We start from the raw sequence: 288,358 nt of genomic DNA on the forward strand, positions 1-288,358 counted from the left end.
TGGACAGGGAGGCCTGGCATGCTACGATTCATGGGGTCGCAAAGAGTCGGACACAACTGAGTGACTGAACTGAACTGAAAGTAAAGCAAACTTTCCTTTCCACCAACCTGGCCTGTTTATTGGCTTTTAAGTGGCGAGCAGCTGGATCCCACCACACACTTTTGATAACAGACTCACAGACCCAGAGAACAAGCCTATGGTTATCAAACGTGAAAGGTGGGGAGGAATGAATTAGGAGTTTGGGATTAAAAGATACACACTACTATATATAGACTAGATAAGCAATAAGAACCAACTGTATTCCACAGGGAATTATAATCAATATCTTATAATAACCTATATGGAAAAGAATCTGAAACAGAGTATATATATATATATATATACTTGTATATATCAGTTCAGTTCAGTTCAGTCGCTCAGTCGTGTCCGACTCTTTGCGACCCCATGAATCGCAGCACGCCAGGCCTCCCTGTCCATCACCGCCTCCCGGAGTTCACTCAGAGTTCGTCCATCGAGTCAGTGATGCCATCCAGCCATCTCATCCTCGGTCGTCCCCTTCTCCTCCTGCCCCCAATCCCTCCCAGCATCAAAGTGTTCTCCAATGAGTCAACTCTTCACATGAGGTGGCCGAAGTGGTGGAGTTTCAGCTTTAGCATCATTCCTTTCAAAGAAATCCCAGGGTTGATCTTCAGAATGGACTGGTTGGATCTCCTTGCAGTCCAAGGGACTCTCAAGAGTCTTCTCCAACACCACAGTTCAAAAGCATAATTCTTCGGCACTCAGCCTTCTTCACAGTCCAACTCTCACATCCATACATGACCACAGGAAAAACCATAGCCTTGACTAGACGGACCTTAGTCAGCAATGTCTCTGGTTTTGAATATGCTATCTAGGTTGCTCATAACTTTTCTTCCAAGGAGTAGGCGTCTTTTGATTTCGCATATATATGCATAACAGAATCACTTTTCTGTACACCTGAAACACTGTGAATCAACTATACTTAAAAAGAGAAAAGAACTTGAAAAATAAGTGACCCCATAGAGCTCCCTCAACGCTTCTGCCCTGTGAAGACACAATGAGAAGACAGCCGACTGTGAACAGGGAGGATTCCAGCTTCCAGAACTACAAAGATGCATGTCTTCAGTTTATAACCTATGGCGGTCTGTTAGAGCAGCCTCAGTGGTCAAGACACATAGGTACCATACTTGTCTCGTTTGCCTTCTGGAAATATAGCTGCTCAAGAAGCACATTCATATCAGGAAAGAGGGCAGAGTGTATCCGACAGTCATGTGGCCAAGTTTTCTCCCATCTGTTATTTTAATGCCTCTTTCTGGCACGACAGGAACCTGCCACCCATGATTATAAGGACATCAGCCCAGGTTGCCTCTGATCCTACAAAGGGACTTCGCTACTGTAACTGAACTGCAGAGTTAAGCCCAAGTTTTTAAGAGGCAGCCCAAAACATCAAAAATCTGAAATACTCATCTCATAGCATTTCCGTCCTTTATTTTCTCCTTGGAGCATCAGAGAATGTGGATGGACGTTTCTTCTTGACGTAACTTGAAAGGCATTATCACTTTAGTCAGGATAATCAAAATGCTTTGTATTGACTAGACTTCTTGACTGATTTTTCTAAACCCTCTGTCTTTACATTGACTGGCTCCCTCCCAGGACCCTTCAGCCACACAGATTGCCCTAATTGCAGGTTCTGTGGGCTTTGTTCACTTGACTAACTCTTTCACAGCCTGCAGCGAGATAAGAAGTCGCTTAATGCCTCCTTGATTATACTGTGCTTTACGTTTGTGTGTTTGGGGTTGGTTTATTTTCCTTTTCGGTGTGGGACTATTCTCTGTCCCAAAGTGCGCGTTTGTGTCATTACCAGAGGCTGTTTACATTTGAAAGAATTTCATGGAGTGGAGTTCACTCCAGGTTTTCAGAAATGCCCTCCTTTTTGTAATATTTATGGCCTCATCTTCAGAAAAAATGATGTTTTCTTTGGTTGGCATTCCCAGGAGATGACAAAGCGAGAGAAATGTGCATCTTTCCGAAGGTAAATGTCTCAGATCTGTGGTTTTGACATACAAGATGGATGATTATGTTTTGTATTCTATAAAGAACTAAATGTTAGATATTATGATTATAAGTTGTTTCTAAGAAGACACACACAAATATATACAAGTATATTCATAATTACGGTTTCCGACTTCATTGTTGAAGAATTGGGTTTTTACTTTAAAAATGCACATCTAATTCAGAGACTTTACAAACAATTGACAAAGCCTGAGTCAGGAATGGTGTATTTTCTGGGATTCAGTAACACTGGACTTTAATTCGTCATTGCAGGAATGATTGTGGAATTTGGTGAAATAATGTTCATAGAAAAGTAAAATATAATTTGGGGCCTCAAGTTTCTGATAATTGAGTAACTTTAGCCCCTGTGACCTTCACTCCGAGATATTTTGGCCATACTAAACAAAATAAAGTTGATTTGCCAGCAATATCAAGTTTTGAGGATATAATCACCCATCCACCCATTCACTCATGTGTCCATCACTCATGCGTGTATTAATTTTCAAAATGTTATGAGCTGGGTTCTCCTTCTGCTGTGGGAAATAATGCAGAGAATTAGGCAACATTAGACGCATCCCCTTTCTCACAGGTCAGCATTGATTTATTTCTGAGAGTTAAGAGAATATGGTTGTGTCAGTTGCTCAGTCGTGTCCGACTCTCTGGGACCCCATGGACTGTAGCCCGCCAGGCTCCTCTGTCCACTGAATTCTCCAGGCAAGAACACTGGAGTGGGTTGCCATTCCCTCCTCCAGGGAATCTTCCCCACCCAGGGATCAAACCCGGGTCTCCCGCATGGCAGGCAGACTCTTTACTGTCTGAGCCACCAGGGAAGCCCCAGAGAGAATATGGAATTAGAAGGATGGCGGGAAGCTTGGAGAGCATCTGAAGTTGGGATTAGGTTTGCGGTCGGAAATGGGGGTGCGATGGGCTGCATGGCTTGCACCCCATGATTTGCATGTTGAAGCCCCACTTGCCCTGTGACAGCATTTGGGGGTGGGGCCTTTGGGAAGTGATTGGCGTCAGATGAGATCCCGAGGGCGGGGCCTTCATGAGGGGTTGGTGCCCTGTAACCTGCCTGCGATGCGGGAGACCCGGGCTCGGTCCCTGGTGGGGAAGATTCCCTGGAGGAGGGCATGGCAACCCACTCCAGTGTTCTTGCCTGGAGAATCCCACAGACAGAGAAGCCTGGCGGGCCACAGTCCGTGGGGTGGCAAAGAGTCAGACACGACTGAGCGACTAACACACACCCACATACACACACACACACACACACACACACACAGAAGAGGAAAGAAGCTGCTGGCTGCCCCTGTGGGGCGTGAGGATACAGGAAGAGGACCGTGCTCTGTAATCCAGGAAGCGTGCTCTCGCCAGAACCCACCATGCTGGGACCCTAATCCCGCACTTCCAGCTTCCAGAACTGTGAGAAATTCCTGTTTGCCGTTTAAGCCGCTAATCTCCAGTGATTCCTTACAGCAGCCCCAGGGACTGAGGCAGGGGTACCCAAGTCGATGATCAGAACAGTGTTTTTTTAAATTAATTTTTACTGGACAGCTGCTTTACATTGTGTGTTAGTTTCTGCTGCACAGTGCAATGAATCGGCCACATGTACCTATCTGTATATCCATATATACACATATGTATATATACCAGCTCTTCCTTGGATTTCCTTCCCACTTAGGTCGCCGCAGAGCACTGAGGATAGTTGTATTTGGTGCTGTACAGTAGGTTCTCATTGGTTGTCTGTCTCATACATAGTGTCAGTACTGTGTGTATGCCTACCCTACTCTCCCAATTCATCCTATCCCCTTCTGCCCACTCGGTGTCCTTACTTTTGTTCCCTGCATCCTATATCTCTATTTGTGCTCTGCAAAAAGTTTCATCTGTGCTCTTTTTCCAGACCCCACCTGTATGTGTCGATCTATGGTTTTTGCCTTTCTCCTTCTGACTTACTTCACTCTGTATGACAGTCTGTAGGTCCATCCATGTCTGCGAATGAGACAGTTTCATCCCTGTTTACGGCTGATTGCTTCCCATTGCCTCTATGTGCCTGAACAGCGCTTCTTGACAGTTTGACTCTTGCGTGATCTGGAAAGAAGGTGTGTGTTTGGCCCAAATCACTGCTGGTTTCTCATTCCATGTGGGGTGCGGAGGACCACCTCACAGTCGTGAGACCTGCAGTGGGTCAGCAGGAGTGGCCGGTGCCTCTGCTGTAGCCAGAGGAGGCACAGAGGGGCCAGTTCTTGGTGACGACGGTGGCCTTTGAGACAGTTACACAGACCTAGCCACCCCGGGTGATGGTCACAGTCAGAACAGAGATCTGCTGTATAGCACAAGGATTGCCCAGCCAAATCAGTGCCACCGACACTATAACTAAATGACAGCAATCAGATGAAGCAATTTACTTTTTCAAGAAAAAAAGAACAACTCAGTCTATGGGCTAAGTCCAATGTTAAGTGCACAGCTTAATCCAACAAGGTGTAGTATTAGTGGTTTATGACAGGTTATATAGTTCCTTTCAATAAATCAAATATCTAAAATTAAAGGGCACACATATTTCTGGGCTTCACTCGGCAAGCTTTTCTCTTGAGTAATCTAAGAGGAAACATAATTTTTAAAGAGCCGTGTCCATGATTTTCTTAATAATGAATAAAGCAATATCACAAACATGCCCAATTCCATGACCTTTTTAAAGTCAGTGGAGTTTCATTTGCCATCCTATGACTGATGAGACATGTTTGGGACACTAATGTGTCATTCCAGTGGGGGGAACCTTGCCAGACTGTGTTTATTTACTGAAAACTTAAAAGAAGTAAAGACCACTGGGATGGTCACGATTTTACAAAGGATAAGATCACATGGGAATGGGGCTTTAGCAAGCCGTCCAAAACCAATGTTTAGAAAAGGATAAAGGAAGCCCAACAATGCAACAAAGCACAGGCCCCTTGGCTTTTTCATTAAGAGGTTTACACCGGGTGGGATCCCGTTTCCTGTCTTTTGAAGGCAAAGCCTTGGCATTGGAGAAGGCCGCCCCCTTCGGTCTGAGGCAATCAGTGCCTTTTCTGTTGGTGGGCCTGGGGGAGGCGGCCCGTGGCTCCTGCCCAGCACACCTCCCGCTTGCCCAGACGCGTGCTGTGTGGATGGAGGAAGAGAGCCCCGTGTCAGTCTTGGGGGCTACAGGTGGATGCGTTAAATATGCGTCAGCAGGCCCAGCCTTCTTGGCACCAGGGACTAGTTCCATGGAAGACAGTTCTTCCACGGAGCGGGGTGGGAGGGGTAGGCAGGAACGGCTTTCGCTGATTCGAGCGCACTTTGTCTTCATCTCGCTGATTGTGACGTAATGCAGGAACTGTGCGCCTCACCATAACGGGAATCAGCGGGAGGCCGAGCCTGTTTACTTGCAACCACGCGGTCCCATCTGGGGGTGGTGGGAGGCAGTGACGCTGAAGGGTGTTGCTTACGTCCGGGCTACGCGATCATTTTGTTTCGGTGGCTGTCACTGCAGAAAACCCAGCATCACAAAGACAGGATGCTGGAAACAGAAGCAGCGCTTTTCAGGGCTTTTGCGGCTCTCTCAGGATATCCCACCCTGACTTTAATCCAGGACGTATGGAGGTTTGAAGTTGTCTCAGACATACTTTTAAGGCCATTGTCATTTGCAATCCCATGCGGTAATGTGAGGAAAGAGAAGCGGCTGTAAACACAGCTGGAGATTCGTCACTGGCCAGCCACTCACCTCCTGCCGCGTGGTCTGATGGCTAGCAGGTTGGGGACCCCTGGCCTATGTTGAGGCTTTGAGTCACGGTCAGCCCCACAGCCAGCTGACCTCAAGATGTGTCCCCAGGCCCCCCTCACAAAGCCCAGGAAGTGCCTTAGACTGGCCCGCTCTCCCCCTCCCTGAGAGGAGGCCTGGACTGGGGGTCAGTGAGACCCCTTCCAGGTCCAACTCTGCCTTTTACTGTTTGAACCATCCTGGGCAAACATACACTCTCTGCCTTGGTTTCCTTGTTGATCACAGAGGGAGGTGATGGATGGCCCCACCCCCTTTGCTCACAGGATGGTTCTGAAGATTAAATAAAGAGGTTCAGGTAAACGCTCTGTCCAGGGCTGTGTAGCTATAACATGTAATAAGGAAAATAAAGGTTTTCAGTAAGTGGTGCTGGAGCCATTGGATATTCTTATGCCAAAAATTGAACATCACATCTTACACAAAAAACATCTCAGAGTAGATCTTAGACCCCAAAAGAAAACCTAGCTTGGTAAGACTTCTAGAAGAAATAAAAAAGAAAATACCTGTGACCTTGGATTTGGTAAAGACCTCTCAGATGCACCACCAAAAGCACAATCCACAACATGAGAAATTGAACATTTGGACTTCATCAAAATGGCAAAGATGCTAAGACAATGAAAAGACAGGTCACAGATAGGGAGAAAATATTTGCAAACCCACATCTGATAAAGGACTCCTATGCCAAACAATCAAAACTCAAAAAAACAAACAATACAGCAAAACTGTGGAAAAGATATGAAAAGGAGATAAGCAGGTGGCAATGAAGTACACAGAAAAGAGCTCAGCATCATCGGACACCAGGGAGGCACCAAGCAAAACCTTGATGAGCGACAATACATTCCTACACGGCTGGCTCTGACCAGGTACCCTCAGGGCAGGGGACCCTTCAGGCAAGTGGGAAGCAGCAGGGACCTCCCAGGTGGAGAGGAGTCCTCGATGCTGGGTGATCACCTTTGAAAGAAGAGACCCTGGCATCCCCTTGTAGAAGAGAATGTTTCTGGCAGAGGCTCCGAACTGTAACATGACAAACACATTCATCAGAACGGCAGCAGCGAGAGGAGTCAATGGTTCACTACCCAAACAAGCTTTCTCTACATCAGCATGTGACAGGCACTTGGAGGATTTCAGCTCAGCTATTGCCAGGAGAAACATCAATAACCTCAGATAGGCAGATGACACCACCCTTGTGGCAGAAAGAGAAGAGGAACTAAAGAGCCTCTTGATGAAGGTGAAAGAGGAGAGGGAGAAAGCTGGCTTAAAACTCAACAGTCAAAAAACGAAGATCATGGCATCTGGTCCCACCACTTGATGGCAAATAGATGTGAAAACAATGGAAACAGTGATAGACTTTATTTTCTCGGGCTCCAAAATCACTGCAGATGGTGACTGCAGCCATAAAATTAAAAGATGCTTGCTCCTTGGAAGAAAAGCTATGACCAACCTAGAGAGCATTAGTAAAATCAGAGATATTACTTTGCTGACAAAGGTTTGTCTAGTCAAAGCTTTGGTTTTTCCAGTAGTCATGTATGGATATGAGAGCTGAACCATAAAGAAGGCTGAGCACCGAAGAACTGATGCTTTTGAACTGTGGTGTTGGAGAAGACTCTTGAGAATCCCTTGGACAGCAAGGAGATCAAACCAGTCCATCCTAAAGGAAATCAACCTTGACTATTCAGTGGAAGGACTGATACTGAAGCTGAAGCTACAATACTTTGGCACCTAATGAGAAGAGCTGACTCATTAGAAAAGACCATGATGCTGGGAAAGATTAAAGGCAGGAGGAGAAGGGGACGACAGAGGAAGAGATGGTTGGATGACATCACTGACTTGATGGGCATGAGTTTGAGCAAGCTCTGGGAGGTGGTGATGGACAGGGAGGCCTGGCGGGCTGCAGTCCATGGGGTCGCAAGGAGTCAGACATGACTGAGTGACTGAGGGCAGCAGTAAGACCCTCCCCAGACAGATCCTGTGGAAGGAAACACCTTTCTGGAGCTGGTGGCCTCCAGCACTATCTTTTTTTTTTTAATTTGAAGTATCGTTGATTTATTGGTTACAATGTTGTGTGAATTTCTGCTGTACAAAAAAGTGATTCACTTATACAATATACACATAATCTTTTTTACCCCTTCACTCTTTCATTGGGAGATTCTGTACACTCAACACCAACTGTGCAAGCTTACATTTGAGTGGAGCAGGAGTCTCAGCTGCACAGAGTTGCAGTCACAGAATTCTTCTCACAAGATTGGAAGGAAACATACAAAACATTTTAACTGTGATTATTTCCAGCTGGTGGGATCAATGAGGCTATTCCGTCCTTCCTTTTTTTCCCCTCAATTACCTTCTAATTGACACAGTGTGTGTGATAACTTCCTAATCACGGAGAAAGTGGAGTGAGCTGCATTTTGGGCACACTGTCTCGGTGTTGGCGACCAGAGGGAGAGCCGCAGCCACCCCAGGCTGGCGCTGATGGGGAGAGTGAACTCTCAGTGGGATGTGTATTCTCAGTGGGATGCGACCGTTACCAATGGTTCAGCGTTGCTCCAAAGAAATCAGAATTTTGTATTGAAGAGTCTCCAATGAGTCATTTTCCTAACTGGTAGCCAATGAAACTGCCTTCAAGGAAAGAAGACATTCTTTCTTGCTTTTCTCTTGAGTGAACTGTGAATTCTGCATCCATGCGTAACCACTTCACATCTCACTAACACAATTAAGATGCTCTGGTAACAATCGAAGGTCTGCTTGGACTGTGATGGAAGGAGGACCTTGGGTCTCTGGACTCAGGCACTGGTTGGCAGTCCTGAGGAAGACAGAGGGCCCCATACCACACAAAACAGCAGCAGTTCCCGGGCCAGGTCTCCAGAGGGCTCTCCCAGGGCTGGAGCGAGGATTTCAAGACAGCATTGAGAGCAGAATGATTCTAAAGATGCCTCAAAACCGCCCCAAAGTGGACAGGCACTTCTCAGCCCTCTGGGGCGGCTACATTCTTGGAAGGCTCTTCCTTCTGATGAGGCTTCGGGGACATGGGTGTTCCTCCAGGAGGAAGGGATGTGAAGGGCCCTCGGAGGACTCTCGTCCCACCCTGCGCTCTTCAGTTACTCAATGCTGCCAGTGGTACTCTGTGATCTTGAGAGAAGGTTCTAGAGGGAGAGGAGGGAGCCAGTGTTGGCTTCACTGGACTGGAGACAACAGGGTGTATTCAGTGTATCCAGAAGTGTTGCCTTCCACTTAAATACGTAAAGGCAGCCCTTCTCTACTGTGTCCAGCGGTCTGGTCTAATGTGCCATTTAAGGCCACTGTCTGGATCGTCTGTCCACTGACATAAGTGGGATATTGAAGTCCACGACCATTACTGGGCTTCTGTCAATTTTTCCCTTTAGGCCTGCCGTGTGGTGCTCTGCTTAATCACTCAGTTGTGTCCGAGTCTTTGTGACCGTGGTGCCCACCAGACATCACAGTCTATGGGATCTGTAGCCCACCAGACACCACGGTCTATGCGGATTTGCCAGGCAAGAACACTGGAGTGGGTTGTCATGCCCTCCTCCAGAGGATCTTCCCGGCCCAGGGATCGAACCCACGTCTCCCACATTTCAGGCAGATTCTTCACTGTCTGAGCCTGTTAGTATTTTCTTTATATATTTGGGTGCCCCTGTACCAGGAGCTGACTGGTTCAGATCATGAACTCCTTATTACCAAATTCAGACTCAAATTGAATTGAATAAAGTAGGGAAAACTGCTAGACCATTAAGGTATGACCTAAATCAAATCCCTTATGATTATACAGTGGGAGTGAGAAATAGATTTAAGGGCCTAGATCTGATAGATAGAGTGCCTGATGAACTATGTAATGAGGTTCGTGACATTGTACAGGAGACAGGGATCAAGACCATCCCCATGGAAACAAAATGCAAAAAAGCAAAATGGCTGTCTGGGAGGCCTTACAAATAGCTGTGAAAAGAAGAGAAGCGAAAAGCAAAGGAGAAAAGGAAAGATATAAGCATCTGAATGCAGAGTTCCAAAGAATAGCAAGAAGAGATAACAAAGCCTTCTTCAGCAATCAATGCAAAGAAATAGAGGAAAAGAACAGAATGGGAAAGACTAGAGATCTCTTGAAGAAAATTAGAGATACCAAGGGAACATTTCATGCAAAGATGGGCTCGATAAAGGACAGAAATTGTCTGGACCTAATAGAAGCAGAAGATATTAAGAAGACGTGGCAAGAATACACAGAAGAACTGTACAAAAAGAGCTTCACGACCCAGATAATCATGATGGTGTGATCATTAATCTAGAGCCAGACATCCTGGAATGTGAAGTCAAGTGGGCCTTAGAAAGCATCACTACGAACAAAGCTAGTGGGGGTGATGGAATTCCAGTTGAGCTGTTTCAAATCCTGAAAGATGATGCTGTGAATGTGCTACACTCAATATGCCAGCAAATTTGGAAAACTCAGCAGTGGCCACAGGACTGGAAAAGGTCAGTTTTCATTCCAGTCCCAAAGAAAGGCAATGCCAAAGAATGCTCAAACTACCGCACAATTGTACTCCTCTCACATGCTAGTAAAGTAATGCTCAAAGTTCTCCAAGCCAGGCTTCAGCAATACGTGAACCGTGAACTTCCTGATGTTCAAGCTGGTTTTAGAAAAGGCAGAGGAACCAGAGATCAAATTGCCAACATCTGCTGAATCATGGAAAAAGCAAGAGAGTTCAGAAAAACATCTATTTCTGCTTTATTGACTATGCCAAAGCCTTTGACTGTGTGGATCACAATCAACTGTGGAAAATTCTGAGAGAGATGGGAATACCAGGCCACCTAACCTGCCTCTTGAGAAATCTGTATGCAGGTCAGGAAGCAGCAGTTAGAACTGGACATGGAACAACAGACTGGTTCCAAATAGGAAAAGGAGTATGTCAAGGCTGTATATTGTCACCCTGCTTATTTAATTTATATGCAGAGTACATCATGAGAAATTCTGGACTTGAAGAAACACAAGCTGGAATCAAGATTGCTGGGAGAAATATCAATAACCTCAGATATGCAGATGACACCACCCTTATGGCAGAAAGTGAAGAGGAGCTAAAAAGCCTCTTGATGAAAGTGAAATTGGAGAGTGAAAAAGTTGGCCTAAAGCTCAACATTCAGAAAACGAAGATCATGGTAATCCAGTCCCATCACTTCATGGGAAATGGATGGGGAAACAGTGGAAACTGTCAGACTTAATTTTTTGGGGCTCCAAAATCCCTGCAGATGGTGACTGCAGCCATGAAATTAAAAGACGCTTACTCCTTGGAAGAAAAGTTATGACCAACCTAGATAGTATATTCAAAAGCAGAGACATTACTTTGCCGACTAAGTTCTGTCTAGTCAAAGCTATGGTTTTTCCTGTGGTCATGTATGGATGTGAGACTTGGACTGTGAAGAAAGCTGAGCACCGAAGAATTGATGCTTTTAAACTGTGGTGTTGGAGAAGACTCTTGAGAGTCCCTTGGACTGCAAGGAGATCCAACCAGTCCATTCTGAAGATCAGCCCTGGGATTTCTTTGGAAGGAATGATGCTAAAGCTGAAACTCCACTACTTTGGCCACCTCATGTGAAGAGTTGATTCACTGGAAAAGACTCTGATGCTGGGAGGGATTGGGGGCAGGAGGAGAAGGGGATGACAGAGGATGAGATGGCTGGATGGCATCACTGACTTGATGGATGTGAATCTGAGTGAACTCCGGGAGTTGGTGATGGATAGGGAGGCCTGGCGTGCTGCGATTCATGGGGTTGCAGAGAGTCGGACACGACTGAGCGACTGAGCTGAACTGTACTGGGTGAATATATCTTAATGAGTATAATATCCTCTTCGGATATCGATCTCCCAGCATTATATAAAACCCTTCTTTATCCTTTATTGTAGACTTTGCTTCAATATCTGCTTTGTCTGATAGGAGTGCTGCTATCCCAGGCTTCTTTTCGAGGGCTCACCGGTCACGTTGGGGAGCTGCAGTCACTGATGACTGTGACAGCCTTTCTTTACTGACGTGGGTGGAAGTAGCCCATGTCTCCCTGCCTACCTGGAGACAGCATGCGATGCTGCTGATTAAGGGAGCTGTCTTAGGAGACTGCCCCCGCCAGCCACATACTTCAGATGCCAAACACGAGTCCAAGTTTTCAACTGTGATTCTGACTGATGGCTGTAGACTGGAGGTTCCAATGACCCCTTCTTTGGGTTCGATTTATTTGAGTGGCTCGCAGAACTCAGAGGAACAGTTAGATGACTGGTTTGCCAGATGACTATGGAAGGATAGGACTCAGGAAGGGCTGGATAGAAGAGATACAGAGGGCGAGGAATGGGGAGGGGCTTGGAGCTCCCACGCCCTCCCCAGGCACCACTCCCCCCAGTCTCCGTGTGACCCCCACCTGGATGCTGTCTGAGCCCTGGCCTTTTAGGTGTATATGGAGCCTTAATTATGTAGGCCAGACTGACTTAATCATTGGCTGTTGGCGACTGATTCACCCTTCAGCCTCTCCCCTTCCTCAGGGACCAGGAAGTGGGGTTGAAAGTTCCAACCTTCCAGTCACATTGTTGGGTCCCCTGACAACTAGCCCCCAACCTCAGGCTACTTAGGGGTTTTCCAAAAGTCATCTCACTGACAAAAGGCACATTTATTGCTCTCATCGCTTAGGAAATTCCAAGGGTTTTAGGAGCTCTGTGCCAGAGTCAGGATGAAGACCAAATACATATTTCTTCTTGTAAATCAAAATATCACAGTTTTATTTAAAATAAGATTATCCAAGTATTTAAAATTTTAGTCTCAGACTAAAAAAAGAAGAATTTGAGGAAGTTTTGAAATGATGTTAATTTCTTAGTCCCACCAGTAAGAGACAACATTAGGTGCAGTGATTACCATCGGGGTTAACATCACATTGGGCTTCCCCAGCAGCTCAGCAGTAAAGAATCTGCCTGCAATGCAGGAGCTATAGGAGATGTGCCTTTGATCCCTGAGTTGAGAAGATCCCCTGGAGGAGGGCATGGCAACCCGCTCCAGGACTCTTGCCTGGAGAATCCCATGGATAGAGGAGCCTGGCGGGTTACATACAGTCCATGGGGTCACAAAGGGCTGGACACAAATGAAGCAACTGAGCATAACACACAAAATCAGATTGAGGTTCAAACCTAGGGTGAGTGCAGAGAAGAGTCTAAGGGTGTGAGAGTCCCTCCATGAGCAAGGATATGAGATAAATGAAATTAAGTTTCAAAGAAAGCTTCATGAGAGTTTATGAGAGTCACTAAGGTGTGTGGGGAGAAAGCAGTGGCACCCTACTCCAGTACTCTTGCCCAGAAAATCCCACGGACGGAGGAGCCTGGTGGGCTGCAGTCCATGGGGTCGCTAAGAGTTGGACATGACTGAGCGACTTCACTTTCACTTTCATGCACTGGAGAAGGAAATGGCAACCCACTCAATGTTCTTGCCTGGAGAATCCCAGGGACAGGGGACCCTGGTGGGCTGCCGTCTATGCGGTTGCACAGAGTCAGACACGACTGAAGTGACTTAGCTGCGGCAGCAGCAAGATGTGTTGTTTGAGAAAAAAAAATGCACAACTTAAAATTTGAGAATTATGTTTCATTTGGTGGATGTACTGAAGACTTGGGGCTTCCCTGGTGGCTCACAGATAAAGAGTCCACCTGCCAAACAGGAGACGTGGGTTTGATCCCCTGGAGGAGGAAATGGCAATCCACTCCAGTACTCTTCCCTGAAAAATCGCATGGACAGAGGAGCCTGGTGGGCTACAGTCCATGGGGTCGCAAAGAGTCGGACACGACTGAGCGACTGAAGAGCAACAACTGAGAACCTAAGACCAGGAGACAGCCTTCCAGGTACCCAGGGATCGAACCCGGGTCTCCCGCATTGGAGGCAGATGCTCTAACCTCTGAGCCACCAGGGAAGCCCCTAAGGGACTGCTCCGAAGAGGCAAGGGGTTGGCCAGGGTGAAGGGAAGTCGCCCAGTTGTGTGAGACTCTTTGTGACCCCTCCCCACCCCCATGCATGTAGCCGCCAGGCTCCTCCGTCCATGGATTCTCCAGGCAAGAGTACTGGCATAGGTTGCCGTTTCCTTCTTCAGGGGATCTCCCCAACCCAAAGATCAAACCTGGATCTCCCGCCTTGCAGGAAGACTCTTTACCGTTTGAGCCACCAGGGAATTCCAGGATATAGAAGAGCTTTTACAAAAACAAACAAACAATCAAAAAACAGGTAGTTGATCAAGAGATTACCGATAAACGGAAATAAGCAGATATCTCAAGTTAACGAATTCAGAGCATTCCTACGTATGGGAAGGGGCAGACTGATTCCTCTGATGGGCACCTTGGCTCTCTAGGGCCAGCGTCCTGCTTTTCTCCATCCTGAATCCCCTCCAGGTGCACAGACGGGGGCGGCCGCAGTGGCTGCCAGCTTGATGGCCCCACATCCTTTGTTTACTGACATGGCAGGTGGCCTTCGTCCACCCCAAGTGTTAAGGTAATACTGCGGATATGATGGGCTGCTGGCAGGCGGCCAAAGGAGATTTAAAGGCTGCTCACATTTCACATCGTGATTTCTTCCAGAGGAGAGATTTTTGAAGGTGGGACTAAGTTCCGTGTAGAACCCATGTTTCTGGTGTCTCCCCCGCCTCCAGCGTCCCCTTCCTGCTCCTTCTGTCGAATGAACCCTGGCTTCCTTTGGAGAACTCACCCGTTTCCTTGGTGTGCCATTGTGCTTGGGCAGATCTTCATGGACAAAGACCTATCATCAGGTCCTGGCGATGTGCCTGGATGAAACTCCTGGGTGCTTAACTCGTCTGCCCTTGAAAGGGGCCATTGGAGGCTTTGACCTTTCCTGGAACAGCCCTAGTGAGATGGGAATGCCGCTGGTGGGGCAGGAGCACTGTCCCACAGCAGGCACAGCCAGCAGCCTCTTGACCTTGCTGGGTGGGCCGTCATGACCACAGGAAGAGAGGGAAACTGAGTCACACCTGGGAGCACAATCGAGGCTGATCTACAGTGACAGATAACTGGTCCGTCATTCCATTTCGGGAGAATGGGAAGAAATGCCATCAACTTAGCACGCACGCACGCAACCCACTCCAGTGTTCTTACCTGGAGAATCTCACGGACGGAGGAGCCTGGCGGGCTACACAGTCCAAGGGGGCTGCAAAGAGACGGACATGACCGAGTGACTAACACTTTTTCCCTTTTTCGAAAGGAATGAATGCTTTGCAAATGTGTGGCCAGAACAGTGAAGTGAGCTAGACACAGAGCTGCAGTTTGACCCCCGAGGGGCTCTGGGGGCTGTCACGATGCCCCCGTGTGGCTGGGGTGGAGAGCACTGTTGCACTGGGGGGAGGTCTGCAAGGCTGAGCTTGAGTCCTGAGGGAACCAGACTGGACTTCAAGTGAAAAGGGCTTGTTCCTGTGGTTCCTTGGACTTTTCTGTGGTCACAGGAGGTGTGGGCAATGGTGGCCCAGGGCACGGCTCTCACCAGGCCCTCCACCACAGCATCCCTGCCCGCCCGGAGGGTGCAGCTCCAGTGTGCAGTGGCCTCGATGGAAGCGTGGGGGGCGCAGCTGTGGGGAGACGGGCTTCCCACTGAGGTCTTGAGAACAGAGCGGGAGTCACCCAGAAGTGCGCTGGCTGGGGTCAGGTGTATGCTCTCCGATACACTGGGTGTGAGTCCGTGGGGACCTTTATGTCACTTTCCAGATGTTTGAACTGTTTCACAGCCGTTCAGTTACCAAGTTGTGTCTGCCTCTTTGTGACCCCATGGACTGCAGCACGCCAGGCTTCCCTGTCCTTCACCATTTCCTGGAGTTTGCTCAAACTCATGTCCATCGAATCAGTGATGCCATCCAACCATCTCATCCTCTGTTGCCCCCTTCTCCTCCTGCCTTCAATCTTTCCCAGCATCGGGGTCTGTTTCAACGAGCCAGCTGTTTGCATCAGGTAAACTTTTGAAAAATGAGCTGAGGAGAAAGAAGCAAAAGCAGGAGCAGAGGAAATGGGACTGAGCTCCTCAAACTTTGAGAACCGGCCATGTGTGGGGAGACGAAGACCCCTGGGCCGGGACGGCAGCAGCCGGAACACCAGGAGAGGTCAGCTGAGGACAGAGAGCAGCTGCCCAGGAAGCAGGAAGCCGCAGAGAGAAAGGGGACACTTTCAAAACACCTGATTCTCCTCTATTTGCAAGGCCTCGTACACAATGGCTCAAATTTACACAAAAAGTCATCAATGAGCGTTGAGATGATTTCCTTTCCACTTCACTCTATAAGGAGATTTCTGTAGGAGAGACTCTTGTAGGAGCAAAGTGAGCTAGCTCATCTTGGTGCCCACAGCGTGGGTTAGAACTAAAGGGTGCCCACCTGATGAATCTGCAGAGAGAGGCCCGGAGGTCTGTCCACCAGGGGCGGAATCCCCAGGACAGAGCAGCTCCCCAGTCAGGTGGTGGGGTCCTCTGTGTGAGATGAGTCACTGCACGTCCCTGGGGGCAGCAGGGAAGGGCAAGCAAAGCATCCAGTGGCCCTGGGGGCCCTGATCCCCACCCAGGCTCAGCCCCGCCAGACTCAGCTCCCGCCTGGAATCAGCAACAGGGAGGAGGGTTGGACAAGTGCACCAAGACCCTTTCCCTTACTTGGCATTGTGAATGAGCCCTAAGGCGCTTAGAGCCTAGACAGAAGCATTCAGTGCTGATCCACACATTTCTTTCAGCCTGGAAAGTCCACTTCTCACTCATTTGACGTGTGCCCTAGCTTGTCGCTACCCCACTGCAGTACTCTCGCGTGGAAAATCTCATGGATGGAGGAGGCTGGTGGGCTGCAGTCCATGGGGTCGCGAAGAGTTGGACACGACTAAGCGACATCACTTTCACTTTTATGCATTGGAGAAGGAAATGGCAACCCACTCCAGTGTTCTTGCCTGGAGAATCCCATGGACGGGGGAGCCTGGTGGGCTGCAGTCCATGGGGTCGCTAAGAGTCAGACACGACTGAGCGACTTCACTTTGACTTTTCGCTTTCATGCATTGGAGAAGGAAATGGCACCCCACTCCAGTGTTCTTGCCTGGAGAATCCCAGGGACTGGGGAGCCTGGTGGGCTGCCGTCTATGGGGTCGCACAGAGTCGGACATGACTGAAGCGACTTAGCAGCAGCAGCAGCAGCTAGCTTGTCGCTAGGCTGTCAGAAGAAAGCGCCTGAGAAAGTGTACAAGGTTGGGAACTGTGGACACCAATAGGAAAAAATATAACCCTGCTTTTAAACAACTGTGGGCGACTCTGACACTGTCACTTGGGGCAGTATGTCCCCCTGGAAACTCAAAAAGCCACCATTAAGCAAAGCTTGGGAAAAAATGAATCACTCCTCTGAATCCTCCTCCTCCAGTGCCCTGGAGCCTGCGGGCATTCCTTCCCACTCGTCTCTCCCCCTCACCCCTAAACTCGAGAGTTCGCGCCGCTGGAGGTGCCCGGGAGTACAGGAAACAGCCCATGCCGCAGTGAGGTGTCAGCTCTCTCCTCTGCCTTCTGTGTGAGGTTTCTCCTTGCATCCTTGGCATGTACCGCGGCTGCAGCCAGTTTGCCTGCAGCATCAGCACAGCATGCGATGAAAGACCTTCTCAGCAGGGCACACGTGGGACTGGAAAGTCTGAGAGCGAAAGTGTTGCCTCTTACAATGGATTCAAAGGGAAAGATTACTGAAAAAAAGCCCCAAAGCAAAAAAAGAAAAAAAGAACAACCAAACAACTCAGAGTCAGGCCTCTGGTTGTGTTCAGATTCTCCTTCCAGGCTTCCCTTGTGGCTCAGCTGGTAAAGAGTCCGCCTACAATGAGGGAGACCCCAGTTTGATCCCTGGGTTGGGAAGATCCCCTGGAGAAGGGAAAGGCTACCCACTCCAGTATTCTGGTCTGGAGAATTCCACGGACTGTATAGTCCATGGGGTCACAAAGAGCTGGACATGACTGAGCGACTTTCACCTCACTTCAGGGCCAACAAAGAAAAAATCCATCTATGGTTTTCTAAGGTTCTATTTTTGTTGTGGTGGTCTTGGGGCTTCCCTGGTGGTAGAGTGCTAGAGAACCTGCCTGCCATTGCAGGAGACAGACATTGGTTCGATCTCTGGGTTGGGAAGATCCCTTGGAGCAGGGCATGGCAACCCACTCCAGTGTTCTGGCCTGGAGAAGTCCATGGGGTCGTACAGAGTCGGACATGACAGAGTGCCTTTCAGTCCAGTAGAGTTTTCTTCCAGCTCTCAGTTCTTTCAAAAGGAAAATCAGGGGCTCACATGCTCACCAAAGTCTCTCCCAACTACAGATAAATGTTTAAGGTCTTAACTGAATCTAGTTTTGTCCCTCATTTTGTCCTCCTCGTGCTCATGCTCAGCCGCGTCCAGCTCTCTGCAGCCCCATGGACTGTAGCCCACCAGACTCCTCTGTCCATGGGATTCTCCAGGCAAGAACACCAGAGCGGGTTGCCATTTGCTTCTCCAAGGGATCTTCCCGACCCAGGGGTGGAAGCCCGGTCTCCTGTGTCTCCTGCATTGGCAGGCAGGTTCTTTCCCACTGAGCCACTGGGGCAGCCCCTCTTCATTGTAGATTACTCCATAAACAGAAATTGCCAGATAGAGAACTTTTCAGACAACCTGAAGTTTTTGTTTTCAAGTAAACACATCTAAACTTCAAAACCGAGCAAAAATAAACCTATGTAGTCCTGGGTGTTCTTTGGAAGGAGTGATGCTAAAGCTGAAACTCCAGTATTTAGGCCACCTCATGCAAAGAGTTGACTCATTGGAAAAGACTCCGATGCTGGGAGGGATTGGGGGCAGGAGGAGAAGGGGACGGCAGAGGATGTGATGGCTGGATGGCATCACTGACTCGATGGACGTGAGTTTGAGTGAACTCCAGGAGTTGGTGATGGACAGGGAGGCCTGGCGTGCTGCAACTCATGGGGTCGCAAAGAGTCGGACACGACTGAGCGACTGAACTGAACTGAACTGAAAGCTTTAAGAACAGCTGTCCTGTGCTTAGTCGCTCAGTCGTGTCTGACTCTGTGACCCCATGGACTGCCAGGCTCCTCTGTCCATGGGATTCTCCAGGCAAGAATACTGGAGAGTGTTGCCATGCCCTCCTCCAAGGCATCTTCCTAACCCAGGGATTGAACCCCGGTCTCCTGCATTGCAGGCGGAGTCTTTACCATCTGAGCCACTAGGGAAGCCCTTAAACTTGGCTGGCTCAGATCAAGTTCAACCATTATGTAAAGGTCACCACGATCAGCAAATCACGGGTTGTTCCAACATGGAGGCTCCTGCAGAGGCAGTTCATAAACTCTGCTTGCGTTTCTTCTTGCTCCCAGCCTGCTGTAGCAAAAATGGAATCATTCTGGTGTGAACAGACATTGGTGAAACAAGGGCTTCACACTCCAAGCACGTAGGATGCAGGAAGAGCGTCATCCCCAGAGTGGAACAGTCAGGAGCTGGAGGGCCTGGCTGATCAGAGCGCATGGCTTAGAGAAAGGCGCTCACACGTGTCCTCTCAAGAAGACGACTGCGGGCCCAACAGAGACTCCGCCCTGGAGCCAGCACTCTGTGATGTCTGAGAGGCAGAAGCAAGCCACCCACGTGATACGTGTGGACACCAACCAGTGAACAGACTTAAGTTTCAATCATCAGCCACTGTCCCACTTTGAAAGGCATATGTGGGAATGGCACCCTTTCACGTCATATGAGCTAATCAAGGAGAAGACATTCTTTTATTTGGTTTCCCTGGTAGCTCAGATGGTAAAGAATCTGCCTGCAGTGGGGGAGACCCAGGTTCCATCCCTGGGTTGGAAGATCTCCTGGAGAAGGAAATGGCACCCCACTCCAGTATTCTTACCTGGAGAATCCCATGGATGAAGGAGCCTGGTGGGTTACAGTCCGAGGGGTCGCAAAGAGTCGGACACGACTGAGTGACTTCACCTCTCACTTCTTCCTAAAATTGAGATGATGCTTTTCAGCGCTAGGATGCTGCCTTTGAGGGAAATGCTTACAGCGCGGTAGATACAGACCCCTGCTCGGTCCCAGCTGGCTCCTCTGTGAGGTGTGTGCTGACGCTCTGCTCTCAACTCCAGCGGGCCTCCACGCAGGCTCTCTGAGCCCCTGCTAAGTATCCCAGTCTCTCTGGGAATGGGCACTCAAGGCAAGCAGCTCAGAGCTCCTCGGGGCGTGGGAGGGAGCAACCCAGCACCCCAACTTCATCACCCGCGGAGCCCAGAAACGCAGGAACTGACGGGGCTCCCTGCAGGAGACCACCGGGGAAGCGCCTGGAAAACACCTCTCTTCTGCACAGTGAGGGGGCGCAGGGAAGGGCCTGCTTCTTGGAAAGCAGCCCCTGGGAAAGAACACATTAAAGAACTGAAGCCCTCTCTGGCACTAAGCTTTCTACCAGGAAACGTTTAGGGTTTCTCCTGCTTCCACAAGTGTGTGTCCACCTTTTGCTTATGTTCCCTGTCTGTCACGACTCACACGGATGGATGCTTTAAAACAGGGCATGGTGCTTCCGGCCAGCAGTGCTCAGCTTGCAGTGCTGGGCTCCTATGTTCTCACGCTGCGATTAGACAGGCCAGGCTGCCAAAGATTCTCAGGAAGTGCCGGCTCATTTGGTTACCTGTCTCTTAGGGGCTGGGAGAAATACCAACAGCCTCAGATATGCAGATGATACCATTCTAATGGCAGAAAGTGAAGGGGAACCAAAGAACTTCATAATGAGGGTGAAAGGGAAGAGTGAAAAAGCTGGCTTGAAAATCAGCTTTCAAAAAACGAAGATTGTGGCATCTTGTTCCATCAGTTCATGGGAAATAGAAAAGGGAAAAAGAGGAAGTAGTGACAGATTTATTTTGTTGCACTTCAAAATCTCCCTGGATGGTGACTGCAGCCACAAAATTAAGAGACAATCGCTCCTTGGGAGGAAAGCTATGACAAAACTAGACAGTGTGTTAAAAAGCAGAGACATCACTTTGCCACCAAAGGTCCATATAGTCAAAGCGATGGGTTTTTTTGTAGTCTTGTCTGGATGTGAGAGTTGAACCATAAAGAAGGCTGAGTGCCAAAGAATTGATGCTTTCAAGTTGTGTTGCTAGAGAAGACTCTTCAGAGTCCCTGGGACAGCAAGGAGATCAAACCAGTCAATCCAAAAGGAAATCAACCCTGAATATCCACTGGAGGGACTGATGCTGAAGCTCCAATACTTTGGCCACCTGATGGGAAGAGCTGGCTCATTGGAAAAGACTCTGATGCTGGGAAAGACTGAAGGCAAAAGGAGAAGAAAGTAGCAGAGGATGAGATGGTTAGCATCACCGACTCAGTGGGCGTGAGTTTGAGCAAGCTCTGGGAGATGGTGAGGGACAGGGAAGCCTGGCGTGCTGCAGTCCATGGGGTCGCGAAGAGTCGGAGACGACTTAGTGACCGAACACCACCAGAAGGTATGAAAGCAATGGATTCAAAGTGTTCCTCTACCCACTACTTGCAATCTTCTTGGGTCCCTTCCCCTGTTTCAGAAGCCCTGAAAAACGAATAATCTATTTTCTAAAATAAAGAACTGTCTATTTATCTAAGTCTATGTAGATCTGTAAAGACTTTGAAGATTCTTCAAATGGTAAATACAGGATAACAAAGAACAGCTAAGGGCATCTGGGGAAAAGAACATGGAGCACAGAAAGCAGTGAAACCAGGGCTCTGAAATGAGCGATCTGCTAGACATAGGTTCCCAATTTTATTCGGTAGAAAAATTAGCAGAACAAACCATGAATGTTTACCAGATATAGTGCCCATAAAATTAAAAAAAAAACAAATAGGGCTTCCCAGGTGGCTCAGTGGAAAAGAATTTGCCTGCCAATGCAAGAGACAGAAGAGACGGGTTCAGTCCCTGGGTCTGGAAGAGCCCTTGGAGGACGAAATGGCAACCACTCCAGTGCTCTCGCCTGGGAAGTTCCAGGGACAGAGGAGGCTGGAGGGCTACAGTCCATGGCTGCACAAGCGCGCATGTTGCGCCTGGAGCACGGCTGTTCCATCTTAATAAGTTTGCTCTTTCTTCAAATATTTTGGAGCTTCTGCCACTCTCTGTTCACGTGCTCTGAGTAGACCTCATGATACCATCCACCTTGTAGGATGCTCACCTGGCGCTTTTCACCTGGACTCTACCTGATTCATTGTTATCGTATTTCAGAATGTGGAGAAGGCAGAGGAACACAGGGAGCGGCGGATCATTTGTGTGGTCTCCAGTCTGCTGAGCAAAGCCAGAGAACACTGGTCAGAAAGAAACAGCAGGGGCAGGTGGAGGGCAGTGGCTAAGGAATGTCTAATTCTTAGATATTAAATGAGCAACTTGAAATATACATCGATCACAAATTAACATGCATTACGATGTTAATTTCCGATCCATTGGCTGATATCGCTACCAACCACCTGAGATATTGCCACCGCTGTGGTGTACGTGTTTGTTTAAAACTAGTTTCTTCTCCTTCCTGTTAAAAGTCAGTTAGTAAAAGGGATGGGAGGAATGGGTGGGTGAAGTGTAAAGGGTGATTAAATGCCAACGTTTGGTTTTTAACTGCCAAGGCCCCCAGCTTGGCCTCAGAAAAGCAAATTAAACCCACTCCAGGAATCACTGCGTATTAAGGAGAAACGGCAGCCTCCGGCGGCCAACGTGATCCAGTCTTTGACAATGCAGGGCTTTACGGCTCTTGCGTAGGAAAGAACAAGGCTTGGGGTTTTCCAGGGCAGGATGTGTGGGTTGAATGGCTTTTTATTTGATTTTTTCTTAATTTCCTGACTATGCAGGCAACAGTTGTGAGCCCTGAGGGTCGGGGATGGGAGGAGCAGAGCGCAGTTGGGTCCCGATGCACTCAGAGAATTATGGAAAGGGGGAGGGGGCGCGTTGAGGGAGGTCGTTTTGTCAAGCCAAGCTGGATCTGTGTCTAGGAGCGAGGCATGGAAGGGTCAGTTCCACGCTCAGGGCCGAGGCCGCTTGACACGTTATGTCCAGGTGGCTGGAAAATGCTTTCCGTTTTCAGGCAGGGCTGGCTCTCCACTGGGAGGCCTTTGTTCTGCAGTTTGTATTAGTCCTGGGAAGGGAGGACCTTGAGGGGCTCAGGCATGGATGTGGGATGATTTAAGACATTCTCCATTGCTGTATGATCCAGCCATCTCCCTCGTGGACAAGTATTCAGACAAAAGTCTAATTCAAAAAGATGCATGGACCTTAGTGTGCTTGGCAGCGCTGTTTACAATAGTGAGGACATGGGAGCAACGCAAGTGTCCCTCAGCAGATGGCCAGACACAGAAGACGTGGTACAGAAACACGATGGAATGCTATTCAGCTATGCAAAGGATGAGACCATGCCATTCGCAGCAACATGGATAGACAGAGAGGGTAGCATGTCCAGTGGAGTAAGTCAGACAGAGAAAGAGAAACGTATCGTTTCTGTATGGAATCTGAAGTATGACAGAGATGAATGTGTCTATAAACAGGAGTAGACTCACAGGCACAGAGAACAGCTTCTGAGGGCCAAGGGGGAAGGGCAGAGGAGGAATGGGGTGAGAGGTTGGGATTGGCAGACGCAGACTAGTACACAGAGGATGGATGAGCAACAAGATCCCAGTGAGCAGCACAGGGAGCTATATAAATATCCTCTGATGAGCCATGATGGAAAGGAACATGAAAAGGACGTACCGATAGGTCTAACTGAATCGCTTTGTTGTACTGCAGAAGTTAACGCAATGGTGTCCATCAACCATATCGCAGGTGAGAAAAAAAGATAGACTCCGAGAGGAAGGATTAGTCCCTGTAGGAGGTTTCAACTCTAGAGTGACGCGTAGAGTATACGTCAGTGAGCACTGACCCTGAATCTCACACTCTGTGTCACAGCCCTGCCACAGTCTGCACAAGGCACAGTCATCAGGTCATCTTGCAGTGAGGCGCCAACAGGTGGTGGTGCTGGAAAAGGCGAGAAGGCGGAAGTTCTCTGTGGAAGAGTGACTGGCAGGAGGTGGGCATCAAAAGGCTTGGAGCCGCCCCTGCCCTTGACCTACAGCCACACTCGACTACATCACGCGCACACACACACACCAGCAGACCCTGAGAGGGGAGGTGCTGCGTAGGGAAGAGACGGGAGGAAAGCGCAGGCCTCTCCTGAAATACACAGCAAGACAGTTTCCATTCTGCCTTCAGTACCGGGCTTCTCCATCGTGTCAGGCATCATGAAATGAACTGACTCTTGTTTTCTGTAATGTTTTCCTTCCTTGAGAAGTAGGGATCATCACTGAAGTCATCAGAAGCTAAACTCTTGGAAGAAAACAAAAGCATACATTTTTCATGACCTTGGATTAGGCATTAGTTCCCTAGATGTGACATCAAAAGCACAAACAACAAAATTATTTAAAAAAACAGATAAATTGAACTTCATCAAAATTAACTTTTTTCTCTTTCTTTTTATTTTTTAAATTATGAAAGTATGATAACACATTTATGAGAGACGGGAAATACAGAATAAAGTTACATATAGTTCTATTAGATATTACAATTATTTTTATGTGGATAAATTAAGATTTTTAGTTGGAGTTTAAATATCAAATTCTCAAAAATCAGTAGAATGAATATGCAGGGAAGTAGAAAGATACAGCTGGAGAAGGCAATGGCACCCCACTCCAGTACTCTTGCCTGGAAAATCCCATGGATGGAGGGGCCTGGGGGGCTGCAGTCCATGAGGTTGCGAAGAGTCGGACACGACTGAGAGACTTCACTTTCACTTTTCACTTTCATGCATTGGAGAAGGAAATGGCAACCCACTCCAGTGTTCTCGCCTGGAGAATCCCAGGGATGCGGGAGCCTGGTGGGCTGCCGTCTATGGGGTTGCACAGAGTCGGACACGACTGAAGCGACTTAGCAGCAGCAGCAGCAGCAGAAAGATACAGTAGACCCAAAAAGCGCCGGGAACCAATTCAACACAATTAAGATTTATACAATTTTCACAAATCAGTAGATACAAATTCAAGTTCCCATAGACTACTAACTAGGAGACATTAGAACATATCCAGGGACATAAAACAAAGTGCAAACATTCATAGTCTAAAGGTATTTAGATCATAAGAGTCTGCTCTCATCAGACATGATCCTCTATGTGGAATCTTGTTAGAAACCAATATCAAACAATATTTCAAGATAACCCACATATTTTCAAGTGCAATGTGACATTTACCAAGAGATGTCTTTGACTTAGCCACTGAAAGCCTCAGTAAAGTTAGAAGGCTGAAAAATCACTGAGGGTGATTGCAGAGAAGAAAGTATTTAAATGGGAAATTAACATCAAAGATTAACTTTTGTTCTGTAAAGGACACCATTGAGAAGGTTAAAAACAAAACTCTCATAATAGGAGAAGATATGTTTGAATTACGTATCTGATAAGAGGCTTATATCCTTGTACATAAAGAATTCTTATAATTCAAGAATAAAAAAATAAACAAATAGCCAAGTTAAAAACGGGCAAAGGACTTGTAGCCATTAATCCAAATCAAGTACACAAATGTTCCACTGGAGTATTCAAAGATGTAAATATCGTTAGTCATCAGAAAATGCAAGTCAGAAGCATATCGAGATGGACTGCACATCCATTAGTATGCCTAATAAAAAAGAAAGAAAATAACCTTGGCTGGTGAGGATGTGGTGATGGAACCCTTAGACATTGCTGGTGGGCTTGTTAAGATGGTGCAAGTTCTTTGGACAACCGATTGGCAGTTCCTCAACATATTAGACAGAGGGTCACCCTAGGACCTAGCCCTTCTATTCCTAGCTCCAAACCCGAGAGAAATGGAAACACACGTCCACACAAAATCTTGTGCGCAATTGTTCACAGTAGCGTTATTCACAATAATAAAAATAAAAACAACCCAAACATCCATCAATTTATGAATGAATAACCACGAGGTGGCATTTCTATTCCCTGCAACAAAAGGATAACGCAGTGATGCACGCCGCAATGAGGACGAACTGCGAAAACAAGATGCTGAGGGCACGCAGTCAGACACCACGACCACAGGGCAGGATTCCTCTTATAGGAGGCAGAGTCAAAGTCATAAGGACGGGAAGTAAACGAGTGGCTGCCCGGGGCTGAGGACCCGACTGTGACTAGCATGGGATTCCTTTGAGGATGACAAGAGTGTTCTGGAATTAAACATTGGTGGTGGTTGCACAGCTGTGTGACTCTACGAAAAACCGCTGAATTGTACACTTCAAAAGGATATATTCTATCATATGTAAATTATGTCTAATTTTTTTTTAAAGCGCAAAGAGGAAGAAGGCATATGGCATGCACGAGCCGTTTGTAAACAAGACAGTGGGTATATTTAAAAGCCAAAGCTTTGGATTAGCAGACATTTCAGCCCCCAAAGTAAACTTTTCGGGGTGTTATGGGTGATGGGTTGGTGCATACGGCTCAGTCGCACCGGTGGGTGGATGGACGATCCATCCTGTGAGGCAGGGCGTGGAGTGGGGGATGGGCCTGGCCCGCCTCTTTGGGGGTCCAAGCCCAAGCCCGTGCGAGCGTTACCCAGCTGTGAGCCCAGATCCAGCCCAGTCCTGGACCGGCTGCTCAGTCCCAGCCTTTGACGCGTCAAGCAGCAAACAGGCGAGCCTCTCCCCACCCTCTTCTCCCCCCGACTCTTCCCCAGTACAGACCCCACCCATTAGCAGGTCCCTGTGACTGCAGGGGGCTCCTCTTGTATTTTCTTTAATTTCAGTTCAGTTCAGTAGCTCAGTCGTGTCCGACTCTGCGACCCCATGGACCACAACACACAGGCTTCCCTGTCCAGCACCAACTCCCGGCGTTTGCTCAAACTCATGTCCATTGAGTCGGTGATGCCATCCAACCATCTCATCCTCTGTCATCTCCTTCTCCTCCCACCTTCAATCTTTCCCAACATCAGGGCCTTTTCAAATGAGTCAGGTCTTTGAATCAGGTGGCCAAAGGATCAGAGTTTCAGCTTCAGCATCAATCCTTCCGATGAACACCCAGGACTGATGTCCTTCAGGATGGACTGGTTGGATCTCCCTGCAGTCCAAGGGACTCTCAAGAGTCTTCTCCAACACCACAGGTCAAAAGCATCAATTCTTCGGTGCTCAGCTTTCTTTATAGTCCAACTCTCACATCCATACATGACCACTGGAAAACCCATAGCCTCGACTTTAATTTGCTCACTGTTCTTGGCTGTGCTGGGTCTGCCTTGCTGTCCATGGGCTTTCTCTAGTTTTGGCAAGAGGGGCTCCTCTCTGCAGCATCATGGTGGCTTTCCTCCCTGCAGTCCCATGGCTCTAGAGCACAGGCTCAGCAGTTGTGGTGTCCAGGCTTAGTTGCCCCGCGGCATGTGGAATCTTTCGGGATCAGGCAGGGATCGAACCCGTGTCCCCTGCATTGGCAAGCTATTTCTTAACCACTGGACCACCAGGGAGTCCTGGCTCCTCTGTATACGCATGTTGTGGGTGGGTGTCCACACTCCTTTCACTGCAGAGATGCTTAGAGTCGCAGGATGACTCTGTGCCCCACAGATTCGTAACGCTGGTCTGGGATATGAACTCCAGTTTCCAGTTCTGCAGAATGGCTAGCATTCCTCGAAATAAGTGCTCCAGTCATCGTCAAGGACCGACTGTGCCGATAGAGACGGACGACCTTGTTTTGAAGCACGGTGTGGGACCCCCTTGCCGGCATCTGGGCCTCACGAGCCCCCACCCAGGCTGTGGCGAAGATGGAGTTCCGTCTGCAATGGATTTTGCAGATGCTTGAAGATAAATCAGTTGGGGTCCATTAGGAGAAAAAGAAAGGCAAGGGTGATCCGCTGGCCATGTGGGGCTGTGGGGGGAGCCCCAGGCCGTGTGGACATTGAATCATAGTGAGATGAGTAATGCTAAGAGGAAACAAATGTATGGCGGGTTCCGTGAGCAGTGGGGAGGCCAGGCCTGCCCCTGGGACAGAAGGGGCTGGGAGGTCTGGGAAAAGCGCGCGTATGTTTAGCATCAGTTTTCCTGGGATTCCCTCAACACTAATTACAACCGCCTTGCTATGCTGCATCGCAATAAATTTTCCTAAGTGGACTGACTATTTGCCCTTGAGGTCCTGCCCACATCTCTCACCTCCCACGCCAAGAATTTGGTTCTCTGGAGACGGGTGCGTTTTTGTTCTGGCCTCAAGTCCTTCTAGGAGAGAGGAAAGTCCCAGGATGGAGCTGCCAAAGTTAATCCGCTTGACCACTAATTGTCTCAGCACAGAGGAAGAGGCACCGTGAAAGCTGTTTCATGAATTTGGGCTGGTTAGACACTCCGCATGAACGTTTGGGGATGAATCATGAAACACAGCAATTAACACAAAAAGAGGCCCTGCCCTAGAAATGGTTTAGTATCTTTGAGAAGGAAAGAAACTGATGTGGTAGTACGTTTCCCCATGAGTTCTCAACTCTGGGAAGCGGCTTAGAGAAATCTCCCAGGAAAAGTGAAGGGGGAATTTGGACCGCTTCCTTTCAGGTCCTGGGGCTTGCCAAATCAAGGAGGGAACATGGGTGCTCAGCCACCTGTGGGTGGGGAGAGAGCGTCTCTGGTTACTGAGCGCTCAGCCAGGGGGAGCCAAGGCGCTCGGGAAGCCGGAGGTGGCGGGAGGGCAGCTACCAGGGCACCACTCACTGACTGATGCTGCCTGGGATCCTGATGGAGAGGCTGCAGAAGACAGTTCCAGGCTGGCCCCGGTTCCCACAGTCGCTGGCTTTCTCTGCCTGACGAACCTGGTTCTTTCTTGACTTCTTATACAAGGCTGATGAGTATTAGGCTCCTAAATAGATTTTTCTAGGAGGAGAGAACTAAAACTTCCCCTCACGAAGTCTAGTGTCTTGGTGACCCTCCTGTCTGGGCTGGGCCATTGTGAACAGGGGTGTACACGTTTCTGTGTGAGCACGTTTCCCCTTAGGCATACACTTTAGGTATACAACTTAGGTATATACCTTTGGTATACACCTTAGGTATACACCTTAGGTATACACTTTAGGCATACACTTTAGGCATACACCTTAGGCATACACTTTAGGTATACACCTTAGGTATACACCTTAGGTATACACTTTAGGCATACACTTTAGGTATACACCTTAGGTATACACTTTAGGCATACACTTTAGGTATACACCTTCGGCATACACCTTAGGTATACACCTTAGGTATACACTTTAGGTATACACCTTAGGTATACACTTTAGGCATACACTTTAGGTATACACCTTAGGTATACACCTTAGGTATACACTTTAGGCATACACTTTAGGTATACACCTTAGGTATACACCTTAGGCATACACTTTAGGTACACACCTTAGGTATACACTTTAGGTATACACCTTAGGTATACACCTTAGGTATACACTTTAGGTATACACCTTAGGCATACACCTTAGGTATACACCTTAGGCATACACTTTAGGTATACATCTTAGGTATACACCTTAGGTATACACTTAGGTATACACCTTAGGTATACACTTTAGGTATACACTTAGGTATACACCTTAGGTATGCACCTTAGGTATACACCTTAGGTATGCACCTTAGGTATACACTTTAGGTATACACCTTAGGTATGCACCTTAGGTATACACCTTAGGTATACACCTTAGGTATACACTTTAGGCATACACCTTAGGTATGCACCTTAGGTATGCACCTTAGGTATACACCTTAGGTATGCACCTTAGGCATGCACCTTAGGCATGCACCTTAGGTATGCACCTTAGGTATGCACCTTAGGTATGCACCTTAGGTATACACCTTAGGCATACACCTTAGGCATGCACCTTAGGTATGCACCTTAGGCATGCACCTTAGGTATGCACCTTAGGTATGCACCTTAGGTATGCACCTTAGGTATACACCTTAGGCATACACCTTAGGCATACACCTTAGGTATGCACCTTAGGTATGCACCTTAGGTATACACCTTAGGCATACACCTTAGGCATACACCTTAGGTATGCACCTTAGGCATGCACCTTAGGCATACACCTTAGGTATGCACCTTAGGCATGCACCTTAGGTATGCACCTTAGGTATACACCTTAGGTATGCACCTTAGGTATACACCTTAGGTATACACCTTAGGTATGCACCTTAGGTATGCACCTTAGGTATGCACTTTAGGAGCGGAGCTGCCAGTGTGCATGGTGGTTCTGTGTCCAACATTTTCCAGGAGCCGCCAAAGGAGTTTATCTCATCAGCAAGACCTGAGGGTTCTAATTTATGGTTGGATGGCATCACTGGCTCCATGGACACGAGTGTGAGCAAACGCTGGGAAGTAGTGGAGGACAGGGAAGCCTGGTGTGCTGCAGCCCATGGGGTCGCAGAGTCAGACACGACTGAGCGACTGAAGGATTCCTCCACATCCTCACCAACCCTGGTTTTTGGTGAGTCATCCGTTCTTCTCTTTTCTCTCGGAGCCATCCTAGTGAGTATGGCGACCTCTCTCGCATGGTTTTGCTTCTCCTCTCCCTAAAGACTGCTGTCCCACTGGCAGAGCACACATATTCCCTCTCTCCTGGGTGAGTCCCCAGCCCCTGGCCCCACCAAACAAACTTGCAAGAAAACTGGAAATTATTTGGAAGATAGTCTTTGTTGTTCCACTCTGTATGTATTTATTTGTCCATTGATGGTGTTTCTGGTCCTTTCATTTTTGGCAAAAAAGGGTCTCTTCTGAGGAAGTCTTCATGAAAAATGCCTTCCTCATGAAAAGCGCCTTCCTCAGTAGGAGGGTGCATGTCTGGATCAGCGCGCATCTTGTACTCACGTTCAGTCGTGTCTGACTCTTTGTGACTGTAACCTGAGAGGCTTCTCTGTCCATGGGATTTCCCAGGCAAGAATACTGCAGTGGGTTGCCATTTCCTTCTCCAAACAGAAGACTGGGACTAACATAAAAACAATGCCCGCTGCCACAGGAACCCCCTCCTGTTGTGGAGAGAAGGGCCACAGAAGGAGTGATGCCAAGGTGATCCTTTGTGTTCACTGACTGTAGTTTTAGCTCTTAAAATGGAAGAAAACCTCACTGGTTACAGGCTGCACCCTCAGATAGGAGAATAATGGAACAATGTATTTGCTTTCAAATTGTTCCTGCAGGCTGCTCCATCCTGATGCAACTTCCAGCAATGAACAGTTGTACCAGAACCTTAATGCCTACCTGACCGTGAATCTCTAATAATATCACCCTTTTTTTCCTTCCTGTTGTTTTCTTCTTGTTTAAATTTGCCAAGAGTTGATTTGAGGCTAGGTGAATAAATAGCACTCATTTTAAATTATTTTGTACCTGCTTTTTGAGATTAGGGGAAGAGAATAAAAAATAACCGGGTTGGTTTTTTTTTTTTTTTTTGCAAATCTTACAGTGTTCTCCCATCTTCCCACCCAGACACGCACAGGTAAGTGTGTGTGTGAGAGAGAAAGAAAGAAAGAGGGAGAGAAAATGGGTGAATCTCTGGAGCCTCTTTGTTTTCTGATGAGGACCCCAGACCTGCGGGACCATGGACCCTTCTGTGACCTCATCTAACCTTAATTATCACCTCCCCCAGCCCGTCCCTCCATCTCCAAATACAGCCACACTGGGGATCAGCATATGAATTTGAGGGGGGACACAATTCAGTCCCTGGCCAGCAGGGAGCTGGAGGAGGGGGTTTCTGGGTGTCCTAGGGTGTAGGAGCAACCCTGAAGGGTATGGAGTGTGACAAAGTGCAGCACTCCCCAGGACTACTGCGCTCGTTCAGAAATGAGGGGAGAGACTTAAAGCTGCACAGATTTGGCCCGTTTCCCCTGAGGCCCTGGGTCCCCATGTCAGGGTGGGGCGCGGAGCTGCTCCCGGCTGCAGAAGACAGACAGACCAGAGGAGCCTGTCTGCGGGTGCAGGAAGCATCACCTGGCGTGGACGGCTCTGGGACCTTCCGATCCCTGTCAGAAGGCGTGCTTTGCCGCTTGGAGGTGACCTGTGAGCGAGTGGCACGCCGTGGTACTGATTGATACTGTGACATGAACTGGAGGAGGAGGTGCTGCGGGAGTCATGGACACGAGGGAGGCACACTCATCTCCTGGTGGACCCTGGCTGCCCCCGGGAAGACTGGCACCCTTCCTCGGCTCCTGAGAAGGCGGTGATGGACAGGCGTGTGTGCAAAGCAGCAAAGCATGCTCCCCCGACCTTTCATGCTCCTTCCTGCAGGCGCATCACCCCTCTCAGCTGCAGGGCACACGAGTGCCGCTGAATCTCTTGCCAGACTACGGATTCAAGCTCTTTGGATCTGTATGCCCGAAGCAGACCCCCAGCTGGGACGTCAGCTGCCGCGGTCGGCTGTCCAACTCAAAGTCAGAAGAAGAATCCTCAGCCATTGAGCCTCAGGGCTGGGTGTGACCCAGGTGGGAGCCTTGGGCGGCCGTGCTCAGGCCTGTGACCAGAGTTAGCCAGCCAGGCGTCTGTCAGGGTGAGTCCGGTAGGCAGGTGGGCCCGGGGACACTCCTGCTGGAGACCCTGGTGGGAGCAGCCTCGGCATGGTTGTGGGTGTCCTCCTTTGCCAGGTGGGCACGCGGCCCTGGACACCCTGATCTGTAGAGGTGGGTTCTGCTGGGCCCAGCTCTGGAGTCAGTGAGTGCAGAGTGTGGGTGTGAGGATTTCCATGCACGCGTGTCTGCTTGATTGCTTCAGCTGTGTCTGACTCTTTGTGACCCCATGGACTGTAGCCCACCAGGCTCCTCTGTCCGTGGGATTCTCTAGGCAAGAATACTGGAGTGGGTGGCCATTTCCTCCTCCAGGGGATCTTCCCCACCCAGGGATCGAACCCGGGTCTCTTATGTCTCCTGCATGGCAGGTGGGTTCTCTACCACTAGTGCCCCCTGGGAAGCCCCGTATATATGGAGATGTATGTGTGTCTACATGTATAACTTCTTTTCCAGACTCTTTTACACTACAGTTTATTAACAAAATATTGCATCTAGTTTTCCATGCTATACAGTAGGACTGTGTTGCCTGTCTATTTTGTATATAGTAATTTGTATCTGGTAATCTCACACTCATAATTTATCCCACCCCTCCCCCCCCACCCCTTTTCCCTCTGGTAACCGTAAGCTGGTTTTCTATGGCTGTGACTGGTTTCTGTTTTCTAAATAAGCTCATTTGTAGCATTTTTTTAGATCACACATATAAGTGATATCGTATTTGTTTTTCTCTGTCTGACTCCCTTCATTTAGCAGGACAATCTTTTGGTTTATCCATGGTGCTGCAAATGGCATTATTTCCTTTCTTGTGGCTGAATAAAAGTCCCGTGTGTGTGTGCGTGTGTGTGTGTGTGTGTGTGTGTGTGTGTGTGTGTATTGTTGTTCAGTAGGTAAATCATGTCCAGCTCTTTGCAACCCCATGGACTACAGAACACCAGGCTTCCCTGTCCTTCACCATCTCCAGGAGTTTGCTCAAACTCATGTCCATTGAGTCAGTGACGCCATCCAACCATCTCACACTCTGTTGCCCCCTTCTCCTCCTGCCCTCAATCTTTCTCAGCATCAGGGTCTTGTCCAAATGAGATCACATCTTCTTTATCCATTCATATGTCAATGGACATCTAGGTTACTTCCATGCCTTGGCTATTATAAATAGTGCTGCTATCAACATTGGGGTGCATGTATAGATGTGATTAACATTTAAATTGGTGGACTTTGAGTAAAGCCAATCACCCTCCATAGTGGGGTGGGCCTCACCCAATCGGTTGAAGGGTCCCAGAGCAACAACCAACGTTTCCCTGAGAAGCAGGAATTTGGCCTCAAGACTATACTGGAGAGACTTTGCCTGAGTTTCCAGCCTGCTGCCCTGCAGAACGGAGGCTCGAGGCTGCAGCCTCAACTCTTACCTGAACTCCTGGAGTGCTCCCTGCCCTACAGATGTGTGAAACCTCCGCAGTCGTGTGAGTCAGTCCCTTAAAGCAACCGCCCCTCCATGACCTACGGTGCCTATGTCTCCAGAGAACACTGACTAATACAGCAGGCTGAAGTGAAAGTCGCTCAGCTGTGTCTAACTTGTTGCAATCCTGTGGACTGTAGCCCGCCAGTCTGTCCCTGGAATTCTTCAAGCAAGAATACTGGAGTGGGTTGCCATTCCCTTCTCTGGGGTTGTGGGGGTCTTTCCAGCCCAGGGATTGAACTCAGGTCTCCTGCATAGCGGGCAGATTCTTTATCGTCCGAGCCATCAGGGAAGCCCAATGAAGCAGCGAGCACCTTTTAATTGATCGTGGCGTCTCTAGGGAGGCTGCACCTGCCCATTGCAGATTGCAGGTACAGCTGGAGAAAACCCAGGCCCTGGGCAGGGAGCCCCTGTGGCCCTGCCCCCTGGCACTGGCCACCACCATCCCCAGGTCACCAGCTGTCTTCCCTGCAGCCTCCTCACTCGGGGGCACTGTCTACTCAGACTGCTTCTAGCACTTTCTACCAGATTCTGAGCCCCATTTCTGCCTCTCTGAGGCCAGGTTCCCGGTTCTGTGCTTGTCTTCCGCATTGCCGAGTAAACCTCACAAAGAATCACAGCTGTTCAGAAGCACGCTGCACAATATAAAATTTATTATAGAACTTCAGCAAATATAAATATCCAGGTGCCATTTGGAATGGAGACCACACCGCAGAAAAAGACTGAAATCCAGGGTTGGGTGGGAGAGGGGAGGTTGGAGGCCCCCTGCTGCTTAGCTTTTCACCTGGAAATCTTTGGCCTCCCTTCTGAATGAATGTTAGGAAAACAACCAAAATTTATGGGGAAAAAAATCGAAAACCCTGCAGCACACAAAAGCAAACCCAAGTGGGCCAATCTCGGCCCGCAGTGCTTGGTGTAAACCCCACGGAGTCTCTAATTCGGGTCCAGCCTGTCACTCTGCCACTTGAAAGAGAAAAGCATTCAGAAATGCGTTTAAATAGGAACACTCACTTGTAAATAACAGAGAAAAAAGGCAACATATGAGAATTTTCTCTTGGTTCCAACGGGTCTGAAAGGGACAGAAGCACCATGGCGGGGATTTCATTTCCCATTTCCAGAGGCCAGGCTCCCCACCAGGATGGAGACCAGCTCACCCGGCTGGGGTCCCCGGGGTCCCTGTACAGAGAAACCACCGCTGGGGCGGGACACGGGCCTCGGGACACTGGAGACGCAGCCCGGAGGGGCTGGCCCCGCCTCCGGAAGCAGTGGTCTCCAGGTGGCAGCTGGGCTGGTCCTTAGAAGCAGACCTGCTGCAAGCCTTGCTTATTCCGGGCCGGCCTGCTTTGCCAGAGCTCCGCGGTTCAGGGCGAGCAGGTTGGGGAGCTCTGTCCCGACTCCACGCGTCCTCCCCGCCAAGCGTGTGCCTGTGTGCCCGGGGATGAACACACACACACACGTGCCTGCACACACAGGCACACACGTAGTCCGGCCCAAGAGCTCCGCACGGGTTTCTCTTCTTCCTGGGACGCCTGCTGGTGGAGAGACCACACGGCCAGCGGGGGCTGGAGGCGGCCCCCGCACCTGCTGGCTCACAGGCTGGACGTGGAGCAGGCCTTGCAGCACTGCTGGCCGTAGAAGCCGTGGCCGCACACCCCGCGCTGGGGCACCAGCGCGCACCAGTGGAAGCGGTCCCCGCAGGAGGCGCCTGAAAGCCAGCAGCCCCGCGTCAGCCTCCGCACAGCCCCCCCGCCGAGGGCCGGCCACCACCCGCGGAAACCCCAGCCAATCAAGGCAAGCCTGCTCTGCAGGGAGGGCTGCTCCGCAGGTCACACGGACCACGTGGGTCGTGCTGTTTTCACAAGCTCTTTCTTGGCAGGTTCCTGCAAAGGTGGCGTTTCCTGCTTTTCATGCCAAACACCCCCCACGGAACCACTCAGCCACCCGAGACAATGGGTCTTCAGTGGACTGGACTCCGGTTCTCGGGTCCCTGATTGAAGCAGACCACTCACTCTCCTCCAGCCCCATTTTCTCCTCCAGGAACCTTGACAGACAGACAGACAGGGCACGGCGCTGCAAATCCCCAAGGCACTTTGGGTATGTGTGCATTTACTGAGCAGCCGAGGAGCAGCGGGAGGAGAAGGGGACGACAGAGGATGAGGTGGTTGGATGGCATCACCGACTCAGTGGACATGAGTTTGAGTATACTCCGGGAGTTGGTGATGGAGGCCTGGTGTGCTGCAGTCTATGGGGTTGCAGAATCGGACGCGACTGACTGACTGAACTGAACTGAAGGAAATCCCACGGACAGAGGAGCCTAGCACGCTGCAGTCCATGAGGTTGCAAAAGAGCGGGACACGACTTGGTGACTGAACATCAGCAATAAATGAATGTGCTGGGATCTCACTTAGCTTGGGGTGCAGAAGGCTGCTTTACTCAGAATGGCGTTTCCTGAATACAGACAGCAGCACTGAAACACAAGAGGCAATCGTGCTCGCTGGAAGCCAAATGGATCTCACAGCCGCCTGTGCCGTTTCCGGGGAGCAAGGTGTGAGCAGTGAGCGGTCTGCTCCGTGGGCCCTTTCGGGGGAAAAACTGGTGGAGGTGGAGAGAGAACAGGTGTAGTGGACACAAGACCCTCTAACCCGCGGGGACCCCTAGTTGGTCAGCTTTCTTAGCAACCACTCCAGAAACCCGACAGCCCCAGCTGAAAAGGTTAAACCTAGGCAGGGGAGAGGGGGCTCCGACACTCACCTTTCTTCTCTGCGATGGGGCAGAACCGGGTGTTGCAGGCCTGGGAGACTGCGGGCTTCTGCAGCAAGGAGCAGCCTGCGGCTGGCCGGCCCCCCGCCAGGCACTGCACGGACCGTGTCTGCACGCCGCCCCCGCAGCTGGCCGTGCACTGCGGGAGACACGAGCCACTGTCACGCTGGGCCACCCGGCCGTCCAGCCACCCCTTTCTACGGGTCCCCTCCACCCAGGCTCCTCAAGGCGGTCTCTCTCTGTCTCTGGACTGGGGTGGGGGGCTGAACACAGCTGCATATTTCCCAGGTATGGACACTGTGAAGACGGGCCCAGAAGTCTGAATATTCTTGAATCATCAAGGGTTCGATGGACACACACACAAAGCGGGACACATCTGGGGATACAGGCTGCAGGTCCATCACAAGACGTTCTCACAAGCCAGCCTTTCTGGTGCCCTTGACTCAGAAAAGCTTGACAAGCCAGCCCCCCACCGCAGAGGCGCGATGACACTCACCCCTCCAGACCCCAAGTTTTGCAAGGACTCCGGATGCCTGGGCGTGGCTGCCCCCTCTCAGGAACATCGTGTCCCTACGCTGGGCCCCTGCACTCTGAGGCTGAGAGCGCAGCAGAGCCAGGGCAGGGAGAGGCGGCTCAGTCAGACCAGTCCTCACCAGCGGGCTGGGCACATACCCCATAGACCACGGCAGTGGGTCCATCGGAGACCCACTGCTGGCAAGAAACCAGGAGAGACGGGAGCAATCGGAGACAGAGGGACCCAAACCTGCAGCAATGAATCTGCCCAGAAAGAAAGTGGCTCATAGTCTAGATCAAATTCTGACTAGCTCACGGCATGGCTCACACAAGGCTGTGTGTTCAAGAATGCTAAGAATGTTAAGTGGTAGAGGGGCCCCTGCAGAAAGACGGGGTCAGAAAACGATCTGGAGATCCTGGTGCGCGGTGGGTTACGTTAAACAGTTGCATTAACGCGTGAGGATAAAGCTCTGCTGATTTGGAGACACACACACAACTCAGGCTGCTGCCAAGATGTGTGGACAGGACCAATGCCGGGATCCCCCTGGAGCAGCGGCCCGGGGGTGGTCTTCCACGGCAGAAACCGTCCGTGGCCAGACGCTGAGGACCTGCTGCAGACAGAGCCCATGGAGGTGGCTTGTAAACCCCTTGGGAGAGGGACGCAGTGATGGGATAAGTAGAACATCTTGGTCTGCCCCTCGACGGAGGAGAGAAGCTGGAAACAGAGTCCCCAGAGCTCATAAGCTGAAGGAATCGTTGGTTCTTCTTTTTTTCAGTCTTTCGGGACAGGATGTCTCGGCCGCTGGAGAGAAAACCCAGGGCTTTTTGCCGATGAGCCTGTGGGTTTGGAACCCACCCTGTGAGGCTGAGCCCTGCTCTTCAAAGCCAACATCGGCGAACGCCGTGGGCCGCTCCATTTCGGGGTAGGACACCGCTAGCCCAGGTCTTCCTGGGGCTGCAGCGTCTCGGACTCGTGATGCACCCGAGTCGTTCAGGCCCGCCTGGTCGCGCCAGCTGTCTTCCTGGGGCTGTGGCGTCTCTGAGCTTCCCGGCAGAGCCACGCTCCTGGCCTGGTGGCCTCTGACTCGGGTCCCAGGCGCTCCCTCAGCCCCGGTCCTGGGCTGGGAGCTCACTCGGGGGCATGGTTCCTAGTTCTCATCTGTGGTGTTGAGCCTCTCTGCCTCTGAGCTGGATTTCTTTCTTTCTTTCCTGGTGCGTGGTGGGTTATGTTAAACAATCACATTAACGCGTGAGGATAAAGCTCTGCTGATTTGGAGACACACACACAACTCAGGCTGCTGCCAAGACGTGTGGACAGGACCAATGCCGGGATCCCCCTGGAGCAGCAGGGGCAGACTGCCACTCCCTGCGTTTATCACATCTGTTTATACTGAACCCAAGCTGTGGGCACAGAGGTTGATGTAGCTATATTTACAGAAAACAGTTTTTGCAATTAAAATCCACGTTTAACATGCTGATACTTTTGATCTACTTAAAACAGGAAATGCTTGAAAAGGATACAGTCCAAATGTCCTGTGGTCCAGTATTTTAAATGAAGCAATTTCTAATACCATTCGGAGAGGAGTTCGTGTATTTCTAAATGAAAAAGCGACATCAGATTTGAAGATGTGGGTGCTAAGTCACTTCAGTTGTGTTCGACTCCTTGCCACTCCGTGGACCTCAGTCCGCCAGGCTCCTCTGTCCGTGGGACTCTCCAGGCAAGAATACTGGGGTGGGCTGCCATGCTGTCTCTCCAGAGGCTCTTCCCCACCCGGGGACTGAGCCCGTGTCTCTTGCGTCTCCTGCACTGGAAGCTGGGTTCTTTACCACGAGCACCACCTGGGAAGCCCCAAGTCTGAAGAGAAGCAGAACCAAAGGCAAAAACACAACGAGGGGGCAGGGTGCAGAGCGGGCGGCAAGCAAGAGCAGCCTCCGGCGGCTTTAAAGATGCTGCTGCCCTACACGGCCTGGCAACAGAGCGCACAGTTCCGGTGACTGTGACAGCGACCCCAGACGAGGGTGAGGTTGCGCTGGAGGGGAAAGTCCTCCAGACGAGGACCCGGCGGGGCTGCCCTCAGGCACTCATGGATTCGCTTTCCATCTGAAATTCCACGTCCAGCAAACACTCCCTGAGTACTGAGTGGGGAGCATGCGCCCTGGTAGACACTGGGGACTGTGTATAAAATGTGCACGTGGGTGCGTGTACACATATGCCACTACGGGGAACACACCGCAGAACAGCAGGACACTCGCCACGGAGCGGCCGGTCCGGATGCCTGTCTTGTGACTGCATCCGCTTTCAAGCAGCTCATGTCAGCGGGGTTGGCCTTGACCTCTCACGAGGCCGCAGTACGGACCAGGCACGATTCTGGGACAGGAGGCGCGATTCTCCACTCCGGAGTATGCTTTCTGTCCTTGCTTCCTTTTTAGCACAGGGCGCCCGGGAAGCTCGAGGATGCGGGACGCGCTTCCCGGGAGGGCAGTCACTACCTGGGCAGGGAAGACGGCCACCTGCAGCTGCTCAGGTCATTCCTGTGGCACCAGGCACGGAGCATGCCTTCTGGGAAGTGATTTGGAGAGAGATGAAGACTCCAGAAAGTTCCTTTGAAAGTGATGGGGAGCAGATGTGGTTCCCGAGATCAGCCTCTGGAATCAACGAAGATCCCACTTGCTGGCCCTGAGAGGTCTTCTGCGATGGGGGTGTCCTGGTGGCCTGGTGGCCTGTGGATCCCATAAACTTGGTAGGACTTCACCTTGGAGGTCCTGGGGCCAGTGTTGCCTGATACGGTTATGAGAGCTGGCCGAGGTGGGAGCACAGGCGTTCGTGGCCGTGCCCGCCATCGTGCTCATTTGCTCTCTCTGTTTCCTTGACGTGGACCATTTTTAAAGTCCCTACTGCATTTATTACAATACTGCTTCTGCTTTATGTTTTGGCTTTTTTGGCCTCGAGGCATGTGAGATCTTACCTCCAGGGATTGAACCTGCACCTCCTGCACCAGAAGGCCAAGTCCCAACCACCGGACAGCCAGGGATGTCCCTTCCTTTGCTTCTTAAAAACTGACCGTCCAGACCTAAGTGCCCAAGAAGACACTGGGCTCTGAGCTGCTCTGTGCTGCCCTCGCCCACAGACGGCAACAGGCAGAGAGGGCTGTTAGGAGCCCAAAGCCAGAAGCAGGGCCAGGAAGGAGGCTGGGTCAACAGTAGTGAGTGCAGAATCTTCCCTTACAGCCGCAGGAAGCACGGGAGGAGGAGGGAGCCAGGGACTGGGAGACCCCAGGACAGATCCCGCAGCCTCTCTTGGCCTGGGCTGGCCGAGGCCGGGGACCAGGTGGGTCACAGCCATTCCGGGGGCTTAACCCCCATCCTCATTTGCTCAGCTTTGTGGTTGACCCAAACAGACTTACAATCACCTGTTTCTTCCAGATCTCGTATTTCTTCCTCATCCATACTCACCTCTGGGGAGCTCAGCCCAGCTCTTACCCAAACCATTGCATCCTCTTACCTCCACAGAGTGAACGTTTAGAACAACCACGCTCCGCCTGTGTGTTCAGTTGTGCCCGACTCTCTGTGACCCCATGGACGGGAGCCCACCAGGGCCCTCTGTCCATGGGATTCTCCAGGCAAGAACACTGGAGTGGGCTGCCATTTCCTTCTCCAGAGGATCATCCCGATCCAGAGATGGAACCCACAAATCCTCCGTCTCCTGCATTGGCAGGCTGGTTCTTCACCACTAGCACTCCCCGGGAAGCCCTAGAACAATCACAAGTGCCCTAAAAGATGGAGTAACCTTTGGAGATCACCCTGTGGAAGTGCCCCCGCAACCCCGACCCCCAGAAACCCAACACCTCACGGGCTCTGGAGGGAAGGGCCTGGAGCTGGCTCCATGGGCCTACACTCTGGCAGAAACCTTCCGGCCCAAGGCAGCTGGCAACACCGAGGAGGGGCTCCGCCCGCCACCCCTTCATCCCTACCTGAGACCAGGGTGAGGCAAACCAGCCGGTCCGCGGGGGTCCTGCAGCAGCGAACGCGGGGCGCTTGGGGCAGGGAAAGCGGGCGCAGGCACGCTGCAGCTCCAGCTGGGGCTGTGGCAGGTGCAGGCACTTCCTGGAGGCCAGCTCGCGGTACTTCCCAGACACGTACTTCTCAGCACACTTCAGGAACCTTTTCTGGGTTCCTCTTTCACAGGTAACAGAGCACTGAAAAGAAGACAGCCAAGGACGTGTGTGAAAAGCACGTCTCCCCGCGTGGTGTCCGTCTCTCTCTCGCACATTGTTGAGTGGAGAAGCCTCCTGATTACATCAACCTGAACATTTACAGATGTGTGACCAGTCAATCCACCCTAAAGTTGATCAACCCTGAACACTCATGGGAAGGACTGAAGCTGAAGCTCCAATATTTTGGCCACCTGATTTATTGTTTTGAACTGTGGTGTTGGAGAAGACTCTTGAGAGTCCCTTGGACAGCAAGGAGATCAAATCAGTCCATCCTAAAGGAAATCAACCCTGAATGCTCATTGTAAGGACTGATGATGAAGCTGAAACTCCAATACTTTGGCTACCTGATGCGAAGAACTGACCCATTTGAAAAGACCCTGATGCTGGGAAAGATTGAAGGCAAGGGGAGAAGGGGATGACACAGAAGGAGATGGCTGGATGGCATCACCGACGCAATGGGCATGAGTTTGGGTGAACTCCGGGAGCTGATGATGGACAGGGAGGCCTGGTGTGCTGGGGGTTCCAAAGAGTCGGACACGACTTAGCGACTGAACAACAGTCAGTGAAATTTATGGGACCTCAGCATTTTAAAATGGTGTTAACAGTATCTGCCAAAAAAAAAAAAAAAAACAACAACAAAAAACCAAAGATCTTGAGGTCACAGTGGTCTGGTACTAGAGACATAAGTTGGGGCAGGGCAATTAGAAACCATGAAGGGAGTAATTCCAGAGCTATCACTTCACTGGGGAATGAAGATGCTGGGCTGTAACCGATATCAGAATGCACTGGAATCTAACGAACAAGGATGTCAGGTAAACCCCAGAGCTCCTCAGATTCACACACCCAACAGCAGCGTGATGCTGGCCCCTCGCACAGGGACAGGCGGGGGAGACCCAGGGCTTCCATCTTCCCCGGGAAACTGAGTGCTGTCCTGGACAGAGCACAGGAGGCGTGTTCGTTCTGACCAGAGGTACTCTGAGCCCGAGCTGCCGCTGCAGCCGCACCCTCTTATGTGCACAGCAGGGCCCTGGGCCGACCTGTGGCCAGGAGGGGATGCAGCCATGTGATACATGGGGATGACGCAGAAGGCCAGGCACAGCCTGCACCCCAGGGCTGGCTCGGAGGTCAGAGGGCAGGTCCTGGGGGCTGGCATTGCTGCCCCGGGCTGGCATGTCTGCAGGTCCAATCCATGGAGGAGGCTGGGTGCCCGAGGCTCTGGCCTCATGCTCAGGCTCAGGCTTGGCTTTGGGGCGTGCTTGGCGTGTCCTGCTGCCAGAACAGAGCTGGAGGGCTCCTCTCGGGGGCTTGTTGGGGCCAAGCCTGAGAGAAGCTCTGGGGTGTGGTGTGTGTGTGTGTGTGTGTGTGTGTGTGTGCACGCCCAAATGTGTTACATATTGAGGACAAGGGATTTCCACCTGGACCCCTTCCACGCACCGTGTGTGTTAGTCGCTCAGTCCTGTCTGACCCTTGGTGATCCCAAGGACTGTAACCCACCAGGCTCCTCTGTCCATGGGATTCTCCAGGCAAGAATGCTGGAGTGGGCAGCCATTCCCTTCACCAGGGGATCTTCCCAACACAGCGATCAAACCCCCCCTGCAGGCGGGTTCTTTACCGCCGCGCCACCAGGGAAGCTCTTACTAGGCAGACCAAGCTGCTTCCTTCCTAAGGACTCAGCCTCTGGAGATGCGCATAGAATGGACTCAGCCTCTGGAGATACGCATAGAATCAAATGTCTCCTAATGACTGATGATTCAGTAGTCTAGACACTGATGCCCCTGGGCCCAGGTGAGAGAGAATCAGGAGTTCTTCCTTAGCAGCAGCAGGCTTCATGCAGTAGCGATGGTGTTCAGGGGCAAACAAGTGCTGTCTCATTCGGGATAAATATCCTGCCTGGCACGCCATCACTTTATAGAGGCCTTCCTCCCTCCTGGACTAGACGCCATTGGTGGCCTAGGTGGGAATGAGGCCCCGAGTCTGTCCCTGAGGGCCAGGGATCAGGGGGCCTTCTTTCCCCAGTTCCTATGGAAACCAGCTATGTGGGCTGAGTACACGCATGCATCTCAGGACATGCTCTCTCCTCCTGCGGTCACCCCCCTGCCCCACCACCTAGGCACATCCTGGGAAACAGCTGCAGCTGCTCGGGGTGAGGTGGGTCCCCCAGCCCGCAGCAGGCGTGATGAACACTCTCCCCAGCTGGCACCTGTTCACCCACCCACCCACTCCACACTGAGGGAGGGATGACTGTGTGGGTGACCTGGGTGGGGTGCTCCACGGATGAGATATGAAAACCAGAGGACACGCCAAGGAGCGGAGGCCAGGTGTGGGGCTGAATACCAGGGGCAGTGGGACCCCAGACAGAGGAAAGGAGCGGAAGCAGAGGGACGCAGCAAGGAGCGGCGGCCCGAGGTGGAAGGTGGTCGACCCAGTTCCGCCTGGACCTGGCACACCTACCTGGGACCAATGCGTCTACCTGGGACTTGGCACACCCACCTGGGAAGGTGCACCCACCTGGGACCAGGCGGACACGAGCCACTGCAGCTTCTTGTGCTTGTGGCAGCGCCTGAGCAGACAGGCCTCGTGAGTCCTGGGCTTCGGCTCCGTGGTGCAGACGGCGTCCGGCAGCAGCTGCGCCCTGGCCGAGGGGTTGGTGCTCTTACAGGCCACCGACCTCTTCCGCCAGCCCTTCCCGCAGGTTCGTGAGCACTGCGCGCGGGAAGAGCGAGTGTCGGCTCCCTCGAGGAGGGGATGGGACCGAGCTGGGGCTCCAGCCCTGAGCCCCGAGGCCGGGGAGACTCCAGTTGCCCCCACACCCCGCACTGCACAGGAGGGACCCCACTCACCACCTCACCCATGCCACCCAACCCCCTCCCCCACTTACCTCTGCCCAGGGCCCGGTGCTCCACGCCGGGGGGCAGCTCTGAGGCTGGCAGGCCTGTCGGCTGGAGGGGACGGGCTGTGGACACAGGCTGGCCGAGACCCGCTCGGATCTGTAGTGCGTGCGCCGCGTGCACTGGACCGCCCGGCTCTGCGTGCCCTCTCCGCACGTGCGGCTGCAGGCGCTCCAGTTCCCCACCGACCAGCTGCGGGGACAGGGGACGTGGTGAGGGGCGGGGCTGCGTCTCCAGCCGGAGGGGGCCGGTCCGGGGCCGGGGCATCAACCGGCGTTAACTTCCCACCTGCTGCCTCCGTGTGCGCAGTCCTCAGGCCCCGCGTGCGGTCTCCCAGGCCTCGGCCCCTTCTAACTTCCTAATTAGTGTTCCTGACGTCAGACCTCCCCTCCCCTGGCTGTCAGCTTCTCTTGAGCTTGGAAATAACTCCCCTCAACGCAGTGCGTCTGTTCCCCGCGCCCCCCAACCTTTTCCTAAAAGGAAAATTTCAAACGTATACAAAAATAAAGGCCCTCCGTATCCCTGTCCACCCAGCCTCACAGATTATCAGTTTCTGTGCCCGATCCCTATAGCATTTTGAAGCAAATTCTAGACATACTAGTAATTCAATACACATCTCTAAAAGACAAGGAGTCTTAGGTTTTCAGCCTAATTATAATGCCATGTGACATTTGAAAATTTTAACAATCATACCTTAACATCATTAAATATTCAACGTTCCATTCCCAATTTTGTTGTCCCTGTCAAAATTTAATCTGCTTGTTGGAGTCAGAATCCAAATAAAGCTCTTGCTTTGAACTGGTTGATGTGTCTTTTTTTTTAGTCTATAGGTTCTCCGAAATTTTGTTTAGGTTTTTCTTTGTTACAGAACAACAGAAAGATGGCTCACCTAACTCATCTCTACAGCTTTCTTTCTTTCTTTCTTTCTTTTTTTTTTTTTTTTTGCTGATTACAGGACTTTACAAGCTACATCTCTGCGGTATCACTTAGAAGGCTCTCTGTCCTCTGCCCTTCTTGCAATTAAGTCATTGATCTAAAGACTGTCATGTTTGGGGTTTTGTTTTGTGTCCACAGACGCCGTGAAGTAGTACCAGTTCTAGGTAGGCTGCTGCTGCTGCTAAGTCGCTTCAGTCGTGTCCGACTCTGTGTGGCCCCAAATTGCTGAACAAAACCACCAACATGCGTCCTCATACTTGGCAGCGCTGCAGGGGGACTGGGTGCCCTCGGGCTGTACTGTGAAACAGGATAGCGCCTGCCGCATCAATAAACAAGGATGCCATGCCTATCCGTGATTCCGGCCCTCCCATGTGAACTTCCCAGCTGGGCTGGCTCCCTACATGAGGAACTTAAGGCTGCCGCAGTCATCAGCAGTTCCAGCCCTCCAGTGTGAGCCAGAAGGCCCTAAGGGAATTCAAGAGAGAGAAAAATGTCTCCTTAAATGTGCAGGGTGCTGGCCCCAGATAGCCGAGAGGCGTTTGACAGGAATGACTTCAATGATCCCAGACTCTCGCATCTTCCCATGCATAGAAGAACACTACATTCCTTAACTTGGTATCTGATTTTCCTTACTTAATAATCTTTGATGTTCAGACTGCCTGCCCTCCTTGTTGCAGACTGGTGTATAGCCTGACTCCCCCTCCTGCCCCCTTGGAGCAGTTTTCTCAGGGTCACTGAGATGCCTTTTCCCGAGCTTGGAATCCTTAACATTCCCGATAAATAACCCTCTACTTTCAGGTTGCGACTGGATTTTTGTAGTCGACAGAAACATGATATGTTTACTTAGCTTTGTTTGTAGAAGCTTTGAGCTAGATTATGCCAAAATATTTCTCATGAACAGACTCTATTATCTTTCTAAGAAAATTATTTAAAAACTGTAATGAAAAGTTTTGTTTGTAAGAACTGTTCTGTATCAACTGCAGAAATGCTTCCACTTCTCAGTGTTAACAAGATTGTTGCTGTTGTTTAGTCGCTCGGTTGTGTCCAACTCTTTGCGACCCCGTGGACTGGAGCCCACCAAACTCCTCTGTCCATGGGATATTTCAGGCAAGAAATCTGGAGTGGGTTGCCATTCCCTTCTCCAGGAGATCTTCCCAACCCAGGGATCAAACCCTCATGAGCTATTGGGAAGCCTGGTCTTTACCATCATGTTAAACCATGTAAATTATGCAAACTCCTTAGGAAACCAGGGCTTCGGGCTCCTGGCTGTGTTGATTCTTCATCTGGAGGCTCTCCATTGCTTTTCTATTTTTTATGTTTCCTCCCAACTCCTTACGTTTGCCTCTCAACCATGCAGCCTCATAAACTCTAACTGGTCAACCCCGGAACTGCGGCAGTGTCTTGGCTGCTCCCAGACTTTTCACATCCCTGTGTTAAGTCCTCAGTCTCCACCATCTAAAGCTGTTCCAGTGGGGTTGGTCCATGCTCTGACCTCCTCTTAGCCGTACACCATTAAGAAATGGTCCTGTGCAAAAATTGTTCACATGGCATCTGGAGATGCCAAGTATTTGCTTTGTTTCACAGACAGAGCTCCGGGGAAATGTCTTGACTGCAGCTCAAGAAAGAGTCAAAATCCACGGAAACTTCTGTGCTGGTGTCTGAGGGTCCACTCAGCAGGACGAGGCGTGTTGGGTGGCTGACGAGTAGCCATACCTGTCCTGCTGCAGTCTGGTTTTTCAAGCCCGCCAGGTGAAACAGAGCCGGCGGCTGGTATGACTCATGTCAGTCAGGTGTCCCAGGCAGGGCCTGGAGCACTCGGCCACCCAAACACCACGGTGCTGCCCCAGCCAAGGGGTCACCTGGCAGGACTCACCCTGCAGCTCTCAGAGCTGCCTGGACAAGTGGTGGAGTTTCCAGCAGTTACTCAGCAGTTTGGGCAGGGTTCCCTGGGACCATCTGCTCCACAGTCAATGTCACTAATTGTCAACAGTCAGGAGCTGCTTCTCATAAAATGACTTTTGCCTTCCCATTAAAAAAATTGCAACATTTTGGTTTTGGTTATTTACTGTTTCCTCTGAAAATGCAAAAGGGTATTTGAAAATGCAAATTCTCAGCAAGGGTATTTGGTTTAGTGCAGTACGTTGTCATGAAGCACTCCCCAGGCAGGCTCGGGGCTGTGACTGCCTTTCAGACTCAGAGGTCACCCTTGACGGGGACCAGGCCTGTGGCTCACGGCTGAGCCCCACCTATATGGTCAGCTCAGGCCTGTCACAGAGTCAGCATCAGAAACCACTAACTTCATTTTAGAACTGGGTTTCAGTGACTCTTCCGGTTGCCGTCAAAGTTTTCAGACGAAGCACCCTGCCGATCCCATTTTCAGGAGTAACTTCCTGGTTGTCGGTGGAGTGGTCTCTCATAACTCAGTAAGCACATGGGGTAATGGCCGGGCAGAACCCGGTTCACGGGGTGAACCTAGAGAAGGCCGTGTTCACCACTGGGTTTAGTTCCAGGGACAGGACAAAGGACAGCATGTGAACACAGCTCCAGTTACAAAGTGTCCCCCACGTCGGTCAGGACTTTCACAGCTGGTGTCCGTCACGGCCTTCAGAAAGGATGCGCTCAGTCACATTGCCCGCTTTGACTTTGCGACACGATCTTTAAAATCCTCTGTGACTACAATCACGGACATTCACATGCCCCATGCTCAGTGGCCTGGACTGGGACAGTTGCCTTTGCGGCCCAGAGGTCACTGTGTGGGTCACTTGTCTTCATAGGAAACTACAGCCACATCACATGTGCAGGTGATTTGAGGTTTACCACGCTTTTCATCTACATGAAATTGTCGACTTAAAAAACATTCACAACCTAAAAAGCTGAGAGTTATGTTTTATTTGGTGGGAATTTTTAGGGCTTAAGCCCAGGAGGCAGAATCTCAAGGAACTCTGCGAGAACTCTCCAAGGAGCTGAGGGGAGGAGTCAGGTTACATAGAAGTTTTGCAACAAAGGGCAGGTAGTCTGAACATCAAAAGAATATTGTTGAAGAAAACCATTGAAGGAATTTAACGCTTTTCTGTATATGGAAAGGCGCAAAAGTCTGGGCTCATTAAATTGCTCCTTTCATATGCTGTTGGGGCCAGTAACCTGTGTTTTCACATCCTGAGCTCCCCCGGGACTCACTGTGGAGAGTAGCCACCGTCAGATCACAGGGATCTTTCTCCTTCCTGAGCGCCCGTAGGACTCACCAGCTCGGGAGGGCTGCCATCGCCGGTGACGATGACACCCTTGTTTACTGATATGGTGGGAAATACTCCACTGCTTTCAAGATGACAATGCACACCCCACAATAAACAGATGCCAGTTTGAGAAAACTCCCTTAGCCACAGGAAGAGAACGTCTGCGAACACGTTAAATAAAGAGAGCAGACAGACTGGGAGCTGAAAGCTCGGTAGCTGAGATCACAGGACTCAGGGTGAGGAAGGGGGAGAGAAGCTGATTCCTGAGTCCATCTGGCATCTGGCCACGCATGGGCTGTTCACTGGCCGGGCCCATCTGCTGAGTCGGGAATTACTGGTCTCTGTCAGGGGATGTTTCAACTGTATCAGAGGGTGCCAGCTACGCTCCAGGCCAGTTCTGAGGCAGAAGTCCAGTGCTGAAAGGGCCAATGACCTCGGAAACCGATTGTGCGAGTGGGTGGTGTCAGAGGCCAGAGCTGTTGGACACACAGCTTGCAGTCTGCGCTCGTGCCTCGAGGCCTGGAGCAAGTCCTCCTGAAGCGCAGCAGTAAGTACGTTAGAAGCGACAGCAACGCGCCAGACACACACGCACGTCCTCTATCGTGTGTTGGCAGGGATGTGCTAGACCCTCCGGCTGTCTATGGGATGCATTCTTCCAGAAGCAACGCTGGGGAAAGGCCTCCACGGTCACCCCAGAACTGAAAGTCCATTACTGACGACTGGATGGCAAGGACAGGGGCCAGACTTCAGGAAACTGGGCTCCTGGATCAAGAAGCCAGGCTCTGGGAAGCTGGCAGCTCAACAGTGACTTCCTTTGGTTCAGTCTCAAAAGGCAAACTCCTTTGTTCGATGTGAAAGTGAAGGAGAGATTTATAATGAGTCACGCACAGGACTGAATTTTTTCATCATTAAAGGCAGCACTTCTTTGCTGACTCACATGGAGCCAAATTGCAGGACCTCAAAACCTCCCCATAAAGTATGTTCGGTGGGTGTTAATTTTATGGGCTGCGAGAAGCCAAAGATATGGAGATTTTTTTATTATTCAGGGGCTGATGTGCTATTTTTACTGAACGTTCCTGTCTCACTCCCCTGTCATCAAATGTTATCTTAAGAAGAATCAGTAAAATCTACAGAGCTTCATTTACATGTGGGAGGCATGGGAAATGGAATTATGAGGGACGCACAGGCCAAAGAAACCTACCTCACTGTTCCAGACAGCCTTGATAATTCCCTGTTTCAGCACAAACCCTTCATCTGGAGGTCTTTTCTCTGCAGACCGTGGAGGGTGTGTGTATCCCATTAACTCAAATGAAAAACCCCGGCTCATAAAAGGTGAGAGGGAAATGCTCAGATTCCGAGTGACAGTGAAGGGCTGCTCTTTGCAGGGCTGCCCCCCTTTAGCCAGTTTCCACGGGAAACTGGAAGAAAGAGGCTGAGTCTTAGCACTGGGAAGGGCTTCAGAGACGGTCTGCTTTTCCAGTTGCATCTTATGGAGGGGAAGTGGCACCTCAAGAAGCAAAGGGTCACGGAGGGAGTGGATAATGCAAACAGGATGGAGTTCAGGACTCCCCCAGCGCTGCCCTCTGACTCATCCTTGCTCTGCTGGGAAGAGTGAGCATCTTTCCATCATGAGATGTCTACGTGGGGAAGGCAGCCACCTCCCGCTTCTCTTCACCCCATTCAGCACCCAACCGTCGAGCCAGCTCTGTGTCACAAACACCTCTGCTATGGAGTAAAAATGAAAAACTGGGGTGGTAACTACACACAGGTAGCCCAGTGAGCAACCTATACCCAACTGCAACTGAAACTGAGTAATGACTTGGTCGGCAGTAACTCCCTCCAAGTTCACAGGGTTTGCACCCCAATTCTTGTGCCCCAGGATGACCCCAGGGGCTGAGAGGACCTGTGGCTCAGCCTGGCGCTGAGACAATGTTTCCCAAACCACGGCTGTCTGGCAGGGCTTTCACACACCCACACGCACCTGGTCTCTCCTCCGCTCTGCAGGAATCACAAATCTGCGGTTGAGAGTCAGAAATCTGAATTTTTGCAAAGCCCTCCTTCCCTGGACTGGGAAGGAAGGCTCTGTAAAAGCCCTTGAGAGACCAAGAAGCAGGACACCTGCTCATCAGGGCAGGCCACGGCTCTGGCTCCTGCGGGTGGTAACTGCCCTCGCTCCCAGTTGCATTAACGTGGTCCTGATGCTATTTTTAATGATTATGAGAACTCAGAGGTGCCAATAAAACATCAGGGGCAAAGCTTGGTGAGTGGGTTCCTCTCCAGAAAGCCATCAACCCTCACTCCCCATTACAGGAAATCAGAAAAGCCCACCCAGGCAACCCCATTGCCTGGCAGCTCCCATGCCCCGGCCACTCCAGCTTCAAGCATCATCCCCGGCTGTAAACACTCTTCTCTGGAGCTGGCAGCTGGCCCCAGACTCAGCGACCAAGCCTCTGGGAGGCTTGTATGTCAGGCAGGCTTGGGCTCCTTCTGGAAGAAAGACTTCTCAGAACCAAAGTGGTGGAGGAGCTGGCTTGGAACAGAGCTGCTCCTCCTGTGCGGCCCTTCCAGCCTCAAAACGAAGCGCTCAGAGAAGTGAAGGCAGACACATCCAGTGCTGACACCCCTCCGATCCCCCCAAACAACCCTGCCTGACAGCTGGGGAGACGCGGTTCCGACCCGAGGAAGGTCCCATGGAGCAAGGCCTTTGGAAATGCACGTTTCTCTCAGGCACTGTCCACTTTAAAGTGCGCAATGTGCAAAGTGAGGACCAGAGTCCGAGAGACAGCACCTCAGTGGCTCTGAGAAATCGCTCCAGAGAGGTGGGGGGTTGGTGGGGGACAGGAAGGTCAGGACACATGTGATTTTGGTGAAGCGGGAGTTTATGCAATTCAGCACATATCTTTCCAGAACGTTTCAGCTAATCTCATGAAGCTTTTGCTAATCACGAGAAGCAGCTGTCACCATGAATGATTTTATTGCATTTCTAGATATGGGGAGATACAAAAATTGGGCGCATAAAACTGGCTCCTGAAAATAGCTAACAGTCTGAAGACCTTCCTCCAGTGTTGCCCTGAGCACAGAGGGCCTCATCTCTGCTCTCCACCCTGAACTCCTTGCGGCTTCCCTGGTGGCTCAGATGGTAAAGGATCTGCCTGCAATGAGGGAGACCTGGGTTCTATCCCTGGGTCGAGAAGATTCCCTGCAGCAGGGAGTGGCAACCCACTCCAGTATTCTTGCCTGGAGAATTCCATGGACAGAGGAGCCTGGCAGTTACAGCCCATGGGGTCGCCAAGAATGGGACAAGACCGAGTGAGTAACTCACCGAACTTCTTTCCAGGGGTGTTGAAGTTCAGTAGCTGTAGCAGTACATGATTTAATCCTTGTAGAGATACTCAACATTCAGAAAACTAAGATCATGGGATCTGGTCCCATCACTTTATGACAAATAGATGGGGAAACAGTGGAAACAGTGAAAGGCTTTATTTTCTTGGGCTCCAAAATCATTGCAGATGGTGACTGCAGCCATGAAATTAAAAGATGTTTACTCCTTGGAAGGAAAGTTATGACCAACCTAGATAGCATTTAAAAAGCAGAGACATTACTTTGCAAATAAAGGTCCATCTAGTCAAGGCTATGGTTTTTCCAGTAGTCATGTATCGATGTGAGAGTTGGACTATAAAGAAAGCTGAGCGCTGAAGAATTGATGCTTTTGAACTGTGGTGTTGGACTGAAAGAAGATCCAACCAGTCCATCCTAAAGGAAATCAGTCTTGAATATTCAGTCCTGAATATGATGTTGAAGCTGAAACTCCAATACTTTGGCCACCTGATGTGAAGAAGTGATTCATCTGAAAAGACCCTGATGCTGGGAAAGACTGAGGGCAGGAGGAGAAGGGGACGACAGAGGATGAGATGGTTGGATGGCATCACCGACTCAATGGACATGAGTTTGAGTAAACTCTGGGAGTTGGTGATGGACAGGGAAGCCTGGCTGCTGCAGTCCATGGGGTCACAAATTGGGGTCAGACATGACTGAGCAACTGAACTGAACTAAACTGAGAGATAACATGGCAAGTGCCAACCTGTATCTGATAGGATGGAAGCTTGTGACCATAGATGTATTCATAGCTGGAGACACCATTTATGTTACAAATGTTCTACCACTCCGCCCCCTCAGTAGACAGTTGGTGTTTTACTGGGCAAGACCAATATAACTTCTGACATGAGACTCCAGCATCATCCCCCAAGAGAACGCAACAGCTGGCGCCTCCTCCATCAGCGTCTGTTCCTGGGGATGCTAGCTGTCGGTTCTGTTCTTCCCTGCACACGAGACGCCCTCTGGATGGGCGCCTCCCTCTCACTGATGCATTTCCAGCCTCGGGAGCAGCTCCCCGCTCTGCTCTGAACTGACCTGTCAGATTCTTGGACGTCTTTTCTGTCTTGGCAAAACAGCAGGGCTGCTGCCTAGCCGTGCTGAGCGCTGGGTGGGGTGAAGGGCCAGCCGTGCCCCAGGCTGTCAGCATCCTTCCCTGACACCCAGTGATGCCTGGCCGCACAGGAACCAGTGGAGCCCGCCCTCAGGGCTGCCTCTGCCAGCTGAGCTTGGAATCGGAATTATGTAATATAATGAGGCTTGGTGTCGCTGGATGAAACATGAGCTTGGAAAAGGAGAAGGCTGTTTCTATGAACACTGAGTTGAATCTTTGGAATGACTCAGTCTTTAAATGGAACTGCTCTCAGATTAGGTGTGGCTCAGAGAAAAATAAAGTCTGGAGAAAACATGAAAGATTTAAGATGATTTTGCACCCGGGTGAATGGGACAGGTTTCAAGTCTTTTCCTTCAAGAAACTTAAACAGAACATCACAGGTGTGGGCATAGTTTATGCAAATAATCAACTTAGATCTTTAATAGGCAGATTCCTACCCAAATAAGCTTTGGTTATAACTGAAGCAGTTAGCAAATGGATGAACATTTCTGTATTTTAAGTGAAAAGACAGGTTCAAGGCATATGTGTATCTATGTATTTTTAAAGGAGTTTCCCTTAATTTACCATTTTCATCAGTGGACCAAATGAGGGTCACTCTCATCCTCTGTCTGATGAGAGCCCTGACTCCCCGCCCTGTAAGCATCTCACCTGTAGAGACCTCTGCGTCTCCATCACATGGCACTCCCACCTGGTGTGTGATGGGAACTCAGAGCCAGCATTCCCCACTGCCCCACTGTGCCCCCTCTGCCCTGCGTGCCCATTCCAGGGGGTGGAACCCCTCCTGGTTTCTGTCCTCTAGCTCTTCCCATGTCTCCCCCAGTCACAGATTCTACTTCCCGATTCCCCAGCAAAGCCGCCCCTTCCTGAGTGTGTGTGCGTGTGTGCTAAGTTGCTTCGGTCCTGTCCGACTCTTTGTGACACCATGGACTGTAGCCAGCCAGGCTCCTCTGTCCATGGGATTCTCCAGGCAAGAATACTGGCGTGGGTGGCCATGTCCTCCCTCAGGGGGATCTTCCCGACCCGGGGATCACACCCACCTCTCTCACATTTCCCGCACTGGCAGGTGGGTTCTTCACCATTAACACCACGTGGGAAGCCCCTCTGACCAAATCCAGGTGGATGGCGGTTCATTTCATGTGTCAACTTGAGTGGGTCATGGTACCCAGATATTTGCTCAAATATTAGTCCAGGTGTTTCTGAGGAGGGTTTTTTTTTTTTTTGAAGATGAGGTTAGCATTGAACTCAGGAGGTTCTAAGTGAAGTAGATCGTCCCCCATAACGTGGGTGGGCCTCACTCAATCAGCTGACGTCCTTAATAGAAAAATACTGAGGTTCCCCAGAAGAAAATATTCTACCAGCAGACAACCTTTGAACTTGAACCATGGCACTGACCCTTCCCTGGGTCTCCAGATTTTGGACCTGCCAGCCTCCACAATTACATGGGTCGATTTCTTAAAATCTCCACACACACACACACACACACACACACACACAGGCACACTGGGCTCCTTGCCTTCCTCCTCAGATACTTACGATTTGGTAAAGTACTAGGCGCAGAGTACTAGGTGCAGAGTACTAGGTGCAGAGTACCAGGTGCAGAGTACTAGGTGCAGAGTACTAGGTGCAGAGTACCAGGTGCAGAGTACTAGGTGCAGAGTACCAGGTGCAGAGTACCAGGTGCAGAGTACCAGGTGCAGAGCGCTAGGTGCAGAGCACTAGGCCTCATCCTAGTGCAGGCTAACGCCTCCACTCCGTCCTCCACCTTCCCTCTCCTCCTCCTCCTCAGCCCTCACCTGGCGGGTGAGGTCATTCACATGCAGTCCAGCTGGCTCTATAAATACAGCCTCTCTGTCTATCTACTCAACATACAAGCAAAGAAGGAGAGCCATGTCTCCTTACTGCATCAATTGTATTTCATATGTACTTTTTGACAGTCAATGAAGAGCTGATAAGGACATAACTAGTAAATTTAAATTTTTAAAAAGTGAAAACATCCCACAAACATGTGCCCATTTGTTGCATTACTTCTAAGTGACTTTCTAATTATGGGTGAAGATCATGTGCTCAAGAGAGCATGCTGCTGAAAGTATGTAATTCTCCACTTAGAAAAGAGTGATTGAGAAACTTTAGAACTAAGTTCTAAAAATGGTGCTGGGGGAAGAATGTGGGAATATGGAAAACAATGGTGACTTAACATATTTATTTACATCTGCAGAAAGGAAACATGGAAACTATCTCAACTATACCCAGCTGAACTAGAGGTACAGGAAAGGCCCTGCGCAGATTTTCCCATCTCTCCAGGTGTTTCTCACCTGAGCACAGAGCAGACACAGATGGTCATTGGTGAAGGAACATGATCTACACTGTGAAAGGTTAGATCCACCTCGAAACCAGTGCAACATCGTAAAGCAATTATCCCCCCCAAAAGTTAAAAAGACCCTGGAAAGGAACCTGATGCTAGGAAAGAATTAAGGTAAACGGAGACGAAAGGAAAGCAGTCCTGAATATCCACTGGAAGGACTCATGCTGAAGCTGAAACTCCAATACTTTGGAAACCTGATGTGACGAACTGACTCATTTCAAAATACTCTGATGCTGGGAAAGATTGAAGGTGGGAGGAGAAGGGGCTGACAGAGGATGAGATGGTTGGATGGCATCACCCGCTCAATGGACATGGATTTGAGTAAGCCCTGGGAGATGGTGATGCACAAGGAGGTCTGGCGTGCTGCAGTCCATGGGGTCACAGGGTCAGACATGACTTAGGGACCAAACAACAACAACAACAGAGAAAAAAGAAGTAAAAAAAGTCTGTCTTTCAAAAAGAAAAGGGAATGAGATGCTTGAGAACCCCTAAGAGACGACGCGAAAGCTTTTTGAGTTGTGGGAATAAGAAGACTCTTGCAGTTTCTTGACCTGCTTTCAGGCAACAGCTTATTAAGGAACATTCCTGAAGGACAAAGGCTCCTTCTCCCGCCATGTCCAGAGAAAATGGCATTACTGTCCACAACACTTACACATTTTAATAGCAGGTGAGGAAATGATACGATTTATGGACAACCCAGTTGCATGAACAAGAGCTTACATGTTATGTAGATTTGTGGATTCCACATGGGATTTCCTTGTTGATTTAGAGAAACTTTCCTATTCTGAAGATATGCCATTTCCCTAATTGAGAAAGGATGAGGGAATATTTACCCAGATCGCTGAGTGGCCTGTGTGTAAATACACCCTTTAACTCACTCTAAGAGACACTCACAAGCTCACGACAGAAGGCTGAACCCGTAAGGGTTCAGATTCTCTCAACTACTTGGATTATGCTTGGAGAAGGAAACGGCAACCTACTGCAGCATTCTTGCCTGGAGAATCCCTTGGACAGAGGAGCCTTGTGGGCTGCAGTCCACAGGGTCGCAAAGAGTCGGACACAATTGAAGCGACTTAGCGCACACGCATGGATTATGCTGTTGCAATAACATGAAGGCTTATTTTTCCCCAAAAAAGGCTGACAGATAGTAGAGATGACGTTTCCTATTCAGACACTCTTTTTCTGAAAAGAAAAAAAAAGCTTTCATCTAGCCCAGGAGTTGGCAAGCACCTCCCTAAAGGGCCAGAGAGTAGACAGTAGGTATTTTAGGCCGGTGGCTACACAATTGCAAGTCCTCCGTCTCGCCGTGGCAGGGAGAAAGCAGCCAGAGGCAGGATGTAAGAGAACGGGCAGGGAGTGTCCCAATAAAACTTTATTTGCAGAATCAGGGGGTGGGCTGCACGTGGCCCTGGGGCCACAGTGCGCCAGCCCCAGAGTTATCTGTTCCACTTAGGAAGGCGAGGACCGAACACAGCTGCAGACACCAGGAAGCTCTGGGTATTTGTACAACAACTGGGATGGCTCTATAAGGTCAGTGTGTCAGGGTTTAGACCCGGCCTGAGTGCACCAAAGCAGATTACTGGGAGGAGGGGGTGGGCACACTGCCTCATCGTGGGGGACAGATGTCAACAACACAGCAGCGACAATAAGAACAGCCAGCCGCATACAATATGTCTTGAAGTTCCAACAAAAGAGAGTCGCAAATAAGAGAATCAAACCCAAAGCACATGGCTTCAGTACACGGGGCCAGGGGGCAGATCGTGGGCTCCTTGAAGGGACAGCCAGGCTGGGCTCTGAGAACCTGGACAGCTGAGAGCTCCTGACTGTCCTGTGGTCCTGCGAGCTGGGGGCTGGTCCTCATTCCGGCTCCTGGAGGACACGGGTGAGCTCGGGAAGGCCCCACAGTGGTGTGGGCCAGGGTTTGAGCCCTATCCAGGGTCCAGCCTGCAGGCGAGGCACTCCCTGGCTCCCTTTCTATGCTCACATGTTGCCCACTTTGTGCCCTGTGCGCTTCCAAATGCCTGTGTGGATTAATCCACTCACACACCCATCCGTCTAACAACCCCAGGGAGGTGTCGTCAGAATTCTCATTTTACAGATGAGGAAACCGAGGCCCGGAGACAGTGGAGCCTGGACGCAGCCCCTCAGGCTCTGGACAGTCAAGGTCACACAGCTGGGAAGCAGCAGGGCCAGAGGGAACAGGGGGAGAGCTGCGCTCTCAGCCGCCTTGAGTTCTGCGGCTCAGTGAGTCCAGGCCTCTGCAAGGTGGGCCTTTTAGCTGGGGAATCGAATGAGGCCATTATTCAGCGTGGCTTAGCTCTAAACCAGCCCAGGATAAATGCATATATCTGGGGGAGGGGCATTAATCTTAAGCGGGTAGTGAAAATTTTTATGTGCATTGCTTTCACATACGTGTAAGTGTGGAATTCACTATTCAAGGTAAGCGCTGTGTATTTCTACTTTATGGATCATCACCATACACAGTACTGTTTTCAAAAGTCTGTAATGGTTCAGTGTTGAATCAGTGCTACGGCTTCTCCAGCAGTCATGTACAGATGTGAGAGCTGGACCCTGAAGAAGGCTGAGCGCCGAAGAATTGCTGCTTTCGAAATGTGTTGCCAGAGAAGACTCTTGAGAGTCCACTGGGCAGTAAGGAGGCCACACCAGTCAATCCTAGTGGGAACCAACCCTGGATATTCACTGCAGGGACTGCTGCTGAAGCTGAAGCTCCAATCCTTTGGTCATGTGATGAGAAGAGTCGACTCACTGGAAAAGTCCCTGATGCTGGGAAAGATTGAGGGCAGGAGGAGAAGGGGGTGACAGAGGATGAGATGGCTGGATGGCATCGCTGACTCGATGGACGTGAGTGTGAGCAAGCTCTGGGAGTTGGTGATGGACAGGGAAGCCTGGCGTGCTGCAGTCCACGGCGTTGCAGAGTCAGACAAGACCGAGGGACTGAGCAACAACGATAACACAAAATACTCAGTTAGGTCCATGCTCTTTCCAAGCAGTTTTCTCCTCAATCACTACTGCATCCAGATTTTCTGTGACATCTGAAATATCTCTTCCTGCCTCTCAGGAAAACCTGTTTAGTGATGTCCTAGGGGAAAGCCTATGCATCTAAAAGGAATTTAAACATTTCAAAGCTGGCTTAGGTTCAGTTTTCTTTCTTTTAAAATGGATGACCTTCCCAGAGGAGAAGGCTTAATTCATTTCTCAAGGTGCAAAATGTGATTTAAGCCATGGAAGATTCACTAGGAACTTCGCGGAGACTCACTTTGTTCGGATCCCTGTTTTCCTTGGAAGGAACGTCAGTTTCTTGTTCTAATACAGAAGTTGAACTGTCCGCACTGTGGCTTCTTCCGTTTATGAGGAGGATTTTAAAAATGATGGCATCACTCCTACAGTTTCAAGCTTCTCTGTTATTTTTGCTGTAGAGTTTGTTGGATCTTCACTCCCAGATAAATACTTTGCAATGATCTTCTGCAGACATACGAGTCGGTTTCCTGAGAATGCTTTCCAGGTGGCCTCGTCCAGCACATCTGGGTGGTTAGAGCCTGACCACAGCCATTTAGTTCCCAGGGATTCTGCCCTTGGCCAGGACGAGGGCCCGGGTGGGTCAGGGCCAAGGCGGATCGGTCACTTAGGGCCATCATCAGAGGGTTTTATGTACCAGGGCTGCCAGGAATGGATATAAATCTAATGGGTTTTAAGAGAGAAACCAAAGAAGCAGATCGAAGTCATATTGCTCACAGAGCAAATCTGCAATCAAAGTGACGCCGTAGATGAAATCAGCGTCAGTATCCTGCTCAGAGTTTCAGTCACACTCTTTGCTGGAAGGTAGTAAGAGACAGTAAGGACATCACGGTTGCAGGGTCACGCAACCTAAGTCCACGATGGAGCCACAGAGCTTCCTGAGTGGCGGAGCTGCATGCTGTTTAGTTTCTAAGTTGTGTCTGACTCTTTGTGGGTTGTAGGCCGCTGGGTTCCTCTGTCCTGGAATCTCCAGGCAGGAATAATGGAGTGGGTTGCCGTTTCCTTCTCCAGGGGGGCTTCCCGAAAGAGGGATTGAACCTGTGTCTCCTGCTTGGCAGGCAGATTCTTTACCACTGAGCCACACTGCTACACAAAACTGGTAATCTCAACTCCTTCCTTAAAAAATAATTATGGAAGCAGTAATGACAGCTGACTGACACCTGGGAATATGAAGCATAAACCTACATAGAGGTTTGGGGTAAAGAATTTAACAGTAAAGGACAGAAATGGCAGCAGACACACGAATATTTACTGTGGCTTCCACAAAATGATGGCAGGGTCTGACTTTTTACAGCGATTTCAAAGAATCTCTGAGTTTGATGTGTTAAGCTGTCAAACAGCTTCCAGACTGAGGTCCAGGTGTGAAGGCACCCCATGCCAAGATGAGTCTTCTGACCACGGGAGGCTTTTAGGCTGAGTGCCTGCCAAGAACATGTGGGTAACATTTGATACAGGGGTCTTCTTTCTCCATAGGGCGGGAGCCATTCCATTCTCTGCAGGAAACAGACTTCTCACTGCAGTAGTTTGAGGAGATTAATCAGATCCAGGAAATGAACACGTAAGAGTATGTAGAACAATATTTATGTAACCTCCTGGCTCCTGTCCCCAGGAAACTACCTTCTTAAGTTGCATTCATCCTTCTTCAAGACACTGAAGATCACTTATTTCTTATTTTCTTACCAAGTCTTAGGTACTTATTGGTTGAACTGCGTCCCATCAGCTGGGTTTCATGTATTTGTAAACACTGAAAGGTTGTAACACTTTAAGGAATATTTAGGCAAGTAACAGTGCTGGTTATTTAGTTACTAAGTAATTATTTTGTTAAATGCTGTTTTATTTCTCGGAATCACTTTCCTAATCTAAAGCTTCACATGAAACATTACAAAACGTATCAGAGGATCCATGTAGTAAATGTTATATTCATCCGTTGTTGTTTAGTCAATGAGTTGTGTCTGACTCCTTCGTGACCCCATGAACTGTAGCCCACCAGGCTCCTCTGTCCACATGATTTCCCAGGCAAGAATGCTAGAGTGGGTTGCTACTTCCTTCTCCAGGGGATCTTCCCAACCCAGGGACTAAATCCATGTCTTCTGCATCAGCAGGAGGATTCTTTACCACTGAGCCACCAGGGAAGCCCCTGTATTCACCTGCTGCTCCTAAAAACGCTGATGCTCAAAGACCAAAGCAGTGTCAAAAGGCATGTGTTCATACTATCCTGGTATCACGTTCAGTGATATTTGCTGTATTACAGTTGCCGTGCTTGGTCAGCCTGTGCCACAAAAGAGCCTAATGATTCAGTGGTACTTACACTATCTATATAGACAAAAGAAGGCCCTCTATTTCATATTTGAAAGCTTTCTCATATGCGCAATACTCTTACAACAGGTTGAGGCAGACAGAAGCCCCATATGTAAAGACTTCATTCTCTAACTCGGCTGGTTTAAATGACTCAAATTGGGATAGCAGCCAAGCAGTGTAGCATTTATGATAATTTATTCCAAAATATCACATGCAGAACATGGAAACGACGTCTGGGCAGTTTGGACAGTATGATGATGTCTTTGTTTAACTGCCCGTATGATGTAAGGTCTACATTTGCGCAAGTAGCCATGAGAGAATTGCCTTAGTGTCCACAGACATCGGATGGAAATCAGGGGAAAATCCGCTTCTTTGAACTAAATAAAGGGCCTCCAGAGGAACAGCAAATAAAGGCATCAAAAAATGCTGAGGTCAGTACGGCTCACTGCACATCCCCATCTAACAGGCGTGGAGTGACATCTGACAGGCTGTGCAAGTTTTCATTGTCCTAGATAAACCAATAAATTTTCCAAGTCTTGAGCAATCTATAGCCAGATGATCTGGGCTAATGAATCCAATGCCCAAATCCCCCTAGTCCACTGGGTTCCGACAATACTAGTGATGATGGGGCAGTGGTTTCGTTGCTAAGTCGTGTCCGACTCTTTGCGATCCTATGGACTGCAGCCCATCAGGCTCCTCTGACTGTGGGATTCTCCTGGCAAGAATACTGGAGTGGGTTGCCATTTCCTCCTCCAGGGGATCTTCCCCACCCAGGGGTTGAACCCGAGTCTACGATAGCTAGTATTCAATGAGGAGCTTTAGCTATATTAACTGTTTAATTCTCACAACAAATTCATATTGCAGGTGTGTTTATCATGCCCATTTCAGAGAGGAGAAATTGCGGTGCAGAAATGCTAGCTTATGTGTTGAGAATATGTGGGGGCACATGGTGGAGCCAGGATCCCAGGGTTGTGACTGACACCCGCGATTCTGAGGCCATCCAGAAGGATGTCACAAACACAGGTGACAGTGTGGTTAGCTACCCATTCTGGAGAAGAAGTGACGTGAAAGTCGCTCAGTCATGTATGACTCTTTGAGACCCCGTGGACTATACAGTCCATGGAATTCTCCAGGCCAGAATACTGGAGTGGGTAGCCTTTCCCTTTTATGGGGGATCTTCCCAACCCAGGGATTGAACCCAGGTCTCCCGCATTGCAGGCAGATTCTTTACTATCTGAGCCACCAGGAAGGCCCACCCATTCTGGAGAAACCCTTCACAAACATCTTTGCTGCAGTCAGGACAGTAACATTGCCTTACGCTGTGTGCCTGCTCAGTCACTCAGTTTGTGACTGACTCTTCACAAACCCGCGGACTGTAGCCTGCCAGGCTCCCTGTCCACGGGAGTCTCCAGGCAAGAACACCGGAGCGGGCTGCCATGCCCTTCACCAGGGGAGGGACTAATGTCTTCTGCCTCCTGCCCCCGCAGGCAGGTTCTGTTATCGATCAATAGACCGGATTTTGTGTTAATGACTTTGATCACCACAGGGAGGCCACCCAACCATTTGCTGAGTATGAAAACTCTTTGAAAACTTGATAAAAAGGCACATTTCCCTGAAACCTTTCTTGGTTAATTAAAACAAAATCATAGTGGAGATTTTGGGAAAGACAGTGCAAGTGAGGTAGCATAGAGATTCCTTTTCTCCAAAGCAAATAAATGGCCAAGAAGCTGTGAACATAGGTAAAGAATCAAAATAGAGGGATTACTCCCGTTACGCATCATCCATGTTTGCTCCATAAAGCGCTTGGGAAAAGCACACCATAGGAGCGAGGCCAGGCAGAAGATAGCTCCACTTGGGGATGTAAAGGACTGTGATGCAAATTCCTTGGTCAGAAATGAGCTGAGAAAAAGGAACTTTGTATGGAACCTAGGTGAAGATTGCAGACAACCTTCTTTCCATCAGATGCACGTGTAGAAGAGATACACAGCATTCAGGAAAAAAAAAGAGAAAATAAAGTATTCTGAAAGAAGACATGCTCATCAGAAACAGTTTTACAAAACAGAGGCGCACTGTCAGGGAACTCAGAGCAAGGAAGAGGCAAGAGGACAGAAGGATGTGAAAGGCACTGGAGAGAAGCGACAGAAGGAAGCTCCCAGACGGGTAAGGAATTTGGCTTCCCAGGCGGCTCGGCCGGTAAAGATACACCTGCCAGTGAGGGAGATACAGTAGATGTGGGTTCAGCCCCTGGCTCAGGGAGATCCCACGGGGCAGGAGATGCAACCCACTCCAGTGTTCTGGCCTGGTAAATTCCAGGAACAGAGGAACCCGGTGGGTTACAGGCAATGGGGTTGTAAAGAGTCGGACATGACTGAGCACGCACTTTTTAAAAAGGAAATTCATGATTTAATTATCCTAATTGAAAACCATCTTAAGACATACTCCTGCTGATCAGGAAAACATTTAAACTGTTAAACTCAAGAATGAGAAAGCTACTGCATAAAGAAAAGACTGGTGAGGCCACTTTGCTCAGTCGCTAAGTCGTGTCCGAGTCTTTGTGTCCCCATGGACTGCGGCACGCCAGGCTCGCCTGTCCTCCATTATCTCTGAGTTTGCTCCAACTCATGTCTATTGAGTCGGTGATGCCATCCAACCATTTCATCCATCATCGTCCCCTTCTCCTCCTGCCTTCAATCTTTCCTAGCATCAGGGTCTCTTCCAATGAGTTGCCACTGGATCCATTTAAACAGACAGTTTCACTTAAACAACTGTGGTCACAACTGTAACACAGAATTAACATTCTATAGTTATTGAAGTGATAGAGGTGCATGATATAGAAAGATAATAATAACACTAAAGCCAAATGGAAATGAGAAAACTGCAAGCAATTATAACAAAGGGTAAAGCCTGAACTGAAGTGTGAACAGCAGAGAATGAAAGAAGGAGACATGCACTAATCACCTGATTTTGCCAAATAGGGTTTAATTATATAGATTTATATAATTACATAGATTTATATATAGAGAGAGTTACATAAATATATATATATAAATAGCTTTGTGAAGTTGATAAATCCAAAAAGAATCGCCTAAGTATATGATTTTAAACAGTACAGGCATCTAAAGTAGACTGAGAAATATACTGTATGTTTCCTAAATAAAAAGAGGGGTGAAAAGGCCATAAGTCAAAAATTAGAAAAGTAACTTCCCTGTGGCTCAGCCGGTAAAGAATCCGCCCACAATGTGGGAGACTTGGGTTCGATCCCTGGGTTGGGAAGATCCCCTGGAGAAGGGAAAGGCCGCCCACTCTAGTATTCTGGTCTGGAGCATTCCATGGACGGTACAGTCCAAGGACGCACAAAGAGTTGGACACGGCTGAGCGACTTTCACTTTTAACAGTAGAGAAACATTAAATAAAAATAGGAAGCAAACAGATGAAGTAATTACAAGATTTTATCTATTAGAAGCAGCACACAAATGAAATCACAGACAAATGTTATGAGATGTATGAAAATCACAAAGAAATCTGTGCAATTAAAGCATACACAGCGATGGCTGGAGTGAATGATGGGAGTGCAGGGATCACGAGAGGAGAGCAGGGATCCCAGGCCTCATTAATCTCAGGCTGGAGAATGAGACATGTTTTTCTTTCCTTCACAAATTTAACATCACAAGTGTTCACTTGTTTGAGCGATGAAAATGCATCCCAGTTCAAGCGTCCTCCAGTGCCTTGGGGGCTGACACGACGTCACTTCCATAAACCCTCAGAACTTCAGTCGACACTAATAGAGTGTGGTCCCTTGGTCCCTGCGAGTCTCCATCTTTTGCCTGTAAAGCCCACCGACCTGTGTGTGTAGAGAGGGCCAATATTCTTGATCCAAGGGATAGTCACCGAGACACTACAGCTATAAATCCTAAGGTGACCATGTCCTCTGGGCTTCCTTGGAGGTGGGGTGGGGATGGGAAGTCAGCTCTGCCATGTGCTGTGTGCAGAAGCTCACACACTTCATAAAACAGATTCGTCAGCCTCTTTTCTTAAACCCCCCCATGTCTGCCATAAGACCGCTATGGCAGGAAGAAAAGGCACTGGCCAAAGGTCCGTATCTCCTGAGGCAACGGAAACAAGTGGCCTTTCCAAAAGACAAACAAATAGAAATGCAATGGACAGCTTTCCTCAAGTGAAGAACCAGCGCTTACGTGTAAAAATGTGGACACAGACCAACAGGGATCAGGAAAAAAGAAAGAACATATTTTAGTATTATTTAGAAAGCATATGCCACTGAAATTAAAGTGGGGGTGGAGGTGAACAATAGGTATAAACAGTAGAAAAGAAAGTCAGCATTATCACCATTAGTTTATTAATATAATATTAAAATATATGTTTACTACTGAAAAATTTAAAAATATAAAATTTTAGTGTCAGGTTATAAAGTCACTATTTCATTGTAAGAAAGAATAACTAATTAAATATAATGGCATAAAATTATGAAATATTCAGGAAAAATAAAATATATTTACTTATGGAAATAAATCTATGAACTATTCTTGAAGAACCCAATGACTAAATGGAATGATGAAAGAAAAAAACCTTGCTTTCTGGTAGGTAGCTTCTATATTTTCAAGATTTCAATTATCAACTAATTAGGTCTAAAGTAACCTAGTAATGGAAAGTAACCCCAGTTGAAATGTCAAAAGAATTCTTTTATATTCTTTAGCTTGACAACATGAATTCACCTGGAATTCACCTGGAAAAAAGGATTCAAGAAGAAACAGGAAAGTTTTAAGAAAGACAACTGATTTGTGAAATGCTGCAGGGATCACACAGTGAGATTCTGGCACAGAAGGATAAGCCAGTGAAACAGGGGCCAGCACTAGAGCCGGTCAAGCAATCACAGCCGTGGATATACATCATTCCATGTCACTGGTGTGAGACATGGGTGTGAGAGTTGGACTATAAAGAAAGCTGAGCACCAAGAACTGATGCTTTCACTTTCATCCTGTTCAGAGGGAGTAGGATCTGTGCGTGATTCCAGTGCTGAATACTCATCAGGACTGATGCTGAAGCTCTAATACTTGGGCCACCTGATGCAAAGAACTGACTCATGGGAAAAGACCCTAATGCTGAGAAAGACTGAGGGCAGGAGGACCAGATGTTTGCATGGCATCACTGACTTGATGGACATGAGTTTGAGCCAGCTCCAGGAGTTGGTGATGGACAGGGAAGCCTGGCGTGCTGCAGTTCATGGGGTCACAAAAAAGAGCTGGACATGACTGAGTGACTGGACTGAACTGAAAGTACGAGAAACTTTCTCTGCTGGATGAATAAGATTTTACTGAAAACACAAACTTCATTGCATATTAACTGAAAATATCATGTGACCGTTATAAGAAATGTATCTGACAAGGTCCTACAACAAATTTCCCCAAATGATTATCTAGAGAGCAAGGGTTATATGCTGATCAAGCAAATAGTTCATCATCCAAATCAGGACACTCTGGAGGGTGAAAGAGCACCGTTACTTATAGTAGGACGGCAGGAACTGGATAACTGGGTGAACTGGAGCTGCTCTGGGCAAACTGGAACCTGCTGCTGAGTCGCTTCAGTCGTGTCCGACTCTGTGCGACCCCATAGATGGCAGCCCACCAGGCTCCGCAGTCCCTGGGATTCTCCAGGCAAGAACACAGGAGTGGGTTGCCATTTCCTTCTCCAATGCATGAAAGTGAAAAGTGAAAGTGAAGTCGCTCAGTCGTGCCCGACTCTTAGCGACACCATGGTCTGCAGCCTACCGGGCTCCTTCGTCCATGGGATTTTCCAGGCAAGAGTACTGGAGTGGGTTGCCACTGCCTTCTCTGATTGGAACCTACAGGACTTATAATTTCTATGTCACAGACACACAGAAAACCAGTGAAGACAGGAGGTGTGCATACGGTTTCACACTGACTCACTTACGTACAACAGCTGTCTGGTTGGCTGAAGTGCTTCCTTGATCATTTTCTTGTGTATACTCTCCAAAGCCCATCCGCCTCAGTTCTGCACATCTAAACCCCAGGGTTGGTAACAGTATCCAGATAATAACTGAGGCTATGCTGAGGATTGATGACTTAATCCCTCATTTCAGCGAGCTCTAGACTCTTGCCAGGTAGTATGATTTTATCATTATCATCATCACCATCATCGGGGAGATCTAGGTTTGGTGGGGCCTGAAGCTTCTATAATTGAGGTCAGCTCCTGTCAGGACAGTAACATCAACACTGGGGAAGCAGATGGGGTCGAGAGGAGCCTTCCAGCCTCAGCTCTGGGGGCCCCACACAACCCCCCAACCACTAACATCCCCTCAGTGACACTGCGCCTGGGTTCCTTGGGCATTTCTACTCCCCTTTGGAAAGTAATCTAGTGGTGAACACCACTGGTTATAAGCATTTAGAAGAGGCATGTTCAAGCATGATTCAACTCTTGCAAGTCACACAGTGGGGGGAGAGGGCAGAGTGACCAGCTGCTCTGGTTGACAAGCGGCTTTTGAAGTCAGGACCGTCTGGGTCATTTGGGCTGTGCTGATCACTGTAGGAATAACTTACTTTCTTTTATTCTCAATACAGAACTGATTTAACCATGTGAAGTGAAGTCGCTCAGTCATGTCCGACCCTTTGCGACCCCATGGACTGTAGCCTACCAGGCTCCTCCATCCATGGGATTTTCCAGGCAAGAGTACTGGAGTGGGTTGCCATTTCCTTCTCCAGGGGATCTTCCTGAACCAGGGATTGAACCCAGGTCTCCCGCACTGCAGGCAGATGCTTTACCATCTGAGCCACAAGGTAACCATCAGTTCAGTTCAGTTCAGTTCAGTCACTCAGTCGTGTCCGACTCTTTGCCACCCCATGAATCAAAGCACGCCAGGCCTCCCTGTCCATCACCAACTCCTGGAGTTCACTCAGATTCACGTCCATCAAGTCAGTGATGCCATCCATCCATCTCATCCTCTGTCGTCCCTTTTTCCTCCTACACCCAATCCCTCCCAGCATCAGATCACACTAGGACCACAGCCTTGTCTAATTCAATGAAATTAAGCCATGCCCTGTGGGGCCACCCAAGACGGGTGGGTCATGGTGAAGAGGTCTGACAGAATGTGGTCCACTGGAGAAGGGAATGGCAAACCACTTCAGTATTCTTGCCTTGAGAACCCCATGAACAGCATGAAAAGGCAAAATGATAGGATACTGAAAGAGGAACTCCCCAGGTCAGTAGGTGCCCAATAAGCTACTGGAGATCGGTGGAGAAATAACTCCAGAAAGAATGAAGGGATGGAGCCAAAGCAAACCAACACCCAGGCAACCACAGGCGAGTGCAAACATTTCCAGTGATCTCCCTCCGTATTCCCATTGCCTTGCTCCAACTCACCACTGCTAATAGCACGGCACTGTGGCCATTTCGTTACCTTACGGCTGTTTAGCTGCCAATCTAACGACAGCAAACAGGTGCCTGAAGCGAGGCGTGGTGGGTCAGGCCGGCCTGTTCGCCCCTGTTGCCTCCCCCACTGCTAGTGAAGGCCAGGAAGGAGGTTTCCCCCGCAGAGGCTGACGTGGGAGAACCCGGGGGCTGTTAGAATGGGAGGCTCTGAGACCCCCGGCCCGGGGGCCCTTCTCTGCTGTGCTGGGCACACGGGCTGGCCTGCCCCTGATACACATGCGTCTGATAACAGGACCCACTCGAGAAATAGACGATTCCCAGGGAAACTCTGGCAAGTGACAGAGCTGCTGAAGAATCCTGTCTCAGCCCGGAGATTGTCTAATGAGCCTTGATGCCGGAACAGGATTGCGAGGCATTGGAGTGGGACGTCAGCACAAAAGGGAAAGAGAAACCCCCACCACACGACTGTTAGAGGAGAGAAATACAGAGGGCATAGGACCCGTGGGTAAGGGATCCGGGGCGGGGGGCGGGGCGCGGGGGCAGAGGGAGGGAGAGGGAGGCGGGACATGAGGAGAGGGAGGTGGGACATGAAGAGAGAGAGAGAGAGAAAAAAGAAAAATAACGGAAGGGCAGCAATATATAATTTTTTTTTAAAGAATTTCCAAAAAGAAAAGAAAGAAGCAGAATGTCTTGAGGGAAGGATCAAAACAGAAAAAGAAAAAGAAAGTGTGTGCCAGATATTTAACAACAAGCAAAACGGTCTACAGCAGAAAGCTTCAAAGGTAAAATCTTAAATATCTCCTAGAACAAAAAGAGAAAGAGACGGGCATTTGAAAAGAAAGCGAGTGCATCAAAATCCAAGTATAATGCATCAAGAGTTCAGAAGGCAAGAATGTGCAGAATGAAGGGGGAGGTGATTAAACCCCTTTTTTCCCTTAAACCGACAGGGCCTGTATGGGCTCAATGAACAAATGAAGATAGGACAGCATGAAAGCAGATGAGAAAGTTGGGAATAAACAAAAGAACCTACGATTTCACAAAAGGAGAGGCAAAAAAAACCACAACCTGCTTCCAAGCAAAAGGCTGAGAGCCCAAACGGCAGCAGCCTCTCAGCAGGTGCAGGGGACGCAGGAGGGTGATGTCACGCCCATGAAACTCCAGGTGAGCGTGACTCCTCCCCGAATCCTCCTCTCAGACTCTCATCCCTGAAGCCACAGAAAGCTCAGCCCCGCCGAACGCTTTCTCGGACAGGAGAAAGAGGCTGTTTCCTAACTACGGTGTCAGCCAACGGGGACAGACAGTGGCCTGGCAATTAAGAAGCAGTGGGACCCACATGGCAGAGAAAGAAGGGTGTCCAGGGTGACGGGCTGGACCAGAGGTGGTGGCACTGGTTCCCCCGGTGCCCAATGGCAGAGAAAGAAGGGGTGTCCAGGGTGACGGGCTGGGCCAGAGGCGGTGGCACTGGTTCCCCCGGTGCCCAGGCCCCAGGATGAGGTCCCCAGGGAGAAGAGACTCTCTGGCATGTTTAACCAAGCGAGAAGCACGGGACAGACCTGGGACACCCTCAGCCCTATAAGCCCTGTCCACGCTTGCTCACTGAGGTCTGCCCGACACCCTGACCCGTCTGCTCCCAGGGCTCCAAGCTCCTCTGCCTTGCTCTATTTTTTCCTTTATATCCACGGTTCTTATCACCTTCTAAACATGCCGCTGTTTCAAAAATACACTGTTTATTATTGACTGTCTCTTCCCCACTGACCATCCCAAGACTTGGACCTTTATCCCACTGATACATGCCGAGTGCCCGGCGCAGAGCAGACACTCAACAAGTATTGGTTAAATGAGTTCACAAACATGATTTTTTTTAAGGGTTTATGTAAAAAAAAAAAAATCATGCAATCATTAACTTTTAGAAAATACAATTTCATATATAAAAGGATACAGAATCAGGATGTTCTGCTTAACAGAGAATAATAAATAACAATGTCAACAATGAATACCAATGGGATATAACCTTACTAGAAGGATGGAGGTAAAGGAATTTGGTGTGAAGAGAGAGCTTAGTGATGTGAAAGTCACACAAAATGATGGTGAAGAGCTGCAGCCTCCCCTGTGGTGGATCAAAGGGTGGTCTCCAAACCAATACAAAGGAAAATGATGACTACACACAGTATTGAGAAATACTTCTCTCCCAGAAGAGAGAATCAAGGTGATGGGGTTGTTCCTCCTGGACAGTGGGGCTGTGTGCGTGGGGCAGGGAGTGTGGCCTCTCAGAGTGAGCCTTTAAAAAATCAATTAAAATAATGCATGTAAGAAACACAAACCAAGGTTTGGTGCAAATGTTGAATTTTGAGAATTTAATGAATTCTTCTCTTCAGTCCTCTTTTTTTATTGTTAGATGTCATAAATGAATGAAAACAATTAAGAATCCCAACAGCTGGAATTCTGTTTGACATAGAGATAAAAGAAGGCTGCTATCACATGGCGGCTGGAGATAGGAGAGGGGACGTTTGTGTGTTTTCCTGTGTTGTGTGGGATCCAGACAAACCCAAACATTCCAGGAGACTGTAGTCTTTATGACAATCACATTCCTGGTGACCACAGTCAGAAGCGTGTTAAGAATCTGCCCTCTGTTAGGTCTTTGGCCCTGAACTAACATGGAACCTGCTAGTTCTAACATGGAAATCAAGCTGAACACAGAACTTTTATTCTGCCATGTGGTGCTATTTCATCCTGTAACACCATTTCTTTGTTGAAATGAGGTCCTGTCTGGAAAGGGATATTTTAATTGAAAATGTAGTTTACCTAGACAAATATACATGAGGATCTCTTTGGCTCTTGGAATACTGTTTAAAAATTATAAGAAACTATAGAATCATTAGAAACTATAAATAAAATAGGGACTGATGAAGCAGGAACACTGTCAAAATAAGATGAAAAATATCTAAGATTCAATGATGATATTCATGTTGTCACTATATCTTATAGCCATATGCTAAAATTAATCAATATATCTTCTTTTTTTCTGAGACTTTAATGTCATAAAGTCACCACAGTTGGTGAATATGCTTGGCAAAACCATGTGGCTTGTAGATGACTTTGGAATGACAAGACATCAAAAGTCCATCAAAACTAACCTGAATTCTTAAGAAAATTCTAATGTGAACTGTAAAATAAGTGATTAAACTCCTGTATCAAATTCTAGTCAATTAGTTTGGCTGCCCTCTAAAGCTCTTTCAAGGTTACATGAGTTCACTATACTCATTTGCTCAATTTTCCTAGTCCTAGAAGGTCGGTGATTTTTTTTTCTTTTTAATTTAGTGAAAGTATTTTTAAGGTGATGGGGATGAGGTGGGGTGGGGTGAGGAAGGCAGGCAAAAAGGAGGATTATAATGGAGGGAAAAAAAACCAGAATTTTTCTTCCAAAATAACTCTGGTAGCTTTTCAGGGAGCAGAAAAGTGCCATGTCTCACTTTACCATGTGGTATCACCTTGCAAGTTTGGTCTAAAACCTTAAAGAACCGTACGGGGCCTCTATGAGTCAGAAGCCCACCCTCTGCAGAGGTTGCTGTGGAGACAGACGTGAAGCTGAGATCCGCCAGCCCAGAGTGCAGACTTTCTAAAGGGGTGGAGGGGCGCGCCCTCAGAAGGGCTACAGGGGGATGCCGCCTTTGCCTTCTCCCACTCCCTCCCCCTTGACCTGCTCATTTCAGACGTGTGGGCTCATCTTTAGGAAAGAAATAAAGGCCACATCCCCTCCTGCCTGTCCCAGGTTCACGCTGACTTCTGAATCTGGGATGATAGCAGGGTAGGTTGCATGGTACCTCTGAAGAGAAGGTTCAGGGATTTGTCTGATGCTATGGCCTTGGACTTCTCATACATTAAAACAAAACAAGGAGACAGGCTTCCTAAGGGCTTCCCAGGTGGTGCTAGAGGTAAAGAACCTGTCTGCCAATGCAGGAGACTCAAGAGCAGCAGATTTGATCCCTGGTTGGGGAAGATCCCCTGGAAGAGGGCATGGCAACCCACTCCAGTATTCTTGCCTGGAGAATTCCACAGACAGAGGAGCCCGGCGGGCTGTAGTCCATGGGGTTGCAAAGAGTTTGGACATGACTGAGCAACTAATGCTTTCACCTTTTTGGATTTTTTTTTTTTCTTTTTATCCTAATTCTTGTTGAGCTAACTCTGACCACCACACTTGTACCCATGACCTGTGTGATTAGGCTCACTGTAGGACCTGCAGGCCCAAGTGGGCACGCAGGGAAGTGCCCACCTGACTCACATGGCTGGCTAGGGCACTGCCCATCTCGCCTTCTCCTTCCCTTCAAGGCAGCAGGCTGCTTTCCCGACTCCCTGGTGGTGTAATGGAGCAGGACCCTGCAGGGCCTTCCCAGGACAGATGCCCTCTCCTCTGCCCGACTCGTGCTTGCAGAAAACCTTAGCCCAAGAGTAAACCTCATCAGAGAAGCGACAAAAATCCTGAAGCAAAAAAAGACCAAAAAAGACAAAATCGTATTGCTCATAGTTTAAACATTATACGAAGTCATGGACCTTTAGTTCCTCCTCAGGGCTGGATACTATTTTAGATTGTGTACTTTGAGCTGCTGTGTAGATTCCAAAATCCCCACCGAGTGGAAGGAGTTGCCTACGTGATGATCAGACGGTAGCCATGACCGGAGCCATCAGCTGCTCTGTCTTGCATGATCCCAAGAAGTGAGAACGAACCACCCCAGGAACTGAAGACCAACTGTACTTAAAACAACCAAGATGATACTGATCAGATCACAGGTGACTAACTTCCAAGATGACTGTCAAGAGCTGACTGTACTGTGTGGCATGTAGCCCCCTTCCTGCTGTGCATCCCCGAAACGCCCACCATTTAAAGCTCTTCCCTGTGACCGGCAGCGGGGCTTTGGCCTTTGGACCTGAGTCCACCTTCTTCCCAGGTTGCCGGCCTCCTGAATAAAGCAAACTTTCCTTTGTACAGACACTTGTCTCTGGAGTATTGGCTTTCAAGCGGCGAGCAGCCAGACCTGAGGTCAGTAACAGAAACGCTCAACTATTTTTCCCCCACTGGAAAGACAAAAGCAAAGTGGCAGGCGCTTTCTCAGCGTCCGCCCGGCCGCCACTTGCTTGGGCGCGTCCCTGTTCCTGCCAGGGCCTCACCCTCACAGCTGCTCTCTGTCCCCTCCCTGGTCATCTCCAAAGCTGCACGGCTCAGCGCGCCAGCTCTCCCACGGGAAGGCAGGAAGCAGCCGCCCCTTGGCTTCGTGACCATTTCCAGGTGCAGTTCCTTCTGTCTTTTATGGCGAGATTCACCAGGGACGGCCCGTTCTCACCTGCTCTGCTCTCTCGCCTCTCTGGAAATCCCACGTCTTTGCTCATCCCCCCGCCTCCACTGGACATGCTCACGTGGTGCTGATGATCCAAACCTTCCTAAATTTTACCAACACTCGAGGTGCAGGAGGCGAGAGGCCCTGCCTCCCAGGCGGTGCACACTTGGACCCTGCCGCTCCCCACAGGTGTCTTTTGTCTGCCTTCTCGCCCTCCTCAGAGAATGCACCCAGAGAACTCTAGCAACACTGCGCGGCCCATCGGTAAGGGGCTTCACTCCAATGTGAGCTCTGTCACAGAGCACTTAGCTTTTTCTATAAATCCCTTATTGTGGAGAGCTTCATAATAATCGTGCGTGGGCAACCTGAAGATATTTTTAAAGATACACTAATTTACGTGGCTGTCTGTGTTATTTATCTATATCAAAAAGCAGTGGTGAAGTGAAAGAAGGAGAGAAGGGAGGATTTCCTACAGTAGGGGCCATCAAAGAGTAGAAAGAGAATTGTACAGATTCATTAGAGAACAGGCAGGAAGTGGCCAGACGCAAAGACAATGGAAGACTCAAATCCTAAATCCTGACCTAGATTTATTAATAATACACGAGCAGCTACATCTCATGTAGACAAGCTAAGCTTGCAGGTAAAAGATATGCTTGATTTGACAAATTCAAAATCCAACAGAAAAGTATTCAAGGTGAAGAGAAACCTAATAACAGAGCTATTTAAAAATAAAGAGAATGAAGAAATGTAAGGCAGGCCAAAAACAAGCAGAGGTAACCTTGTGCCACAAGGTCAGTGAAAAAAAATAGATCATCCATTAAAGTGATATCAGGAATATCGGGAAAAAGCAGTATTAGGAGTAAGCACGGCTATTGTTCAATATAAAGAACAATTCTTGCAGAAACTAGACCCCTACCTAACAACATAAAGTAGAATTTTAATGTTAACTATAAAGCAAAATTAATAGCAGAAACAGAAAAATAAACAATCCTAATGTGAGATTTTAAAGTGTTTCTCTCAGAAACAGACATACGAGATGGAACATATTTGGATAAAGAAGAAGCCTGATCTGTCATATAAATAACCCTAATACTACACAAAACACACATTCCTTCATTCCCACAGAAAATATTTGTAAAAACTCCCATGCCTAAGGCAGAACGGAAATCTTGGAAATGCTAAAAATGACATACTTTTTAACTCTTTCTTTGATCTCGATGTAGTAACATCTGAAATAACAAAAAATTCACCCTGAAGCCTCAATAAATTTAGAAATGCAAAACCACAATCATTGTAAGTAATTCACGGATCAGACAGTGAAACAACGGTGTCTAACCTTACTTAAAAAACAACATACTGAGTTCTCCTCTCAGAAAGATGTGACTCTGAGTGAAGCCTCAGTTTTCAACAAATATTTCCAGAAGACTTGATTGGACACTTGCAGTGAATATACACAGGCTCCTATAGATTTTTAGTAAAGTCTATTTTATTTGTATCAATAACCTCAGATATGCAGATGACACCACCGTTGTGGCAGAAAGTGAAGAGGAACTAAAAAGCCTCTTGATGAAAGTGAAAGAGGAGAGTGAAAAAGTTGGCTTAAAGCTCAACATTCAGAAAACGAAGATCATGGCATCTGGTCCCATCATGTCACGGCAAATAGATGCGGAACCAGTGAAAACAGCGTCAGACTTTATTTTTGGGGGCTCCAAAATCACTGCAGATGGTGACTGCGGCCATGAAACTAAAAGACGCTTACTCCTTGGAAGGAAAGTTATGACCAACCTAGACAGCATATTAAAAAGCAGAGACATTACTTTGTCAACAAAGGTCCATCTGGTCAAGACTGTGGTTTTTCCAGTAGTCATGTATGGATGTGAGAGTTGGATTATGAAGAAAGCTGAGTGCCAAAAAAATTGATGTTTTTGAACTGTGGTGTTGGAGAAGACTCTTGAGAGTCCCTTGGACTGCAAGGAGATCCAACAAGTCCATCCTAAAGGAGATCAGTCCTGGGTGTTCATTGGAAGGACTGATGTTGAAGCTGAAACTACAATACTATGGCCACCTCATGCAAAGTGTTGACTCACTGGAAAAGACCCTGATTCTGGGAAGGACTTGGGGAAGGAGAAGAAGGGGACGACAGAGGATGAGATGGCTGGATGGCATCACCGACTTGATGGACATGAGTTTGGGTGGACTTTGGGATTTGGTGATGGACAGGGAGGCCTGGCGTGCTGCGGCCCATGAGATCACAAAGAGTTGGACATGACTGAGCCACTGAACTGAACTGAACTGATTCTATGTATCTATAGATCTACCTACCTGTGTTGAGAAAGACTGAAGGCAGGAGAAGAGAGTGACACAGAATGAGATGGTTGGATGGCATCACTGAATCAATGGACATGAGTCTGAGCAAGCTCTGGGAGAGTGAAGGACAGGGGAGCTTGGCATACTTCAGTCCACGGGGTCACAAAGAGTCGGACATGACTTACCAACTATCTTTCTAATTGCCACCTATCTGTCTACCTTTCCATCTATCATCTGTGCATTCTGTTTATCTATTCATAGGTTTCATTTTCATTTTTATTCCAACATATTTGAAGCGTATGCTATCATGTGTATTATTAGGACACTTGGTGAATTTTAGTTCATCATATTGAGGTCTCAAGACCAGAATAATAAAATTATTATGAACATTACAGGTGTTATTTAACCTTTGTAAGTAAGTTCCCAGAAATAGAAAAGTATTCCCAAAGTGCCTTTCTGCCTTTGCTCACATGGATAAATATGCAAAACAACAAAACACACACACACATATACTAACACACAAACATGCACCAGAGCAAAACAAGCAAAAGGCAGGACAGATAAGGAGACCCCCCCCCCCGAAAAAACACCCAAAATATTTTATGGAACTACATAAGGAAGGTTTCTGGTGTGAAATGATGACTCCAGATCTGAATAGTTAGCTCACTTCCATAGCTCCGCTTCTGCAATGATTTGTCCATTTTACTATTTCAGTGACCGAGGAAACAAGTCACGTCAGCCTTGATTAGGACTAGTCTGTCCTTATTTGTAACTTGGTGTTCATTACGGATGCATTGCAATAAACATCACTATGATGGTTTTCATTATGGATGCATTGTAACAAACACCTTTATGAGCCTGAATGTATTCTGACCTCCTTGTTTTGGTTCAGCCACATCTCTCTTGGGGGAGACACAGTAAGACACCCCCTTTTGCACTGAGATCCTGTCACATCTAGGCGATGACGCAGGCACCTAGTCAAGTCACGATGCTCAGCCCCCGCACTGGCAACTTCGCACTTTACACGGAATGGTTCTCCAGAGACTGTCAAGGACAGAGATGGCCTAACGTTTTTGGTTTCTCTGGTTAAAAGGAGACAGCTAGATGCCTTTTCAGTGGGGGCGCAGCAGAGGGAGGACAGGTTTCTAAAGAAGAGGAAGGGCCCCTCAGGGAGGTGGCGTCTGTGGGCGTGAACCGTATGTAGCACCAGGTTCCCTGCCAGAGTCCAGAAGAACAGCAGAGGCAACTGCGGCACCTGGAGGCCGCGGGCTCTGTAAAGCTCCCCTCCCTGTGGCTTCACGCATCCGCAAGTGTTCTGAAGTTCGGCAAAGCTGATGCTCATCCCATAGGTGGAAACAAAACAGGAGAAGATAACTATACCAAGTCTCCTGTATCCTTCCTTGCCACTGGCATGTCACCAGAGAAATCCATGATTTGAAAAGAGACAGCTAGAAAGGACAGGCTTGTGGACACAGCGAGGGAAGGACAGGGTGGGATGACTTGAGAGCACCATGGACACACAGACATCACCAACCGTAAAGTGGGTAGCCATGGGGATTTGCTGTGTGATGCAGGGAGCTCGAGCTAGGCGCTCCGTGACAACCTAGAGGGGAGGGATGGAGCGGGAGACAGGAAGGCGGCTCAAGAGGGAGGGGACACACCTCTGCCTGTGACTGGTTTGTGTTGCTGTATGGCAGGAACCAACACAATATTGTGAAACAATCATCGCCCAATTAAAGATAAATAAATGTATATAACAAACAAACAATAAGTAACATTAAATTAAAAATAAATGAAGTTGTGCTCCAAACTCAAAGGTGACGTGTAATTGATTTACTAAAGGAAGAAACACTCTAGTACGATTCCCAAAGATTCCAGAAAAAGGTGCTGAAACAGAAGTTGGGCTGCTAGGTGGGAGGACCGGCTCTGTCATTTGTGGAATCCGGTGCCAGGTGTGAGACCACGAGGGATTTCAAGCTTCGGAGAATTAAACCAAGTGGGGAACGTTTCCAGCACAGGGCCCTGAGCTACGGGGCAGGGAACACGCCCAGCAAGCCGGTCCTAGAGCTAGTTTATTCCCAGTCACTCTGATAATCAAATGAACTGAAATACTTCCTTACCACCCTGGGAGATAAACCCTTTCACATATGCGGACCACCTCGGGGACCAGGGTCCTTTCCACCCCTGCGTAACCTGCACACTGCTACTGCTAAGTCGCTACAGTCGTGTCCTATTCTTAGCAACTCCATGGACTGCAGCCCACCAGGCTCCTCAGTCCATGGGATTTTCCAGGCAAGAGTACTGGAGTGGGGTGCCACTGCCTTCACCTGCACACTGCTGGGTGTGAGCATTTTCAAGGCTTAAACCTAAGTTGCCGTTGCTCAGTTTCTCCGTCGTGTCTGATTCTTTGCGACTCCACGGACTGCAGCATGCCAGGCGCCTTCATTATCTCCCAGAGTGTGTTCAGACTCATGCCCATTGCGTCATGCCATCCAACCATCTTTCTCTGTCGGCCCCCTTCTCCTGCCGTCAGTCTTTCTCAGCATCAGGGACTTTTCCAATGTGTTGGCTCTTCGCATCAGGTGGCCAAAACATTGGAGCTTCAGTATCAGTCCTTCCAATGAATATTCAGGATTGATTTCCTTTAGGATTGACTGGTTGGATCTCCTTGCTGTTCAAGGGACTCTCAAGAGTCTCCTCCAGCGCCACAGTTGGAAAGCATCAGTTCTTCGGGTGCTCAGCTTCTTTATTGCACGCCAAGTGTTACTGCCCCCTCTCCTGTCCCTGGCAGTACTGCTGTAAGAAGATCGTTAGTTCTTCATGATCACTAGAACATGACGTTCCCCTGCTCATCTCCTCCCTCATTTCTACCAAATGGACGCAGTCACCCTCGTCTGGATCTCGGTTGTAAGAGAAACAGTTCTGCTGATGGGTTTGTGGGAGTCAGCAAAATGTAGACAGACAGAAACGATAGGACCATCCAAAGACCAAGCGGGAGGAAAGCAGAGAAGGGCTCCGTTTGTGCGCGGAGGAGGTATCGATGACAAGACGCTTTACCCACACCCTTCCTCCGCATCCCTGGAATACTGCAGAGAGAGGCGACGCATCCTCTACCATCTGGAAAGCACTCCCTCTCGTTCTGCCTTCAGCCGGTTGACCAGGAAGGCGTGCAGCGAGCGCTTGTGCTTGGGAAACAGCGATAAGAGGAAGGACAGGAAGAGCCGCTCCGTTTAGATAAATTGAGAAATCGAAACGAAATCATACGCGTGTGATTTATGGCTCATGTATCAAAAGGAAGCCATAAAAATGCCTGATCCTCGCTTAAATGAGCCGGGGGAGCGCCGTGCGCTGCCGTTCGCGCGGGGCCAGCAGAGCCTCCTTCCAGGCGCGCGGAGGCGGCGGCGCGGGGCCTCGCTCGGTCCCTGCGGCGCGGCATGAAGTGCTGATGCTCCAAGACCAGGCCGGGGTGCCCCCACTGGCCCCCTCCTCGCAGACATTTGAGATCACCTTCCTCCAGGCTGGGAGGCTCCCGGACTCCCGGCTCTCTGCCCGCGGAGATTTACGACCTGGGTTCGCACCCGGGGCCTTTATGCGCCCCAGACGCGGCGGTGCGCACGTGTGGATGGAGACCGATGGGGGCGCCGGGGGCGGGGGGCGGGCGGGGGAGTGGGGAGTCGCAGGGCTGTTTTTTTTGGATCACGTCGGTTAAAAAGAAGATGACCTGTGATTAAGATGTTTTAAACCGCCCCCGCCCCCGCCCCCGTCCCGGGGTCCTTCGGGGAGCCTCCCTCATGAGCAGGAAACAGCAGATTGTTCCCGGCTCCATCCTCTGCGCCCCCTCCCCTGTCAACCAAAGGCGGTGGGAGGCTGAGCATGCAGCCGTGCCCTGAGGCGGCGGGGGCTTTCTGGGGTCTGGAGAAGCGGGTGGAAGCTCCGCTTGAGAGGGCCGTGGATGGACGCCTCGCAGGAGGCAGTCTAGTAGGGAAGACATAGGCTCTCCCAGGCGTCAATAGAAAGCTTGGGTGTGCGGCTCACTTAACCAGGAAGGAAAAACTGGCAGTATTCTGGGCAAGAAAGAAAGGTATCTTACATACCTTTCTACCTGTCTTACATAGGACAACAGGACAACTTTAAAATCAAGACCTATTTTCCCAGTTCAGTAGGGTAATATGAGAGTGCCCAGGGATGGATGCCTGGAACATAGCTCCTCCTTCTCTGTTTGTCATTGATCCTTCTGCCTCACAGACTGCCTAAACAGCTAATGCGAACTTGTTTCTTCTCTCCGGGCAAAAAAGGAAAGAACCAAGATTCAGTGAGTGTTTTAGCGCATGTCCTCGACTGAGTGAGAGCTTTCACATGGGATTCCCTCCACACTTCCTTGACCTACACGGCCCTGATTAGTACAAGGTGAGGGTACTAATATAATATAATATATATAACATGAAGAATATAATATGTCCTTGTGCTCAGTCATGTTCGCCTCTTTGCCACCCCGTGGGCTGTAGCCCGCCCAGGCTCCTCTGGGCATGGGATTCTCCAGGCAAGAAGACTGAAAGGAAAGTGTTCATCTCCTCCTCCAGGGGGTCTTCCTGACCCAGGGTTCGAGCCTGTGTCTCTTCTGTCTCTGCCCTGGCAGGCGGATTCTTTCCCGCTGTGCCACCTGGGAAGCCCACAAAGACCCCGCTTTCTGCTTTTGAGGCCAAGTTCAGCAAAGCCAGCTGCCGCGGGTCTCTAAAATCTAGACGCATGAGGCCACACGTGACATGGTGAGTGCCTCGGCTGTCAGAAGGGCCTAGTGAGCTTCTCTTCTGTAAACACGTTTCTCGGATGCATTTGACCACCCCTCTGTGATGATGAAGCCAGGGAGATGCAGATAGACCGTGGACGAGCCTGGGGGGTGACGGCTGGGGGAGGCAGGGCAGGACCTCGGCTGCCCCCTGGGCTCCTGCCCCCGCCTGAATCAGGGGACCGGGGCTTTCTTGAGGAGCGTGTTGGGGTGGCGGTGCTCGGGAAGGGTGACCGAGATGGCCGAGACCTGCTGCCGCACTTGCACAGGGTCCACCTTCCCCGGACAGCTGGGACAGGCCTCACCACGGGCTCTCCTAACACATTTCACTTGGCAAGGAAAGGAGACACCGGGGCAGGGCACGGAGGCTCAGTGGGAAAAAGTTCCCCTGCCCACAGCCCACTGCCCCTCCCGCAGCCTGAGCTGAAAAAAGCCAGAACAAGCGCCGTCCACTCCGAGACCTTCCGCGCCCCTGCCCAGACTGGCCAGGCCCGCCCCCACCCGAGCACACTTTCTGTGGCTCATCCGTTCAGGCAGCTCTTGCTCCTCTCGCTTCTGCCGTCACGGATCACGTGGCCGCGGTTGGCACTTCTCGTCCCCAGGCTCAGGAGCCCCGAGGACTGGGCGTTATACCTGCAAACCCCTGACGCTCGTTCAGAGGGATGCGGCAGTTCTTACCTGGGGGGACAGGCAGACACCTTGCAGGGCACGACCCCTGTGGCCGGCCGGGCGTCGGGGCTGCAGAAGGAGGCGTTCACCAGGACCCGCAGGTCTCTGTAGCAGCCTGCTCTCGTGGTTGTCTGCCCTGTGGGAGAGAGGGATGCGCGGTGAAGACACGACCCGTGGAAAAGCAGGCCAAGAGCTAATGACGTCTCCGGAAACCTTTTTCCTGCATGTCAGCCTGCTTTTGCATGAATGACACTAGGCTGACTATGATATTCCACTTCTCTGGTCTGTCCTGATGATTTTTATTAGTGGATTTCATCAGTTCTGAGACGCCTTGTGTCTCCCCCTACATTAAAAACGTACATATCTGCTTTTATTTTTGGCTGCACGCAGGCCCTTCACTGTGGTGTGTGGCCTCCAGAGTGTGTGGCTCAGAGGTTGCCTTGTACAGGCTTAGTTGCCCTGAGACATGTAGGATCTTAGTTCCCGGACCAGGAATTGAACCCCTGTCCCCTGCATTGGAAGGCAGATTCTTAACCGCTGGACCACAAGAGAAGTACCCCACCCTGCCTACATTTTAACATCTTTAAATGTGTGCCTTGCTATTGGTGCCAACTTATATTTGGTGAAACTATCTGCCCCCAGTCTGGTTTTAGCCCTGACGTCCCCAGGCTGGCCTCCTGGGCTCACGGAGCCGGCCGTCTAAGAGATACACAATCCATCAACATGCATTCAGAGCAGGCTTTCCTGAAGCCCCTTCTCCAGGGGTCTGTGGTCTCTGTGTAGTCAAGGGATCAGTCTTGTAAGCCTCTGATTCCCACTCCCATGCCTTGCTCTGAGTCCACTGTTTAACTGATACCACCTATATTTCCTTTACACACACACTCATGCCACTCCCAGAGTAAAAGCCCACTCTTCTCTCGTTAAACTGGAGACCTCCCAGCCTTGTCCTCCAGGCTTACACACACACACACACACACACACACTCACACATGCTCACGCTGCTCCCAGATTAAAAGTCCGCTCTTCTCTCGTTAAACTGGAGACCTCCCGGCCTTGTCCTCCAGCCCCGCTGCTTCCCTCTTGTACCGACATCTCCCCTGGTCCTCTGACCCCCAGACCCCACCCACAACTGTGTCTGTGCATGGAACGTGGTCCTCACCCGCTGTCCCCGACACACCTGGAGGCAGTCCTCTTGTCCCCCTATGCAGGCCCATACCCTGTGCTCTGACCCAGCACCTTCCCGTGCTCAGGGGTTCTCAGACTCGAGTGTACATCTGAACCTCTCGTTAGCTTAAACACCCTCCCGGCCACTTCCAGAGGCTTGGATCCGGCAGGCTGGGACGTGTCCTGAGATTGTAAGTTTCTAACACGTGCTCAGTGTCCAGGAGCTGCTGCCCCGAGGACCACACTTTGAGAACTGCTGCTCTAGGAAATATCAGAAGCTGCCACTTGACTGTCTCCTGTTACACAGGTGTAACAGGGTAAAAGATGGATACCTGGTCTCTGTCCCTGGTTCTTGGAACAGCTCCTAGAACCTTTGGAGTCTCCTTTGTGAGCTGCTGAGCAGACTGGTTGGTGGGGGGAGCCCCGCACAGCGTATGGATGGAGCTGGTCCCCAGAAAGACCGAGGCATAATGAGAGGGTTTGCAGCCCAAACCTGGACCACTGGGAAGAGGAGCCGGCCTGGAGATTTAGTTCAATTACCAATGGCCAACGATTTAATAATCCTGCCCATGTAATAAAATCTCTATAGAAACCTGTAAATAATGGGGTTCAGAAACCTTCCAGGATGGTCTCTCTCTCAACTGCTTCAGTCATGTCCAACTCTTTGCAACCCCATGGGCTGTAGCCCACCAGGCTCCTCTGTCCATGGGGTTCTCCAGGTAAGAACACTGGAGTGGGCTGCCGTGAACTCCAACCATCTCATCCTCTGCTGCCCCCTTCTCCTCCTGCCCTCAGTCTTTCCCAGCATCAGGGTCTTTTCAGTGAGTCATCTCCTCACATCAGGTGACCAAAGTATTGGAGCCTCAGTTTCAGCATAGTCATTTCAGTGAATATTCAGGGTTGATTTCCTTTAGAATTGACTGGTTTGATCTCCTTCCAGTCCAAGGGACTCTCAAGAGTCTTCCCCAGCACCACAGTTCAAAAACATCAATTCTTCAGTGCTCAACCTTCTTTATGGTCCAACTCTCACATCTGTACATGGCTACTGGAGAAACCATAGCTTTGACTATATGGACCTTTGTTGGCAAAGTGATGTCTCTGCTTTTAAAGACGCTATCTAGGTTTGACATAGCTTTCCTTCCAAGAAGCAAGCATCTTTTAATTTCATGGCTACAGTCACCATCCGCAGTGGTTTTGGAGCTGAAGAAAATAAAGTTTGTCACTGTTTCCATTTTTTCTCTATCTATTTGCTGTAAGTTGACAGGAATGGAGGCTATGATCTTCGTTTTCTGAATGTTAAGTTTTAGGCCAGTTTTTTTGCTCCTTTTTTCACCCTTATCAAGAGGCTCTTTAGTTCCTCTTCACTTTCTGCCATCAAAGTGGTACCATCTGCATATCTGAGGTTATTGATTTTTCTCCCGGCATCCTTGATCCTAGCTTGTGATTCAGTCAGTCTGCCATTTCGCATGATGTACTCTGCGTGTAAGTTAAATCAGCGGGGTGACGATATACAGCATAGACATACTCCTTTCCCAATTTTGAACCAGTCCTTTGTTCCACGTCCTTTGCTCCATGTTGCTTCTTGATCTGCAGACAGGCTTCTCAGGAGACAGGTAAGATGGTCTGATACTTTTATCTCTTTCAGAATTTTCCACAGTTTGTTATGATCCACACAGTCAAAGGCTTTAGCATAGCTGATGAAACAGATGTTTCTCTGGAATCCCCTTGCTTTTTCTCAGAGCCAACGGATGTTGGCAATTTCTAGTTCCTCTGCCTTTTCTAAATCCAGCTTGTACATCTGGAAGTTCTCAGTTCTGCTGCTGCTGCTGCTGCTGCTGCGTCACTTCAGTCATGTCCGACTCTGTGCAACCCCATAGATGGCAGCCCACCAGGCTCCCCCCTCCCTGGGATTCTCCAGGCAAGAACACTGGAGTGGGTTGCCATTTCCTTCTCCAATGCATGAAAGTGAAAAGTGAAAGGGAAGTCGCTCAGTCGTGTCCGACTCTTAGTGACCCCATGGACTGCAGCCTACCAGGCTCCTCCATCCATGGGATTTTCCAGGCAAGAGCACTGGAGTGGGGTGCCATTGCTTCACATACTGCTAAAGTCTAACCTGAAGGATTTTGAGCATAACCTTACTAACATGTGAAATGAGCATGATTTTATGGCAGTTTGAATGCTCTTCGGCACCGCCCTTCTCTGGGATCGGAATGAAAACTGATCTTTTCCAGTCCTGTGGCCACTGCTGAGTTTTCCAAACTTGCACATTGAGTGCAGCACTTCAGCTGCATCATCTTTAAAGATTTTAAATAGCTCAGCTGGAATTCCATCACCTCCACTAGCTTTGTTCGTAGTGATGCTTCCTAAGGCCCACTTGACTTCACACTCCAGGGTGTCTGGGTCTAGGTAAGTGACCATACCGTCATGGTTATCTGGGTCATTAAGACATTTTTGTATAGTTTTTCTGTGTATTCTTGCCACCTCTTCTTAATCTCTTCTGCTTCTGCTATTTTTAAGGCCTCCTCAGACAACCACTTTGCCTTCTTGCATTTCTTTTTATGGTGAAGCTAGTGACAAGTTTGGTTGAGATATATAAATGCTCTGTGTGTTTGCTTAGTTGTTCAGTTGTGTCCGACTCTTTGCGACTGAATGGACTGCAGCCTGTCAAACTCCTCTGTCCATGGGGATTCTCCAGGCAAGAATACTGGAGTGGGTTGCCACACCTTCCTCCAGGGGAACTTCCCAACCCAGGGATCGAACCCAGGTCTCCTGCATTGCAGGCGGATTCTTTACCAGCTGAGCCACCAGGGAAGGCTAAGAATAGTGGAGCGGGGAGCCTATCCCTTCTCCCCAGGGGATCTTCCTGACCCAGTAATTGAACTGAGGTCTCCTGCATTGCAGGCGGATTCTTTACCAGCTGAGCCACCAGAGAAGGCTAAGAATAGTGGAGTGGGGAGCTTATCCCTTCTCCCCAGGGGATCTTCCCAACCCAGGAATTGAACCAGGGTCTCCTGCACTGCAGGTGGATTCTTTACCAGCTGAGCTACCAGGGAAGCCCATATGTATATAATTTGATCACTTAGATCAAATTTCCAGAGGGCAGAGAGTGCAGCCTGCATAGATTAATTTGTTCCCACACTTGTTAAGTGGTTTATCAGCCATTGGCCAATTTCATTAGATTCAGTAAGTTCTAAGATCAAGTCACCTCTCCCTGTCCAAGTGTTCCAGATCTGCTTATTCAACCAACTACTGATGGAGAAAACTGGGGAAAATATTCTAGAAAGTTCCAAAAACCAAACTTGCATTGCTACATGCCAGTAACTTTTTATACAACATTTCCCTTATATTTACAACTATTTGTGTATCATTTTGGGTTTTCCTGGTGACTCAGATGATAAAGAGTCCACCTGCAATGCATGAGGCTCAGGTTCGAGCTCTGGGTCAGGAAAATCCCCTTGGCGAGGGCACGGCAACCCACTCCAGTATTCCTGCCTGGAGAATCCCATGGACAGAGGAGCCTGGTGGGCTACCGTCCATGGGGTCGCAGAGAATCGACCACTGAGCGACTAAAACTTTCATTTTCACACTTGTAGCATTTACATTATATTAGGTATTATAAGTAATCCAGAGACGATTTTAGAAGTATTTGGGGGTGCAGTGTTTATTGCAAATACTACACCATTTTATTTATATATTTGGTATCTGTGGGGTATCCTGGAACCAGTAAGAGTGACGACTGTAGTGATTTAATGTGCTGTGTGCTCAGGCACGTCTGACCCTTTGTGACCCCATGGACTGTAGCCCGCCAGGCTCCTCTGTCCACGGGATTCTCCAGGCAAAAATACTGGAGGAGGTTGCCAGGCCTTGCCCCAGGGGATCTTCCCAACCCAGGGATCAAACCTGGGTCTTTTACATTGCAGGCAGATTCCTTACCACTGAGCCACCAGGGAAGCCTAGTGATTTAATAATGCTTGACAAGAGACTGTCAAAATATAGGCATATAGGCATATTCTATATTCTACAGTACTTGGGAAGAACTGAACACAATTTTGATGATTCACCCTATGTATCAGTGCAGAGATGAAATCTGAATTGGTATTTTATGAACTTATTTTTCTACTTGCTAACAGGGAATAAGAGACTATTAAATTCAAAAAAAAAAAAAAAAGAAACAGATGTTACTTTAAAGCTGTTCTGTAGTGAATGTTGTAAACTCCCTTAAAGCTATCCTTTCTAATCTTAGTGACCCAATTTATATGGGGGACATACTGAACAAGAGTACCAGTTTTTAAACCTGTTGGAGGTCAGTTCTAACGAGTAGAGAAGGAAAATTAAACTTTTCTCTCCACGTACATGTCCACTTAAAAGTCCATTTTAGAAGTTTCTAACCAAAGTCTTCTGGCACTTTTGGTGTGACTCTACAAATAATGGCTTTGGTTTGGTTTCCAGTTTTGAGACTGAAGACGTGACATTCATGAGACGTTCTTATGCTCAAGTCTTAACAAAGAGTTAGGCCAAATGATCCTGATGAGCAGGGTACAGGCTCTCGGTCAAGCAAGCAGGAAATTGCTTTGCTTTGAAACAGAAACAGAAGTGTCCTGTATTAACATATTCACTTTTCCTTCTTGGTGGAGATGTTTTTCTGACTTTGGTGCCAGTCAAGTCCAAAGCTTTTACCTATTAATTGGATAAGAGGGAAATCTAGATCTAGTCACTCCTGGAATAATTTTAGTAACAACGTGATAGAGGAAATATAACCTAAAGGGAATTTGCCCAACACATTCTAACTTCTGACTCGGCCAGTTACTTTTTTAAGCTGGTGACATTGGAGACCTCTCACTTTTCCTAGTGGGGCACTATTGGCATTTTAGGTAAAAACATTATTTGCTGTGCAGTACGGTTGCCATGTTGTAAAATGTTTAGCATCCCTGGATCCTGCCCACTAGATGCCAGTAGCAACCCATGGCAACTAACATGCCTGCACACATATCCAAATGCTCCTTCTAAGGAACAGCGCAGCCTTTGGTTGAGAGCATGGATAGACCACAAGCAGATAAAGAAGAAAGTATATGCTTAGGAAAAAAGAAAGGGAAAATGTAAAGTGTTGCTTGGAAATCTTTAGTAATTTCTAGAAACAAGATCAAAACAGGACAGTGGTCATCAGATTCATAGCAAAATTCATCTAAGAAAATGACAAGACAAAAATGCTATAAAACAGAATTTATGGTGTGTAGCTCAAAGTAAGATCCAGAGGGTATTTCACAGCCTTAAATACCTACAGTGATAAAGACAGGTATGAATGGAAATAAATGAATCTAATGCTTAATTCCGGTGTTAGAAAAAAGGATAGCTCAAGGACTTCCCTGGTGGCTCAATGGCAAAGAATCTTCCTGCAATATAGGAGACCTGGGTTCGATCTCTGGGTTGGGAAGATCCCCTGGAGAAGGGAACGGCTACCCACTCCAGTAATACAGCCTGGAGAATTCCATGGACTGTATAGTCCATAGGGTCGCAAAGAATCAGACACAACTGAGCGACTTTCACTTTTACTTTCAAGGAAGCAGAAAGAAGGAATTATATAGATTGGAAGAGAAGTCAACATACTAGAAAATGAACAGACATCAATATATTTGGATGCATACAAACACGTGAAGCAGAAGTCAGTATGTCAGGAAAGAGAAAACAGTGAATCCAGAAGCTGATATTTGGGAGAGGAGCTTATCCTCAAGCATAATAAGCTGCAACTCTGCTCACCCTCCTCTGTCTAGTTCCTCCCTGGATTACAGGGGCTCCAGGCAGGCCCTGCAATCTCTGCATCTCTTGTCTGTGAGGCTGTCGGATAGATCCCGTCACTGAGATGCTTGAGCACATGGTGTGGTCAGAGCCGCAGCATCATGTCCCTGGCAGCAGGGATTTAAAATGCGGGCTCTGGTGGATGTGAAGTCTGCTGTAGTCTCCAGACATTTTTCTGGGAATCACCTACTTCAGTGCTGGCTTAGCTCTAATCCTTGCCAGGAACTTCTGGAATGTTCGACACATTCCACCTCTTTAGTAGCCAGAGCAACTCTGAGACCTAAATGGGTCTCTCTTTGACTTTTACTTTCCCAACTTTTCCAACTATTTTGTAAACATATGATCCTTTATAGTAAATACCTTCCTAGGATACCTAGGATGGATTCTGTTTTCATGGCTAAACTGTCACTGACATACTAACTTAATGAAAAAACAAACAATAAGCACAAATATACAAAACAAGAAATCAGAGTAAGGAAACAGCCATAAGTAGAATAAACAACTGGAAAAGACCCTGTTGCTGGGAAAGATCGAGGACAGGAGGAAAAGGGGGCGACAGAGGATGAGATGGTTGAATGGCATCATTGACTCAATGGACATGAGTTTGGGCAAGCTCTGAGAGATAGTGAAGGACAAGGAAGCCTGGAGTGCTAAATCCATGGGGTCACAAAGAGTTGGACACAACTGAGTGACTGAGCAAAAGAAGAAACAAAGATGATTTAATCAGAGTACTTTGTTCAAATGTATTAAAATATTTAAAATCCTAAAGGAAAAAAAATGGTTTTAATTAGCAAGACTACTCTCAAAAGAGATAAATAGTCTAATTAGTCTAATTACCATACATATTATAAAAAAAAGTCAAAGATCTAATGCCTGAAAAGGTATCAGATTCAAGTGCTTCAAAGAAATTCTACCAAATGTAGTAGATACTGCTGCTGCTGCTAAGTCACTTCAGTCTCTGTGCGACCCCACAGACGGCAGCCTACTAGGGTCCTCTGTCCCCGGGATTCTCCAGGCAAGAACGCTGGAGTGGGTTGCCATTTCCTTCTCCAATGCATGAAAGTGAAAAGTGAAAGGGAAATCACTCAGTCGTGTCCGACTCTTCAAGACCCCATGGACTGCACCCACCAGCTCCTCTGTCCATGGGAGTTTCCAGGCAAGAGCACTGGAGTGGGGTGCCATCACCTTCTCTGAGAGTAGATGCTAGTGCTATTTAAATCATTCCAGAGCAGACAAAATAGGAAAGATTTCCAACATTTAAAAAATTTAGCATATTTTAGGATGCAAAGGAAAATTATATTAAAAACTCAATGTTGATATATTTTCACCCTGTTCATTTCACTTATAGCAGAGTACAATTACGCTAAATGCAGGGCTGAATGAATCACAAGCTGGAATCAAGATTTCTGGGAAAAATATCAACTTAAGATATGCAGGTGATACCACTCTAATGGCAGAAAGTGAAGAGTAACTAAAGAGCCTCTTGATGAGCATGAAAGAGGAGAGTGAAAAAGCTGGCTTAAAACTCAACATTCCAAAACCTAAGATCATAGCATCCAGTCCCATTACTTCATGGCAAATAGGAGAAAAAGTGTAAGGAGTAACAGATTTTATTTTCTTGGGCTCCAAAATCACTGCAGCCATGAAATTAAAAGATGCTTGCTCCTTGGAAGTAAAGCTGTGACAAACCTTAACAGTATATTAAAAAGCAAAGACATCATTTTGCTGATAAAGGTCTATATAGTCAAAGTTATGGGTTTTCCAGCAGTCATATACAGATGTGAAAGTTGGACCATAAAAGAAGGCTGAGGACTGAAGAATTGATGCTTTCAAATCGTGGTGCTGGAGATGACTCTTGAGAGTCCTTTGGACAGCAAGGAGATCAAACCAGTCAATCCTAAAGGGATCAACTCTTGAATATTCATTGAAAGGACTAATGCTAAAGCTGAAGCTCTAGTACTGTGGCCACGTGATTCAAAGAGTCAACTCATCGGAAAAGACCCCGATTCTGGGAAAGACTGAGGGCAGGAGGAGAAGAGGGTGGCAGAGGATGAAATGGTTAGATGGCATCATAGACACAATAGACATGAATTTGAGAAAACTCTGGGAGATCCCTGAAGACAGAGAGGAGCCCATCTTGCTGCAGCCCATGGGGTTGCCAAGATTCAGACACGATTTAGCGCCGGAACAACAACAACCCTTAGAAATACTAATGTAAAAAATACAAAATAAAACAGGACAGAATCAAGTAGTGCCTTGGGGGAAAAAGACATCAGATAATAATTCCCAGTAGGAATATAAGAATGATTTACTGTTAGGAAAATCATTCCGAATAGTTTAGTGTTAGGAAAATTGGCTAATATATTTCACCATTTGGACTATAGAGTAAACATAAAGTTTATCACAAATGTAATACATTCCAGCATGTGATAGATTCTGCCTCAATTTTGACAAAAATGTTTACAAAAGTGACAACTGATGAATACTTAATCAATATGTCTGTATGTTTGCATGGGTATACATGTGTGCATATCTGTACTTATGTATCTAGATAGACAGATGTAGGTATTTACATGTTTATTTAAACCTGGAAACCAGGATTATCGTAAACACTATAAACATTCCCATTAATGTTGACGTGAAGTGAAGTCGCTCAGTTGTGTCTGACTCTTTCCGACCCCATGGGCGGTAGCCTACCAGGCTCCTCTGTCCATGGGATTTTCCAGGCAAGTATACTGGAGTGGGTTGCCATTTCCTTCTCCAGGAGATCGTCCCAACCCAGGGATTGAACCCGGGTCTCCCGCATTGTAGGCAGGCGCTTTACTGTCTGAGGCACAAGGGAAGTCCAGACTATAGGTTAGGACCATTAAGGTTAGGAAAAGAAAAACATATATCATCCTGCAGAAGACCTGGGTTGGATCTCCAGGGAAGATCCCCTGGAGAAGGGAAAGGCTACCCACTCCAGTATTCTGGTCTGGAGAATTCCATGGACTGTATAGTCCATGGGGTCACAAAGAGTCGGACACGACTAAATGACTTTGATCATTATCATTGATCTTATCATTTCAGTTAAGGCCATAAGGAGATGCTGGCTCACACAATTAGATAAGATAAAACAAGGGCTATGAACATTGTAGTGGGGAGAAACTTCAGGTGGTATCACTATATATCTAGAAAACTCAAGGGGGATAGGTGTGAAGATGTTGGAGGAGCGAGAGAAAGAGTGGACTCTTGGGTACCGAGAGAAGACAAAGTGTGGACACAGACTGAGCTCAGAAGCAAAGAGAAAACAACGCCTGTCACTGAGATGGTAAGAAGTTGCTCTGATGTGAGAGCCGGTGTCACCAGTGTGAGACTGAAGAGCACAGAGATTTGTATCAAAAGACCCTCATGGGTAAGTGATGATGGGGAAAGACCTGAGAGCAAACCAGCCCCCCGGGGGAGGAGATGGAGACACCAGTGCTGGGCTTGTGGTGAGGTCAGAGTGAAGGTGGAGACACAGTGGGGCTTCCTTACCTGCAGTAAGGAAGTTAAGGGACAGGACCAGGGACAAGAACGTGCTGATAAAGGAAGGAGGGAAATGGGCAAGACGGATGTCGGCAATCAAGAGCAGAGAAGGCTGGAAGGAATCGGGTGAACTGTGCTAAGGGCTTCGGGGAGGCCAGCAGGAGGGCAGCAGGAGGGGGCTCATTCCTTCTGATGTCGTGACAGGGTGGTGGTCACGGCTAGAAGCGTCTCAGATATGAAACCAAGAAGCCCTCAGGATGAGCAGCAGGGGCTCCTGGTTGGCGGTGGGGCAGGAAGTGGAGGTTATTCTCAAGGCAAGAGAGAGAAAAAGGAAAGAATGGGAGACTGATGGGAAGGCTGAGGAAATCTGAGAGGGGGAAGGTGGTGGGGCAGGGAAGAGTGACTGGAAAGGGAGAAATGGTGCGTTTTGGTGGTGAGAACTTTGTGTGATGAGGTCACGGGTGAAAGTGGAGTATTGAGGTTGGGGAAGGGGGAATGTCTCCCTGGGGCAGAAAATGCAGAAGGAATGAGTCGCAGAAAATTCTGCTGTTGGTGGGAACCAGCTGACGTTTACACTGGGCTTAACCCTCCCCACACGGGGGATGGAAATCGCCCACGTGTATGTGCAGAAGCAAGCTGGCGTAGAGACGTATGGAACCTATTAGAGCAGGACTCCACATCGGGTCTGGCTTCCAATCTACTCGGGCAGTTAAAGAGCTACCTTTAATCTGTAATCTATAAAGCTCAGCAGGGCTTGAGGTCTGTTAGCAGGCATTGCTTCCCTCCTCTTACAAAATTACCGTGATTAAAAGCATATGGAGAGGGGGCCGCTGATGGTCCCCAGACTCACTTCCTGGGCGCGTTCCAGGAAATTTCTTGTCTCCAGTTCTCCCACCCATGTTATTGTTGTTATTGTTGTTCAGTCGCTAAGTCGCATCTGACTCTCTGCGACCCCATGGACTGCGGCATGCCAGGCTCCTCTGTCCTCCACTTCTCCCAGAGTTTGCTCAAATTACTGTCCCTTGAGTCAGTGAGGCTATCTAACTGTTTCATCTTCTGTTGTTCCCTTCTCCTTTCACCTTCCATCTTTCCCAGCATCAGGGTCTTTTCCAATGAATCGGCTCTTCCCATCAGGTGGCCAAAGTATTGGAGTTTCAGCTGCAGCATCAGCCCTTCCAATGAATATTCAGGGTTCATTTCCTTTAAGATGGACTGATTTGATTTTCTTGCTGTCCAAAGGACTCTCAAGAGTCTTCTCCAGGACTACAATTCATAAGCATTAATTCTTTGGTGCTTAGCCTTCTTTATGGTCCAACTCTCACATCCATACGTGACTACTGCATAAACCATAGCTTTGACTAGACCGACCTTTGTTGGCAGAGTGATGGTTTTGCTTTTTAATACACTGTCTAGTTTGTCGTAGCTTTCCTTCCAAAGCACAAGCATCTTTTACTTTTGCGGCTGCGGTCACCGTCCTCAGCGATTTTGGAGCCCAAGAAAATAAAGTCTGTGACTGCTTCCACTTTTTCTTCCTCTGTTTCCCAGAAAGCGATGAGACCAGATGCCATGATCTTAGTTTTCAGAATGTTGAGCTTCAAATCAGCTTTTTCATCCCACTAAACCTGTCTTAACTCACTTCTCAAGGAGCATTAAAGCATGGACCTTTGACCACCACAGTTGAAATCTTCTGACTGACATTTAAAAATGAACTGTAGTGTTCAGTGAAGTTGTTGCTGTTCTTTTGGAACCAGTTCCTCTTGGGGAAGTGGTCATCCCTTGGTATTCCTGAATGCCGGGGACTCCACAGATGCCTCCGAGGGCTGCTGGGGCACTGAGCAGGGGAGAAGCCCTAGCCAGCGGGTTCCACCTACAGTATGTTTGTAGAAAAAAAAGTCCTCTCGGCAGAAGCACAGTTGAAAGTGACTCCCTGACCCAGGGGTTCTCAATGTGCTTCGCCACCAGGAGCTCTTAGTACAGCGCAGCCTGCTGGCCCATCCTTATTGCCACAACTTCTGACTCAGCAGGTCTGGGGTGGGTCCAGCAGTTTGCTTTTCTAACAGATTCTCAAGTGATGCTGATGATGCTGGCCTGGGGCGTACAATTCCCACAGCAGCTCGGTGACTTTTGCATATGATTCTGCAGAAAGGGACCTTAAACTGGGAGGCAGCCCAGTTTTGTGAATGCGAAATCAGAATCTTTTATAATTTTTTTTTTATGTCAGATTCCATGCTACCGTTCAAACTCTGCATCCACAAGTGAACAAATCTGCGTGTGGGTGTCCACACATATCTGAGGTAAGGTCATCCCAAGAGGAGCCATCTTAGCCTTCTAGGAGTGAACCCTTCCGATTGTGTGTGTAAGTTGTGTGGTCATGTCTGACTGTTTGTGGCCCCATGGACTGTAGCCCACCAGGCTCCTCTGTCCATGGGATTCTCCAGGCAAGAATACTGGAGTGGGCAGCCGTTCCTTTCTCCAGGAGATCTTCCCCACCCAGGGTTCAGACCTGCGTCTCTCGAATTGCAGACAGCTTCGTTACCATCTGAGTCACCGGGGAACTGGGTCACCAGGTGGCACTAGTAAAGAACCTGCCTGACAGCGCACGGGATACAAAAGACCTGAGTATGGTCTCTGAGTTGGGAAGATCCTCAGAGGGGGAAATGGCAACCCGCTCCAGTATTCTTGCCTGGAGAATTTCATGGGCAGAGGAGCCTGGCGGGCTGCCGTCCATGGGGTGGCAAAGAGTCAGACACGACTGAGCGACTAAGCGCACAAGCACAACTTTCAAATACTCTCCCTGAAAGTGGAGCCAAAATTTGTCATTTCCGGGGCAATTTTTTGGGCTCAGGAAGGATTCACTATTTACAGTTCATTTTAAGTGTGAAAATTCATAAGCAGAAGCCTCATTTAAAATAGAGTTGATTTTGGTGCTGACAACTTTTCAGTGCTTTATGTGCAAATAAAAATTAATCTATATTCTTCAAAAAAATAATATGAACATATGACTAAATATTCTGATACTACTAAGGTTTTAAAGGACATAATGTGAAATTCATGAATCTTTATTGTAAGCACTTCAACACGTAAAGTACTTGACGCACAAAGTGAAGAAAAGCAATACACACTGGTTGAATTAGTTAACATAAACTACTGGCTACCAAAATAATTTAAATGCTGACATCTTACTTAAAACTAGTACAGAACTGCACACAGAGACCGTTTTAAAAAATTTATATAGGAATAATGCTGTTTCTGTCCAAAGAAATAAGAGTCATTCAGGTCTCTTATATCCAAAAATAAAAGGACTCAGGAGGCCAGAAGGGCCCCAACACTGGATGTCAATTGCATTGCCAACAAGAACAGTGCCTTGCAGTGCGTCCAGTAGGAAGAAGGTGATTACTTAACTACCAGCAGGAGGAGCTAAGAATCTCTCTTTGCCTAGCAACAGCCCAGCCAATGAGAAACCTCACAACTCAGCCAATGAAAAAATCAGTATATTTCAAACTCCCAGTTTCCTCCAGTGGACTTATCATTATGATTTTTAATAACAGCCGCTGTCAACTCCCCCTTCTCCTCTATAAAAGAAGACTTCTTTGTTCACAGGGCTTGCCTGCAATTGTGTCTAGAATTACAGTTCTTTGCTGTTCCCTGATAAACCCATTTTCCTGGTATAATAACTAGCTGTTTTATTGTTTTAGGTCAACAAAAGTATCAATAATGCTTCCACATACTTGCTCAAGAATGTGAACTCCCCTATTAAAAAGGAGCCTGGCTTAATACATAAAGAGGAACTCTGCAAATGATGGATACAGATGAGGTGATAATACGGGACATTTATCAGGATCTTCTACAAGAGGGTGCACACATGGCGACCTGAACGTGGGAGGAAGGGATGAGATGGGACGGGGTTCACTGAAGTGTCTGCAATGACCCTGGGTCAGGGGGAGGTTTGTCTCCTGCATTTTCTATGGTTAGGACACTTGTGGTTAAAAAATAATTCCAACATCTACAGATTGGAGCCTCCATGAAAATGCACCTCCTCTCCTACTGACATCCTGGGCAGTCTTTTCTCAGGAGCATCGGGCCCTGAGGGATGGCCCGGTGGAGGAGAGTGCTGGACCTCCCAGGTGAGGCTCGCCTGACCGCCTACCAGCCTGCAGCCCGTCTGCCCACCCACCTGCTTCGGCCTCTCCTCCTCCTTCCTGCTCTTTGACCCCCAGGAGACTCAGTTTGGGATGTCCAAGAGACGCACCAGGGAAGGGGGAAGCGAGGGCAGCTGACATTCAGGCTTCTCTTTTAATCCACCTCGTAACTGTTCACTGACACAGAAAATCAAACCAGAAGGCTTGTCAGGGACCCTAAAGCACACCCCCACATGAGCACTGAAGAAGCAGACAGGGTTCTGGGCCTGTTCAGAGTCCCTCCTCAGCAGAGTGTAGAGTGGGAGGCGGGCTCTGACTGTGTCCTGACACTCACAGCTGACACCTGAACCCTTAGGGAGCATCCCAGGGATCACACTGCTTAAAAACGGCTTTGGGTTAAGGTTTGATAAGCCATTTTTCACAGTTAATCCAGGGCCCCCGAAAATCCCATGGGATCAGAAAGTCTGCGCTTCTTTTGAGAACCTGAAAATCTGAGTCCGCAGGCCCGGCCAAGAATATCTGCGTTACTTTTTCCACAGTTCTGATTTTGTCCCTTAATTTCTGTATTGTTCCTGTCAGATCACTGCTCTGTTACTGGTTCGCTCCGAATGAATCCTCTCTCAAACCCCTGCTTTTCTGGTTTGCATTCGTTACATTGGGCTTACCTGTACTTCAACCATCCAGTAACCTCGCCTGAAGGGAAAATGGTGAGCTAAATATTAAGTGAGAGAAATGGCCCACATGTTCGTGTGCAGCGCCTACACCCTTTTTCCCAAGGGTTTTTCTCAGGCCCTTGGTCCAAGCCTTTTGACCACAGTGTGCACGTAGTCTGAACACTCAGGTTGTCGGGTTGAGCGTTTACCTGGACCTGAAGTCAGGCAAACAGCGGGGCAGGCGACAGGCTGCAAACTCTCAGGGTCAGACCCTAAGCCTGGGTAGAGAAAGGGAAACCAGAAGCCCCACACGACAAGTTTCAGGACCAGGGGAACAACTGGGGCACTCAGCATGGGGCCACGTGCTCTGCAAGCTGAGGACCGCTGGTGTGGACAGGACCACGTGCTGCGTTATCGTGCTGCGTTATCGCACCGCGTGCCGGGGCTGAGTCCACGTGGTGAGCCGAGCTCACCCAGGAAAGGTACACTCCACCCAGGAGGCCGGGGAATCAGCCTGAGCAGCCCCCAAGTCCTGCCCCCAGGCCACTGCCCCTTCCAGGCAGGAAAAGGGCCAGGCCACACTTCGTCCACTCCCCGTGGTGGCTACCAGCCTATACACCCTCTACACACAGAGACACATTGCAGGCACCTTTCCAAGTGTGTGTCCCACACATGCCTGCCCACACGAGTGTGCAGAAGATGGCAACACAATTCAAAACAGGGAGGAGCGCGTTCATCACCCTTGCCTGGGGCCACGTGACTAGTGTCATTGTGGAATTTCCTCTGGCTTTAAGTTTAGTAACCCAAACGGTGCGATTTCTTAAGCAAAGCTGTAACACTAATGCAAGAGAATAGAAGCTGACATTTACTTGGCTAGACGGAGTGTGAGAGCTTTACAGGTTTTTCTCTCCTCTAATCCTTAAAGGAACCCTATACGGTTGATTACATGATTATTCTACTTTATAGATGGGCTCACTAGTGTGTAAAAGGCTTAAGGAGCTCACAAGGTCATGTGTTTTAAAAGGCCAGGACTCAATCTCTGGCAGTCTGGCCAACCTCCCCCCACCCCGCTGCACCTTCCAGCCTTGGTGTGATGGGTCACCAGCTGGCCTGGTCCTTCTATCCAGTGTGATGGGCACGTGTGGCAATTGTAACCTCTTGTTTGATTTTTGCTTGAGAAGGAAGGAGATTCATAACATTTTCTACTTCAGAACCTGTCACACACCGGAGGGCAATTTCTTACACTCTGTTTCATGGGGAGTAGAGTTTAAGGCGGAAGTAACGAAATCTGAGATCTGAAATTCAGGCACGCTCCCTTTTTTCACGCACAGCAGCAGGATGAGAAGCATAAGGAGGCCCTGGGGACGCCGCCGTGGAGGGGAGGCAGCCGGCTGACCCTGCGTCATCATTTCCACCTGCGCCTTTGCATGTTTACACATCAGAAAGCGATCGAGGTCTTGCATTCATCCTTCAACAAAGCAATGCCCAGTGCCTAGGCTGTGTAGACTCTGAGCACACGGCAGCTGATAACACACAGGAAACATAAGCAACCGACCACCACCCCAGAGCGCTCCATCACCATCAGTGAATCTCAACCACAGAGACAACAAAGAGACAAGTGCACGTGCCAGGTGTAATCGAGCCGTGGAGACAAACACCTGGGCACGGAGGCTGAGGTGGCACTGCTTTGGGGTGGCAGGGACCGGGGCCTGAGCGCCTCCTAGAGCTGATCACTGGTGAGCAGAGCAAAGCCCACGAGAGGTGCCGAGAAGCTACAAAAGCCCTTCCTCAGACCCAAGGGACATTCAAAGCATCAAGAAAGCTTACAAAATTGAAACCAGTGCAACAGAAGAAATCAAAACCAAAGAAAGGAAAAAAAAAAACCCATTCTGTCATTAGTCAACACAAGAGCGTGCTGGAATGACGAGATGTGAGGACACATCATACAAATTCTTTCCTCTGTGGGACACTTTTTCATGTCCACGCAGAGACTGGCCTGGGAGCCTACAGAAAATAAAAAAAAAAATCCTTTCAATCCCACTACAGTCATTCACCTCCATTCCTGCATTTTCAAGAGAACCACACCCAATGTCTCTGTGCATTTTCACCAAGATTAAGTCAGATGGAGAAGAAGACAGGCTGTTGGTCAGCTCTCAGATGGAGAAACTCAGGCAGACTGTCGGTCAGCATTCTTACCACCCATGGGCTGGGCGCCTGCACACCAGGCTTCTCAGGCTGCAGGCACTCCCGCTTCATGCCGACAGACACCGGTGAATGGATGAAACGTTACCGGCCAGGTGCCTATGGGATGGCCCAGTGATGCCCAAAGCGTAGGCTATTAAAATGGAAATGGCAAGGCTCAGCTACCTTCAACATTCTCTTAATTGGACTCATGTCCTTAGGGACACTCAGGTGCCAGAGAGGAGACGGCACCCGCCAGCACCCACATCCCAGGGTGAAGAGCATCACCGCAGGCCCTGCCAGATGGGGGGTAGTTGCCCATAGATATGCGTGCTCAGCCACTTCAGTCATGTCCAGCTCTCTGTGGCCCCATGGAGCCCAGCCCGCCAGGCTCCTCTGTCCATGGGATTGCTCCAGCAAGAATCCTGGAGTGCGTTGCCATTTCCTCCTCCAGGGGATCTTCCCGACCCAGGGATCAAACCCTCATCTCCTATGTCTCCTGCACTGCCAGGCAGATTCTCTGCCACTGAGCCGCCTGGGAAGCCCTGGATATGAGGATAGGAAAACACTCCTGACTCGGGATCTCTGATCAAGTCAGAGCATTTGAGCTGATCTGAGATTTTCATAGGGATTCAGCCTGGGAACGCTCTGCTTTATTCCACATGGAAATGCTCAGGAATCTAAAAGTCCAGCAATGTCCTGAGGGATGATGAATTCTGGAGGTCAAATCTGCTTGTGTGTGGTAGGGATGCTCGAGGTTTTAATGTAAAATTAATTTTCCATATAAACAAAATAGATGTAAAGGTGAATTTAAATGTTTCTCTTGTTTTCAAATATCTAAATATCCTGGGAAAATAAAAATACAGACAGCCACATGCCCAATGGTATTTAGGGTTTCTGGGTTCTATTTCTATACTAGGTTTTAGATAATTACGTTTTCAGATGAGTTTCACATGGGATGAGGTCTCTTTAGCCACCTGGCTGAATGTTTAACAGACACTCAGGTATCATTTTTCTGACTGAGGGCACAGCTGTAAAGCAATTTCTCAACTGTACTTATAATCTCAACTATTTGTCAGAAAGAAAAATCTGCAAGTCCACAGGAATGTTAAAATCAAGCTGGCCAACCTTCTAAAATGATCCATATTAATAGATGAGAGAGAAGCAGAGTCAAAATTCAAAGAATCAATAAAAAAAAGACAGAATAATCCTTTAACTGGGAAAAACCCAAAGCTGAACCCTGGCCATGGAAGGTGGTGAGTTTAATGAGCAAAGCGATGAAGCTCTATCTTAATCTTTTTACAGAAACCAGCTCTGGCCAGCTCTTTGGAAATCATTTTAGAATCTTCATACTTTGCCAAAGTATCTGGAAGAAGAGTATTTGGTCTTAAAGATGGTAATTATATCAAAGAATCTCTAAGTTTTCAGTTAATCTAATGGCAGAATGATTTCCAGGTGTTGCCAAAAGCCTCAGCCTTCTTTTATAAAGGCAAGGAAGCCAAGCTTGTGAGCAAAACTGCCCAGGAAACTGGAAGATATTCCACAAACAAAGCATGTGCTTTCACAAGGGGCCTGCACCAAGCCCAGGGCAAGCGCCAGATGCCGTGTGGACTTGCGGTGTCTGTGTCCTGAAGGCCTTGAAGGTGGAGAGGGTTGGTAGCTCCAGGAAAGCACGGTGGGTGAACTCCTGGCGGCTGATGCTCAGAGTCTAAGTTGTTCCCACGTGTGCCTGAGTGGCAGCCGTGCTGGCATGATCATGCCAGGCTTACGGCACCCGAATGGGCACCCAAGCTTGGAGGGTGGTGATGACTACCCTTTATGGATGGCCTGTGGCATCCTGTGTTTGTTCCGACTGATGAGAAACTGGCTTGATATCTGAGTTCCCCGACAGCACTGACCAGTCCAAAGTGACAGCAGGACACGCTGCTTGTCTTGTTTTAGGTGGGCATTCCCCGTCTTTAAGGTCCCAAGTTTGGCTAACAGATGTGGGCAGCAGGACTTGAAACACACCCACCCACCCATGGCAGGAGAAGGGAGGGAGCCAGTCATGACCACGTGATCACCATGGGCGTGTGTGAGGGACTAGACCTCGGACAGGTCCCAGTGCCCCAGAGGAGGGGGCCTTTGCAGGACTGGGAGACTCTGAGCAAGGGAAGAGTCCCTGCTCCTTGGGAGGAGCTGGGCTTCTGCATCTAACCCTGCACCTTTGAGGGTGCTCCAGGAGATGCTTGGGGTGGACATCACACGTGGCCCCCGAGGGCAGAGGGCCCTGTCCAGGGAGGAACTTTGTGTTCCTCTTCTCTGCTTTTCTGGTGGGTAACAGGGCTAAAGAGAGGATGTGCTTTGCAACTTCTCCGGGTCTTAGATACAGACACAGAAGTAGTTTCATGAATTTGGCTCAAAGGTGACCCAACACAGGGAGGAAAAAGCCAGAATCATTTCAGTTGATCTCTGGGACCTAGAAAGACAAGCTCAAGCCTTTAAAGTTTAAAAAAGTAACATGCACATTTACTTTAAGACTCGAAGCATGTAAGGATGTTCTAAATGTATGTATGGGGGAGATCTAATTTGAAGTAGTTCCTATGAAAAAGATGATTTTTACCAACTAGAGGAAGAATATGAATGGCTGATGTTCAAAAGCGGTCCCAGGTCTCCACTGCTGACTACTCCAGATGCTCAAAGTGCAGCCACCCAGCACTCTGTGCCGGCTTCCTGGGGCTCTGAGCGCTCATGGACCCCTGCACAGGACAGCTTGTAGTCTTGCACGTTACATATGTGGATACGCAGACTGCATGTTTTTGGGGACAGTGCTAGTCTACATGACTCCTCTTTACAGACTCAGAATTTGGCATGGTGCCTTACACATTTAAGGAAGAACGAAAATGCCCCATGCCTTAGAGGTTCAGTTCAGTTCGGTCACTCAGTCATGTCTGACTCTTTGTGACCCCATGGAAAGCAGCACACCAGGCTTCTCTGTCCATCACCAACTCCTGGAGCTTGCTCAAACTCATGTCCATAGCGTCATCCAAGCATCTCCTCCTCCTGCCTTCAGTCTTTCCCAGGATCATGGTCTTTCCCAAGGAGTCAGTTCTCTGCATCAGGTACCTTATAGAGGTCCCATGTTTCAGTTAGCCATATTGCTAGTAAGTCACTCAATACTTTTTAAGTAAAGTAACAATTACATTATGGGGCTTCCCTGGTGACTCAGATGTAAAGAATCTGTTTGCCAATGCAGGAGACTTTGGTTTGATCCCTGGTCTGGGAAGATCCCCTGGGGAAAGAAATGGCAACCCACTCCAGGATTTTTGCCTGGGAAATCCCCATGGACAAAGGAGCCCAGTAGGCTACATACAGTCCATGGGGTCACAAAAGAGTCAGACACTATATAGCAACTGAACAAGAAAAATTACACTGGTGTTTCATCATCCAGTTCAGAGACAGGATTAAACAAAGGTCTCTACATTTTCCCCACTTGATTTAAAACAGTTTGAGGTTCAGAATTTTTGAACTGTGTTGTTAGAGAAGACTCTTGAGAGTCCTGGATGTTCACTGGAGGGACTGATGTTGAAGCTGAAACCCCAATGCTTTGGCCACCTGATGCGGAGAGCTGACTCATTTGAAAAGTCCCTGATGCTGGGAACGATTGAGGGCAGGAAGAGAAGAGGACGACAGAAGATGAGATGGTTGGATGGCATCACTGACACAATGGACATGGGTTTGGGTGGACTCTGGGAGTTGGTGATGGACAGGGAGGCCTGGCGTGCTGCAGTTCATGGGGTCACAAAGAGTCGGACACGACTGAGCGACTGACCTGAACTGAGGTTCAGACGGATACAAACATTTGCTGACTCGACAGTAAATGAATAAATGAATGAATGGTTTCCTATAAACAAAACAAAGGCAAGGTTTCCAATATGTAATTTTATTCTATTTTCTAAACGTCATCACTAAAATTAAAGTTTAAGCCCTAGAAATATCTGCAGACGATGATGAGAACATTGCTGGAAAAGCGTTAAGAGAGCTCGATTTACAAGTCAGTCTTAGGGTTTGTCTGAGGAACGCTAACGGTAAATCAGAGGATCATCCCCAGATACTGCATGATATGTACCAGAGAGATTAAATGTAACTATAAGCCGTGCTGCAGTCCATGGGGTCGCAGATTCGGACACGACTCGGCAGCTGAACTGATAAGCCAAATCTGAATAAGCCTTTTCATGCAAAAGTAAAGCAGTGGTTTGAGATTCATTACTATGGTTTGAAATACATTGAGCCAGCGGAGTCACCAAGGTTGATTTTTAAAAGCTGCAGCATATGTAACTTTGAGAAAGAGCTGATGCCCTTACACTGTAAATAAGAGTCGGCCGAAGCCATTCCTGTGTCTGGAAGTCCCTGTCTTAGAGTCGCATGTAATCGGCTAAGCTGGATCCTTCCCTCAAACACTCTTGGCTTAGCATCTCCCTATGTGAATCCTTCCTCCACCTCTCCATCATCCTGGCAAAGGCACAACTAAGCAGGATTACTGAAATAAAATCCCATGGTTATGTTACAAGAGTGAGTGGAAAGGGGAAAAAAAATGAGCAGAGGACACTGTCAGAAAAGACGAGAGGCACTGCCTGCCTTGCGCCTGTCAGGAAACCTCGCTGTCTAAAGAGAAATGGCCCGTTAGAGCAGGTCAGGGATGGGACTGCCCTTTCTTTACAGAGGCCAGGTGACGTTTCCAGAATGCGGCAGGGCTGGGGGCTTTCCCAGGGTCTCCTCCTGGCTCACTCAGTCCCTGGCTGTTTCTCCAGCTCGCAGACGTTAAAGTCACAAGAAGAGAACTGGGCAAAGCATGCTTCAGGAGTCCCAATCTAGGTTACGAAGAGGCCTACGCAAGTGGAAATCTTCGAAATGTAAAATATGATGCAGATGAAACAGAACCTAGCCCTGAGCCTGGTCTGGCTGCCTCCAGGTGGGTCTTTCTGTTTTTAAGCCCTGTTTAGGAAGGAAAGCAGTCCTGAATATTCACTGGAAAGACTGATGCTGATGCTGAAGCTCCAGTACTTTGGCCACCTGCTGCGAAGAACTGACTCATTGGAAAAGACCCTGATGCTGGGAAAGATTGAAGGCAGGAGGAGAAGGGGACGACAGAGGATGAGATGGCTGGATGGCATCACTGACTCAATGGATGTGGGTTTGAGTAAACTCTGGGAGTTGGTGATGGACAGGGAGGCCTGGATTGCTGCAGTCCATGGGGTCACAAAGAGTCAGACACGACTGAGTGACTGAAGTGAACTGAACTGAGGGTTTCCACGAGACCAGGCAAGTGACAGGACACGGCAGGTGCCCAGTTAACCACAATGTTGTGTTTCTTATTTTTATCTTGTTTGTACAGAAAACAGGATAATCCAGGGGGATGCGAGAGGAAAGAGTGGGAGAAGGGAAGGCGTGGTCTTGCCCTTTTAGGAAAATACGGGAGGGTCCACTTCAAGCCAGTAGGATTTAAACAGTGCCCTTTCCTTAAACCCACCTACTTACGGTTTATTAATATATGACAAAATAGGCAAGAGGATACATGGAGAAAAGAATGATTTCTCCAATAAGTGGTTCTGGGAAAACTGGACAGCTACGGTTTTCCCAGGTAAAAGAATGAAATTCGAACATTCTCTAACACATATACAAATATAAACTCAAAATGGACTAAAGACCTAAATGTAAGATCAGATACCATAAAACTCCTAGAATAAAACATAGAATAGCCTTTGACATAAACTGCAGCAGTATTTTCTGGATCTGTCTCCTAGAGTAATGCAAATAAAAATAAAAATTCACAAATTGGACATAATTAAACTACAAAGCTTCTGCACAGCAAAGGAAACCCTAACTAAAAGGAAAAGGCAGCCTATAGAATGGGAGAAAATATTTGGAAGCAAAGCGACCAACAAGGGGCTAATTTTCAAAATACACAAACAGCTAATTTAGCACAATGTCAAAGAAACAAACAACCCATTAAAAAGGTGGGTAGGAGACCGAAACAGACATTTCTCCAAAGAAGATATACAGATGGCGCAGAGGGACATGAAAAGATGCTCAGCACTGCTAATACTAGAGACGCAAATCAAAACTACAGTGAGGTATCACCTCACGCTGCTCAAAATGGCCATCAAAGAGTCTACAAAAAGTAATGCTGGAGAGGGTGTGGGAATATAAATTGGTGCAGCTACTATGGAGAACACTATGGAGGCTCCTTAAAAAAACTAAAAGTAGAGTTACGTAAGATCCCACTCCTGAGCATATCCAGATAAAACTGATTCAAGAAGATACACGCACCCCGTTGTCCACAGCAGCACCGTTTACAACAGTCAAGACACTGAAGCAATCTAAGATGAATGGATAAAGATACGGTATCTTGACACAGTGGGATATTACTCAGCCATGAAAAGAATGAAATTATGGCATTTGCAGCCACATGGATGAACCTAGAGGTGATACACTGAGTAAGTCAGAAAGAGAAAGACCAGTATCATATGGTATCAGTCACATGTGGAATCTAAAAAAAATGTTACAAATGAACCTATTTACAAAACAGAAAGAGACTCACAGACATAGAAGCTGTAAGAGACTCACTTACAGCTACCTAAGAGGGAAGCGGAGGAGAGATAAGTTAGGAGTTTGGGATGAACAGATACACACTACTATACATAAGATAGATAATCAACAAATATATTCAAAATAGCACAGTATATTCAGTTATACATATATGCATATGTTATTCAGACGTATATAGGTTATTCATATATATATATATATATAACATGGAATCACTTTGCTGTACCCCTGAAACTAATGCAAAATGGTAAATTAACTATACTTCAATTATACTTCAATTAAAAAAACATAAGATGCTCTTGGTTAGGCGCTGAGTCCTGGGAGGGGCACGGCCTTGGCATTTCCACTGGAAGACTGTATAAAGGAGCCACCTCCTACACAGGTGACGATAAAGGATGGGGTTAGACATCCCTTCTAGCTGTTCAACTGAGAAACCTTGATTTTCCATAAATTTTTCCATTGAAGTTAAACACCCACTCACTGCCTCTATAACACAATTCTTCAGGCAAATGATTAGGGGATAGGTTTTGGGTTGATGTCCTCTAGAAACCTCAATGTGAGAATTATTCCTTAGGTGTAGCTTGGCGATTTGCAAGTGTGCTCAGCACCCGCTGGAGTGTTTCAGGCTACTGAGACGGGCCACGTGGTCGGAGCTGAGGACACCCAGCGTCCTCTGCACGCTGGTTCTCCCAGGGAGGACACGGAGGGAAGCCCTAATGAAACGCACTCATGGACCAGCCGCCCTTACGCGTGCTGCCCTGTGAGTCGCTGCACTCTTGCAGCCACGTGAAAATCTACAAGGACGCATCTGAAAATTATCCTGACACAAATAGAAGGCTTTGCGGTTTATTATTTTAATCAAACACTGTTAGATAATCTCAAACAGGGACAGATAAAATCAAATGCGTCCAGTAGGCTGCAGAGAGTCGCAGGGGATGGCTGCAAGAGCAGAAGAGAAAGGGAAGGGGAATAAATGGGGTTAGAGAGTAATAACCAGACCACACATGGGATGCCCACGAGTACGGCCTGTTTTGCTTTATTTCCCGAATGGAACAAAATGATAGCTGGTGTGGGTCCCTCCCCTGAGTAGGACACCCCACATTTTCTCTGGCTGCCTTTAGGGTCATTTGCTGCTAGCCTGCATTGCAGAAAGGGATTCTATTTTACCTTAGAAAGCTCCTAATGTCAGAATTTAAACAGGATTTACACATTTTATTTTAATGAGAAGAATAAATACATATCGAGTACATGGTGTTAACTTTTCAGACTGTTATTTTTTAATTGTTCAGTTTTCCTGTGTTTCCTTCTGCTCATTGATTTAAAGCAATTATTAAGAAGACATGAGTTCACTTTTTTCCTTATCAACTCATTTTATTCTTTCTTTATAAAATGTTAATTTGTGTCCTATTATACTTAAATACATGGACTTCCCTCGTAGCTCAGCTGATAAAGAGTCTGCCTGCAATGCAGGAGACTCTGGTTCAATTCCTGGGTGGGGAAGATCCGCTGGAGAAGGGATAGGCTACCCACTCCAGTATTCTTGGGCTTCCCTGGTGGCTCAGACAGTAAAGAATCCGCCTGCAATGCAGGAGACTCAGGTTTGATCCCTGGGTTGGGAAGATTCCCTGGAAGAGGGCATGGCAACCCACTCCAATATTCTTGCCTGGAAAAGTCCATGGACAGGGGAACCTAGAGGGCTACAGTCCATGGGGCTGCAAAGAGCTGGACATGACTGAGCAACTAAGCACAGCACACAGCACATACTTATATTTACACTACTGCTTAGATTACTTTCTCGATTATTAAAACCTGGAATGTACAAAGCTGAAAGCCCTTTGTCCATATGGGAACGTGTCTGGCTTTCAATATCAGGTAGAACTTAATATTTTGTTTCTAAAATGTGTAAGTATTTATTCTCCATCCTTTCTCAGATAGCACAAAGTGGCTCTAGCTAAAAATATCTCTCCAGTGAACTAGCTTCTTCAACTCAGTCATGGGCTGAAAAGTCTTAAGGTATTAAGAGGCAAACTCACCTACTGTCAAATGAAATTCTTTTTGACATGTAGTTTCTTGTCATTTTTACTGAATCTTTCACGAAATTCTTATAATTTCTTAGTGAATTTAAGCATATAACTTTATAGCAAATTTCTTTCCAATAAAATGTTTGAACAAGACCATTTGATAAAGGGCTTCCCTCGTAGCTCAGTCAGTAAAGAATCTGCCTGCAATGCAGGAGACCCAAGCTTGATCTCTGGGTTGGGAAGATTCCCTGGGGAAGGAAATGGCAACCCACTCCAGTATTCTTGCCTAGAGAATCCCATGCTCAGGGCAGCCTGACAAGCTACCGTCCATGGGGATGCAAGAGTTGGACACGACTTGGTGACGAAACCACCACAATCTGATAAAAAATCATCCCTCTGTATCACTCATTTCCACAAAGGTTTCTATTTCTCATCATCAACAAGAAATCTATTATAATTTGAGCGGCTTTCATCTGAATGTTCTCAAATAACAAAATTACCTTTTAAAAAAATCTTAGACAAAAAGCAGAATCCAATCTACTAAACTTTAAGGTCACACATGGACACAGCTGAGTTAGAAAAGGGAGCCAAAGTTCTCAAGGGACACTCAGGACCACTGCTCAGACACTCTGCCTCTGGAAGAGTTAAGGAGCCCTGGGCTCCTCATCAGGACAAGCTGAGGGTTGGTACACTGTGATGAGGACCAGGGTGCGTGATGGGGCCCAGGGCGCATGATGGGGACCAGGGCGTGTGATGGGGACCAGGGCACGTGATGGGGCCCAGGGCGCATGATGGGGACCAGGGCATGTGATGGGGACCAGGGCGTGTGATGGGGACCAGGGAGTGTGATGGGGACCAGGGCTTGTGATAAGGACCAGGGCGCGTGATGGGGACCAGAGCATGTGATAAGGACCAGGGCGCGTGATGGGGACCAGGGCGTATGATGGGGACCAGGGTGCGTGATGGGGACCAGGTACACCATGATGGGGACCAGGGCGTGTGATGGGGACCAGGGTGCGTGATGGGACCAGGTACACCATGATGGGGACCAGGGCGTGTGATGGGGACCAGGGCGTGTGATGGGGACCAGGGCGCATGATGGGGACCAGGGCGCGTGATGGGGACCAGGATGTGTGATGGAGACCAGGGCGCGTGATGGGGACCAGGGCGTGTGATGGGGACCAGGGTGCGTGATGGGGACCAGGGCGTGTGATGGGGACCAGGTACACCATGATGGGGACCAGGGCGTGTGATGGGGACCAGGGCATGCGATGGGGACCAGGGCGTGTGATGGGGACCAGGGCATGTGATGAGGACCAGGGCGTGCGATGGGGACCAGGGCGTGCGATGGGGACCAGGGCGTGTGATGGGGACAAGGGCGCGTGATGGGGACCAGGTACACCGTGATGAGGACCAGGGCACATGATGGGGACCAGGGCGTGTGATAAGGACCAGGGCGCGTGATGGGGACCAGGGCGTGTGATGGGGACCAGGGAGCGTGATGGGGACCAGGTACACCGTGATGAGGACCAGGGCACATGATGGGGACCAGGGCGTGTGATAAGGACCAGGGCGCGTGATGGGGACCAGGGCGTGTGATGGGGACCAGGGAGCGTGATGGGGACCAGGTACACCGTGATGAGGACCAGGGCGCATGATGGGGACCAGGTACACCGTGATGGGGACCAGGGCACGTGATGAGGACCAGGGCGTGTGATGGGGACCAGGTACACCGTGATGAGGACCAGGGCACGTGATGGGGACCAGGGCACGTGATGGGGACCAGGGCGCGTGATGGGGACCAGGGCGTGTGATGGGGACCAGGGCTAGGTGTTGAAGACCACTGTAGTGCGTCCCATGGCCCAAAGATGCCTGGCACCTCTGTGCCCATCACCAGGTCAACCGTGGGATATGACTTACCTCCTCCACAGGATACGGAGCACTCAGAGCGGATGGTTGCCCATGTGTAGCTGGGCTGGGCTCCAGGCTTCTTCTCAACCCCCAACCTCGGCATGGAGTATTCCCAGGCAATGCCTGGGTTCCTTCCCTGAAATAGAAGCTACAAAATAAAAAAGGGAAAGAGAAAATGAGTTAAATTAGAACCAATATACAGTAGGTAGCTTGGGATTCCCTGGTGACTCAGTTGGTAAAGAATCTGCCTGCAATGTGGGAGACCTGGGTTCGACCCCTGGGCTAGGAAGATCCCCTGGAGGAGGGCACGGCAACCCACGCCAGTATTCTTGCCTGGAGAATCCCATGGACAGAGGAGCCTGCCGGGCTACAGTCCACAGGGTCACAGAGAGTCGGACATGACTGAGCAACTAAGCACAGCACAGAACCAACATATAGAAGGAAACCTGTTTTAAGCTCTTGAAACATTAGTCATGTCAATAAGAAGATGACTGTAATGTTAAACTAGACTCAAACACATCTATAACAGTGTATAGACATTTGATTCTTTTGCTGTATGCAGTATTCCCTGCCTAGTCTTTGCAACCTAACAAAGGCATGTGGTTCTTTCCCTGGGTGTTTCCTGGCAAGCCCCAGCCATCCTCCCCAGCTGAGCAAATCAGAAAGTGATACTTAAAAAGCACCTTCACAATTCCTGCTGCTGCTGCTGCTAAGTCACTTCAGTCGTGTCCGACTCTGTGTGACCCCACAGACAGCAGCCCATCAGGCTCCCCCATCCCTGGGATTCTCCAGGCAAGAACACTGGAGCGGGTTGCCATTTCCTTCTCCAATGCATGAAAGTGAAAAGTGAAAGTGAAGTCGCTCAGTCGTGTCCGACTCCTAGCCTAGTGAGTTCCAAACAACCAACAGTTGAGTGCATCTCATCTCTGCAGGATGGAAGCTAACTCTGAGTCCTTTCTCTGGGGACGGGATGCAGAGATCTTCCGCCTACTGACATGTTCCGTGTGGGCGCAGGAGGAAAGACGCCCTCTCTGGCTGGGCACACCTGTGAACCACGCTTAGCATATGGAATCACACTTGGGCTCTTCACTTCCTAGCTGGAAACCCGACCACATGAACCAACTACATTTTCCTCCTAAAGTATCTGAACACTTGATCTCGATGACAGGCTTTTTTTTGGGTGGGTTGGGGTGCGGGGAACTTTGCCATTAGCCTGTTACTAGAAATCCCATCTCTGAAGCCTTCACTGCTTCTTAATGGGAAGGCCCAGTGGATAAAGTCACTGGACCTTCCCTGACTCCCTGGCACCACAGTCCTGTCCCCGACAACACAGCTCAAGTCTAGCTGGGCAGATGCCGTAGGACAGGGATAAGCCCTGGACAGATGGCCCCACTGCAGGCCATAGATCTGCTCTCGCCCCTGACATCCTGAAACGGGAAATGGGCTCCCAGAAAGCCTCGATCACTTTCAGCCCTGACCGATCTCTGTTTCTCTGTGAGTAATAAAGCTAAAAGGGGCTCCCCAGGTAAAGAACCTGCCTGCCAACGCAGGAGATGCGGTTCAATCCCTGGGTCAGGAAGATCCCCTGGAGGAGGAAATGGCAACCCACTCCAGTATTCTTGCCTGGGAAATCCCATGGACAGAGAGCCTGGTGGGCTGCAGTCCACGGGGTCCCACTGAGTCAGACGGGACTGAGCACGCATGAGCAGTAAAGCTAAAAGCCTCAGATGGTGGGAGAGAGACAACCAAGGCAGGAACCCAGGGTGAGCGTGTCTGTAAAGCGGGAGCGGGAGCAGTCCCAGGTTGAGAGGGCAGACGGAGGTGGGACATGTGGAGATGAGGCATCTCTCAGGACGATGCAAGCATGGCAGGATGGAGCTGCCAGGCCCACGTTGCAGGTGGAGGGCACCTGGGGGGGGGTTCACAGGTGCAGGCCGAGGGGGCAGCTTTTAACCAAGTTTTTCCTTTAAATGTGCACAGAAACGTAAAAACATATGAAATCAGTGTGTCCGCTGCATGTTGCCACCATCTGCCTGGTCCCAAGGGGACACATTACGTTGTTAGAAGTTGCTCAAGTGTATCTCATGGGCCTGTGCCATCTTGGGTAGAACACAGAGGGGCTTGTGTGCAGGCCCCTGCCTGGCACTGGGCCCAGGTGGTGGGTTCTCACCTCACTCCTGTCTCCACCGGACTCAGGAGAATCCTGATCCCACCCGAAACACAGGCACAGACAGAGACCCTCACCGCGGCTGCTTCTCACGGCCGCAGAGCTTACAGGAGAGATGCGGGCTTAGGTCACGATCCACTAATAAAGATGGAAAACCCAGGACTGCATGGGTGTGTCCTTATAAATCTCATCACGCGCCTAGAGAGAAAGACGAGCGGTCCACTGGCCCACTCAGTCTGTGCATTGATTAGTCTTGTTTCAGAGACATTAACTGCAAACAGTTTTCTGGGGATGTGATATTTCACCAATATAGCCTTGAACCTACAGAAATGCCCCAAGACCCCCCGTCCAAGCCCTGAGAGCAGGAGGCTGGGGTTCACCTCCACGATCAGCGTTTCGTTGGTCGGCCCAGGAGAGGCTAAGCGCTCAGGCTCCTTGTAGGAACGGCTGTAGTCAAAGGTGGTTCCTGAAAACTTGTACCGGCCAGGCCAGTCCACTGTCCAGTGTCCGTTCAGGTAGTACTTTTTTAGTGCATTTCGCACGGAAATGTAGGAGGTAGATACGTTCGTTTCATAGATGTGGATGCTTCGGGCTCCAGAGGGGATGGTGACCATCTGGTAATACTCTGGGCAGAGGAAACGGGAGGGGAGAAGGTGGTGTTTCAGCAGCGCAGGGCCAACCCCAGGGCTCGTGGCTCTCCATGACCAGCCCTTGGGGATCAGAGTTTGGAACCTGGAGGTCTAGTTTGGCCATCCAGTTCCATGAATCCTACAAAGGAGTTTTTTTTTTTTTTTTTAATTGGAACAGAGCTATTGTAATGTTCATGGTTTCTAAGAACTGCTTTAATCGAAATAACCTAGCAACCACTTCTAATCAAAACAGGTTTGAGAAGCAAAGCAGGCCAGGAGTCACATAGGGCTCTCAGGACCCTGCCTATTGGCTGTTTTCTCTACACCCCCCTCCTTCCCACCGAGGGTCCCTTTCTGTCTCTGCTCGGCTGGTGGGCGGATCCCATGGGTGGACTCACGGTTGGCCCGGTGCTGCTTGGCGTAGAGGCCCTTGTGCGTCGTGCAGCTGGAGTTGTTGCCTTGGCACACGCCGCAGGCATCCTCCGTAGCGTCGGACCCCAGGATGTTGTCACACCCCACTCTCTGCGGGACCCACGAGGCCACGGGTCATTCATGAAAGACAAGACAACATGAGCGAAGTCACAAACCTTTCCCCGGAGAGCTGGAAAGTTTCACCGACACGGGAGAGTTAACAAATATTTATTGGATACCCAGTATGTGCGCTGTGAGACTGTCAAGCTATGCTTCCGTCCAAAGGAGGCCTTCTTATGGCAAGCACAGCCTGTCCTCCCTGGCACTGCTACACGGCCGTCCTGTCTGGAGCCCTGGGTTACCCCTGTCGGATTGTCTTGTGGGAGACGTGGGTAAATTTCAGCCCGACGTGAAGAGCCAAGCACAAATGACAAGCATGTGGCCTTACGGGGGTCCACTGGAATTCACCTTGTGCTTTTGGATTGTCTTGTGTAGAGACAAAGAAGGAACTTAGACCATGGGACGACTATTCCCAAATTATAGCACATTTGGCTATGGTCTTAGAATTTTAGCAGCTCTTTATAAATTCTATGATGCTTGCTAGTCTTACATTTCCTAACAAAAGATATAGGCTACCTAGGTAAAGAAGAAAATCCATTCAGAGATGAAGTAACCAGGGTCCACAACCCCTTGTTTGAAATACCAGGACCAGATACACTGCACAACTCAGGGGTTTTGGACTGCAGGAAGGTAACTAACGTATTATACGTAAGATGTGAGGACGTGGATGATGTTTGTAAAACTCACACACTGAGTGGGATAAACATAACTGAAGACAGTCTCATCAATCTAAGGCAGCTTTGCAAACAAATAAATTCAAGTTGCCTTGTATTTTACAGCCATATAAACTTCCCATTTGGCGGCTCTTTGGACTTTAGAATTATAAATAAGGGATTGTGACACTGCATTGCTAAGAATACATGAAACAATGAGATATTTAACAAACTGACTGATAATCAGACAGGGTGGGTGGGGAGCTGAGCGTTTTGAAGCTGAAAGATCTGAACAGTGTGCATGTGTGTGTGTGTGTGTGTGTGTGTGTGTGTGAACTGCTCAGTTGTGTCTGGTGTCTGACTCTTTGCAACCCCATGGACTGTAGCCTGCCAGGCTCCTCTGTCCATGGGGTTCTAATCCACTGCAGTGGGTTGCCATTCCCGTCTCCCGGGGATCTTCCCCACCCAGGGATGGAACCCGGGTCTCCTGCACTGCAGGCGGATTCTTTACCGTCTGAGCCCCCAGGGAAGCCCTGTGTGTGCTGCTTTAGTCTAACCTCATAGTGCTGGTCCGACTTTAGCACAGTCACGGTTTACACTTTTAGAGGAAATCAGATCTGGGACCAAGGACTTTGGACTGCACTGAATACAGATATTGAGTCACTTCCCTGAAAAGCCCGGTATTTGTCATTGCACATAGCCCCCGCGTCCTTTGCTTACTAATGTAACGAAATGCTCCCCACATCTCACTTCTGCGCATGGTGATAAGCTCAGAGCTTTGGGTCCACGCAGCAGCCCCTGTTTCCCAGCCCATGCCCAGAGTCCTTCTCCAGCAGGAGTGAGGCTGTGATCTCCCCAAGACCCCGCCAGAGCCATGCAGGGGCCCCTGGCTCTGAGCTGTGCCTGGCTCCCTTCACTCTGACGCCACAGCCAGATGGCTGCCGTCTGATGCTTCGCCTGCTGGTTCCCAGTTGCAGTGTCTTCCACCGAAATGTGAAACCACCCAAGTCTTCCGGCAGCAAACGGCCCTTTGCGAGCACCTCCTCCTCCACTCACCACCAGTGTCCCCCAGCTCCTGCTGCCTCCTCGTTCTCTGACCACCGGACCATTCCTGCAGCCCGTGATTCCTGTACCACCAGGTCCCTCTCCCCGCTTCCCCCACGCCCCTCTTCCATCTCATCCTTTCAGATCTAGCTCCCCTCCCCAGCAGCCCTGCGAGTTTCCCGGGTCCATGTCTAAGAGGGAAGCAGCTTGTCCCTCCCGCGGAGCTCTGCACACACTTCCACTTGCCAAACTGCCTCCTGCACTCATGGCTTTCTCTCCCTCTGGGCTGTGACAGGGAGGGAAAGGGTGTGGTTTTAGGTGTCTGGTCTCCCTAGCCCCTTACAGGATGCCTGGCACAAAGCGGACTGTTGGGAGATGTTTGTTGAATGAATGAATGATCATTATTACCTCACATATCCCATCTATACAAACATTACGGCTATCCTCCGAGCATGGAGTCCCATCTGTGACTTTATTTGACAAAGAAAAGAAGAAATCAAATCCTTCTGCGATACAGTAGAGTTTGCAGAAGTCCTGATCTTAAAAAGAAATACACACACAAACACAAATAAGAAAGATACTTAAGCTCTGATCACTTTTTGCTCTAAATGTTATAGACTATTTTTTTTCTTTTTTTGCCCACAAAAACTCCAACACAATAATACATAGCAAAGACATTTTTAAAATTGCCTCTTTCAACTTCTTTTTCCCTTTCATTTTTAAATTATTTTTTAAAGCTTCACTATTAATTTTTACTCTACTGTGTCCTTTATTGATCCTCATTCTGTACACAGTGGTTGGCACATAGCAGGCATTCAATAAACATTTGTTGACTTGAACTACATTACTGTTCAACTATTTTGCTAGTATAATTAACTGATCTGTGTAGAAATGCAAAAAATCACTACCATTTTGCAACAATACACAAAATTCTTATAAATAAAGCACAGTAAAATAATTGAAATAATCACAAAATTTCTTAATTAGCTACTACATTTACTAAAACACATAATATTTTTAAACTGATAAAGAGAATAACTTTTGGATGCAATCTCCAAAGAATATTGGTTTTTCTTAAAAAATATAATGAATTGCCAAAAATATTGTCACATGGAGAATATAGATCTCATTATGTACTTAAGACTGGAAGATCAAGTTCACACCCTTGCTCGGTAATCCATTTCAAGGATTTATAATTTATATGGCTAATACGACCTTTTGTAGAAAATTTTTTTTCCTTTGTTCTCAGTAAAGAAGGCAAGAGTTGAGAATAAATATTAAAGAGGGGAACAGTTGATAATAAATATTTTCCTGCCTTAGGCATTTCCATTGGCCCAATGTTCATATACAAATATGTTCTTTACTGTGCAGGATAAGAGAACCGACTGAATAATGCTAAGAATCAAATTTAATATGTGTTTCCATGATCAATGAACGTATTTACTGAAGACCAGGAAAACCAGAAACAGCACACAGATTCTTTGACCCTGATCTCAACGTTCTTTCTCCTTTATTCTCCGGCTTCCTTGTTTCTCACTGGCTTAATTTTTACTGAGTTTGGAAGTAATAACCCAACAAAAAGCCTTTATGTAAAACTGCTTCAATTTTCCTTCCAGAATTTACTGATTTCATAAACCTCTCACCATGATAACATTATATATACTGAGATAGTTAAAGTAAGTGCCAGGTGAGATAAGGCCCGACTTATGTATTCCCCAAGTATTTCCTGATAATGTTCTCAATTTCGAAGAACACGATGATTAGGTGTTCTTTGAATTTATTCTCAAATTATACTACTTGAGCTACTGAGTTCAAGTTATTATAATGATAAGAATAACGCATATTTCTCTCCATCTGGAGAGTAAAATCTTACATACAGCACAAATAAGCTTCTTGGTTTCTAAGTTATAGATCTAATTTTTCCAAATACAGTGTAGTATCTGATTTTCCAAAAGATATGGATATTTTCCTTTCATTTTTCAGCAATGCTAATCATTCAATGGGCAATACACTCATCGCCATATCACCATCAGCTACTGTGATTTGTAATTTTAAAAGAATTGATTCATTATCAATAAATCATGGACTTTGAGTGTTTCATCACCTCTTTAAGGATTCCACGGCACTTTGCACAGACTCACTATCTAGCTTGCCGTTTTTCTGAGCACACAGCTGGTCAGCTTTCAGTAAGACGCCTCGGGGCAGGTGGAACAGCCCTAACAACCAGGACAGAAGCTGTGACTGGCCTCACAGTGTCCGGTCTACCTGGACCCACTCTACAGACTCTGCAGTTCTTTAAAGGGCGAGGAAGCCGAGGCTGCTGCCGGAAAGCAGGGTTTGAGATTTACCTTCCACGTGGGTGTAGGGCTTCCACTTGTAGAACCACCCTCGGAACCGTTTGCCGTTGAACGCGGCGCACTGCTGGGCGCGAAAGTCGACGCTGCTGTGGGCACATGTGTGGCTGTTGCAAAGCTTCAGAGTCCGCGTGGAGCCCACGCAAAACTTGCCTCCGTGCGATGGTCTGAAATGCATAGCTCACGGTTAGCAACTTGCTTAGAACCGCTACTCACCCCTCCCTTGAATCGGGCTTGTCAGGGAGAGGGAGCAGGTAATGTTAAGGTAGCTACTGTCACCAGTCAAGGAAACCGCCTTTCTAAGAAGCCCCTTGCACTTGTTACATTCTTACAATATGGGTAGTGTTTTCCTTTTTTATTGGGTGTATCATTTGCAATATTGATACAACAGGTTAGAACTTGGAAAACGAGCAGCATGTATTTGCTCATCTCGCTGTAGGAGGCAGGTGGGCACCTCTGTTTTCTGAATTCTGAAAAGCAGAGTATGACTAAGGAAGGGCAGTGGTGAAAAGCAGAAATGAGCGTGAAATTCAACTGCTTCACTCTCCAGATGGCAGCTTCCTTGTGACAAGGCCAGGACATCAGATGGGGACAGAAGGAGCAGTCATCCTCCACTGGCTGCAAGGGACAGTAAACACCCCCCTTCACCCCTAGAATTCATGCAGACACCCCAGAAGGGGAGCATCCTGCCGAAGCAGGAGACCAGCTGGGTCTCATACATTACAGACAGGACTGACATAAATCATCTTACTTAATGTCAATGTAAGTTAAACAAATAAAGGTGCACAATGACAGTTGAACACCCCTTTCATTCCACTGCACTGCAGTCTGCTTCTAACATCCTTGTCTCCTACACAAGACACAATGAAGCCACACACCGTGGAGGTCAATATATTTGATGAAAAACCAAGGCGTTGTTTCTCTCACTTGAAAAAATTGTTCTTACTGATTCTCCCTCATTTGTGTTCTCTACACTTTTCTTATGACTTATTTCCGTATTTTAGGCAGAACCTTGGTATTTCATGTAAACGTGATTACAATCGAGTTCCTGAATATTGTTGTCGGTCTGTTACTTCGGGGCCTTCCCTGGTGGCTCAGCGGTAAAGAATCTGCCTGCTAATGCAGGGGAGTTGGGTTCAGCTCCTGGGTTGGGAAGATCCCCTTAAGAAGGAAATGGCAACCCACTCTGGTACTTTTCCCCGGGAAGTTCCATGAAGAGAGGAGCCTGGTAGGTCCATGGGGCCGCAAGGGGTTATACAGAACTGAGAAGCGGAGCATCCTTGCACTGTTACTTTTGTTGCGGTCAAATAGTTACAAGCGCCTTAAATCATATCACAGAGACATCACTATACAGTACATGCCTGAGTGAAAGGGCTTTCTGCCTTGGAATTCTTTTGCAGTAATACGGGACGTACAGAATTATTTTCCCCGAGCTTCCTTCCACATTCTGTTTGGGAAGTTTGTCACAGAGAGGTGGCTCGCTGGGGAGGAGGGCGGTCTGAGCACTCACCTGGGGTTTGTGCAGAGCCTGTCCCTGTGTGACACCCCTCCTCCGCAGGTCCTGGAGCAAGGCGACCACGGAGACCAGTCTGACCAGTGACCGTGAGTGGGCTTGGGGCCTTCGTCCCCGTATTTCACACACTGCCCTCCGCGGCACCACTGAAAATTACAACGAAAACAAGAACAGTGATCTGACTGTGGGTGGAGACTGGCTTCATCACTACTGCAATGCTCAGCCCCGGAAGCTTGGTAGTATAAGCAGACATCAGTCTCCCTGCCCTCAGGAGCACATATGAAAATACATTAAAAATGCTTTTTTAAATTGAAGTGTAGCCACTCTACCACGTTGTGTCAGTTTCTGCTGTACCACAGCGTGAAGCAGCCACATGTATACATATGTCCCCTCCTTCCTGAGCCTCCTTCCCAGACCCCGCCCCCATCCCACCCCTCTGCTCAGCCCGGAGCATCGCGCTGAGCTCCCTGGGTTACACAGCAGCTCCTACTAGCTGTCTATTTCACACACGGTAGTGCATATATGTCAATGCTACTTTCCTTTTTTTCTTTCCAAAGTTAGCCTTGTTCTGTAAATCCGCATGAAAGGAAGATACAGAGAAGACTAGTTTTCAGGCATCTGTCTGAGCTGCTGGAATCTCACACGTGCAGTCAAGTTTTGTTGCAGGAACACGTAGTCCGATTGTTCACTTCTCAGGTGTGTGAACTCTAACCTTCCCTGGCAACAACACGCTCTTCATCTCTTGCCGTCACAACAGACTGACTGTCGGACGGAAAAGTCCAGCTGGAGGGTCTGTGTGTCTCAACACCTTGTCATTTCCGTCCGGTGCTTCATGCTTTTGCTCCGAAGCACCTGGGCTGGGAGCCTGGAGGCTTTAAGTGATGCCTGTCAGAGGTCACACAGCCTTCCCAGGACATGAAACAACCCACACAGGGCTCCACTTGTCCCAGGGAGGCCGGGGATGCTATCAGCCCCCCTTCCTCCAGAGAAGAGCCCATTGATGTTATTCTGCTAAAGTCCCCGTGGTTTCTTCGCTTGCACCATGTGCAAAAGCTACACAAGATAGAGGGTTGCATTCAGTGGCCTTGGTTTTCTCACTGATGGACTCATGCACTGGGCACAGTCGGCATTCTGATGGCAAACACAGTGTAGGAGACTATAAAATAATAGTTTTAGGAAGGCAAAAACAATCTATTAATATTGATATGGTCGCTGAAAACAGCTTATGATTCCTTCTAGTACCTGGTGTCTACTGGATACATTCGACCTGAGATGCAGAAAGTGCTGGGTTTTTAAAGTCACTTGGATAATTACTCTGTCAAGTCATGGTTAAGCCAATACCTTGATTTAAACCCTAAATAGGACTTGTTTAGGTTAAATTATTTCATTTTTTTGGGATGCTTATAAATTACTTTAATAAAATTTGGTCTAGTTTTATTTTAAAATGACATAAAGGGTTTACATGACATAAAGATTTGTTTTAAAATGACATAAAGAATCAGAGATCAAATTGCCAACATCCATTGGATCATAGAAAAAGCAAGAGAATTCCGGAAAGACATCTACTTCTGCTTAATTGACTATGTTAAAGCCTTTGACTGTGTGGATCACAACAAACTGTGGACAGTTCTTCAAGAGATGGGAATACCAGACCACCTTACCTTCCTCCTGAGAAAGCTGTATGCAGGTCAAGAAGCAACAGTTAGAAACAGACATGGAACTATAGACTGGTTCCAAATTGGGAAAGGAGTTCATCAAGGCTGTGAATTGTCACCCTGCTTATTTAACTTATATGCAGTGTACATCATGTGAAATGCCAGGCTGGATGAAGCACAAACTTGAATTCAGATTGCTGGGAGAAATATCAATAACTTCAGATATGCAGATAACACCACCCTTATGGCAGAAAATGAAGAACTAAAGAACCTCTTGATGAAGGTGAAAGAGGAGAGTGAAAAAGCTGGCTTAAAACTCAACATTCAAAAAATGAAGATCATGGCATCCGGTCCCATCACTTCATGCCAAATAGATGGGGAAACAACGGAGACAGTAACAGACTCTATTTTCTTGGGCTCCAAAATCACTGCAGATGGTGACTGCAGCCATGAAATTAAAAGACGCTTACTCCTTGGAAGAAAAGCTATGAAAAACCTAGACAACATATTAAAAAGCAGAGACATTAGTTTTCCAACCAAGGTCCATAGAATCAAAACTATGATTTTTCCAGTAGTCAGATATGGATGTGAGTGTTGGACCATAAAGAAGGCTGAGCACTGAAGAATTGATGCTTTTGAACTGTGGTGTTAGAGAAGACTCTTGAGAGTTCCTTGGACTGCAAGGAGATCAAATCAGTCCTGAAGGAGATCAGTCCTGAATAGTCACTGGGAAGACTGATGCTGAAGCTGAATCTCCAATCCTTTGGCCACATGATGCGATGAGCCAACTCATTAGAAAAGACCCTGATTTTGGGGAAGATTGAAGGCAGGAGGGGAAGGGACAACAGAGGATGAGATGGTTGGACAGCATCACTAACTGAATGAACATGAGTTTAAGCAAGCTCCGGGAGATGGTGAAGGACAGGGAAGCCTGGTGTGCTGCAGCCCAGGGATCACAGAGTCGGACACAACTGAGCAACTGAACAACAACACAGGGTTTATGTAATGTTTTTCTGAGACTTGGAATTTATTCTTTTATTTTTTGACATAAGCAAACAATGTAGATTAATCGCTCCTTTTCTTCCATAAATGACCCCATGCTATCTTTTTCTGTTCTCTTTTCTTCACTTAACTCTATATTCTGCAGTCCATTCCGCAGAAGAAGGCAGACACATCCCTCACTTCTTTGTTGCAGCAGAACATTCCGGTAAGTGTATTTCCAATCCGTGTCCTTCTGACGAGCACTTGCATCATTCCAGTCTTTTGCTTTGATAATCATTGCTTCAATAATTGCACTGCAAAAAACCAGCATTTTTTTTTTTTTTTGCTGTTTTTGTCAGAGTGTCCTTTTGCAAAATTGAAGTGCCGTTGATTCACAACGCTCTGCTAGTTTCAGGTGTATGGCAAGGTGATTCAGTTAGACTTACACAAATATGTATTTTTTCCGATTCTTTTCCCTTGTAGGTTATTATACAACATGTAGTTTCCCGTGCTGTAAAGTAGGTCCTCGCTGCCTACTTTCTGTACAGTGATGCGCCTCTGTTAAGCCCACGCTCCTACTTTATTCCCCTTTGGTTACCATACATTGTTTCCTCTCTCTGTGAGTCTGTTTCTGTTTCGTGTATAAATTCATTTGCGTCCTTTTTTAGACTCCACAAATAAGTGGTATCATGTGATATTTGTCTTTCTCTGCCTGGCTGACTTCACTTAGTATGATAATGCCTAGGTCCATCCATGTTGCTGCAAATGCCACTGTTTCAGCCCTTTTACGGCTGAGTAATATTCCATTGCGTACATGTACCACGTCTTCTTTATCCATTCATCTGTCGATGGACATCTAGGTTGCTCTCATCTTGGCTACTGTAAATAGTGCTGTTATGAACGTATGGGTGCATGTATCTTTTCCAATTATCATTCTCTCTGGATATATGACCAAGATTATCCTTAAGGGACTATTCTTAAAAATTAATTTTAAAAAGCGATTTTTTGTGAATTTGAGGAGAAGCCACTACATCTTCTCCCAAGAAAGCTGCATGTCAACACACAAATATAAACACTCACACATACAATTTTGAGCATAATTTCTCACACGTTGCAGACCCATGCAGCTGGTGAGTGACATGGTCAGCATAAGATCCTTATGTTAAGTAGACACACAAAATGTCCGAAGAAGCACTGGTTATATTTCTAAGAACCATCCCATTTGGTCACAGTTTTATGTTTTGTCGATGACTTGAAAGGAGGCTTTCTCTTGGGCAGTGTGAAGGCACCGTGAAGCACACATCCTGTTGTGATGCTGACCACGGAATCCACAGTCACTCTGAAACCCAGTACAGACAGAGAAGCAGCATAATGAGTCACGAAAACTGATGCCATGGAGGGGAGAACGAGCCCCACATATCGGCTCAGCTAGGTGCGTGGCCTGGGCACTGACTCAGGGGCCCTGAGCCTGCCCGTCCTCCTCTGAGCATCAGGCATGATGGAAACCACCAGACTGAGTTGCTCCAGGGACCCAGGGTAATGAGCCAGTCCCTGTACCAAACATAATCGCAAAGTGAGAGCTGGTTTACTTTTACATCAGGGTTCACTGAAGAGCCAGAATCTGCTCTGGCGTGCATCCAGGCTGTGGTCCTCACCCCTTGCTACGGATTTCTCATGGCGCAAGCACAGGGAACCCAGTGTCTTTTTCCTGGAAGAGTTCTTGGGTCTATAGTGGGGGCTACCATAGGTTTACCCTCTGGATGCTTGTGGGGATTCAACGTATATAACGCTCTAAGGACAGCTCTTGTCACTAAAAGATGTACTGGCCACTGGTCAGGTGTACCTGCTTGCATGTCCACCCAGAGCCTCATTGTTGTAGCCGGTGGAGGGGAATAGGCTCCCATTCAGGAGAGAGATGTACAGAAGCTGAAGAGCTACTGTCAGTTATCTAGAACATACCCACTGCTCTGGAATACCCCAGAGTACGGGGACACTGACTTTCGGTAACGCTCACTGCTCAGTCAGTACACCTCACGGACACCTGTGGGCCAGTGATGCACAAGGACACACAACTAACATCAGAGAAGCTTTTACAGGCGCCTCTGATGCTTGTCCCATCCTGGCCACTGGGCACCCACGAGATTCTAGGCAGAACACTTAATGCCGCACAATTTGTAAGGATCTATTCTGGCTTAATATGCGCTAATTCTTTTCAATTTGAAGGAAAGAGCTCTATTTGGAAACATAATGAAAAAAAAATACCAATGCAAATCAGCAACAGAGGATGAGATGGTTGGATGCCATTACTGACTCAATGGACATCAGTTTAAGCAAACTCCAGGAGATAGTGAAGGATAGGGGAGGCTGGTACGTACTGCAGTCCCTGGGGTCCCAAAGAGTCAGACACAACTTAGAAACTGAACAACAACTGTGCTTTCAAGGTAAACAGACTGTAATGATAATATACTGGTGGCACCAGAGTTATTACATCATCCCAGAAAAGTAGTAGATTTTAAAGAAAGCAGGCTGCCTGGAGAGCCAAGCCATACTGTTGTGCACCATCACCAGGGCAACAATGGGAAGGCTACCAATCTCTCAAGAAATCAGCATAATTCTGAAAACTTTGCAAGCAACTATGTGCGGGGAGTCATGATCACCTGCAGCTTAAAGCTCAGGTAATCGCCTGGTTAGAGCGTCAGTCGCTCAGTGGTGTCCAACTCTTTGGGACCCCATGGACTGTAGCCCACCAGGCTCCTCCGTTCATGGAATTCTCCAGGCAAGAACACTGGAGTGGGTAGCCATTTCCTTCTCCGGGGGATCTTCCCGACCCAGGGATACAACCCGGGTCTCCCGCATCAGGGACAGATTCTTTACCATCTAAGCCGCCAGGGAAGCCCAAGTTCCCTGGTATCCTGTGACAACTGGTATTTCTACATTGCAGTACCTCAGCAAACGCATTTCCTCTTTTGACATACTGTTGTTCAGTATCAAGCTGTTGTCAAGTCATGTCTGACTCTTTGCAGCTCCGTGGACTGCGGCATTCCAGGCTTCCCTGTCTCTCACCCTCTCCCTGGGTTTGCTCAAGTTCATGTCCACCAGATGCCATCCAGCCATTTTATCCGCTGTCACTCTCTTCTCCTTCTGCCTTTTGAGAAACTAAAAGCGTTCTTATTAGACTCTTCTGCTATGGATTAGTTTACTGCTCTCTATATCACTAGACAGATTTAAATATCAATCCCACCCTTGGAAAGTCTGAAAATAAAGCATATTAACACGTGTAGGATGAATGGTTCTTAGGTGCTATTCCTAGGCAAATTTACCTCATTTCTCTTCATTTTCTCAGTCAGCATTGCAATAATTTAACCCGAAAGCATGTTAACATTGTTTCTTAATACTGTAAATCCTTTCTTTCTGTACTCAGTTCAGTTCAGTTCAGCCACTCAGCCATGTCCGACTCTTTGTGACCCCATGAATCGCAGCACGCCAGGCCTCCCTGTCCATCACCAGCTCCCGGAGTTCACTCAGACTCACGTCCATCGAGTCCGTGATGCCATCCAGCCATCTTATCCTCTGTCGTCCCCTTCTCCTCCTGCCCCAATCCCTCCCTGCATCAGAGTCTTTTCCAATGAGTCAACTACTCACATTTAAATATGTTTATAGTGTAACAAAGTTTACTTCAGACTTTAAATGTACTAGATCAATAATATTCAGACATATGTTTCCCTTTTGTACTTGTTAGCATCACTAAAAAGTTCAGATACATAGAAGAAAAAATGGTTACGGTGACAATTTGGTTCTGACATATTTCTATCTTTTTCGGTAGCCTTTTATAGTCTGAAAAATACAATCGTGCAGCTTAAATAATAAGAATTAAAATATTACTCTTGAGCATAAAGAGAATTTAATTTTCAGTTTTAATGATAGAATCGTCATTGTCTCCCAGTTAGTAATGAACTTGCCGTCTTATGAATTTTCTGTTTTCCCCAGGACAGCATCTTATTTTCCCAGGAGCAGTAGTCAAAAGGCTCTGTTCCACAGTCTTCAATGGATGCTCTGAGGCTTTATCAGAACTACTGAACACTACTAGTTCTTTGTATGATTATAAGGTAGCCGAGAGTTTAACATTCCCCCTCATTAAACAGAATCAGCCATCACTTGTTGCCTGACATCAGTGTCTAGTAACTGCAGGTATCTCATCAATGCATCACTAGAAAAGTGAGAAGGGGAGTCAGTCCTCTTCATAGAATTAATATAAATTAAGCAATCTTTCGACATAGTATCAGTTCAGTTCAGTCGCTCAGTTGTACCAGATAGGAACACAAAGGTCAGGAAGACAGGCTCAGAAATACAAAGACAAAAGGAGGCAGGATGCATGGCTGACAGGCTGACATCTGAATATGATGTCTGTACCTAAGGCGAGCGTCTTACCATGTCATGCCCACAAGTAGTGCCTTCTGCAGCTGGCATGAATTTAGTCTCACATTTCCTTCCTATCCGGTGGCACCACAGGGCTTTACAGATATCCTAAAATGGAAAGAAGGTCATTAGTATTAGAAATGGTCCACACAGCTGTCATAAAATGTTGTCATTGTTCAGTTGTTAAGTCATGTGTGACTCTTTTGCCACCCTATGGACTGTAGCCCGCCAGGCTCCTGAGTCCATGGAATCTTCCAGGCAAGAACACTAGAGTGAGTTGCCATTTCCTCTTTCAAGGGATCTTCCTAACCCATGGATCAAATCTGCATCTCTTGCTTTGGTAAGTGGGTTCTTTACCACTGAGATACCTGGAAAGCCCAGCATCATTGAAAAGCTTAAGGGACAAAAACTGATATGAATTAAAAGCTAATGTCTACTCAGGAGTAGGTACACACGGTAGACTAATGACCTAGAAGTCTCATGTTCTAGACATGGTCCAACGTTATTCTATCCCCGAAGCTCTATTTATTTATATTAGCAGTAGCAGCATTCATCATACATTTAACAAAATTATACTTCCTAAGTTAAAAATAAAATATGCTTAATCCAGACATTGAAGACAAGTACAAATAATTAAAAATTAAGAAATTAAAAACTAACAACACATAACATTTTATAATTCACTTTTGCTCCTACCTTTCACTAACCTCTGCAACTCTGAATCCTCATTTCCATGTCAAAGATGACTATGAAACTTGCTGACGTGTCCATTTCTCTAGGCAGTCATCTATCCATTCATTTACCCACCCATCCACTGACCTCAAATCTTTGATCAAAGTCTAGAATGTGCCAGGCATCTAGCTAGGCATGGGGTTCCATAAGCGATATGACCAGACCTACTCTCTCAAAACTGGTCTTAGAGGGACTAGATCAGGAATAAATCACCATCGGTGCACATAGGAGGAGGTTCCCCTGCTACAAGGGAAAGCACATGGTGCAGGGCAGGCTTGCCATTAGAAAAGAGCTTCGCCTGAAGGACCCAGGAAAGGGGTGGGAGAAGACGGACAGATGAGCCAACTCTTCAGATCGAGTCGGGCTCTTCCCGAAGAGAAGGAGCGAAGGGTTCATGCAAAGAAAGATGAGAAAGAACAATGGCATGTGCAGAGGCAGGAAGCCCCACACGGCTGATTCGTGAGCAAAATAAAACAAGATCAGAGGTTTAATCACAAGAAAAAGCCTCTCCAACTGTAAGAAATTATTTATGCTTTTAGATCCAAAGGAACATCTTACTGAAGGGTAGACCGTGGGGGTCATGAAATGATGGGACCTTCAGGAAAGCTGGTGGCGGCTGCCGTGCACATAACGGAAACATTCCTTAAATGATCTGTACTACTGTTCCGAATACTTGGACCAGTGCTACACTATTTCCCAAAACACTTAATATCTGCATCTATGGTGAAACGGTCTGGACCTAACAGAAGCAGAAGATGTCAAGAAGACGTGGCAAGAATGCACAGAAGAAGTGTACAAAAAAAGATCTGCACGACCTGGATAATCACGATGGTGTGATCACTCATCTAGAGCCAGACATCCTGGAATGTGAAGTCAAGTGGGCCTTAGAAAGCATCACTACGAACAAAGCTAGTGGAGGTGATGGAATTCCAGTGGAGCTGTTTCAAATCCTGAAAGATGATGCTGTGAAAGTGCTGCACTCAAGATGCCAGCAAATTTGGAAAACTCGGCAGTGGCCATAGGACTGGAAAAGGTCAGTTTTCATTCTAATCCTAAAGAAAGGCAATGCCAAAGAATGTTCAAACTACCGCAGAATTGCACTCATCTCACATGCTAGTAAAGTAATGCTCAAAATTCTCCAAGCCAGGCTTCAGCAATATGTAAACCGTGAACTTCCTGATGTTCAAGCTGGTTTTAGAAAAGGCAGAGGAACCAGAGATCAAATTGCCAACATCCACTGGATCATGGAAAAAGCAAGAGAGTTCCAGAAAAATATCTATTTCTGCTTTATTGACTATGCCAAATCCTTTGACTGTGTGGATCACAATAAACTGTAGAAAATTCTGAGAAAGATGGGAATACCAGACCACCTGACCTGCCTCTTGAGAAATCTGTATGCAGGTCAGGAAGCAACAGTTAGAACTGGACATGGAACAACCGAATGGTTCCAAATAGGAAAAGGAGTGCATCAAGGCTGTATATTGTCACCCTGCTTATTTAACTTCTATGCAGAGTACATCATGAGAAACGCTGGACTGGAAGAAACACAAGCTGGAATCAAGATTGCTGGGAGAACTATCAATAACCTCAGATATGCAGATGACCCCACCCTTATGGCAGAAAGTGAAGAGGAACTAAAAAGCCTCTTGATGAAAGTGAAAGTGGAGAGTGAAAAAGTTGGCTTAAAGCTCAACATTCAGAAAACAAAGATCATGGCATCCGGTCCCATCACTTCATGGGAAACAAATGGGGAAACAGTAGAAACAGTGTCAGACTTTATTTTCTGGGGCTCCAAAATCACTGCAGATGGTGACTGCAGCCATGAAATTAAAAGACGCTTATTCCTTGGAAGAAAAGTTATGACCAACCTAGATAGTATTCAAAAGCAGAGACATTACTTTGCCGATTAAGGTCCGTCTAGTCAAGGCTATGGTTTTTCCAGTGGTCATGTATGGATGTGAGAGTTGGACTGCGAAGAAGGCTGAGTGCTGAAGAATTGATGCGTTTGAACTGTGGTGTTGGAGAAGACTCTTGAGAGTCCCTTGGATTGCAAGGAGATCCAACCAGTCCATTCTGAAGGAGATCAGCCCTGGGATTTCTTTGGGAGGAATGATGCTAAAGCTGAAACTCCAGTACTTTGGCCACCTCATGCGATGAGTTGACTCATTGGAAAAGACTCTGATGCTGGGAGGGATTGGGGGCGGGAGAAGGGGATGACAGAGGATGAGATGGCTGGATGGCATCACGGACTCGATGGACGCGAGTCTGAGCGAACTCCAGGAGTTGGTGATGGACAGGGAGGCCTGGAGTGCTGAGATTCATGGGGTCGCAAAGAGTCGGACACAACTGAGAGACTGAACTGAACTGACGGCACTTCCTGTTATAAAGAAAATGCAACACAGCAAAACTTCCACACGGTTCTGTCTGAAAGATGGCGCTTCACGGCGTCTGTGCCTCTACTTCCTGCTTCAACGATGCTAGGGATGAGCTCACACGAGGCTTTCTGCATTGTGAGTGAGTGATTGAAAGATTTCCCTTTAAGCAATCCAGATGGATTTTACCTTCACAAAACCTAATTCTGAAATCTCCATAAATTTAGTCATTATATATATAACAGTTAAAGTAGTTGTTTAAGAACCCCCCCCCAGCCCCCCCGACCCCGCTTGTGTCTCAAGACAGATTTTCAGAACATGGAATTTTAAGAAGCTTTTGGTGCTTTAATTTGGGTATCAATTCATTGCTGTTATTTTGAGTTGTTCATAGTAACCTCCTACGGTTACAATCACGGTACTGTTAAATTGTATTTTCACTGGAGCCTGGCAGAATCATGAAGTGGTACTGGGGCAAACGTGTCATGCCTGGTGGGCAGTGTTGCGCCTGGTTCTCATGACATTAATTAGCATGCTGTATTAATTAGCATGGAGTCTCTGTTCGTGGCCGGAATGGGGTGTTTAGAGATCAGAGCCATAAGAAGACCTAAAGGCATCCATCCCATCAGGGGGCTGGGTGTCTGTAAGTCTCCAAAGAGACAACTAGGGAGCTCTGTTTGCACGGATGACATCATGACAGAAAACCAGGACACAAACAGAACTTCCTTAAAATCAGAACTCGTGGACCCAGGCTCAAGGTCAGTGTGGAAACACGACAAGTCACACACAGACTGCAGACGGTGGTGCAGGGGACGGGTACCCGCCCTGGGGTGGCCTACTGCTTCCGGCGGCTGGGCAAGCACAAGCAAAGGGAAGGACGCACAGGTGGATTAAGCGCATGATAGCAGAATGGTTAGCTCCTGTGGCTGGGTTAGCAGGAGACGGACATAGAGGCCCGGGGGGGGGGGGGTTTGGGCTTCTGAGAAGGTATCTGGTGCGAATTGGGCAGGACATATTGGGCAGGCAGAACCCGGGTATCGTCCTTGTATGCAGCTGCCCATCAACTTGTCCTGGGGGCCACATGAAGTGTTGGAGGTCCTGTGCCCGCCTCAGGGCTTGGCACCTGACAGGCACCAAACTGATGCCGGTGTCCTTTCTCGATTCTGATCCTGAGGAGATGTGAGCTTACTTCCAGTTCCCGGCCTGGTTCACGGCTGTGGCTGGAGGGAGCCAATGCTGCTAATTCCTGGGGCGGTTTTGGAGATGATGGAAGAGGGTAAAATAAATGGGGCTTTAAAATGTTAAATTATTTTTATGTTTTCGTTATCGATACCTGGAACAGTGCTTAGCACCTGGCTGGCTTTCAATGAATGCTTTCTGAGTGAGTCAAACATCTGTTAGTTTGTTTCTGTGGAAACACTGGACAGAGTGAGCAGAAACTTCTTTAGTGTAAAATGCTCATAATGGTGATCAGTGAATTGTGATCATGGAAACATCTCAGATGATTTAGGAGGGTAACCTTATGATATGAAAATGCTACACTGAGATTTCTGCTAAAAACATTTTCACAGTCTTCTTACATGATAGCTTTGGGAAACACTCTGCAGAATATAGACATATAGATGGAAGATACTAATGAAAGTGACCGGCTTTAAGTTTTTTAAGTGAGAAGCTCCCACGTAGAGGAGGCTGGTGGCCGTCAGCACACCACTAAATCACATGATGTGTCTCTTCTTCAGCCTGTGCCCAGTTTATGCCATCTGTGTATTTCAGCCCCATACTTCAAACTGCTCAGTCCCCAATTCTAGGCCCCCAGGTAGAAATAAATCAAGAGTTACAAGAGCCTTGAAATATATAATTCACGTTATTGTGTTCTAACATGTCACAAAGTATTCGAGGCTTTGGTGTCTTTATGTAAATGCTGGCCACTTAATAAGAATGTGACATTCTATCCTGGAAAACAAATAGAAACCCTAGTATCTCAAATGATGTTTATTTTGCTATCTAAACAACTCAAAGCCAATTATTCCCTCTTGGTTTTATCATATTTTGACTTTACTGCTAACTTTTGCATTAAGTCCAAGGGTGGTATTAAACTAGCATTATGATCATTATATTCTTAATAAAACTGTAGGGTCCTCTTGGAACAAAGATACTATTAAATAATGGTTCCAGGGATAGGAATGTGGAATGCAATAAATGCTGGAGGGGGTGGGGCAGGCCCGGTGGCGGGGCGCGTCCCAATTTACCGACAGTACCCAGGACACGAAGGTGATCAGATTTCCAGTTCTCACGAGCTGCACCTCGGATTGTCAGTTCAGGACACCAAGCAATGCTGATGAAGCAGAATAGGAACTTAACAAAGACACAGTGTTCAAAATAACTAAAAATGGTATAGATGATCCTATTGGCAAAGCAGAGATAGAAAGAACAAACGAATGGGCACCGAAGGGGGAAGGGGAGCGGGACGAACTGGGAGACTGGGACTGACGGAGCACATTGCTGACACTGCGCGAGTACAGTTTCACTTTCATAAAATAGGCGACTAATGAGAACCTGTAAGACCCTGATGCTGGGAGAGGCCGGGGGCAGGAGGAGAAGGGGGCGACAGGGGAGGAGATGGCTGGATGGCATCACCGACTCGATGGACGTGAGTTTGAGTGAACTCTGGGAGTTGGTGATGGACAGAGAGGCCTGGCGTGCTGCGATTCATGGGGTCGCAAAGAGTCGGAGACGACTGAGCGACTGAACTGAACTGAACTGAACTGAACGAGAACCTACTGTATAGCACAAAGAACTCTACCTAATGCTCTGTGTTGACTTAACTGGGAGGGAACTTAAAAAAAGAGGAGACATGTAAACATATAGCTGATTCACTTTGCTGTACACAAAAGTACACAATACTATAAAGCAACTATTGTTGTTCAGTTGCCCAGTCATGTCTGACTCTTTGTGACCCCATGGACTGCAGCATGCCAGGCCTCTCTGTCCCTCAACATCTCCCCAAGTTTCATCCTTGAGTGGGTCTTAAGTGCCAAGGGTTAGTTTAGGCACTGGGTAGCTTTTCTGTTATTTATTATTTTATGTTCTCCCATCAGAAAAGTTCAAGATCTTTACATTTCAACTTAATCAAATAGACTCATTCTTATTTTATGATTGAGAATTTCCTGAGATGCTTCAATTCATGTGGAATATATAGAATCTAATTGTCACTCTGTATCTAAAGTTGAGATTCTTTATATTAGAAGCTTTGGCCACATGAGTAGAATTTAACTTCTAAAAAGAAAACTATGTCAATTTTATTTGCATTAAGAAATAATTTCACATCATAGGGAAAGATGTTACAATACTGACTTGGATGGATTTTTTTTTCGAAAGGTATCTTCTCAATTGTATATGGTGAAGTAACTGGTACTAAGCTTACTTTTCTACATTTAATAGCTATAAAACTGGCTAATTATTTCAGACTCCTGCAACAAGCAACACAGTACACAGTTCTCAAGAGAAGAGAAATTCATCAGGTGAGTGCCACCTCTGCCCAGCTCCTTGCCTGGGTACATTTTGCTGACCATGGTACAGAAATGCGGATCCTATGCAGACAACAGCGGTCTCGCCGAACTGAGAGTGCAGAGATCCAAGTCGGGGCTGCAGAAGTAGCCAGAATTTGTGGGACGACGGCCAGAAAGGAAAAAAAACTAAATTGAATAGGGAGCCCTGAAGATTCCCTGCAGGTCCTTATCTAAGGGGTGAATGGCTGATACACAGGATGAGACTCCAAGTGGCCTGGCAGAGCACAGCATCTTTGAGCTGAAAGCTGATAAGGGCTGGAAGACTGCGGATACACAGTGCTGGGAAAAAGCAGTGTTCTGGCCCACTCAAAGTGTGAAGAAATACAGTGAGCATCTGGGCATCCTGTGGAAAGCCCAAAGTCCACGTCTTATGAGTAAGAACCACAAGGTATCTAGTAGGTAGAGTACAGGCTGTGCCTTAGAGCTAAGGAAAACCCCGAATAGATGAGCCCTAAGGAAGAATAATGGTGGCTCAGATGGTAAAGAATCTGCCTGCAATATGGGAGACTCAGGTTCAATTCCTGGGTCTGGAAGATCCCCTGGAGAAGGAAATTGCTACCTACTCCAGCATTCTTGCCTGGAATCCCATGGACAGAGGAGCCTGGAGGGCTACAGTCTATGGGGTCACAGTCAGGTATGACTGAGTGACTAAACAAAAAAATGGAATAATAAAACAAAGGCTTGGGGGATCAAAAGAATTCACCTACTATAACAATGTAATATGAATATACTTAATATAAAATCACAATATATCACAATATATAACTGTAACGCAAGTGATATGTTATAATATATTCAAAAAATGGACCTAAGTGAACAAATGGGATATTCTCTAGAGAAATACAGACTATAAAAAAGAACCAAATGGTGATTCTAGTATGAAACTTAAACCAAATGCAGAGTTTGATGAATTGTCCAAATAAATGATTAGGAATGTTAGAAGAAAGATACAAATGATGACGAACTCTTATTAGAAACAGCTGAGTCCAGACGAAAATGGAACTATATCTTTAAAGGGTCTAAAGGGAGAAAAAGGAACAAAGAAGGAACTGTTTAGAATTTTACATTCACAAAAAACCTGTTCTTCAAAACTGAGGGTAAATTAATGACGTTTTTCAGATAAAGAAAACCTGAGATTCTTTACGGCCACAGGTTTCTCCTATAGAAATGCTGAAGGGAGTTCTTCAGGCCGCAAGGGAATGACACAGTCTAAAACTGATCTGTAAGAAAAAGCATGAATAATAAATGGCAAATGTGTGGGTTAACATAAAAGGCAACTCTATTTTATTTAAAAATAATAAATTATTCTAAAACAAAAATTGTAACAGTGTGCCATGTGGCTCATAGCTTGCAAAAGAAATAAAATATATCATGATGATACGACAAAGTGTGAAAGAAGCCTCCATGGACCCATTTGTTGTAAGGATCCTGCATTTTGCATAAAGTGACATGATGCTAATTCTACACAGGTTGCAAGTTACAGATGCAGCTTTAGAGCAACGACTAAAAGTACAAGAAAAAGACAGCTAAAAAGCAAATTGGTTCAACAAATAGAATTTTTGAAAAGAGATTTAATCCAAAAGAAAACAGACGCAAAAAAGGAATGAGAGCAGGAAACAAACAGCAAAATGGGAGATTTAAATCCACTATGTCAGTAACTGCTGTGCTTATCGCTCAGTCGTGTCTGACTCTTTGTGACCCCATGACCCTCAGTCATGTCTGACTCTTTGTGACCCCAAAAGAAAACAGAAACAAAGAAAGGAATGAGATCAGGAAACAAACAGCAAAATGGGAGATTTAAATCCACTATGTCAATAATTGTTGTGCTTATCACTTGGTCGTGTTCGACTTATTGCGACCCCGTGGATTATAACCTGCCAGGCTCCTCTGTCCATGGGGGTTCTTCAGGCAAGAATACTGGAGTGGGTGGCCATGCCCTCTTCCAGGGGATCTTCCCAACCCAGGGATCAAACTCAGGTCTCCTGCGTTGCAGGAGGATTCTTTACCATCTGAGCCACCAGGGTAGTCCCATGTCAATAATTACATTAAACATAAATGGATTAAACATTCCAGTGAAAGGCTAGAAACTGTTCAACTGGATACAAAAGCAATATCAAACTAAAGGATGCTACAAGAGACACATGTTACATAAAAACACGGAGAAGCTGGCAGGTGAAGAATGGGGAGAGTATGCAGAGTGTTCTTAAATAAGCTGATGTGGCTGTATCAGCATGAGATAAAGCAGGATTCAAGAAAAGTGACATTATCAAAAGTAAAATAAAGTTATCATACATTAATGAAAGGATCAGGAAGACAAAAGTCCAAAATTTGTATACACCTAAGAACCTAGCTTCAAAATACACAAAGCAAAAACTAATAGAACCGATGGGAAAAACATATCATCTTTGTTAAAGATTTAAACACTCATCTCTGAAATCATTACATACCAAGTATCAAATATTGCAGAGGCTACAGAAGCTGTAAATAATATTATTAAACAAACTAACAGAATCTCTTACCAAGCAAGGACCAAAAGGGGACCTCAGTTTGATAAAAGGTTACCAGGTAAAAATTTAATTGTAAATCTAAAACAAATGCATTTCCCTGAGTGTAAGTATTTCTTCAGTAATAGAAAGATGTCTGGAAAAGGAAATGGCAATACACTCCCGTATTCTTGCCTGGGAAATCCCATGGACAGAGGAGCCTGGCGGGCTACAGTCCATGGTGTCACAAAAGAGTTGGACACAACTTAGTGACTTAACAGTAACAAGAATAGAAAGAAATGCTGCATTTAACTCACTCCCTGTATCTTCCATGCAGCACTAGTTTACCACAGATGATAGCCCACAGTCTCAGCAAAACAGTGTGGAAACCAGGAGTATACTGTAGAACACGCTCCCTTTGAAAGAAAATGTTAGATGTGGGCTCCTTTTCCTTAGCAAACAGAAGAGTAACAAAAAAAATTCTCAGGGATCTTACATATTCCTCCACGAGAAAAAGCAACGCTGGGAATACTGTGTTGACGCTAGCTGATTTACTATTCTGGTTCCAAGCTGAGATTACCCAGCTGAGGAGATAAACATCCAGTTCTGGCAGACAGCTGTAACTGACTCTGCGGGGAGACCTACTTGAGTTTAGAAGAAAGAAGATGATCATGTTGGATTTAAATTGGGCATATTCCCAGCATGTTCTGAAATGTTGGAGATTTCTGGAGGACTATATATTTTTGTCCACTTTCCTTTTGATTTTATTATAAACTAGGATAAAAGAAAACTCTTGTGACCCCATGGACTGTAGCCTGTCAAGCTCCTCTGTCCGTGGGATTTCCCAGGCAAGAATAATGGACTGGGTTGCTATTTCCTTCTCTAGGGGATCTTCCTGACCCAGGGATCGACCCCAGGTCTCCTGCACTGGCAGGTGGATTCTTTATGGACTGAGCCACCAGGGAAGCCCCCAAAATAACTACTTTCATTCCATTTAGGGGTGGCTTTGAGAGCAGTTTAGTAGAGCGAGTTATGAAGTCTTCATGTTCCCTTGTCTAGCAAGACCACGTTGTCTCTGTGTTATATGGGGAATCTATGTGAGAAAACCACTCTGCTGGTGTCCCTGGGGTCAGTGGACTACTATGAAAGGCTTCTCTAGAAATACTTCATTTGAGGAATTTAATGATCAGAAGTCCCAGATAGGCCTTATGGTAAATTCTGTCTCTGTCTGAGGAAGGTGGGGGAGCAGGGGCAGTGAGCACTGTTCCTTAAACACCATTTGAAAAGAATGCAATGTATTAATTTGCCAGCTTCCACCAACCAAGAGCTCTCACTGAACTCCCTCATGATAAATCCGAAGGAACTGACCCAAGAGGCCAAGTCAGTACTCGGGAGAAAGCTGATACCTACCGCAGCATCCACGGCGGTCTTCTTTGCCAGTAAAACATGGGTTTCCTGTTATACAGGGCCAGCCCTAACACACAGGATTTGACATTTGGTAGGTACCCAATAAACGCAGCATACATCAACGTCAGCTTCACCGAATACAACGGTTTTATGAAGCATTTCGCACTGAACACTTGCCAACACTCGCTTGCCTTTTTGAAATCCAGCATGCAGAGCTTGGCTTTCTCTCCAAACTGCCACTTGCACTGCGTGTTTGCGTCGTATAACTCTCCGGGCAGCTTCTCGGGATACCTGTACTCCTTCACGGGCTTTGGCCGGTCGGCAAGGCAGGTAGCCTGGGCGGTGCTGGAACACAGAGGAGCTGCTGGTGAGGCCAGGAGTTACCAAAGGTGTGCACGCAATCAGGCCTTTTATTTCCCCTCATGGAAATCTACAACATGTCTTGTGCAAAGAAGAAGGGACACTTTTTTTTTTCCCCCCGATGTCGAAATAAAACATTTATCTTAATCGTATTTCACTATAGGGGCCACATGTTCATCATCTATGTCACCTTTTCCGAGGAGGCCATTTGCCATTCACGGGATCTCTCACTTAGCATGGGGAAGGTGGGAAGAAATGGTACAACCAGATGCTCGAGGCGAGAAGCTCCTATAACAGACACCGTCTAAAGTACACTCCTTGCCAGGAACAATAAAAAGATGAAATGAGTGTTGTTAACAGCAGAAACGTGATCAACTCGTTTCAAAGGCTGTGATTTTTTCCTTCCTCCCTTTCCTGCACAATAGCCTCCAGCTTCCACGTGGAACATGTGCCGTGATTTCTATCAGAAATGCTCTATACGGAGGCTGACTTCTGACTAGATTCCCAGGCCTAGAAGAAGCTCATTCTCTCCTTCAGTTCACTAGCAGATGGTTAACTATCAATTAGGGATTTCTTCCTCCACCAACAGGGCATTCTCTTCCTTACAGAGACAGGCTTCGGGATAATTTTGCATTGGGAGGGAGGAGGACAAACAAGTATTTGCAAATAGCAACTAAATTCTGCTTATAAATTTCCATAAGCAAACGTTAGCAGCAAAGAAACAAAAACAAAACACTTCTGTAATCACAACAAATTCCACAGCAGTAGGTCACCTTAGGCATCTCCCAACTTTTCTTTGTGGGGTTGTTCACCTTGAGGGGAATCTTTACCTCACCCTACTTACCCCAAAGTAACAATCTGTTCTCTCTTTCTGTTTTTCTTTTCAACATCCCACACATTCGTGAAATCATACCATGTCTGTCTTTCTCTGACTCTTTTCACACATTCCATAATGCCCTCAAAATTCATCTACGCTGTCACACATGATAGAACTTCCCTCTTTCTCCTGGCTGAACGATATTCCACTGTGTGCGTGGGTAGATACAGACACAGTCATATGAGCTTCCCAGGTGGCGCCGGTGGTAAAGAATCCGCCTGCCAGTGCTGAGACTCGGGAGACTCGTGTTCTATCCCTGGGTTGGGAAGATCCCCTGGAGGAGGAAATGATGACCCAGCCCAGTATTCTTGCCTGGAGAATCCCATGGACAGAGGAGCCTGGCGGGCTAAAGTCCATGAGGTCGCAAAGAGTCAGACACTGAGTAGCGACTAAACACACACACACACACACACACACACACACACACACACACACACACACCAGTGCAAATACACATAGAAACATCACATATACCTCGTATGTGCCAAATCCTCTTTATGCTTCCCCCCTTGAAGGACACTCAGGCTGCCTCCATGACTTGGCCATTGTGATGTGCCGCAGATGACGCCTCCCTGGAAGCTACACTGAAGTGTGTGCGCGTGTGTGCCAAGTCACTTCAGTCACATCCCACTCTGTGACCCTATGGACTGTGGCCCCCCAGGCTGTAAAATGTTATTGAGCTTATAATTTGGTACATATATATTATATATGTGGTCAAGCACAGCAAAAAAATAACATTAATGAAGAATATTGGGCCAAGCCAGAAGTTCTATAAGAAAATTTCAAAGTCCTTTTCCCCGCTATGACTCATGAACCATAACAGGTTAAAGACCTCCAGAGATCTTTTCTTTTTTAACCTTCACCACCTCTTCTTCCAAGAGAGGACACGGGCCATCAGAAAAGGCTACCTACTTGCCATGGTCAAGGCCTCCCAGGCTTACACGGAAAAGTCCAGGTTGGCACATGAGCTGATTCCCTGGCAGATCTACGGGAAAGTGCTCGTCCTCCCGTCTCACAAAAACTACACTTAGCCGTGACTCGAGGGCTTGTTTTTCTTAAGATCAATATTAAACAGAAGGGCAAGATGTAAACTGAAGTGTCTTGTTTCTCTTATGCCCCCAAACAGACTCTTTCAGGCCAAATCAAAGTTCCTCATCCACAGAGTGGTCTGGGGCACGCCAGGGCATCCAGCCCCTTTACACTCCTGCTTTCCTGCCATGACCTTTCTCACATATGAATGTGGATTATGTGATGAGAGGGCTTCCCTCGTGGCTCAGACAGTAAAGACTCTGCCTGCAATGCGGGACACCTGGGTTTGATCCCTGGGTCAGGAAGGTCCCCTGGAGAAGGCAGCGGCACTCCACTCCAGCATTCTTGCCTGGAGAATCCCATGGACAGAGGAGCCTGGCGGGCTACAGTCCTTGGGGTCGCAGAGTTGGACACGACTGAACAAATGTTTCAGTTCAGTTCAGTTCTGTGATGAGAGGGGAGGCGATGTTCTCTGATCAGCAGTTCATGATTCAAACTTTCAAGCAGCAAATTGAAGATGAGCCCATGTTGCCATTAAGTTTAAAATACTGAGCTAAAATTTCCCTAAGTCCTAGGCCTCCCAGATACAGACATGAGTAAATGTGATGAGGTCTGTCTGTCTGCAGGAAGCGACATACGTCTTTACTGATGAGTCTGAGGAATTTACTGTAAACACTTACCTACTAAGTATAGAGAAGAGTCATGCTGACAACTTCAGGCCAATTGAGTTCCCTTATTATATATAATTTTTCTGTATACCCAATGCTAAACTGCTAATAAAAGAAAGCAGATTCATCTTTGAAAAGTTGGTCACTTGTCCTTACTCATTGTCGGGATCACATCCAAACTGCTGACTAACTGGTGGAGAATATAACAGTGTTTTGATTACTTAAAAGTTAGGGAGTCAGAAAACATGTAAAAGAAGATGGATTCAGGGTCATTAAGCCAACGAAAAATCAGGGTTGAAACACTGCGGGCACATTCAGTTCACAACCAGACACCTCAAGTACTAAGAATCTGAAGAGTGAATTTGACAATGAGAGGCTTTCTTGGAAAACTTGATCTTCCAAGAAAACATTTCTGAGCATGAGAAAATATCTTGCATTTTTATTATTATGTGGTGCAAAGAAATTAGTAAACTCCCTGAAAGCAACTGTTTATTACTGCATGGCTAGAGAAGAGTTTTACTAATCGGCACAAAAATCAATAAGCGTACTTCAGCATGCATTTAACCTTCCAGTATCACTGAACAAAATAGCTTTGGGCTCCAGACTCTTATCAGTCATTCCCCGGGTCACATTTTGATTTGACGATTGTACCCATGATTAATGTCGTGGAAAGAATTATTCTCTCAGACTAGGACTGCTCTCTTTCCATGAGTTCTTCTATATTTCTTGGCAGTTGAAAACCCAAACTCTTTCATGAAGCTGATTTTCCCTGCAAGCCCACACTTTGCATCCCTGATGCCTGCACTTTTCAGGTTTTCAGAGCACATTTCAAAAATTTTATAATGTTTACATATCTTCATCAAGACCAGTAAGATGAAAAAGAATTAAATTTTTAAGGATATAAAATTTATACAAAGGATTTCAGATATAAAAACATTAAAAAATTTCCTTGTCAATACACTTCTTTGTTAGAGAAAGCAGAATCCTACACACACACACACACACACACACACACACACACACACACACACCTAAAAATTTGAGCAGCTACATGAAGCAGCTTAAAACAGTGCTGACAATCCCCAACCTGACTCCAAGAGAACACTGTACAGGGAAAAGCAAATGTTGAAAGGACCCGTTGTGTCGTGTCAGTTGAAGGAAAGTGTGAATGCTGCCCTTCTGGGAACAGAAATTTTAAAAAGCGATCAAGTGTATATCCCTAGAGTACAGGTTTATATTACAGGACATAGATTTGTTATTCTTGTTGTTTAGTCACTTAGTCCTGTACGACTCTTTTAGAACCCCATGGATTGAAGCCCACTAGACTCCTCTGTCCATGGGATTCTCCAGGCAAGAGGACTGGAGCAGGTTGCCGTGCCTGCTTCCAGGGGATCTTCCTAACCCAGGGATCGAACCCATGTCTCCTGAGTTGGCAGACAGGTTCTTTACCACTGAGCCACCAGAGAGGCCCAGGATACAGATATCATCCACAAAATTCTCACCCTTCCAGGGTGGCACGGGATATGGAAAGCAGCCACCATTCCTTCAGGTGGTAAAATGTACCATCTTGGCTGAGGTCTCAGGGTAAGGCTGTGAGGAAGGACCACAGCGGCAGGCTGGCGGTCAGGATGCAACTCAGAAGGCATGCTACGAGGTCTGGAGAAGCGCTGGAAGAGGCAGAAGGAAAGGGAAACGGGCCACTGGCTTGCTATCACAGGGGGGCATGGGAAGCGGCCCATCGGATGATGAGCAACACACTGGGAGCACAGCCAAGAGGAAAACACCCGCGACCCTGCCCAAATGGTGCCCGCGACCCTGCCCAAATGGTGCCCGTGACCCTGCCCAAATGGTGCCCGTGACCCTGCCCAAATGGTGCCCGTGACCCTGCCCAAATGGTGCCCGTGACCCTGCCCAAATGGTGCCCGTGACCCTGCCCAAATGGTGGTCAGGGAACTAGACGAATTAATTTGTGCAACAGGAAAAAAGAAAGTCGAACCAGATTTCCTGCATTGCGGGCAGATTCTTCCCCAGCTGAGTTACCCCGGAGGCCCTTATAAACGTTTGTAGCTGTATAAATCTACAATTGTGTTTACATACACACATATACAGTTTTTATATTTCTAAAGAATTCTGCGCTAGTAAAACTTTGCTTACCTTGAAATACTTGTGTTGGTTTCTAGAAACACCTTAGCCCAATTTTAAGCTTCAACATCACAGCCAAAGGCTGTCCTTTACAATCTATATGAGATAAATTGCTTCAGTTGTGTCCCACTCTTTGCGACCCTATGGGCTGTAGCCCGCCAGGCTCCTCTGTCCATGGGAGTCTCCAGGCAGGAACACTGGAGTGGGCTGCCACGCCCTCCTCCAGGGGCTCTTCCCCACCCGGGGATGGAACCTGCATCACTGATGTCCCCTCCACTGGTGGGCAGGTTCTTCACCACTGGTGCCACGTGGGAAGCCCCAGGATCTATATATTTGTATGTTTCCCCTGGTCCTCCTTCATTTCTTTTCTCTCTCTGACTTCCAAGTCTACTAATTTTTTTCTTGTGATAATCTGCTACAAATTCTTAAGGTAAGGTGGTTTCATGTATTAAGTTTTTTCCCCAAGAACATATAATTGAAACAAGAGCGATGATTCTCACGCTCTCCTTGACGAAGCTCAGACATGTGAGTGTGTTTAAAGAGACCTAAGTAGCCACTTCCCTCCCGTTTCCAGCCAGCATGCAAGTATTTTGAAAATAAGGAAGCATGATCTTTGCATCTCCTTTACAATGGGGGACCCCAACCCCCGGGCCACAGATGGCTCGTGTGCCAAGGCCCCTTAGGAACCTGGCTACACAGTAAGGAGGGGAGTGGCCGGTACCCCTGAGTCTGGGGACTGCTCCGACGGGACTCGGCGGACCCAGCCGTGAGTGTCCAAGGCACCGGGAGCTGGCTCGTACCTTAAAAACCTGTGCAGGTACTGGCGGCTGCAGGGGGACCAGTAGAAGACCCCGTTGCGCCCTGCCAACGTGGGGGACATTATGTGGCCTTCCGACTTCTTGCACACGTTCCCCTCTCCGTCATGGACCATGCCAAAGCTGCGGGAGAGAGACAGGTCTGTCAGAGCCAAGAACAAGGTCAGCGGTCACACGCGCCCAAACCAACGCAGGTCAGCCCTGCCAAGACCCCTCCTCCTGTGTGCCAGGCAGGCCGGCAAGGGGAAACCAAACCGGGGAAAATATCCACGTGGTCATGGACCCTTCCGGGAGAAACTACCATTTGTGCAGCTATTGAAAGTGCCCGCCATCAAAACAGAGCCCACGGCCAGGTATCTGGGAAGGGCAGACATTTCAGTTATAAAAAAGCATTTCCAGTGCGGGGTGTGGGCGTGCGTGCTCGCTCACTCAGTCATGTCTGACTCTTCAGACTCCATGGATGGTGATCCGCCAGGCTCCTCTGTCCATGGGATTTCCCAGGCAAGAGTACTGGAGTGGGATCCCCTTCTCTGGGGATCTCTCCAACCCAGGGATTGAACCCAGGTCCCTTGCATTGCAGGCAGGTGTTTTGCAGATGGTCAAAACCCAAAATGCCAACAGTGCATCCTTACTGTCACTTGAGAAAGCTGCAGCCTTGAGCTTATAAGAATCCCACTGACAGCTGCTGCCTATGCCCATTAAATCAGCTGCTGCTTCTTAACTTCCTGAAGCTAGTCCGGTAGCATTGCCTCAGGTTGCCATCTTCATCCACCTCAAAAGAGCACAACTTGCTGCATTAGGAAGGAAGCTTGGGGACTTGGGAGCTCCATGACCTTGAAGACGTCCCATCAGGGCGGATACACTCTTGGAGAGTCAAGCCATTTTTGGCCTTTAGTGTCTGGTACCCACTCGCTCAGGCTTCCCTGGCAGCGCAGCTGGTAAGGAATCTGCCTGCAGTAAGGAGACCCCAGTTTGATTCCTGGGTTGGGAAGATGCCCTGGAGGAGAGCATGGCAACCCATTCCAGTATTCTTGCCTGGAGAATCCCCGCGGACAGAGGAGTGTGGTGGGCTACAGTCCATGGCGTCACAGAGTTGGACGCAACTGAGCGACTTAGCACAGAGCCCACCCAGTCACTGCATGGAGTCCCAGAGAGCAGTTCTGAATGAGCGGGATACAGAAATAGGGGAAGGGAAGAGAGGGAGGACGCAAAGAGGGATGCATGGTTCCTGGATCCATGTGGGCTTTCCTCTGCCGAGAACCCCATGATGAATGGAGGGAGGGGCACAGGGCTGGGAGACAGTGACACATGGGAGGTGGGCTCCCAGGGGGCCGGGGAATCTGCACTTGTGGCAGAGGCTGGAGACTCAGCTGTTTTCCTTAGAGCTGTTTAACAATATCAGGAAGAAGAACAACTCCCATTTGTACACAATTTTTCGGTAGGATATTAAGCGCATTAAGTACTATTTTCTCACTACAGGTCTACGAGGTAGACATTATATTTGCAATGACAGTGAGATGGGAGGCTGGAGACAGGCTAGTCCAGGGCCTCAGAGCTGGGCCTGGAACCCAGTACTCTTGATGTCAGAGCTTGGGCAGGACCCATGCAATAGTGTAACCTGAGCGTGGTTGAAGGGTGGGTCCAAGGAAGCCTGCTGCACAAACACCGCCCAACTTCTGCACCATCCCCGCTCATCACCCAGGGGGATGCATATGCGGTTATTTTTGCGGCCTCCACCTGAAATTCCCTTAAAGCACTCAGTCAAGGGCGAAGGTGACCGCACGGCAGAGGGGATGTGCCTGAGAAATGGAGGATTCAGGCGTCATCCACGTGGAGGCTGCCTCGGGGAGAAAGTGATGAAGGCGAAATAGCAAGGTACCTCCCCCTGGATGGCCCTTGACTCGAAGATGAATAAGACACATCAGGGTCCAGCAAGTGCCCTAGATGAATCTGCTACCAATTCTGCCTTCATTTCTAAGGAATTCAAAGCCACAGTATCCCATGTCTGGGGATTAAACATCTTCATCAAAGGCATTTTCAATGATTCTCAGACTTGTCTGAGCATCAGAATATCTGAGAAATGTACCATACACTGGCTCCCCAAAGCCCACCTGGTAGAGTTTTGATGTAGTAATGTTGGGGGTTGTTGTTGAGTCTCTCAGTCCTGTCTGACTCTCTGTGACCCCATGGACTGCAGTTAGCCGGGCTTCCCTGTCCATCACTATCTCCTGGAGTTTGCTCAAACTCTTGTGCATTGAGTTGACAATGCCATCCAACCATCTCATCCTCTGTTGCCCTCTTTTCCTCCTGCCCTCAATCTTTCCCAGCATCAGGGTCTTTTCCAATGAGTTGCCTCTTTGCATCAGGTGGCCAAAGTATTGGAACTTCAGCTTCAGCATCAGTCCTTCCAATGAATATTCAGGGTTGACTTCCTTGAGGATTGACTGGTTTGATCTCTTTGCAGTCTAAGGGACTCTCAAGAGTCTTCTCTTGAGAGTATCAGTTCTTCAGCGCTCAGCCTTCTTTATGGTCCAGCCCTCAATATCCATCCATAACTACTGGAAAAACCATAGCTTTGATATATGGACCATTGTCAGCAAAGTGATGTCTCTGCTTTTTTAATATGCTGTCTAGGTTTGTCATAGGTTTATTCTTTACCATCTGAGCCTTCAGGGAAGCCCAAGTTGGGGGTTAGGTTCTGGTGTTTGGGTGAATCCTAACAAAATGATTCTGATAACCACCCAAACTTTAGCACTACTATGTTTCAAGTTGTTCTTCGAAGTAATACAAGCCCAAAACTGCACTGAGGGAGTGTGGGGGATCAGCCTAGTGCATGAAAGTGGCACTCAAGAATCACGGTTGATATTAACATTAATACCGTCATGGAAGAATGAATAGGGCACATTCTGGAGATAAGGTTGGTATTTGGCAGCTAAGAAATAAAATTACTATTCAAGTTGTACATGCCAGACTTTTTTTTTTTTTTAGCTTCCATGACTCACAGTACTTTATTCCAAGTGGTTACTATTCTATATTTTAAAACAATACATATTCCCTCTTTCTTGTGTACTAGCTTTTAAGTTTCTAGAGAACAGAAGGTCTTCTTAACTGTGCTCAGAGACCCAGCACCAGTGGACTTTCTAGCTCGTAACAGGTGCTCCAATGATGTTTGTTGAATGAATAAGAAAAACCCTTCCAGCTATAACACCAACTCAAATACCCAAATGTAGACATCATTTCAGATCAAACTGGACTTGAGAATTATATTCAGTGTCACATGCTTTTAATGTCTTTTACAGAATTTTCTTTTTTTTTTATGACTATACTCAGGTACTAAGATTATTCTTTTTTATTAATGCATAATTATGAGTTATTCAACTACATCAGCCAGGATGTCCTTACTATTAAGGATATTCCCAGGCCTCTCAGGTGGTGCTAGTGGTAAAGAGCCTGCCAATGCAGACTTCAGAGACATGGGTTTGATTCCTGGGTCAGGAAGATCCTCTGGAGGAGGGTGTGGTGACTCACTCCAGTATTCTGGAGCCTGGTGCGCTACGGTCCATTGGGTTGCAGAGTCGGACATGACTGATGACTTTGGCACACATGCACGCAATGATATACCCAGGATGAACAAGCATGTTTAGAGGTTGCATCACTATTTCAGGCTGATCAGACAGCAGTGGTTAAGACAAAGGGAAGACCCTCCGGAAGTAACGCTGGGTCAGAGTCATCTGGAAGGTAGACCACACGCTGGCTGTGATGATGGCGTCACAGGCAGGACCTGTCCAGACTCCGGTGCAGGCTTTTCCAGAAGCAAACCCATCCTCCCTGACAGACAGGAAGCCGACCCGGGGACAGCAGCCAGGCGGGACTCTTGAAGCCAGGGCAGCTCAGATAACCTGGGAGAACATGAGTTGCGGCAGTGGGGGAACCTCCAGCCACGGTCTTGGCCCTGTCATTCACAAGTGGTTTGATGTGGAGCAAATTTTTCAAGTTCCTGAGTCTCAGTTTTCTCGCCTATAAAATGGGATAATAAAACTCTCCTCAAACTGTTCAGCATATCTGGCACCATGCATGTCAAAAAAAGGAAAATTCAAAATATCTCTTTCCCTGATTCACATGTGGTCTTGACCAAATCTCAAGACACCCAGATGCCAGCTATCACTTGCAGACATAACTTTGGTGTATGTGTGTGTGTGTGTGTACGGGTGGTAATGAGGAGGCAGTTCAGCTGAAGATCAATGGGTTTCAGATACTTTTGGTCACACAAACAAAAATCTTAAGAGGAATGACAATAAACAAAATTGGTAAGAAATGATGCCCCAACCTGCTGGGGCTCCTGGGGGACAGTCTGACAATCACCACATCAGATGATCTTTAAGCAACTATTGCTTTGATATTCTTTAAACCCTTAAAATCACCCATGTGCCTACCTGGTCCAGCTAGGGGCTCAGGCTGATGGCAGAGAACAGCCACAAATCAGTGAGGTGCACACATCACCATCCAGCGCTTGGAAGGGCATCTAATAGCACCAGCTAAGGATGGCTAAACAGAATGGTATCCGCACACCAATTCTGTTTCTTTCCAAAAGCCTTCCCTGATCTTCCTTGCACATCTTGCCAAGCTTGCAGCCCTCACTGCTTGACCTCTCGCATGCCATGTCTATCTCACCTTGCTTTAGGCTTTTGGAGGGCATGGATCACTAGTCGGTTTGTACAATCCTGCACAATGGTCTGCTGGCAGAAGGCAAATTGTGCCTGGTGAACGGATCAGTGCGTGCATGTGTGTGTGCACTCATGTCTGCCTCTCTGTGGCCCCATGGACTGTAGCCCACCAGGCTTCTCTGTCTGTGGGATTCTCCAGGCAAGAATACTGGAGTGGGTTGCCATGCCCTCCTCCCAGGGATCTTCCCAACCAAGGATCGAACCTACATGTCCTGTGTTGGCAGGTGAGTTCTTTACCAACCAGGAAGCCCCCAGATGAATTGGTAAATAGTAGAAAAAAGAGGGGGGGGGCAGGATGATGGCTCATGCATACTCTTGAGCGCAGTATGTTTAATATCTTCTTGATGGTCTGTGATGACCATGAAAATTATGTATTTAAGCCAACTTCATATACAAGCAATGCTCAGCTCAAGTAACAGAACTCAAATTGCACCTGCTTTAGGCAGAGTACATCATGAGAAACGCTGGACTGGAAGAAACACAAGCTGGAATTAAGATTGCTGGGAGAAATATCAATAACCTCAGATATGCAGATGATACCACCCTTATGGCAGAAAGTGAAGAGGAACTAAAAAACCTCTTGATGAAAGTGAAAGAGGAGAGTGAAAAAGTTGGCTTACAGCTCAACATTCAGAAAACGAAGATCATGGCATCCAGTCCCATCACTTCATGGGAAATAGATGGGGAATAAGCGGAAAGAGTGTCAGACTTTATTCTTTGGGCTCCAAAATCACAGCAAATGGTGACTGCAGCCATGAAATTAAAAGACGCTTACTCCTTGGAAGAAAAGTTATGACCAACCTAGATAGTATATTCAAAAGCAGAGAAATTACTTTGCTGACTAAGGTCCGTCTAGTCTAGGCTATGGTTTTTCCTGTGGTCATGTATGGACGTGAGAGTTGGACTGTGAAGAAGGCTGAGCACCGAAGAATTGATGCTTTTGAACTGTGGTGTTGGAGAAGACTCTTGAGCGTCCCTTGGACTGCATGGAGATCCAACCAGTCCATTCTGAAGGAGATCAGCCCTGGGATTTCTTTGGAAGGAATGATGCTAAAGCTGAAACTCCAGTACTTTGGCCACCTCATGCAAAGAGTTGACTCATTGGAAAAGACTCTGATGCTGGGAGGGATTGGGGGCAGGAGGAGAAGGGGATGACAGAGGATGAGATGGCTGGATAGCATCACTGACTCGATGGACGTGAGTCTGAGTGAACTCTGGGAGTTGGTGATGGACAGGGAGGCCTGGCGTGCTGCGATTCATGGAGTTGCAAAGAGTCGGACACGACTGAGCGACTGAACTGAACTGAGCTGAACTGAGGTCTCAGAGACTCTGGGGGTTTTATGTACAGAAACCCACTGACGAGGAGACCAGGCTATGCACCCTGGCATGGTCAGGCTGCCAGAGAACCACAGGGTATCTGGGATCTGAGTTCCAGGGCGCTGCCTGCCGAATGGCATGACTTCCTTTGGCAAATGAGAATTTTTCAAATGGATTCATGCCCAGATGACACATTCTCCAAAATGTGTAGTTGAGCCCTCGTGCCTCTGCACCAATTCTTCAACACCTCCATCGAGCAAACCACACACGCTGTGTGTGACAGGTGACTCAGTACAACCAGGAAGCCCACCCTGCACCAGACCTGGCTCAACTGCACACTCGAAAGGAGCAGACACGTGCTCATTTGGCAATTCCTGTTTCTAGGTCAGATTCCCCAGTAGAAACCACAAGATGCCTTGAGATTAATAAAGAACTGAACTTGGCAGAAGAAACGGGGTGGACATGAACTGAATCTTTTTTGAGCTGAAGGTTAAGAGTCTATGGCTGAAAGGCTCTGTGCTTTACATATCTATTGCTGTACATAATATAAATGCATTACAATTACATTATCCACTGTAATGATAAACCTGAATGACCAAGTCCTCTGAAGATAAACCAAACATCACCTGTGAAACAGGATGCTTTATAACTTAATCAATGTAATCACTTCTCCACTGATCTCCAGTGGTGCCTAATATGTTACTGGAGATCAGTGGAGAAGTGATTGCATTGATTAAGTTATAAAACATCCTGTTTCACAGGTGAAGTTTGGCATAACTGACTCAATGGACATGAGTTTGGGTAAACTCCGGGAGTTGGTGATGGACAGGGAGGCCTGGCGTGCTGCGGTCCATAAGATGGCAAAGAGTTGGACACGACTGGGTGACTGAACTGAACTGAAATATAATTACTGCACAAATGTAATAGCCACAGTGAATGATGTGTTAGTAATATGCCCCCTTACATATGGACAGTGAGTGGGAAAGAGAGGTGGGGTGAACTGGGAAATTGGGATCGACACATGTACACTATTGATCATTGCTGTTGTTCGGTCTCTAAGTTGTGTCTGAATCTTTGTGACCCCATGGACTGTGGTCCATCAGGCTCCTCTGTCCATGGGATTCTCCAGGCAAGAATCCTGGAGTGGGTTGCCATTTCCTATTCCAGGGGATCATCCCAACCCAGAGATTAAACCCAGGTCTCCTTCATTGCAGGCAGATTCTTTACCATTTGAGCCATCAGGTTGCTGACACAGATGCAAATTTCCGTTCATGACATGCACGACCCTATTCAGAATAACCACACAGGGCTACCGTTCCAGGCTGTTTGCTACGGCAGCTGGCACATGCCTTTTCTGGGCACACCCCGCACTGTACTTCCTATTTCCTTAAAACGGTCAGAAGCCATTTCACTGGTGACATGAAACACTCAGGGCTCCCAGCCTCTCTGACTCTTGCACAGTGGTCTCAACGAGCAGGTGCTGGAGAAGGAGCTGCTCATTTCCTGGGGTCAGTTCTGTTCGGAGTGGGGCTTCCCTGCACCCACACCCCTAGAGTCCCTTTCCTTCCTCCCATCTATATCCTCACTTGCAAACAAAAACACTTTGCTCTTATTTGGAAGGAATTCTTTTTCCACCTACACTGAGCCCAGTGACAAAAGGAATAATAGCTGGCTTCTAAGAAAAAGGGGCTTCCCAGGCGGCACTCGTGGTAAAGAACCTGCCTACCAATGCAGGGGACCCAGGTTCGATCCCTGGGTCAGAAAGATCCCCTGGAGAAGGAAATGGCAACCCACTCCTGTACTCTTGCCTGGAGAATCCCATGGACAGAGGAGCCTAGTGGGTTACAGCTCATGGGATCACAGAGAGTTGGACACGACTGAAGCGACTTAGCACAGATGCATCCACTCTAGGAAAAAGATAAAAGCAAACGCTGATGCTTGTTGACACGGAAGATGGGGAGTCTTGACTTGGATGCACAGAGTTGAATTGAGTTAAATTCACCAGCTGTGGCTGCCAGGACTGCCAGGGCCCAGAGCACAACTGCTTGTCTAATGCTGGTTTGTTCAGCCCTTGATGACTTAAATATTTCTTACCTTGATTGTTTAATTAAATTCTGGTATGGTTCAGAGGACAGCAAGAGCCCCATGTCATAAAAATAATGGGAGTTTTTGAAGTTTTAACTCCAGCAGCCCATGTACAATTACGATTTAATTGAAAGCTTTGCAAAGTGTAGGTGCAATTTTCTAGGCACTGAAAAAGTCAATCATTACATGTAATGATGAAGGGATCAGTAATAAGATATGAAGCTTCACTTTCAGGGCATTAGTTCACACAGAGCCTAAGTCTGCATGGCCTCTGTGAGATCCTATTAAAGGCAGGCACACGTGTGTCCACACACACACACACTCATTCACACACACACACAGATGCTTTGAACAGGTCAGGATGATACAAGTGGCCTCAGTCCAATTTCTGACCGGATGGAGAAGTCAGCTTTGCAAAAACCAAATGACGAACAAAGCCTTTTGCAAATTTTGTGATTAGCAAAATCACGAGGATGAAAGTAAAATTAGAAAAAAACCGTAACTCCTGCTTGTGCGCTTTCTAGAAGCTTCAAGTGCAATTTCAATCCAGAAGAAAAACATTTGTGTTATTACTGCTGATGCTCATATAAACAAGGCAATTGCAGAAAGTCAGCAAGTGAGCCCCACTGAGTTAAAAAAAAAATAACTTTTTAAGTAGATGGTGCCTCAAAGTGAGACTAAGAAAGCTTGTTTAAGAATAACAGCTGCTAGAAATAATTGACAAAAGTGTTTCATTTTTACAGGAATAAAGGTAAGCTTCTCACTTTAAAAGATATTGCTAATGACAAGCCACCCATCGCTGAGAATTGCTTGGTCCTGCACTGGTCCATCCATCCGCCAAGGCCCCAGGCTCCCCATTCGCCCTGTTGCTGCTTCAATTCACAACTGACAACAGTGGGCACGTGGGGATGTGGGAAGCCAACCAGCTCCTACCAGACTGCATCTCTTGGCTTGTCTGTGTTCCCCATACCCTGCACACCAACCACAACCCACCTCCGCAAATGATCAGAGTGACATCAGAACGCAAACTTTCGAACAGTAAGTTACCGACGTTTACCATCCTCAGTTACGTGGAGTCCTGCAGGAGCTAACCAGGGAATGCAGTCAGCCCACAGGACCAAGCTCAAGACACAGGACAGAGGAGCAGGGACAGATAGACGAGTCTGCCATGTGTGGTTGTTTGCACGTGTGTGAGCAGGAACAGATGAAGAGAGGGAGCAACGAGCAAACGTGTGGGTCACCACCGCTTGAGACCGTGGACAGAGAGGCATTCAAACGAAACAGATGCACCTACGTGAGCATCTCCTACGGTCCATGGCATTCCTGCTGGAATGTCCCCTTACAGACGTCACCTACCCATCACTGTCTCAAGACAAACATCCAGTCCAGAGAGGACGCCAGCCTCCACCCTGCCAGGGAGATGCACTCACTTGTGTCCAGACTCGTGGGCAATGGTGAAGGCCAGTCCGAGACCTGTGTCCTCGTTGATCGTGCAGCTGCGGTATTTACTGCACATGCCGCTGATGGGTGCGAATCCTACGAGACAAACGGATGAGAAGAACATACAGGCCCAGCACTGGAGGGAAACAGAGACGGGGGCACGGCACACGTGTGTGTTCCCCTCCGTCCTTCAGAGACGCCTGGTCCTCGTCTTTGTCAGGTGAAACGTGAAACAGGAAACCCCCGTAAAGGGCCCTAAATAACGTGGGAGGGGGCCTTTGTTCTCTCTTCATGGAAACAGTCCACAGTTCTATGTCATGTTCAAGTTACAGCTTACAAGGGGGGCAACATCCAAGAGGGGGTTCCGTGCTGAAGGAGGAGAATTTCAGCTTTTTTCCTACAAACGTCTGTGTCCTCAGAGGCCCGACACAAAGTGCTGTAGAGAGTGGGTGTCGGTGGCCCTCACGGCCACTCCAGGGTGGATGACCTGCTGGGGGGGGGGGGAGTCAGCATCTGTCCTGCTCATGGGTATAATTTAAGGTGGATAAAATGATACAGTGTAGAATCAGCAGAGGGAGCAAGCACGTGGGGACATGCCCGGGGAAAACCAGGCCATAAGATCTGGGGCCCTCTCCGCACTCTCCTTGCACAAAAGGACTTAATTCCCCTCACAGGAGGAATAATGCCAACCAGGAGTTCTCAGCAGAGACTCAGGTCCAGGCGTTGGCTGGGGGCTGGCCACAGGGCATCTCTGCCTGGTGTGGGCCCCGGTTCCAGGCCCCAGAAGGAGAGCAGGCGTTCCCGGTCAGCCTCACTGCCTGCACGGTGTAGGCCCAGTGGGTCAGGCTCACCAGCTGGGGGCCGGGAACCCTGCTGGATCCCACGGCGACGCAGGTAGCTGAGGGCCCACTTTGTATGCAGGCTTTTCTGGGAACAAGGAGTCAGGACTGACCTCTATCAAACCCAGCCTTGTTTGAATGTTTGTGTAATAAAGAAGTCTCTTTGGAAAGAAATGGAGAAATAGATAAAAGAGAAAAGTCCAGGAGCACCCCTGCCCATAGCTGGCTGTTTACACTGTTTCACACCGTTCGCACAAAAACCGCCTCATGGGCGTTGCCCGCATCGTAACCTGTAACTTGAACATCGCACAGAACCGTGGACTGTTTTTCCACAAAGAGAGAACAGACGCCCTTCTCCCACATTAGTCAGGGCCCTTTGTGTGATTGTCCAAGGGTTTCCTGTTTCACATTTCACTGTTTACACTGTTTGGAAAAGTATAAAAAAGTTTTGCATCATAAAGTACCACTAAGATACAGTCGGCCCTTTAAACATGCTAAAGGTGGCTAAGATTGAGATATTTATAGAGAAACAGAAAGATGAGGAGCACAGTATTACTGCAGTATCTCTATAAATATTCATAAACATATTTCTTTCCTATCATGAGAGACCCACTTGGACCTCTTGATCCCACTCTCACAATTAGAGGAAGAAATGAAAGAAATTATTTCTTAAATTGGAAGAGACAGGAGTTCTTGAATCGGTGAGAACTTTCCGTGGGAAAGAAGTGATTTTGGTGACGACAAGCACACTTTTATGTTTGGCCAACGTTTATGCAGGGAGGGCGTCTGTTTCTTACAAAGGCACTCGGCAGCAGCTGCCGCTTACGGATCCGGGAGGGAGGTGAGAACCCTCCGTATCCCGGGCTGCTGACGGCGCCCGGCACACCCGAGTCTGTCCCAGCCCCAGCGGAGGCTCTTACCCAGGGTGTCACAGGGCTCGTTCTTCCAGGAGCATATGTCCAGGCCGGTGAGTAAGATGGCGTGGTCATGGCGAGCGCCATCTCTCCCCGTCAGTCCGGACTGCCACTGGCAGAAGCTGCTCAAGCTGTGGTCCGCGTGGTGGCTTATCACCAGCCCTGGCTGCGTGGGGGGGGCGCCCGAGAGCCCGAGATAACAGGAAGAAAGCGTGTCAAGCAACTGCACCCGCACTGTCATCACCGCAACTAGCACTGACTTGGGTTTCAGTGACGTGCGTGGATCTGAATGGCAGACGGACTAATTTACCCCCTCATGTATTAAAAGCCAAAGGAGGGTGTTGTATCTAAAACTTGTAGGTTCAGTGTAGGCGCTCATGTCCCTTCCTCTCATTCTGTACAAAAACAGCGGGGATGCATTCGATCGCTGATCACATTCCGATGACCCAGGAAACATTACTTCTGTGTCTGTAACTCTTCTAAGAGTTATTATTACAGTGTTAAATTAGGTCAGTTTTCCACAGAGACCCCATGTTGTAAGAAGGGGCTGCTCAACTGACAAAGCTTTATTGCTTTATGTCTAGAAAGAAGTTTCTTTATTTCTAGGAAACAGGCTGGACCTAGAAGGCTAGTTCCAGATGACGTTCAGCCTCCTCCATGTATTGCTATTGTTCAGTAGCTAAATCATGTTTCACTCTTTTGTGACCTCAAGGACTATAGCCCGCCAGGCCCCTCTGTCCATGGGAATTCCCAGGCAAGAATACTGGAGTGGGTTGCCATTTCCTCCTCCAGGGCATCTTCCCAACCCAGGGATCGAACCCGCGTCTCCTGCATTGGCAGGCAGATTCTTTCCCACTGAGCCACCAGGGTATATACTCTAAGTTCTAATAGGTCAGCAATGAAAGATCAGAATGAAGGTCACCTGAACTCTTGGCAAAAGAAGAATTGGGCAGGGGGGCTGGTAAGAATAGCTCTCAAAGCTGGCAGATGAGTTATTTAAACCTTATCTAAAGGTTTGATATATTTTCCTATGGATGGTCACAGAAAACCAGCTTAAGCATCTCCATTTCAGGAGAACAGCTTGTTTAAAGCTTTTCTGACCAGAGTGCTGGGCTGGAACTGTGTCTCTCAGTCACTAACACGTTTTCTCCTTCAGTGTTTATCGTCTCTTTCCAGAGAGCCAAATGCACCCAACCTTAATGCTGTACATCAACCATGGGACATGCCTTACATTCTTCAGCTGGTGATTTCCAGGAAAACTGCATTAATTAAAGTTAACACAGGTGTATGATCAAACGATAACCTTGCTTATTCTTTGCCGCTTGGATGAATTCCAAGGTGAAACGTTTTAATGCAGAGAATAATTAACCTGTCACCTGGGAATCCCTGCTTGTTCAGCAGCCCCCTCTGCAGACACAGACGAGAGGCAACGGAGTTGTACCTAGCTGATTATTCAGTCCAGAAACACTCCTGCCCCTGCACACCCCGCCTGCGTGGCAAGAGGGCTGCAGCCCAGAACCTGCAAATCTGAAGGCATCTGAGAGCTTATCAAGGATCTCAGAGTTCATCTAAAAATTATTTGTTTCATAAACAAGACAGCTATGGCTAACAGCAGACTCTGCCAAAACACCAGCAAGGGTGGAACTGGAGGCTGGGTGCCTGACTAGGACCCAGCTTCACTCCCTGACGTCCAGTCAATGACCAGCTCAGGGCAAAATAGAACTGAGAGCCCTTTATGGCTAAGATACTCCCCCTTAGTTCTGCCACAAGATGCCCACCCGAGTCCTTACTGTGTCCTATAGCACCTCTGGGTGTCCACACAGGGATTCTGGAATGAAGGCACCAGACAATCTTTTCCCCACTGCTCCCAAGACCCAGCATAATTTGGAGGTTTGCATGCAATGAGAGAAATGTGCCTGATATTCTAGGCTCTAAGAATAAAATGCTGAGACTGAAGGTGGTGAAGGCGAGTGTCAGCGGTTGGGAGGTAAGAGTCAGGTATGCAGAGCCGCACAGTACGGCGCAACCTCTGGGCTATGGGGCGCGATTAAACGCCTTCTAACAGAAGACCCCACCTCCATCCTCAGGGCTCACAGTGGAACACGCTTCGTATTCCTAGTGTATTTCCCACCCAGGTGTTTACAGTAGTTCTTTCTGGGACTTCCACAGTGGTCCAGTGGCTAAAACTTCACGCTCTCAATGCAAGGGACCTACGTTCAATCTCTGGTCAGGGATCTAAATCCCACAGGCCCCAACTAAAGAGCCCTGCACGCTGCAATGAAAATCGGAGATCCTGAGCGTCTCAACTAAGACAGTGCAGCCAAATAAATAAATATATTTTAAAGTTACTTTTCCTTTCCATTTTCTTATTAGCCAAGCAAATGAGTATGTCTTACTTCTCTACACAAAAATCACAAACAAAAGTCACATAAGCATTATGGGAACTGACAAGAAACTGACCGTATTAGACCCATAATATCAGAACGTTTCTGTCCCCAAGGGAAAGAGAAGGAAAGAAGCCACAGAAAAATTTCATTTAGGAAAATGAATAGTTATTTTGCACTTATTCTTCTGAGTGGGGGGAAGCTGCTTGTATCAAAGACAGGATACCTGTTCCTCTTCCAGAAGAATCAGGGCGACAATGGCAATGTTGATGTTCCCTCCTATTGTTCCGTCTTTGAATAAAGCAGACACCTGGGAAAGATAGGTAATTCACGTCAGTCCCTACACATGACACCCTGTCCCCCAGCCCTTAGCCTGCAGTTCACAGCTGAAGGCCAGTTCCGTGGTCTCCACTGACAGAGCAATGTTCGGTTTCTTACACTGCTAGACACACAGGGATGTGACGTGAAAGTGTGAAAGTGAAAGTGTTAGTTGCTCAGTCCTGTCTGGCTCTTTGAGACCCCATGGACTGTAGCCTGCCAGGCTCCTCTGTCCATGGGATTCTCCAGGCAAGAACACTAGCATGGGTAGTCTTCCCCTTCTCCAGGGAATCTTCCCAACCCAGGGATGGAACCCAGGTCTCCTGCATGGCAGGCAGGTTCTTTATCATCTGAGCCACCAGGAAAGGCCAAGACACGCAGGTATGGGAACATCTAATCACACCAACTATTGGGTCCTTATGGTTGGTGCCTGGAAATAAAACAATGGAGTCTGGGGAGGCAGGTCCCACGTGTTATCAAACACCAGTGAAGGGCTCACAAGGCCCCTTAGTTGGTAAGTGTCCTCATTAGACAACGAGGAAGTTTCTTTTTTAACTGACAGTGGTGATCCACAGGTGAACACTCCCCAAGCTGTCCTAGTGAAAGATTCCAGAAGCATAAGAGAACTTCTTGGGAAAAGATCAAGAGAATACAAGAAAGAGAAGGAAATCAGTGTAGAAAGACGGTGATCAAGGGGAGACACAGACATTAGAGGTGAAGATCACAGGAGTAGAAACGAGTGATCAGAGCGATCAAGCATTTGATAAAGGCATCACCGCAGGCATTTGAGGTGCTGAGTGAGGATGAGTCAACGGTCACGGGAAGCCCCAGGGAACTGATCTGGCACCAAGATGTGGGAATGCGGGAAAAGCTCAACGGAACAGAGGCAATGTTTGCAAATGGCAGAGACCTGCAGTGGCGGGTGCCTCTGGTGCCCACCTCTCTCAGTCCCCTGGGAGACTGGAAACCACGAGGGTCTGGCCGAAAAATCGAGGACAGGGAGAGCAGCCATCCCGAATCACGGCAAACTGAATCACATTTAGGGGCACTCTGTTTATCGGGAAGTGAAACGTATGTTTCAAATACAACTATTTTAAAAATGCACGTCGATGGCCCCAAATCTTGTCTTCCGTTATGCAGATTCCACTTAGGTGGAATGGGGCTTAGACACCTCTCGCCACACTTTAGTAAAGACTAGAGCTGCCAAGCAAGACACGAAGCCAGACACATTTTTATCTGCAGTGACATTAAAAAAAAATACTGCTTCTTGTTCTGATAGATAAAATAATGCATCTTTTATATTCATATTCCTAAAAAGATGAGCATTTCTATGTGCTGTGATTTAAGTCGCTTCAGTCACGTCCAACCCTTTGTGACCCCATGGACTGTAGCTTGCCGGGCTCCTCTCTCCATAGAATTCTCCAGGCAAGAATACTGGAGTGGGTTGCCATTCCCTTCTCCAAGGGATCTTCCCAACTCAGGGATCAAACCCAGGTCTCCCTCATTGCAGGCGGATTCTTTACCACATGAACCACCAGGGGAGATGGGCATTTCTATAGGGCCATCGAAAATCACACATATATAATGCCAATGGGCAGACTTCCTGCACTCAAATGCCTCAGCATCCTCTTGGAGATGTCTCATAAATGGTGACATTGTAAACCTGAAATATGGTATCGGCTTACAGAGAGGACCAAACTATTCACCCTCTAGATTTTATTCTCTGAAGGAGTGAAAATGGCTCTTCTGACTGGAGCATAGTAAACGTGAAGGTGCTGTCATGGATAAAATATTTCTTGAGTACATGAATCCACAAGCAAAAGTAGGAGGCAAACACACACGCTCACACACATGCTCACACACACCGGGAGGCGGAATCACACGCATGACTCAGAGAGGAGGGCGTGCCCACCATGTTGAGGACTGTCAGCACGTAGGTGGTGATGTTCTCGTGGCCATGGTTTTGCATCATCTTTTTGTCAACCACAACCAGCGTCTCCACATTCAGCTCCTCATTCCTATGGGACTTCAGAAGGGACCGCTTCTGCCTTACACATGATTTATACTCATCCGGCAAGATGAAAAGGTCTTCTTCGGGAGGCTTGGGCATGTCTACAGGGGGTGTTTGGAGAGGAAATAAAAGCAAAGTCATCACACAAAACCAGCGGTAGAGCTCGCGCTAAAGAAAATGGATTTTAAAAATGAATGTTCATGAAACGAACCATAAAACCCTTAAAACTATGATGTGAAACTTGTGTTAAGGTGGGACAGTACATTTAAATAAAGTTTGCGTAGCCTAGATGTCATAGAATTCATCATTATATTGACTTTTGTATAAACTTCTCCTGATTTAAAAAATTGGTCTGTATAGTCAAAGCTGTACTTTTTCCAGTAGTCATGTACGGATGTGAGAGTTGGACCATAAAGAAGGCTAAGCGCCGAAGAATTGATGCTTTCAAACTGTGGTGTTGGAGAAGACTCTAGAGAGTCCCTCGGACAACAAGGAGATCAAACCAGTCAATCCTAAAGGAAATCAACCCTGAATATTCATTGGAAGGACCGATACTGAAGCTGAAGCTCCAATCCTTTGGCCACCTGGTGTGAAGAGCTGACTCGCTGGAAAAAAAATCTGATGCTGGGAAAGACTGGCAGCAGGAGGAGAAGGGGCCGGCAGAGGATGGGATGGCTGGATGGCATCACCGACTCTGTGGACATGAGTTTGAGTGAGCTTTGGGAGTTGGTGATGGACAGGGAGGCCTGGCGTGCTGCAGTCCATGGGGTCACAAAGAGGAGAACACGACTGAGCGACTCAACAACAAAAACAAAAAGATCACTTTGGCTCTGAAGTGCTGGTGTCTAAAAGCAAGATGTTCCAAGATTGCCAACACGAGGATATGAGCAACAGGGCTCCGAAAAGGAGTCACTGACAGAGCAATAAAACGAATAATTACTCAAAGAAGCGCTGTCTCACGCGGTGTTCTCATTTGAAGACCTTTAATGACCTAAGAGGTTTTAAAGTTGATTCCCGGGTCTGGACACACAGCTGGATAGTCTGTAGTATTTCCAGTGGGTTATAAACGCTCCAGACAGATCCACTGTAGAGCTGAATTTCCTCGAAAGTATTATAAATATTTACCTAGTTTAACTGGAAGACAAAATAGACTTGGTCCTCTTAGAGCAAGCTGTTTCAAAATAGTTTTGGCTTTGATAATCAGGAAGTTGACACTGTGCTAAAAATGGTCAGGTTTGATGGGTGCCTCAGAAAATGTGGTTAGAATTGCTCCGTGTGAAAGTATGCACGTATTAGCTGGCAATACTTTACTGAATTAGCTGAGTTACTGAATTCAGTCAGTCAGTTCAGTTCAGTCGTGTCTGACTCTTTGCAACCCCATGAATTGCAATATGCCAGGCCTCCCTGTCCATCACCAACTCCCAGAGTTCACTCAAACTCATGTCCATCGAGTCGGTGATGCCATCCAGCCATCTCATCCTCTGTTGTCCCCTTCTCCTCCTGCCCCCAATCCCTCCCAGCATCAGAGTCTTTTCCAATGAGTCAACTCTTCCCATGAGGTGGCCAAAGTATTGGAGTTTCAGCCTCAGCATCAGTCCTTCCAAAGAACACCCAGAACTGGTCTCCTTTAGGATGGACTGGTTGGATTTCCTTGCAGTCCAAGGGACTCGCAAGAGTCTTCTCCAACACCACAGTTCAAAAGCATCAATTCTTTGGCACTCAGCTTTCTTCAAAGTCCAACTCTCACATCCATACGTGACCGCTGGAAAAACTATAGCCTTGACTAGACGGACCTTTGTTGGCAAAGTAATATTCCTGCTTTTTAATATGCCATCTAGGTTGGTCATAACTTCCCTTCCAAGGAGTAAGCATCTTTTAATTTCATGGCTGCAGTCACCATCTGCAGTGATTTTGGAGCCAAAAAAATTGAAGGTGGCACTAATTCAAAAGGTGTGCCAGCTCTGCTCATGGAATACTCAGCTAGAAGACACTGTTTTGATTGACTGATACTCACATCCACTGCATTTTATCTCTCTTTGCTAAAATACTTGCAAACTTAAAAGAACTCTTGGGAGGATAACAGTTACACTGGCTACAGTTTGATAAGCACTCATCACATGCCATTTGCATCGATGCAGTTTATACTGATGTGGTCTCCCCCGTAAGAGATGTCTATGTATAACCCACTCACTCTCTACACCAGCCTTGGGTGGGAGTGAGGCCACCGAGACACGGGAGATGAACATCACTTTCTCAAAATCCCTCCCTAGAAGACATTGGGGATGGATTTCAGATCTGGCAGTGTGGTCCCAGGGCCCTGAGTCTTAATTTCTGTAAGTCCAGGGTACAAGCGGAGATGGGAGCACAGCAGCTCCCCAGGCCCTCAGTACTGGAAAGGGGCAGGAGCACGGAGGTGGTGCTCTCACTGGCCTGGGGTCTGAAAAGCCCCTCAAAACAAGTCACCTGCTCAATACGGTCCCACAGTGTCTCCCGCCACACGTGAATCCCAGCTCAAAACCCACCCATGATGCCTCAGCTAGAAGCAGCGAGCTACTATTTGAGCCTGAGGTTCAGAGTCACAATTGATTTTAAGCAAACCGGCCTGCTTTTCTCTGCCATTTTCAACAGAGAGAGATGCCTAAACCCACAGGAAAGTGAAAGGGTTAGCTGCTCAGTCATGTCCAACTCTTTGTGACCCCATGGTCTGCCCATGGAATTCTCTAGGCAAGAATCCTGGAGTGGGTTGCCATTTCCTTCTCCAGGGATCTTCTCCACCTAGGGATGGAACCTGGGTCTCCTGCGTGGCAGGCAGATTCTTTACTGTCTGAGCCACTGCTGCTGCTGCTGCTGCTAAGTCGCTTCAGTCGTGTCTGACTCTGTGCGACCCCATAGACAGCAGCCCACTAGGGAAGCCTTAAACACACAGGAAAACCCCTCATCTCCTGAACAGAGACTCTAGGGAAGAATCTTTGTAGGTGTAAACCCCGCTGAGACAGATGGAGATTCTTCCAGGGAAGCCCAAAGCCTCATGGACGGTGTGAGAATATCCTGTCCCACGCTGTCAGATAAGTGAGTCCTGAGGATTAAGTGCTCAGCCTGGAGGGATTGTGCCAATTCTGCTAGGCATGGCCCCAGCTGCTCGGGGGGCCCAGGGCACAGAACTGCCATGTGCCCTGCAGGAGCGGGCAGAGATGGCAAGTCAACAGCACCAGATCAGCCACTGACGCCGCCCACCAGTGAGAGGCATTTTCCGCCACCTTTTCTCTAGTTTTATTATGAAAACATAGTGCTTTTCAGGTCTACTATAGCCTTCTACTTCTCTGTATATTCGTTCTATTAATTTTTGAGAGTTTGATATTGAAACTCCAACTAAAAATCTTCAGCTACTTAAAAAAAACTGTAATATATAGTGGAACTATCTGTAACCTTGTTCTGTATATTCCAAGACTCCTGTAAATGAGTTATCATACTTTCATAATTTAAAAAATTAAGATTAAAAAAGAGAAAAAATGGCTACATTTTCCCACTTGCTAACTGCAAGTCTTATTGTATAACTTAGTGTGTTATTCAGATATCTCCCTCTCATCAACCAGACTCCACTACTGAGATTCTGAAATGCCTCTGGAGACAAATGCATCCACACACATGCACACAAACACACGTGCACAGACAGCCACACCAAACAGAACCACCGTCCTGCCCTGCACGCCCAGGTGCACTGCCTTTGAGCTGTGGGTCTGAATGACTCCGATCACCTCCAGATAAGAATGAAAGGGTCACATTCATTCCAGAAGGGTCAGCACTGCTGGATTGCTCAGGAACACTGAGACATCTGCGTTGGGCCCTGGAGCGGTCTGTCAAAGAGGTGTGGACAGCCCTGCCCGTCTTTCCTGCCTGGACCCAGGTGCTTCATCATCTGTCTTTGACACAACGGAGTCTGTCCTGCTCTGACCACACCCTCACCGGGAGCCCCACCAGCACCTTCCTGGCTCTGACCTTGTCTGTGCCTGAGTCCCGCCTCTCTGTCTGTTCCAACTGGTCTCACCCCGCCCTGATCTATCTGGCCCCGCCCCCGACCTGCCTGGCCCCGCCCCCGGCCTGTCTGGCCCCGCCTTTGGTCTGTCCGGCCACGCCCCCCACCTCCTCCCTGTCTGCACAGACTCAGGAAGCCACTGCTGGTCATCAGCCCTGTTCTGATGCTCACTCAGCTGGACTTCCCTGACCCTCTCACCCTCCTGTTCGCTCTCCTTGTGCTCAACGCTGTTCTTCATGCTGCCTCCCTAAGACCCCGCCCAGTTGGGTCAGTTTGGGATGAGATTTTTGAGACCGTCTGAATGTAATTTAAGGCTGATTTACAGGACGTGTGTTCAGGTGACACACGGGTGCAAACAGGTCAGCCGCGCTTGTTCTTCTGTCGTAGGTGCCAAGTGATTCTGGGTCATTCTCTCTTCTCTGCAGTGTGTTATGGAGCCCCTGCATGTGCCCACACTTATGTGAGGGTGCTGGCCCAGCGGCCAATGAAGCTAAGCAGCAGAGAAAGGTGGGCTTCCAGAGGTGCCTTGGGGAAGGTTTGCTATTAATAATTAAAGCCATGCTTGAGGGGAAAGCTGAAGCAGAGGAGGACAAGTTCAGAACACACTGAACTCCTATTCTTGAGTCTGTGAGAGCTTCCTGCATAAAACATAAGTATCATTTCTCTTCCTAAATGTTCATGATACAAACAAAGAAGACTTCGATAAAGCCTTGGTAAAAAATTGTAGGTAAATTACACCATGCATCCTGTGTCTTCCGACATGATGAGTGAAGTATATAAACCTGCCTAGGGATAAATCACCTCAGTGGGAAAAGCATGTCAGCTTTAACAAATCTAGACCTCAAAAATATAGTTACTGGGTAGAGACACCAGGATTCCTTTGAAGATGTCTGGTAGAGGAGTCTACATTTCTGTGAATCATGTCATTTAGTCTGCCCAGGGAACAGCTCTTAAAATTAAAAAAAAAAAAAACCTGTATCCATATGCCATGGAAAGATGTTTTATCCTGAACATCCAGACGATGGGTTCTCTTTGGAATCATCACTTAGGATTAGCAAAGGTGGTCAATAAATTTCACCTCAAGGGAAGACTACTTTGAAGAAAATTAAAAATACTCCAGTGTCTTACTTAACATCCTAATCATTAAATTACAAAAAGAATCATCCTTACATACATTTCTTGCGTCTTCCACAGAAATGCTGTTTTTGTGGGTGCCTGAAGCTGAAGCCGTGCGGAGATTGATCTTCGTGGTGGAAGAGATGGTGGTTTTCCAGCCCCCACTTTTTCTCCATCATCGCGACCCGGTGGGGCCCCATGGCCAGTGGCTCAGTGGATCTCTTGTACAGGATGTGGGAGGGAGGCCTGCCCCCCGTGGAGTCATTGGGGCTCCCTGCCAGGTGTGAAGGGAGGGGCTTCAGGAAGTAGTCCGCTTCCTGGGTTCTTATCATGCCTGACTGCAGAAGAGAGAGGGAGAAAGAAGGTGCATCGCTGCTTCATCATCTGCTCACAAACATGCTGTTCCCTCCAGGGAGAAACTTGAAGTGGGAAATGACAACCCACTCCAGTATTCTTGACTGGAGAATTCCATGGACAGAGGAGCCTGGAGGGCTACAGTTCATGGGGTCACAAAGAGTCAGAGAAACACACACACACACACACACACACACACACACACACACACACAGTTCCCTCCAGGGAGAACCCACGTGGAAAAGGGTCACATAGGGGGCTGAGGATTAGGGGAGGAGGGGTCCACTACTAAGCCCTTTCCACCCATCTTTTCAGAAACAGTGGTGTGGAGGTCAAAGGATTTGACTCTTGGAGCAGAGAGAGATCTCACAGCACACCACGGTCAGGTCCTTCATTGGAAAAAATGGAGGAGAAAGCACACACCCAGCCCTAGATAGTAATACGGGTCAGGGTGGGTGGGGGAGCTCCCAAATAAAGACATAAATTTATAAACTCAATATAGTCAGCTGTTTCCTTTTAGTTTTATGCACTATTCATTGAAGAAGGCCTTGTCTCTCCTTGCTATTCTTTGGAACTCTTCACTTACTTGAATGAAACTTTCCATTTCTCCCTTGCTTTTTGCATCTCTTCTCTAGAAGAAAACAACAGAAGAGGAAAGCCTAGAGATCTCGTCAGGAAATTTGGAAACATGAAGGGACCGTTTCACCCAAAGATGGTGACAATAAAGGACAATAGCAATAGAGACCTAGTAGATGCTGAAGAGATCAAGAAGAGATGGAAAGAACACACAGAAGAGCTGTACAAGAAAGATCTCAATGGACCAGATTATTATGGTGGTGTGGTCAGTCACCCAGAGCCAGACATTCTGGAGGGGGAAGTCAAGCGGACCTTAGGAAAAACTGCTGCTAATAAAGCTAGTGGATGTGATGGGATTCCAGTAGAACTATTCAAAACCCTAAAGGATGATGCCGTCAAGGTGTTGCATTCAATATGTCAGCAAATCTGGAAAGCCCAGCAGTGGCCACAGGACTGGAAGAGGTCAATCCTCATCACAGTTCCCAGGAAGGGTAGTACTAAAGGATGTTCTAACCATCGGACAATTGCACCCATCTCCCTTGCTAGTAAGATCGTGCTTAAAATCTTGCATGCTAGGCTTCAGCATTATGCAAACCAAGAACTTCCAGATGTCCAAGCTGGGTTTAGAAAAGGCACAGGAACCAGAGATCAAATTGCCAATATTCACTGAATCATAAAGAAAGCAAGGGAATTCCAGAAAAATATCTATCTCTGTTTCATTGACTACACTAAAGCCTTTGGCTATGTGGATCATAACAAATTGTGGAAAGCTCTTAAAGAGTTGGGAATACCAGACCATCCTACCTGTCTCTTGAGAAACCTGTATGCGGGTCAAGAAGCAACAGTTAGAACCATGTACGGAACAACTGATTGGTTCAGGATTGAGAAAGGAGTATGACAGGGCTGTCCGCGGTCACCCTGTTTTTTTAACCTATACGCTGAGCACATAATGAGAAATGCCGGGCTGGGTGAGTTACAAGCTGGAATCAAGATAGGTGGGAGAAACATCAACAACCTCAGATACACGAATGATATTACTCTAAAGGCAGAAAGTGAAGAGGAACTAAAGAACCTCTATATGAGAGAGGAGAGAGTCAGCTTAAAACTAAATATTAAAAAACTGAGATCACGCCACTCGGCCCCATTACTGGATGGCACACAGAAGGGGAAAGTGTGGAAGCAGTGACAGATTCCCTCTTCCTGGGCTCCAAAATCACTGTGGATGGTGACCGGAGCCATGAAATCAGAAGACAACTGTTTCTGGAAGGAAAGCAATGACAAACCTAGACAGTGTGTTGAAAAGCAGGGACATTACTCTGCAGACAAAGGTCTGTATAGTCAAGGCTATGGTCTGCCCAATGGTCATGTACGGCTGTGAGAGCTGGACCATAAAGAAGGCAGAGTGCCAAAGAATTGATGCCTTTGAACTGTGGTGCTGGAGTAGACTCCTGAGAGTCCGTTGGACTGCAAAGAGATCAAACCAGTTAATCCTAAAGGAAATCAGTCCTGAACATTCATTGGAAGGACTGATGCTGAAGCTGAAGCTCCAGTATTTTGGTCATTTGATGAGAACAGGTGACTCACTGGAAAAGTTCCTGATGCTGGGAAAGATTGAGGGTAGAAGGAGAAGAGGGTAACAGAGGATGAGATGGCTGGATGGCATCACTAATGCGATGGACATGAACTTGGGCAAACTCTGGGAGTTGGTGAGGGACAGGGACGCCTGGTGTGCTGTAATCAGTCCATGGGGTTGCAAAGAGTCAGATGTAACTGGGCAACGGAAGGAACGAACAGATATAGCCAGTAGCAAAACTGTATTCAAGCCTGAATATGAAGTGACACTCTCTATAAAAGCGAAACAATGAAATCAACCCAGCAGGAAGCAAAGAGGAACAGTGTAGGGAATCGGGGAGATCTTTCTCAACAGGATACTTGGGAAATAGAAAAGAATTGATTATAAAAGTAGAAAAAATGTATAGTATAACAGACAGTGAAGCAAAACAGCAAAAACAGCCTAAGTGAGAGAAAACAGAGACCACCTTTTACGTTCAGAGAGACAAGGACTTTCCGAGTTGATAACTGTTGGGAGAAATGAGAACAGACTGTCAGTGTGACCCCGGGAAAGGGTGAGCTGGGGCCCCGCCTGGCTCATCTGTCAACACTGAAAATATATCATTTGATTCCAGGATTTTAACCCTTTGGAATTCTTGTGTAATTCATTTTTAGTTGAAGGGTAATTATTTACAACATTGCAGTAGTTTCTGCCATGCATCACCGTGAATCAGCCACAGGCATGAATATGTCCCCTCCCTCTAGAACCTCCCTCCCACCTCCCACTCCATCCGACCCCTCTTAGGTTATCGCAGAGCATGGGGTTTGAGCTTGTGTGATACAAGCAAATTCCCACCAGCTATCTATTTTACATATGGATTGCATATGTTTCAATGCGATTCTCTCTATTCTTCCCTAGAGCTTATCATACAGAGTGAAGTAAGTCAGAAAAAGAAAAACAGCTACCCTATATTGCCAAATGCTTCTAGCAGGCACTTCCCCAGTATTGATACATATTTGTGAATGTATAATATAGTCACTGTATATAATCATTTAAAAGTACAGACAAAACAAATTAATAGCAAAAATAAATAATGCTTATCAATTAGTTCAGAGTGATTTTTAAGGTACATTTTTTGTATTTGGAGAGTATATAACCACTTTAAAGGGCCAGTTAATTATGTCCTGATGATAATCTTAAGTAAACAGTTTTGTGTGAGCTCCTAAGACTATGGGCAACATTTCCTATATTACACCTTATTTATCACAGACATCCTGGAGGGTTAGTATCACTCTGCTCTTCCTCCTATGGACAAGGAAATACAGAGTCTGGCTGATTAAATAACATATTCAAGGTAACCTGGGAAAGTATAAGAATTTGAACAAAATCAGAGTAAGTTCAAAACCTGTAAGGTTTAGGCTTCTAATGTAGGGTTCCCAGAAGCTGTTAATTTTTTTTAAAGTGTATGCTGCTGCTGCTGCTGCTGCTGCTGCTGCTCAGCCGCATCAGTCGTGTCCGACTCTGTGCGACCCCACAGACGGCAGCCCACCAGGCTCCTCCATCCTTGGGATTCTCCAGGCAAGAACACTGGAGTGGGTTGCCATTTCCTTCTCCAATGCATGAAAGTGAAAAGTGAAAGTGAAGTCGCCCCGTCGTGTCCAACTCTCTGAGTCCTCATGGACTGTAGCCCACCAGGCACCTCCGTCCATGGGATGCTCCAAGCAAGAGTACTGGAGTGGGGTGCCATTGCCTTCTCCTTAAAAGTGTATAATAAAGTATATAGTGTGATTCCAAATGTGTTCATTTTTTAAGTGTGCATCTCCACTTGAAGTATTTTCCTAGAAGGGCTAATGACAAATTGCCGAAGCTGGTTATGTTCAGGGAGAGGAAGTCAAGGAGGAGGGATGTAAGGAGAGAATTCCACGTCCATGTTTACATCTTTAGGCATTACTCAAGTTTGTAAACTCTGTGCACACCTTACCTTAAAAATATCAACGGCATTTCTGGGTTGTAGGATGACAGATGAGCTTTCAAAATCCTTGTGAGTGTTTTTAAAATACCTTTATAATTTTAGAATACAGTTAACTATTCCTACAGAACTATTAAGGTATTGCTTAGCATTCTCCAATATAGTATTATAAGACTGCTGATATTTTCCTAATTATTTTCTTAATTCAGCACGTGATTAGCACTTTCTAGGTACTCAGAGACACAGGTGCTTGGGTGCCTGTTCTCAGCGAACCTCTGATTTAGGACCTGAGGCTGACCCTCATCTGGGGGGACCCAGTGCCCATCACCGCCCACCAAACTCAGTTCTGTGGGTGCTGAGCTATCCTTCACGGGTCTGAGCATTTGCACAGGGTGGGATGACAGGCGTGGAGAAGCCCTTCTCGGATCGCGGGAAAGTGTCAAATGCAGCTCTCAGGGACAGGAGGTGGGGTGGACACAAAAGAGAGGGGAGACGAGGCTTATCGTGCATTCAGAGGTGAAGCCCTGGCTCCAGTGCTCCTGCAGGTGGGGAAGGGGGGGACCAGACCGTGCGCGTGTGCTTAGTTGCTCAGTCGTGTCCGACTTTGCGACCCTGTGGACTGTAGCCTGCCAGGCTCCTCTGTCCATGGAATTCTCCAGGCAAGAGTACTGGAGCGGGCTGCCATTTCCTCCCCAGGGGAAGAGAAAGTTAACAGCAGTAATTGATCAGTGAAGCCATCAGCACCTTGGGGGGTAGACCTCCCAGGGCAGAAAGCCAGCCTGCAAGGAAAGGTGAAATCCTCGTATGCTGCGGATCCAGGTGGTGGAGGAGGAGGGCTGGGGAGGCTGTCACTGGTGCTCTCCGTGGATGCCCGGGAAACCTTTTTGGCTAAGCACTCTACCAACTAAACTAGAACAGACAGTGCTTTAACATCTGCAGTGCTATCAAGGAAAAGTCAAGTGTGGGATTAAATCAAAGCTGGAGCCAGGTGGGTTTCATCCTGTTGGTGATTTAACTAACTCAGGAGTAGTAGGAGCAGTCATGGGTGTGTTCAGCCTTGTGTGATGACGTACCCAGGGGTTTCCACACTTGCAACTAGTCGAAGTGTTACATTAAAAAACAGTAATTTTTTTCCTTAAAAAACCTTTTTTCCAATATGCAAATAATATCTTACTTTTCAAATCACCCTGAAAATACGAACGGCTCCTGTGGGTTCTCTAGAGTCAATGACGTCCAGCATCTCTGATTCGAGCCCAGATGGACTTACAGAGAACAGAGAGATGAGTCTGATACCCATTATTCGATTTTAACATTATGATCTTTGTGCCTTTGGATGAGTTACTCATTCCCTCCATGCTGTTTTGTCCTCTAGGGAGTGGCTACAAAGAGCCATTTGCCATGAGTTTGTAAGACTTAACACTAATATGTACTTGAATACATAACTGAACGCTCAGTTGTGTCTGACTCTTTGCGACCCCATGGACTATACAGTACATGAAATTCTCCAGACCAGAATACTGGAGTGGGTAGCCTTTCCTTTCTCCATGGGATCTTCCCAACTCAGGGATCGAACCCAGGTCTCCCACATTGCAGGCGGATTCTTTACCAGCTGAGCCACAAGGGAAACCCATTTAAAATACATGACCTCCAGTAAATAAGCAAAAAAAAGAAAAGAAAAGAGAGAGAGATTTGCTGCATAAATGAAACAAAGAATGCAGATACCATGCTTCAGCCTGAAGATCTATGATTCCCTTTGGATCACATAACGCAGGGGGTTTCTGGTGGATGGTTCACTCTACAGTACAAGGTGCCTCTGAAGACTGTGTGTGGGTGTGCCCCAACAATATCATCACCCCAAACACACCTTGGCTCCTGGCTTGCTGCACCGGCCTTTCTGGCTTACTCCCCTAAAACACTTGGGTTCTGTGACCGCTGTTCCAGATTCTAACCCATCTCCTTTTTCCCCTGGGTTCATTCTGGGTGGCCCAGAGGACCAGACTGTCAGGCAAGAGTGACCTCCACCCCTGTACCCGAAGGACTTCTGAATGTTCACTAACCAAGCAGTCAAGTGTTTATGCTGGTTTCATTTATAATTCAGTCTGAGACACAGTATTCCGTGTTTAAGTAATCCCCACGTTCATTAAATACGTAGAATAAAATAACTGATAAACTGATATTTTGATATTCCTTGATAATCAATACACAACGAAAAATACAAGCGGAGAAGTGACACCACTGTCTTGCTGCATTATTAGTTTGCAAGCTTATTTAAATGATTACATAAATTGTGGAAGATTAATGTTTTCTTCTTATCAAAGCTTTTCTTCACTGAATCAAGAATATTTACTCAGAGGCTCATAAAATGTCTGGCATACACCTGCCCACAGTCACCACTGGGAGGTCAGCTGGGTGGATTATTAACCAGGCTTCAGAAAAGGCCAACATCCCCCAGACATCACAGGGGAGCTCTCCAGATGCCTGCATCTCTCGTCGCCAGCTCTGTAAATCATTTGACACTGGGAAACTCAACACTAGCATTGCATGTACTAAAAAGAGGAAGAGCAAGTGCCTTGTCAGTGATGAGAATGGGCAGCTCCTCAGACTCACAGACACAAACAACAAAGTCATGGTTTATCTACAACAAAGTAGACAACCAGTGACTGGGAGGGGTGATATAAGGGTAGAGGATTAAGAGGTACAAGTATTATAAAATAAGCTACGAGGATATATTATACAATGTGGGGAATAGATCCAATAATCTATAATAACTATAAACAGTATAATCTTTAAAAATTGTGAATCACTATACTGAATACTTATATTGCATAGCAACTATATTCAATGACAAGAAAATTAAAAAAAAAGAAAAATGCTGCTTCTGAGCAATCTGAGTAAAGAAACAACCATTGAAGCTTGAAAGTAGGATGTTTACTGTGTTATATTTGTTGCTATTCGCCCTTAGAGGTTGACAGACCTTTATTTAAGTGCGCTTCCCAGGTAGCTCAAATGGTAAGAATCTGCCTGCAATGCAGAGACCTAGGTTCAATCCCTGGGTTGGGAATGTCCCCTGGAGGAGGGAATGGCAACCCACTCCAGTATTCCTGCCTGCGGAATTCCATGGACAGAGGAGCCTGGCGGGCTACAGTCCATGGGTTGCAGAGAGTCAGACACGATTGAGTGACACACACACACACACATACACACACACACACACTTTTATTAGTGTGTATCTATTTAGAAAAGTTCTCTGTAAAAGTTGTGTGAGTCAAAAAACAAAGTGTAAATTAGGAAGTGATGAGCCTGGTGGGGCATGCATGTGGGGTAAGGGAATCCCCACTGGACTGGGGCCAGGCTGGTCTCGGGCGACAAGAGCTCGAGAGCTGGGTATCGGTCAACACAGGGGAAAAGCGATCTAGCTCATTAGAAGAAACACGCATTTCATTCCAAGTCATTTCACTGTTCACTCAGCTTCTTTGCCATTTCTCCCCAATGCGGTTCGTCTGGGGACTGTTCTGCTCATTCTAGTCTTCTTGGTGACGTTTCTAAAGCACAAGACAAATGCAGCGTTTATGGGTCTTTCACGCTTTGTCTCGGGCACCATCTATGTGGCTGCTGCTGCCCTAGCTGTTTTGTTTTATTGTCGTATCCTAACAACAAACATACGAAGTGAGAGTCACAATTCCCACTTAAAGGAATGGGACACTAAATGCAGACATTTGCCCAAGACTGAAAAGCTAGGAAGTGGGATAGCTAAGGGTAAAATTAAGTCTGAGTAACTCAGATTGCGGAGAAGGCAATGGCAACCCACTCTAGTACTCTTGCCTGGAAAATCCCATGGATGAGGAGCCTGGTAGGCTGCAGTCCATCGGGTCAATAAGAGTCGGACACGACTGAGCAACTTCACTTTCACTTTTTACTTTCATGCATTGGAGAAGGAAATGGCAACCCACTCCAGTGTTCTTGCCTGGGGAATCCCACGGACGGGGGAGCCTGGTGGGCTGCTGTCTATGGGGTCACGCAGAGTCAGACACGACTGACGTGACTTAGCAGCAGCAACAGCAACTCAGATTTACATGCCACTGTTAGCATACCATGTTACTTCCCTACCACTGTGTACCCTGGAGAGTAATACCAATGGTTGTGGTCACTGAGAGTGAACTTGACTTAGTTGTAAATGTATATTGCAAACACTAGACCTAAAAAAAATTTTTTTTAAGTATAACTGATATGCTAAAGAAGGACATAAAATATGATTATATAAATGCTAAATTAAAATCACAAATAGAAGAAAAACAGTTGAAGGCAAAACATGAATAATGAACAAAGTCAACAGTAGAAAACTGTGACATATATAGTAGACATTAATTCAGTTACATGCACTTTGACTGTCAATGGTTCAATGTACCAGTTGAAATACAGAGATTGTCACAGGTCAGAAAACATGATCCAATTATGTGCTGTCTACAAGAAACCCATTTAAAATATAAAGACACTTATAAATTAACAGTAAATAGATGCAAAAATATACCTTGATAACACTAATCAAAAAAAGCAAGAGAACTATATTAATTTCAGAAAGAGCAGACTTCAATGTAAGAAAATTTATTAGAAACTAAGAGGGAAATTAAATAATGATAAAGGAGTCAGCACTCTAAGAAGATGCAATGATTCTTAATACATATGTACTTAACAACTTAACTACATGGAGCCAAGCCTGGTAGAACTGAAAGGAGAAACAGGTGAATGCACTATGGTGGTTGGAGACTTCATTGCTCCTCTTTCAGAAATGGACAGATTCAGCGGCAGAAAATCATTAAGGACACAGAGGACTCAACAGCTGGATATGAATGACATCTACAGGTAGGCAGCTGTCGGGCTTCCCTGGTGGCACAGTGACAAAGGATTCGCCTGCAATGCAAGAGGTGCGGGTTTAATCGATCCCTGGGTTGGGAAGATCCCCTGGAGAAAGAAATGGCAACCCACCCCGGTATTCTTGCCTGAGAAATCCCATGGATGGAGGAGCCTGGGGGACTACAGTCCATGGGGTTGCAAAGAATCAGACCAACTAAACAACAACATAGACTATTCCATCCAACAACATCAGAATACACTTATTTCTCAAGCTCATTTAAGACGTTCATCCACATAGACCACATTTTGGGCCTTAAAACACACTGTGACAAATTTAAAAGAATGGGAATTATACAATGTCTACTCTCAAACCACAGGAGAATTACATTAGAAATCAATACAAAAAAGGAACTGGAAGATTCCTAAGTAAGTAGAAATTAGACTACACACTTCTGAATAACACATGGATCACAAAGAAATTCAAGAGAAATTTAAAAATATTTTGGACTAAATAGAAAACCCAATTTATCAAAATTTGTGGGTTGCAATGAAATGCTAAAAGGGTAATTTATGATACTGAATGCAGACATTAGAAAAGAAGGAAATTCTAAAATCAATAATTTAGGTTTCTGGCACAGGAAACTGGAAAAAGAAGAGTGAATTAAGTGCACTGTAAGAAGAAGAAGAAAAGAAATAATAAGAATTAGAGCATAAATCAATAAAGTAGAAAACAGGAAATCAATAGAGGTAGATCAAAGAAGCCATGAGTGGACTCTTTAAAACTGCAAGATGTTCTCAGGCTGCACTTAAAGAAATTTGAAGTTCTAAATGCTTTCCTTTAAAAAAAATAAAGAAAATAAACCAACCAAGTATTAACTCAAAAGGTTTTTAAAATTGCAATGAATGGCTACCTAGAAACCAGAAAACACGTATTAAAAATAAATTCAGAATAAATGAATCAGTAACTACTAAAAGAATGTGGTTATTAAATTGAAAAAGCCTAATAAAGTCAAGATCTGGTTTTTGGATCAAAACGGGTATACCTCATGAAAAACAATGAATATGAAAAAAGTTAAGAACATAGATAAACCTAATAGGCCATGGCAGTTATTTGTAAAGGCAGATCAAATCTCTCTTGGAGCTTAAATGTTATGGCCGTGTGTAGTCTTATTATTCATTAGCAAATTCTGGGGTTCAGCTTTCAATTTTATGAGCTCTTTCAGGTCAATCTATTACAAGGATTTTAATCTCTGCTAGAGGAAAACTTCTAGATAGGTGCTCTTCCAAATGGTGGCTACTAATTTTAATTAACATTGAAGAAAATTAAAAATTCACTTCTCCAGCTGCTCAACAGTCAATTTTGAACAAATTAATATCAATTCAAGTTTAAAAGGTAGTCTTGCCATTGCTCAATAGTCACATGTGACTAGCTGCTCCCATACTGGACATCACAGATAATAATATTATGGCACAAAATTTTATGGAAGAACACTGTTCCAGAACAACTGGTAATTAACAAATCTTTGGGGGCTTACTTCTTAAGACTGGTCTCCTAATTCATGAGAGTTGGCTACATTGCTCGTCTGTAATAAGTAGTACATATCACATAATTAGGAACATTCTTATAAATCACATCCACTAGCATCTTTATAAGAGTTTGCCAGCTACAAATCAGAACATGTCCTAGACTGATGCTTAGTAAGACTGCCTTTGGTTGACACGAAAGTATCTGAACTAAAAACAGCTCAAACTTAAACTCTCAGATCCTGTGTTTCTCTGTATATTCCCAAGACACAGAAAGAAATGTCTATGCAAATAGTCATTTAGTTAAGGCAATGGATACATTGCTGCTACCTAATGTAATAAAAATACCATGGATTAAACAGTCCAACAGATTCATTTACAGAGTTGTGCAACATTGAGACATGAATTTGATCCTGTAGTGGAGGAAATTCACAAATCCTCTCATCCAAGAAATGTGCAATATTGTATATTCATTAATTCATTCATTTAATGCACTAATTTAATTAATTCATTCAATTAATTGTATATTATGAGCTGGGCACTCTCTTGTCTTAAAGAGACGGGAATACCAGACTAGTTTACCCGCCTCCTAAGAAACCTATATGCAGGTCAAGAAGCAACAGTTAGACCCAGACATGGAAAAACAGATTGGTTCCAAATTGGGAAAGGAGTATGTCAAGGCTGTATATTGTCACTCTGCTTATTTAACTTATATGCAGAGTACATCACGTGATGTGCTGGACAGGATGAAGCACAAACTGGAATCAACATTGCAGGGAGAAATATCAATAACCTCAGATACGCAGATGACACCACCCTTATGGCAGGAAGCAAAGAGGAACTAAAGAGCCTCTTGATGAAAGTGAAAGAGGAGAGTGAAAAGGAAAAAGCTGGCTTAAAACTCAACACTCAAAAAATTAAGATCATGGCATCTGGTCTTATCACTTCACAGCAAATAGATGGGGAAACAGTGGAAACAGTGACAGATTTTATATTTTGGGGCTCCAAAATCACTGGAGATGGTGATTGCAGCCATGAAATTAAAAGACGCTTGCTCCTTGAAAGAAAAGTTATGACAAAACTAGACAGCATATTAAAAAGTAGAGACGTTACTTTGCCTACAAAGGTCTGTCTAGTCAAAGCTATGGTTTTCCCAGTAGTCATGTATGGATGTGAGAGTTGGACCATAAAGAAGGCTGAGTGCCAAAGAATTGATGCTTTTGAACTATGGTGTTGTAGAAGAAGACTCTTGAGAGTCCCTTGGACTGCAAGGAGATCCAACCCATCCATCCTAAAGGAAATCATTCTTGACTATTCATTGGAAGGACTGAAGCTCCAATCCTTTGGCCACCTGATGTGAAGAGCCTACTCACTGGAAAAGACTCTGATGCTGGGAAAGACTGAGGGTGGGAGGAGAGGGGACGACAGAGGATGAGATGGTTGGATGGCATCACTGACTCAATGGACATGAATTTGAGCAAACTCTGGGAGATAGTGAAGGACAGGGAAGCCTGGTGTGCTGCAGTTCATGGAGTCGCAGACAGTCGGGCACAACTGAGCAACTGAACAGCAATGACGATGTATACACATCATTACATCTATCTGTGTATGGGTGTGTGCATACTCAGTGTCTGACTCTGTGCAACCCTATGGCCTGTAGCCTACCAGTCTTCTCTATCCACAGAATTCTCCAGGCAAGAATACTGGAGTGGGTTGCCATTTCCTTTTCCAGGGGACCTTCCTGACCCAGGGATCAAACCTGTGTCTCCTGCATTGGCAGGTGGATTCTTTACGAGTGAGCCACTTGGGGAGCCCACACATGTCTTTATACATTTATCCAAATCCAGAGAACGTATATCACCAAGAGTGAACCGTAACATAAACCATGTACTTTGGTGATTATAAGATGTCAACAGACGTTCATCAGTTCTGACAAATGTACCACCTGGTGAGGGATGTTGACGATGGGGGTGGGCTGTGCGTGTGTGTCAGCAGGGTGTGTATGGGAATTCTGTGGACTTCATTTTGCTGTGTCCTGCTAAAATTGCTCTGAAAATAAACACTGTTAGGACATAACTCGGAAGGAAGAATAACACCAGGAGTGTAGGAGAGGGGGTTTCAGTCTTAGGGTAGCCAGGAAGGCCTCATTGAGAAGGTGCATTTCAGCCAAGCCCTGATGGGCAAGGAGTCGTGAGGGTTCCAGGGGGAAGGCTGCAGGCCTGGCAAGGGAGACAGCCACGCCAGCGGGCCTGTGGCCCAATGCCGCATCAGTGGACGCTATGTTCGTTGCAAAACATCTACGCGTGATAGACTCACCAACGAACAATGTTAACAATCATTCAGCAGGGCCTTGCTTGGATTGCACAGGCTTTTGAGGAGGCCTCTTGTGGCCCATCAGAAAGAGGGGACACATAAAGATCCTTCTGGCATGTCCGCCTCCAGCTTCTCCTGTAGAGGGCTACGCTTACCGTCTGCCACTTCCACTCTTGCCCTCCTTCTGAGGTTTCCTCTGCTCGTTTGGAGGAAAGAAGAAGCATCAACCAGATCACTGACTACATACAACCTTGCAGTCACATCTTCTGATTAGAGAGCACAGTCCTGGAGCCTCCCCTGCTCCAGCCTGTGTTGATTTCCTTCCAGGCAATGCTCCTGCCACCTGCCCTGGGCTCAGGACCCTCTGCTGCGCCTGCTATCCTGCAGTCTCAGCAGCACCTGGGCACCCTCTGGCCTAAGAATCTGGGTGCCCACATGTCCTGCTTCCTACATACACCTGCACAGACCTCCACCAGCCTGGCTCTTCCTCCCCTCTCAGTCTGGAGTGACAGGGGGAGGTGTGGGGCCTTGCTGGCCCTGGTGTCACTCTTAAGGGCAGAGCAGATGTTAAACCCAGCCTCGTGATATGTGCTGCACTGATTCAATGGCCAGCGGTCACCACTGAGGTCCAAGCTCAAGTTCAAGTCCTGACTCCACCTCTCTTCCCAGGGCAAGCATGTGTATGTGTGTGTGTTTACTTGTGTGTGTCCTGAGTGTTCTAGTGTGAGCTGCTCAATCATGTCTGACTGTTTGCAACCTCATGAACTGTAGTCCAGCAGGCTCCTCAGTCCATGGAATTCTCCAGGCAAGAATACTGGAGTGGGTATCCATTCCCCTCTCTTAAGGGATCTTCCCAACCCAGGAATCGAACCGAGGCTTCCTGCATTGGCAGGTGGATTCTTTACCAGCTGAGCCTCCTGAGACCTAGTTCCTGTCTTTGCAAATACAGGACAATATCTACAGCTATTTCCCAAACTGACTGTGCAGATTAAATCTATACACTTCAGAGGTGGCCAGGCTTCCCTTGTGGCTCAGCTGGTAAAGAATCCAGCTGCAAGGAGGGAGACCTGGGTTTGATTCCTGGGTTGGGAAGATCCCCTGGAGAAGGAAAAGGCTACCCACTCCAGTATCCTGGCCTGGAGAATTCCGTGGGCCGTTTAGTCCATGGAGTCACAAAGAGCTGGACACGACTGAGTGACTTTCACTTCACTTCACTTCAAAGGTGGTCAAAAAACAGTACTTTAATGATGTCCATCAAGATCCTAGCAGATACCGCGGAAGAATGTGGGCAGCACCTCACTTGGAAAGCTGCAGAGAGAAGAAGCAGAGAGTGTGCAGGGCTGGGCAGGTTGGCAAAGAAAGACCAACAGGCCAAGAGCAGCTCGGGAGGGTCCCAGCAGAGCCGGTCAGCCGTGGCTACAGTCGGGCAGAGAAGTCGCCAGAGTTGCGAGGCGGGGCAGGCACACATGTTTCTCATCAGAGGCCCCGGGGCCCCGGGGTGTTGTCACCTGGATCCCCGAGCCATTGCTGAAATCACTCTGGTTTTTCCGCACACACTCAATCCGTCCCAGTGGATGATCTGGGCACCACCCTCCCCCCCTCCCCCCCTCCCCCCCCCCCCCCACAACAACCTCAACAGCGGCAGGCTGCTAGCTCTGGGAGGCTTCTGTTATGAGCTCATCAAGCTGACACTTAGCTCATGAATCAGCTGGTTTTTCTATTTAATTGGCAGCTGGGGTATTTCCCTTCCCCGCTGGTCTTGGTGTTGATATCTAGTCTCTCGCAACAGTGCCCTTTAAGTTCTGGGTTGCAGGACGGTGACATCATGTTTCTCTGAGTGTGTTAAGTCCCTTCAGTGTGTCCTACTCTTTGCGACCTCATGGACTGTAGCCCACCAGGCTCCTCTGTCCATGGGATTCTCCAGGCAAGGATGCTGGAGTGAGTTGCCGTGCCCTCCTCCAGGGATCTTCCTGACCCAGGGATTGAGCCTGCGTCTCTTATGTCTCCTACATTAGCAGGTAGGTTCTTTATCCCTAGTGCCCCCTGTGAAGCCTTAATCATCTTAATATTGATGCCATTCTGCCTATCACGCCGCTGCCTCTGTGCCAGGGACTGGGATACCATCTTCTTATCAGTAATCCTCAGAACAGAATTGCAAGGGAGAAATCAGCAGCTACATTTCTGCAGACAAAGAAACAGGGACGCTCAGAACCCAAATATCCGTCAACCAGTGAATGGATAAACAAGACGTGGTGCGTCCTTACAATTGAACACTGCGGGCAATGAAAAGGATGCAGTATGAATAAGCACGGATGAATCCAACAGTGTGCGGAGTGAAGGGAGTCATACCGTGTCGTGTGATTCTGTGTCTCTGAGATGCCCAGATGAGGCTAAACCACGGAGGCAGGAAGCAGAGCTGCGGTTGCCGGGCTGGATGGGAGCAGGGAGTTACTGCTGGCACAGGGGCTCTCTCCTGGGTGAAGTGAATGGTTTAAAGCTGAACCACTGTGATGGCTGCACACCCCTGCCTGTTCATTGAAAGACCACTGAACCGTGCACTTGAAGCAGTGAGGTTTTCTTAAGTGAATCATATCTCCATAAGGCACTCAGAGGGGCTTCCCTGGGGGCTCAGTGGGAAAGAATCTGCTGCCAGTGCAGGAGACATGAGTTCGAGCCCTGGGTAGGGAAGATTCCCTGGAGGAAAAACTGGCAACCCCTCCAGTATTCTTGCCTGGGAGATCCCATGGACAGAGAAGCCTGGTGGGCTATGGTCCATGGGGTCGCAAAAGAAGTCGGACAACTTAGCAACTGAACAACAACAGCAAAGCGTCTCGAAAATAAAACGAACCTGAGGCTCCAGGAGTGTGGGCTGAATGAGGGCAGCAGCCAGGACGGCTGGGCTCAACCGGCCTTTCCTTGCACACCTGGGCCTTCCTGGGTGCACACTGAAGTCTTTCAGAGACGTGCCCTTGCCAACAACCCGCCTGACAACCAGCACAATGCAGACTTCACGGCCCTCCAAGGGGTCAGATTCCTCACGAGCGATCACAGAGGCAGCCGATGAAGCCGAGAGACTCAGAAAGCCCAGGGGCCAGAAGCCTGGCCTGGGCGGGAGCTGTCTTCCCTGCGATCCACGTGGCACATCATCGCAAGGCTAAATGCGAAGCCTCTGTCCACTTCACTTCACCTCACCGTTTCCATGAACTCTGTCACTAAAGATGATGAATACTGGAGATCAGTTCTTCACCTGGCTCCTCCCCGCTGCCCCTGGACCGGGCAAAGCACAAGGCAGGGGAATGAGCTTTTCATCTGAGGGGTCCCTGTTGCAGACACACAATAGGAACTTCATGTGCATCCCCCAAGGGCACACTGGTGGGGGGAGGGTATCACTTATGCAGACTGTGTATCCAGTCAGGACCCCAAAACCTGTCCATGAGAATCCTCTGAGAAGCCCCTGGAAACCCATGCTCCCATTCCCTGCCCACCGTTCTGAATCAGCAGATCTGGGTGGGGGTTGTGACATGTTTAATGAGACACACCGACGTGACACTGAGACACACCCAGTCTCTGTGTCTCCAAGGCCAGGGCGGGTACACCCCCACACTCACCTGGCACCTTTCACTCTCCAGCCCTGCGCTCGGGGAGCAGGACCGGTGAGACCCCTGTGGGGTCAGACAGTTTAGCCAGATGTCTACTGCTTACTGAACGACTTGCCAGGACACAATTCAGCTTCACGAGAAGCTTGCTATAACTAAGCTTCCTTGTTTGCAAGCACGTTGACATCAGACTTGCTTGCTGTCAGAATCAATATGGCCCCACACTGGCTTTTGTAATGTAGGGCCTGGGATTGGTCATCTGAACCAAAACTGTGTGTTTGACATGACTTCTGTGACACATGTAACCTTCCAGGCAGTTTCTTTAAACATCCGTCACTATGGATACCAAATCTGACCATTCACAAATTCCAGCCTCAGTCATATATATGACTGCATATACTCACACACATGTCAGAATCCCCAGGGGGTTATAAAAGCTAGACCCCTCCTGTTTCCAGAATGTTAACTCAAAATGCATGATCATTACAATGTGGCAATGCATATTCGAAATGGTCTATTTTAGAACGGCTTCTTTTTAAAACACATTTCCTGACTCTTTCTTTAGTTTTAAAACAGTTAACAATCACAAATAGGAATGCATTTTAATTTTAAATATTCAAATTTAGTAAAAAAGTATTTCATCTATAAAATAGAATTCGCACTTAACCAAACGAACAAGTTATACCTTGAGGTTTGTACTCTGTTCCACTATCTTGAATTTTAAACACAAATAAAAATTCTAAGTGGTCACATAAGAATAACAGACTAGAACTAAAATATGCTACATATTCCTCAATGATTGATTGGAATAAACAATAATAGCACCATGATGTGTAAAAACAAAATAGAATGCCTTCTTAATAAGCTGCTATGAAGAACCTATTAGGCAAATACCACCTCTCTTTTCTTTTGGCAGAAATTCCCTAATAGCTCAGTTGGTAAAGAATTCACCTACAAAGCAGGAGACCCTGGTCTGATTCCTGGGTTGGAAAGATCCACTGGAGAAGGGATAGGCTACCCACTCCACTATTCTTGTGTGTCCCTTGTGGCTCAGCTTAACAATCCTCCTGCAATGTAGGAGACCTGGGTTAGATCCCTGGGTTGTGAAGATCCCCTGGGGAAGTGAAAGGCTACCCACTCCAGTATTCTAGCTTGGAGAATACATGGTTCTGTATACTCCATGGGGTCACAAAGAGTTGGAGTGACTTTCACAACTCACAACAAAAGCACTGAACACACTAAGGCAAAATCAGTCCATAGGAATCTAGGGGTATTTGACACAGCATCTTCTCAAGGAGAATGCTCGCTGCAGAAAACGTGGACAGACCCAGCACTTCCAGAGAGGAAAAGCAAGAACAACAACAAAGCACCAAGACAAACAGCAACAAATAAGGAAAAAGAAACCAGGCCAAGGCTGGTTCCTTCCCGTGATTCACAGCTCGCTTCGCTCGTGGCAGATTACCTTTGCCAATCAGTGAGGGAAGGATTCAGTTCCCACGATGGCTCAGAGAAAAACCTTCAGATTAACCTGGGATCGGCTCTGTCCTCCTCTCCTACAGCAACGTAGACGGAGCCTGTGGTCCTGCGGTGGCAAACAGCTATTCCAGACCATCCACCCTAGCTGGGCTCACTGCTGATTTAGCCTCCTCCGCAACTCACACTTCAATTCCGTCAACCACCAAAGAGCCCCCCACATGGATGAGCATCACCTACATTATTTCTCCCATAATCGTTTGTGCTCAATAAATGTGTGTTAATCACGGTTCAAATCCTTCTGTGGTCAGTCCCTTCTCTGGGAACCCAGCAGGGGGTGTCATGGCTCAGCTGGACCTTCACATACTTGGGAGTATTTTGTATATATTTTAGAACAAGCATATCTAGAGAACTTGTCAAACAGATGACGGTGGATGGGGATCACCCAGCTGCCTTGAACAATGCATTAACCAGTAACTCTGCGGTGCCCTGACTCACTGACCTCTGGCATTTTCACATAAGTCATGCACATAAACAATGACTGTTAAAGACTGAGGCCCAGCCCCACGTGACCAGTTCTTCTACAGGTCAGCACATTGAAACTCTTGGGGGTGATCCCCATGGGAACACTCAAAATCCATGGGTCAGGCTCTGCAGAAGGGTAAGATATCGCTCACATATTGGGATTACATATTATGATTAACATATAGATAAGAGCTAGAAATACGGAAGACGACCAGTACATCAGAACTCCATGTCTCTGATCAGATCAGGGACGTGGCATTAATAGGGCAACTCTTGGGCCGGTAAAGTAATTCACACGTAGGTTACCTCCCATCCCATCTAAAAGTATAAACCAGAAAGTTAAAAAGTTTCTGGAAGGACAGTTTTTTGAACTTAGTATGAAAGAAAAGTGAAAAGTGGAAGTGAAAGTCACTCAGTTGTGTCCGACTCTTTGCCAACCCCACAGACTATACAGTCCGTGGGATTCTCCAGGCCAGAATACTGGAGTGGAGATCCCCCTTCTCCAGGGGATCTTCCCGACCCAGGAATTGAACCCAGGTCTCCCACATTGCAGGTGGATTCTTTACCAGCTGAGCCACCAGGGAAGCCCACCAGGGAAATTAGTATTAATTAGTATATATGAGTATGTATGTGTGTATTCAATGGACAAAGATGATTCCTGATGAGATAGGTATTTATTTTATTCACATAAGAAATTAAAAAAGAGAATGCCTGGGACCAGTTCTCAGTTATCTGCAGGTGAGACACTCATTTCTCTCGGTCAGCCTGTTACAGCTATGCTCACAGTGCTCCCTGAGGCTGCCTTTTTGCCAGTTCTCTACATGCATTTCAGCTCAACCATCTGGAAAGGAAATAATGCTATTACACACTGCTGTCATATCCATAAGAAATGCACAGTGAGTTAGGCTGAAACACAGGGACCAGCCACTATTTATGGCTAGAAATCTCTGTAGCCTTCCTTGATTAGTTTTGGATTAAAAATGCTTTAAACTATATTCCCTGTCATCTGTCTTTATGGTCTTTCATCGCTAAATAATACAATTGTGTGAGTTGTAACCACTAGAATGCTAAAAGACACAGAAGCCCCCTAAGTTCTCCGCAAGGATCACGCCATGTGAGCAAGGTTGTGCAAAACTGCACAGCTGTCCTCCATGCAAGCATCAGAGTGATTAAAGACACGGGTTTTGTACATCTAAGTTCTTTTTGTGGTGTCCAACCAGTCAGCTGACTTCAAGGAGAAAGAGGAAGAATGTCCTTGGAGGAGACAAGAGTGTGAGGGGTGGGGGACAGTTCACCATTTGTTCTCAGGTCCAATGAACATGGCTTGGATCCAGGCTCTGTCCCTTATAGGATGGCAGCTTTGGGCAGGCTGAAAACTCTGTCTAATCTTTGACTCCTCTTATTCACAATGGGAACAGAGAGCCTTCTTGTAGTGTTAATATATGTGCAAGAGTAATGCAGTGAATCTGATTGAAGAAATACCTGGCCTGGAATTAAAGCAAGTGCTCATTTTAATATCAATATCACTCCCTATATTAATGGGTGCATTTTCATGTTATTTGAAACTATTCAAAATGCCTCATTGATGCACACTATATATAACACACATGCTCCTATGGTGAAAAAGTTGAATGCACCTGGACTTCTCTGCAATGGAAATCTGCCTTCAATGCAAGAGACCTGGGTTCAACTCCTTGGTTGGGAAGATCCCCTGGAGAAGGGCATGGCAACCCACTCCAGTATTCTTGCCTGGAGAATCCCCATGGAGGAGGGAGCCTGGTGGGCTGCAGTTCATGGGATTGCAAAGAGCTGGACACAACTGAGCAACTAAGCACACATACCACATTTTTGCTCCATAACAACCAAAAATGGAGCACAGATTATAAGCAGGATTTTTCAAAATGATGGCTCATTGGTACCCAGGTACACTGAGCATTAGAAGAATTTTATGTTCAGATTTTTCCCCAAAACTGTGGTTCAGAAGTTGGAGGAGAGCAATTGGTAGATTAAAAGATGGTTAGTTAGCATCACTAACTCAATGGGCATGAGTTGGAGCAAATTCCAGGAGACAGTGAAGGAAAACTATGACCAACCTAGACAGCATATTAAAAAGCAGAGACATGACTTTGCCAACCAAGATCCATCTAGTCAAGGGTATGGTTTTTCGGTAGTCATGTATGGATGTGAGAATTGGACTATAAAGAAAGTTTTGCAGCCAAGAATTGATGCTTTTGAACTGTGGTGTTGGAGAAGACTCTTGAGAGTCCCTTGGACTGCAAGGAGATCCAACCAGTCCATCCTAAAGGAAATCAGTCCTGAATGTTCACTGGAAAGATTGATGCTGAAGCTGAAACTCCAATACTTTGGCCACCTGATATGAAGAGCTGACTCATTTGAAAACACCCTGATGCTGGGAAAGATTGAAGGCAGGAGGAGAAGGAAATGACAGAGGATGAGATGGTTGGATGGCATCACCAACTCAATGGACATGAATTTGGGTAAACTCCAGGAGTTGGTGATGGACAGGGAGGCCTGGCTTGCTGTCGTCCATGGGGTCACAAAGAGTCGGACATGACTGAGTGACTGAACTGAACTGAACTGCGTGAAGGAGAGGGAGGCCTGGCGTGCTGCTGTTCACAGTACAGGACTTCACAAATGAGCAACAAGACTGAAAGAGGGAGACAGTGAGTTAAACAGCTTTCGCATGAAATCACCACACTTCCCCCATTCGTCTGTTGACGAGGAACAGTGGAACCACCATTTCCCAAGAACCACAAAACTGAAACAGGTCAAAGCTTAAGAATGTGTCTGCTTTCATATGATAGAAACAGTATTACCAGAGCCTACCCATCTGGGCAAGAGCTGGAAATGTGGGATGTGAGATTACTAATATTAAAAAGAAAAAAAGCAGTGGAAAGAACACGTGAATGAAAGATGATTAAAATGCCACAGGAATTTGAAAAGTTAGCTCAACATAAAAGGAATTCTCTAACCACTATCCAACTAAAGACGATGGCAACAGTGGCCAGAACCTCATGGTACATCTGTCCTCATACCTGACACATCCAAGAGCAAGTTACCTACTGTGTTTACGGGCCCCACAACCTTATCCACACGCGCATCATATCTGTGACGCGTCATGGCCCCTCCATGCCCTGAAGAGCTGGAACCGGCCACACCTTTGACAAAGCAGAGATGAAAGGGCTTGAAACCAAAGAAAGGAGAAGCTGGTTGGGGTGGACTTTGAAACCAAGATCAAACAAAGAGTGCATGAGATAAAGGAGACATTTGAACCATGAATAATTGCCAAATGAGAGGGTTAATCTGCAAACTACTCAGTGGAACATGATACAAGGTCACAGTATAATTAATATTCTTGACCTTCATAGTTGGAAGTCAATGTTGGATAGAATGGATGTTAACCCCTGACTTTATTTTAGCATACAGTATATAGTATGAGATGGTTGGATGGCATCATCGAACTGTGGTGTTGGAGAAGACTCTTGAGAGTCCCTTGGACTGCAAGGAGATCCAACCAGTCCATTCTAAAGGAGATCAGTCCTGGGTGTTCTTTAGAAGGAATGATGCTAAAGCTGAAACTCCAGTACTTTGGCCACCTCATGCGAAAAGTTGACTCATTGGAAAAGACTCTGATGCTGGGAAAGATTGAGGGCAGGAGGAGAAGGGGACGACAGAGGATGAGATGGCTGGATGGCATCACCTACTTGATGCACATGAGTCTGAGTGAACTCCGGGAGTTGGTGATGGACAGGGAGGCCTGGTGTGCTGCAATTCATGGGGTTGCAAAGAGTCAGACACGACTGAGCGACTGAACTGAACTGAACAGAATGAATTTTAAGTGATGGGCTTTTAAGAGATTTTTGCAGTTAAATTGCAATCTGTGAAACTATCAAACTGTTCTTACTGATATATTCACACTGTAAGACAGAAGTGGCCAAACCATCTCAAACACGTATGTTCCTTCGTATGTATAGAGGCACAGGGGTTCCGGGGCACCTGGCCTTTCTGATGAGGCTGAAGCTGGGTTTGCCCATCCTCCAAGTACCGGTGCGCTCCTGTGATACAGGCCTGGGGTGAAGTTGGGTTTTAGGTTTGCTCAGTTTTTAAAGTTTTACATCAATATGGAGAGTATTTTCATTACTTTGAAACAAAACGTGCTATCCCCATAAAGCCCCTGCACCAATCACAGCTTGGGGTCTGTAGTCATTTTGAGCCTTTAGATTTGGTCACTTTCAAATCTATGGGCGTAGGCCATTCCTTTATGGTTTTCATACACAAAGTGCCTCCAGTTCTTCCTCCAATAGAGGAAGCTGTGATGCACGTATCAATAAATCTTCACAGAGGGCTGTGTATGCATGCATGTGTGGGTGCCTGTAGGTTGAGTCGCTCAGTCACGTCTGACTCTTTTTGCGACCCCATGGACTGTAGCCCCCAGGCTCCTCTGTCCCTGGAATTCTCCAGGCAAGAATAGTGGAGTGGGCTGCCATTTCCTTCCCCAGGGAATCTTTCCAACCCAGGGGGTGAACCCACGACTCCTGCTGCATCTTCTGTAATGCAGGCAGATTCTTTACTGCTGAGCCACTGGGTTAAGAACAGCAAACTTGAAAGTGTTGGGAATTAATAAGCTTAATTTTATTAGCATATACAACATAAGCTACTCCCCATTGGACAACATATTGGATTTTTGGAGCTAGAGGTAGGAACTTATGATTGATATTAAATTCAGAAAAGGTTTTAATTAGGAAATATATGACTATGGTATGTTTCAATGTTAAAAATTCAGAATATGTTACTAAGTGGTTAAGAAAAGGCCAGCTTATATTATTGGCCTTCTTTAGAACATGTAATGACTTCTGTTTCCGTATATGCCATGCTTACACAGTACAGTACTTATTATACATTTAAACGTTTACCCTTCATTCTCCAAAGTCTTCCATGCATACTTGTACATTTCAACTAGACATAGACGGGTGCTATAAAATGTCCTAGCTTCTCTTTTGGCTTATTATTATGCAATCCATCACTTTTTATTTTATTACCTAATGATGACCTGCAAAGGGAATAGTCATAACTCCCCCAGCTTTAGTTAGAGATAATCTCTGCATATAAAACAAGGTTTATAGCTCCTTTGGCTGCTTCAGGAGGATACAAAGCCAAGATGTCAACTATTCTGGGCACTTTTCTCATTTGTGATACCTTGTAAGCACAAAGGAATCTCCCAGGTGTTAGGAAAGGACTGCTTTCTTTCAAACGTGTGGAAATAAGCAATGCTTCTAAAAAGTGCATAAACAGCTCCCTTGGATTTTAAATTGCTTGTTTAAATGATGTCTTTTAATCACCCTAAGTGCTTTCAGTAAATCACCTAAGAAGTTTCAGCGTATTCTAATCCAATCCTAATCCTATTTCCATGCCATCTGTAGGCCTTCTCTGAAGGTCTGTGGAGCTTCACTGTGTTCTTTAATTCCACTGGAATTTGCTTGCCTGACAGTGTGTGCTCAGTTCAGTTCAGTTCGGTTGGTCAGTCATGTCTGACTCTTTGCGACCTCATGAATTGCAGCACGCCAGGCCTCCCTGTCCATCACCATCTCCCGGAGTTCACTCAGACTTGCGTCCATCGAGTCCGTGATGCCATCCAGCCATCTCATTCTCTGTCGTCCCCTTCTCCTCCTGCCCTCAATCTTTCCCAGCATCAGAGTCTTTTCCAATGAGTCAACTCTTCGCATGAGGTGGCCAAAGTACTGGAGCTTCAGCTTTAGCATCATTCCTTCCTAAGAAATCCCAGGGCTGATCTCCTTCAGAATGGACTGGTTGGATCTCCTTGCAGTCCAAGGGACTCTCAAGAGTCTTCTCCAACACCACAGGTCAAAAGCATCAATTCTTTGGTGCTCAGCCTTCTTCACAGTCCAACTCTCACATCCATACATGACTACTGGAAAAACCATAGCCTTGACTAGATGGACCTTAGTCAGCAAAGTAATGTCTCTGCTTTTGAATATGCTATCTAGGTTGGTCATAACTTTTCTTCCAAGGAGTAAGCATCTTTTAAAATCATGTCTGCAGTCACCATCTGCAGTGATTTTGGAGCCCAAAAAATAAAGTCTGACACTGTTTTCACTGTTTCCCCATCTATTTCCCATGAAGTGATGGGACCAGATGCCATGATCTTCGTTTTCTGAATGTTGAGCTTTAAGCCAACTTTTTCGCTTTCCTCTTTCACTTTCATCAAGAGGCTTTTTAGTTCCTCTTTACTTTCTGCCATAAGGGTGGTGTCATCTGCATATCTGAGGTTACTGATATTTCTCCTGGCAATCTTGATTCCAGCTTGTGCTTCTTCCAGTCCAGCGTTTCTCATGATGTACTCTGCATATAAGTTAAATAAGCAGGGTGACAATATACAGCCTTGACATAGTCCTTTTCCTATCTGGAACCAGTCTGTTGTTCCATGTCCAGTTCTACCTGTTGCTTCCTGACCTGCATACAGATTTCTCAAGAGTCATATTCTAATAAGATTTTTTTTGCATCTTGTTCTTATACTTTAACAAACTATTTTGGAGATTTTCCATGTTCAGTTAAGTGGCTCAGTCATGTCCGACTCTTTGTGACTCCATAGACTGCAGCACATCAGACCTCCTTGTCCATCACCAACTCCCAGAGTTTACCCAAACTCAGCTCCATTGAGCTGGTGATGCCATTCAACCATCTCATCCTCTGTCATCCCCTTCTCCTCCCGCCTTCAATCCTTCCCAGCATCAGGGTCTTTTCCAATGAGTCAGCTCTTTGCATCAGGTGGCCAAAGAATTGGAGTTTCAGCTTCAGCATCAGTCCTTCCAATGAACATGTAGGTGTTCATAGGTCCATCCGTGTCTCTACAAATAACCCACTTTCACTACTTTTACTAGCTGAGTAATATTCCATTTTATATATTGCCGGGTAGGAACAGAGACAAAGCCCATAGTGAACAGATGAGTGGCCTTGGGGGAGGGGGATGAATTGGAAGATTGGGATTAACATATGTATATTGTCCTGTGTAAAACAGGGCAGCCAGTGGGAACCCAAAAGGCAGAGAGCTCAGCTCAGTGCTCTACAGTGACCTAGAAGGCTGGGATGGCAGGGTAAGTTCAAGAGGGAGGGGACATATTTATACATAGAGATGACCCACTTTGTTGTAGAGCAGAAACTAACACACCATTGTAAAGCAACTATATACCCTAATTTACAAAATCAGGTAGATATTTATGTCCTAACATGAAAATCACTGCAGATGGTGACTACAGCCGTGAAATTAAAAGACACTTCCCCCTTGGAAGGAAAGTTATGACCAACCTAGACAGTATATTAAAAAGCAGAGACGTTACTTTGCTGACAAAAGTCCATCTAGTCAAGGCTATGGTTTTTCCACTAGTCATGTATGGGTGTGAGAGTTGGACTGTAAAGAAAGCTGAGAGCTGAAGAATTGATGCTTTTGAAATGTGGTTTTGGAGAAGACTCTTGTGAGTCCCTTGGACTGAAAGGAGTTCCACCCAGTCCATCCTAAAGGAGATCAGTCCTGAGTGTTCATTGGAAGGACTGACGTTGAAGCTGAAACTCCAATACTTTGGCACCTGATGCAAAGAGCTGACTCATTGGAAAAGACCCTGATGCTGGGAAAGATTGAGGGCAGGAGGAGAAGGGGACGACAGAGGATGAGATGGTTGGATGGCATCACCGACTCAATGGACATGAGTTTGGGTAAACTCTGGGAGTTGGTGATGGACAGGGAGGCCTGGCTTGCTGTGGTCCATTGGGTCGTAAAGAGTCAGACACGACTGAGTGACTGAACTGAACTGGATGGACCTAGAGATTGTCATACAAAGTGAAGTTAAGTCAGAAAGAGAAAAATAAATATTGTATGTTAATACATATATGTGTAATCTAAAAAATGGTGTAGATGAACCTATTTGTAGGGCAGAATAGAGATGCAGATTTAATTATGTTTTTATTTGCATTCATAGTTTAGTAACGGAGGTTCCTGAGAAGAACAGATACTTGCTCAGATCCTACTGGGAGTCCTCTGATAAGGCCTTTTCTATATATGTTGCCTCACTAATTCTCACGTGACCCTACGAGGTCAGAGTTATCTATAAATTAAAGAAACTGAAGGGAAGTGGTGAACCATTTGGCCAGTAGTAAGGGAAGTCAGATTTCAACAAGACTTGTGTGATTTCAAAGGCTGTGTCTTTCATCAGAATTCCCTTTTGCTTACCTTAAGAAGTCATTTTACTCTGTTTCTTATTTGAATGTCTGCCTAAGTATCGTCCTTCATGTGTGAAGAGTTCATGATTTTTCCTCCACTTGCAACTCTGAAAAACTACCACAGCCCTAAAATTGCAGCTTCTCCAAAATGCTTGTTGACTAGCTTGGTTCTAAATAAAACAGGTGCTTAATATTTATCTTTTATCTTTTTTTTTTAACCTTTCAGCACTTTTTTTTGTATTTTATTTTATTTTTTTAATATTAACTAAATGAAGTAAATATGGAAAATTTCTTATTTTATGAGAAGTGTCAGCTTCTCGTCCCTGAAAGTTAGTATAGAATAAATTTGCTGCGTCACATTTTGTGAAGGATTCATGCTGAGAAGAATGTAATTTCTCAGACATTTTCATGTGCAGTAGGCAATTCTCCTTGGTCATAAGCTTGGTGATCAAGGAAGACAGACATCCAAGAGACTGAAACACCCAAATCACACTGTAAAAATCACAGTATCTTTATGCTCACATAGGAAGGTATGAAAGGCTGAGGTGGCCATGTGCCACTGAGTTTCTTAAACCATTTTTTACATAAATCATATCACATCTTTTTGTCTAAGTATATTGCAATGCCTCTTATTTAGGGTTTGCTTAGAGATACTCTGTCATTAGAAACACTATTCATATGGTTAGGCCTGTAAAGAGCTCACTTGCAGACTGCGTTTTCTGAAACTACGTGAATGTGAACAGCACTTGTTGTGCTCTTTTCTGCTGTGGAGACATGCTCCCAGTCCTCAGAGTCCTCAGCAGACGGGCTTCAATCTGAGTGGTGCCTGGGAAATGCATGCCGTCCAAATTTAACCTAAAGCCGTTTCTGGACAGAGCTTTTCACAGTCACCGCACATTCTCTCTGGAAACAGGAAGTTTCTCCAGTATAGCTGGAACTAGTATTTGAAACTAGGGTCCTCCATCCACCCATCCATCCATCCATCCATCCACCCATCTGCTCAGCCCACCTCTCATCTAGTTGCTCCTTCCAAGGTCCAGGAACGCTGCTGGGTGCTCTGATCCTTGAGGTATCCTGAGAGTTAGTGCCACTCTTAGGATGCTGACTATCTACTGAGAGAGGTGGGTAAACACTAAACTGGTGACCAAAACAAGAATTAAATTGAGATCATTCTTTAAATGAGTCATGAGGTATTTCAAGGGAACTTACCCTGGTCTGGAGCATCAAAGAAATAGGACTTCTGTGAGTGCCTTTCCAACTGATGCCTAAAGAATAAAGAACACTTAACTGGAGGAAGAAGGATGGGAATTGTGTTCCAGGCAGAAGGAACAGCACTTGCAAAGACGCTGAACAGAAGAGAAGCTCAGCCTTATTATGAAAGAAAGAAACTGATGTCACTCGAGCCTGGAGAGTTTCCCCTATGAGGCTAAAATTGCAGGCAAGGGCAGACTCCAAGCGCCTCTTCAGTCATATTGAGGATGTGGGTTTCCCCAGAGTGCTATGGGAATATACTGTGTAAAGGAATGAAAAGATTGGAACTGTGCTTTTCAACCTCCACTTAGGCTGCTAAAAGTAGGAATGGTAAGGTTGTAAGTAGTTGGCCTCAACTTTCACAGAACCATCTCTGACCCCTCCTTCTCCATGTCTGTTCATGGTTCCCAGAGCCCAATTTAAACTACCTTGCATGGAGGCCCTGACTACTTCTGAAGCCCAATCAAATCTAAGAATATTCTTTCAAAATGCTCTATTGTGGCTCAGACAGTAAAGCGTCTGTCTACAATGCAGGAGACCTGGGTTCAATCCCTGGGTTGGAAAGATTCCCTGGAGAAGGAAATGGCAACTCACTCCAGTACTCTTGCCTAGAAAATCCCATGGGCGGAGGAGCCTGGTGTCCATGGGGTCACAAAGAGTTGGACATGACTGAGCGACTTCACTTTCTTGGACTTCCCTGGTCGCTCAGATGGTTAAGCATCTGTCTACAATGTGGGAGACCCGGGTTCCATTCCTGGGTTGGGAAGATCCCCTGGAGAAGGAAATGGCAATCCGCTCCAGTACTATTGCCTGGAAAATCCCATGGACAGAGGAGCCTGGTAGGCTACATGTAGTCCATGGGGTCACAGAGGGTCGGACACGACTGAGCGACTTCGCTTCACTTACCTATATTTAAGCCTACATACGGGACAGCCCTGCTTTTTCACCTAAGAGAAGAAGATACAATGGATTCACATGAAACGTTAAACTGTAATGAAATGAAATAACCCTAAGGTCATCAAGGCAAATATTTTTCTCAGACTTTACATACTGAAAGAAATCACCAATTACTTAAACTACGTGTTCCTTTACATGTCTTACTCCAAATTTCTAATGTCTTAAGGGATGGAGCTGTAACTATTCCATGACAGGAGATTGGAAAACTGGATAATATGTGTCATTTCTGAAGCTTTCTATTATTTTAGTGTGTGTGTGTGCGTGTGCGCATGCACTCCCTCAGTCATATCTGACTCTTTGCGACCCCATGGACTGTAGCCCACCAGGCTCCTCTGTCCATGGGATTCTCCAGGCAAGATTACTGAAGTGGGTTGCCATTTCCTACTCCAGATTATTTTAGTACTGCTTTTAAAACTAAAGGCAGCCAGTCATTTTAACATGACTGCAAATCTGGAACAGCCTGTATTTTTCTTTTAGTTTTTGTGTCAGTAATTTTTGTTTCAAAGCTGGTAACTTTTAATATTTTGACAGTTCACACCTCACTGGACATGCTCCTTCACTGTCAATTAACTACACAAAAAAGACTCCTGCCTACGTTTCTTTAGATTGTCATTTTTTTCATGAGATATTATAGTTTGTTTTCCTATGATTTCACAGAAATAGAGAAAATGAAATTAGCACTGATTTTGCTACTAATTTAAAATATGGAATTACTTAATGTCTTTAAAATACATGTGATTCTTAGAATATTAAAAACAAACCCTTGAGGAGTGAAAAGTATGTGCAAGAAAGGACAAAGAATGAATGCTGTTATTAAACAAACAAAATCAGCAAAAATAACATGTACTTGGAATAACTGGGAACTGGAGTAGAAGTAGGAAAGCAAATACTAATGAAGTTGAGCTCTGAGGCTCAGGGAACCTGAGAGTTGGGGTGGGATTACTGAGAAGGGCTGTTGTCCAGAATGAGCAAGGACGAGATCCACTGAGTGTGTAAATTCACTTTGATACTGAGCCTGGCCTCAGGCCTGTAGGTGATGATACTCCAATGCCTCCTACAGAAGTGGTTTAGAATAATGAGACTCAGACACTACACCACACACACACACACACACACACACACACACACACACACACACACACACACACACAGGAGCCCTGAGTGCCAACTTATTCCTGTGTAGTAAGCAATGAAATACCACTTCCAGCCTACTGAGGAAACTCACAGTGTGATGCTTCTCTCTCCAGGCAAGCAACACATGGGACTTCATTTTAATCAAGTCAGGAAGAAGGGCAAGAACAGCCCATCTCAGGGGAGGAATGTCTGCATGCAGGGGTCTCACAGCTCCACCCTCTCACAGTAATATGCCTGCCACTAGGCCTCGGGAGGTCTATTTCTTGAGGTCCAGCCCTTTCCCTAAATAGCCCTGGGATGTTCCTACTATGCTTTGTTTTTCCTCCCCTACACCTCTTCCGACCAGTACCTGTGCAAATGATTTTTGCAAAGCACCAGAATTTCCATTTCTCCATTAAAATATAATTTGTTCATAGAATACCTTTCTATTGAGGGCTTGAATATGTGTTAGGCACTACTGAAAGTGCTGAGGATAAAGCAAGAAAAAGTCGGACCATAAACCCCTCCTCTACCCTCAATATTTAGCACAGAGGGCCTACTTTGTATAAAGAAACCATTCTCACTTCCTATCCCCTTTCAAACTGTTTTGTGATATTGAAGCTGGAACTCTACAAATTCCATTTCAATGTTCCTCCTGTTCTCTACTCACCTCTAATAACAGCCAACACAATGAGGGACTGGATAGAACTAGGAAGGTGGAAGAACGTGTTCCTTTCTGCCCATCTACTTCCTGTCTGCATCCTATGAACTTCCTGTCCCCTCCCAGCTGACTTCCTACCTGCTGCCTGTGGATTTGTGGACGCTCTATCTCCTCCTCATGAACTTCCTGTCTACCACTTACTGACTTCCTGCCTGGTTTCTGTGGACTTCCTGTCTACCTAGTAGACTTCCCATCTGTTCCATGTGGACTTCCTGTCCAGCCCCTGTAGACTTCTATCTGCCCAACATGGACTTCCTGTCTGCTTCCTGTTCCTGTCAGCTTGGCTTCATCCTGGCAGTGGCAGTTGATTCTAGTAATTGGCAATAATAGCAGCTTAGAGCAATGTACAGGTGACTTACAAACCCAGCTGGAAGGTGACCCCTCCCAGTCCTGGCAGTAGTGGGCCAAGTCCTGCTCAGGGGTTTGAGCCCAGCTCCAAGCATCTAAATTTTAATGATCCTAACTTCTTCCTCAGATATGCAGATGACACCACCCTTATGGCAGAAAGCGAAGAGGAACTAAAAAGCCTCTTGATGAAAGTGAAAGAGGAGAGTGAAAAAGTTGGCCTAAAGCTCAACATTCAGAAAACGAAGATCATGGCATCCGGTCCCATCACTTTATGGGAAATAGATGGGGAAACAGTGAAAACAGTGTCAGACTTTATTTTTCAGGGCTCCAAAATCACTGCAGATGGTGATTACAGCCATGAAATTAAAAGACGCTTACTCCTTGGAAGAAAAGTTATGACCAACCTAGATAGTATATTCAAAAGCAGAGACATTACTTTGCCGACTAAGGTCCATCTAGTCAAGGCTATGGTTTTTCTAGTGGTCATGTATGGATGTGAGAGTTGGACTGTGAAGAAAGCTGAGCACTGAAGAACTGATGCTTTTGACCTGTGGTGTTGGAGAAGACTCTTGAGAGTCCCTTGGACTGCATGGAGATCCAACCAGTCCATTCTGAAGGAGATCAACCCTGGGATTTCTTTGGAAGGAATGATGCTAAAGCTGAAACTCCAGTACTTTGGCCACCTCATGCGATGAGTTGACTCATTGGAAAAGACTCTGATGCTGGGGTGGGGGGGAGGATTGGGGGCAGGAGGAAAAGGGGATGACAGAGGATGAGATGGTTGGATGGTGTCACTGACTTGTTGGACGTGAGTTTGAGTGAACTCCAGGAGTTGGTGATGGACAGGGAGGGCTGTTGTGCTGCGATTCATGGGGTCACAAAGAGTCGGACACGACTGAGCGACTGAACTGAACTTCTTCCTCAGTCCCTCAACTTGAGATCCGGTGGCTGCTTCCTGCACTTGCTATGCTATGTGTCTGGGTATTTTCCTTTTCTGTTTTCAGTTTTTAATATCCAATTAATGCACTGTATTAATTCTCTCTTTTCAATTAGTTTATGTGGTTTGTGTCCCCTAACCAGGCTATAATTAATAATGGTAATGATAAATCTGAGTAGAAAAATAAATCTGGGAAGGGGATAGGAACTACATGTGAAAGGAGAATAGGCAATTTTAAATGGTGGTGGTGGTGGTGGGGGGAGTGGATCAGGGAGGTCCTTTTGTTGAAAGTGATATTTAAGAAGAAAAATGTTACATGTGAATTATGCAAGTACAATCAGACTGCTCAGTACAATCAAACCTCAGGCAAGACAGGATCATACTTTAAAGATCTTGCCTTCATCTGACCTCCTTTTTATATTCTCTCTAGCCTGGACTTTCTCTGAAATAGTCACTCTCTAAAAAGTAGGTTTCAGGTCCTTTGGAAAATCCCAGACATGAATCATCCCTTAGAGGGATCACATCTTTGCTCCTCCAGGGGATCATAAGGCTGTTCTCAGGTTGAACTTTGCCTCGTAGAAAATCCTGGTCATGCTGGCTGTGGAAATGAGCACCATTCCAGTGATCCTCACAGTAAATACTGTATTGGCCACAGAGAGTGCCTATTTGGGAGCTGCCATACAGGGGAGGCACTTACTTCCAACAAAAGGACACCAGGAGTACCAAACACTAACCAGAACTGAGCATCCCACTCTGTCCTGTCCCCATGCTACTGGCCCCAGATCTCCAGAACAAGGATCACTCGCTTCAACATCTCTGGCATATATTCCAACATAGAAAGTCTTCAATTGACTCTTCCTTGTAATGAAAACTAATAGCATCCAATTCTGTTACAGTGAAAACATCCCTGGATGGAGAATCTAAAGACAAACATCCTAGACCTTCCTAAACCTTACCTGCCTTTATAATATTGACCAAGTCATTTACTCTCTTTGAATCTCAGGTTCATCACTTGAAAAGTAAAGGAAATGGAATACAATCAAAGTTTTATACTTAAATTTCTCTAATCATCTCATTTTTTTGGTTTGTTTACAATGTAAACCTAATAGAAAAATCTGGACACATCAAGTATATGCGTGTTCAGTTGCTCAGCTGTGCCCAACTATTTTGTGATCACGTGGATTGTAGCCTGCCAGGCTCCTCTGTCTATGGAATTTTCTAGGCAAGAATACTGGAGTGGGTTGCCATTTCCTGCTCCAGGGGATATTCCTGACCCAGGGATCGAACCCACATTTCTTGTGTCTCCTGAATTGGCAGGTGAATTCTTTACCACTAGCACCACCTGGGAAGCCCCACATCAAGTATATTATAAATGTTACTTTATTGTTACTCAGTCATGTCCGACTGACTCTTTGCCACCCCATGGACTGTAGCCCACCAGGCTCCTCTGTCCATGGGATTCTCCAGGCAAGAATACTGGAGTGTGTTGCCATTTCCTTCTCCAGGGGATCTTCCCAACCCAGGGTTCGGACCTGGGTTTCCTGCATTACAAGCAGATTCTTTGCCTTATGAGCCACAAGGGAAGCCCAAGAGTTACTCTGACCTTGTTCTAATAATAACATACATTCCATTCTGTCAATTTAAATATTTGCATTATATTTAATCTTAAGTAATTAACAGAATTTATGTAATGATTCAGTACATTAAGTTCCCCATACCCACTTTTTAAATCTCCTAATAATCAATGCTCAGGTCTACTTCACCCAAAAACTTTATTTTCTGTACAATTTTCCTACATGCCTCCTAAGGCTGACCTATTTTCAACTGGTATGCCATCACTGGTTTTCTCAGATAGTGACATTTTTCTTTTAAAATTCATATTAGCTTTGCTAACCATCTGTTGTGTTGGTCCTCCCTTTCTGCTCCTGTTTTACTTTCCTGGCTCAAGAACATTTTTCAAAGTCAGTTACAAATTTGGCAACATTTCAGACAGTTCCTAGGATTTATTGGGTGCATTAGGAAAACCCTCAATGACTAGGTTTTCCAAAGAATCCCTGGAGTTTGTGTCTGGAAATGAAACATCATACAGTTCAAACAAGGGCCCCAAGTAAGTCTCCAACCAAGTGAGGGAATTTGAAAACTGAACTAAGAACTGTGGCATTTACAAGGTTTGCAATACTACTGAAAACAAGAAAATAATTAGATTTTAGGAGCAGTTGTATGTATCCTATGCATTAACACCTTAACAAACTACACAAGAGGAGCTAAAATCCTTCCAGATTCTGTGCCAAGGACCAATGACAGATTTAATATCTTTTTAAAAAGTATTAATCCAAGTATATGTTTCCCTGGTGGCTCAGCAGTAAAGAATCCACCTGCAGTGCATGAGACTCAGGTTCAATCCCTGGGTCGGGAAGATCCCCTGGAGGAGGGCATGGCAGTCCACTCCTGGAGAATCCCATGGACAGAGGAGCCTGGCAGGCGATGGTCCATGGGGTCACACAGTCAGACATGACTTGGTGACTGAGCACAATCCAAGCATAGGACTGGCATAAGATCCTTTGAGAAAATCTAATTCTGTTATATGCAACAGAAGATAGTTCCAAAGAAAGCTCATTTAAAGTATTGACAATGGGAGTTTCTAAAAATAGCCTGTCAGAAATCTTATTGATTAGACCATTTCTAAAAATACAGTACTTCAAAAGAAAAAGAACATTTAGATTATTTGACATTCGTCACTAAAGGAAATCATACAAAATGTATTATAATATGAATTTTATATTTATTCATATCTCAAAATAGAGGTTGAGAAGATGAAATATTTTTGTTTGTGAATGTGAAATACAATCATTCATTGCAATAAAAAGGGAACTCAGTGTTAACAGGAACTTTGGAAAAACAAAGGTGAATAAAACAATATCTCTTCAAGGATCCACAGTCTGGTATTTAAAAAACCTACAAGTAAATAACTGTGGAATGAATCCATGTTTTTAAATATAAGGGCCTAATATATTACACATCACCCGCTAAATTCTGAGAGGGCTTGATACCGAGGAAGGTGGCCTTGGGGTGGAAACCAAAGAAGAGCATGCTTACACTTCAGCGTATTCAAGGATGATGCAATGGAATCCACATAAACAGCCTTGTGGGTCCCTGTGGTGCAACAATGACCTCACGATCAGGGGAAGCAAGACGGTCCTGGGAGTTCAAGTGCTGTTCTGAAGTCACTCAGCTTAGGCCAAAATCCCACTCTTTCAAGAATTACCTTGGGAGTCATCTGTAGAACGGCGATAACAAAATAGCTTTGGGCAGTGCTTTGCAAAATATGTTCATAATAGCATCCAACAGAGACTGACTTCGAGAATGGCTGTGTAAGGAATGCAGAAGATTCTCTCTCAAGTAAGACAACCATTTGCCTGGTGAAAATAACACACACACACACACACACACACATCATTGAAAGTCTCTAGAAATTGTCCTAAGGGCATAAAAAGTGGAAAATCTTTTCTCATATAGATTATCACGGACGACAGAGTAGAATTCCCCGTACTATACAGTAGGTCCTTGTTGATTACCTACCTTATATATGTATAGTAGCATGTGTGTGTTCACCCAAAGCTTATGATTCACCTCTCTCATACTTTAATAAAATAAAAAAAAAGTGAAGGGCTTCCCTGATGGTCTAGTGGCTAAGATTCCATGCTCCCAATGCGAGAGGCCTGGGTTCGATCCCTGGTCAGGGAACTAGGTCCCACATGCCACAGCTAAGAGTCTGAATGCCACAACAAAGATCAAAGATCCCAACTAAGACCCAGTACAGCCAAATAAGTAAAATAAATAAAAATATTTTTATAAAGAGTGGGAAATCATCTATTGAATTAAATGTAGTAAGTCTGTAAAAGAATGATAAAATTTGGTTGTATTTGAGCCCATGGTCTAGTCACATATTACCTTTTCCCCTGCTCAATGTGACCATGCTCCCTATGGCCCTAACACCCACTCTAGGGCTATATTTTAAAGTCAGGAGACACAAGGCACCAACACCTCTTATCCCCTTGGTTATGTATATATAAAGATATCCCATGTCCAAGGGCAAGGAGAAGCCCCAAAAAGACAGTAGGAGGGGTGAGGTTGCATTTAGAATCAAACCCTATACCCGCCAGAGATGCTCAGAAGGCTCAAACAAAACCTTGTGCCCACCAGGACCCAGGGTCCCCACAGAGACTGAGCCAGACCTGCCTTTGAGGAATGTTTGAGTGTCTCCGTCAGAGGCATGTGTCAGCAGTGCCCTGCCCCCAGGACAGGGGCTCTGGCTGCAGCAGACCTCGGAGGCGTGGCATACGAGCCCCACCATAGCCACCAGGCAGACAACCCACAAACTGGAGAACAATTATACCAAAGAAGTTCTGCAATGCTGCAAAAGTTCAAGGGCCCACAACACATTTCCCAACCTTGGGATCCATCAAAGGGAGTGAGAACCCCCAGGGAATGTGACTTTGAAGGCCAAGGGGATTTAATTACAGAGCTCCAACAGGACTGGGAAAACAGACTCTTGGTTCAGTCAGCTCAGTTCAGTCACTCAGTCGTGTCTGACTCTTTGTGACCCCATGGACTACAGCACGCCAGGCCTCCCTGTCCATCACCAACTCCTGGATTTTACCCAAGCTCATGTCCATTGATTTGGTGATGCCATACAATCATCTCATCCTCTGTCTTCCCCTTCTCCTCCCACCTTTAATCTTTCCCAGCATCAGTGACTTGGTGGGCACAAACAAAACCTTGCTCCTTGGAAGAAAAGCTATGCCATACCTAGACAGCATATTAAAAAGCAGAGATATTACTTTGCCAACAAAGATCTGTATAGTCAAAGCTATGGTTTTTCCAGTAGTCATGTATGGATGTGAGAGCTTGGCCATAAGGAAAACTGAACACCAAAGAACTGATGCTTTTGAATTGTGGTGTTTGAGAAGACTCTTGTGAGTACCTTAGACAGCAAGGAGATCAAACCAGCCAATTTCAAAGGAAATCAACTCTGAATACTCACTGGAAGGCCTGATGCTGAAGCTGAATCTCCAATCCTTTGGCCACCTGATGTGAAGACCTAATTCATTTGAAAAGACCCTGATGCTGGGAAAGATTGAAGGCAGGAGAAGGGTACAAGAGAGGATGAGATGGTTGGATGATCTCACTGACTCACTGGACATGAGTTTGAGCAAGCCCTGGGAGATGGTAGGGACAGGGAGGCCTGGCATGCTGCAATCCATGGGAGCAAGGAGTTGGACACAACTGAGTGGCTGAACAGCAACAACAATGTGAGTGTGTGTATGTATTTACATGTATAAATATATTTTTGGCCATACCACATGGCATGTGTAATCTTAATTTCTCAACCAGGGATCAAATCTCTATCCTTTGTATTATAAGTGGGAAATCTTAACCTCTGGAATGCTAGGGAGACCCCCCCACCCCCACCACAGTTCTATATTGCAGAAACTCTATTAAGGACAGGCATGGGTATGCAAGCTGATTTGCCTTCTGCTAAGCCAGCCCCACCACTCCTTGAGATTTGGTGATAGACAGGGAAGCCTGGTGTGCTGCACTCCATGGGGTTGCAAAGACTTGGACATGACTTAGCAACTGAACTGAAGAAACTCCTGATGACAGGATGGAAGCTCTACGCCAGGCTCAGCAGGCTGAGAATAACAGATCCTGGAACACCTCCAACCTGGAGCCTTTGTAAAGTAGGGGTTTCATGCTCAGAACCAAAGTTGAGACAACCAGGAGCTACTATTAGCACCCAGAGCTCCACTCAGAGACAGAGGTGTCACTTTGAAAGGAGAAGTGTATATCAGTTCCAGCTCCTTTACAGGCACACAGATTTTTCCCAGGAGGAAAAACAAGTTCTATGAACAAGAAGCTCACTTTAAAGGAATGATTCTATTTGGAACAGACTGTGCAAGTTATGCCTAACAGCATTATACAAAATAATGGGTATTCTTGTTGCACGCAATTAAGAGAAAGCTGATTGCTCTATGACACACATACCAAGAAACGAAACAGTACCCCAGCTGGCAGTTTAGCAGAGAGAGTCAGGGAAAAAGACAAGAGGATTCTTCCTGCTGTTGGAGTGATCTCAGTAACTGGCCACATCCTAGTCCTGCAAAGCCCTTCTATAAGCAAATTAGACTGTGGAGCAATTCAAGACCAAGCATGCTGTTAAACAGAATGTAAAAAGATCACCTAGCAGTTAATGCAGGCTAACAGCTGGTGTGATACCAACAGAGGCAGATGAGCACAGGCTTCAGAAAGATCGTGCACATGCCCTAACTCTGCACTCTCTGAGAGGCCACACTGCAGGCTGCATGTTGCAAAGAAAACAGACTTCACTGATCTAGTCACTAAACAAGCAAGACAGAAAGCAACAGCAACAATCACTTGAGTGGTGGCATATGGTCAGTCTCAGAGTATCAAGAGTTGCTAAGATATATTATCTATAACGCTCAGTATTCAGCAAAGAAATTATGAGACACAAAAAGAAACAGAAAAGTGTGACCCATACACAGAAAAAGAAAGAAGAAATGGGAACTGCTTCTAAGGGGATCTAGGCGTTTAACTTAGCAGACAAACAAACACTCCAAAGCCACTGTTACAAATATGTTTAAAGAACCAAAGGAAACCATGTCCAAAGTGTTAAAGCGAGGCCTAATAGAAACATCTCATAAAATACAGAATAAGAGAAATTATAAAAAGAACCAAATTGAAGTTGAAAAGTGTACTCTCCAAATAAAAAATTTACTACAGAATCTTAATAATAGATTTGAACTGCTAGCAGAGAATCAGTAAGCTTGGTGATTGATCAATCAAGATTACACATCTGAGGAGCACAGAGGAAAATGAATGAAGAAAAATGAGTGGAACCTCAGAGAAAAGTGCTACTTCATTAAACACACCAATATATGAAGAGCAAGAGTATGAAAGTACCAAAGAAAGGAGAAGAAAAACATAGTTGAGGAAAGAGTGGTCAAATACTTTTCATATCGAGGGAAAATATTAATATGAATATTCAGGGAACTCATATAATTCTGAGAAGGATAAACTCAACCATACACCCATCTATACACAGCACAGTAATAATGTTGAAAGACAAAGACTCATTGAGAGCAGCAACAAGAACAAAAACCCCAATGCTTTATGAATAACAAAACTACAGTGAGATAAACAGAAGACTTCTTAACAGAAACAATGCCAGATGGCAGCAGGATGGAATATGCAAATGCCGATGGAGAAACACACAGCAAACAATGAAAACCAAAAGAAACCGCCAACCGATCGTCTCCACCCAGCAAATCAAATCCAGAGCAAGACACCGCTTCACAGCCACTCGGATGCCTCTAAGAAGAAGAGATGGACAAGAACAAACGGTTTCCAGAATGTGGAGAAACCGGAACACTTATGCATTGCTGGACAGATGCAAAACGGTGCAGCTACTGCGGAAAACGGTTCAGAATCTGATAAATAGTAAGCACAGAATTCCCATTTGATCTAGCAATTGCACTTCCAGGAGAAATTCATACTCGAGAGAAATGAAAACTTACGTCCACACAAAAGCTTGTATGCAAATGTTTATAGCAACACCGTTCACATAACCAAAGAAAATACAAACAATGCCTATCAACTGATAGACATCAAAATAAAAAGTGGCATACGAACACAAAGGATTATTTACCAATAAAAATAATGAAGCCTTTAAACACGCTAAAACACATGGATGAATCTTGAATGTTGTATACTAAATGAAAGAAGCTAGTCACAAAAGACCACATATCTTAGCCTCCATTTATCAGAAATGTCCAGAGTAGGTCAATCTATAGACACAGAGTGTTACACTAATTGGTACCTACGACTGACTGATGCAGGTTTCAGAGAAATGAGAGGGACTGGACTATACAGAGTTTCTTTTTGGGATGATGTAAATGTCTCAGATTGTAGTGATGTTTGCACAAGTCACGGAATATACTGAAAAAAAAAAAACATCAAATTATACATTTTCAAGGGGTGAAACTCTGTTGACATATAAATTATATATTAATAAAGCTCTTTAAAATAGGACCTATCTCTTAGAGTTATCGTTAGGCCAAGTGAGATAGTAAATGGGAAGCTATTAGGCAAGTCTTTGGCAAACAACAGTCAGTAAGTTACTGCTGTTCCTTCTCTACTGTCACGGTCATCACTGTTTCCTACAGTGTAATTAGCCCCGTAATTCTATCCACTGTTTAACAAGTATTGAAGAGCACCTACTGTGCGGCACACATCTATGTGCTTGTGATTAGTAATCAGAACAGCTTTCTGATGTCATTTTGGTAGGGATGTAAGCACAGCAGATACTTTTTTTAATTAACCTTATTTAGCAAAATGAGTCAATATACTCTTGGCAACACCAGAATGACTCTAGAAGTCATTTTAGGGCTTCCAGATCTTATTCAGTTTACTATACTTGGGCTTCATTTACAAATATTAACTCCAAATACTCATAGACGGTGTTATGAAGGACCCATGAGCTTGACCGATGTTCACGATCTTCCCTGAGACTGCTTGTGACTCCTCCACTCACAAGCATCACACTCCAATTCTACAATAAGGATTCAGCTTTGCACAATATTTCCCCCAGAGGACTACTCTGGCACTGCTGCCCCTCACTGCTTAGAGCGAGGAGTCTTCATTTAAGTTCTCCTAACACCCACATCTGTCTTTATTTTATCACTCTGCAGCAAATTAACTACCCCCTGCTTCTCTCATCAGACAACGCACTCCTTGGATCCAACTCTGATAGGCTCTGGCAAGGCACACTTCTGAAGCACATTCACTATTCACAGACAATTACAAACAAAATGTTCATTTTGATTTTGTCTTTCTTCTTTAAGAATATGTACTTACTATAAATCAGAACCACACTCCTGACTCCCATCAGATCACTGCATTATCTAGAAACCCAGTAAGAAAGGGCTTAACTGATATCCACCTGGACCTTTAATTAGAACCTGAAAGAACCAAGAATAACAGTAACAAAAAAAGGCAGCATCATGTAATATAAAAGGTATGCTATTTTTCTTCATGTGTTAACAGGTTTGGAAGAGGAGGGATGGGGTAACCATCAATCAAAGAAGGAAGTCACAGATTTGGCAGTGATTCGTGGGGCATCCCCATTCAATAATTTTATTATCTGGCTAAAGATAGAGGACTTCATAACCCTCCTGTTTTTCCTTATAATGCCTTTGATTTGTCCTATCATATGGTAAATGCCCCTGAAATGCACACTCATAAGTCGAATTGAAGTCATGTGTGCAATGACTTTCTATGGACAAAATGTCACTTTAGTTGGAATTAAGGTATTTGGAAGATTAATAGTGAAAGCACACAGCTTTCTATTCCAGTCACCAAAATATTAAATTCCAGCGTTTATTAGGCAGAGGAGTCCTCTTCTGTTCCTTTCACCATCTTGCATGTAGTTGTCATTTACAGCTTTTGGTGTTAACTCCCATTGAGTTCAAAGAGAGCCAGAAATCTCAAGCTGCTGCCAACCGACTCTATTCATGGGACAGACTCCAGGGCATGGCTCAGCCATCATGGAGAAGCCTTGGCTCACGAGACCCAGGGCATCATGAGCCTGCACCCCTGCTGGGTTAGGAGGGAGCAAGTGCCTTACTCAGCCTCCACAAACAAACTCAAGGGTGCTGTGCAGGGCACGGCGCACCTCCTCACCACAAAGATGGCTCCCGTGTCTGGTCTGAGCCTTTGTTGAAGAAAGCCAAGGATTCTTCCTTTGGAGCCTTATATGAAGAGTTATAACTCTTTCATTAAGGAAGATCTATGCTTCTGCCTGTGATGTGGGAGACCCAGGTTTGATCCCTGGGTTGGGAAGATCCCCTGGAGAAGGAAATGGCAACCCACTCCACTATTCTTGCCTGGAGAATCCCATGGAAGGAGGAGCCTGGTAGGCTACTGTCCACAGGATAGCACAGAGTCGGACAAGACTGAGCTAATTCACTTTCACTTATGCTTCTCAAGAGAACAATGGAAGAACCTGACCACACCATCTTCATGCTGAACAGTGTGCCAAGTCATCACCATCCTACCCTTGACAATTCCCCACTGTATCCGTTCCCAAACCAAAAGCCTTTGCAAAGATAGTAGACATGAGCCCAGACCATACCAAATTCTCCCTAAAAAGCAGAATGGTAATATATATTTTAAAAAAATTCACAGGACATAGCATTTTCACATATTTAGTATTTCAAGGAATTAGTTTTGAATGCCCCTTTAGCATCTAGTATTCATGTACACGCGCACAAAATCCTTACGAGATGTAGAGTCTGAATTCTCTTTCCAAACAGGGAAAGGAATAAGACAGACTTAGATGATTTTCTGGAGATGTAATAAATGTTCAAAAATCTGGTCGCCAAACACGATCAAGACCTTATTGCTTTGACCCCACATTTTTTTCAGCTTGCTACTTACATCATGTTTCCCTCATCTGTGTCTGACTAATTAGCTTTTGTCCAAGAATTCAAGCATCTTCTAAGCTTTTGTCTTCTAAAACGGAAATATTTTAAGAAAAGTAAAAGACAAGCCATTAAGATTTCAGCTTAGGTCGCCCTGAGGGATTCAGGTACCTTTACAAGTTGACCTGATGCCCCAGACTCTGGGTTTTGCACAGAGGACCACCTGCGGTATCGAAGATGTTTAATGGCTAATTAAATAGTAGGCTTCCCTGGTGGCTCAGATGGTAAAGAATCTGCCTGCAAAGCAGGACACCCAGGTTCAGCTCCTGGGCTGGAAAGAACTCCCGGAGAAGGGAATGGCTACTCACTCCAGTATTCTTGCCTGGAGAATTCCATGGACAGTGGAGACTGGCAGACGGTCCATGGGGTTGCAGAGTCAGACATGACTGAGTGAATGTTTCATTTCAGTTCGGATATTAAGGACAAGAAGAAAACACCAATAACATCACTAGCCCAGTAAGACCAACACTGCCCTGCCATGGACTCATCACTATGTTTGAAATGAATGTTCAAATCCGTAAATATGTCACCAACATCAGAATGACAGAAATAAGGCATTTTCAAGCACTAGATCAAATAACCCACATGGCCAATCAGTTGGTTACCATTGTTCTATTCAAAGTTAAGACAATCCTCCAGTGCTAGGAAGTGACAAACATGTTTAAGGAACCGATAAGTCAGGACCAATAACCCTGAAGAAGTCACAGCCTTCAGACTTGGCCATAAGTTCTTACGTACAGTTTTCAGGCTGCAGTGCTCTGCCTCACTCACTGTAGAATAACAACGACAGAAGTCAGGACCTTCACGCTGCTTCCAAGCAGGGAAAGGAAGCAACCAGCACATTTTAGAAAGTACCACTTGGCAGGTTTTCCTCCTGCTTTGACAAATCAAAGAAGTCTGCACTGCAATAGTGGAAGAACCATCCGAAGTACAAGCAAAATATTGTCACTTGTCCCCTTTCCATGTCCCCATCACTTCATGACCAGCGGCATGAGCTGTACTCACCAATCCTTTGCAGGTTGAAAGAGCCACTGAGGAATTTTTGTGGGATCGCAAGGAGCCTTGATAAAAACAGAAATCCTCGGGTGGGAAAGCCTGCACCGACTTCGTGCCCTGCTTTCCCAAAGTCTGGATGAGAAATCCAGGTGCTACCAGCTTGCTGGAGGCTTTCAGATCCAGGTGGAAGTCATGCCTGAAGCCTTTCAGCCGAAGGTGCAGAGAGTCAACTCCGAGCTGGGCCAGAGCCCTTTTCCTCCTCTGGGGGTGGGCGATTTCGTGGGACACGTAGTTGCCCTTGTGGTCAACCTCATAGGGAGACACCAGCTCATAGTCTGAAATCAAGAGAGGATGTGAGGCTGAGTGATTTCAGAGTTCTGAAAAGGATCAGGAAGTCTTCAAATATAATTTACACTGGATGATATCATCACCCAGCAAGAAAGACGGTGGAAATGTCAACCTCCACCCGTTCAAATCCAAACAGAATGCATAAGATCAGAGTTTAAAGGGGAAATCTTAAAAGGGGCCTTTGGGGAAGTCACTGCTGTCCCTATAATGTGATATCGCCAATCCAGAAATTGCCATGACATGTCTAAGGAGAAAGAGATCACAGACCAAATGAAGCCAAGTATGGGCTTTTTGGGTCACCAGAATAATTATAATAAGTAATCATTTTTATAGCTTTAAACATTCTTTTAGTCATATTGTCTTTTAGCAACATTTTCATTCCACTAATAAGAAATTTTAGCTTAAAAATACTGATAGTTTTTCAGAAACCAGTTAACAAGACTCATGTCTGACTCTTTGCAACCCCATGGACTGTAGCCCACCAGGCTTCTCTGTCCATGGGATTCTCCAGGCAAGAATACTGGAGTGAGCAGCCATTCCTTTCTCTGGAGGAGTCTTCTATCCTGGTATTCACTGCAGCACTATTTACAATAGCCAGGATATGGAAGCAACCTAGATGTCCATCAGCAGATGGATGGATAAAGAAGATATGGTGTATATACATAAAATGGAATACTGCTCAGCTATAAAAAGGAAGGTATTTGAGTCAGTTCTCATGAGGTGGATGAACCTAAAGTCTGTTATACAGAAAGAAGTAAGTCAGAAAGATAAAAACAAGCATTGCTTATTTTTCATTGCTCAGATCAGAATTCTCCCTTTCATCCCCACTATTAACACATCATCTCTGCCATTGAGAAGTCAGGGAGTGGTTGTTTCTGGGCGGAGGGACAGAATGTGGACCACAGACATGGGGTGGGCTTCACACCAGGGATCGTATCTTCCCAAACCGCCATGCTCTAAGCTTGAACCTGGGCTTTTAGACCATGTGAAGGTCAATTTGCCAACGTCGGACATGCTCAGTCCTGTCCAACTCTCGGTGACCTCCTGGACTATAGTCCACCAGGCTCCTCTGTCCATGGGATTCTCTAGGCAAGAATCCTGGAGAGGGTAGCTATTCCCTTCTCCAAGGGATCTTCCCAACCCAGGGACTGAGCCCGTATCTCTGGTGTCTCCTGCACTGGCAGGTGGATTCCTTTTCACTAGCACCACCCAGGAAGATCTGAAGGTAGATTTGTCAAAGCTTAGGTTATGAAATGTTTTAGCCAATGTATTGTTTTGATTTACATCTTGCAAACATTTAAACATATCTTGTGTGTGTCTCCATCTGCGTACTAGCAATGGGCCTGCACAGCTTTGGAGAAGACTTGCTACCTAGCCTGCATTTTGTCTAAACACCAGGAAATAGCAGACAAGCAAGATATCGGGCCTCCTCCAAATTCCCTCTAAGATGCCTTTGAAAGGGGTGTCAGGCCCAGCACCAGAGGACTAGACCTACACCATGGTGCTCACACCCTAAAAACTCAGGATGCAACCGCCTCTTACATGTAGGACAAGACTTGATCCTAATATTCTCATCCTGATCCTCTACCAATAAATGTTCTCAGGAGACAGTCTGATGCTTAATAACTGGTGCTTTTGCATGAGTAGGACATGTTTCCTGGAGTCATAAGGTAAAATAAAGCATCGTCCTACAGAAGTGGCATTTGGTCATTTGGTGAACAGTACTAGCTAGGTTCTTCTGTTTATTCTTGCCACCTCTTCTTAATATCTTCTGTTTCTGTTAGGTCCATACCATTTCTATCCTTTATTGTACCCATCATTGCATGAAATGTTCCTTTGGTATCTCTAATTTTCTTGAAGAGCTCTCTAGTCTTTTCCATTCTATTGTTTCCCTTATTTCTTTTCATTAATCACTTAGGAAGGCAGTGATCAGTGCCTTTTGTAAAGAAGAACTATACAAAAAAGATATTAATGACCCAGATAACCACGGTAGTGTGATCACTCACCTAGAGCCAGACATCCTGGAGTACAAAATTAAGAGGGCCTTAGGAAGTATTGCTATGAACTAAGCTAGTGGAGGTGATGGAATTCCAGTTGAGCTGTTTCAAATCCTAAAAGATGATGCTGTGAAAGTGCTGCACTCAATGTGCCAGCAAATTTGGAAAACAGCAGTGACCACAGGACTGGAAAAGGCCAGTTTTCATTCCAATCCCAAAGAAAGGCAATGCCAAAGAATGCTCAAACTACCACACAATTGCCCTCATTTCACACACTAGTAAAGTGATGCTCAAAATTCTCCAAGCCAGGTTTCAACAGTATGTGAACTGAGAACTTCCGGATGTTTAAGCTGGATTTAGAAAAGGTGGAGGAACCAGAGATCAAATTGCCAGCATCTGTTGGATCACAGAAAAAGCAAGAGCGTTCCAGAAAAACATCTACTTCTGTTTCATTGACTACACTTAAGCCTTTGACTGTGTGGATCACAATAAACTGCAGCAAATTCATAAAGAGATGTGAATACCAGACCATCTTATCTACTTCCTGAGAAACCTGTATGCAGGTCAAGCAACAGCTAGAGCCAGACATGGAACAACAGACTGCTTCCAAATTGAGAAAGGAGCATGTCAAAGCTGTATACTGTCATCCTGTTTATTTAAATTCTATGCAAAGTACATCATGTAAAATGCCGGGCTGGATGAAGCACAAGCTGGAATCAAGATTGTCGGGATAAGTTATCAATAACCTCATATAAGCAGATGACACTACCCTTATGGCAGAAAGAGAAGAGGAACTAAAGGGCCTCGTGTTAAAGGTGAAAGAGGAGATTGAAAAAGCTGGCTTAAAACTCAACATTCAAAAAACTAAGATCATAGCATCTAGTCCAATCACTTCATGGCAAAAAGATGGAGAAACAATGACAGAATTGACTTTCTTGGATTCCAAAATTACTGAGGATGGTGACTGCCGCTATGAAATTAAAAGCTGCTTGCTCTTTGGAAGAAAAGTTATGGCAAACCTATACAGCATATTAAAAAGCAGGGACATTACTTTGCCAACAAAGGTCTGTCTAGTCAAGGCTATGGTTTTTCCAGTGGTCATATATGAATGTGAAAGTTGGACCATAAAGAAAGCTGAGTGCTGAAGAACTGATGCTTTTGAACTGCGGTGTTGGAAAATACCCTTGAGAGTACCCTGGACTGTAAGGAGATCAAATCAGTCAATCCTAAAGGAAATCAACCCTGAATATTCATTGGAAGGACTGAAGCTGAAACTCCAATCCTTTGGCCACATGAGGCGAACTGCCTTATGACCCGGCAATCCCACTGCTGGGCATACACACCAAGGAAACCAGAATTGAGACACGTGTACCCCAATGTTCATCACAGCACTGTTTATAATAGCCAGGACATGGAAGCAACCTAGATGTCCATCAGCAGATGAATGGATAAGAAAGCTGTGGTACATATACACAATGGAGTATTACTCAGCCATTAAAAAGAATACATTTGAATCTGTTCTAATGAGGTGGATGAAACTGGAGCCGATTATACAGAGTGAAGTAAGCCAGAAAGAAAAACAGTATACTAATGCATCATATGGAATTTAGAAAGATGGTAACGATAACCCTGTATGCGAGACAGCAAAAAAGACACAGATGTACAGAACAGGCTTTTGGACTCTGTGGGAGAGGGAAAGGTTGTGATGATTTGGGAGAACGGCATTGAAACATGTATAATCTCATATATGAAACAAATTGCCAGTCCAGGTTTGATGCATGATACTGGATGCTTGGGGCTGGTGCACTGGGATGACCCAGAGGATGGTATGGGGAGGGAGGAGGGAGTGGGGTTCAGGATGGGGAACACGTGTATACCTGTGGTGGATTCATGCTGATGTATGGCAAAACCAATACAATATTGTAAAGTAATTAACCTCCAAAAAAAAATAATAATTTTTAAAAAAATGACCCTGATGCTGGGAAAGACTGAAGGCAAGTGGAGAAGGGGACAACAGAGGGTGAGATGGCATCACCAACTCAATGTACATGAGGTTGAGCAAGCTCTGGGAGATGGTGAAGGACAGGGAAGCCTGGCATGCTGCTGTCCAGGGGCGTCCCAAAGAGTCAGACACAGCTAAGAGACAGAACAACCACTAGCTAGCTGGCACTAGTGGTAAAGAACCGGCTAGCAATGCAAGAGACACGGGTTCAATCCTGAGTCAAGAAGATTCCCCTGGAGGCGGAAAGGGCAACCCACTCCAGTATCCTTGCCTGGAAAATCCCACGGATGGAAGAGCCTGGAGTGCTACAGTCCCCGGGGTCATAAAACAGTCAGACGTGATGAGCACCTCTCACACACGTGGGAACAGTACTTGAGTAACTTTTTCTGAAAAAAGAAATTTTCCTTTACAACCAAAGCTCTTCTGATATAGGTACTCGCCCACAAGTCCCTGGGCCGTCCTGGCAGGCATCTGAAGGGTTCCACTGGACCAGAGAGAGTGGGTGGCAGCCACTGGATGGTCATAAAAGCAAGTGTCTGGTTTGGGTGAGGCAGAGAAGGTGGGGATGGTAAGGCATTGCCCAGAGCCCCTGGTGATGAGTTCCTCAGCAAGGTGAGTCAGGGGCCTGGTACCCAGCCCATAACCGAAGGATTGGCCATGGCCTGTTTGAGCCCATGCTTCCTGCTTGCTCGGGTCAAGGGCTTTGACATCATCCCCTGGAGGGCTACTCCCGGGCTCACAGACCTGGCCCACCGTCCAGGTAACTGGTGACCTGGGGCCCATACAGATTAGACAGTCAGCAGGCGCTGGCTGGCCACTGGCCAACCAAACTTGGCAATATGCATCAAAGCAGGGCCCTGGTGCCTGATATGGGAGAATACACTGTGGTTATTTCATATTTTACTTAGGAAAACAAGACAGTAAAGCAAACCTGCTTGAATTCTATGCAATAATTTCAGAAGGGGAGGAAACAAATCGGGTGTTAATACCCTGGTGTAAGTGTGAGACCACAGCCACCGCTTGTGCTCATTCAGTCACTCAGTCGTGTCCGGCTGTGACCCCATGGGCTGCAGCACACCACACCTCTCTGTCCCTCTCCATCTCCCGAGTTTGCCAGCGCTCATGTCCACTGAAGCATGATGTCTTCCAACCATCTCATCCTGTCACCCCCTTCTCCTTCTGCCTTCAATCTTTCCCAGAATCTGGGTCTTTTCCAGTGAGTCGGCTCCTTGCATCAGGTGGCCAAAGTATTGGAATTTCAGCTTCAGCATCAGTCCTTCCATGAGTATTCAGGGTTGGTTTCCTTTAGGATGGACTGGCTGGATCTCCTTGCAGTCCAAGGGACTCTCGAGCATCTTCTCCAGCACCACAGTTGGAAAGCATCAATTTTTCAACGTTCAGCCTTGTTTATGGTCCAACTCTCACCTCTGAACATGACTACTGGAAAGACCATAGCCTTGGCTATATGGACCTTTGTCCACAAAGTGATGGTTTTGCTTTTTAATACACTGTCCACTGGAGGAGGGGATGGCAAACCAATTCAGCAAATTTTCCATGAGAACCCCATGAACTGTATAAGAAAGCAGTCTGTCCCTGGGCACTCCTAAAACAGGGGAAAGCTCTTGCTCATGCAGTTGCATTTCCCCACCTGCCTTCCTCATCCCGCGTTCTGGACTCAGGGGAAAAGCTAGTGTGACGTGGCTGTGTTAACACCTTTCTTCCTGCCCTGCGAGCCCTCGGGGAGTCTCCACCTCACACCCGTCTGTTTCCATCCCGACAGAGGCTCTGGAATGAGGACAAAGCCTGGGGACTGTTCCAAACCCTGGTAACGAGCAGATTTATTGCACATAAAAAGATGATTACCATTCAAAAAATCAGATTGTTCCCAGATGACATAAAGTCATATTCTTCTGACCTTTACTTTGGAAGACATACAATCTTTATCCTTTATGGGGAAGGGAGACCTATCACAACTCTTTTTCAAAGTAACTTCTAAGACTCTTTACAGAGACGCACGCAGCATTCTGCTGACACCTCTTTCACAGCCAGCTGTGGTGGGGGTGGGGCGGGGGGCCGGCCTGGTGGGGAGCATTTGCCAGTTTCCGTGGTATGAATACTCCCACCGAGGCTGATGTCAGTTACCCACGTGACATCACCGAACGTGGAGTTTAGAGGTTTGCATGGTAGCACACCGTTACAAAGCGTCTCCACCATACAGAGGTGACGTCGCTGTCGTTCAGCCGCTAAATCATATCTGACTCTGCGATCCTATGGACTGCAGCACACCTGGCCTCCCAGTCCCTCACCATCTCCCAGAGCTCACCCAAGTTCACTGAATCAGTGATGCCATCCAGAGAGATACCGTCCCCATCCAGAGAAGGTGGGGATGGTACGGCACTGCTCAGAGGCACAGGCAAACATTGTCAAAAGGAGAAACAACAGCAAAACTTTTAAAGAACTGGGAAGTGATGAGTTTTCAGTGTTTTCGTTTTAGTCTTTTTTTTATGTTACTTTGTTTTTTTCTTGACCTTGGTACCCAGACCAGGGATCAAACCCAAGCCCCCTGTAGCGGAAGCTAACCACTGGTGCCCCAGAGAAGTCCTAATCTTCTTTTGAACGTGATGGTTTCCCCGCAGGTTTCTTTTGATTTTCAACAAACCAGCTCCCAAATGTCCTAAGGAGGTTAAGGGTCAGCTCTGGAAATCTGGCGCGTGCTCAGACAGCACACTGGCTCCAACCACCGCGAAGCCACTCACTGTCACCAATCACAGTCCTTTCACAGGATAAAGGGGGACAGGAGTGAAAACTGAGCCCAGTGGCCCTCAGCGGGGGTGCTACCCCTCCCCCACTCCCAGGAGATGCTGGGGACTTTTGGGGACACTTTGGTTTTCACAAAGCAGAAGCAGACGGCAGTGTTGTGGGGATATAGTGGGTGAGTCCAAGGTACATATTCTTCCAGGAACAGGACAGGCTGCCACAACCAAAGGTCTAGCGCGTCTGCAAGGCGGAGAAGCCCGGGCTCTTGTGTCAAGCAGCAGCCTCCGCATCACATACGCCCTGTCAGTTCTGTGCAGATGACCGTGAAGAGGCTCATAGCTACAGAATTCTATGAATGAACAAAGTAAGCAGAGCTTCTCCCCCGTGCGCTTACCACTACTCCGAGAGAAGGTGATCTATCACTGGTGTAAAATGACAGTTTCAAACTAACTCTCAAGCTAAGGTTTACAATTATAATCCCCCAAACTACTGGCTTGTGAAATCAAGAAAAAAAAATTAGTGAGATTCCTGATCCTTTAGAATCCCTGAAATAAGACCTCAGCCCTACAGAGGCATTTTTAAGGAGAAGAAATTCACACATGGCTGCTGCAGTCAGCACCCTGATCAACTTGATTTCAAGAGCTGTTTTTGACTAAGCGCCGAGTCTAGAGAGACTCCAGCCTCAGACTGAGTGCTTGATGCGTGACCCCCCTGTGCGTGTGCGCGGTCGCCCGGTACCAGCTCTGGAGAACGGATTTTGCGCGTTGAGTCCTAACTGCATGTTCAGAGCCTCACACGCATAGCTTGTCATCAGCCGCGGTGGGAGCATTTGGCCCGTGGGAACCAGCACACGTGACAAACCAGAGCCTCCAAGAATCTGTTGTTAAACAGTTACCAGCACAACACTGGGCCGGCCTGCCCTGTCTCAGGCTATGTGAATGTGTGAGTATAAACCAATATGAACTATGAATGCGTGCACACAGACACAGGTCTCTCTTGTTCAACAAAACAAAACTCTAAAAGCTTCCACCCTTGACCTGGAAGCTTAGCTTACCCTAGATTTTGAAAAGCTATTAATAACAAGCTCATGCTATATCTTTTGGGAGTCCCTGGTGGGTCAGATGGTAAAGAATCTGCCCGCAGTGCAGGAGACCTGGGTTCAATCCCTCGGCCAGGAAGATCCCATGGAGAAAGGAATGGCTGTTGTCTTTGCTCTGAAAAAGACCTGCTATTATTATGACAAAGGTTAATTTGTAGAAAAAGCATTCAAGTCTCCTCTGAAGGGGAAGCAATGCTGAATCAGCCAAAATGAAAGGAGTGCCCCGAATGCCTGAAAATAGAACTGATCTCCATGAACTTACCTACTGTTGCTCACAGAATATATGGAGTTCTCTTTCTAACTGCATAATTACCCCAGACACCCAGCAACATTGTCCATAGAGGTTAAAATATGTGTTAAACAAGCCTTTTGGCCAAAAGAGTTACTTCAAAGCCAGCTGTGGGTTTTGAAAGAAAAGAAACTGTTAATCACTCAGTCATGCCGGACTCTTTGCGAAGCCATGGACTGTAGCTTGTCAGGCTCCTCCATCCATGGGATTCTCCAGGCAGATACTGGAGTGGGTTGCCATTCCGTTCTCCAGGGCATCTTTCCGACCCAGGGATCAAACCCGGGTCTCCTGCATTGCAGGCGGATTCGTTACCATCTGAGCCTCCAGGTTTTGAAGGCATCCCCAGACATCTAGCAGTCAGCTAACCCCAGCATCACACAAAGTCAAAAGAGGTCACTGCTGAGCACAAGGAGTCTTTCTCTGATCCTGTGGGAGCTTTCCACTGAAACTCACTCTCTCAAGTTAGCCATCTGTAACTGTGGACCTGAAACACCTCCACAGTGGGAGACGAGGGGGCGGCGTGTCCCCTGGGCTACAACCTCACTGACGATGGCACCCACCTTCCCCGTGAAGTTCTAACCAAGCCAGCCAACTGGTTCTTTCGGGAACTCTGCGGTTTGTGACCCCAGCTGAGGAGTTAGGCCATCAGAGCCACATGCCCGCCAGGCTGGAGTCCAGTTCACAGGACGCTCCTCCGGGGAGAAGGGCACACTTGGGCAAGATGTCTTTGTCTTGGGTTCTCCTCCTGGAGGTGATTCTCTATCTCTAAAGCTCTTACCTCCCAGAAAACCCCATAAATGTTAGGAAACACTGAAAATTCTTCTGAGGCCTTCAGGAGTTCTCATGATTCTAGAAACCTAGAATTTTTTTAAAATCTTACTTTTTAAGTAGGGAAAGAATTAACTACAGTATAAGTCACTACATACTAGAATGAAACGTAAGAGAAACACTGAAGACAAGGGCAAGCCCAAAAAGGTGAGCTTGAAATAACTGGCAAATACAGGGAAAACGTTTTCTATTCTTTACCTCTAGCGCCCTCTGGTGGATTCAGAAAAGGCCCTACGTTCCCGCATTTCATTTATCACTTCACAGGCTCTTACAGGAGGAATCTCAGTAATTAACGCATATAATTCAATGATTGCCTTTAGGAGTTTTATTAAGAAGCTACATTCAGGAGTTCTGAATTATTAACTCATTTTTTAAGGTTTACTGAAAAAATATGATGGGGTAATCAAACCTCTATAAGTCACTAACAACATTTGAGATGGCAATTTCTTCTTGGAATCGATGCAAAGTATTCGTATTTAGCAACTGCCAATGGACTGGGTTCAGATGAAAAGCCAGCTAGCAACTGAAATTAAACGCCTGCTTTCTCAGCTACCCTAAAGCAGGTCAGGACAGGGAGGTCTCTCCCCCTGACACATGGAATAATAAATGCCGCTTGTGAGGAGAGAAAGTATAACCACACACTGCACAAAGTTCTGACCTGCTTTTCTGTCACAGCAAGGCACTGGACTTGGACATTGCTCTTATGAAGTCACAAGACACCGATTACCCATTCCGCCAGCTCTCCAGGAGCATCCCTTTCGATGCCAAGGTAGCTACAGAGCAAAACAGCTGTCTTTTTGTCTTCTGCTCTGGCTTCCCAGGGGGCTCAGTGGTAAAGAAAACACCTGCCCATGCCGGAGACCTGAGCTCCATCCCTCGGTCGGGAAGATCCCCTGGAGAAGGCCATGGCAACCCACTCCAGTATTCTTGCCTGGAGAATCCCATGGACAGAGGAGCCTGGCGGGCTGCAGTCCACCAGGGGCAGAGAGTCGGACACGACTGCGCAGGCAGGCGGGCACGGTGTATGCCCAGTAGAGGGACTGCTGGGTCCTATGGTTGTTCTAGTTTCTAGTTTTCTGGCAGTGAAGGGTGTTCGCTGTAAAAGGCCAGAAAGGGGACAGGTGAAGGAGGGGACGAGGGGATGAAAGGCGCTATAAGCTTTGCAATCGCTCTGGTGTCTGCATTAATATAACTCCTAGGTTATTTCTCTCTTCTATTTCATCTAAATACATTCCGTTGCTTTCTTCCCTGATGCTTATGGTAATAACGCTGGTAAATCGCATCTGTTTTACTGGGAAATGATATAAATATTGCTGAAAGTTGACTCAGCGGTGCTCGCTGGAGAAGCGCCGCAGCGTCTTATAAGGAATTCCCTGAGTTAGGAACCTTCGCAGCGTTTTGTAAACCAGCTTTGGGAGTTTACAAGCTGCTCCCCGGAAAAGGTTCGAACCACCCCTCCCGCCCCGCGCGGACTTACCGCCCTCTTCCCCAGAGCCCGGCCACTCCGCGGGTCCAGGAGGACGCCGGACGCTCGGGCTCCCGGGCGAGGCCGCTGCGGGTCCCACGGCGCAAGCAGGTGCCTGCGGGAAAACAGCGTCGAGACCTCGGTGAGACCCGGCTGCGCGAGGGGGGCTCCAGGGAACGCCGCCCCCGCCGTCGGGACCCACCTGCACACCCACCTGCGCCAGCAGCAGCACCCAGAGCGCCGCGCGGCCGAGGACCCGCATGGCCCGGCCGCCTAGCGCGCCCCGCGCCCGTCGCCCGCGCTGCGCCGCCGCGGGGAGAACGCACGGCTCCATCGAGGGGCGCTCGGAGGGGCCCGGGGCCGCGGGAGGCTCCCCAGCCCGGCAGCCGTGCGAAGCGGGCACCGAGGACCAGCCCGGCGGCGCGCAGCACGGTGTCCCGCGGCGGATGCGCCGCCCGCGCCGGGGTTATTACTGCGGCTCCGCGCCGCGCGGGGGGCGGAGTGGCGGCCGCGGGGGCGGCGGGGGCGGCGGCGGAGCGCCCGCCCGCACCGTGGGAGAGACGGGGAGGGCAGGCGAGGGGAGGGGACGGGGAGAGGCAGGAGAGAGGGCGGCGGGGTGGGGCGCGAGCAGAGGAGGACCCGGGAGAAGCCGCGCGCTCCCGGGCTCGCAGTCGGCGCGCCTGGCCGGCCGTCCCGTGGGCACGCGGGTGGCCGGGCCGGGGGGACCCGGGGCGGGGGCGGTGAGCCGCTTGGGGCCGCCCGCCCCGAGCGCTCCGGCCTGCAGCCCGCGACTGGACAAGGCTCGCACCTCGCGGCGCGGCGCCCCGGCGCTCCCCGGTCCCCACTCCTGAGAGCCAGGCTTGCGCATCCAGAGGCCGACACCTGCCGCCCGCCGGCATGCGGCGGGACTGCGCCCCCTGGCCCTGCCCTTCCGCCCGGGGGAGGCAGGGTGTGAAACGGGAGTGCCCAGACCTTCTGGCAGATGCGCGCGTCGGAGAGCAGAGGACGCAACGGGTGTCGCCCGCCAGCTCGGGAGGCGCTGCGGGTGGGGGAAGCTCCGGCCTCCGTCCCATCGGCCCTGGGACGTGTCGGCGCTCCGGGCTCCAGGGGTCCTGGCCGCCGCGGCCTGGCCTTGCTCTGAGCGCGCCTGTCCCAGGGCCGCTGGGGCCCTAGTGCAGCCGATAGGGGAGGCTTTGGCTTCGCGGGTGGGTGCGGGCCCGGGCCAGTTCCTGCGCGGCTGTGCCAGTCGCGCTAGGAGGCTGAGGACGCGCGGCCACCCGCCCGCCTACTAGCCCAGCCCGGGTTCTGCACCTGTTGATGGCCCTGTGTGTGAGCGCTCGTGCGTGCGGTTGAACATGAGCGCACGCGGACCCGCGCTAGGTGTACGTGAATGTGCATTAGTGGCGGCTTCTGTGTCCTCCCCCCGCGTCCACCGCCGTGCCTGTGTACGCGCTGGCGCCTGAGCGCACCGGGTTCTCCAGCGTGTGTCCTGCCTGTGGCCACTCCGTTCCACTCACTGCTCCTTGGCCTGCTAGACCCCTTACCTCCTGGAGGTCTCCGGAGTCTGGGCTCCGGCTTCGTGGTCCCAGTGCCCCGCACATTCAGTTAAGCCCGTCTTGGCCGGTTTTTGCACATTTTGGAGAGGAAGTTGAGGAAGTTGGTGGCAGTGGTCTCTGGACCCCCTTCGCCTGGCTCGCCCTGAGCCCGTGGGTGCCTCTGATTTCTGGCAGCTCGGCGGTGCAGGCTTGCTGTGCAGACACGGAGCACCCTCAGGCTGTGAAGGGCAGACTCCGTCTTCATCTCTCTCTCTTTCTCATATTTATTTATTTGAAAACTCTGCAGAAGTGGGAGAAATTTTACAAAAAGTCGTGCATTGGGAAGTGGGCTTAAGCCCCTCCGCACCCCCTCCCCCACGAAGTTCCTAACTGGTGTCTGCCCCGGTGTGCCCATAGCCGGTCTGCCAGGGGCTCACTGGAGGCTGGCCAAGCTTCTGCAGGAGGCAGAGCGTCCCTTTGTCCTGAGGACTGGGCTTTGCATGCTTGGTAAACGGAGGATCTCTAGTTATCGCTAATTGCGTGGAAGGTAACATGCAAGGGCATCGGCACACCCACGGCTCCCTTTCTGCAAGTTCATCGGATGGAATGAAAGAAGAGTGGTCTGTAAAAAGGGTCCACTTTTGGAATTCTTTTATTCCCCTTTTGGAGTACAACCAAAATCAATCATTCCATCGTTAAGAAGCTATATCCTCTACAATGATGAAAGTTTTCCAGGTTTTTTAGCCCCTCATTGAATCTGGTGCTCATCCTAGATGACATAGATGAAGGGTCCACTGCAGCCTGGGGGCGAGGCTGGGGGTTGAGATGAAGGAAGTGGATGGGCTAGGTACAGAAGGGACGCAGGAGACGGTGGAGCCCGTTTGTGACTTATAATAAGATATGTGTATTTGGTCTCCTCCAATTCCTGGCACAGAGCGCTCCAAATTTGGAATTTCCTGAGTACTGAGAGAAAGAAAAGTAGCTTTGGTTATGCTAATATGCTGGCTTTGCACCCAATGGGAGACCAGTTGCCCAGGGACCTAATCCTGTAGGTGCGCTTTGCTCACTTGCTCAGTGGCTTCTGACTCTCTGCGACCCCTTGGCCTATAACCTGCCAGAAGCTGCCATAATTCCAAGAACTGGCCTCAAAGAAATGGGAACCAACGCACCCTGGAACTGAAAATTAACTGGACTTAAAACAATGAAGATGATGCTGATCAGACCACTGATGACCAATTTCTTGATGACTGTCAGAGTTGACTGAGCTGTTTCTGCGTATAGTTCCCTTCTGTCCAGGAAATCTCTTGCCCCACTGGTTGCTAGGGATGAGGGGGGGAGTGGTCAGCCTGCGGACAGACGTCCACCCCGCCCCACCCCCAGTTGCCCACATCAGAAATAAAGCAAACTTTCCTTTCCACCAACCTGGCCTGTTTATTGGCTTTGGGGCGGTGAGGCGCCAGACCCCACCATATACCTCTTGGCATCATGACTGGTAAACGCTGGTCGTCTTGCCCGTCCAGGCGGGTGTCCTGTGTTTGGTCGCCCTGTAACCCTGGGGCAGGGGTCCCCCTCAGGACAGGAGAGAAGGGGAGGTGAGGAAGCACACGTGTGCAGACTTCCTTTTCAGGTTTTGTTTTCTGGCCATTGACAACTTTGTAAAATGAACTGCAAAGACTTCCAAGTGATTTCTGTGCTTTGGAATATTTCGAACAAGTAGCAGTTATCTGGGCCTCCCCAGTATGCTGGATCATGCTAGAACATTAGCCTTTTCATTCCCTGGGTTTTGCTCCTGCTGGTTTTTTCCATCTCTGCCTCTGGAATTCATGTGCCCTAGTTGGGCTTTCCAGGTGGCGCCAGAGGCAAAGAGCCTACCTGTCAGTGTAGGAGGCATAGGAGATGCAGGTTTGATCCCTGGGTGGGGAAGATCTGCCGGAGGAGGGCATGCAGCCCTCTCCAGTATTCTTGCCCGGAGAATCCCAAGGACAGAGGAGCCTGGGGGACTACAGTCCATGGGGTCATGGAGTCAGACATGACTGAGCAACCAAGCATAGCACAGTGTTTAGCGTTAAGATAGGTCAGTATAGAGTTTAGATAACTGCTGATGTTACAAGATAACAAAAACCATTACTGAAAAATAAAAGCTTTATTTGTATGTATGTCTAAGTAAGGTTGATAAAAATTCTGCTCTGCAGGTGAGATGACTAGACTCTAACATACACTGCTTTCTTTGTAACTGAATTTCAGGGAATTAAGCTAAAATCCTTCTGAAAAGGTGAAAGTAAATACTGGTGATAAAAATAATAAGATACATGGGAAACGAAAAGTAAAGAAATTTTTAGTATTTAGAAAAGTAAAGAGGTTTTGAATATTTAGAGATCAGCAACAGAAAAATAAAAATCAGGCATAGGTCTGACAACCGAAGATATAAAAAAAAATCAGTACACATGATAGATTAAATTTGCTTCTTATAAAACAAGATCTTAGATTTTGTTATGGAAGTAAAACAGTCATATACTCGTAAATGTACACATGTACTGCAAAAGAAAACTGAAGGACTGAATGAAGTGTTATTTTCATATTAAATTATTTATCAGGTAAAATGGAGAATGCCAAGATAAGATGCAAGATCTGTTTCCTATCCTATAGGAGGCTTCATTTTCCCATCTGTGTAATGGACATGATAAAAACAGAAACTACTCCAAAAGGTTAGTATGAGGACAGAATAAGTGAGTGTTTACAGAAAACTTAGAACAATGCCTGGAATGTGGAAACTGATATGTCAACTTAAGAGCACTTTAACTTAAATGCATTTTAGTGCATGTGAATGAAAAGTAATCCATATTATTTTAACAAACAGAACACATGAGGAAAAAATCAGTTGGCAGAATCAGACGAGTATAGAGCAAATTCAACATGAGCATCAACATTCCCCTTGCTCCAACCGTTGCATCCAAGCCCAGTTGATTTACACGGGAAATAGTTGCAGTGATCCTTCCAGAATAAAAGATTGCATCTCTTGAACAGAGTTCAGCATTTCTGCAGCCCCAAGACCAAGAATTGCATGGCAAATCTGATGTGGCAAATTGGATTCCTTTTTCCCATATCACGTCTCATTTGTGAAGACTTGGATAACTGGAAAAAACTGCCCATCTGACTCACACAAACTATGGGGAAAGAGAACCCAGTCTTTCTCTTTGCTAAAGGATCTGGGCAAAGTCTGGATAGTTCTCAGAGATGAAGAATGCCATCTGTAATGTTGTGAACACCACAGTTTGTGTTTAACTTAATGCCCTGGGCAAGAGTCAAATGGGAAACCATGTCTTGGACAACTAATTAACATCATGACTCTGTGATTGAGCAATTTTAGTTCAGCTGTCTCATTCTATCTTCATGAGATGGAAAAAAAAAAACAAAAACAAGTTCTCAAGCTACAAAATTTCAAATCAGTAACCACATGACACTATGTTACAGATCTCTATCTGTATCAGAGTAAACAAATACTCTATCAGGGTATTTATTGGTACTTTATTAAGGTTGCTTTTATGAACAAAATCAGCTGTGGGTCTGTAAAGTCACTAAGATACAAAACTTTCCATTAATTCCTGATAACTGAGCAATCCTATGTTTGGGGAAATTTCAATTTGCAATGATTACTTCTTAATAATGCAAATAAAATCTTCTCACTTGCTAGCTTTCTTTACCCATTCCCTTGAAAGAACCAAGGAGTTTGGCTAATGTCTCTAAAATATCTTTGAGTCACACCTCCAATGTGATAGGAAAGATTTAGGGGAGGGGAAAAAAAGGGGGTGGCAGAGGATGAGGTGGTTAGATAGCATCACTGACTCAATGGATGTGAGTTTGAGCAAACCCCAATAGACAGTGAAGGACGGAGAAGCCTGGCGTGGTGGTTTGTAGGGTCACAAGGAGTCGGACATAGCTTAGTGACTCAGCAAAAACAAAAACCACCAGTGTGATAAGCGTACAAATCTGATAGCATCCTTCAACAAAATTTGGGACTCAAAAATAAACTTGAAATATAATAATGATTAATTAATCGATACAAATGCAGATTATACTTTTTCAAACTGCCTTTAACGTTCAGCAGCCCCTCTTAGCAGGGACAGGCATGGGTTTAGACATTGAAAAGTCAGTTTGTAGGAAAAAAGCACTGTTGATCAATCTTGGGAAGTACTGTTCTCATATTTTCCTGTCCTTTCATGTCTGAAGGTGTGCTCACAAATGCCTTTCTCTTGCCTGGGGCCTCCCTGGCGGCTCAGCTGGTAAAGAATCTGCCTGCAATGCGGGAGACCTGGATTTGATCCCTGGGTTGGGAAGATCCCCTGGAGAAGGGGCAGGCTACCCACTCCAGTATTCGGACCTGGAGAATTCCGTGGACTGAATGGGTTCACAAAGAGTCAGGCATGACTGAGAAACTTTCACTTTCACTTTCTCTGCTTGTCTGGCTTTCTTCTCTTCTCTCTCTTCCTCTGCCTGGTATCACATCCCCTGTTTGCTAGGGGTCTTGCTTATTGATCACCTTTCCCCTGGAATGCCTTGCTTGCTCCCACATCTCCCCCACCCAGAGGGACTCAGAATGCCATCGTGTTCGATACCTGTCAGTTACCTGAATGGTGGAACATATCTACCTTCGAGTTTCCTTTTACCTCTATAAATCTCAGGAAAATTCGTAATTCTCACTCTCCTGGACAGTCATGGAAGAGCTGGAATCTTCTACTCCATTCTGCAAACCTCCAAACTCTGCCTCGGTGATGGGTGGAAAGTACAAGCCCCTCAAGGGTATTTCAGCATGCCAGTTGTTGGAAGAAGGACATTATTTTTCTGCCCAGAGATGGAGTGGCTAGCATGAAGAAGTTATCTCCCCAGGTGGAACGCTGATTAACTGTGGACGCTTAAACTCTGTGTCCTCTCTCTCGTCCGTACACTCTGCAGTTGAGCACAGCAAGGAGAATCTGAACCTGTGTTTTAGAACACAAAGCAGATTTAAGCCTTTCAGCTCAAAATCTGCCCTCATATTTTAAAAGATTTGGGCTTCTTCTTTGTCATGCTTCAAGTCTAGATGGGGGCGGGAGGGAAAGTTGATCAGATTCCAAGAAAGGATCTGAACCAGTGAGGTTCAGCCACTGGTAGACCCCAGGGTCACCTGGCAAGGGGACACCGGTGCTCAGAGCTGGACCACATGGACATCAGATCAACTCAGAGCAATGTGGCAAAGCCGGGACCGCAGTGGCTCCAGGCGTGGAGTGGAGACTCAAGAGATAGAAGCTGAGAGCAAAGGCCCATCAGAAGATTGGAGCGCAGTTGAGGTGGCTGGGTGGAGGAGACAGCCGTGAGCGTTTCTGCCCTTTGAAATGGTGTGACACTCAGCAGCTCCTCCTCCTCCTGGTGTCTGTTTCCTGTTCTGAGCAGGTTGTGTGGTTTTTGATACAAGTGCCAATAAGCTGGGGGCTCATTCGCCTCAGTGAGATGGGTTTGCAATTCCATAAGGAAACCTCCCTCCCTGGTTCAGTTCAGTTCAGTCATGTCCGACTCTTTGTGACCCCAGGACTGCAGCATGCCAGGCCTCCCTGTCCATCACCAACTCCCAGAGTTTACTCAAACTTATGCCCATTGAGTTGGTGATGCCATCCAACCATCTCATCCTCTGTTGTCCCCTTCTCCTCCCACCCTCAATCTTTCCCAGCATCAGGGTCTTTTTCAGTGAGTCACTTCTTCGCATCAGGTGGCCAAAGTATTGGAGTTTCAGCTTCAGCGTCAGTCCTTCCAATGAATATTCAGGGCTGATCTCCTTCAGAATGGACTGGTTGGATCTCCTTGCAGTCCAAGGGACTCTCAGGAGTCTGCTCCAACACCACACTTCAAAAGCATCAATTCTTCGGCACTCAGCTTTCTTTATAGTCCAACCCTCACATCCATACATGGCCACTGGAAAAAACATAGCCTTGACTAGATGGAGCTTTGTTGGCAAATTAATGTCTCTGCTTTTTAATACCCATCCCTAGATTCATCCCCAAACACTGCCTCGAGTCTTAGAGCACAGAGAGCATGGTGCAGTTCACAGGAGCCCCTGCCCCGTTCCCTTACCCGTTGTGTTTATAAAGACCAGATGTGGACTTGATCACGCTCTCCAGCCAGTTCAGGCTTGCCTTTCCTTAGGAGCCCATGCAAAGCAGCAGCTGGTAGTTTCCTCTCCACGTCCTAGCATTTGCTCTCAAGTGGAAGAAATATGCCAGTGATGAGCTCTGGGTTAAGAGGGAGGCAGTTAAAGGAGAGAGCCTGCCTCTACTGGGGAGACACCTTCCAGACCGAGCTCAGTTACGGCCGCTCGTAGCCCATAGCTGAAAGGAGTTGGAGGAACAGCATGCGAAGGGCATCTCGGGTCTCATCCAGACCCTTTAATTGGCCTCCAGCCCCTGCACATATGGGCATGATCCAAAACACCAGGCTCTGACCCGCGCGTGACTCGCAGGCTCAAGTCTAAGTCATCTGTCTTAACTCTCAGCCTGTTCCTGTGGCTCCTGACCCCGGTCGGGCTGGGCCCCCTGGAAGCAGCCCCCACGTGACTGCCTTCATCCCTTCCTTTGCTCCCTGTCCACGTCCTCTCTGACTCCCACCAGCAGTCACCACCCGACCATGAGGTCCAGAACGACTCACAAGCCTGCCCGAGCCCCAAACCGACCCCCCACCCCAGCTCCTGGCTTCATTCCACCACCTGTCACCTGCTGCCAGGCCGTGCTCAGAACCTGGAGCTTTAGGAGAACCTCCATCAGGTCATTGTTTCTCTTTCCAGGCTCTAGGCTTGGGTCTCAGAGGGAGACCGATGGAGATTCAAAGTTAGGTTCTTTTCCGGCCTGGGTGGATGTGAATGAGGGGCTTGATTCATCCCTACCTGCAGAGTCTGACTCATAAACACACTCACACACACACCCATCCTCAGAGGATGTTCTGGGAAACCCCAGCGCCCCCTCCCCAGACAAGGACAGAGTCCCCCGGTACCCTCCACTAAAGGACAGAGTACATGTGCTTCTGTGGAACATGTGACTCTGGAGAAAGGAACCCCAGGGGGTCCGGAGAACCCCAGGACGCTCTCTGTTATCTGGCGGCACCAGCACCAGAGGAGGGGTCTGAGGGTGAGGGGTCTTGGAGGAGGCGACCGGGCAGGGAGGTGCCGACCACACCCCCGATGTCTGGACTCCTGCCCCTGAGGGACGCCTTGGTGACACTGGCGGGGAGCTGGTGGCCTGGGGCGGCCTCTGCAAGAATTGGAGAGCCCTGATCAGGGAGGGAAGTCAGTGGTCAGCCCCCGCCGCTCACGTCCGGGCCCAGGGAGCAGATGTAGAAATTCTGAGTTCAGCTGTTGAGACCATCCAGGGCTTGAGGCTGCAAAGTGCCGGCCGAGTGGACTGAGCAGCCGAGGACCTGAAAGGTGACACGCATGCTGAGTGGGGACTCACCGTCCAGGTGAGCGCGGAGAGGGCATCCCGAGCACAGTGGCCACGCAGCCCCGGGTCAGAGGTGAGTGCCGAGTTCTCAGTAGAGAAAAGGGCTCTCCTGAGGGAACTCTGAACACTGGGCTCTGATCACTGAGAAGCAGAACACAGAGGCCTTGGTGTGGACTTGGTTCTATGGCACAAGCGGGAAGGATTCAGGGTTTGAACCAGAAGAGCTGCTATACCCCAGAAGGGGATAAGGACCTTTCCCGGGGTTGGTGGGGGAACTGGAGGGCAGGCCTGGTGGCCAGAGGGCAGGGGGAAGTCTGTCCTCAGGGGGCGGCTCGTGTTATGAGGTGCCAGGGCTTCTCTGCCTGTGAGGTCTGCAATGTAGCAGACCCCAGTTTGATCCCTGGGTCGGGAAGATCCCCTGGAGAAGGGCATGGCAACCCACTCCTATATTCTTGCCTGAGAAATCCAGTGGGCAGAGGAGCCTGGCGGGCTGCAGTCCACGGGGTCCCAGTCACACATGGCTTTGTCACTAAACCCCATGAAACCACGACTTGCAGTCAAAGCCGTGTGGGTCATCAGAGAAACAGGGGCGCCCGAGAAGCTTTGAATTCCAGAGCAGAGGGGACTGCTTGCTGGCTCCTTTGGGAACTGGGTAGGGGAGAGGGGGCTGTCTCAGAAATTGCCTCCAAGGCTCCTGAGCAGACACACCCGGGGAGGAGGTGCAGGGACCCTGGGAGGGTGAGTGACCCTGGGAGGGTGAGTGACCCCAGCAGAGCCGGCTCCTTATGTTTAGCTTCCATGCCTGACACACCTATGATGCAGGTCGAGGGTTCACTCTGGTTCTGTGTTTTCCTTTTGTTCCTGCTATTAGCTAGGCAAAATGAGGGCTTGTACCCAGAGGGAACTCAGGTTCAGAGGAAAAAGAAAGGCACATTTCTGCTGTGCATTTTGGTTATTTCCACTCATTTTAAACGTGGCATGCAGAAGTCCAGCTGACAAGAGGGTGCTGGAGTTGCAGCCTCTGGACACCCTTGGGCACCGCCCCCGACACCCCAGGGACCTTCAGACATCCAGCCTGGGTGCTCCTGATCATGTGGATGGCCAGAGGGGAGAGCCCTGTTCTGGTACCAGCCTGTGCCTGGACAGGAGATGGCTGGTGGGGCTCAGGCCCTCTGTGGTTGTCTATGTGGCCTCTCTGGACTTCTTTTTCTGGAATGTTCCTTTGTATCCATGGAGTATTAAAAGACATGGTAGGGAGGTGTGCGACTTGGCTGCTCAGTGACATTTTTTCCTTTTCTTAGCTCCTTAGCTCCTGTTTCTGGTATCTGTTGATCTCCCAGAGCACAGAATTGAAAAAGAAAGGTTCCCAAGGACACCCGTGGGGACATTACATGATTTCGTACAGTAAAGAAGGGTTGTGAAAATGTGGTCTGTGGAAATGCCTTTCTTCTCGGGGACCCTGGTCCTTGGGTATGAGCTCTCCACTTGCAACAGCTTGCAGAGTTGGCACATAACTCAATAATTCCCTCCGCCCTGCTGAGAGGCTGAGCCGTGGTTTACTGGTGAGGATGAAGTGCTTGCTGGGACTTGGTGTCTTTCAACAGATCTTTTCTAGGATTTTGTAACATGCTTCTGCTGCCATCTGCTCAGCTTGCCAACTGAGTTAAATATCGGATTGGCCAAAAAGTTCAAGTTTTCTGTAACATCTTACAGAAAACCCCAAACGAACTTTTTGGCCAGCTCAATATAGAGAGGGGCTGCCCTTTCCCCTCTGGGTCCTCTGCAATGGTATCCCTGTCTCTTGGCAACAAATGCGGTCCTCTTAGAGTGAATCTCTTCCCTGGGTTCATGACAGTCCCATATGGGAGCCTCTGTTGTATACATGCTACCTCCTGAATTGCATTTGTTTATTTATTTATTTTGGTATCCAGTTCATCAGCCGTCTTGAAATTTTACTTTAATTTCCAGAATAAAAGGAACTTCACATTACTCTGTGAACAGTTGCAATTAACCAGTTTCCAAACTTGGAGTATCACACATTTACCCTAGATTATTATTGGGCTATAGCCTTTAAGGTCTAATGTAGTTTTTATTTTAAAATTAATTAATTTATTTTTAACTGCACTAGGGCTTCACTGTGGTCTGGGGGCTTCTCTAGTTGTGGCTAGCAGAGGCTTAGTTGCCCCATGGCTGGTGGAACCTTAGTTCCCTGATCAGGGATCAAACCCGAGTCCCCAGTATTGGAAGGTGGATTCTTAACCACTGGCACACCAGGTAAGTCCTTAATGTAGGTTTCAAAATCTAATGATTTTGAATATATTATATTTTGAATGTATTATATCAATATATTTTAGATTTCTCTGGAAATACTTAAAAAATGTTTAACATCATTTTAAAGAGTTTAAATAAAATTTTTGTAAGTTCGTTGTCTTTTTTTTTTTCAACTGTGAAGCACTGACAGATAAGAAAGTCAGCCTGTGAATGCAGTGTATTTGAAGGAATGACACTCAGTTTCCCAGCCAACCTGGAAATCTGAGGGTAGCAATGACGACAGTTTCTTTACCCCAGATTGGTAAACCCACAAAGTAATCATCTGGAATCGACTGGTTGGCCCCTAAAGTGAAAGTGTTAGTCACTCAGTCGTGTCCAGTTCTTTGCAACCCTATGGACTGTAGCCCTCCAGGTGCTTCTGTCCACGGGATTCTCCAGGCAAGAGTAGTGGAGTGGGTTGCCATGCCCTCCTCCAGGGGGTCTTCCCGACCCGGGGATCAAGCCTGCATCTCCTCTGTCTCCTGCATGGCAGGTGGGCTTTTTACCACTAGTGCTGTGGGAAGCCCGTGATTGTATACAGCTAGTCGTGAAAGGGAGCCCACGATTATATAGTAAGTTGTGAAAGGAAGCCTGTGATTGTATATAGTGAGTCGTGAAAGGAAGCCCGTGATTGTATACAGCTAGTCGTGAAAGGAAGCCCACGATTGTATATAGTAAGTCGTGAAAGGAAGCTCGTGATTGTATATAGTGAGTCGTGAAAGGAAGCCCGTGATTGTATACAGCTAGTCGTGAAAGGAAGCCCACGATTATGTATAGTAAGTCATGAAAGGAAGCCTGTGATTGTACGCAGTAAGTCATGAAAGGAAGCCCACGATTGTATGTAGTAAGTCATGAAAAGAAGCCCGTGATTGTATGCAGCTAGTCGTGAAAGGAAGCCCACGATTATGTATAGTAAGTCGTGAAAGGAAGCCTGTGATTGTACGCAGTAAGTCATGAAAGGAAGCCCGTGATTGTATGTAGTAAGTTGTGAAAGGAAGCCCGTGATTGTATATAGTGAGGCGTGAAAGGAAGCCCACAATTATATATAGTAAGTCGTGAAAGGAAGCCCGTGATTGTATGCAGTAAGTCGTGAAAGGAAGCCCGTGATTATATGTAGTAAGTCATGAAAGGAAGCCCGTGATTGTATGTAGTAAGTCATGAAAAGAAGCCCGTGACTGTATGTAGTAAGTCATGAAAGGAAGCCCGTGATTGTATACAGCTAGTCGTGAAAGGAAGCCCATGATTATGTATAGTAAGTCGTGAAAGGAAGCCTGTGATTGTACGCAGTAAGTCGTGAAAGGAAGCCCGTGATTGTACGCAGTAAGTCATGAAAGGAAGCCCACGATTGTATGTAGTAAGTCATGAAAAGGAGCCCGTGATTTTATGCAGCTAGTCGTGAAAGGAAGCCCACGATTATATAGTAAGTCGTGAAAGGAAGCCCGTGATTATATGCAGTAAGTCGTGAAAGGAAGCCCGTGATTGTATGTAGTAAGTCGTGAAAGGAAGCCCGTGATTGTACGCAGTAAGTCATGAAAGGAAGCCCGTGATTGTATGCAGTAAGTCGTGAAAGGAAGCCCGTGATTATATGTAGTAAGTCATGAAAGGAAGCCCGTGATTGTATGTAGTAAGTCATGAAAAGAAGCCCGTGACTGTATGTAGTAAGTCATGAAAGGAAGCCCGTGATTGTATACAGCTAGTCGTGAAAGGAAGCCCATGATTATGTATAGTAAGTCGTGAAAGGAAGCCTGTGATTGTACGCAGTAAGTCGTGAAAGGAAGCCCGTGATTGTACGCAGTAAGTCATGAAAGGAAGCCCACGATTGTATGTAGTAAGTCATGAAAAGGAGCCCGTGATTTTATGCAGCTAGTCGTGAAAGGAAGCCCACGATTATATAGTAAGTCGTGAAAGGAAGCCCGTGATTATATGCAGTAAGTCGTGAAAGGAAGCCCGTGATTGTATGTAGTAAGTCGTGAAAGGAAGCCCGTGATTGTACGCAGTAAGTCATGAAAGGAAGCCCGTGATTGTACGCAGTAAGTCGTGAAAGGAAGCCCGTGATTATATGTAGTAAGTCATGAAAGGAAGCCCGTGATTGTATGTAGTAAGTCATGAAAAGAAGCCCGTGACTGTATGTAGTAAGTCATGAAAGGAAGCCCGTGATTGTATACAGCTAGTCGTGAAAGGAAGCCCATGATTATGTATAGTAAGTCGTGAAAGGAAGCCTGTGATTGTACGCAGTAAGTCGTGAAAGGAAGCCCGTGATTGTACGCAGTAAGTCATGAAAGGAAGCCCACGATTGTATGTAGTAAGTCATGAAAAGGAGCCCGTGATTTTATGCAGCTAGTCGTGAAAGGAAGCCCACGATTATATAGTAAGTCGTGAAAGGAAGCCCGTGATTATATGCAGTAAGTCGTGAAAGGAAGCCCGTGATTGTATGTAGTAAGTCGTGAAAGGAAGCCCGTGATTGTACGCAGTAAGTCATGAAAGGAAGCCCGTGATTGTACGCAGTAAGTCGTGAAAGGAAGCCCGTGATTATATGTAGTAAGTCATGAAAGGAAGCCCGTGATTGTATGTAGTAAGTCATGAAAAGAAGCCTGTGACTGTATGTAGTAAGTCGTGAAAGGAAGCCCGTGATTGTATATAGTGAGTCGTGAAAGGAAGCCCACAATTATATATAGTAAGTCATGAAAGGAAGCCTGTGATTGTACGCAGTAAGTCGTGAAAGGAAGCCCGTGATTGTATACAGCTAGTCGTGAAAGGAAGCCCACGATTATATAGTAAGTCGTGAAAGGAAGCCCGTGATTGTATGTAGTAAGTCGTGAAAGGAAGCCCGTGATTGTATGTAGTAAGTCGTGAAAGGAAGCCCGTGATTGTATGCAGTAAGTCATGAAAGGAAGCCCGTGATTGTATGTAGTAAGTCGTGAAAGGAAGCCCGTGATTGTATATAGTGAGTTGTGAAAGGAAGCCCACGATTATATATAGTAAGTCGTGAAAGGAAGCCCGTGATTGTACGCAGTAAGTCGTGAAAGGAAGCCCGTGATTGTATGTAGTAAGTGGTGAAAGGAAGCCCGTGATTGTATGTAGTAAGTCATGAAAGGAAGCCCGTGATTGTATGTAGTAAGTCGTGAAAGGAAGCCCGTGATTGTATGTAGTAAGTGGTGAAAGGAAGCCCGTGATTGTATGTAGTAAGTCATGAAAAGAAGCCCGTGATTGTATGTAGTAAGTCATGAAGCTTGGCTTGTGGACAGATGGACCCTGCTCCTTCTTACGGGATAGGCTCTGCTTCTAGAACAGAGAATGGTCTAGATCTCTCCTTGTTTACAGTCTGTCTCCTCTGTGTGTTCATATGTTCTTTGGGTCCAATTCCCTCTTCCAGGAAAGTGAACTTGGGTGCTAACCTGGCTGAAAAACACTGGCTTCCAGGAATCTGGTGTTGGGTCTGGGGTGGTAGAGGAACTTTCTCTGTAGGCTTTATTGGGTCAGATGCAAGATTTGATCAGAGGGGGAAAAGTTAATCCTGGAGAAAAGCCTAGCTGGATCCAAGGCCCTGGGGCCCTGCAGGGCTCTGCCTGGTGCTCAGAAAGGAAGCCCAACCTTGACCATGAATTAGCAAAGCCGCAGCATGAAGGATCCCAAGCAAACTCAAAGGCCCAGGCCCAGGTTGCCATTAACATCGGTTAACTGAGTGCATAAGCCAACAGGTGTACGCTTGTTGATGTAAGGAGGCTTTACCTAACAGAGTGAGCTGCCCCAGGAAATTCACAGCATCCTGGGTAAAAGTTCAGAAAACAAAATTCTCTCTGTGTTCTGTTCTACCCACCTGATGGCTAGAGGGACAACTGATATCCGTCTAGTAATCGCAAAGTGAAACGCTGGATATGGTCCAAAGGCACATTTTGTAACAGTTCTTTTTGAATTTCATGAGAAGCTAAGCATTTGTTCCACCTGGTCAGCACATACTTTGTTTTGGTATCGTCTCAAAAGTCAAATGAACCTTTGACTGCAAAATCTGAGCTCTCTTCTCTGTGTTAGAAGACTAGTGGTCTGGAGCAAGATTTTTCAAAAATTGCTCTTAGTGAGCACAGCCTCAATGAAGGGGGCCTGGGGAACTGACAGCTGCAGGGTACCAGCTAAGTTGCTTCAGTCGTGTCTGACTCTTTGTGACCCCATGGCTGTGGCCCACCAGGCTCTCTGTCCATGGGATTTCCCAGGCAAGAAGACTGGAGTGGGTTGCCATTTCCTCCTCTAGGGGATCTTCCCAACCCAGGGACTGAACTCGTGTCTCCTGCGTCTTCTCGGTTTTCTGCATTGGCAGGCAGCTTCTCTACCATTAGTGCTACCTGGGAAGCCCAAGTGTCTCTTAAAGGACTGAGCACAATAAATGCCCTTCGTAAGGGGAAGAGTCCATGTGTTGCAGAGAAGAAGCCGATTCCAACCCCTTGATGGAACTGTTTCTTTGACTTGCTTTTCGTGGCTTCTGTTATTATAATCATACAGAATGGCCTGCCTCAGAGGACCCTGCCCCTCTGCCTGACTGTTAACTAAATTGCCTCTGTTCAGAACCTTGCCCACCTGTGGATGGCAGGCATGGGGAAATTAACACATCCCCTAGGAGATGTTTGCAGGATAAATGACTTTTTTACTGTGCTTCCTCACCTCCCCCACCTCTAACAAAAGAACCTGGCATCCAGACCCCGATCAGATGGTTATTTTGAGGCACTAGCCTGCCATCTTCTCAGTCAGCTGCTTTCTGAATAAAGCCATTTTCCTTGCCTCGACACCTCTTCTCTCGGGTTCATCGCTCTGTTGTGCAGTGAGCAGAGCAGAGTGAGCTTGGACTTGGTAACCAAATGCCACCCCTTTATTCCACTGAAGCCAAATGTAGTAACACCCCAATGCCTTCAGTTTGAGCTCCTGTTCCCCCTCCAGCACGAAACAAGAACAAGCTAGTCCCCAGTGCCTGGGGAACATTTCCCAGGCAGAGGCAGTACCATTGAGGTGGACTGTGTCTTGCGTGTTCCACAGGCCTCGCATCTCATCTGTACAGGGTATGGTTGGGGCACCGGCTCTGGGTGGGATGGTTTGTATATGAAGGGCCTACTTGCGGGGGCAAGTCCTGTAAGGGGCAATCTCTCTAGGGTTAGCAAGGCTTAAATGTCACAGCACCCAAAATACAGAAAATGAAAAGGCACGATGACACTCTTTTCTCTTGGCGCTTATTCTGCCACTGATTATTTTTTTAATGGCAGTGTGGCTGACTTACATTGCTGTGTTAGTTTCAGATATACAGCAGAGTAATTCAGTTATACATATATTTGATCTATGTTCTTTTAAAAAATTCTTTTCCGTTGTAATTTCTTGCAAGACACTGAATGTAGTTCCCTGTGCTATACAGTAGGACCTTGGTTTGTGGTTTTTTTTTAATCTATTTTACATATAGGAGTGTATATCTGTTAACCCAATATTCCCAGTTTATCCCTCCCTTACCTCCCCTTCGGTAACCATAAGTTTGTGAGTCTATTTCTGTTTTGTAAATAAGTTCATTTGTATAATTTTTTTAAAAATTCTACATATAAGTGATATCATGTGATATTTGTCTTTGTCTGAGTTGCTTCACTTGCTATGATAATCTTTGTGTCCGTCCATGCTGATGCAAATGGAATTATTTCATTCTCTTTCATGGTTGAGAAGTATTCCATTATATATATGTTCTGCTCCTGCTTTGTCCATTTATTTGCCAGTGGGCATTTAGGTTGCTTCCGTGTCCTGCGTATTGTAAACAGTGCTGTTATGAACACTGGGGTGCATGCATCTTTTCAAATTAGAGCTTTTGTGTTTTCTAGATATAAACCCAGGAGTGGGATTGCTGTGTCATATGGCAGCTCTATTTTAGTTTTGAGGAAGTCCCTTACTGTTTTCCACTGTGGATGCACCGATTCACGTCCCTGCCAACCATGTAGAATGGTTCCGTTCCTCCACACCCTCTCTCGCATGTATTATTTGTAGACTTTTTGATGATGGCCGTTCTGATCAGTGTGAAATGATACTTCCTTTTAGTTTTGATTTTCATTTTTCTAGTAATTAGCAATTTAGAGCATCTTCTCAGGTGCCAATTGGCCACCTGTGTATCTTCTTCAGAGAAACGCTATTTCGGTCTTCTGACCGTTTCTACATAGAAATGTTTATTATTATTGAATGTATGAGCTGTTTGTGTAGTTTGGAAATTTAGCCCTTGTCAGTTGCATCCTTTGCAAATATTTTCTCCCGGTCTATAGGTTGTCTTTTTGCTTTATTTCTGGCTTCCTTTGCTGTGCAAAGCTTATAAATTTGACTAGGTCCCATTTGTCTAAAGGAGATCGGCTCTGGGATTTCTTTGGAAGGAATGATGCTAAAGCTGAAACTCCAGTACTTTGGCCACCTCATGCGAACAGTTGAGGAAAAGACTCTGATGCTGGGAGGGATTGGGGGCAGGAGGAGAAGGGGACGACAGAGGATGAGATGGCTGGATGGCATCACCAACTTGATGGATGTGAGTCTGAGTGAACGCCAGGAGTTGGTGATGGACAGGGAGGCCTGGCGTGCTGCGGGTCATGGGGTCGCAAAGAGGTGGACACGACTGAGCGACTGAACTGAACTGAACTGAACATTCGTTTAATTTTGCTTTTCTTTCTATTGCTTCGGAGACCAGTTACAGATTATTAGTTGCTAACTTACCTAGCTGACTTACTGACTGCCGAGACCAGTTACAGATTATTAGTTGCTAACTTACCTAGCTGACTTACTAACTGCCGAGACCAGTTACAGATTATTAGTTGCTAACTTACCTAGCTGACTTACTAACTGCCGAGACCAGTTACAGATTATTAGTTGCTAACTTACCTAGCTGACTTACTAACTGCCGAGACCAGTTACAGATTATTAGTTGCTAACTTACCTAGCTGACTTACTAACTGCCGAGACCAGTTACAGATTATTAGTTGCTAACTTACCTAGCTGACTTACTAACTGCCGAGACCAGTTACAGATCATTAGTTGCTAACTTACCTAGCTGACTTACTGACTGCCTTAATAAATGGATGCTTTCTGTTCGATTTTGTATATTTTGCAGCATCCTCTAGTGTTGAATGATTATTGTAAATATTCAGTGGTGTCTGTTCACCAAAAGACAGCACAAGAGATGTTTTCCTCGGGGTGTGGCAGATGGAGAGAGCAGCAGAGAAAAGCTGGGGGGTTATAAAGTGTTTCAGGCCAGGGGCACCAATAAATAAATTGAGCAGGCATACTTTGTCTCCAAGACTCACCATTGCCCAGTAAATGGATCATCTATTAGTAATCATCCGGTGTGTTGACTCTAAAGAAAACCTCACAAAATGCAAAAGCATTAGTAAATCATATAAGAACTGAAGGGTGGACACTCCTACCTTCCCTGCGTGTGTGTGTACTCAGTCATGTTCGACTCCTTGCCAACCCGTGGATGGCAGCTCACCAGGCTTTTCAGTCCATGGAATTTTCCAGGCAAGAATACTGGAGTGGGTTGCCATTTCCTACTCCTGGGAATCTTCCTGAGGGATAGAATCCATGTCTCCTGTGTCTCCCGCTTTGGCAGCTGCGTTCTTTACTACTAGCACCTCCGGGGAAGCCCGCCTTTCTTCACCTGATATTTATTTCCATGTCCTTGTTTTTAGCACCACTTAGAAAAAGCCAATAATAATTCGATTACAATGTGAGCGCTTGAAGTTTTTTTCTGATTAAGCAAATTGCACGTGAAATGTACAACCTGTTTAATTTACAAGTGTGCGTGTGAGTGAGTGTGGGCTTCCCTGGTGGCTCAGATGGTAAAGAATATGTCGGTAATGCAGGAGATCTGGGTTCTATCCTTGGGTTGGATAGAGAAGGGAATGTCTACCCACTCCAGTCTTCTTGCCTGGAGAATCTCATGGACAGGCGAGCCATGGGGTCACAAATAGTCAGACACGACTGGTGAGCATGCATGCTTACTAAATTTGCTCCCTTTTGGGCGTTGGGAAAATGCCCTGAGCTCGATGGCAGGGCTCACATCCCTGAAATGATTTCAGGAGACAGATGCAGAGGCAGGGACCCAGAAAGCCACAAGCCTCTGGCTGCAGACCAATCTTTCAGATTAGATTTGCAGATGCCTCTGTTCCTTGGTAGGGGGATAATGGACAATTTGTCCAGTATGTGTTAATCTAATAATCCATCTCCATTTAACAACTTCAAAGCAAAACAAACACAAGACACTCATTAATACTTACAAGTGGGGCGTAAACCTAGCCAGGCGATTTAAACACCGAGGCTTGACTACAAGCTGCGTTTGGAAGGTGGCTGTCTCTGCTCTGACTTGACCTAACCCTGAGATGTCTTTCAGCTTTCCTCTCTGAGCACAGGATTTCAGGAATAAGTCCAGCAGCAGCGTTCAGGGGAATTGCCCAGGAAACAGGGCTAAGCAGGCCAAAGGGCTTGTTTTCAAATTAGCAGCACAGTTACTAGGGTGGTCCCCTTGCTTTACTGATGAACACAGTGAACTTTGTGTAAATGTTTCAATACAGACACATCAGTTCAGTTCAATGACTCTCAGTTCCCGTTTCACACAGAGGAAAACCTAAAAGTCTAAAGCCAGAGAGCATCAAGCTGTTTGTTTAGGGAGCAAATGTAGCCCTTGAACTCAGATCTTCTAATTTTGTTTTATCATGATTCAAACCAGTCCACCCTAAAGGAAATCAACCCTGAATATTCACTGGATGGACTGATGTTGAAGCTGAAGCTTCAATATTTTCGCCACCTGATGACAAAGAGCTGACTCATTGGAAAAGACCCTGATGCTGGGAAAGTTCAGTTCAGTTTAGTCGCTCAGTCATGTCTGACTTTTTGCGACCCCATGGACTGCAGTATGTCAGGCCTCCCTGTCCATCACCAACTCCCAGAGTTTACTCAAACTCATGTCCCTTGAGTCGGTAATGACATTCAACCATCTCATCCTCTGTCGTCCCCTTCTCCTCCTGCCTTCAATCTTTCCCAACATCAGAGTCTTTTCAAATGAGTCAGTTCTTCGCATCAGGTGGCCAAAGTATTGGAGCTTCAGCTTCAGCATCAGTCCTTCCAATGAATGTTCAGGACTGATTTCCTTTAGGATGGACTGGTTAGATTGATCTCCTTGCAGTCCAAGGGACTCTCAAGAGTCTTCTCCAACTCCACAGTTCAAAAGCATCAATTCTTCGGTGCTCAGCTTTCTTTATAGTCCAACTCTCACATCCATACATGACTACTAGAAAAACCATAACTTTGACTAGACGGACATTTGTTGGCAAAGTAATGTCTCTGCTTTTGAATATGCTATCTAGGTTGGTCATAACTTTTCTTCCAAGGAGCAAGTGTCTCAATTTCATGGCCGAAGTCACCATCTGCAGTGATTTTGGAGTCCCCCAAAATAAAGCCTGCCACTGTTTTCACTGTTTCCCCATCTATTTGCCATGAAGTGATACTGGGAAAGATGGAGGGTGAAAGGAGAAGGGGGAGGCAGAGAGTGAGTTGGTTAGATGGCATCACTGACTCAATGGACAAGGATTTTCCTAAACTCTGGGAGATCGTGGAGGACACGGGAGCCTGGCATGCTGCAGTTCAAGGGGCTGCAGAGAGTCACACAGGACTGAGGGACTGAACAACAGCAGCAGATTCACTTTCAGAAAGAGCTTGAATCTCAGTGACACGAAAGAGGAAGAGCTGAAAAAAAAAGAGAAACTCCCCGGGAGAAAGCTGCTTGGAAAGGCACGCACCATGGTTCTCAGCTGCCTGTCCTGTGTCCACGAGGAGATTCGGGGGACCCTGTCAGACCTCAGGCTCTCTCCTCTCCCAACACCCCCTTTGGGATGAAAGCTCATAATATTCTCACATCCTCCCACTTGAGGGAGAAGACAAACAAACGAGCATGTGCTTCTCATCACCTTTGTTGACTTCCTTGTCTCTCTTCAAGGTCATCAGGGAGGAAAAAACTGTCAACAGCAGACATACTTAGGAGGAATTTTAATCTATCAAGTGACAGAACTTTTATAACCAACTTATAAGGATGGCAACAAAACTTAATCAGAAAATAAAGGGTCTTAGGGATTAAAGCATTTAACAAACATTCGCAGACATCAGTTTAAAACTCGACTTTATACCAGACTGTTTCTTTTTTCTCATGAGTCGACTACTTGGTCACATAAAGAATGGTTGCTCTTTATCACCACACAAGAAACGCAAAAATTGCTTGTTTATGTTTTTGGTCTATTAAGCATAATCGACATAACATCCAGTGGCACCTTCAAGATTTCCAAGCAGATTCTGAGTTCTTTCCAGTATAACTTAGTTTACATCCACATTTTCCAGCTTCAATCAACCCCTTTCTCACAAATGAACTCTTGATTATTTTAGACAGTCACTCATGCCTCTAAGACTGAGTGTCTGTTATATCTTCCCCCTTCAGCTCTGACTCATTATAAAGATGTGAAATAGCGCCCCGTCGCTGCCTCCCAAATTTCTATCAGACAGCAGATGTAAGAAGGATAACGGGGAGAGAACTGCGTAGTCACCGACAAATGGGGACCAAAGACGGCATCCTGAGGAGCCTGGAGAATTCCACCACTGAGGAGCCTGGTGGGCTACTGTCTATGGGGTCGCAAAGAGTCAGACACAGCTAAGCAGCTACCACCTCCATTTTCACAGACAAGAAACTTGGAAGGGTTTCTGCAAGGAAGTCAAGGCAGGGCAGGTTTGAGATGACAACCTACCAACTGGCAAAGGATCTGCCAGGAGCACGAGGGACTAGGAGGGGCTGGGGTGGGCGTGGGGCTGAGGACTAGACAGGTGGGACAGTGATGGAGGGGGATATGCCTGGAGCTCAGTCACTGCCTCCACCCTGGAGCTGGAGGAGGGGGGCTGGGTGCCAGCGGGGGTTGGGGACCCCTGCAACAGGTGACAGGGGAGCAAGGGAGTGAGGGGGGGCCTGGCCCTGAACAGGGGTTATCCTGGAAGCCCTGCATAGACGTGTTCCCTTCTCTCTGTCTGTCTTCGGGATCTAACCCTTATTCAATTCTACGTTGAAATCACTTCACTCCCTGTTTAGCTTCTGTTTCTGTTTATTGCTTTTCAGTTTTGATTTTAACTTTTTGTTTTTGTTTGCACTGGGCTTAATCTGAAGAAAGTTCTTCAGCCCAGCTACTCAACAGATTAACTTCGTTTGTAGTCAGCTGAGGGTCCCTTCTGTTGTTTAGTTCCTGAGTTGTGTCCGACTCTTTGTGACCCCATGGACTGCAGCACACCAGGCTTCCCCGTCCTTCACTGTCTCCCTGAGTTTGCTTAAACTCAAGTCCATTGAGTCGGTGATACCATCCAACCATCTCATCCTCCAAGCTATTGCTAATTTTTGTTTTAATGATTATAGTTTTTTTTTTTCAACTCCAAGCTTTGTTTGTATTTTCCACACAGGTTTGGCAGAAACCCCTGGTGAGGATTTTCTTTAGAGAATTATTCACTATTTAGATGGTTTATAACCTTAATTGGAACCTACTCCTTCAGTCATTAAAGCTTCAAAAACTTATTAGTTTCATTCATTTAAAAAGAAAACCTGCCATGAGTAACGTTTGGAAAAAATATTCCCACTTTCCGCTTGGGCCCCCTGAGTAACTGACATACTGATAAGGTAAAGTGAAGGTCAAGTTCCTGAGCTGAAGTGCTGTCTTAGGTACAGAGAAAGCAACAGATGGAGAGAGAAGACTTCAGTGTGAGTTTGCAGTTCTGAATTGCTTGATGAAGGAACTAGGGCGAATCACGTTTCTTTGAACCAATATCCTAATGTTTACATGAGATTAATCCCTTTTCTGCTCATTTTTACTGTGAAAATTGACTCATTTGACTGCGAAAATCACACAATGATATAAGTCAAACTGAACCACTGAAAATTATCAAGTGATTATAATATGATGCTACTGATAGTCACAGTGTTCTATAGTTCTACTATGGATTTTTATGTCATGGCTTCCCTTGATTCAACTTTATCAGTAACAGAAAAAAGGGTGGCATGGATAACAAGGAATGAATTTGAGTCAGTTGAACTGAGGTCGACGAACCTAGAGCCTGTTATGCAGAGTGAAATAAGTCAGAAATAGAAAAGAAAATGTCACATATTAATGCATATATGGGAAATCCAGACAAATAGTACTGATGAACCTATTTGCAGGGCCGGAATGGAGACACAGATGCACAGAGTGGTCATGTGGACCCAGTGCAGGAAAGAGAGAGGGCGGGATGAAGGGAGAAAGGAACACTGACGTGTACATTACCGCATGCGGGACTGACGGCGAGCGGAAAGCTGCTATTGAGCACAGGGAGCTCAGCCTGGTGCTCTGTGATGACCTAGATGGATGGGATGGGGGAAAGAAGGAGGGAGGTTCAAGAGGGAAGAGATATATGTGTGTATATATCCCTGATGGCTCGGATGGTCAAGAATCTGCCTGCAGTGCAGGAGAAGTGTAGAGAAGTGAAAGTCGCTCAGTCGTGTCCAACTCTTCCCAGCCCCATGGACTATACAGTCCGTGGAATTCTCCAGGCCAGAACACTGGAGTGGGCAGCCTTTCCCTTCTCCAGGGGGTCTGCCCAACCCAGGGGTCGAACCCAGGTCTCCAGCATTGCAGGCAGAATCTTTACCAGCTGAGCCACAAGGGAAACCCAAGAATACTGGAGCGGGCAGCCTTTCCCTTCTCCAGGGGATCTGCCCAACCCAGGGATCAAACCCAGGTCTCCTGCATTGTGGGTGGATTCTTTTACCCGCAGAGCCATAAGGGAAGCCTATTCCCAGGTTCAATCCCCGGGTCGGGGAGATCCCCTGGTGAAGGAAATGGCAACCTACTCCAGTGTTCTTGCCTAGAAAATTCTGCAGACAGAGGATCCTGGTGGGCTACCGTCCAAAGAGTCGCACGCGACTGAGCAGCTAACGGAACAGAACAAATGTGCGTGACTCTGCTGATTCATGTTGCTGCACGGCAGAAAGCAGCATGACACTGAAAGGCAATTATCCTCCGATTAAAACAATAATTCAAGAAAAGGTGGCAGGGGAGTTGGTCGAGAAACAGGCAGAAGAAGGAAAGGGGGGGGACAGAAGAGGCTCAGCCACGTGGTCGGTGTCTCACCTGCCAGCTCGCTTCAGCCTGGAGTTCAGTCACTTTTGTTAGAAAGTGGATTCTGAAAGGTTTTACCCAAAAATGATGAATCACAGCAGCGAGGGCCAAGCTGGTCCTGCGGGGCAGCTCCCAGACCCGTCCCAGTGGCCACAAGCAGGAAATCAGCAGGTATCGGTTAATGGCACCAGCGATAAAATATTTTATGCTGAGATTCTCAATATAAAATCCCTCTCCTGGGAGACAGCTGATGAGAAGCTAGACCTATAAAAATCACATTAGCAGATCTATCACTGGCTTTGAAACAGTAGTAATGAAAAGTGGCAACTAACTTTGGTTGGAAGGCACGATATCTCCAGGGACTCCTCCGCCAGCCAAGTCCGCCCCATCTGCTGCCCGCTCATCTAAGCGTGCGTTTTCTGTTAACTGCATTTCACAGGTCGAGAGTGAGCCCCTCCAGGCCCGCCGGGCCCTGCGGCGGAATGCGTCTAGGACGGGGGTGGGGCCATGGCTGGGAGCTCACTGTGCCCAAACTCTCTCTCTCGCTCACAGCCTGCACGGACCAGAGACTGTCTTGCAGCCTCAGTTTCCTGACCTTTAACATGAGGCTGCGGGAAGAACTGCGCTTTCCGAGCCTCAGGAAACAGCCGCCTAGAGATTGTCCTGCAGAGGGAAGTAAGGAGAGAAGTCATATGAAACTGCCCGTAAGCTGAATCTAAAAGGAAATGGTACAAATGAACTTACTTACACAGCAGAAGTGGGCTCACAGGCTTCTGTTATGCTTACCAAGGGGGGGAAGGGTGGGGGGAAGGGATAGTTAGGGGGCTGGGGATTAATATGTACACTCTGCTGTGTTTAAAATGGATAGCCAACAAGGACCTGCAGTGCGGCACAGGAACTCTGCTCGGTGTTACCTGCGCAGCAGGCTGAAATGGAAAGGAATTCAGAAAAGGATATATATTATTCTTTATATATAAATAAATAGATATCTATATAAAATATACAAATATATATTTTTATACATAATTATGTATGTATTATATTTATATGTCAATTAAACATACTAATCATATAATTATATATAATCAAATATATAGTTATATATTATATTTAATATATAATATAGTTATATATTATTTTATATTCTAAAGTTATATATATTATATAAAAATATAGATTAAATATATACATAATATATAAATATATTATATAAAATTTATATATTAATTTATATGTATTTATATAAATATATATTCTTTATATAAAATATATAAATATATAAACATGTGTTTATACATCTTTATAAATAAATATATATTATTAAATATATAAAATAATGTATAAATATATAGAATATATAGAAATAAATATATAAATATATATTTAATTATATATTAATGGAATATATTAATTATGTAATTAATATATTTAATCATATAGATTATATTTAATATAAATATATTTATATATTATTTTATGTTTATATGTTAATTATATATATTTATATAAAATGTATTATACATATATTTATATAAATATATAAATAAAATATATATTCTTTGTATAAAATCTTTATATATATGAGCATATATATATAAAGCTCAATCACTGTTGTACCCCTGAAACTAACACAACATTGTAAATCAACTACACTTCAATAAAAATTAAAACGTTAAGAAAATAAGGATAACCGGCTAACTAAATAAGAGGAATTGAAAATAATCCGCGAGCTGTGCAGTCCTTGACGAGGCCCCCGTCACAGTGTGGACTGTTGCCGCAGGGACTGCGGGTGGGGCACCAGTGTTGGCAGGAGGGCCCTCCCTGCCCCCCGAGCTGTCCGCTCTCAGGAAGCACAGCAAGCGGTGCACAGTGCTCACCACCTCCCAGGGTTCTCCAGAGCTGAGGGAGCCCTGGGATGTGAGGCTGTGGGCTTTCCATTCGGGAATTCCTTGTGAGCTGATCAGGGAACCTGTTTCCAAAGGAGGACTCCTAAGGGGTGTCCAGATCCAGCTGAGAATGGCAGTGCTTCTGTGGACAGAAGTTTCAGCTGTATTTTTCAGAATGCACTTGGATGAAGCCCTTGTGGGGGAATGGAGACTCCAGTGCACGCTGAGGCATAGCATTACTGGGGACGGTTCAGGAGTCAGAAAGACAGAAAGTAAGGACCCAGTAACGTGAGAGTCCCCTTGGCTCAGCAGGGGACACAGGAGACGGGTTCGATCTCTGGGTCGGGAAGGTCCCCTGGAGGAGGACATGGCACCCACTCCAGTATTCTTGCCTGGAGAATCCCATGGACAGAGGAGCCTGATGGGCTACAACCATGGGGTCACAAAAGAGTCGGACATCACTTAGCAACCAAACAACAGCAACAAACCCAGTAACTCAGAAACGTAAAAGGAATTTGAACTGCGTGATAAATGTCACCTTGTGATGACTTATATATTCTATTCTTGTTATAAGAAGAATGAATAGAGCCAAGCCAGCAAATTGTCACCCCTTCTCCCTGAGTAACAGTGCCCTGATTTTATCCTCGTTTGGGCGTGTGGCCACCCTGAACAGAGATTCGTTTCCTAGTTTCCTGTGAAGCTTGGAGAGGTCAGCAGAGCGGGCTGGTAGAATGTCAGCACCGTTGGCATGTTCTCCTTCCCGGGCGTGGCCTCAGAGAAGGGTGGCTCCTCCCTGCCTCCATCCTGCTGGCTGGAACGTGGATGCCATGGCTGGACCTCCAGGGATGATCTTGGACACTGAGACAGCACCACACTGCATCCAAGGATGGATGGCAGTCAGATGGCAGGAACCTTTCAAAAGCTCCTGCAGGCCCCCAGCTCCCCACTGGCTGCCCAGACTCCTCTTCAAAGCGAGAGAAACGCATCTTAATCCTGTTTCGCCCAAACCTACTTCTTAGAGCAAGTATTAGTCCCTCTGTTGTGCCTAACTCTTCGCAACCCCTTGGATTGTAGCCTGCCAGACTCCTCTGTCCATGGAATTCTTCAGGCAAGAATACTGGAGCGGGTTGCCAGGCCCTCCTCCAGCAGATCTTTCTGATCCAGGGATCGAACCCAGGTCTCTTGCATTGCAGGTAGAGTTTTTACTGTCTGGGCTACCAGGGAGGCCTACTTCTTGGAGGTAATGAGGGACTGTTCTGTATGTCACTCCCAGGTTAGGAGACTGACTCAGGTCCAGAGTGACACCTAGCTATCCACAGACAGACAAGAGAATGAGGAGGGTGTAGGCATTTCAGGAAAGAGTAACATCCTGAAATGGGATAGGAAGGACTTAGTATTCACCCTTTGAACCTGAGCTAGGTTAGGCTAGGCTAGGCCAAGTCACTTCAGTCATGTCCAACTCTTTGTGACCCTATGGGATTCTCCAGGCAAGAATACTGGCGTGGGTTGCCATTTCCTCCTCCAGGGGATCTTCCCCACCCAGGGATCGAGCCCACATCTCTTACATGTCCTGCATTGGCTGGAGGGTTCTTTACCACTAGTGCCACCTGGGAAGCCCTGAGCTAATGATTAAATTAAAAGCAATGTATTTTTCTTTAATTTTGTTAGCATTTGTATGTAAATGGTATTTTATTAACTGATGAGTGTTTTTGCTGTTTGCTGCCATAATCAGAGAGCCGGTTTGAATGACTTCCTTTGCCAGGCATCAGGATATGACAGTTGTTTTTCCAGGGCACAAAATGCTGGGGTGCGGGTACTCAGCCTGCAGATCAAAGCACCTGCGTCCAGTGGACACAGTTATACTGAATCCAGCGTCTCCATCCAGCATGTGGTCATGTGGAAGGGGCCCCCAGGGGTGTGAGACAGATACTGGCAAAGCTGTTCGCCATTCCCCTTCCCATGATGACCTGCACTAAAGCTGGGAAAGATTGAGGGCAGGGGGAGAAGGGGAAACAGAGGAAGAGATGGTTGGATGGCATCATCGACTCAGTGGACATGAGTTTGAGCAAACTCTGGGAGATCGTGAAGGACAGGGAAGCCTGGTGTGCTGCAGTCCTTGGGTCACAAAGAGTTGGACACGACTGAGCGACTGAATCAGTCGATCATGCGAAGTTTCTTCCTTCTGGTTTTGGTTGGAGAGCACCATGTCCCCCAAGCCCTGTGTTACCCACCCGCCTGCCTCTGCACCTGGGTTAATGCTTCACCCTTCACGTGACTTACTCCTGACCCCTGTGGAATTTCCCAGTGTTCCAGTGACCGCCCTCATCACTCAGTAACTGGGGGTTAACACAGACCACATTGCCGTAGCCCCTCAGAATTCTTCTTATATCACATTGGGAATTCAATTTTCCTTTGACCGAAAGAATAATGGTTTATCTGAGCTGACTCTGTAACCCCAAGAGGGGCAGTGAAGCTCTGAGGAGTTTGGCTAAGGTTCTGGGACAGAGTAGCTCCTCCAGGTTCTGAGAGTGGTAAGAGAGCCCAGATGGAGGGTGAGGACACCCCTGTCTGAGTTGGTGGGGGGCTCCCCACGTGGACACACTGGAGCAAGAACCACATGGGGGGCAGAGGAGACCCTGCCCGTGCCTGCTGGGGTCTCTGCAGACTTCCTGTATTCTCAGGAACACCATTTTCCAAAGCACAGAACTGTTGCAAGGGAGAAGAGCTGAAACATATTATGCAAGTCAACATTTAAACAGATATTGAAACACAAATGGAAGAGTAGCCTGCTTGGCCACCCCTGGCTGGCACTGCCCGCCTTTCTGCTCATCACTTGGGGCACAGATGCCTGTTGCTGGGCACAGGGCCCCAGACTGCACTCCTGCATGTCTGCCTGGTCCACAGACTCTCAAAGCCAGCTGCCTCCAGTCTCTTGGACACTGGAGGCTTTCCGGTCATATTTGTTTTCAACCAGGCTCCTGGTTAAAGGTGCACCAGATTCGACTTCAGGCATTTGCCTGTACTGGGGGAAAACACTTTCCATTGAATGTGATGCTGTGAAGCAAAGCTGGCTGTTTTGGTGGGTGGGCAGCAAGCGGGAGTGTGGCTGGGGTTCAGAAACAGGGATTGCAAGTCTTCTTGGTCCTAGAAGACCCCCGAGTGTGGTCCTGGTTCTTTGCCCCCGTGTATGGTTGCCCAGAACAGGTAAGGAACAGGCTGAGGAACCAGAGATCCTCATAGCTGGCCACGTGGCTCATGAGAGCACCAGGAAGACTGCACCCCACCCCCCATTTATTATAAGTTTCCAGTGACCCCTGACAGTCCCGTGGCAACTACTTTGTGCCAGAGACTGTTGATCAGCCTATTTAATTGCTGTCACTCTTGGTGGTATCGGAGGTGGGGAGAATCCCTGGTTTGCAAAGGAGGACACAGGGACCTAGAGGCATGAAGGTAAAACCATGGCCCAGGTGGGGACTTGACCTGGTCATCTGGCTTCAGCATCCTGCTTCCAGCACCATCCTTCCCTCAGGGGCTCGTCACCCACTGCAGGCAGCAGAGCTGTGCATGACCGACTAGACTCAACGTGCGGGTCTGGATGACCCCCAGGCTGCTGGGCTCCAGGAGAGAACCATCTTGGCAAGAGTGACTCCATCAGGATTTATGGCAGTGACTTCCTACTCACTGCACACTTCTCTGGACACTTGGCTCTCTGAGAACATTTGTCCTGACTTCCCAAGGCTCGTGAGCACTGGTGGCCTTTTTGATATGAAGTAGGTCCTGAATAATTAATTGTTTTGCCAAACACAGGACTTGAGCTCCCCACCCGCACACTGCGTGCACGCCTGATGCTCAGTTGCACAGTCGTGTCCGACTCTTTGCGACCTTGTGCACTGCAGCCCCCAGGCTCTTCTGTCCGTGGGATTCTCCAGGCAAGAATACTGGAGTGGGCTGTCTCTTCTCCACTCAGGGGTCGAACCCAGGTCTCCTGCATTGGCAGGCGGATTCTTTACCACTGAGTCATCTCAGAAGTCTTTCCCCCACATGATGGAACCCAGGTTTCCGGCACTGCAGCTGGATTCTTTACCAGCTGAGTCACAAGGGAAGCCCAAGAAATGGGGAAATACAAGGAAATCACCACATTTATAGTCTGATTTCCTTTCCATGCATTAAAAATGAGACTAAGGCTGCCAGCCTTAGATAAGCATCAGAATACTTGTTTCATGACTTTGCATTTCCTTTTCCTTTTTTGGCTGCCCAGCAGGGCCTGCAGGATCTGGATTCATTGACCAGGGATGGAACCCAAACCCTTTGTAGTGGAAGCACGAAGTCCTAGACACTGGACCCCCAGGGAGGCCTCTGTGCGTTTTCTTTTGACAGCATAGCCCACCTCTGCCATTCCTGGTCAAAGCGCCCTGTTTTGGGGCTAACGTGAGGAGTGAGTAGCTGCGAGCTAGTTTTGGTTCCGGTGGGTGATGCCATGGCTGATTTTGTTGCTGGGCTGCCCCCCGCATTTGATTTTCGAGCCCTCTGATCAAACTTCGTCGTATGCACTCATTTCATTGTCTTTCACATGCCATTTTGAGATTGTCTCAGGTTAAAAAAAAAAAAAACATATTGGGGTTTTTAATTTTTGTGACTAGAAGTCAAGTTTTACTCTACCTGAGACCATCTCCCAGGGCCCAGTCTCCGAGTGTTTGTTCCTGGGCGTCTTCACTCTATTAGGGAAGTGGGACTCTGACTCCATATTCAATCTGCTTCTTTTAATCTTTGTACTCTACTGGTTTTGCTTCAAGTTAAGAATCTTGCCTATAGGCGGAAATATACAGGATAGCCCATTCTCCTCATTCCCAAGGCTTTGACCTTCAAGTGTATAACACTTTTCCATTCATATAGAGATACAAAGTTGCAGAAAGAGAATATCTTTCATCTTGTTGGAGGTTTATGGGGAGGTGATGACTTGACCTACCTGGTTAGCTGCAAGAACACAGTATTCCAGTACCAAAATGTTTGCAACAACCAACCATATCTCTCCCTCATCTGACCTTTACAAATGCTTTGCTGAAACCCTTTAGGGAGTTCAGGGTTTGGGGGCACAAGCATCTGTTCCCCTTGACCCTGCGATAAACCTTTCTCTGCTCCAAAATTTGACACTTCAGTTTGTTTGGCCTCCTCTTCCTCATGTACGTGAACTTGCCTTCAGTAACATTTGATGATGAAGGGATCTGTGACCAGGTCCATCTCAGAAAAGCACCGTGGAACTTAGCTCGCAAGTTTCCTTTGTAGAGAACTTCCAGAGCCTCTAACCTGCTAAGGGGGTAGGGGATCAGACAGGATGAGTCAGGAGGGTGGGCTGACCATGTGGAGCTCAGGGAAAGAGACACAGAAAGAAAGTAGGGGAGGCAGCTGAGGAGGGGCCCTGGGCTGGGGTCCTGGCAGCCCCTTCTAGTGTAGTGTCTGTTCTCGACTTGACCATTTTAGAAAATGGCCCTCCAGGCATGACATGGCCAGAACTGGGCAGAATATTCCTGTATGCACACATGTTATCACTCGGTTTATAGCAGAGAAGAACGAACCTGACTCCTTGTTGAATCTATTCCTCTGGCTCTAACTCTCGGTCAGCTGCCTGTGCGTAGTCACCCTCCCTTCTGTAAGAGTGTTCTCTATGTTCTGAAAGACACAGGGCAGCCCATTCTCCAGTGTCCGACCTTTAAAAGTAAAACAATTTTCAGTTTAAAAGGTTGCATAACAGAAAATAACATTTGTCTTGGAGGCTTACAGGAACTGTGTGACCAGACCTGCCTGAGCAGCTACAAGTACAAAAGGTTCAGGCAGCAAGAAGTTTGCCACAACCAACCACTCTCCTTCCCCGTGTAGTGTGAAAGAAGCCTGAATTCTGACGTAGGCAGAATGGTTCTTCAAGGATGCTAGTCCACCATCTTATTGGTCTGCTGGCTTTCTAAATAAAGTCGCTATGCTATTTCTTATCCCAACCACTTGATTTCTTGGTCTATTGTTTGATGAGCCTGGACTCGGTAACAAGTTGTTTTGGATAAAAGATATGAGGTGATGAAAAATTCTTGAAGTTTGATGAGCTGCAGTTTGGAGGATGTAGTCTCCTTTCGAGGGGCACAGAAACAAAAAACAATGTAATCTCCACATGTTGGTGAAAGAGTGGTGAGATCAGGGTAGGAACTGAGGGCGAATAGGATTCAGGTAAGAAGACACATAAGGAAACGGTCATTTAAGATGATGCTGGCAACTCTGATGCGGAAAGCCATGCCTTCCCAGGACTGTGCCTGGAAGGCCCATGAAGGAATATTAGAGTGAAAGTGATGGATAACATTTGGATGCCTAAATATTTTCTAGCTATTTTCCTTTAGATTGCCCACTCTGCGAGAATGTCTTTTTTTATTGTTGTCTAACAATCCCTCCTCACTTCTTCCTTCTCTCTGGCACCACTGCCTCTTTCCCTGGGGTACCAGCTTTGAGGTGAAGGGTTCATGGTTTTATCCAACAGCAAGTCCCTAATACAGAAGACACCAGCGTGAGGACGGTGTCCCAGGCTGGTAAATAGCCAGTCATCTCAACCTTCTCTAGGTTTCTCATAAATCCATCAGTTCAGGTCAGCCACTCAGTCATGTCTGACTCTTTGTGACCCCATGGACTGCAGCATACCAGGCCTCCCTGTCCATCACTAACTCCTGAAACTTGCTCAAACTCAGATCCATTGAGTCGGTGATGCCATCCAACCATCTCATTCTCTGTTGTCCCCTTCTCCTCCCGTCTTCAATCCTTCCCAGCATCAGGGTCTTTTCTAATGAGTCAGTTCTTCACAAAATCCATGCTTTATGCTAAAAATAAAATGTCAGCATGGACACCAGGCAGAGTGGCAATCTGGAAGTTAACTTGCTGCATCTCTGGAGAAGAGAAAGAGAAGAACTGGAGCAGAAGATCCTTGTTGCCTAACAGGGGAGAGAGGGGGCAGAATTCAGAGGAAACCAGGGGAAATTGTGCACTGCACACACACACACACACACACACACACACACACACACACACACACCCTCTTAAACTCCTGGATTTAGAAGGCCATACTGTCACAATGACAAGAAGACTATTTAGTTCCAAGATACTGGGAGACAAATGCCTTCCAAGAAAAAGTAAAAATTCCTTATGGATTTATACAATTTCCAGTCCTCAAAACTTCTTATGCTTTCAGGAGATTGTGTCTAACACCAGCCACTGTGCAGCCTGACAAGGACTTCCAGGCTGGCCTCGGGACAGACCAGGAGCCACAGAGCCCTGGGCTGCACACGAAGGCCGTTTCCTGGCCTCTGGTGGAATCCTTTCCCTCTGCAGAGCTGTTCTTCCCAAGGACAGTTTTGTCTCTCCCAGGCCTATGGGGTGAGGAAGACTTCCGGTGGGCAAGGGGTCTCAGCCGCGTGGGACAGTGCCGATAACAGCTGCCAATCAACCAAGTCGTAACAACCAGCAAGGAGTCATTGCTGGAATGCTCAGGGCGTTTGTGGAGTGGGCCGAGGGGCTTCACACTGTTCCTCCGGCCCTGAGATTCCTGCATGCTTCCCCTTGCATTCCAGAAATGTTCAGGGCTGCTCCTCAAATAGCTGAATGAATGGCTTTTCCCACCATCAGGTCCATTTCAACCAGGCTTTCTGACTTTGAACAACTGCCATCTTTCCCCAGTACTTTCCCTTTGTACTTTTATTGTTTATTGCTTATCCTTACTGTGGATCTTTTCTAGCTACTTTTACGGATATTTCTGTTTTATACCCATAATACAGCCAAGTCAAAGAGTTTACTCTCTCAGACCTTGTCTTCATCCTTCTCTACTGGAGAGCAAACTGTCCAGTTAGATTTCAGAACCCCAGGGCTGGGTTCTGCAGGTGGGTGCAGGACTCCTCGAGGGGTGAGTGTCTGGGTGGGTCCCCTGTGGGAGGGACACTGCAGAGATGTCACCTTCCCTGGGCACTGACTACAAGCACAGTGACACGTGGAAGAGAAATTCCATTGAGGACAAAAGATCAAGGCCCGCGGAGACTTCCAAAGCAAAGAAGCGAGACGAAAGCGAAAGTGGCTCCGTCCTGTCTGACTCTCTGAGACCCCATGGACTATAGTCCATGGAATTCTCCAGGCCGGAATACTGCAGTGGGTAGCCATTCCCTTCTCAGGGGATCTTCCCAACCCAGAGATCGAACCCAGGTCTCCCACATTGCAGGCAGATTCTTTACCAGCTGAGCCACCAGGAAGACTTCAAAATAAAGTGTGAAATGTGGGATTTTCTAGAACTTTACATCCTATTTCCACTGTGCTAGAGTTTTTAAAAAGTATGCATGTTAATCGTGTTTTGAAATTCTTTCTCATGACTCCAGTTAAACAGGATGAAGATACATTCAGTGAGCACACCTTTCTACCTTCTGTATGGCTGTTTTACTCTGAATGATCATATACACCATTTCTAACATTATTTCTGATGTTTCACCTCCTAGAGCTCCACTGTGTCCCATATGTTGAAGAGCCCACAGGTTGCAGAGCAGGAAGCAAGCTTACAGGGTGGTCCACAATGAAAATGACCACGAGTAAACCAAGAGTTTAAAGTGATGAAAAGATTTTCAGGGAAGGTCAGCACTTCGAAAAAAATAGTCAGATGAATTTTATACAACATTTACTCAGAGTGGATGATTTATTTGGGGCTTTTGTTTGTTTTTTAAATTAATGGACAATTTTTCCCCCTTTTCTTCTTTTTTTAAAATTTTTAATTGGAGGATAATTACTTTACAACATTCTGTTGCTTTCTGCCATACAGCAACATGAACCATAGGAACACATATGTCCCCTCCCTCCCACAACCCACCCCATCCCATCCCATCCCTAGGTTGTCACAGAGCCCTGGATCTGAGCTCCCTGTGTTCTACCGCAGACTCCTACTGGCTACTTAATTTTACATATAGTGATGTCTATGTTCAGTGTTACGCTCTGCAGCTGCCCCAGCCTCTCCTTCCCCACTGTATCCAAAGTCTACTCTTAGAGCACTTTGAGGTTTATAGAGCACTTACATGGGAGGAACAGGGATTTCCCCCACACTCTCTTCCGCTCACGGGTTTCCCTTTCATTCTTAACAATGTGAACTCGGGTGGTACATGTCTTGCCACTAATGAACCAAAACTGGTGATTTAATTTTAATAAAGCCCCTGACTTTTTAGCCTATGCTCATCACCCAGATCATTGTGGTGAATCTGACTTAGAAAATGCAGCTGAGTCCACCAGCCTCCTCTACATCTATGGAAATGAGGCCAGAGGATGAGATGGTTGGATGGCATCACGGACGCAATGGACATGAGTTTGAGCAAGCTCTGGGAGATGGTGAAAGACAGGGAGGCCTGGCCTATTGCAGTCCATGGGGTCGCAAGAGGTGGATACGACTGAGCGGCTAAACAACAACCACCACCTTGTGTCTGGGACATCCCTTCAGCTAAATGCTTATTCCAGGTCAAAACTCACTGGGCTTGCCTGCAGGCAGTAGATATAGCCCTCTAGTCTCTGTTGTGTCAGAAGGTTTCAAGCTCCACTTCCAGGACAGGAGCTGTGGGGAGGAACGGGAGGGCTCCCTATTTATTACTTCTACATCCCCAGCACGGGGCATTTTGTGTGAAACTGCGGAGGCAGCTAAAAGTTAGTGGGAAAGAGTATAAATCATTTCATGAATGTATTTAGGGGCTTTTTTTTTTTTTTTTAACAAAAATGTGTATTTTGAAACGTGGCCAATTCAACCCAGCAGAACTGCTGACTGCTGAAAATGTGTGCCTGGTACTCACAGTCTATGGGCTCTGAATGCTGAAACTGCAGTTTTATTCATTTAAGTACCCTTACTTTTGAACGTGAATGGAGGGAAAATGTCAAAACGGGGGACGCTTGGCAGGTTTGCTAATACGCTGGTTTTCCTTTTCTCAGATTCAATAGCAGCATGTCAATCAGTTAAAATGTCCTCAGTTGTCTCCGAGGATGGATGAAAGGAAGAGTCAGAAATCAGGTGATTGAGACCTGTAGGGCCGGGGTGTGTGGGAGACCATCCAGCCCCGGGCCTGCTTCTCAGCTGGGAGCCTTGACTGAGCCTGGAGTCCGCCTCTCCGTAGGGGCTTTCCCAGCTCTACAAACAGCAACTCAGCAACAGTGCAGTGCCTCCCCGTGTGCAGGAAACACACGCTTTCTGATGGCTGAGTTAGATTCAGCTCCAGGTCACCTCTGTTCATCTGATCAGAAAATCAGTGATTACCCTTAGTATTTACTCTATGGTGGATACCACAACAGGCACCCTTCTGTACAATTTCCACGTTGCTTCTGTGGCTTCTTTCTGGGGTGGGATGGCTTAAGGGGGGCTGGACACTGATGCTTTTATTTTTAATTTTTAAAAATTTATTGGCATAGAGTTGATTTACTATATTGTGTTAGTTTCTGCTGTGCAGCAAAATGGATCTGTCATACATGTACATATATCAAGTCTTTGTTTAGATTCTGTCCCCATATAGGCCCTATAGGAGTATTGAGTACGGTCCTCTGTGCTCCACAGGATGTTCTGATATATTTACTTTATATATAGTAGTGTGTATATCAGAGAAGGCAATGGCACCCCACTCCAGTACTCTTGCCTGGAAAATCCCATGGACAGAGGAGCCTGGCAGGCTGCAGTCCATGGGGTTACTGAGTGACTTCACTTTCACTTTTCACTTTCATGTATTGGAGAAGGAAATGGCAACCCACTCCAGTGTTCTTGCCTGGAGAATCCCAGGGACGGCGGAGTCTTGTAGGCTGCCGTCTATGGGGTCACACAGAGTCGGACACGACTGAAGCAACTTAGCAGTAGCAGTAGCAGCGGTGTCTATATATCAGTTCTAATTCCCAAATTTTCCCTGCACCCTCTCACACCTTGGTTTTCCACATCTGTGATTCTATTTCTGTTTGGTTGATAAGTTCATTTTGGCCATGCCAAAATGCCAGGAGGGACCTTAGTTCCTAGATCAAGGATCAAACCTGTGTTCTCTGCATTGGGATCGTGGACTCCCAGCCACTGGACAAACAGGGGATTCCTGCTCACTGATGCTCTTGAAGCTTCATCTACTGTTCATATCTTAAACGTGTCACAAGAGCAAACCATTTCTCCTCTTAGTTGCCCATAGCTCAGTTGGGGCACCTGTAAAACAATTGCATTTCATGAGCTTTTCTTGAGGAAAGGAAAGAGAATTAGAGTTATGCCAGGAAACTTGGGTCCTTATCTGCCTCTTTAGAAAATAGATAAATAGTTCTCTCTCTTCTCATCTCCTTAATCAGCAGTTCTCAACCCTGGATGGATGTTAGAATGACCCTGAGAATTTAAAGAATTCCAGCGACACCATTTGGGACAAGGCCAACTCAACCAGGGCCTCAGGGCAGGGTGTGTGTGTGAGCTCTTTTCTCTTGGAAGGGCAGGGGCTGTGTCTGTTTTGGTATCTGTAAGCTCCTCGGGGGGTTCTAATGGGTGGTTCAGCCTGAGAACAACTCCCTGTAGGATGCCCACATCTTGGTGCTTTTCAGTTATTTTCCCACAGCCCATCCTGTTGCAACTCACGTCCTTATTCATTCGTTCAGGCCGCCTCTGTTGCCGCGTGCAAACTCTTAGTCACAGCACAAGGGATCTAGCTCCCTGACCAGGGTCTGAACCTGGGCCCCCTGCATCAGGAGTGCAGAGTCTTAGCCACTGAACCATGGGGAGAAGTCCCTGTAATTGACTTTCTAAGGCAGCGATTCTCAAAGCATGGTGCTCTGATGAGCAGCAACAATGCCCGTTCCCGGCCCTGGCCCAGCTCTGCTGACTTACGTTCTCTTTGGGGGGGTGGTTTCCATGCACCCTCCAGGTGATGTCTGTGCATTGAGGTCTGGGAACCACCTGTCTGAGGCATCTGCTCTCCCCTCCCCTTTAAGTCCCCAGCACAACTTAAACTTCCCATCTTTAGCTTCATCCTGGTAGGTTTCAGGCGTCTGTCTGAATGTCCCTGCAACTGTGTCAAACAGGAAACCAAGGCTTCTCGCTCTCCATGTCTACTTAGCTCTCGATGTTATTCACCAGGATTCTGGACATTCCTGCTCAAGATCTGACAGTTGCCTTCAGTTCCACCTTCCTTCTTTTCCCGGGAACCTGTGTGCCCCCCGGGTCTGGGTGCTTCTTCTCCACTGTTGCCACCAGGCTCGGCGTTCTCTGCCCACCACTTTTCCATGGACACGGCAGAAATCCTCCTGAGGAGGACCGGGGCTGTTTCCCTCACTCTTGTCCACTCTCTTCATCATGCTATGCCTCCAGAGTAACTTGTGGGTCCCACCCGACCCCTCTGCCCTCACTGCATACCGCAAGCAAGCAAACCCATCAGTTCCTCAGAATTAGTACAAGAGGCAAGCCTTGCTCCCCCATCTGCCTGCTGACACTTGTCCACACTGAACTCCTCTCTGTGGCCCCCACCACAGACCCCGGGTTTCTGGGGGTGTCAACGGCCTCTGGGCCTCCTGACTCCGTGTCTCTGGTCCACTCCTCTGGACACACTGATTTCACTATTGTCCACCCTTCACGAGTCAGCCGAACCGTGACTATGTCCCACCTGGAAGTAATCTCATCTGAATGCATTTAGACTTTCCCTTGCAACATTTTGTTAACACTGGGCATGTTAGTAAGAGTCTCATGTTTTACACACATTGAGGTAACCTCAGAAAAGCTCCCTCTCTGTCTTCACCAGAGCTTCCTCCATGGATGAAGCGCTGGGCCTTTTCTCTTTGTCCTTGGGTTGACTCTCCCTTCTTGAATCCCCAGGTTGCCATGTCTGCCTGGGATCAGCCGTGTCCGTCGAGTGCCTTACCGGGGTCTCTCCAAGTGGAGTTTCTCTTCATTTCTCTGATCTTCTCGACGATCTTAACCATATACTTCAAGATGCATTTGACACTCCTCTCACCAGCTCCCATATTTATCGTTTGCTCAGATGTGTGATTTGACTTTCTCTCTTGTCTTCTTGCCACCAGATGAGAGAGTTTCCTTACCGTTTCATGCCTGCTAAATGTGTAGCAAACACAGCTTACAACAAGTCCTCAGGTGAGCAGTGTCCTTTTCCTGGGCTCCCCAACTCTGAGTGCTGGATCTTAACACAAGGTCAGGTGAGTCCCAGACCCAGACAATCAGGATGAGCACCCATAGCTCTACATGGACAAGGCCATTACTATGGACAGCTTGACACAAACTTAGTTACTTCTGGAAGCACCTTCTTGGGCTTTAAGAAAGGTTAGCCTCATGCCTCTGTGTGGGCTTCCCAGGTGGTGCTAGTGGTAAAGAAGCTGCCTGCCAAGGCAGGAGACATAAGAGACACTGGTTCGATCCCTGGGTGGGGATGATCCCCTAGAGAAGGAAATGGCAACCTCCTCCAGTATTCTTGCCTGGAGAATCCCATGGACAGAGGAGCCTGGCAGGCTATAGTCCACGAGGTTGCAAAGAGTCAGACAGGACTGGAGCAAATTAACATATGTGCCTTTACATGAGGATAAGCCCCTCCCAGCAGCCTCCATCTTTGCACTTGCCCAGGTGAGGGTGTGGAAGGGACTGGTCTCCCACACGTGCCAGGAGACACAGGCTGAGTTCTGGCCCCAGGACAGCACCTGGCAGGAGCTCCTGGAGCTGAGAAAACCCCAGCAAGAGGAGAGTGGGGGACGGACCTGAGTCTCCACTCCAGGGGGTAGGGGTTGTGGTCTGACCATTTCCCTCCAAGACCCTCGGAGGAATGGATGTATGGCTCTCTAACAATATAGCAATATAGCTCAATCCAGCTCCCATCTGCTTCTCCCGTTAGCTGTTAATGACCTCATATTTTCTGAAGGGGGGTGAGTTCACAGTCCCACACTGAGTTTGTCCCCACGTGCACTGCACACGTGGTTCAGCATCTCTCTTCCAGATGTGGCCTCGATGAGACATCCTCCTCCGCTCCCACACCTCCATGCCCAGTGACCTCCGTGGCTCTCCAATCTCTTCTTCTGCTCAAGTCTGCAGTGTGACATGCTGATTCAGTGTGTGCCTCTGGGGGTGTGCATGCACGCATGTGCACACAGGATGGGGTGGATTTTTTCTGAGATCTGGCGTTTTCACTTGATCGATAGTAAAACATAGATTGACCTAGAGATGCTAAGTGAAGTAAGTCAGAGAGAAAGACAGATAACATAGGATACTATTTACATGGGGAATCTTTAAAAACAGGTAAAAATAAACTTATTTACAAAGCATAAACAGACTCAGAGGCATAGAGAGCAAACACGGTTACCAAAGGGGACAGGTAGGGGGAGGGATAAATTGGGAGTTTGGCACTAAGAAGTACAAGCTATGCATAAAATAAGTATTCAGCGAAGGCCTGCTGTATGGCACAGGAAACTCTGCTCAGTCTTATGTAATAACCTAAATGAGAAAAGAATTTTAAAAAAAGAATAGATGTATGTATATGTGGGGCTTCCCAGGTGGTGCTAGTGGTAAAGGACCCACCCGCCAGTGCAGGAGTCGCAAGAGACATGGATTCGATCCCTGGGTCGGGAAGACCCCCCTGGAGAAGGGAATGGCAACCCACTCCAGTACTCTTGCCTGGAGAATCCCATGGACAGAGGAGCCTGGCGGGCTGCAGTCCATGGGGCCGCAAAGGGCTGGACACGACTGAGCGACTTAGCAGGCGCACGCATATGTACATGTATAGGTGAACCACTTTGTTGTACATCTGACACTAACACAAACTGTAAATGGATTATACTCCAGTATCAAAGAAACAGTTTCAAAAATTAAAAGGAGATCCCGCCAGTTCTGTTCCCGGGCAGTTTTACGGCCTCTGTCAAGCTTTTCAAAAGATTTTCTATCAAGGAAACACTGCTGCCTGCTTTGTAGTTCCCTGAAGCTTCTATTGTTTATTTATTTTAAATTTAACATCCCAGAGCACGCTTGTCTCTGCATTTTCTGCCTCACCAGACTTCCAGGGCTGAGGAGGATCCCAGGGGAGCCAAAGACCAGGATCTTCTTTCCCAAGGCCCCACTTGTGGGTCTTCAGATGTCCAGTAATTTCAGCCTGTCTCTAGAAGTTATCTGGGCAGAATGCCAGCTGCCGCGGATCTAAAGCTAAGGTCTTTGTCAAACCCTAGGACGTGTCTTAAGGGAGTCAACTAATATTTATTGCTGGTATGTTTCTAATTCTGTTTCTTTAAATATGACCCAATGCCGCTAATGTTGAATGAAGCAAAATTTTATATTAAATTGCATTTAAATTAAAATGTTCAGTTTACTCATAATTAACAACCACGTTTATTTATTAATGTCACCTTACTTTAAATCATTAGATCAGCCTTCCAAGTTTATCCCCATGCTGATTTTCACAAATGGTTAGGAGTAGTTCGGGGAAGTATACAGAAAACCCAACCAAGCTTCCCCTGTGGCACAGGTGATAAAGAATCTGCCTGCATTGTAGGAGACCTGGGTTTGATCCCTGGATGGGGAAGATCCCCTGGATAAGGGAATGGCTACCCACTCCAGTAATTCTTGCCTGGAGAATCCCATGGATAGACACCTGGTAGGCTACAATCCATGGGATTGCAAAGGGTTGGACATGACTAAGAGACTAACGCTTCTCCAAGATGAACACATTCTTTGTAGCCAAAGAAACCCAACTTTTCTACTTCTGGTCATTCATTTATTCACACTAATACACAGTTAAAAAAAAACAAAACTCTTTACATGCACATTAGTAACCATATTAAAAAAAAAAACTCAAAATGATCTTGTCAGTTTCCGCCTTTAGCTCTCAACTCTGCCATGTGTTCTTCAGAAGTCAAATGATTCCTTGTAGGTTTAGGCGCCTGAAATGGGGTACACCTTTCTTCAGTTGCAATGCTGATTAATACATGTTAATCAGATCAGAGCCAAAAAGAATTCCCTGCCTCTTGCTGTGTCAACAGAGATCTTCAGTGATTAGCCTGAAACCATGTGAAATTTTGTAAGTAAAAAAGCTGAATCTCAACAGTTTCAAATTTTTATTTTTTTAAGTTTATTTTTAATTGGAGGCTGACAGCTTTACAGTAGCTAGGACTCGGAAGCAACCCATGTCCGGCGACGGTTCCATCTGGTTTAATTGCACATGTACGTCAGCATGCATGCGTTTTTATGGGACATTTTTTGGGGCATGTTTTCTGAAGTCTTGCCAAGTGGGGGATCCTCATTTGTCCCTTTCCTTCATAGGCGGTGCTTAAAATTTGAGGTACACAACTTGACTGTGGTTCATGAAAAGAATTGAAAATATCCTCCACAGCACATTGACCAGAAATTACCTGTAGAGACTTTATAGAGAGACTGAGTCCCTGGGCAAGGCCCTACCCTCACGGGCCCCACATGGAACCTTTCTCTTTCTCAGCCTCAAGTCCATCCCACCCCCTCTCTTCCGGAGCTCTCAGGACTCAGCCTGAGCCCACTGGCCTGTGGCTTGCAGCTTAGTTTTTCCCCTCTTCTAAGACACAGCCTGGCAATGTTTCTTTTTTTTTTTTTTTTTCAATGTTAAGTCCTTTTGGCCTCATCCCAGGAAACTACTTGCTGCTTTGCCCCTGGCTCCATCTCAGGGTGACCCTTGCTCTTTTCTAGCCTTTTGGGAAACATCCTGGGCACAGGGAGCTTCAGCTGCCCCAGCTTCCTGTAGAGTCTCAGAGCTGTGCTTTGCAGCACACACACATATAATATATGATATATATATAGAGAGAGAGTATATGAAATAAAGAGTCTGCTTGAAATGCAGGAGGCCAAGTTTGGATCCCTGGGTCAGGAAGATCCTCTGGAAAAGTCAATGGCATCCCACTCCAGTATTCTTGCCTGGGAAATCCCATGGATGTAGGAGCCTGGTGGCTACAGTCCATGGGGTTGCAGAGTCAGACACGACTTGGTGACTAACACACACACACACACACACACACACCACGCACACACACCACACACACACACACACACACACCACACACACACCACACACACACACACCACACACACACACACACACACACCACACACACACCACACACACACACACACACCACACACACCACACACACACACACACACACACACCACACACACACACACACACACACACACACACCACACATCCACACACCACACATCTCTCACATCTTTGTCCATACATCTTCTTGATATTTTAAAATTACTTTTCACAGCTTTTCAAAAAATGTTGGTGGTTTAGAATTGCCATTTATATAATGATGTTCAGATGATTAGATGTAGTCAAGTAAACGTATCTTCAGCTCTTTTCTCTCTCATTCCATATCAGAGCAATATGAAATTTCCAGTCTATTGGTACTTGCTTGGGGTTTTGTAAAGCTCTGGGTGATCTATAATTAGCTTATACCTAAGAGTCCCCAATAGATATGTATCTTGTGGAATTATTTTTTTATTGAGTCAGCAGGAATAAACTTGGAGCAGTTATTGTTTAATTCTCCCTTAAAATGTGGGGTTGGCTTTGGAGTGGTGTTGGCTGCTTTGCGGTGGCCGCGTGCTCATGGATCTGAGTGTCCTGGGGAGTTTCTGTCCGCCCAGCTCTGCTCACCCAGTGTTTCCACCTCACCTCCCCTGCCCTGGGTGCACACGTAGCCTCTCGGGCTGTGTATACACAGACGTTGTCTCCACAGCATCAGTGAGTGTCCACTCCCAGGTGGCACAGTGGTAAAGAATCCACTTGCCAGTGCGGGAGACCCAGGAGACATGGGTTCGATCCTTGGGGCAGGAAGATCCCCCGGAGTAGGAAATGCCAGCCCACTCCAGTATCCTTGTCTGGGAAATCCCCTGGACAGAGGAGCCTGGTGGGCTACAGTCCATGGGGTTGCACAGAGTTGGACACGACTAGGTGACTAAGCACGCATACGCTCACCCTTTGTATTTCACTCCATGTGGGAGGCCAGGGTTGATTTCAGATTCCTCAAGAATGGAGACCTGGTATTCTGAGAGATGATCATAGTAAGTCAAGGAAGCCAGACAGAGAAGGACAAACATCATATGTTATCACTTTATATGTGGAATCTTAAAAAGTGATACAAATGACCTTATTCATAAAGCAGAAATAAACTCACAGGTTATTTAACAGACTCTAAGGTTACCCAAGGGTTAAAGGGAGGGATTAATTAGAAGTTTGGGATTAACATATATGTGTATTAATATGCACACTACTATATGCAAAATAGATGAGCAACAAGGGTCTACTGTATAGCACGGGGAACTATACTCAGTATTTTGTAATTATGCATATTTATATATAAAATGAATTACTTTGCTGTACACTTGAAACTAACACAACATTGTAAATCGACTACTCTTCAATGAAAACAAAATGAAAGAGCCATCCTAAAACCCCGCATATCTTTTTGGAAGAATGAGAAATCCTCCAAATACAACAACATGTGTGGGGCAAGAACTGCTTGTGTTTCAGGAGCAGATACCCTCTGTGATTGTCAAGAGCTTGGTCCACCATTGAGAAGGATAAGCTACTGACTCTCTCACTAACGGCGTGGCCAGAGCTGTTTCATCCGAGCCCGAAGGCTTCCTGCACGTGACCTGCACCTGAGAGGAAAGGAGGGGCCCGCACAGCCCGAGATCCCTGCACAGCCAAGCCGGCGGATCCTGCTCAGAGAGTCCACACTCACCCAGGGGTCGTGTCTGGCCGTGGACCAGTCACAATGAGCCAGCAGAAGGAGAAGGAAGCCGAGTCTTTGTCCAGGAAAAAGGTATGTTTTTGAATCATAACAAAAGAGTTTGGCAAGATCAGTCTAAGTCCTATATAAATTATGTGTGTGTGCTTGCTAAGTTGATTCAGTTGTGTCTGACTCTTTGTGACTCTATGGACTGTAACCTTCCAGGCTTCTCTGTCCATGGGATTTCCCAGACAAGAATACTGGAGTGGGCTGCCACTGTCTCCTCCAGGGAATCTTCCTGACCCAGGGATTGAACCCCGCTACTCCTGCTGCTCCTGCATTGGCAGGCAAATTCTTTACTGCTGAACTACCGGGGCAGCCCTGATACAAATGATCATAGCATATTCAATCAGGGCATTTCGCTCCACTTAAATCACGTATAGGGGAAAAGCGTAAAACAGCCCTCAATGATTACTAAGGTAAATATTAATATACTACAGACTGCTTTAAAAATAAGTAAACTTTGTCATGGAGGGCCTGGAAAATCACTTCAAGACTAATAATATTCCAGGAAATTCATCTCTGCTCATTCTGAGCAGCAGACATAACCTGAGTTACTAATCCCAGCTGCTATGATTGGCCAAGTATAACTAGCTGTGAGATCATAACAGATGCCTATGGGCATGTCTTAAGCAAAAGTCTCTTGGTTTGAAGGCTTGAAACACTCCCTCTGGACTGTCCAGCCAAGCTCAGCCATCATGTCTAGAAAGACCTCCAGAACGACACTCCCCACTACTCTTACTAGACTATTTCCCCACAGTGACAATGAAAATAAGAGACTCAATAGGAAACCTAGTTTAAATGATTATTGGAACTTAAATGACTTGGTCTATTAAGAATGTAACGTGCTTGTCCCAACCAGTCCTTAGAAATCTGCAGAGTTAAAAGTGGGAGACACCATGGCCATCGGATTTCCCCAGTGGCTCAGTGGGTAAAGACTCCTCCTGTGATGCAGGGGACACAGGAGACTCAGGTCAAGAATATCCCCTGGTGGAGGAAATGGCCACCCACTCCAGTGTCCTTGCCTGGAGAATTCCATAAACAGAGGAGAGCCCGTGGGCTACAGACCATGGGGATGCAAAGAGTCGGACATGAGTGAGCAACTGAGAGGGCAACTGTGGCCACGACTGTGAACCAAGTGTCAACATTTATTTCACACTATAATGTGAAAGTTTAGTGAACTCCCGTTTCTCCAAATCCAGGTACATTGTATCTTGATTCGCCATTTGCTCACAGCTCGCACACAGTTTACACCCTATATTTTGTTTTTATGAGAGATAGGTAAACTGACACCAAGCCTTGTAAAAGGAAGACCACAGCAACAGCAGCAATGATTGCAGTGGCCAAACGCAAAACACACTCATACTGTGTCATAACACTGACATCCAGGCCGGTAATCCTCCCTTCTAACAACACCTTTATTTTGCAGTGAAAATTGATTTCTATAATTTTTGCACCTGAACTGTTGTGAAATTCCTAATTCGGTTTTCCTTCCTATCTTTCCCTTCCGCTCACACTTCTCCATCGGTTGCTTCCTTGCACAGATTGGCTGTCCAGTAGGAGGCGGGAACACTGCTGGGACGTGGGAAGCTGAAGGAGCCACACTGTGGGCACACAGAGAACAGGAGGGGACAGGGCGACTGAGTCAGATCCTGGGGGCACAGACAGAGGAGAGGGGATTCCTTCTGCTTGGTTTTGGGGAATCCCTGGAAGGTTTCAAGAGTCTATGAGAGAGAGAGAGAGTGAAGTTGCTGAGTCGTGTTCAACTCTTTGCAACCCCATGGACTGTAGCCTACCAGACTCCTCCTTCCATGGGATTCTCCAGGCAAGAGTACTGGAGTGAGTTGCCATTTCCTTCTCCAGGGGATCTTCCCAACCCAGGGATCAAACCCAGGTCTCCCACATTGCAGACAGACACTTTACCATCTGAGCCACCAGGGAAGCCCCAAGAGTCTATTCTGTTTGATTATCAGAATTAATGTCTCACCAGTTGGAGAGGGCAGAGAAAGCTGGAAACGTGAGAGATGCATAGAAAGACTCTGAAAAAACAGGTGCTTTCTGGTGTGACCTGTGCATGAGATGGCTGGGGCAGCGTTCATAGCTTGAGGTTAGGTATTGAAGGACTTTGAGGGTTATGCGTTCAATTTGCAATCAATTGAAATTTATTTTGAAGTGAATAGTTTCATATTTTTAAGAAACGGAATTGTATGAACTGATCTATGTTTTCTAGAGGCAACTCCAATAATAAGGATGGGAAGCAGTCAGAGGAGACGTGCCTAGAAACTCTGTTATTTTCTTTTGCATATTTTACTCTGTCCAGTTAGGCTGGTTTTTGTCTCCAGTGTGAGGCTGTAGGCAAGATTCATGTTGTTGTTTTTTTTTTTTTCCCTATATAGATGTTAGATTCACCAATACTACCCATGGAAATGATCACGCTTTTCACACTGAGGTTCAGTGCCCCCTTCACTGCATATCAGTGGCAGATTACCTACGCTAAGATCCCAGGGAAAGTCTCCTCTGTATCCACTCATTGGCTCTAGCACACCTGTTCCTTCCGGTTTAAGCTCAGCCCCATGACTTACTTTGACCAGTCAGACATGAGTAAAGAACTTCAAAGAGCATGTGAATTTTCATGTGCCCTCCGACATGATCATGCCTGCTCTCTTTCGAATCCTCTGAGCTTACCATGATGGCATGCATGTTGGGATGGAGGATATGAGGGACCCGTGGCTGAGAGCCCAGGCATATTAGCCCTCATAGACCAGCAAGAGCCAGCTGACCCCAGATGAGCAAGGCAGCCCAGACTCCATCAGCAAAGACACTGACAGGAGCTGCAGTTGACCAGGGGGTCCAGATGGGATCAGTAAAGCTATCCAGCTGACCCCTGACACGGCATAATACATGGAGACGCTTTAAGGCACTGCCTGTCAGGGTGGTTTGTAAAACAGCTTTATCATGATAATAGGGAGCTAATGTAGACACTGCTACTTCAAAGTAGGGTGGTGCTGTAGCAAAAATAGAAAATAATCCTCATTGCACTGGGGCTCGGTGGTGGGTCAAGACTGGGAAAATGGATGGAGACTTTTCAGGAGGCTGGAATTATGGTGGCCCATGCTATTGGTGGTGGTACAATTTGTAAAACCATGGTGGGTGGTATCTTAGAAACAGCAAATGTACTAAATAAACTTTTGGATTTGAACAATTAAATTTTGAGGCAGAATGCTGAATGTTCAGCTGGCTATTATTAGCTGAGTAAAGAGGTAAGATAAGAACACAGCATTTTACAGGTAGAATTTAGAGAAAATATGAAAGAACCAAAATTTTCAGCCTTGGCATATAAAACTATTTCTCATCTCCAGTATTTCCACCTGGTGAAATATTCTCTGGCTAAATTCTCAGGATCATACATCTTCTTAGGTATGTACAAATTTTGCCTCCCATAGAACACTAATCAAGTTGGGAAATATAACAAAGATATCCACTAATCCACAGTTCACTTCCACATTTTAGTAATTTTTCCAGTAATATTTGTTGCACTTACTTTATATTTATACTCCAGGGTCCAATTCAGACTCCCACATCCCATTTAATTGCCATGTTGATTTAGTCTCCTTTAACTCAGAAAATGTACTCAGTACTCTGTCTTCTACGATTTTGACTCAAGAACACAGCTGTGTTATTGTGTGCAACGTCTCTCAATGTGGGTTTGCTGTATGCTTCCTCATAATTGATTTCAAGTTATGCTTGTATGCATAAATATTTAAAAAATGATGTTTTCTTCACAGGGCATTATATCTGTAGGCAGAGGATATCAGTTTGTCTCATTATTAGGGATATTAACTCAGATTACTTGGTTAAGATTGTGTCTGGTGAACACATGAAAAGATGCTCAACATCACTCATTATCAGAGAAATGCAAATCAAGACCACAATGAGGTACCATTTCACACCAGTCAGAATGGCTGCGATCCAAAAGTCTACAAGCAATAAATGCTGGAGAGGGTGTGGAGAAAAGGGAACCCTCTTACACTGTTGGTGGGAATGCAAACTAGTACAGCCACTATGGAGAACAGTGTGGAGATTCCTTAAAAAATTGCAAATAGAACTGCCTTATGACCCAGCAATCCCACTGCTGCACATACACACCAAGGAAACCAGACTTGAAAGAGACACATGTACCCCAATGTTCATTGCAGCACTGTTTATAATAACCAGGACATGGAAGCAACCTAGATGTCCATCAGCAGATGAATGGATAAGAAAGCTGTGGTACATATACACAATGGAGTATTACTCAGCCATCAAAAAGAATACATTTGAATCAGTTCTAATGAGGTGGATGAAACTGGAGCCGATTATACAGAGTGAAGTAAGCCAGAAGGAAAAACACCTATACAGTATACTAACACATATATATGGAATTTAGAAAGATGGTAAGGATAACCCTGGATGCGAGACAGCAAAAGACACACAGATGTATAAAACAGACTTTTGGACTCTGAGGGAGAGGGAGAGGGTGGGATGATTTGGGAGAATGGCACTGAAACATGTATACTATCATGTAAGAAATGAATCTCCAGTCTATGTTCGATACAGGATACAGGATGCTTGGGGCTGGTGCACGAGGATGACCCAGAGAGATGATATGGGGTGGGAGGTGGGAGGGGGGTTCAGGATTGGGAACTCATGTACACCTGTGGCAGATTCATGTCAATGTATGGCAAACCCAATACAGTATTGTAAAGTAAAATACAGTAAAAAAAAAAAAAAAGATTGTGTTTGGTGAACACCTTGTAAAGTTAATGTTCCATTTGTAATTAACAAGTAAGTTTGCATCTAAACACACATCTATTGTTTACCAAATGTTCAGTGGTCAGTTTTTGTACCTAAAGAACTCAGCTTGAATCAGTTATTGCCATAATTACATTCTTCTTTCTTCACCAGGCATAATGCCACTCAGTGTTGGTGGTTATACATAAATGAATGGTAGGTTGTTTAAAAAAATCATGAGAACAAATCATAAAATAGAGACACTCTGAGGGTGTCCCAGAGGCATCCTCTAAGGTGATGCAGTCAGGAGTGGTGCCTGCCTCACACCGTGGGATTTCTGTAGCAGGACTCCACACTGCTCTGCTCAGCCCCGCCTCTGCAGACAGCTTTGTGGTGCTTGGTGTGGTTGCCAGGGCCAGACCTGGTGGACAGGTCTCTACCCTTCCCCTCACCAGCCTGGAATCCACAAGGCACCTGCTTTTTACATGTTCTGGTTTCTGGATAGAGGCCACGTTTGAGTTTGTCCAAACAGACTGATTGGTGGAGCCAAGATCACAAGTCTGCAGCATAGCTGCAAGGGAGTCTGGCACTCAAGTTCTAGTTTCTTCCTTGTGAGGCAAAAGCATCAAGCCACAAATGAGGGATTCGCTCACCTCTCTACGGGAACATTTGGAAGATTTTAAAAGTGATTAATTTTAATGACAATCATTTTTCCTTTCTTTCTTATTTTTCTAATATCACTTTCTGCCAGAATAAAGCACTTTCTTCATTCTTTTTTCTCTCTTTTATGTTATCCATGCTTTTAATAATTGTGGCTCACTCTAAATTGTGTAACACTGTTTGAAACTGTTTAGGCTCTCTAATTTTCAACAGTAGGATAAAGAGCATGCTGTTTTTTAGCAAGCCTCCTCGTTCTGTTCCTGTTATCTAGAATTTCAGTGCGAGCTCTTTAACCACCAAAATCAAATTTAGACTCATAACTAATTATGGTGTCACATGTGTGTTACCAAGGTCCTAGATGAGCAAGCTTTCTGTATCCCCACTCCCGGCCTCTGCCTGCAGTTTTCTTCTTTTTATTATGTTTAATCTCCTCTTCAATTGTAGGATGTTTGTTAACTGGCTTAGAGTTTCAGTTGAAAATGTTTTTACTATATTGTGTGGGCTTCCCTGGTGGCTCAGGGGTAAAGAATCCACCTGCAATGCAGGAGAGGCAGCAGGAACAACAGGTTGGATCCCTGGGTCAGGAAGACCTCCTGGAGGAGAATCTCACTGGCCACCCACTCCAGTGTTCTTGCCTGGGAAACTGCACAGACAGAGGAGCCTGGCAGGCTACAGTCCATGGGGGTTGCAAAATTGTCAGACATGACAGAGTGACTAAACCGCATTGCTATATCATAAATTTGAAAGGCCATGGATCAACATATAACTCAATGCTGACCTTTCCCCCCAAACACTTTCAGGTTATTGTTCCAATTCTTTCTTTATCAATTTAACCAATGAGAAGTCTGCTATTAGTCTAAGAGATATTTCTTTTTGTTTAAAACAATTCTGAAAACTTTTATTTTTTTTCTTTGCTTTGCTGTTCTAAATTTCCCTGCCTTATGATCCTATGTGAAATGTTTTCTCCCAATTCACTTTGATATCAGATTGAGTTTCTTATAGAAGATACAAGGCTTTTATCAAATGGGAAAATGTTTCAGGTGTCAGCCCTTAGACTGTTGTTGCTACTGAGAGTTTGTTGGAGTCTTTCAGTATAGCTCTTTAAGTGTCTCTTAGTTTTCCTTGACTTTTCTCTTAATCCCTTCTTAATAAATTCCTCAGTGTTATCTTACTACCCAGTAATCCTCTGGGAAGCTCAACTTTCTCTTGCTTTTCACTCTAATTTTCACTCTGACTATCTTCACTTTTGTTATAGTATCTATGCCAATGGTTAGGAAAGATTCATTCACTCACTGATTCAGATACTCTTGTATTTCATGTATCGAGGCATGCTTTCAGTATGATTTCACTGAGTATCTGTTGGCATTGTAGTCTGTGTTAGGAAAGGCTATTTCATATTTCTGTTAGGTTAGGAAATGGACCAATTTTTCTATACTTAAATATTTTTATTATCTTAGTTCAAGATAAGAGAAACTCGGTCAATTAATAACTTAAGTATCAAGCTATCACTCTTAGCAAACACTGAATTAAATTTCAGTAACTGGCTCTTAGTAGAAATTAAAGACTTTCTTTCTAATTTTAACTCCCTGTTTGTGGGCATATGATGCTTTCCTCCTGTGGGTCACATGGTCAAACCTGTCCCATTAATTACCCCATAATGGAAAAATTCAGGCTACATTTAACTGTTCTTTTCTTTTTCAATTAATACATGAGAAAAATAATCACTCTTTTTTGATAGATAGCTGGGGTTAAGTCATCCTAAAAGTCTATTTTTATTACTTTTCTTCCTTCTTCTTTCCCTGTTCTTCCCTTTCCTCCTTTTCCCCACCTTTGCCACATGTTTGCTATCTATCCTGTGCTGGATGCTGGCAATCCTCACAACAAAATACCTGGCCCTTGACTTCCAGGTCTTCAGATTCTCTTGAGGAGCAGATTTAGCTAAGATTCTAACCATGGCATGGACATGAATTTGAGCAAACTCCAGGAGACAGTGAAACACAGAAGAGGCTGGCATGCTGCAGTCATTGGTGCTGTGAAGAGTCTGACATGACTTAGTGACTGGAAAACAGCAACAAAAAATAACTCACATGGCAGAGCTCCTTGCTTTATCAGGACTGGGGTGGTAATGGAAGTCGTCAACTGTAAGACCTCTTGGTAAATGAGAGAAACTTTGCAGAGCAGCTGAGGTTTGAATTGAAGCGTTAAGGTGTATGTTGTTGTTGTTGTTTAGTTGCTCAGTCGTGTCCAACTCTTTGCCACCCATGGACTGCAGCATGCCAGGCCTCCCTATCCTTCACCATCTCCTGGGGCTTGCTCAAACTCATGTCCATTGAGTCAGTGATGCCATCCAACCGTCTTGCCCTCTGTTGTTCCTGCCTCCTCCTGCCTTCAGTCTTTCCCAGCATCAAGGTCTTTTCTAATGAGTTAGCTCTTTGCATCAGGTGGGCAGAGTACTGAAGCTTCAGCTTCAGCATCAGTCCTTCCAATGAATATTTAGGACTGAATCCTTTAGGATGGACTGGTCTGATCTCCTTGCAGTCCAAGGGACTCTCAGAGTATTCTCCAGCAACACAATTCAAAAGCATCAATTATTTAATGTTCAACCTTCTTTATAGTCCAGCTCTCACATCCATACATGACTACTGGAAAAACCATAGCTTTGACTCTTTGGACCTTTGTTGGCAAAGTAATGTCTCTGCTTAAGATGCTTTCTAGGTTTGTCATAGAACCTAGAAGATACAAGGCTTCTATTAAATTCGTGGCTGCAATCACCATCTGCAGTGATTTGGATCCCAAGAAAATAAAGTCTCGCACTGTTTCTGTTGTTTCCCCATCTATTTGCCATGAAGTGATGGGACCGGATGCCATGATTTTCATTTTTTGAATGTTGAGCTTTAAGCCAACTTTTTCACTCTCCTCTTTCACTTTCATCAAGAGGATCTATAGTTCCTCTTCACTTACTGCCATAAGGGTGGTGTCATCTGCACATCTGAGATTATTGATATTTCTCCCAGAAATCTTGATTCCAGCTTGTGCTTCACCCAGTCTAGCATTTCACACAATATACTCTGCATATAAGTTAAATAAGAGGGTGACAATATAGTCTTGAATTTCTCCTTTCCCGATTTTAAACCAGTTTATGTTCCATGTTCAGTTCTAACTGTTGCTTCTTGACCTGCATACAGGTTTCTCAGGAGGCAGGTAAGGTGGTCTGGTATTCCCATCTCTTTAAGAATTTTCCACAGTTTGTTGTGATCCATGCCAGCAAACATTTTAGTGTAGACAATGAAGAAGAAGTAGATGTTTTTCTGGAATTCTCTTGCTTTTAAGATGATCCAACAGATGTTGGCAATTTGATCTCTGGTTCTTCTGCCTTTTATAAATCCAGCTTGAATATCTGGAAGTTCTTTGTTCATATACTGTTGAAGCCTGGACTTGAAGAATTTTGAGCATTACTTTGCTAGCATGTGAGATGAGTTCAATTGTGTGGTTATTTGAACATTCTTTGGCATTGCCTTTCTTAGGGATTGGAATGAAAACTGATCTTTTCCAGTCCTGTGGCCACTGCTGAGTTTTCCAAATTTGCTGGCATGTTGAGTGCAGCACTTTCACAGCATCATCTTTTAGGATTTGACATAGCTAAACTGGAATTTCCGGAGAAGGCAATGGCACCCCACTCCAGTACTCTTGCCTGGAAAATCCCATGGACGGAGGAGCCTGGTGGGCTGCAGTCCAAGGGGTCGCTAAGGATCAGACACCACTGAGCAAATTCACTTTCATTTTTCACTTTCATACATTGGAGAAGGAAATGGCAACCCACTCCAGTGTCCTTGCCTGGAGAATCCCAGGGACGGGGGAGCCTGGTGGGCTGCCGTCTATGGGGTCGCACAGAGTCGGACACGACTGAAGCGACTTTGCAGTAGCAAACTGGAATTCCATTACCTTCACTAGCTTTGTTTGTAGTGATACTTCCCAAGACCCACTCGACTTTGCATTCCAGGGTTTCTGGCTCTAGGTGAGTGATCGCACCATCGTGGTTATCCGGGTCATGAAGATCTTTTTTCGTACAGTTCTGCTATGTATTCTTGCCACCTATTCTTAATATCTTCTGCTTCTGTTAGGTCACAGTTTCTGTCCTTTATTGTGTCCATTTTTGCATGAAATATCCCCTTGGTATCTCTAATTTTCCTGAAGAGATGTCTAGTCTTTTCCATTCTATTGTTTTCCTCTATTTCTTTGCATTCATGCACGTAAGAAGGCTTTCCTATCTCTCCTTGCTATCTCTTGGAACTCTGCGTTCAGATGGGTATGTCTTTCCTTTTCTCTTCTCCCCTTTTGCTTCTCTTCTTTTCCCAGCTATTTGTAACACCTCCTCAGGCAGCCATTTTGCCTTTTTGCATTTCTTTTTCTTGGGGACAGTTTTGATCATCACCATGTGCACATTATGAACCTCCATCCGTAGTTCTTCAGACACTCTATCAGATCTAATCCTTTGAATGTATTTTTCACCTCCACCGTATAATAGTAAGGGATATGATTTAGGTCATACCTTAACGGCCTAGTGATTTCCCCTCCTTTCTTCAATTTAAGTCTGAATTTTTCAATAAGGAGTTCATGATCTGCACCACAGTCAGCTCATGGTCTTGCTTTTGCTGAATGTATAGAGCTTTTCCATCTTTGACTGCAAAGAATATAGTCAATCAGATTTCAGTATTGACCATCTGGTGATGTCCATGTATAGAGTTGTCTCTTGTGTTGTTGGAAGAGGGCATTTCCTCTGACCAGTTCGTGGATGGGTATGTATAGTAGAGATAGTGTGTGGGGCTGAGTCCTAGCATTAGTGATTGTTAAGAGAGAAAGAGAAGCTTCGTTCAAACCCAGTTCTTCCTCTGATTGGCAAACGCTGAACACATCACTTAACCATTACAGCTTCAGTTCCCTCACTTGCGCATGGTTGCTAACAGCTGACCCAATAGACTTCTGTGAGGCATAAACCAGGGGATACACTCAGACCCTGGCACAGTGCCATGTAGGGGAGCCTTCTGAAGGTGGGGCAGCTGTGACCTCTGTGTGTTGGGGAATGGCCAGGTCCTGAAGTGAAGTATTAGTAGCTAAGTCATGTCTGACTCTTTGCAACCCCATGGTCTAACCATGGTTTTTGTTCAGGCAAGAAGACTGGAGTAGGTAGCTATTCCCTTCTCCAGGGGATCTTCCCAACCCAGGGATCAAACCCAGGTCTCCTGCACTGCAGGCAGATTCTTTACCATATAAGTAACCAGGTAAGCCTTTCTTTTTTTTTTTTTTACCCATCAAACCGTTAACACAGACCCGACTGTGTCTGCCTTGCTGAGGTCATGGGGTCACTGGAATAAGGGCATGCCCCCACTTCCAAGCATCACGTGCCGTGTTATGGTCACTGGCTGCCTCTTCTCCAGGAAGCTGCAGACGCGCTTGCCAGCAGCCATCATCAGCTCCTAGAAAGCAGGTGCTTCTGCTCAGCTCCCTACCGGGACCAATGAAGCAATGGACCGAGAGTGCAGGATCAGTAGTCAGATGCCACCACCTGCAGGGAGGTGTGTGTGCCCTGGGGGCCAGGCCACGAGGCGTCCAAGGCTCCTGCTCCATGTCAGGAGGGAGGGCAGAGAGCCCGAGGCCAGCCATCCAGTGGGCAGCTCTGCTCTGCCTTGTCAAGGACTTTGCACAGACCTGGACCACAGTACCTGCTGAGTCTGACCCTGTGCTAGGGGCTTAACAGTGGCTTTGAGATGTCCAGATGTGTCCCCCACCTGCCACAGCTATCCTGATGGCAGGGAATGACTTTCAGATCACTGTGATCATCAATGGACACACCAATCATCCATCAAATAGAACTTGGCTCTGACACTGCATTCCAAAAGAAAATAGCACGGATTCTGTTGAATAACTTAGAATAAGCCTGAAACGAGTACTTTGATACACTCTGTGAGTGCTCAGCTGCTCAGTCACATCTGACTCTTTGTGACCCCATGGACCACAGCCCACCAGGCTCCTCTGTCCGTGGGATTTCCCAGGCCAGAATACTGGGGTGGGTTCCCATTTCCTTCTCCAGGGGGTCTTCCCGACCCAGGGATCAAACCTGCTTTGGCAGGTGGATACTTCACCGCTGAGTCACCAGGAAAGCCCCCAGTCTGAAGCCACTTTATTACAATTCCACCCTTGAACTTGGAGAAAACCGATGCTATTTTCTTGGCTTTCTGGTTCAGTGTGGAGTCAGATGTTCGTACAGGTTTCCTTTATTCCTCATTCTGAGGCGAGGTCAAGATGCCAGAGACATTTGGCATCTAGATCTGGAGAGAAAAGTCCTGGGAGTCTTAGTAGGTGACACAAACCATTTACGTTAAATCCTTTAGGGACTGTTCCTATTTGGGCAGGAGGTACCCTCAGGAACCTGCCTCCCCCAAGTCCCAACCACACCCTTCACTACTGGCCTTGAGTGGAACCTGTGAAGTTTTAGGATGGACCTGTCAGCCATTTTCCTTCCTTCAAAAAGTATTAATTGGGGGATATATTAATATTTCTCAAAAGGCGAAACTTGACTCTTAATTTGTTGTTCAGTCACTCAGTCATATCTGACTCTTTGTGACCCAATGGACTGCAGCAGGCCAGGCTTCCCTGTCCTTCACTATCTCCCTGAGTTTGCTCAAATTCATGTCCATTGAGTCAGTGATACTATCTAGCCATTGAGTCGGTGATACTATCTAGCCATCTCATCCTCTGTCACCCCCTTTTCCTCCTGCTGTTGATCTTTCCCAGCCTCAGGGTCTTTTCCAAGTATTCGGCTCTTCACATCTTGTGGCCAAAGTATTGGAGCTTCAGCTTAGACATCAGTCCTTCCAATGAATGCTCAGGGTTAATTTCCTTTAGAATTGACTAGTTTGATCTTGCAGTCCAAGGGAGTCTCAGGAGTCTTCTCCAGCATCACAATTTGAAAGCATCATTTCTTCGGTACTCAGCCTTCTTTATAGGTCAACTCTCACATTGCTAATAATTATTGAATATTTTCCTTGTTGGACTACTTTTGACCCCAGGGATGGTGAAACTAGAAACTAGCTCACCAGTCTACGGTTGTTGTTCAGAAGGGATATTGTGAATGGACTTGAAATCAGGTTTGTGATTAAACTTTGGGTGAATAAACAAAATATTAATGGCAAAAATATATGTCTAGCCCAAGATTGCTTTTTCCCCCTATGCTGTATGGTCTTAAAAATCCACATCTGTTAGAAGCACTGTTAGGTGTTGAAAAAATAGAGAATCTGGTCATCTGCACAGAGTAAAGCCCTTTGTGAAGTTAACATTAGCGAGAAGAAAATAAAAAGAGCTGTCCCTCAGTGCCTGCCCTGATCCATGTCATAAGAGCTAAAAAATGAGAATCAGTGCTGAGTTATGCAGTCAGGGTCACCCCACAGTCAGGCAGGAGTCGCTGTATGGGGAAATTTCTGTTTCACCTTCCAAAAAGAGGAAAGGGCAGTCAGGGAGAACTAGACTGGAAGGCTGTTGGCAGCCCAAGGCAGGCAGTGGACCACGAGCGTGTCCTCTTCCCAGAGGACCTTGGAGCCGAGCCCTGTAATAGGGCAACCAGAGGGAGGTGCCAGACGCAGTCCGGTGTGTCTTGCCCAACACATTCTCTGGGCCACATGCTTGCTTGGTATCTTCTCACCTAGGACTTTATCATCACAGAAGAAGCCACACACTTATCTTGCCCACAAACACAAATTATTAAATTTATTAATACTAACCTCAAGTGCTTGCATGCTCATTTGTGTCCAACTCTTTGCAGCCCCTTGAACTGTAGCCTGCCAGTCTCTATCAGTGGGAGTTTCCAGGCAAGAATACTGGAGTGGGTTGCCATGTCCTACTCCAGGGAATCTTCCCGACCCGGGGATCAAACCTGCATCTCCTGAAGTTGCTGCGTTGTCAGGCAGATTCTTTACCACTTGAGCCACCTAGGTATAACCTGTGAAAAGTGAAAGTGAAAGTCACTCAGTCATGTCCGAGTCTTTGCAACCCCATGGACGATCCAGTCCATGGAACTCTCCATGCCTGAATACTGGAATGGGTAGCCTGTCCCTTCTCCAGGGGATTTTCCTGACCCAGGGATTGAACCCAGGTCTCCCGAATCACAAGAGGATTCTTTACCAGCTGAGTCACAAGAGAAGCCCAAGAATACTGGAGTGGGTAGCCTGAGCCACAAGAGAAGCCCAAGAATACTGGAGTGGGTAGCCTGTCCCTTCTCCAGCAGATCTTCCTGACCCAGTAGGACATATATTAAGTTAACCTTAAAAATGCCTTCCAATATACAGTAGGTAAAAATACCGTTTGATTCCACTTTATAAGAGATGCCTAGAATATTCAGTTTTACAGAGTCAGAAAGTACCTTGGTAGATGTCAGAGGGCTGGAGGTGAGGTGGTCGGGGTGGGGAGGGAGGGATGGGGGGTTAGTGTTTAACGGAGACAGACTTTCAGTTAAGGAAGGTGATGAATGATGGAGAGAGCTGCACAACAAGATGAGCGTACTTAGTGTCACTGACCTGAATGGTTTAATATGGTTAAGGTAGTGTATTTTACATTATGAAACTTACCACCACCACCACAAAAAACATTAAAAATCTTACAGGTGATTTCAGAACAAAGATGAGGTCAGTGATCAAATGAGAGGGGGCTTAGTTGCTTTGGGCAACCAGAGGTGGTCAAGGAGGTATTGTTGTAATGGAGCTCTGGCCTCCTGCCTTTAACTGGAGAAGACTGCGTGCAGGTCTCTGTTGAGAGCATGGGGGCAGCACAGCGGTGTCCATGCAGCAGACAAGTCAAGATGCACGTCCAAAACAAGGCTTTCAGCTGAGCGTGTGGGCTCCGTGGTGACCTCAGCAAACTCAGGTACTAACGCAGGCCACTGAGCAATCATTGCTAGTCAGCAAAGTCTCCCTCTCTGCCCTGATTCAGTTCAAAGAGCTCTCATTAGGGGGTTGTGCAATAAAGGGCAAGGGACTGGGATGTATCCTGTGTGGTATAAAAAAGAGAAGAAAGAAAGTAAAAGTGAAAGTCACTCAGTCGTGTCTGACTCTCTGCAACCCCACCGACTATACAGTCCATGAATTCCCCAGGCCAGAACACTGGAGCGGGTAGCCTGTCGCTTCTCCAGGGGATCTTCCAACCCAGGGATCGAGCCTGGGCCTCCCGCATTCAGGTGGGTTCTTTACCAGCTGAGCCACAAGAGGAGCCCAGAAAGAGAAGAGGGGAAGTGTTGCAACTCGCTGTTCCCTTTGCTCAGCCCCTGTGCATGGCATTCCATCACAGTCTCACACACCTTACCCTGAGATACGTTACGTACTTCACACGGATAACTGTAACCCAAGGCAATGCCCCTTCTTGCCAACTCTAATGGTTGGGTTGAAGAGTGCTATTCTTTTAACAAAGGGATGAGGAGAGGCCCAATGAGGGGGGACCTTGGAAGACAATCTGAAGGGTCTTACAACAGGGGGATTCCGGCACAGATCTTTGTGGGGGACAAAACGATGGTGAGGAGATGGACAGACAGTGGGATGTTTTAAGGTGAGTCAGGGTAAAATTTCTTAGAGATTAAGAAACAAAAGAAGATGAGATGATCATATGTCTGCTAATACCTTTGAGTCCAGAGATATGTGCTGAACTGTGCCCCGCCCCCTAAAATTCACGTTGAATTCTAACTCTAACTCAGAACATGACTCTCTTTGAAGACAGGATCACTAAAGAAATGATTAAGGACAATTAATGCAGCCCTTGTAGGAGGCGCAAGTCTGACCCCTGGGTCAGGAAGATCCTCTGGAGGAGGAAATGGCAACCCACTCCAGTATTCTTGCCTGGAAAATTTCCATGGACAGAGGAGGCTGGTGGGCTACAGTCCATTGAGTTGAAGAGTTGAACACGATTGAGCAACTGAAAGCAAGTAAGGGTAAATTGAGGCCATAGGGCTGGGCTCTCATCCAGCCCTGTGTGTCCTTGTGATCCAGCCCTATGACTGGTGTCCTTGTGATAAGAGGAGATTAGGACACAGACTGGGAAGCAGTCCCATGAGGGCGCAGAGGTGTCTGCAAGCCCGAGAGAGGGGCTCGGAGGAAGCCAGCCCTGCCAACAGCTTCATCTTGGACTTTCAGCCTCCAGGTGGGTGAGGAAGTCAGTGCCTCTTCGTTAAGCCACCCAGTCTTGGATATTTTATTATAGCAGACTAAAACTTCTAGGACATATTCATTTCACTAGTTCAGCAGTGGGTGCAGAGCATTGAAAAATTTTAAATGTTATTATGGTAGCCTCGGATCTGAACACAACATGGAACAGCGGAGTATTAAGTGCCCGCAGGCAAAGACAAGCACCAGCGTGCCTCTATGCCAGCACCTTACTGGCTACCTGCTGAGCACCTGAACTTGGGCCAGTCTGAATTAAGATTTGCTGTCACTGAAAAACACAGTGGAGTTCAGCCACATGGTGCAAAAAGAGAATATGACACAGCTCACTTAGCTTTGTGTTTATACTGAACAGTGTTGTTCCAGGCAACAAGAGGCCCTGGAGAAGGCGGATGGTGGGTACAGGTGTGCAGCTTGGGGATGGAGCTTGGGGGTGAGGTGGTGGGACCCCAAGAGCTGACCTGTTTGGAACACGAGTGGTGGAAGGGAAGGGACCAGTTCGTTTTGGAGTGGGAAGGATGACTGACGTGTCACACATGGTTTTGATGTGCTGGAGAGTTCAAGTAACTGGTTGAATGTCACCCATTAATGTGGGTCAGAGTTGTGATTTAAAAACCAGGACTGATAGTGGTCATCCCCCAGGGGTCACTCATCTAGCAAGGGTGCAGGGACATGAAGTTTGATCTATTTGAGGAAACGAGAGGGATAAGATAGACTGGGAATAGTTCGTGCTCTAACGATGTGAATACTGGATATAACAGTAAATATCTTACCTTTGAGATGAACAGTGCTGAGTGTGGTTGCACTCAGTCTCTCAGTCATGCCCAGCTCTTTGCAACCCCATGGACTGTAACCAGGCTCCTTTGTGCTTGTAATGGACAAGAATACCAGAGTGGGTTGCCATTTCCTTCTCCAGGGGATCTTTCTGATCCAGGGATCAAACTCTATGTCTTACGTCTCTTGTACTGGTAGGGCCATCCTTTACCACTGCATCACCTAGGAAGCCTAGTGAACGTAAGTGTTACCCACATTTGGGCTAGCCGACTTGGGTGAGCTGATGAGCCTGAAAGAGCTGGGAAAAAGGGTCTTTAGATACAAATGACAATACTTGGGTACCGATTAGCTGGCCAAGTGCAAGAATGATTAAGGCATGACTTAGCACTTGGAGTTGGGGTGACTTGGAGAAAATGGTGATGACCGCAACATACAGGGAAGTTGGAGGGGTGGTTAATAGAACGGATTTTGTGTTTTTCAACAGGGGCAAATAGCATCTGTGGTGGGATAATACTGTACAGGACTGTGACTCACAAGATAAAACATACTATACGTGTGCAGCCAGGATTCTGGAGGAGGGCACACGATGCTTCTATAGAGCAAAGATGGCCTCCTCTTGAAGAACTAGGCTGAGTATCAGTGAAATTCTCACCCACAGCACACAGGCTGGATCCCTGTCATTCTCCACACACTCTGACTCAGCGCCTCTGGAATGCCTGTCATGCCCCAAGTCACCAGTGATTTCCTTTAAGGGGCTACTTTACATTTGGATAGGCACTTGTGTTCAAAAGAGTGTCCCTAGACATGCCTCCCAAATGGGAAACAGAGGTTGCTGCTCCAATGTGTAAAAAGCAGGTGCTTTCTTGGAGCTCTCAGCTCTGCTCATTCAAAATTCTTTACCATTCTCCCAGCTCCTACAAAATGAAATCTCTATTTTTGAAGTGTATGTAACCGCATGGCTTCCATAGCCTGTTTTTTTTTTTTCCCTACCCCAGCCAACAAAGGGGCCTTCTCTTGTGGCTCAGCTGGTAAAGAATATGCCCGTGATGTGGGAGACCTGGGTTAGATCCCTGGGTTGTGAAGGTCCCCTGGAGAACAGAAAGCTATCCACCCCAGTATTCTGGCCTGGAGAATTCCATGGACTGTATAGTCCATGGGGTCACAAAGAGTCAGAAACGACTGAGCGACTTTCACTTCACTTCAGGGCCAACAAAGAGAGAATTCAATCATGCTTTTTTAAGGTTGTATTTTTGTTGTTGTTGTTGTGGGGCTTCCCTGGTGGCGGAGTGGTATAGGATCTGCCTGCCACTTCAGGAGACACTGGTTTGATCCCGGGGTTGGGAAGATCCCTGGAGAAGGAAATAACAACCCACTTCAGTATTCTTGTCTGGAGAATCCCATGGACAGAGGAGCCTGGCAGGTGACAGTCCATGAGGTCACAAACAATCAGACATGACTTAGTGCTTAACCAGCAACAACAAAGAGGACCAATAAAGAGAGAATGCAGTCATCCCTTTCTCAAGGTTGTATTTTACAAATACTATGTCCTAAATATACAATATAGGCTTTTTAAAATAGACTTTTAATATTTAGGTTAGTTTAAGGCCTGGAATTTATTAATCTGATTTACTACTAGCTTCAGCATCACAGTATATTAAACAAATTACATATCTAAATAAGATAAGAATGAGGAGCCTAAATGTTTTCCAACATTTTGAAATTGAAAGAGTTTTCTTTCAACTCGATGAACAGAAAATCATCCTGCTCCATAGGTACCTACAATTAAAGCTTGGAAACATTTCTGTGATGAATTCAATAGAACGAGATTGTTCTACTGAGACTGGATTAAGATTTAATAGTCTTTGGGGAAATCATTTAACCTCATGGAAATTGAACAGTTCCTTGGCTGGTGAGGCAAGGTTACATACAAAGAACTTATGAGAAACTTTAGGAAAACGTACTCTGCAAAACAATGACGAATTTGAGAATGGTAGGGTTTGTTCTTTCAACATCACTCCCTGAAAACGTTGTGGGGCAGAGGCTCCCTCATGCTCCTTTCAGAGAGTGGGATCAGGTTCAGGCACCCTACAAAGGAATCCAGCGGAATGATAGCCTCTCTGCAAAGTTTTCTAAAACTTTTGAATCAATTCCCTTTATGTTCTCGGGTCACTGAGATTTGCAGACACAAACCAAAGGGGTTGAAAAGATAGTTTTCTTAGGGGAAAAAAGAGAGTAAATTTCAAAGAAATCAAGCAAAACACAATTATACCAAGACTATATACCCAGGTTAGCAATTCTTGTCTCTTCTCCACACCTGAAACTCAAACAGATTACCCTCCATCATTAGAGTTCTCATGCCAAAAACAGAAAATAAACTACTATCCCTTATTCAGGACTGAGAAAAACTTGTTTAAATTTGGGCAAGATTTTTTTTTTTTTAATTCATGGTAATTTTTTTTTTTTAACTTAAAAAGGTGGAGTTTTAAGTTAAATTGCAGTTAGTGGAGTGATGTTGGATTTCTGAACTCACAGCCTGAGCTCAGTTGTGCTGTGAAGCTGAATTGTTGTCCTAAAAATCAGAAGTAATTGGTGTATAGCAGTCTGCAACAGGGCCTCCAAAACTCACCTGAGAGCGACTTCTTAGAACAGCAGTTGCTGCTGTAAGCAGGAGAGGGGCGTGCTCCACTAAGAGTTACTTTCGGCCAAAGCCCTTAAAGAAATTGTCAGTGTTATCAAGGTCCTACCTGTCTTGATCCACCATCTACAATGAAGCATTTGACCAAGAAGTACCCGTGAGAACTAGTCCTCTTGTCTGAGACATGCAGCTGGTGGTGGATAGACCACATAAAGATGGAGCAAATGGTTCTAATCTAGAGCATGTAGTAGCCTAAGAATAAAAGATCTCTCAGAGAGAGATCTGAGTGCTGAATAAGCTGGATTTTCTGCAGAATTGGATCCAAACCACTGTGTCCAGCATGTGGCCACCGGCTTCAGGAAACTCGTCTCTACTCAGGAACAAAGAGCAGACAAGCAGAGCTTGCATTGGGTCCAGGCGGCCCCCAGACTTGTGAAGAGGTCACTCTTCAGGTATCAGGTCTGTTAGCTCTCACACTGAGGCCCTCTGATGACCAATTTCAAAGGCTTGAAATGTTCCAAAGTATGAAACGACCACCCACACCAGTATTCTTGCCTGGGAAATCCCATGGGCAGAAAAGCCTGGCAGTCTACAGTCTATGGGTCACAAAGAGCTGGACACGATTGAGTGACTGAGCCCACGCACACACTAAGTATGAATGCAGGTGGTAAAGATGGGAGCAGCAACTCCAAAGGGCAGCCTCAGAAAAAGTGCGCAGTGGAAGACTCACTAAAAAAATAGCTTCTTCCAAGAAAAACAAAAGTAAGGCAAAAAAGAAGCCATTTGCGCTAAGTCAAAGCAAAGGGCGAATGAACGGGTAAGTGCCTTGCCAGGCACTTCTGCGATTCTTTTGTCCTGAATGTCGTCTGTCACAACACAAAGGGTAAGATGCAGCTGAGCATGGACTTAGAGATGTTAGTACGTGGTTCTGGACACCCTGCAAGACAGGAAACAGATGAAAAGTCCAGGTTTTCAGACAGGGCGTGAGAGCTGAAGGGTAGGGTGAGTGTCCTGTGACAAGACAGCAGAACAATCACCAGCAGGTCAGCTCAGACCTGCAATTCTCTTGACTAGAATTCTTATCCTGCCCTGGCTGCATGAGGACAGATCCCTTATGTAGGAGGAACTGAGCCTGGAAGTGAGGATCAGTGTTACCAACTGTTGGGAGAAAACCTGCCCCTGACTTGGTTCCTTTGAGTCGGTCTGACGGCCCCCTGGAGAAGATCCAGCCCGTCTCACGCTCTGTGAGCACCCAGCCTGTTGCATGCTTCCAAGCCCACTTAGTCCTTCCAGATTCCACTTCACTTCCAAGCCTTGGCTCACTCCCCTGGTTGCAGTCACTTCTTGCCCACATGGCATCCGCAGGTCAGCCCAGGGGCTTATCTGAGACCCTTCCTAGAGATTCCTTCTGGTTCAAACCCAGAGGGAAAAGGATCCTGCTCTGGTCCTTTCCGGGATCTAAGGCATCACTGCACACAGCACCCAGGGGTTCAGGCAGGGCACACAGGTATCCCTAGATGTATTACGGTACTAAGAAGGCACTGTGCGCCCATTACCTCATCCTCCACCTTATCCAGGCAGGAAAATGATTGCTACTGCTGTTAAATAGACCAGGAAACCCAGGCTCAGAGCTCTATAAAGTGAAAGCGAAAATCAGTCAGTTTCCAGGCCAGAACACTGGAGTGGGTAGCCATTCCCTTCTCCAGGGGATCTTCCCAACTCAGGGATCAAACCCAGGTCTCTCGAATTGCAGGAGGACTCTATACCAACTGAGCCACCAGGGTAGCTCAAGAATACTGGAGTGGGTAGCCTATCTCTTCTCCAGGGGATCTTCCCAACCCAGGAATCGAACCGAGGTTTCCTGCATTGCAAGAGTTCTAGAACTCAGCCTCAAACCAAACTTCTAAATGAGAGTTTTGTAAAGATTAGACAAGAAGAATTGATGGCAGTTGCTCAGGGATGTTTGTTTCCTTCCCATCCACTCCGGTTACGCCCTGTGTCCACCGCAAGGATGCTCTGATGGCGTCCATGTAGAGTAGGCCGCTGGTGCCGGATCCAGGTGTTTACCGGCTGCATGTGTGGGTGAGAATAACTAGAGCTCTTTAGGAAGATTTTTGGCAATTTTATCACGTGATTCTTAAGCAAAAGAAATGTGTGGCTGGAAAGACAGAGCAAAAGACAGAAGGATGTGTCTGCTACACACGTGCAGACACAGACGTGCACGCATATACACATAAACATGTACGAATATTGGTGTGTATACACACTCCCCCCACACACTCCTCTGCTCATCCTTCCACCTTGATCCTTAGCTCGGCCCCATCAGGTGGACGAAGAAATGATTGGTTGTTAGATAAGTCTGTGTAATCGTCTGCTTATCGCTATGACTGTGCCACAGAACTGAGAGTTCATCTAGACTCTGGCAGTTCCGTTGTTATGTGAGCCCTGCTCCTTCCCGCACTCGCTCGAGGTGTGGGACTCTTATAATGTTTACAGTGCACATGTGTCTCCAAATTCTAAATCCAGGGATAGAAGGAAACCTTGAGCCCAGGACCAGTGCATTATACTCAGGAAAGGATAGTGAAGCAGTTAAAAGATGTCAGAGGTACTCATGAGGGACTCAAGTTGCTCGTATTTCGCATTGGTAAGTAACCAGCTGCAAGCGAACCTCAGAGGATACACTGATGCCGTGAAATCAAATGCGGCCATCCGAGCACAAATGTATTTTTAGCAGGTTCTAAACTAAACACCAATTATACTTCAAATTCCTAGTTAATCTTCACCAACTATTTAAAGTATTTTAAATTGAATACATGTCTTGGGCTGTGCTAAGTCACTTCAGTCATGTCCGAATTTTTGTGATCCTTTGGACTATAGCCCGCCAGGCTCCTCTGTCCATGGGATCCTCCAGGCAAGAATACTGGAGTGGATTGTCACGTCTTTCTCTAGGGGATCTTCCCAACCCAGGGGTTGAACCTGTGTTGCTTACATCTCCTGCATTGGCAGGTGGGTTCCTCCACTAGCGCCAGCTGGGAAGTTAAGAATATATGTCTTCAGTTCAGTTGAGTTCAGTTGCTCAGTCGTGTCCGACTCTTTGTGACTCCATGAACCACAGCACACCAGGCCTCCCTGTCCATCACCAACTCCTGGAGTTTACCCAAACCCCTGTCCATTGAGTCGCTGATGCCATCCAACCATCTCATCCTCTATTGTCCCCTTCTCCTCCTGCCTTCAATCTTTCCCAGCATCAGGGTCTTTTCAAATGAGTCAGCTCTTCGTATCAGGTGGCCAAAGTATTGGAGTTTCAGCTTCAGCATCAGTCCTTCCAATGAACACCCAGGACTAATTTCCTTTAGGATGGACTGGTTGGATCTCCTTGCAGTCCAAGGGACTCTCAAGCGTCTTCTCCAACACCATAGTTCAAAAGCATCAATTCTTTGGTGCTCAGCTTTCTTTATAGTCCAACTCTCACATCCATACATGACCACTGGAAAAACCATAGCCTTAACTAGACAGACCTTTGTTGACCAAGTAATGTCTCTGCTTTTTAATATATGTCTTAAAAGATTTTAAAACAAACACACACATAGATATCTTTTGCTGTATCTCTGCCTATGAAACACACATGTGTGAGTGTATATGAGGTGAGTGTGGTGATCACTTAAAATGTAGAGAAGCTGTACAAACCCAGCTAGGCTGGTAGACTCAGAGCCATATTTGCTTTAGGATAAATGCTGCTTATGGAAGCCTGCTTGGCAGGAGCCCAAGTCAGGCAAAGGGACAGTGGTTGTCTCAGAATCAGAAGGCATCCTGCTGTTTCACCGTCTTGGGTTACAAGGATCCCTGGGTGATAGACAAATTTAGAATGCATTTGTAAACTGCAATTCATTGTAAGATGCTATTCGGTCCTTGCTGAACTTTCCCAGTGGGCATATTTCCACTGCAGTATGGGAATTGACAGTTACATTCTTTTATAGACTGGTCACTTTTCTCAAGAGTATTTGACGTTCAGGCTCAGAACCCTGGATTATCCAATTTTCCATCCACAAAGAGGAATTCTATAATAGCCCTTCAGACAGCCATTTCCCAAGCTTCTGTTTGTCAGCTCAGCTGAGGTCTCAGCTCAGTGAGAATCTCATGAAGATATTTCAGAGGTCACTCACTTGCTGGGTTTCAAGTTCCCAGAACTTTTAAGTGAGGTGAGGAGACTGATTTCATACTTTTACATTTTATTAAAAGTTTTCATATTTTTACTGAAAAATCAATCCAGTTATATGTTTATTATTAACATCAGGCAAGCCCTCACTCTCCACCCTTGCACATCAGTAGGTTTTACCTACATAAGTTCTTTATCTGGGGTGGTTTTCATTCCTCTGTACATGGTGGTTCCTGGGTGCCTAGCAAGTTCCTAGTATGTATTAGGCCTGAGTGCCAAGTGTGTGTTCAGTCACTTCAGTAGCGTCCAACTCTGTGCAGCCCCATGGACTGTAGCCCACCCAGCTCCTCTGTCCATGGGATTTTCCAGGAAGAACACTGAAGTGGGCTGCCGCTTCCTCCTCCAGGGGATCTTTCTGACCCACCTGCATCTCCAGTGTCTACTGAATTGCAGGCGGATTCTTTACTGCTGAGCCACCAGGGAAGCCCAGATATCAGCCTTCTGCTGTTGAGTAAATGAGCATGACATTATCTTGCTTGTGGATGTCCTGCCATTGGCCCATTTGATAGACAAGGAAATGAAATTACAATAAGTATTTTTATTCACTTGCCCAAAGCCACACAGCCTGGAAGCTGTCAAGCTGGGGTTTGAACGCAGTCTGTCAGACATCCAGAGGTCTGTTCGTGAGAATGTTGAAAAACATCCTTGTGCTTCTCCAAGAATGAGGGTCCGGGGGAGGTGACAGACTGACCCCTGCTTCCCTAGCACAGCTGTCCGGTGAGAAGGACAGGTGAGACGTAAAGACGTTTGCAGGTACATAATCTGACAGGCATCTTTGCATTGAGGCTGTGTCATCAGCTCTCCCCAAATCCCATCTCTGGTGCAAAGCACCTTGTCTGCCAATTGCTCTTCCTGCCGCTGAAACAGCTCCGTGTGTCTTGTATTGACCCCTTTAAACTCGATCAGTGAGGGGAGCTGCCGGGATCAGTGCAGGTCTTAGAAAACAGATCAGAGCGGGAACACTGTGTGAGGAAGTAGGAATAAGAAGCCTGCAGGGAAAGTGAACTGTGGACATTTGTATTCTATCCCCCCCATAACAGATCACAATAAATTCAGTGGCTTAAACACTAATTTACTGTGATACAGTTCTGTGGGCCAGACACATGGGTCACTGGGCTAACTCGAGGTGTCCGCAGGCTGACTCCTTTCTCCAGGGTCTTCATTGTTCATTGCTTCTAAAAGTCGCTCAGGTTTCCCTGGTGGTTCAGCTGGTAAAGAATCTGCCTGCAATGTGGGAGACCTGAGTTTGATCCTTGGATTGGGAAGATCCCCTCGAGGAGGGCATGGCAATCAACTTCCAGTATTCTTGCCTGGAGAAACCCATGGACAGGGGAGCCTGGTGGGCTACAGTCCATGGGGTCACAGAGTCAGACACGACTGAATGAACTAAGCCCAGCCCAGCACAGCACGAGAGTCTCAGAATCTTTGGTCCGTGGCCTCTTTGTCCATCAGCAAAGCTGCCAAGCAGCGTTTCTCTGTTTCTCTTGTTACACCTCTTTCTCTGGTCTTACCTGAGAGAAGCCATAATTCAAGGGATTCAGTTAGGCTCAGTGGGATATTCCAGGATCCTCTCCCCATCTTGTTCACTTCAGTAACATCTGCAAAGTCCTTCTGGCACGTGAAGTTCTGGGAACCAAGATGTAGTCATCTCTAGGGACTGCTTCACTGACTGCACCATATGGCTCTGTCTTAGACTTGGTGTCTGCCAGGAGATTAAAACAGCCCCCAAGGCTTCAGGGTGAAGAATTTTCTGGCTAGTGGTGCAGCTGATAATTGAGACTGGGAGGCTGATCAGATGTGAAGTCTTGTGAAAGAGGGTTTCACTCTTATTCATTTAGGATGATGACCTCTTACCTGCTCATAAAAGTCCTGGATGCAACAGGACTATTTTGGAATAAATGTTGCAAACACTAAGAAGCATAGAGCTATACATGGAAGCTATTTGCAAACTTTTAAAAATTGTATTTATTTTTAAATTGTAGGATGGTTGTTTTATGATATTGGCTGGTTACTGCCGTACCTCAACATGAATCAACCACAGGTATGCGTATGTCTCTACCTCTTGAACCTCCTTCCTCCTTCCACCTGATCCCACGCTTCTAGGTTGTCATAGCACACCGGGTTTGAGCTCCCTGCATCATACAGCAAATTCCCACTGGCTATCCATTTTACAGGCTTCACTGGTGGCTCAGCAGTTAAGAATCTGCCTGCAGTGCAAGAGTTGCAAGAGACCCGGCTTTGATCCCTGGGTCAGGAAGATCCCCTGGAAGAGGTTATGGCAACCTATTCCAATATCCTGTCTGGAGAATCCTGTTAGTAGAGGAGCCTGGCAAGCTACAGTCCATGGTGTCACAAGGAGTTGGGCACAACTGAAGTGACTTAGCACACACATCCATTTTACATTTGGTAAAGTATTTCTTTCAATGAATGGATAAAGAAGTTCTGGTACATATACACAATGGAATATTACTCAAGCCATAAAAAGGAACACATTTGAGTCCATTCTAATGAGGTGGATGAACCTAGAGCCTACTATACAGTGTGAAGTAAGTCAGAAAGAGAAAAGCAAATATCAAATATTAATGCATATATATATATATATATATATATATATACACACATAGAATCTAGAAGGATGGTACTGATCAACCTATTTGCTGGGTAACAATGGAGACCTGAACACGGTAAACATTTGGTTTTATTGCATTTTTAGT

At 46.9% G+C, this 288,358-nt stretch overlaps 1 protein-coding gene across 1 annotated transcript; it reads right to left on the reverse strand.

Moving 5' to 3' along the window:
* Positions 34,472 to 217,506, reverse strand: ADAMTS16 (ADAM metallopeptidase with thrombospondin type 1 motif 16). Its single transcript, XM_018065480.1, has 23 exons — positions 217,447 to 217,506; positions 217,257 to 217,359; positions 206,469 to 206,794; positions 162,650 to 162,929; positions 157,344 to 157,543; positions 155,340 to 155,423; positions 152,736 to 152,895; positions 150,967 to 151,072; positions 141,396 to 141,533; positions 135,711 to 135,864; positions 124,972 to 125,067; positions 117,905 to 118,053; positions 116,389 to 116,561; positions 114,449 to 114,579; positions 112,211 to 112,334; positions 111,564 to 111,808; positions 109,026 to 109,164; positions 81,069 to 81,195; positions 44,206 to 44,407; positions 43,836 to 44,030; positions 41,085 to 41,309; positions 36,592 to 36,739; positions 34,472 to 35,545 (listed from the first exon to the last, which is right to left on the reverse strand). The coding sequence occupies exons 1-23, from the start codon at positions 217,504 to 217,506 to the stop codon at positions 35,430 to 35,432; spliced, it is 3,681 nt and encodes a 1,226-aa protein (XP_017920969.1). The 3' UTR covers positions 34,472 to 35,429.

Source organism: Capra hircus, chromosome 20, assembly GCF_001704415.2.
Source record: "Capra hircus breed San Clemente chromosome 20, ASM170441v1, whole genome shotgun sequence".
NCBI classification, from domain to species: Eukaryota; Metazoa; Chordata; class Mammalia; order Artiodactyla; family Bovidae; genus Capra; species Capra hircus.

Bases quoted from the DNA above. Each gene is read 5' to 3' on its own strand.
- ADAMTS16 (XM_018065480.1), bottom strand. From the start codon at position 217,506: ATGCGGGTCCTCGGCCGCGCGGCGCTCTGGGTGCTGCTGCTGGCGCAG. The intron at 206,795-217,256 runs GTAAGTCCGCGC...TCTTGATTTCAG, and splicing joins GGGCTCTGGGGAAGAGGGCG to ACTATGAGCTGGTGTCTCCC. The intron at 44,031-44,205 runs GTAAGTGGGGGA...TCCCGCGCGCAG, and splicing joins GCACCGGGCCCTGGGCAGAG to TGCTCACGAACCTGCGGGAA.